The 246,285-nt window shown below is 43.5% G+C and overlaps 6 protein-coding genes and 1 long non-coding RNA gene across 12 annotated transcripts; 3 read left to right on the forward strand and 4 right to left on the reverse strand.

The window, feature by feature from the left end:
- Nucleotides 1-111,038: 111,038 nt before the first annotated feature.
- On the forward strand, nt 111,039-157,848 carry CLINT1 (clathrin interactor 1). The gene is made up of 12 exons (XM_066560162.1): nt 111,039-111,179; nt 136,471-136,575; nt 137,255-137,351; nt 138,790-138,898; nt 139,740-139,904; nt 142,418-142,592; nt 147,472-147,715; nt 148,208-148,289; nt 151,624-151,701; nt 154,300-154,595; nt 155,229-155,433; nt 156,160-157,848. Exons 1-12 carry the CDS (start codon nt 111,139-111,141, stop codon nt 156,498-156,500), a joined length of 1,938 nt encoding a protein of 645 aa, XP_066416259.1. The 5' UTR covers nt 111,039-111,138; the 3' UTR covers nt 156,501-157,848.
- A 17,432-nt stretch (nt 157,849-175,280) lies between these two features.
- Nucleotides 175,281-182,913, reverse strand: LSM11 (LSM11, U7 small nuclear RNA associated). Its single transcript, XM_066560330.1, has 4 exons — nt 182,502-182,913; nt 178,475-178,614; nt 177,643-177,726; nt 175,281-176,152 (listed from the first exon to the last, which is right to left on the reverse strand). The coding sequence occupies exons 1-4, from the start codon at nt 182,911-182,913 to the stop codon at nt 175,781-175,783; spliced, it is 1,008 nt and encodes a 335-aa protein (XP_066416427.1). The 3' UTR covers nt 175,281-175,780.
- A 2,455-nt stretch (nt 182,914-185,368) lies between these two features.
- Nucleotides 185,369-190,008, reverse strand: THG1L (tRNA-histidine guanylyltransferase 1 like). 5 transcript variants are annotated; one of them, XM_066560347.1, is made up of 6 exons: nt 189,833-190,008; nt 188,854-189,030; nt 188,212-188,381; nt 187,429-187,517; nt 186,715-186,822; nt 185,369-186,141 (listed from the first exon to the last, which is right to left on the reverse strand). In XM_066560347.1, the coding sequence occupies exons 1-6, from the start codon at nt 190,006-190,008 to the stop codon at nt 185,980-185,982; spliced, it is 882 nt and encodes a 293-aa protein (XP_066416444.1). In that variant the 3' UTR covers nt 185,369-185,979. The 5 variants fall into 5 exon arrangements, with proteins under 5 accessions (XP_066416444.1, XP_066416445.1, XP_066416446.1 ...); XM_066560348.1 differs by lacking the exon at nt 188,854-189,030 and having other exon boundaries at nt 189,833-190,004; XM_066560349.1 differs by lacking the exon at nt 188,854-189,030 and having other exon boundaries at nt 188,212-188,377; nt 189,833-189,927.
- A 392-nt stretch (nt 190,009-190,400) lies between these two features.
- Nucleotides 190,401-197,728, forward strand: SOX30 (SRY-box transcription factor 30). The gene is made up of 5 exons (XM_066560177.1): nt 190,401-191,007; nt 192,154-192,393; nt 193,638-193,811; nt 194,939-195,416; nt 197,292-197,728. Exons 1-5 carry the CDS (start codon nt 190,401-190,403, stop codon nt 197,659-197,661), a joined length of 1,869 nt encoding a protein of 622 aa, XP_066416274.1. The 3' UTR covers nt 197,662-197,728.
- Nucleotides 197,729-201,235: 3,507 nt separating this feature from the next.
- LOC136563097 (uncharacterized) lies at nt 201,236-202,709 on the reverse strand. Its single transcript, XR_010784600.1, has 2 exons — nt 202,581-202,709; nt 201,236-201,480 (listed from the first exon to the last, which is right to left on the reverse strand). It is a non-coding gene; the product is annotated as an uncharacterized lncRNA (long non-coding RNA).
- On the forward strand, nt 202,002-234,679 carry ADAM19 (ADAM metallopeptidase domain 19). Its single transcript, XM_066560269.1, has 23 exons — nt 202,002-202,063; nt 202,455-202,534; nt 205,651-205,721; nt 214,911-214,989; nt 216,023-216,099; nt 217,821-218,013; nt 218,452-218,517; nt 219,813-219,884; nt 220,680-220,846; nt 221,726-221,810; nt 222,057-222,196; nt 223,307-223,484; nt 224,320-224,409; nt 225,630-225,825; nt 226,142-226,250; nt 226,888-227,080; nt 227,627-227,707; nt 228,205-228,313; nt 228,415-228,547; nt 228,761-228,827; nt 229,893-230,099; nt 231,455-231,601; nt 232,344-234,679. Exons 1-23 carry the CDS (start codon nt 202,003-202,005, stop codon nt 232,416-232,418), a joined length of 2,676 nt encoding a protein of 891 aa, XP_066416366.1. The 5' UTR covers nt 202,002; the 3' UTR covers nt 232,419-234,679.
- Nucleotides 234,680-235,528: 849 nt separating this feature from the next.
- Nucleotides 235,529-243,124, reverse strand: NIPAL4 (NIPA like domain containing 4). 2 transcript variants are annotated; one of them, XM_066560210.1, is made up of 7 exons: nt 243,088-243,124; nt 241,175-241,423; nt 239,243-239,299; nt 238,227-238,317; nt 236,908-237,068; nt 236,226-236,809; nt 235,529-235,800 (listed from the first exon to the last, which is right to left on the reverse strand). In XM_066560210.1, the coding sequence occupies exons 1-7, from the start codon at nt 243,122-243,124 to the stop codon at nt 235,789-235,791; spliced, it is 1,191 nt and encodes a 396-aa protein (XP_066416307.1). In that variant the 3' UTR covers nt 235,529-235,788. The 2 variants fall into 2 exon arrangements, with proteins under 2 accessions (XP_066416307.1, XP_066416306.1); XM_066560209.1 differs by lacking the exon at nt 235,529-235,800 and having other exon boundaries at nt 236,205-236,809.
- Between the last annotated feature and the right edge of the window lie 3,161 nt (nt 243,125-246,285).

Raw genomic sequence — 246,285 nt, forward strand, 5'->3', positions numbered from 1 at the left:
AATTACCCCACAATACCATTTCTTGCCTCGGAAGGGAGATCTAAAGGAACAATTTCCAATGGAAGTAGATGTATTTGACAATTTTTGGTGTCACAAAATTCACTGGTAGTGTAAGTTTATTTAAGACTATTTAACTATAAATCATTTGCATGTTTGTTTTAATAACTATGTATTGTCATGTCAGCTGAGAGGCACAGATTAGTATAGAGTGTGCAATATCATACAGAGCAGAAATATTTTAGCACAGCCATTCTATCAGGCTGTAGCATTTACCAGCCCCTGAGTAGATGCTCAATCTCCTACTCACACATAATTTTTGTGAATTTGCAGAGGCTTCATTGTTTCAGGGTGGGTGCAGGAAACACTGGGTGACTAGGTGTAAAACTGTGGTAGCAGCAAAGTAGGGGTTTTTATTTTCAGGTGTTTCTGTTTATTTCCTTTCTTTCTTTTTTTTATGTGACATTATAGAAAGAAAACAGTAGTTTACAGGCAATGGGAATGGCTACTTGCACCTGCTGATGCACACTTGAAATAACAGTTCTGCCTGAAATATCTGTACTCTTAAATTTTTATTATGTTTCAAGATCAAAGTAAAAATTTAGAAAACTTTGCAAATTGCTTTATAGTCTTCAGTTTTTAACAAGAGCTAGTCACATTTCTTAAAATCACAAAATTCCAATCTTTCATTTATGAGAAAACTTTTACTTCTAAGGCTCTTTTTTTTAGACTTACCAATTCCTCTCTGTGCTTCCTGTGCTCTGTACTTCTGTGTATTTATTATAAAATGGAGTTTCTTTGTAAAATGCTTTGAAGAGGAAGAATTAAATATGTTATATGGGAAACTACTATCATTAACATTGATTTACTAGACCATTTTGAGAATACTGTGGTTGAATTTACATATTTAACTGCAATCTCAGCCTTATTCACAAAGTTCTTCAATGTGAATAACTTTGAACTGAGAGTTAATGACTTGAGTAAGTTCTGTACCAAGAAGACACCCAGGTGAGAGTTACAGATATAAAAGAGTTTTAAATTATGGGGTATTTTGGGCTTCCTTTGAAAAAAGATATAACAGCACAGAGAATAAATTAGCAATTTCTATTTGAAATCAATCGAACCATTTGCATGACACCAGTGCAAGGTTCAGTCAAGCTGTTTCTATAGCTGAGAGCTTGTTTTAGTATCAGTGAAATAGTCAGGGGATTCCAGGAGTAAAAAGTGCTAATAGATAAAAAGTGCTACCCCTCAGCACAACTGCTACAAATCAGGTGGTGGTGGCTGAACCCAAGAGTACAGAACTGGAGCAATGTATCATCCTGAGTTCATCCACAAGCATGGACACCCCAAAAATCACTGCAAGCCTATTGCAAATTGTCTGATTGTATCACTCAGGTTTGCACTATGTCAGCTGAGTGAGGAGTCAGCCAGTCAGGAAACAGAAATGACACCATGCCAATTATTAAACTAACAAAACATAGATTTGCCACAAATTATCCATGAGCTATTCAAAAAGGTAAGCCCCTTCCTCATACAATTTCACAGAATGACAGAATGTCCTGAGCTGGAAGGAACCCATAGAACATCCAGGAGGGCTCCTTAATCATTGTTATAATATCCATTATCCCCCAGTGTGCTACCTTCTGCTGTGCTGGTTTTAATCTATTTCATATCTGGGTGCTTGGAGGATGAAAACTATTCGTCCCTACTAATACATCATGCCAAGGGCTGGAAGTTTTGATTAATTTAAGAATGTCCAACCAGCCAACATGGGCAGTTCTGGGGGTCTAGGCTGTTTTCCAGACTTTCTGACAAGTGAGCTCTTCCCTGTCCCATGATTGCCTCTTCCAGTGGTGGAGGGATCCTCATACCTCTTACCTCCCATCTCATCACCTTCTGAAGAAGCAGCCCCCTGCAATTTCCAAAGCTCTCTAGAGAGTTAATCTCTCAGCCATGCTTAAAAATAAACTTTTCAGTCTGCAGTCCCATGGGAAATACGTCATTAGGGAAGGCGGGGAGTGAAAGGAATTAAATCATTGACACTATTAGCTCAAGTGGCCACTGCAGCTGGTCCAGTAAATGCCAAGGCAGGCAAAGCTCAGTCATTTTCCCTCACACACATTGTGTATAGTGGAACGAGAGTGTCTGCAGATTTATTAGCTTGTATATAACACTAAATTGATGAAAACATCCTCTAGGCAACTTCATCTGCTTTCCACTTGCCATGTTCCCATGACAGTGACAACTTGTTGTGTTACAGCTGACCTGTCAGCCTCTGCTACTCCCTGTTCATTGGGGGCTGTCACTGGATGTGTATGAAGGGGAGGTGAGCAGAATACAGCAGGCAGTTACACACACATCCCTCCCAACCTATGCGCTGAAAAACTGGCAAAGCTGACATTGGAGAGGTTATTGCTGGACCTTCACACAGATTCATCTGATATGTAAGTCTGTTCTGACAATGAACGGTATTGCTGCAAATATTTTCACTTAGCCATAAATAATCAAATTCCTCAAGAAATAGCAGCTCTGGGTGTTTTCTGCTTTTGCAAATAAGTGGTGAAAGGGGAATTCATTAGATCCTCTTTTCCAGCTAAAACGGTGACCAGTACAAATCAGGTATCAGGCAAGGAGTGCTCCATTGTTACTGCAGATGTGTCAATCCCTGGAAACAAAAGAATCCGCACCCGTCTAGGAACAAGCTCCCGGTTAGTTAGCAATTCAGAATGACTTCCAAAAGCAATCCCTTAGTCTCCAATGATATCTGTCTGACAACTACTTAATCTTGGCAAGAGCTGTGTTAAACCAGCCTGTCATCATTGCTACCTCTCAGGTGTAGCTTGAAAAGGGAGAGAGAAAGAGAGAGATCTATGAGTTTCAATCACTTAGAAGAAATTATAACTTTTTTGAAGCCTGTATGCAGATAGCATTTCCCATATTGAATGGAAGATGACAGTTCCCATATAGACAGAATGGTACAATGCAAAATGCCAGCTTCCAGGTGATTCTATCCCATCTCCGAGGCTGTCGGGAGCTTTCAAATTAATGTTGAAATAATTGTCACTTGTGAATACCTGCCAGTGTAACCAAGTCGGGTATTTAAAAAAAAATCCCAATTGATCAGCCTCACAAAATGTTCTGAATACTTAAGGAAAAAGTTTCACTGAGGTGTGACGCTGTTCCATATTCATTTTAGCAGAAGGATTTTTTTTTTAAGAACAGAAGCAATAATGAAAGTATTTGTTTCTTCATTGAAGCAGTGTTAATACCATCACTGACTCTTTGATTGTTTAAAATTTTATAACAAAAGAAGCAAATAAAAATTAGCTAATGCTTGAACCTCTTGCTACTAGTCATTTGCAATAAATCTTGATGCTCTTCTCTCTCTCTGTCTCATTGCTATAAAAATTTCCACTTCACTGAAGTTCTCTTTTATCTCTGCACATCCTTACAGGGGTTTTATTGGGGTTAACAGTTTTTCTAGGTCCTATTTCTGCAAATTCTAAAGTGTTCTTGGTGTCAAACCTAATGAAGAGCAGTGATAGATCCACTGTGTCACTCCAGTCCCATCCTTAGCATTTCATAATAAATGACAGGATGGGAAAACTACATTCTCTATTCGTGGAACACATGCAGCAACAGCATTGCACATTTCCCCTATATTGACTTGCCAATGTACCTACAGGAAAGAAGAAAGGAAATCAGTGTCTGTGCAGCCTGAGAGCACTCGCAGCTCCCAGTGAAACCACTGCTCAGTACTTGGCAGGTTTGAAATTTTGACATTCCTTCTCAACCTCTTGCAGGTAGCAGGTTTCAGTATTCACCAAGCACACCTGAATACCCAGTACATTGCAACTGATTGTATCCTACTCTTTCAGAGACATCTCTTACCTTTTTGCTCTTTGTCTTCACCATTTTTCAGAGGGCTAAATGAACCTGCTGCATTTGAAATCTGCAGCCAGTGCTGAGTTCAGCAGAGACCATCCAGAGAGGCTGTTCATGTAGGCAGGACACTGGACCAGTGCTCTGGGACCTGTGCTGGCCCTCACCTGATGCCAGGAACAGCCTGAGATCCCAACACACAACTGCCAACCCTTCGGACACCTGGTCCTTGATTCCTGGAGCAATCACCTCACTGATAAAGCAGCGCATTTCATCAAGGGCAACCAACTTTTCTTTCTTCTGGAAAGTGAGCCTTCAGCTGGGGGAGTTTCAGTGAGCCATGACTCAAATCACTGGGTACCACCATGCAGAGCCCCTGTGCTAAATCACAACACAGGCTGAGACTGTCCATCCATAGAAATTATCTTGGAGCCTCACAGTTCTCTACTAAAGTTTCTTCTATCTCTCTTTACTTCCTACAAGCCAGACACCTAAATTCCATTTTCTAAACTGATAAAATGAATTCTCTGTTAAGAACCTCTGTGCTTCAACTTATGAGGTCTTCTGAAATTAATTTTCAGCCACTTAATATTTACAGTAATTTAACTATCTCTTCTCCATCTTATTAGATCTTGTTAACAAGTACCTAAAGTTATTCTTTTTCCTTAAACAGCTCTTAGAACTTGGGCAACATTAGGATTTCTGCATTATGAAGCAAACTGTATCCATTCTACACTTGTACCTGAATAAATTAAATCATTGCGATTCTTGTGTATATGTGAATATGGAGAGAGACAACAACATCAGCCAACAGAGATTTATGTAGGAAATTTGTGTGAAGTCTGTCTGTGTGCACAGCCCTATGCATTTACACAATTAATACATATTGTATTTATTGGCTATATGTGCCTGCATGTTTCTCTTCCTGTGCAGCTAAAAACCCTGACAGTGATGTTCAGAGACAAAAACAGAGAAACATTCCAAATTTCAATTTCAGCCCGTATATCTCCAAATTTTGGAGTCACCTTTGCCAAGGGATGAATGCATGCCTAAAAACTTTTCCCTTGGAAGCTCTACCCCACAAACTCCCTAACACTGTAATGACAAAGGCAGGAGCTCTTTTCCCAGGCCTTTGCTGAATTATTCCAGCAGATTAAAATATATATGTATATATTTATGCCGACAAGAAGGAGGGAAAGTGCAACTTCTAGTCAATGCCTAAATTTCCTGCCTCCAAAGCCCAGCTGGAGAGCAGGAGTTATAACAGAAAACAGCAGCACAATTAGCTGGAGTTCTGTAGCTGTCTGCAGCAGACTGCTTGCTCCTGTCTCTCTATAGGTGGTCTCCCAGTTCATCAGTTCATAAATAAGTAATTTGAAATGTGTTCCTGGGGGAAATTTTCCTCCTTCTCTCCTGAACAGACTGTACTCATCAGTTTTCCTGTTCTCCAGGTACCTGGCGTTCTCATTTATAATGGCCAGAGGAACTATGCTGTTCTAATTCTTGCTTCATTACATTTCCTAATGCTTGTTTTCAGCAGCTTCACAACTCCACATTTCTTTATATATTGATAAAAAAAACTCTTTGCATATATTATTTATTGGCACTTTCATGTTAGCTTTGCTGCTGATTTAAATGGAATATTTTTACATACAAAGTAAGACTGTGAAGTTGGTTTCAGGTCTGAGGTTTAGATATTTTGATTTAAATTATGTGAGGGGAGGAAAAAAAATTCAGCAAGAGAGATCATTGTCACTGGCTATTTCCCTCCCCTCCTCATCACAGAATCTCCAGACAGATAGACAGCACATACCAATGCTTCCACAGAAGGGAACATTTTGTACTTTAGAGAAAAACATAAACACCAAATCAAAAGCTTAAGGACCCAGTTTACAAAGGTCTTAGGTAGTCAAGGATGCAGGAGGATATACAAAAAACTTGGCAAGTAAGTGCTTAATCCTAATGAACAGCAAAGGGTATCAGGCACCCAATTTACTTAACTCATTTGAAAATACCTGTAAGTGCTGATTGGTGTCGATGCCCTCGATGAGGAGCAGGGTCCATTGCATGTAAGAAAAAACATGACTTATCCACTGGTGGGAAGGATAATGATGTTAATATAAGTGCTAATGTAATACAAAGCAGCCTGAACCCAGGAAAGGGAGTAGGAAACAGCCAGGTTAAACATTTTGGAAGTTTTGTGGGATAAACTGATTATGTGATAACAACAAGCCTCATCACCTCTGCGAGTGGATGTCACACCCCTGTGACCCCACAGCCCCACCTGGGAGCGTCCAGCAGGAGCCAGCCATGGCACTGCCAGTGCAAAATGGGGTGCAGGGGTGCCAGCACTGGCACAGGAGCCAAAATGTTTCCTGGAGATGCAGCACTGGGGGTCCTGAGCTCCAAGTCACTTTCGGAGTGCTGAAGACCAAGACTTCAAGGCTTGGTTGCCGACGACAGGCAGAGATTTGAGCCACTGCACAAACTGCCCTGCTCTTTAACAGCCACCAACAAGTGCCTCAACAAAACTCAGTGTGTGCATCTGACTTTAGCTTTTCATTCCTCTGTAGAACAAAAGGGAAGTGTTGCAACCTCTAAAGCCTCGGTGAGATGGAATTGCTGCTCCCCAGGAAGTCCAGATTAGGTGCTGACAAACCCTGGAGTGGAATTAGGGATGCAAAGCAAGAGTGTGTCTCTATATTGCCTGGAATTACTGTGATTTTATATTGCTCTTTTTGGACTTAATCAAAGACACCCATTGACTGCATGGATGATCGATCAGGTTTTGCTTTTTGCCATATTACTCTAATCAATGGCTCTAATATATTACACAGAACAGTTCACCGAATGACAGATTTAGAAGCATCTATCTTTTCCCTTAAGAAATTACACTGAAAACACCTAATGAAGAAGCACTTATTATTGCTTCTAGCTAGGCCCAAATGTTGCTCTTAATTAAATCAGTGAAAATTCAGAATTGGGCCGTTGAGTTCAATAATTGGCTTGAGAATGCCAGTTATAATTTTGATTTTCATGTATTTAAGAAGCAGATGAAAACTTACATGGAAAATATTTATTTTATATAAGTGAACACTTACCATTTTCTTTTAATTCTTTGATATATCAGTTGAAATTAATTCTATTACTGGACTGTTGGTTGGTTACTGAACAGTTTGTTTTTAAAGAAGTATGAAAAATATTTTAACTTTTAAAAATAGAAGGGCTGCTATGTAAACTAACTGAGCAGACCTAAATAGCAAGTCCATTTTTTTTTTTATGAAAGACATCAACATCTAGTTAGGCAAGCTGAATTCTAGTCCTTTCTCTACTCTAGTAGATAAAAATTATATCACAGTCAATGTAGAGCCAAGCTCAAATCATCAGGCACTGCAAATCAGGTCCTCAGATCTGATCAGCTTTGCTTGAAAAAATAGAATTCAAAATATTTAGAATCCTTTTGTGCTTTTATTTAAGGCTGCTCTAAGATTGACCAGAGTTCTTCCACCTGCCAGGATATTTTTTCTCCTTTGCCACTAAAGCAGGTACATGATGCCTGGAGCCAGAATTTTAAAAACAGGGTAGTATTTGATATCCATGTTACTTTGATATCCACAGTCATGGATTATACAAAATTACAAAACATTAATAATAAAAAAAAAAAATAAAAAACAAAGACAAGAATTGATGGCAATTGGCATTTTCCAAGAGTCATTAAAATTATTCAGTGAGAGGTGAAGGGGGAATACCTTGTAAACCTTCTGAAAAAAAAAAAAAAAACCTGTCATAATTAAAATCATCTTATTTTCTTCTGGGATTTTCTTTGGTGGGAAGGGAATTCTGTCACCCAAATGGTGCTGAATTTCTGTTAGCCTTAATTATCTGCTGGTTGCCTGCATAGCTCAGCAGTCCTAGCTGGGACTAGGTATTTCAAAAAAGCTCCCTACCTATGTCAGCTCTTGCAATGAAGTTCATGCCATTGGATCCCACCTAAACTTTGAAAAAATATTATTCTTTATAGGTACAGGAAAAAAAGAAATTTGTTGTTTCTTCTGAAGGCTGAACGAGCAAAAAAACAAAAAAAAACAAACTGAGAGAAAAGGCTGGAAAGAAATGTTTTTAGCAAACTACTTGTAAAATGAAATCAAAACATCTTTCAGAGGCTTTCCTTGAAAGGGAAGTGGCTGGAGGAGGGGGGAGCAGGAGGCAGCCAGGCCCCAGCAAAGCTCAGATTCTTTATTCTGTGACAGGCAGGGCTCTGCTGCACCTCTCACTTGGGCTACTCCTCTTCAAGTTCCAGTAGCCCCCAAATGACAGCAGCTCAACATGGGCACTCAGGGTGCTGGCAGGGACAGAGGCAGAGCAAAGCTGGCAGCTGACAAATCTTGTGGATGGGTGGAGCAGAGAGAGGGGCATTGGCTGCACCCTCGCACATCTCCATCCTCATGCTGCAGCTCCATGTGCCCCTCACTCCCTCTCACCATAATATTCCAGGCAGGGAAGACACCAAACAGGCTCCTTGGCTCCAGGAGTGCCTTATCTGAAGTCCTCCTCAAAAGAGATGAGCCTATTTGCATTTTCCCACTGAAGCATGGAGGGATGTTTCTCGTTACATTATTCTGTGTGCTCAGGTTTGCCCCAGGCCTGCTCGTAGGCTGCAAGAGCTCTGAAAACACCTGTATCCTTCCCACTTAACTGCACGCTTCACACAGATCTTTTTGGAGGCTTTCAAAAGACATAGACTAATATTTTGCCATGCTCACATGGATTTTTTTCCTATGAGATTGCTGAAAACAGAAATAAACCACTTGATTCCTACTTCCTCCCCTTCCTTGGATTGCTCTTTTATCTGTAAAAGCTTTCCTCTAGGTTAGGCTTTGGATGAGCATCTTCCTCCACAGGAAAAAAAAACCCAAAACAACCAAACCTTTGGAAATGCACCGTAATTCAAGGACCTGTCACATACCTGAATGAAAGATTCAAGGGTACTTTTCTATTGGAAAAGACGTGGCACATTCCTTGTTAGAAAATTCAAAATCCATTAAGCCATCTCTCCTATGGATTTATTCTCTCTGTTGAAAACATCCTGAAAATTTATTACAGCACAGAAAGCTACTACTTCAAAAATGGTTCAAGGCAGCTTCCCTTTGTGTGGGGCTGTTCCCTGCTACAAAGGTTGGAGAGATTGCTGGGACTTGATCCAAATTTTACTGAAGTCAAGGCAAGGATCCTTACACGAGTCCATGTGCAACCGTCCTGGGCCGGGTGGAGGAGAAGCTTTTCTGTCTACAAGAAATTGCACAAAAAATTCTGCCTGGATGAGAATAAACCTGGCAGAAACACTTCAGAGGACCTGAGTTTAAAGATCAGTGGCTGCAATAATAAGTGGTGCCTATGGAAAAAGCTGTGTGCTGTCCCCACACTGCAGGAAGTTGATGGATGCACTGCCTCTCCCTGTGTCTGGGAGGCTCCCAGCCTTCCCTGTGACTCAGTTTCCCCATTGTGGAAAACTGTGAGGCCAAGCCTCCACCAAAGGCACAGTGTGAGGGCTCCTGGAGCACATCAGTGCCGCACACTGTGGTGAATATTATTATTTGCTCTTGGACTTAATTACACAGTATGTGTACACGATTGTGCATATGCACATGTGGTTACCTTGGTGACAGCTTTATCCTGATATGAAGTGGCCATAAGAAAACACCATAGGGGATTGGCAGGAATAAGGGCAAGAGACAAATTATTCCCATCAGGATCAGCTACCGAGAACCCGATGCCAAGTTACATAACAGGGAGCAAAAAGTCAATGTTCCATCCCCACGTTTTCTTGGTAGAACACAAATGTCCCTAAGTCTTCCCTCTCCCATCATCTTTTAGTGTCTTTTCATTAAGGATAGAGTGAGGATTTTTCTAATGCACTCAGTAATTTCCCACTCTCTCTCCTAAAGGATGATTTCATGTGTAACTGGCAGGAGATGAAATTTTAGCAGATTGAATCTCTCTCTCTCTCTCCTCTGCGCGCGCATACACGCACATTCTTTCAGTCCCCAGATAGAAACTGTAATTCCCCTATATAAAAATGGGGGAAAAACATTTTTTTTTCCTCCTTTTCAAATGTATAACATAGTTGTGAAGGCTAATTATAAAATAATGTTTATACCTTGGAGACCAAGACAGGAGGTTACGAAAATGCTTTAAAAGTCCCAGTGCTGCAATAGAAGAATTTCATTAACTGAAACAAAGCAGAGCTGGTGAAAGTTTGAAAAACAAAGTATGCAAAACATTAAAAAAACAAAGCCAAATCTATTTACTGGTCTGGTACATATCAAACTTTCAAGGTTCACAGTGATTCCTTCACATTCCTGAGTGAAAAATGCAATTAAGAGGTTCACTTTTGTTCCTAAAATCTTGGCTTTGAAATGGCTTTTTCCCTTCAAGCCTGGAGGACATGCAGTGCTGACTGGTGCCCAAAGAGGTTTAAGTGCTGCTATCCCACACATAACCCTGCAGGATGAGATCTGTGTAACCCAAGCTGTACAGAGAGTGCCTGCACCAGGAGATGATCTGCTAGCACCAGTTTGGGATACAGATGTGCTGGGAGCCAATTCTCTCGCTGCACAGGACAAGTTGGCACTGCATGATTGTCCAAAGGACCTGTGAAGAGGAGGTGAACCCTGACAGATGTGGTCTTTACTTCAGAGTAAAATGGGCTCACAGCAGTGTCCCACCAAGGAGAAAGTCACGTTTTATAATTGCTATATTGCTCACTGCAGTGAGCTCTGCCTGCCCAGGCCTGCAATTTCACAGCTGCAATTTGCTGCCTGCATCCTCCAAAAGTAGCAAATAAGAGCAGAACCAGCAGCATCTGGCCTGACCCTCATCCTTCTGCATCCAGGCCCCGAGCACAGTTAGGCTCTTACTTCTGGGACCCTGAGCTCTTCCTTTCCCTCCTCTACAGCACATTCCCAAGGTCCAGTGCATCCCTTGGAAGGAGCATTCCTAGTAAGGGACTGCTGGGTTTTGGGGTATCTGCCCCTGCTGTTCATTGTGACAAGGTCTGTCCCATGCAGGTAAAATTTGAGCTTTCTTACCTCAAGCTGAGGACAGCCCATGGCTGGGATCACTGAACTCCAAGATGCACAGTTTTTGTCAAGGAAAAGTTGTGCTTAATGCCTTACACTGTCACGATCTTCCTACTTGCCCATGAACCTCTCAGTTCCCATCTGTAAAATGGGGAAAATAACACTTCCCTAACTCCCAGGGGAGCTATGAAGGTGGAAAGCACTGGCATTTGGAAGGGTTGCAGCTGGAGTCTCCCAGATAGCTACAGGATGGGCTATAACTGCAGTGATAGATGTGTGTATACACACACACAGTTCTAAAAGTGCTCAAGAGCATAAATCTGGTTTGAAATCTTGCCCTCGCCTCTGAGGTCTCTGACTACTGATTCCACCTAAGAATAAGTGTTAGTAAAAGATGTCAGATCCCGAGCCAAGGCAGTCTAAAAGTATTTAACTTCTTGCATATCAGAGAATTCATTTTATTTTGGCTCACTAAGGACAGCCTTTTTGACAAATATATCAAACTCCTTCCTCCTGCTAATCACAAGGGGCAGGGCGACCCATTAAAGGAGTAAGATGTTCATGCATGTGACAAGCATGGTCGTTTAATGAAACACAACTAACAAAGCTTCACAATCTCTGCCATAAAAGTGGCTCTGAATTTTTAACTGAGACTTCAAGGAGACAAAAATCACGTTCTTAATGCTAAATATAGCCCCACAAATGCTGAAAGTTTTGCACAAAGAAAGCAGGCTGCACATTTTCAAAGGCACGTTATTTTTTTTGTACCTTTTTTTCCCTGATGAGTGAAATAGGATTTCACAGAGCTTGCTGAATGTTTGTTTGAGGTATTCTTCTTTAATGAGGAAATTCAAAATTTTCCAGGGAAACATTTTTCCTGAATTTCAATTGATCCAACTCACAAAACTGAAGAAAACTGCTTTGCAAAAACTGAAACCAAAATTTAAAGAAAACTGAAGCTTACACAAAGTTCCTAAACCTTATGCTTTTAGCACCTAAGGAAAGACTCTATGGGTAATAAAATATAAAGCAAATTGAAAAAAAAAAGCATGTTGTTGGGGGCAGAACCTTCCCATTCTTATTAAAAGAACTCTTAAATTCTTCAAGATTTTTATACTTTTGTGTGGTATTGTTTGAGTAACAATTTGAGTCTGTTTGTATTTTATTGAGGCCACTTGACCTTTCCCAGGCCTATAGAGTTTTGCTCTCTGTTTCTGAAGAGAGAATACAGACCCCAGGCAGTATCACACTCACAATCAAGCACTTTGATTTAAATAAAAAGAAAAAAATGCTTTAAATTTGAACATCTCGTGGTGGGATCTGTGTCACACAAACAAGGAGAATTCTGTCCTGGAGCAAACTTGCTTCCTGAGCAAACTTGTTTTTCCTCCTCTTTAAGTAGCCTGGGAGGTTTATGCTGAACTGACAGCAGTTTTACATCCAGGCAGCTTCATTAAAACCTTTGGATCTATTTCTAATTATTTCCTTTGAATTTCTCGAGAGGACAGTCAGCCCCTCACTTGGGTTTTTTTAAATGTCTTTGTTTATTTGCTTTGTATATTTTCCTCTCTGCCGGAAAATGGAATAGAAAAGAAACAAGAGAATTGTCCATTTGAGAATGTGGCTCTGGAGTTACAGTTCCTCCGAGGGCTTGCATTGGAGTCCCATAAAACTCAAGGTGGGTTCACAGGCTACTGGAAAATTTACTTACAGGCATGAATAGCACAAACAGAATACACCAAATCTGAGTCTTTTGCCCTCTTTTCATATTAAAAGAACAATTGAAGGAGAAATTAAAATGACAGTGAAGGGAATAAAAATTAGGATGATATATAAAATTATGTCAGAAAAATCTCTTTCTCCTCTAGTTTGACACCATTCTTTCAGACCAGACCAAGAGATCAATTCTTACTGATTCAAGGGAAGACAACAGTTCCTCTTGTGAGGAAAAAGGGAGATTTTCCTTGGACGTGTTTATGGTTTCTCCTGCAACGAGCTGAGCACAGTTTCTATCACCCTGAGATGGGTTAGTGCTCTGTCACTAACCTGCAGTCCCCTTGCTAATTAAAGCCTCTCATTTCTGATCCACCCCCTGAGCTGCTCCCAGGCTGGCAGAAGAATAAGAGACAATTTGATTTCATTATGGAGGAAGCACATTTGGAGGGTTGGGCTTTGTTTGCTTGGAAAAGAGGCACCAGAGGAAGGGAGGATGGGTGATTGACAGCTGTCAGCCACAGGTTTGGCTCACATTTGCACTTCCCTCCTGCTCCCCATGTCTAAGTGCACCCACAGAGCCAGGACTGGGAATCTGTGAAGGTTTCACTGCCTCAAAAAATCTTCTTGGGTTGTGTGTCACATCAAATCCAGATTACAACACAACCGGGGCTTGAAGACTGCCCCGTGGTTGATTATTTGCTGATATTTTCTATTTAGTTTAAAACAACATACTGATTGTATCAGCCATAAAGCTTTATGGAGGTTAGTTTATTCCCCCCTTCAAATGGACTGTTCTCCTCTCTGTCATAAAGTTAATTTTATAGTCTTTGTTCATTTTCCTAATCTGCAAATTACATCCTCCTGTACTCTGATTACTTACTATTGGAAAAACAGACCTTCTATATTTCCCCTCTGCTTCCAGTTTGAATATTCTTTGTATTATCTTGATGACCTTAATCTCTTTTTCCCCCCCACTGGCCTTTCAAGGAAGCAGAAAATGCACCAGCAACACTAAGTGTGTTGGCCAGAAAAAACACTCTCAGCTCCTGCTCCGAGTCCATCTGACTCCCATCTCCTTTTTCTTCCTTTTTTTCTTTTCTCTTTTTTTTTCCTCCCCTCCTCCTCCAACAGCAAATAGTGTGGGAAGAAATGGAACTCTGGCAGGGAGGATTTGGCATCCTTGTAGAAATCCTTCATTTCCTATTGGAAAAGAAGGCAGTTTAATATATTGGGAACAAGGTATAAATATGCCAGAAACTGACTATTGAACATGTTGCAACAAACAGGTCATTTTCTGTTTAAAGACACATTCATTTTGCAAGCAGTGTGTTGAGGCACATGCTCATGTTTTACTTTGAATGGCCAAACCCCTGCACTGGGAACAAGAGGAGTCTGATGGAAATTCCTGCCTGGGCACCACTGAAGTCCTGCTTCAACTGCAAAAATAAGGCACAGGCAGGTTTCCAAGTGCTCCATGGATGAGCATCCCTAGATGTAACTGTGAAATGTACTGGCAAGTCTGGAGAAGGAAGCCCTGAGGGAGACAAAACAAAAGTGTCATCCCGTCCCAAACCCAAGTTCTTTATCACTGTGGGATATTGTCTACCTGTGGTTTTAAACTTTTTCTCATTGCTCATCTCTAAAAATATGGCTGCACGTGAACTGACTGTAAACTTGATTTTCTTGATTTGCTTTTGCAAATATCTCTGAAAGTTTCTATGAATGCCATGGGATTCAATGGATTGTGGTTTAAACATCACAGTACAGCATCCATCCTCTGCATCAGATGTGGCCACTATTTATTTATAGGCTACAAAGCAGGGAAATCAAACCACACACATTATTGTCAAAATGCTGGACCCTGGTCACCTGGTCACCGTCCTCCTTCTGGGTGGAGCATCCCTGAGCATCTCCTGTGAAGTTCCAAATATTCCAATAAACATTGTCAATTGATGGAGACACCCCCAGTCTCTCTGTTGGGACTACTGGAGCCTTAAGTGAGATTTCTAACCCCAGTTCCTAGCCAGGGGAAGTTCCCTGGGAGAGGCCAGCCCAGGACATGGGGCACAGCAGTTCCCAACAGCCTGTTGAGAAGTTCCTGAAAGCAGGCTCTTCCTCCTGGAGGATGCAAGAGCTAAAAACTGTGCACTCCTCAGGTGAGAATTCATCTGCTTCCCTGCTCTCTGTGTTCCCTCACTCAGCTCCTGCTGCCACTTTGCCAGTCTCCCTCCAGCTGCATTTCCCACTCTGCCTACATCCACCTCTGCTCTTCCCTCTGTGTTCCTTCCCTTGCCCAGCCTCCCTGGCCCTGCCTCTGCTCCCAGCTCAGCCTCACCTCCCTTCAGCTCATTCATCTCACTCTTTCCTGCCCTAATCCCCTCTGTTCTCTCCCTTTACCTCTCCATCCCATTTCCATCCTTTTCTTCCCCTGGCTCCAGTTTTCTTTTCTTTTTTTTTCCCCAACTTTCTTTTAATTTTAAAACCTTCTCAGAGGTCCTGTCTGTTTCTCTCCCTCTTTACCTTCCACTTCCCCTGTCTCTCCAGCCTCCTCACCTCTTTGCCAGTGTAATGCTGAGGGAGTTGCTCACAATCCCACTTTTCCAAGCAGTTTTCTACTGCTCATGTGGCCCTCACTTGCAAACAGCAGCTCCAGCCGGAAAAAATAAGACTCCAATTAATTCTAACAGCCAACTTTTTGCTTAAAAACCTTACATTATTTCACATTAAAGACCAGCAGCCACTTTCTGCCTGCAAAGTACCCAGTGCCAGGACCACATTTATAGGAGGACCTGTGGAAGGAAGGGGTTTGCGATTTTTTTTTTTTTACCACTAGTAAACACAGAGATACGGGGATTGTTTCATTTCAAATGCATGTGCAAATTCTCCAGGGCGCAGCTCGGGGGCCGGAGCAGGAATGGGGCTTTATTTGTAAGCTGTTAGTCTTGGCAACTCCGCAAAATGTTTTCCCCCAAATGTATTTTACACTCATAATTACTGCATGGTGGGTTTATATCAAATCCCTATAACTTCAGATGTGTGACACAATCTATTAAAACCTATACATAATTCAGCGGCACGTTTGGGGGCGGGGGTGGCTGCGGGAGCGGGGCCGGGGCCGCTCCGGCGGGGCCGTTCCTGGGCTGCCAGCGCCATCTATAGCCGGGCTCGGCCGCCCCCGAGCCCCCGCTGCCACCGCGCTGCTTTCGGTCCGCCCTGCCCCGCTCACCGGGGCTCTCCGGGAGGCTGAGGCTGCCCTGAGCATCACCCGGCTCACCCCCGCATCCCTTATCCCCGCATCTCGCATCCCCACATCCCGCATCCCTCATCCCGCATCCCTCATCCCGCATCCTCCCATCCCACATCCCTCATTCCGCATCCCTGCATCCCAGCCCGTGTCACATCCTGTGTCCCAGCTCGGCTCCAGCACCCGCAGCCCTGACTGAGATGTTTCCTTCAGGACAGATGTCTCTCATGTTTGTTTTCTTTTTCTTGTTGTTGCTGCCTCCCCAAGTGGCCTTAGGTGAGCAGGAGCCACCAGACCAATCCGAGCTGGGGCCATCTGGTTCAGGAGCTTGTTGTGACCAGTGCCCAGCATAAGATGGAGAAAAGGGAGGCTAAGAAATGCCAGAGTGAGCATTTATTAGAAGGGGGAAAAAACTTCTTGATTTTGTGCAATATTTTCCTTGGTTTCCATTGTCCAGCAAACAAGTTGTGCCCTCCACAAGAACAAGGTGATAGGATGACTTGACAGTAATTTCAAACAAGAGCTGAGCTGACCGTGGGGAGGATGGAGAGGTGCTGGGTTCTTTGCTGAATAGGTGGGTGTTGGATTGGGCCCAGTATTAATTCAACTGAGTATTTTGCAATCCAGACAAATGTTGAAGAGAATATGGTGGGAGGGAAGGAGAATTTCACCACAAGAAAGCTCAGGCCTCCTCAGGGTGAAGAACCTGCTACACTTGGAAAAGAGCTACCAGAGCTCTGAAGGCATTCAAAATACTGAATTGCTGTTTTGCAAAGACTTTCCTCAAAAATTAGAACTATGCTTAAAAGAAAAAAACAAGCATGAAACAATGGTACAGGTGTTGCCACTCCTTTCACACTTGGGCTCTTTTTCTCTGCCACTCCTGCCAAGAGGGAAGGTGCTACCTCAGTGATGGTACCTCAGAGATGGTACCTAAGCATTGCAGGGAGAAGGATGTGGAAGTAGCTCTGACAGATCACAGAACTGGAATATTCTGAGTTGGAAGGAACCCACAGGGATCATTGAGTCCAGCTCTTAGGTAAATGGCCATACAGGGATCAAACCCACAACCTGGAGCAGAGAAGTTAGCAGGCCTGACCTCCCTGGCTGCAGGGAGCTTTATCAGGGGGGCTGTTTCCAAGCCAAGTATTAGCCCCAAAGACAGTCAACTCTAACATACTTCCTTGCATCATTCCTCACCTTAAATGAAGGAGTTTGGGTAAAGTTGAGGAGGCCAGCCCCCTTTTCCAAGGGTGTTAGGACAATACTGTGGTGGAAGGGATGGGCTACCCACCTTGTGACAGAGTATCTTTACCTGACTCCACTCTAAACCAGGTTACCCAACCAGTTCATTTCACAGTCTGAAGGGCCAAACACAACATTTCATCACTGCTTGTCACACAAGAGAGACATCCCATCTTTTACACCTCACTGAAGACAGCTGAAGCTCACGCTAAGCCTTGTGTGCACACTCAACAGCACTGGATGAAAAGACCTTTCCAAAATCCATCTTGACCCCTGTAAACTCAAAATTTTGTAGCAAACTGAAAACTCACATTTGCTTCTTCCCTGTTCTCTCCTTGAAGAACCCCAGGTCAAAGCCCCCCGCTGCAAGAGGGGCTCTGAAGGTGTCACCATCAGCTTTGGAAATAAAACACACTCAGTGTTTCTTTCCTAACTGAGATGCCAGCCGACCTCTTGTCTCATGTAACATAAAACTTTCACACTTCAACTTCTCTGGGTTTCTTAAAGTAACACTTGGAAACACAAACCAGTCAACACTTCAGGGAGCCAGGGCGCTTGGCTGAGGCTCTGCCCTGCTGCTAAGCCAGAGCTGCACAGCAGGAGCCAGAGGACCAGACAACAGAGACTTGGGAAAAATGCAGGTAAGAGCTCCTTGCTAGGCAATAGAATCCACTGGCCATTTCTGCTTCCCCCAGACTCCTTTCAGGTCGTCATAGTCAGGATTTTCACCTCCTCTACACCTCCTATTCCTGTCCAACATTTTGCCTGTCCCTTTCCTCAGCTGCCTTCTGAAGATAAACCTAAAATGCCTCAGTGACAACACTGGCAGAGCTGCATCTGACATTTGCTGAGCAGAGAGAATATAACTGGAGAAGATCTTGGAAAGTGAGTGTCCTCACATGCAGTACGTGCTCACAGGAGAAATGAGACTGAGCTCCAGCTTATCTGGGCTCTGGCCAAAGCACCATTGCCACAGAACTGAACCATGACAGGTTCCTTTGCAGTGTGGAAATTGCCAACCACATTTAATTCTGGAGGAAACAGGACTGAAAACATTGATTGCTCTGCATTTCTGTTTCCTGGCATTTTCCAATACATTTCACAGGCTGTGTTCCTGGTGTTTAAAAGTGTGATAAAGCCATATGCTCAGTGGGAAGAGATTCCTTTGCCCTTCCTACAGCGAGGGATTGCTCTTGAGGGGCAGCTGGGGCCGCTCTGTCTCTCCAGGCTGGGGTGGGGTTTGTGGATCACAGGGCAGGGAGTGGTGGCCAGCTCAGGGAGCTGCCATCAGCACACACTCACAGTGTGCACAGCAGGGACTGAATATTGATTCCTAGTGAGTATTGCATCACCAAGCTCCTTTTTGCTTTTCCCATTGTCCCACAAAGCCTGAACTGCAGCTTAAATCCAGAATGCCCCTTATTGGCATTTTTTGCTGCAGTGAAAGTGCAGTTTTGTTCTGAAAAGGAGCTCTAGGAATAGTATTATTGGGTTCCACATTTACTGTATCTCAGTGACTTCCCAGAAAATTGCCTTAGCCTGCACATAAAGCAGTCTCTCTTTAGTTGCAAATTAAACCTGAGATCTAAAAGGGACTTTGGATTCTGTTGCCATCAGGAATAAAGACTCTACAACTGCAGCTTTGCTAATTGTTCTCTCAATTACTGCAAATTAATTTGCTCATATTTATTTATTGCTGTGCTATCAAAATTGAACTCAGAGCTATGCAACACCCCAATAACCACAGCTTTGCTGTGGAATTTGCAGCTTTCCTTTGGTTTGCTCAAACACAGGTCTGTCTGCTGATCCTGCAAGGGAGGCAAGGGAGGTCAGGGTCTAATCCAGCATCCACCAGACTGGCACGAATGAGTGTTGGATCTGACCTCTGGCAGGTTTTGAAGGAAGTGTTAGATTTAACAAAGTTGGGAGGTTTTTTTCTTTGTTTGTTTTGTTTTGTTTTCTTGGGTTTTTTGTCCCTGAGATCCCATTATTTTAAACGGGGAAAAATCAAATTTACAAGCAACGTCCCTTAGCGAAAAGATCTTCTTTCTTTTTACTGTAATTAGGCAAGCCCTGCCAGGTGAACTCAGGTGAGCAGTATATAAACCCAGTTAATATAATAACAACACATGTGATTGTGTGTAATGTGGCAGGCAATTGTACGCTAAACAGGAGCATTACTGGTCACTGCACATGATAACTCACTGTGACACCTCTTATTTCCCACTGTACAGAAAGAAAGAAAACAGAATAATATCCTTCCCTGCAGCTCCCCGTATTTTACAAAAAGCTTGTCATTAAAGAAGTGTAATTTTCTATTCCAATCTCGACAGAAGGTTCTTTTGCATAAAATATTCTCCTGCTCTCTGCCCTTTATTCCCTAGGGCTTGGCTCCCAAAAGACATTAGTCCCCTTTAGAACAACCTCCAGAGGAACGAAGCGCTCCAATTCACCTAAAATTCAGGGATATCAAGTCTGACAGCTCCACATGCTGAACTCCTGGTCGAAAATGCCCTCTGCTTTTCAGATTCCCAACAGCTGAACTCTTCATTGAGCAATTCGAGTTGTTTGCATATTAGAAAACAATCAGTATTTGCCAGGTAAAATATCAATATAGATTTCTTTCCACTAAAACCTATGTATTTGTGTATAAATGAATCTGTTACAAAATGTATCAAGCCTGACAAATAAACATTTTATTATGTATAGCTGTAATACTGAAGTTATTCATCATCTTGCAGTGAAGAACTGTTTTATAGGAAATATCTAGTCTTTTATGTTTTTATAGAGTGGTTGAAATATTTTGCACAAAATGCTCTTATTAAAAAAAAATCACCTTTTCTCCCTGAAACAAAATTTGCCATTAAAAATTGTTAACCTAATTAACATAATCCATTTTCCTTGGCATTCCCCGTGCCTGTTTCTGCTGATACTGTTGTTAAAGATTTGATCAGAATGATGTTTCAAATTATTTTAAAATTTGTTTTCAAAATCCCATCTTTTCCTTCAGGGAAGTCCTATTAAAAAAAATGAAAGAGAAACTTGAAAAAGGATTCTGGAAAAGGTCTGGAGATTTTTTGGAACATGTTGCAGAAAGATATTTTTTAAAGAGTTGAAGTGTAAAATAAGTATATATTCAGTACTAGAGAGGAGACAATGTACAACTCTTTAAGGTGTTTTCTTAAAATGGTTTGTTTAGTTTTGAGCAGCTTTCTGCATTTCTGTTTCTGGGGAAAGCAAAATTTGTTAGAACTTTTTGGATCCATCATTTAATACTCTATCACCTTTTACAACACCAAAGCTCGGCTGGATTACCACTGCTGAGAAAACACAAACACATTTCTACAATAGATGTGTTTATTTTAGTGCACATTATAGGTGTGCACACAGCAGAGCGTTCCCTGGGAAATGTGTTCCTATAACACATAACTATATAATCTACTCTCTGTAAAGTAATGCTTACTCACAGATAATTGTGTATAGGAGGGATAGAGGTGAAATCCTTCATCTCTGTGCAATTTTGTGAGTGAGGGCTTTGCAAATGGAAGTTCAATAGAGCCACCCTGGCTGGAGCACAGTGCTCACCGGAGCTGCACAATTCTTATCTCGCTGGTGGCTCTCGCAAGGGAAGATATGAAAGTCTCATTCTTTCATAAGAGAGCTGCATGGAATTGAGGATTGTATGGTTCTGGGGAGACTCACTGTATAATATCAGAAATTGCTAGACATTTGAAGACTGAAATGTCTTTCTCCTTTGAGTATTGCATCCTAAGTGCCAGCCAGAAATGATTTATACATGCTCCTCCTTATTATGGACTACACATAATAAGGGCATGATAGAAATCGTATCTGCATAGGTTCAGGCAGTTCCAAGAGATCTGCTGCCAGTTTTGTTCGACAAGACACTCAATCAAGTGAAAAGGTTCAAAATATTTCAGGAGGAACCTCCTGCATTTTTAAGACCCAATGTTTGTATCCACGTAACAGAAATCCTAAATGAGAGCAACATTAGCCTATATTCACTTCAAGTTGCATTTTGCAAAGAGGAAAATATTTTGAGTCTGGCTGCCAGCATCTTAAAATAAATATCTTATTCATTTCATAATTTCAATAAGATCTAACACATTCCTGTTTCTTTTTTCCTTCTTTTGAATAATGTTAAACAGGATAATAATGTGCTGGAAAAAAATCTCAGAACCCTTTTTATATATTATTTTATTAATTGGGCTGAGGCAGTTCCATTATACTCCTTATTGCCTCTACAGTTCTCTTCAAATCCTACTTGATCTTTGAAATGCAGGTCATTTTCCAAAGAAGCAGATGCATAAAGAAAAACAGAGCATTTGTGAGGATTTTATGCAGACAGAAATTATAGTGATGGGAATTGACATTCCTCAGAGTGCATCAGATTTTCCACAGAATGTTCCACTACTCCCATCGAAGCCCAGTTCATCCAAACTTGAGCAATCCCATTGCAGTGAGTAAAACTACTCAAAGGAGTAAAGATTCACAGGACTTGCCTCTGACAGGCAAGGAAGGAGGGTAGATCTTGACTTTAAAAACCCAAAAGCAGCTCAGCCTGAGGGATTGACTTGGCTGTCGCTCATAGAGTTAAACCTCCCCACCACCTCCCACATCTTGAAAATCTATGGACATGCAAGTCATTAGGCTGCTCCTAGAAAAGCTCTTTTTCTGAGACAATATCATGCAGCAAAAACTGAGTCATGTGTAGGCCAAGAGGCTGTGCCAGAGCAAAGCACCGAGGAGTAAAACATTCACTCTTCCAGCACTTACTGCACTGACAGCTTGATAAAGTGGTTCAAGGCATAATGTTCAAACAGAGGGAGAAAAAAAATTAAAAATGTAATAATAAAGTTAAATGTAACTGTTTTAAAGTATAATTCTTTGGAGAGCACAGTTTTATGTTGGGCCGGCATTTGAAGCTGCACTAGTCATTATTAACGGGAAGCACAGATAGAGGAGATTTAAATCACTAAAGTAATAAAATCTGAACGAGGGCTAGCACCTTGAAAGGCTCTTGGAGAGAAGATTGCATACAAATGCAATTAAAACGATGCTTATAAAATACTAAGATGTTAATTGGGTTTAGTCCCAGAAGCCCCAGCAGTACAGTATGTCAGAAGTTAGCTGGTTTGAAGTTTAAAAAGAGTGGTTTAATTTGTACACCTTGTCCTAATTACGAAGCTTTCTGCAGCCTGTGTATCGGCATGGTTTATTGTAGCTTAGAGCTTTGTAAAACAAACACACACCAGTTAATTGGGTTATTGCAATGGAAAATTGGGCTGCAGGACTGAAACCTTCCTTGCTAGTGTTTTTTTACAGCTTGTAATGAATGCTCCAGCAATGTCAGGATAGACTGATTTGTAAGGTGTGCAGTTTACAACTTGGTTATACCGCTGGTCCGAAAAATAGGTGATACAGTGAAAACAAAGACTAGCACGATATAATGTTGCTGAGCTGGTGGGTTGAAGCCCCAGCTGGCTTATTTATACCTTGCAATCCCCCCAAATACTCCAGAAGGTCTGAACTCTGCATTCCCACATTCGAGAAAGGACCATAATAAGGCAGGGAGAGAATACCATGGTTGTTCGGGGAGCCCATGGAGGCTGTGAGCACCTGCTGGGGGTCCTGTGAGGTCGTGTGTTTTTCCTCATAATCAGTAAATAAATACCTAGAATAAGAACAGAGTAATGCAAAGAAAGAGGCAGAATTGCTGTTCAAGATTTGCTCGAGACCACTCATCTTGGAATTCATTTGTGCCATTCAGCTGACACACATTTCTTTGTATGAAGGACACTGTGCAAATGAAAATCCAGCCTCTCCCCTCCTGTCTTGCTTCAGTCCAAACTTCACAGAGCTGGGGATCTCAGAGCACCAAGTCCTTATCCCTCAAATTCATACTAAGAACATAACAAGTTGAATTTCTGAGGTCATTGGACTCACCCTAACAGGGAACATTTAGCAGGAGAAAACCTCCAAACCAAACCCAGCCATCAGCTCAGAGCTGATCACAGAGTGACCCCAACATTTACAGCCGGCTTCAGCTCTGCCATTCAAGGCCAAATCCTAGGAAAAGCCTGAAAAAGCTCCTGCTGCACCAGGAGCTGCTCTTTGTTAGACACTTTGGGACAGATTTCTGCTGAAAGCAGTGAGGTATTCAGGGCCATCTGGGTCTAGACCTGCTCCTCTGCAGGTTGGATCTGTGTCTGTTTGGAGAAATGCAGGAGCACACACTGAGGGAAAGCTGCTGATGCACTGGAAAAGTGGGAGCTCTAATTTCCTGCATTTTTCTCAAAAGTGTGACTGCAACAGAGCCATGGCCAAAGTCTCTGGCAGAAAGGACCTGGAGATACTGTATATACAGGAACAACTCAGGCCACAACAGAACTAATGTAATGCGTGACCAGTCCTGCAGCCACCAGCCCTCAGGACAGGGCAGGAATGTCCCTTCATGATCTCATTTATATGTAATATTTATATCATTATGGGTACATCTGACTGGTTAGGCACTAAAAGACCACTTTAATAAATCTTCAGGTAGCAAACAAGTTGCTGAGAGGGAGGAATAGTCATGCTATTAGAAATGCTAGCTTTTTGTAGCCCAGCTGACATAAGTGGCATCAATACATCACATACATTCTGCAGTCCTGACACACATCAGATAGCTTAGAGATGAGTAATAGGATGTACCTATAAAGAGTCCTTAATACATACAGGAAAGTGAGATAGGGTTTGTGTCATTACCACTGGTGATGTTTGGTGACAAATAGGTGCTTGGAAAATCCATGTGATCACTGGGAATTCCAGGATTCCAGGCAGCCCCTTCCCACCTGTCCCAGTGAGCAGCCTGTCCACACAGCTTTCACTTGCCTGTAAAGGTTGCAAAGTCCTGCATTTCCCCGTCTGGAATAGCTGCCACCCCAACTGCTGCATTTACATGCTGCTTAAGATACATCAGGGCATAATCTCACCTCGTTGAGGAGGGGATTTACATGTACAGCATTTATAGGCAATACACATATAACTCACAGCCCAACACAGAGTGAAAATATAATTATCATAACCATTGCCACATTGCAGGAGGCTTGGGCATTCTGAGGCATAAGTCTAATTAGCTCTAAGCTGCAGAAGATTTGAGCGTGGTGGTTTCTTTTTGACTTACTGCTCAGTGCTTGGTCTGAATATTCAAATCTATTGTTTCTTTTTAAAATAGCTCCTTCATGGCTCACTGTGTCGTGTCAAAACTCCCTTATCTTGGTGACTTTTTGTAGAGGTCCCTGCAGGCGCATTAAGATACATTTTTAGCCTGTTCTGTTGATCTCTCTGTTCTAGCTTCATTGTTTATAAATGACAAAGACCACTGCTGCAATGGTAACATTTTTATTTTTATTCACCAGGATTTGCAAGCAGCGAAGTTACGTAACACTAAAAGGAGACTTACATGCACTATTTCCAGATAAATGCATTTTCTGTGTGCTGAATTCACTTCAAAAGTTTATGATATTTGCAAAAATGGCAGCTCAAGTCCTTTTCACACAGGTCTGCCAGCTTTCATTGTGTGCAGTGTTGCCCAGAGTTGGGAAGAGGCACTCTTGGCTTCCTGTGCAGATGAAGAGAGAGATGCCAGGACACAATTAAGATTATAGGTGGATTGAATGATGTGTAGGAAAGCCTATTTCTATTTATTGAGGTGAGGCATTTTTCCCACCTTGTCCTAGGGACCTAGCTGATGTACCTAGAATGCCCCTTACTAAGTATTGATTTTAGGATGTTAGATCCATAACAATAATGGGGTAAAAGCCCAAGTCTGTAGGAACACCTATTACAGAACAATTTATTTTACAGGATCTCTGAGAACCAAGTGCCTGTAAACTTGGATTTTATAGGAGGCCAAGACTCAAAGTCCTTTTTTAGTTCCGCTCTCTCTACAGAATGAAGGGTTTGCTTGAATAAGAAATAATGAGCAAGATGTTCAAGGTTTAGGCTTTCCTCTACTAAGAGGCACCACAGGATTCCCAGCAGCTGCTGACATCCACTAGCACAGCTCAAGTGGGCTGCACATTATGCCAAGTGCTCCCAATGCCACTTGAACCCTGAAGTGCATCTCCAACAACAAATAATCTGCTGTCTCAAGTGCCTGCAAACAAGCTTAACTCCTGGGCTTGATGGGGGGGATCTTTTTGCTGCTCCTAAGGTTGTATTTTCACATTACAGCCAAGTCAGTTGACTGGAAAGCTCCTGCCAAAAGGGAGATCCCACCACAGTCTCCATCTCCAGCCATGTGCCTCTGTGTGTCCCTTCCCTGGATGTATTCATCACAGGGTCACTTGATAGTTCAGGCATCAGGCTGACTTGTAAAATAAATGTATGTTTTCTGCTGGAGCAATCACTTGAATTGATTCATTCCATAAGGACACCAGCTCCTAAAAGTTTCATCTCTTGGACATTCAGTCATTCCATTAAAAACCGGGAACTTGTGACAAAAATAATTTTAATTTTTTACAAATCTGTTTTGGCCAAAGAGTCGATAGTTGGAAGGAATGTGTTGAGGGAGGACTGAATGGAAAATTCTCAGCAAGCAGCTTCAGTGTGCTGATGACATCTTGTAAACACATTGACAATTTGGAAACTGGAACCATCCATCAAGCCACTGGGCTGCCTTTCTGCTGAGGTTGCCTTCCAAAAGAGGGCACTGCTGACCCCCTCCAGTCCTGCTCCTCTCTCACTCTGAGAATCCCCCTCAGGCCCAGCATGCAAGAGCGATGCTCCTATGGCCAGGATGAATCTCTGGATTCAAAAGTAAACTAGGGCCTCTCCTTTTCCTTCCTGGGAGTGTTGGCCAACTTCATTGCACGGTGTGAACTCCCAGAAAATTCCCCCTGCTGTGGCACCACTGCCATTTCCATCTCAGTCTGGCTCCTCCAGAGGTGCTGCTAGTCCACTTTGTTCCCCTTGCTGTTCTGGGAACAGGAGGTAAGTGTCACGCTCCAACTTGCTGAGGGCTTTGGGAAAGTCATCGTGCTGAAGGAACTGTAGAAGTCTCCTTGGGAATAGCAGCTCATATTTAACCTCCCCTAGATCATGTCAATGTGAGTCTGGAGAGAACAGGTCTTTCATTTTTCTTCCTCGGTAAGCTACCATATGCACCTCATCCCCCACTTAAGCTAAGAGATTGATGGCTAAATTGCTTAACCCTGGTGTTTTTAATTAATTAGATCTACTTCATAGAAGGTTTAATACAGTAGTTTAATTTAGACTTTGCTCAGTGCATGATATAAGATCCAGATTTATTACTATTTTTTATCAATTTTTATTTTTATGTGATTCCATCATATAAAAAGGCTACTGTATGTTATAGACTTTAAAAAGTGATTCCCCGTAGGTATTGTAAAGTACAGGGTGTATTATATGATAGTAGTGTGTTTATAGCTGAATTTTGGTGCATTGTTCAGGAATTCCTTCAAAGATGACTTATAGAAAAGATATTTTATTCGATAAAACAGTAAGAGAATGTACCTGTTCTTTCTAAATATCTTCTTACAGTGCTTTTAGATAATACTAAAGTGTATGGGATAACCATAGCTTTGAGAAACTCAGCACTAAAACAAAAAATACTTTGAATTTTTAGAGAAAAAAAGCACAATAGTTTGTTGGTAGCTTTTTCGTAAAAGACCTGCAGAGCTGTAATCTGGTGAAATTCACCATTACTCTTGGTTAATGAGCAATTTGTTAGTTAACAGATGTTGTTATTAACATGAGAGGTACCTGGCTTATAACAGCAATACTTAATCACAGTGTGGGGTGGCAGAATCATTCATAAGAGCCAGTGCAGTGGCATTGTGGCAACTGTAAGTGTTGCCATGTGGGAACACAAGGTGAAGGGGTCACATATCTATCCTGGTGCACGTGTTTGTGCTTCATTTTGGGGGATTCTATTGCACTTGGCAAAATTGAAGCAAAGTCACTTTAGAAGAAATGCAAGAGAAGACTGCATGGAGATCATTTTAGTCAGAGAGTTTGTTATATTCTTTTATCAGTCATATTCTGTTGTGTAAATCTGGCCCCATGGAAATGTCTAGAAGATCCTAAGGTACTGAGATGACCCAGGAATGGAGGTCACACATGGACCTTACCTATCCAACAGACAAATTGACAAGTCCCTGTTTCTATAATGAGATACTGCCAGAGACTTTCAAAAAACTGGGGGATGTTTCCCTTTTACTCAGCACTCAGTTTCCAGAGCCTGTGCTTTTGGATGATTGGTTTTTGTGGAGAAATCACACAGCTTTGGCCCAGGTTTATTTCCCAGTATTCCAGCTATTAGGAAAGTACTCAAAATCTTTGTCTTCTCTCTTGAATTTTGTTCCAAGGAGACCAGGCAGTTCAATTTTTTTTCAGGAGAAATAACACCAGAATATTGCTCTTATTTTCCCAGAGTGATGAAGAAATACAAGGGCACTTATGACTCTTATGAGGGAAACAGAGCAGAATGAACACACTGAGGGACTCTCACAATGCCTCTCCTGCCCAGCTGCCAACTCGAAGCAGGATCAGGCCATGCTATGAGGAAATCCTACTAAATTAAACCAGCAAAACAAACCTTCTAAACATTAACCTGACTTTCTAGATTAAGAGTTATGTCTGGAAAGTCTCAAGGTTTTTATGCTAAGTTTAAATCCTTCAAAGTTCACAGCCACTCCAAAACACAAACAGTGACCACACTTCATAAGAAAATAATGTCTTGACACCTGCAAACCCATTTAGAAAATTCTACCTAGGAAGACCCTAAAAAAGGAAACTGGGATACTTCATGTCACCAGATTTAAAATCATGAGAGTAGCAAGCAGGCAGGAAGGATTCAGCTACACTTCATGCCTTTTGCTTCCAGTTCACCAAACAGTTCCTCCTTCCTGTAAGTATCTGTCTGACCTGAGCACATCTTCAGCCAGACAACCTTCATTCCTGAGTCAATCCTCTCATTCTTGCACAGGCTGCTCTAAAAATGGCGGCAGCTTAAAGCAGGTTATTGATAAGGTGAAGACATCAGAGCCCCTGGTATCATCAGCACCCAGCAGCACTTCAGCAGCTGCTGCACAACAGATGAGGAGGACTTGGAGAGATTCCCCAGAGGAAAATCATGCAGCTGCCCAATGGTCAGTCCTTCCAGAAAAGAGAGTGCATTCCAAGGATGAAAAAGACCTCCAGATCTTCAAGTTGGCAACCCAAGAGTATCCCTCTGTAAAGTAGGAAGAGTGGGGAAAGAAGTGCAGGTTTTATTTCTGACTCTTTCCTAGGCAGCATCAACTCAAAGGAAGAACCCTCAGTATTTATCATGCAAATGTATTCAGGCAGGGTAGTTGACAATAAAGGCACAATATGTGGTTTGACAAAAAGCTCTATTAGAAGAAGGAAAAAATGCAGGTTAAAAGGTAAGCTTGTGGCTTAGATCCAAATCAGCATATTGACTCAGCTTTACAGATCCCCAGCCCAAAATGAATTCCACACAATAACTAAGCAGTTGCCTTCCAAAGGTGCTAAGCCTATTTGCGCTGTGTTTGTTTTGGAATGGCCAATAAAACAGCTTTAGATGATGTCAAACAGTGCTTAGGCCCATACAGAGGGAGACAGCTGCTCAGATAAATACTCAAGCCCCAAACCATGTTCTGTTTTATAAGTCGTCAAAAGCTCTGAAAATCTGCTTGATACGTAGCTGGGAGCTAATGCGACTTCCTCACACCTGCCAAAGCACTCTGGGCAGGTCAGGAGCAGGCAGTAAACTCCCCCACTGGTCTGAGCTTGTGCTATTATTCCTTCTTAGGAATATTACAGAGCCTTCTATCTTTCTGAATAGCAAACTCCATATGATACAGCAGTGCCCAAGGTCAGGTGCTGCCACATAAAAGTTGCAGAGAGTCACAAGCATTTACCACCAGAGCTGCCCAAAAGCACTTCCCACCAATTTACTTGAGACAAATGCTATTGCCAGACCAACCCCTCACACAGTTCCTTCTCTCTGTGTACACCCTTTTCTCCATTGCTCCCTTTGACCTGTAAATAAATCCCCTCAAACTTGAACTGTGCCTTGAGCCTTGGGTTTTCAGGAAAATGTAAACTGCATTTTAGGTATAATATATGAAAAGCACTGTGTAAGTTCTGAAGAGAGAAACATCCAAGTGGTTCTGGGATGAGAGAAGGCTCCAGTCCTTATCCATGTTACACTGATGTCAGATAGGATTAATTCCATAAAATCCAAGGAGGTAATCAGAGTAAGGAGCTGAAGGTGCTCTGTGGTCCAACATTCAGTCTCAGTGACCATATACAACCCTAAGTGGTTAAGAAAATGCTCCATGTGCCAAGCAAAACACAGGGGGTGCTTTAGAGCCTAAGAGCACTTACATTTCAAATCCTGAGCCTGGGTGTAGAACCAGTCGCTGGCAGAAATAGGAACTCAGAGGGACAAGTCCTGTTGTCCTGTTTATCTTTGCTGTGAATCAGGAAAAGAGAGGGAGGGCAAGGAGCACATTGATGAATTGGTGTTGTGTTTCTGTCAGACAGGGCTGAGCCAGACTAATGCACCACTAGAGCAACATTCTCCTGGGCACAGAAGAAGGAAAAGCTGCCAAGAGATGTTTCAGAAAAAATATCTGTGGGTGGGCTTCCTGCAAATGCTTGATTCCAACACACCAACCTGAGTCCTTCCTTGGAAGACAAAGCTACAATTCTGGGTATCACATACACAATTTTGATCCCATAGTGCCCTGTGTTGCTGGCTAGGAGAGGTGGTTGGTTAATGGAACTCTGTACAGATTCGTGTCCCTGCCTTCGCTTCAGGGGACTTGAACAAATGATTCAAAAAAAAGCCCTGAAGCAGCAAAGTGGAAAAAATCAAAGGAAAAGACCAGTACATCCTTTGTCCATGTGGTCTCTGTTCTATGACTTATCCAAAGTGTGGATCAGAACTTCTAGGATTCCTCAGAGTTACTGAAAACCAACACAGTTCCCTCCTTCTGAAATGTTGATGAGGAGTTGAAACTTTCAGAGAAGGTGAAAATTAAGGCAGATTGTTTGATGGCAATAATGGTTTCTTCAATGCAACATGATCATTTGCTTTTTAGAAAGAGGAGAGAAGGGATAGCATGGCCAACACCAATCAAACCATTCACAATGGCCATAAGAGATGGAGCTGAGGCCTTCAAGTACTACAAAGAAGCCAAGTAGGGTAAGGAGAAAGATGACAAGAACTTGGATACAAGTGCAAAATTATTTCCTTTCCATTCAACATAATAATAGACCTACAGCTGACCTTGAAACTTCCAAAAGGTGCCCTTGTATTGAGGCCTGGAAACAGTGGAAACAGCAGAGGCCTTCTGATCTCTAGGAACTTCACTCACTCACTGAACATTTGAGCTGTCATTTCCAATAAACTTGGCTACAGATGAACCAGAACTTTTTTTTTTTTTAAAAAGGAAAACTATTCATAGTTTGAAAAAAGAATTGTGGGGATTTTTTCCCTTTGTCGTTCCATTTGACGTCCAAAAAGGCTACAATATCCTTGTGGAGTAGAAAGAGAAAGAGATGGAAGGGGAAAAGCAGTAAGAATAATGTTACAATGAAACCACAAGCAACAGAAGAGGAAATGTTAAAGACCCCAAACCCAAAGAGAAAAATCAAGCTAAGAGCATGTCTTTAAAGCAAGTGAGACCCAAATGTGCTTAGGGAAATTAGGCGATTCCCTATACGAGCCACTTTCTCATTTTAAAATGGGCTGATAATGATTAGCAACCAGCATATTAAATGAATGTCGCTTTCTACTATCAAAAGTTTTAACTTGCCTGCACCAGACTTGACTCCTAAACCCAAGCAGTTCAGGAAGGTGACCTGAGATGACAGCAGAGGATGACACGCTATTGACTCCAGTGAAGAAGTAGGAGGAACGATTGTTCCTATCAATTATTGAACAGAAAGAAAAGAAGGACCTGGTGAATAACTAATACATGGAAGGTTCCACCTCTGTGCTCCTCACAGACTTTGATAGCCTGGATTTATAAGAAGAGGAAGTTTTACTCCAGGAAAAACAACCAGAAGTGATAAATGATCAAATGGTTTCTCTTTAATTAAATAGTAATAAAAAACTTCTTTGCTGACAATTTGATGTAAAGCAATGCAATCTTTGGGGTACTAGGCAAATGCTCCCCACATTATTCAGATAGCAGAGCACAGGGTTAGACAGCAATTATACTAAAGACTAAATCCCTGAGTCACTTAAAACCTCCACAAAATGCTTGGTGGCACTGTTAATGTAGCCAGTTAAGAAAATCTTGGCTGATGAATGGGAAGAGAAACAGAACAGCAATAAATTCCTATGTCTACTCTGTAGTCAATAGATTTGGCTTGTACTTTATTCAAGCTGGGTGCTTTTCACCTCGTGCAGAGAAGCAAAGCAAAATTTAGGTTACATTTAAGTTTGTGTGAGCCAAAGCTTTCCAAAGCTTCCTGAACATTCCTTAGTTGTTCCCATGAGTTCTGTACATGGATTTTCAGTTTCAAGCAGAGAAGGATTGCAATTTTTAACTTGTTTCAATCATGCTCCCACTTCCTGTCATTCTGTGCCTACTCTGCATCTTGTATATTGACCTTTCTGATGTAGCAGATATTTACAAGCAGAACTAGCATGCTGAGGCCCTTTAGGTCCCAGAAATAGAAAGAACCTTGTAAGAGGTAGATGCATGCATGAAATGAGATAGCAAATTCTACATCTGATAAAGCTTCCTTGGCTTAGCTGTCTGAAAATCATTACCTGCATCTATTTCTGTAACATGTATTGATCAAAAAAGTGCATATTTCTTACGGGCTCTCAAATCCCAAAGTTTTAGCCAGATATGATCTGAACTGACATGTCTACCAAAATGGTGATATGCTACAAGAAAGGCAAAGAAAAAACCCACCTTTAACTGATCCCTATTAGAATAGAATAAGCAGCAAATAGCACCAAATCCATTTTCTTTAACTCCTAATCCACTTCAAAGAATAGAAGTACAATGACCTCTGCCTAATGACCTCTGTAAGAAAGAAGTGAAAAAAAGACTACTAGGCTTCATTATGATGAGAGTAATTCATAACAAATCCACTGATTCCTGTGGCATTACCTCAGCCTTACACCACTGCATCCAGAACTCCCTCACCATCTGTGGAGCTGCTGCAGGTTTCCTTTGCAGTCTTAGATCCAGATCCCACCATAAATCTCAAGTTTCAGGTGGCTGGAAAGGAGGAAGTTTAGCTTTTCAAGTCTATCATGAGCTGGCAGGAGTAGCTTTTGTAGAAGGCTGTTGATATTTGCATCCATCTCAGATCCACAGAAAACAGTGGCTCCAGCATGGGAAGGTCCAGACCTGTGGATAATTTGTTTGATGGGAGAACTTCTAGCAAAGAATTTTGATCCAGGATTAGAAAGAGAAGAAGTAAAGTCAGGGGACTTGGGATCAGAGGTTTTGCTCTGGCACATCCTCAGTTGTGAATAACCAATGAAGAGTCAGCTTCGATGTTACAAGATTTAATGAAAGAGTTACCATCAAGCTGCAAGGTGCTGAGCACTTCCAGCTCCTTTTACACAGGTTGGGAAGAGGGCAGCTTGCAGGATCAGGCCCTGTGGGTGCCAGAAACACCAAGGGCCCCTTGCAGCTCCTGCACAAGGAGGGAAGATGCTCAGTCACACCAGAAACCAGAGCACAGACACATTAAGGCACTGGCACAGGGATGCCTCACTGAACAGTTGGGGTTTAATAGGCTGGATATTGTCCCAGCATTTGGTATTCATAGATAATAATAGAGATTAGGTTTACTTAATGTATTTGCTATTTAGGCAGATGATTCATGTTAAGCCATCGGCATTCAGTGGCAAACATCATTAGTTGAAATTGTGTGAGAGAAAGGCCCAGGAAGAGGAGCTGCAATCTGGCCTCTATCATAAACAGCTGTGTTTCTAAATCACCAGTTTCGGGTTGTTTCCTGTAGTTGTTGGTATATACTGTACACTGAAAATTAGGCCTCAAAAACACTTATTAAAAATTTATAAAGCTTATGACAGGCTCTTTCAGAAACATAACCCTTAACTAATTCATGTTCACTTACCCTGCAGTTTTCTATTTATAATACTTTACAATTTCTGTGTATTTGTACTATAAATTATTCAGTAACATCAAGGTTTTTATTTTGATGAGAGAATTTTTGATGAATTTGACAGAGTAATTACTTCAAATCCTGTTCTGGATGGCTATGAAAATATTTAATTTTATTTACTCCAATAAATAATTAAAATGTGAGAGTAGCAAGCATACTTGCAGAGCCTTATAGCCTGTGACTTCTGTTTGCTTCTCCCTAATTAAAATAGCAATGTTTATGTGTGCACTGATTTAAAATAATAATAAATTACCAACTGGGAAGGGACATCTAAAGGAGAAGGAAAAAGGCTCTTGTAGCAACAAGCACACTCAAACACAGGAAAAATCTTCTGAAGAAATAGGAAGTTATTGATTCCCCAAGACTGTTAGAGAGGGGCAGTAGCATCTCAAGGTACACATTACAATAATGAAGATTATTCCTTTTGTGGATTCAAAGTCTAAGAAGGGGCAGTCTTTTAGATGCTCCCAGCTGATTCAGCAATATTAAGCTATGCTTAGCTTGAACACAGGAACAATTCCACTTACTTCAAGAACATTCATGCTCAGATTTAAATTAAAGTATCGAAGCTCTGTTCTGGCAGCGGCCTAAATCTTCTGCTAAATAAAAGATTAAAATTATAGTGTCTTTTAACTGTCTCTGAAATAATCCAAAACAAATACTCTTTGGTCCATTGAGGGCAGCTCGGGTCACAATGGTCACTGGTGTGGGCTGCAGTCCTCTATCTCCTCCAAGGAATTTTCATGAGTCAAATCTATTTCTCAGTCTCACATGCAATTTTACAGCTTTCATGTCACAGGGTTCAAAGACAGAAAAACAGAATGTGTAAAAAATTGAGAGAGAAAGAAAGAAAGAAAAGCCTGAACCCTTAGAACCTCTTAACTATTTTACAGGTCACAGACAGACACATATTAAAAATTTCTAATTACATCAAGCATGGAGGTGTATAGCCATTGTCATATAATAACTGGTTAATTACCTCACCAGTTGGCTTCTCTTTAAATTCAAACTTGCTTATTATTGCCAGGTACAATGGTGATTTGGTTACCCCACAGGCTGGTCACTGATGAAACCCAACATTCCTCGACAAACTACTTGTATTTCACAGTGTTGGAGTGAAGTGGAGATGGGACACTGAACAAACAGCTGCAAGGAAAACTTGTTAAAGTTTGTTTTTTTCTAAACTATTTGCATGGGTGAAAGAGGTAAATCCCAGCTGATACTATCTGGCAGTGGAGCATGGAGATTTTTGGTGCTTTAGTCATAGGTAAGAAATGAGTAAGAAATGCGTAAGAGTTGTCAAGCTGTGGCAGAGTCAGAGCCAGTTGTGGGCACTTTGCCAGAACAATGCAAACTGGACAGGTGAGATCTCAATCAGTCCCCCCTGGTGCTCACAGCTCCCCAAAACACCAACAGCTTTGAAACAAATGGGTGGCAACATCAGCAGAGAGGATGTAATCTGAATATTCTCAGGGCTGGCGATCTGAATGGCAAAGCCTTTGGCACCTACCACTACATCCAGTTACTCTGTAACTTTAGCAGGGTCCCCCTATGTATCTGAGACACAAATTCCTTCATCCTCAAGAACATTCCCATGACACAAATAATTTGCAGGCTAAGCACCCCAGGAAGAGATTTTAATCCCAAACACGGGACATGGCACACTGCAAAGGACTCTGGATGCGGTGCTACACCATGGGAACTCACTCACAGCTCCTGTAAAGTTTGGTCACTTTCTCCCTCACTGCAAACACACGCACACACAGACACACATGGACAAAAAACCACCCTGTGATTTCATGGGGAGCTCAGATGTGACTGGAAGTCACAGCAGGTAATAAATCCTTGCTGCTGGAATCAGGTTGGATTGCACGCTGGTGGGTTAATCCAACAGCACACCCTAATAACCTGACTTTCAGCTTGCTGCACAAGCAATTTCTGTGCAATGTGCCATATTTCTGTGGCAGTGCCTCAAGCTGCAAGGAGTAACACGTTCTGTCACAGGCTCTTGTAAACACTCGGGCTGCTCGGCGTGTACCACGCAAGATTCATCTGAGCAGAGACCTAAAATCTTACACCTGACTGTTCTGCTCACTATCAAGCCTAAATAAAGCCTCAATGGCAGAAGCAGGCAGGGAACACAAACCAGTTGTGACTGGTGCTCAGAGCTGAATGCTGAGGAGCAGAAGACAGGGTGGGGTCTCTGGGCTTTTTGTAGACAGTGGAAGCAGCAGCGTTAAGGGATGGTAAAGCCCAGGGAGGTGCTGAACACAAACCAGGCAATGGGAGAGGAGGAATTGGAGCTCGTCCTTCCTGGGACTGAACTCCTGGAGATGGGTTGAGGCACAATGTGATTTTCAGCTGAAGGAGGTCTGGTAGCTAAAAGCAGCACAGGAGGCCTATTCCACTTCTATTCCTGGCCCTCCTATTGATTCGTTTGTAACCTCAGGAGAGTCTTGTCTGGGCCAAAGTGTTCTCAGATTGGAAGCCAAAAGTTAATTTAAGATAATGCAGCTGTCAAATAAGCATTTGGATTTTCAGACATGATAATATCAAAGAATGGCAGAAGAATGCAATAGAATGCACCTCTTTGGTAACATTTTACTTGCACTCCTACAAAGGTATGAATTTATGGAACAGCAGCCTCTGTGACATGTAAAACAACATTTGGCATCTGTTTTTCCCTTCATCTTTCCCCCTTCATTTTTTTTTTATTTTAAATGTGTGCAGCAAACACAAAGATTTTATTTTTCCTTTTTAATGGAGCGATTGTTATTGACTACCTGGTGCCTGTGTTCACAGGGTAGGAAAATAACCCAATAAAACCTACTGGACCTAAAAATAAAGAACCCAAAACAACAACAGGAGCTCTCTGTATCAGGTGCACCTGGAGGAAAGGAACTGCAGTTTGTGCAGTCTATTGCACATAAGGAAATACAATGCTCTGGTGGCTCTGTCCATATCCCACCAAACAAGGGACCTGGGACACTCTGCCTGCTTGTCCCACCACTGCTCTGGGCCACCCCACACAAGGGAATGGTTGAATTTACTCAAAGATTTTCAAGTTCCTTGCCTCCCATTAGTTCTCAGAGGGTTTGACTCCCCTTTTATTCCAAAGGGCCTTTAAGTCTAAGTCACTGACCACGTGAAAAACAAGTTCCAGCACCAAAGCCATTTGAAAAGTCTGGACCAAGCTGCAGGAAGACCAGTGGACTAACCAAGGTTTGAAAATTTGCTTAGAAAGCTTGAAACATTTATGAAGCTTGAAAATCACAAAGTTTTAGAAATGCTCCTTAGTATCAAGCCCTGTCCATTATATTAAAAATCCTGTACCAATAAAACCTTAGCTGCACAGGCCCAGGACCTAATTTACATCTGAAATTGCTTTTCACTGCATTTAAGCCTCTTGTCTCCTTTGCCAGTGTATTATTACTATTGCAAATCATTAAATGCTGACTGGAAGGGAAGCAAGCATGAAGGGTATAACTTCTATTTCAACTCTAGTCCCTTGTTGTTCCTCCTTTGAGAATGAGGGCATTAACTACACCTGGACATAAATAGTGCTGGAGGTTTACCACTAAAAAAGACTAAAGAAAATTTTAAATTATGTAAAAAACAGGAAAAAAATAATCCTTCCTCCAGAAACTTCTTGGGTGGGAAATGACATAAGTCACACCACAAGGACAGGAGGAGAGAGCACATTTTATTGGAAAATAAAGATGTGAGTACATCTACGATGATGAATATAAAATGCCTCTTTTGGATTTAATTAGGAGTCACCTTTTCAGGGCACTGCTTTGTACCTGAGTTTTCACACAGCAAAGCATATGGCCAAAGAGCAGGAAGTGGGGATTAAGGTACATTTTAACAGGCAGCATGTTCAGCCAGATGGCCTATTCCCTGCCCCTCAAGATCTGCATGCTTTTTCCCCCTCCAGAGTTCTTTTGATTGAATTCTGCCCTGAATAAAAAAAATTAAAAGCCCATATTTTATGCTATTTGAATGCATATTTCTCAGTCCAGGTCACACACTTCCCCATGCACAGGCTTTTTAAACAGAAATCATGATGTAAATGTGGGCAAGGATCCTTCTGGCTTGGAGGACAGCAGGACCTCAAGACTTAAGAGTCTTTTCCAGGAGCACCCTGTGGCTTTCCCTTCTTCTCTAAGCAGCAGCAATAGCACCATGATGTCATTATATCCATGGTGACAGCACCAAGGGAGGGCAACAAGGGGCTGAAGCTGGTGAAGTGCAGCTCGAGTCTCTGACTGCCCCAGACATGGAGTTTCAGAAACTTTGAATTATGGTACAAATCCAGAGGCACTTTTCTACTTCACTCTGCTGCTGAAGCTGCATGTCTGTTCCTCATTACTGGCACCCAACAATGCAGAGCTGTCCCAAAAGACTCTGCCCACTCAACAAGCTGGTCAGAACCAGGAAATCCCATGGCCAAGCCATCACTGATGGCACCACTGAGTGATCAGAAAAACATAAAGATGAGATAAAAGGACCATTGCTTGTTGAAAGAGGAGAAGTATATGGCAAGCAAACAGTCTGGATGCTCTCAAGAAAGTGCAGCCAGAGAAGAAATCTAGCTCACATGGCTGCTATGTCAAGGCACTTAAAACTGTCCACCATTCCTTTTTAAAGCCAAGAAATAAACATGGGGAAAAAAATCCTCCAGAACTGAGATTACTAAGGTGAAACTAATTGTCAGCAGAAAAGATTACAGAGAAAATTAGGGAAGAGTAAAAAAAACCAAGCCCACATTAGGTGGTGAGGTTGGAAGAGTCCTCTTTTCAGGGGTCTGGCTGACAAATGCACCACCATGGCAAGGATCAGGCGCTGGTGCTGCTGCACAGCTTTCAGCAGCCGGGTGAACTGGTCCAGTTTCACTGAAGCATTAAGCAGGCAGGTACCTGCAAGGGCTGGAAGCACCAACCTTCCTGTCACACTGCACTGGGGCTGCTCTGGAGCCTTTGGACTGGTGGAGAGAGGCAGATGGAGCAACTCAAACCTCTCTAGTGCCCACCAGCAGCAGCCCAAGGCAGAGAATGCAACAGAGAAATGCCCACATCCAGTACTGTACACATCCCAGCTATTGTTGTATATACCTATGCCTCTGTAAACACACACACACTTATGTACATCATAAAATACGAAGCAAGTGAGCAACATTTCTCATTTCAAGAGAAATATGCTATTTTTATGGCATAAAGAAAACAGTAATGATGATTACACTTTCTCAGTGGAAGCCTTCATGAATACAATGTAAATTATATGACACAAATGCACAGATAAGGCTTCAAAATTCTGACAAATAGCTACTGGAGAAATTTGGATAAGACATCAAGGAGGGAGTAGTGGGGAACTTCCTGTGGCTGGAGCTGGACAGTGTGTAATGTGCAAAATTCATTATCTTAAACTTTTGGCTATGATGTGTAATTGTTAACCTCTGCCGTTAGTTCAAGGCTCCTTTCAGTAAAATATATGGGTTGCCATCAAAGCTGATTTGGATTAGGAGGCAAGCATGTGCCCTCACTTTTAGGTTATATTAATACACCAAAATCAATAACATGCCATGGCTTTCAGAAGTAGTAATAAAACACCCTAAAATATTCCCAGAATACTTCTATAAATTATTTGTTCAATGTATTTATGTTAAAAAGGTTGTCAGTTACAGTGCTCTGAAAGACTCTAAAATTACAAGTCATCGTATTTGTACTTGATAAACCCCCTGCTGTTTTGGGTCAAAGAGGGCTCCAGAATGGTGGGGGGAAAAATCATTATTTTGCCTAATAAATAAATTACTTGCCTATATTTCATGTATCACTAAAGCCTGCCAGTATCGAGAGCTTAAATAATAAATAGCAAATAGCTCCATTCATTTATTAATAATAATGCATCTTTTCTTCCTCTTACCATATTTGAGGGCAATGGATTGAACAGTAGTCAGGTGGAAGGACAAATAGTCAGGCCACTGGGAACATTTAAAATTTTCCAGTTTAAGGTGAACTTGTCAGCACTGACAGCCCTTTTCCCTTCATGCTGGGCTGTGTGCTGTCAGTGGCAGGAGCTTTTGGGCTTCAAAACCGTAAAACCCCTTGGAAAGCTAATTAGTTAGTGGAGTTTGCACGTGTGAGTGTTTCTCAAATGAAACCCCGTTTTCAATTAGTCATCACAATACCTGTCCAGCAGAGCATGGAGGGACCTCACTGCCCTTGGCAGGTTTAATGTTTGTGACACCTCTGGTGGGGCAGCCCTATCCTGGGCTGTGCAAGTGGCAAACAAAGGCATTGGGCAAGGAAGGTGCAACAAGCAGGAGGCTGATCCAGATGCACATCTCTCTTACTTTCAACAAACCAAAGAGATATGTTTTTTTGTGGCTGGTCTCAGTATAAACTCCTCATGCTCTTTCTGACATAATCCACATCTATGTCAAGGTGACTTTGTAAAAGTCATTCCTTTTCATGGCTCTTTGATTTAAGTAAAAAGAAACACACGCAGTTTGCTAGAGAGGTGTGGGTTTCTCAAGCTCTGAAACCACCAAATGCCCCTCTCCCAGAAGCAGGGTATTGCAGCTGACTGCCAGTGCAAGGAGTGGCAAGAGTGTGTCCATGAGTCTTAGAGATTAAAGCTCCTGACATCACCAGCCTGTAGGGATGAGTGGATGAGCACAGATTTCAACATCATGCCTCAATCCAACATCCTCCATGGAGAGTTAAGAGAACTTAAGCAAAGGCGCACAGATGATTACACCCACCACTGTTCCTCCAAAAGAAAAAGAGAGCTGGAAACTCTGTGTTTATGGCATCATCCGGCTGGTGATGGAAAATGAACTCCTTTCTTGGTCTAAACACCCAGTGGGATGGACAGGATGTAAGCAGCCTCATAATAACCACAAAGTGGCCCTTGTCACTTAACTGGAGGGCTGTATTTTTTTAAGGATCATGAAGAAAGCTCTTTGAATTCTCGGTATCCTTTGACCAACACACACACATTTCTGACAGGATAAAAAGCCAGGAAAAGAGAAAATTGTCTCACCTGCTACCACATGCATCAGACATGCATCAGACCATGCTGAAATCTGGGAGCTCACAGCTTTGGATAGGAGGGGCTACCAGCATTTCAGTTGTCACTTTTAAGAAAATAAAGTATGGTGGCATTCAGTCAGGAATGTATCCTACTACCCTCCAAAGGAATTTAATCATACAACCAACTTCACTTCCAACTGCCTACAGAGTGCAGGTTGGTGTTTAAAGCAGAGCATTTCTTACAGCCTTACCTATTGTGAAGTGCAGTTATGTTTTTCTACAAGATTTACCTGCAGGGCAAAAGACTTCTAAAAATTCAGATGTGAAATTCAGCATGACTGCTGACCCAGTCTATAGGATCCTTGATAGCCAGATGAGTTGAGTCACATCCTACCTCCTGCTCCTTTAAGCCTGAAGTGCCACTGGCTCTTTTCAGACCTGAGTAAATTGCTTCTCTTCTTTTGCCTACTCCTTAAGCTACCCTAGGCACCAAGCAAGGAAAGTAAACACATGGCAAAGGCACAATAGGCAGAACGGACTTGATCTTTGTTTAAAGCACAGGGTCAGCTCCTCGCTGTGAGCAGATTTTCCTCTTTGGAAACAGGTTCATGTTTATGTTTTAAGTTCCAGCAACATGCTCTGGATTTTCAACATGTGCAGCACATCTGCTCCAGCCCAGATTTATGAACAAATCTGCATATAATTGTGCTGGGCTAGGGTGTTGTTGTTGTTGTATTCCTCCACCCCCCACTTTTACCCACCCTTTAAATAAAATGGTTTTGTCCAGGGCTGTATAAACCCCCTGATTCCAAGTCATATAATTTTATGGACAGGGAAAAAAAAAAGTTCTTTTGTATTGCACCTGAGCTCATTAAAGCCCCCAAATTCCATAATTTTACACTACCATGTGCTGCATATCGTATTTAGTACCTAACAGAGTAATTGCTTACAGTCCTCAGAGTGAGTGCACATAAGGTGGAGAAATGATGGAACAGGTGGGAGAGCCACCCTGAGCTTGGCAATTGCAGGTTTACATCCCTGCCCCACTGACATGAAGCTCTGTGGGTGAATGGTTCAAAAGCCTGGAATTAGGGTCCTTTGTTAGCTCTGTGCGGGGTGCCAAGGCCCAGACATCGGCCCCCAGTGAATGCTGTGGCAAAGCAAAAAATCTGTGGGATACAGACTGGGGAGAGGGAGAAGCCAAGGATAAGGGGGTCAAGGTGAAAAGTCCAGGGTTCCACAGGAACCAGCAGCTTAAACAACTTAACCAGACATCCCAGGTAAAAATAAGCCTGGGAAAACTCAAGAGAAAGTGAGCTGCCCAAGAATCTTCTATGGTAACATTCAAGGTTCCCTAATTTGTTCTTAAAAATCAACCAAAATCTTTTGTGCATCTTTGCAAAGGAAATTGTGTCAAAGCAGCTGTTTATAAATAAAAAAGGGTTTGCACATTACTGGTCTGTGAGCAAAGACTGTGAAACTGTTTTTGCCACCATGTCTTGGCTACATGAAGATCATCTGGGGTGTGAAGAGGAGAGGAAGGTGCAGGTAGATTTATTGTGTGGTGACACACACTCTGTCCTGGTGACTGTACCCTTTGGAAACCAAATTCCCCTCACTTGGCATTGAGGGCTTGCTCAAGGGATCCAGTCACAAAGGTCACTGTGTTCAGTGTTCCAAGGGCACATCCCAGTGATGTTTGTCTCAGTCCATGGACTACCCACCCTGATGTCTCAGGACAGATTTAGGCCTCCAGCATGTAAGAGAGAGAGGTTTTTAAAAAAACTGTACATGCATGGGGTTGCTCAAGTGCAGGTAGAAAAAGTGTAGCAGAGCAACTCATTTTAGCCATGGCTCCCAAGTCCCAAGTCCCACCCTAATCACAGCTGGTATCAGAGCTGCTGATAAGCTCTGAGTGATTTCCTTGGGCCTGGAACTGCAAGTGTGCTCTGCTTGAGATTCTCCAATGTCTTATCTGCAGCCTCTTGGATAGTTAAGATTAGGTAGCCAGAAAAAGACAGAGAAAAAGACACTGTGTTGGCAAAAAAATGTGAGCAGGGGCTGATTGAAGCACGCATGTGCAAATGTACCCCTACACAGACAGTGAATGCTCACTGGTTGTGTTTAGTAGCCTGATTTCCTAAGGAAGTAAAAAAACAAAACAAAACAAAACAAAAATCTCTTGAAATCATTGAAACCAAAAGTAGGTTTTGCAATGGTCAGAGAAGACTAATATTTTGGTAACTTGTAACTGTGCTTAGCCCTAAATGGTGGGAAAGGTGGAAGGCTCTAACCTTGACATTAGGAAACTTCTGACATTTAGAGTTTCAGAAGTCTCTCAGCTAGGAACAACTTGTTTCCTTTTTTGTTTTTTTGGTTTTTTTTACTGTAGTCCCTCCTCATTTAAAACATATAATGAATGTGAACAGTCATCAGTCTGTAAATACTGGGTTTAAGTTCACTAGAGCTTTGTTGAGATATCCCTCCTAGGTAACAAGTCTGTGGCTCATTAGTCCCTCATTAGCAAGATAGAAATAAAGACGCAAAAGGAAAAAAAAAAACCTTTCTCCAAAGATATTGTTGCAGTCTAATTGCCTGCAAGGAATTCTTAATAATGTTTACTAATGCCTTTTCAGCATTGCCAATTTTATAATGTTCCAGATGTGACGTTGCTGTTCCCTGCTGTGATATTGCTGGGTCTGCTAAGGCACTCCTAAGTTTGCAAAGATTTTAGCCCCATCTTATGTCACTGCCTTGGAACAACATCCATTGGGGCTTTCCAGCATCATATTTGTACTTTTGAAAAAAACAATCAGAAAACTCCTGTCTGATCCACTGTTTATCCAGAACTAAGTAAATTCAATCCCAACCCACACTGGCTGGAGCCAGCAGCCCTGGGCATCACAGCACTATCAGATACTCACAGTTCAGCCACATTTGCTTTTATTTTCCATTGTTTTTCTTTTAATATATTGGTTTAGACTTTCTGACATTAATTGGTTCCTTATTTGTAGAGAAATATCTTTAGTTTGGATATGATTTTATATTGTAAGCAGCATTTGGAATATAAAACAAGCAGATGTTTGCAAGGATCTGAAAGAAAAGCTCACAGCATCCCTGTGTTATGCTTTACAGCCAAGCAAAGGAACAAAGCAGGCAGCAAATATGCAATTTTGAAACAAATGAGCTTTTAACCTAAATTTATCTGAAGTTCCTTGGTGTTCTGGGAACAGGCAGGCTCTCCACCTGGGTCAGATTTGTATGCCATTGGGAATATGTAAATAAGTATATTTTTGGATTAATTTATTAAGGAAAAAAAGCTTGTGAGATCATCATGTTTGTCATTCTTCCCATATAATAACTTGTGTACCTGCTGAACAACTTCAGCTAAACTGAAAATAGGGTGGAATCCTCCATGATTTCAAATTCCTGGAAAGAATTTGGTAGAGAAAGGAGACATATTAATGCTCCTAGGATGTGTGTGTGAGCAATCTGTCACTATTCAAGGAGGAATCATAGAGTCATTAAGGTTGGAAAAGAACTCAAAGATCATCAAGTTTAACCTGTGATCCTTCCTCACCTTGACACCAGCCCGGAGCACTGAGTGCCATATCCAGTCATTTATTGAAGGCTTCAAGGGATGGTGACTCCACCACCTCCCTGGGAAGCCCCTTCCAATGCTTAACAATCCTTTGAGTGAAAAAAAATTCTTCCTGATGTCCAATCTGAACCTCCCATGCTGCAGTTTGAGGCCATTGCCTCTTATCCTGTCACTAACTGGCTGGGAGAAGAGGCCAGTCCCCACCTCCTTTTCTCCAGGCTAAACATCCCCAGCTCCCTCAGCTGCTCCTCATAGGAATTATTCCCTTCACCAGCTTCATTGCTGTTATCCACATTAATATATCTGCCCTTCTCTGGACACAAGAAGGAAGCTTCACATTGGAAAATAGCAAGAACACCCCAACCACAGGGAAAGACTCTCTAGGACAGAGAATCCCTTCGTGACAAAAAATCCATAAAGTAACATCTTTTCTTGTTGATATTCACCAGGGCCCAAGTTGGATTTCTAATTTTTTTTTAATTCTGTTTTCCCACATGGCCTGGGTTGTTTATCTTTGCTGTTCCCAGGCTCTGAAATGTTCTTCAGTGTCATGTTGGACATAATCTCCATGGCCACCATTGCACCTCTTCAGAGTTGGCTGCACCTGCTGGCACTCTCCAGCCTGTCTCTGTCAAAATGATCCAGATGAGTTACACCTTTCCTACAGTTTGGAGAAGGAGTAGCCAGGATCATTTCACCAGAACTGGGTTAGGGAGGAAATCCACAGGTATTCCAGAAGATTTAAGAGATATGGCTTCAGGGCAGTGAGTAGCACCTATGTAGCAGCCTCAACTCTACCTGAAATGGTAATTATGGCCATATCCTAATGCACAATCTCAGGATCAAAGTAAAGTCTAATTGGGAACAGTGAGGTAGGAGAGAGTCTCATTGTACTTTACAGTTCTATGACGTCAAACCCTAGAAAATCAGCGAGAACAATGTCCACCTGTTCATTAAAAAAACATGCAAAAAAAATATACAGAGGTATGATCTGGTTCACTAGTTAAGCGATGCAAAACTCATTTCTTTGTCCTAAATTAATCACCCTGCTCCTAAAATGCTGGCTCTGTCAATTAATGCTACGTTCCTTATGCTTGTCAGACCATGGTAATACTATCCACAAGGGCACCCTATACTCTCCTCTCTTCCCACATCCACACAAGGGAGACATGCAGCAGTCTGGTCACCTTGGCTGGTGATATTAAAAAGCTCCTGTTTCCAGCTCTGAAGGTCCCCAGTTCATTTTCCCAGTATGTCAGCCAAGACAGTGGTCCTCACATTTGCACTCTTTAATAGGTTCCAAGCTGACATCACATTCCCCTTTATCTACTCTTTTTCCAATATATATATATATATATATATATATATATATATATGTATGTATGTATATCCTTAGCCTTAATCACTCTTCAGGCAAGGTTTCTTCAAGCAGACCCAAATCAAGTGATCAGCAGAGCCACTGGGAATCTTTCTGCAGACTCCAGCCGACTCAGGATCATAAAGTCCTGAACCCACGAACATCTGCAAGATCTGGAGGCATTCCAATATGGATTCAGATTGGACATCAGCCACTCAGGCCCATCTTAATTCATAAATCAACATACCCAACTGACTTTCTCTTCTCTGGATCCCCTCCAGTTTGTTAATACTGTTCTGTTAACGAGGTGCTTAGAACTAAGCACAATATCCCCAGTGCAGCCACATGAGAGCTGTTACATTCCTACTTCATAATGTTATGTCTCCACATCTCCCAGCCAGAATTGCACTGACTTCACCAGCTACCATGTTTTGTTGCAGCCTTGAAACCCTGGTCCTGTCACTCTCATTCACTGAAAGCTGTACTTAGCTCCACAGGTAATCGTAGCACAGTCAGCAGGACTCCTCACCCAGGACTGGCAATGCAAGCAGGGAAAGCAGAAACTGATCCCAGGGAAAGAATTCCTATCTAGATTTTTTGAACTGATAAACTGAGACAGCAGAATAACTGTAACAATGCCATCCTGCTGCTTTCCTGAGCAATAATCTATTTTCCTCATTGGGATAAATGATTTGGCCCTCAGTCTCCTGCTTTAGCCATTTGGGAACTGGATTATTGCTTCATAAACTGTGCAATGCACTCCTATTACTGTTTAATTGCATTGGGCAGAGAAAGGGGGAAAAAGATTTTGCAATTTCTAATGGAAATCTCCCAGAAGCACTCTCTTTCTGTGTTACTTTCCTCAATAGTTAAGACAGTGAACTGCATTCCAATCCAAAATTTTCCTCTGAACAAAGAACATAATTTCTCTTTATAGATTTCTGCCAGCACAGCCCCTCTTTGCACACACTGCTTCTCTCCTGGACCTGGATGCTCAGTGTTCCTTACCACCTCCTGTAGTGAGATTACCCTGTCTCCTAGGCAGACATTTGCTGTAAAATCTCAGCTATATATTTTGGTGTGAGTTTACATCTCGATTTCCTATCACTAGCAGCACAAGCTGTGCTTGAAACTCTTCATTCCTTCCATCCTTTTTTTTGTTGTTGTTGTTGTTGCCTGCAAGCTCTTCAGAGCAGTCACTGCCTCCTGTTCCACAGGGAACCTCCATCCAGCCCTTCAGTGGCTGCAGTTCTGGAATTGAGACATACCCTGTCTCCCAAAGCAAGAGCTGTAGCTGCCGGTGGGGGAGGAAAAGGGCTTGGTCTGCAATTTTTTCATTCTTAAACAGTGCAGCATTCACTCCTGTCTCTAGCATGTTTTCTAACACTAATCTTCTCCTCTGACACAGCACTGAGAAGTCAAGATGAGTTCAAAGCTCTGTTCAGTTGTTTGAGAAAAGGCTGAGTCCCTGATTTCTAATTATCTAATGCCGACACTTGTTTCCCTTTAGGAAAATTGGGCAGATATCTTTTAATAATATTTTTTTCTAATTCCAGGAGGTGGTTGAAGTGTTTTCATCAGAATGATTCTCAGGAAAAATACCTTTTCAATAAACATGAAAATTTTTGCTAGCCAAAGCATTTAACCTGGTTAGTGCTTTTACAGATTTTATGAAAACCCAACAAAGGAAATGAACAAGGACTTTCTTGGTGAAATGTTTTCCCTTACAATATTCAATGTTTGCTTTCCAAAATGTGGCTTTGTAATAAGTCTGAAAACCTGTACCAAAAGATACATTTTAAGATTCCGAACACAGTAATTTTCGTAGGAAATACAAAACAAATAAAAACAAAGTTAAGAAACTTTCCAAAGCAGAAACAAAAAGGAATTTGGGAGAGTGAAAAGTAAAGCTATTTTTTATCCCTGCAGGAAGAAAACTGGGAACTTCCTGGGCTTACTGTGTCCTGGACAAGCCTGAGAAGCTGCAAGCCAACTTCTCCCTTAAGCATTGCCATGTGTTCTCCCACACTGCTCCACCCACTTGTGCCAAAAACCTGTCCAATTACCTATCCTCTGGCAAACCATGTCTTATCATTTCCTCAAGCTTGCAGACTGTTCCCATTGCTGTCTGTCAATCCAGCAGCCAGCTGACCTTTCTGTCAAACACTGCAAAAAGTTTTCCCCAAACCACGTCTGCCCAATTTGTCCAGTTGCTGGAAACATCATTGCTGTGGGGTTCATCCATGGCCCATGAGCTCTCTGGGGCCAGACCTGCCTTCTACAGCACCTGGTCAGGGAGCTCCTGTCCCCACAGGGCTGCAGCTCTTACCTGGGATTCTTAGGTGCTCTTCTAATATCAATTTAAAAACAACCAACAAAGAGGGTAAATCTGTGACAATGCACAGCTTGTGCAAAGGAATTGGAGACAACTCACATTCTGATTTTCAAAGTTGGTAGTTCCTTTCTACAGAATATCAAGCTCTTATCACAAAGGAAGGGGGAATGTTTGGCACTGGAGTTAATTGTTGGTTAGTTGGTGTTGATTTTAACATGCAGCTGTGCATGTCCTAGTAAAAGAGGCAGTTACAGTGAGATATTGAAGGAAAATTACCTACTTGAACTTAAATAAATAGAGAGGTAAAGAGGATCTACTGCACTGACATGAAGATTAGCATGAGAAAAAAATCCTCCAGCACACGGCATCTTTAATCATAGATAAAGCTGGACTCAGCCTTGGAGGCCTTTCCAACCTCAATGATTCTGTGCTAACGTGGGGAAGCAGATGCCTCTAAAGGAGCCATGGGGTGGAAGGCTGAATTGCTGACTGTCCAGCCCCTGTGGCAGCAGGGCTCTCTGAGAGCTCCCCGGGACACCAAAGCTCGCTGGCAGGATGTCCGGCCAGCAAGGAAACCCGCTGGTATTTTTAACAGGAGGTTACAGGGGTGACAGGCTGGGACAGCAGCAGGTCAGATGAAAGGCTTGGCAGGCCAAGCTATCAGACATGGTTTCCTCCAGTGAAATTCCAGCTGGAGATCTCCTATCAGGCTCTCCTCTCTCTGTTTCTGGGACGCACAGCTCCTGCCTTCCCCCACAACTTTGTGGTTTCCAAGGAGACCACACGCTGCTCACCCGGAGCCCGGCACCGATGGCCAGGTGACTTCACAGGGTCAGGGAGCCCATAAAACACCGCAGCCAGAGCGACAGCGCTGAGCCTGACTCACTGCCATATTCTGGAATCCTACAGGGCATATGAACCTCATGATGGGTTGTTCTCTTCTCTTTTTCATTAGGGCTGTTACAATGAGACCTAGACATGGTGTCACTGCCTGAAGACAGCCCAGAGGGGGAAAAAGCTCCTGTGGAATCGCAGGCTTCAAAGAACCGATTCCAATATTCGTCTTACTCAGTCTTCTGAAGGAAGATAAATATGAGAAGTCAATTTCATAATCGTAACAGTATAAAAATACACTAAAAATTCAACATTTATAACACCAAGCAAGTTCACATCAAGATCAAAGATTAAAAACTGGCTACGTTCCTACAAGTATGAAATGTATCAATTAGGTAGCGCGGCTCGGTGTCAGGAGATGTGAATCTGGTGCCTCTCTTAGTTGCTGATTTCCTGAAGAACTTGGGAAAACTCATACAGGACATAAATTTCATAGGGATTTTTGTAAGGCAATATTTATCTCCACCTGAAAATTAGGCTCTGGAAGTAGTTTTTTCAAGCTCCAGTCCATAAAAAGATATCAACATGTAAATTTTATTTAGGAGCCAAATAGAAATTAGAGTTCTGGATGCCTTTGTGTGTGTAGACCTCACTATTTCTGTGGCCTTAATTCTCTATGTCTTAAGTAAGAACACTGGAGTTTATCTGACTGGAGTGGAGTCAAAACAAGAAATTTAAAGTAATTATGAAGCACCCATAATAGTGTGGAAAATAGATAATAGTTTCTGTTGCAGCAGTGTTGGAAGAAGCTCTGGTTCAGGACCATAGGAGAAGGAAGCAGAAATAACACATATGCATATGACAGGATAATTCACAGGTGCCAGTTGAACCCAACAGATAAAGAGTGCTGTACAGTTGGCAGCATTCAGTTTTCCCATGACATTGTATCAGCCATGGCTGTCATAAGGAAAGGAGCAAAGGATGCTATTTACCCTAAGTAAGATCTGGTTAGTAATTAAATATTTCAACATTTCTTCCTGAAAAGTTTATTAAAAAAGACTTTATGCACCCAAAACACAAAAAATGTACATTTGTGTTCATTCATGATAGATACGCTGCTTTCCAGCCATTCAGGTTTTGTCTACACCAATATTTGTAGGGAACTTTGAGGTCATCTTACACCAGCCTTGTGCACTTTCATCATAACCCTCATCTTTGGAATAGCTCACAGCCTTAGCCAAAATCATTCTCATGATGTTTCTTGTCTACAAATCGGGGCTGGTTTGGATATAGGCCTATCAGCTACTTCTAGGCATGTCTTGATGGGATTTCTGCTATCACCCAGCACACTTGGACATGTCCCAGAACAAGAGATGAAATGAAAGCAGCATGAGGCAGAAGTTTAATAGAATTCCCATGAATCTGCCTGAAAAGAGTAACCAGTAAGTTCAGGGTAATTTTGCAGTGGGTCCCAATAGTTAATGTAGGACTGAAGCTGTGCTGATTGGCTAAATAAGCAAGTATCGCAATTTTGGAATAAGTGATTGCAAGAGGCAGGTCTCAAGTGCTTCAGAGACATTTGCTCCCAGAACTTGCCCAAACACCAACCCCAAATGAATGCTTCCCAGAGAAGTTCAGTCCTGACTGACTTATAGTCTACAACATTTTAATAATTTGATTGCTGGACAGTTGCAACAACTCACAGTGGACAAGCAGCTGAGCAAAGCATGTCTACAATAATCACATCAATATCCCTTCACTGTCCTAGCAGAGGAGACAGTTACAATAAGATATTGAAGGAACACTATCTACTTGAACTTAAATAAATAGAGAGTTGAAGAGAAAATAAGGTGAAGAGAATCTGCTTCATTGACATAAAGATTAGACTTGGAAAAAGAAAACTCCAATGTATTAATTTATTCCTTCCTTCTGAAAGGATCCACTTAAAAAACCTATATCCTACACTAAAAGTAATGAAGGGGAAAATCCACTTCACTCTTCTGCCATTAAGGAAACAGTTAATGGGTTCAGCAAAAGGTGGCAGCCTGAGACCTGTGGAGCTCTGTTTACTTTGTTAGTGACTGACAGTATCCCTCTCAATTTGTTGTACGAATTGTTTTTTTGAAGATAAAATACTTCTCTTTCCACTCTTCCAAATGTTGCTCCAGGAGTAGAGATTACCCAAAAAATGTGCTGGATGCATTAGAAATTGCAGCCCCAGGAAAACAGCCCTTGATAGAGCAGATTTTCTCTCTGCCTGTTAAGTTTCCCACGCTTCCCAGCCAGACTCTGCTGGCCAGGGCTCAGAGCCTGACTCTTGCTGTGAAAGTACGGGAAGCTGTTTCATCCTTGCAGCTGAGTGACCCTGGGTGTCCGAGCTGCAAGGGCTGCATTGGAAATCAGAAGACAGAGTGTGGCTCAGAACAGCCTTCCCTGACAGGCACTGTAAGGTCTCCAATCTCCTGGCACCGGGGCCACTTGACAGCCTGTAACACATCCCTGTGTGGGGAGAGGAGAGGCCTCACAGTCCAGGTGGGGAATGAACACAAGGCTCCAGTGGAGTAGGCAGAAAAGGAAGCCCTGTGGTTTTCAATCTCGGGCTGTATCCAGCTCATTCTTTTGTAAATCAAGTTGCTCCTCCTCCTCCATCCACGAAAAATGACAAGGCAACTCAAAGCCTTTGTCCGTAGGAGTCTTTCCACTATGGCAAGCAGAGGTAGCACACAATGTGCTGGGTTATCTGCTTATTCAGCTCACACTGGCTCTGGAATCTCTTATAACCTGGTGGAAAAAAATTACTTTTTGGGCACAGGGAGATGCTTGGGTGCCAACCAGCCAGGAGTGCAGGGGATATGATCCCTGCTCTTCTTTCTCCCTCTCTTTTTAAGCCAGCAACTCATCTTTCATTTCAGATCTTCACTCCTCTATTTGCAAGACACAATTCTCCCCATTCAGTGGAGCCTTGTGTATCACCTAGCTAATATCTTGCAAATTATTCTAGGCATTCCTACTGTTATCTGTATAAGGCAGAACTGTCTGAGCTCTTATCATGAATCAGGATCCCATTGTGTTCAGAAAAAATAAGACCCTATAAACAGCAGCACAGTGGAACAAACACTGGCACATCTGCAGATGCAGCAGTGGATACCATTTGAACCTCACTTTTTTCTTAAGTCTCCCACACCACATTCAAAATATTCTGCAAAATCCCACTTCCTGTCCTGACCCTGTGGCAAGAAGGAACACGGAAACCAGGGAGAGCAGGAAATTCCACTCAAATTCCAGCTGCAATCATTTCTGTGAACAGGAGGGACAAAATGCAGCAGAGATTGTGGCAGATAAATGCCATGTGCTCAAAGAGGCAACCAGCAAAGAATAAGGTCTGGGATAGGGAGCAGGTCACACATGGCAGCAGAAGTAGACAGCCCTGATCCTTGCCTTATAGATTGTGCATCAATATTAATTAAGAATTGACTTTACATAAATAAGACTAATATTGCTAGAGGTGTCTGGTTGAATTTCTTATTCCCAATGACAGCTGGATAGAACTTCACCTCAGCTTTTAGGAGGTGGGAGGAGAGACTGGAAATCATTCAAAGGCTTTTTAAATCATTACCGTTGCTCTTACTGTTATAGTTACCGGAATGAAGTTGAGTGCAACCCACGTACCCTTCTTGAACAAAGAAAAGGAAGTATCACAGTTCTGCTTAATGTCTTTGCTGGGCCTCTCTTGGCCCATGAATCTGTCCTGGAATACTTAGGCTTCTTCAAAAGCAGGAAAAGTAAGACCAGGAGTTTGAAATCAGTGCCAGCAGAAGATGTGTATCTCCTGATGTTATGAGAACTCTAAATTAACTTGGTGGCTTGCTCTCTGATATTTTAAACCTGGACTTACAAATATTTAGCTTCTGTTGGTGAGAATGAGTGTGCAAGACTGAAAAAGAACTGCATAACTCTTGAAGTGGTGTCTGCATAGGGGTTTGCTGTGTTTGAAATGGGTCCCTTACTTAAATCAACACATAGAAACAGTGCAAACTCAACACACAGGCAGGGCTGAAAGGGAGAAACCACCCTGACTGCACTGGAGATAATTAAAAAGTCTCTTCCCAGCTATTCCAAGGCTTTGCAAACTGGAGGTGATGGAATCACCACCACCCCACAGTCTATTTGTCTGCTGGAAGACAACCTCTTCCATCTGGCAAGAGATGTTGCCAGATCTTCCTCTGCCCTTTCCATTTGCCATCTTCCCAGAGGACTTGCCCAAACAATACAAAAAAAGGCATCAACATCACTGTGACAAGTTGTCTTCTGCTACTATGCCAATAAAAATTACCTTCCTTACACCACATTTCCCTGAACCTGACATCTGTCCTAAATCTCAAGTCATACATCCCACTCTTCCATTAACATGCGTCATCCTACAGACGTCCTTCTGCTACTCTTAGAGTCATGTCAGAAAGAATCATTGACTTATTGTCAGCAGATTCAGCCTACCATGTTAATGGTGTCTGCAGAGCCCTCTTCCCTAATCAGCTTGTTCTTACAGCCCCAAAAACGCTGGAAAAACCTTCTGAGCTGTAGGATGTCAGAAGCAAGGAAAGAATTGCCTGAACTGTACGGCTACTCTGCCTGGAGCATAAAGGGTAATTTGCTACATTTTGGAGTTCTCTACCTTGAAGCAGAGCCAATAAAGAGCTTTTTTCTCAGGAATTCTCACAGCTTCAAGCTGCCTAAATAAAAGATCTGATGCTAGGGATACTTTTGAGAATTTCAGGAAACATAAATGACTTTCTCTACAGAGATTATGGGCATTATATATAGGAATCCTAGTTCCAGATGTTTAAGAGTAAAATACCAGGACTTCAGAGTGGACAGTTGCATAAGAATAGAAAAGACAATGAATGTCTTATGCCTTCAACTATAAGCTATTTACAACCCTTCTGTTTTTAAAGCAGAGACCAAATGGGGAAGAGGCTTCCTTTAAGGGGCAGGGGCCATGGCAAGTCCTGGTAGTTGTTTTCATTATTCCATCAACTTGGTGTCTTGAAAGATTTATTAACTCATTCTCTTTCTTGGTCTTTTATTTCTATTTTTAAGTCTCTGATGTTGCCTCTATTCTCATGCACTTCACAATGCCCTTTCTGCAAAGTCAGTGGAGATCAGTCTCAGCCTTCATCTTTTCCACAAATGGGAAACTAAATATTTGCAGAGCTGGGGGTGTCTGTGGTTGTGCTAAGATCCAGGAAGTCAAGCAATTAAGCCAAATGTTTGCCTAGTGTAAATCAGCACTGAGACTTTACCTAATTTCTGATGGGAATAAGGAAATCCTTACAAGATCAGACTGCAGGTTAATATTGCCATTTTCAGCAGGAAGCTAATTCTGTGAGGGAGGTGCAAAAACCCTTTCAAAGTCTGATTTTCCTTAGAATCACAGAATAACTTAGGTTGCAAAAGGTCTTTAAGATCATTGAGTCCAACCACTAATCCAGTACTGCCAAACCCACCACTAAACCATGTCCCAGAGTGTCCCATCTATGTGTCTTTTAAATATCCCCAGGGACGGTGATTTCACCACATTACTGGACAGCTTTGTCCAGTGTATGACAACCCTTTTAGTGAAGAAATTTCTCCTAATGTCCAATCTAAACCTTCCCTGGTGCAACTTGAGGCCATTTCCTCCTGGCCAGCATGCCCACAGCTCCTATCAGTCTGAAGAATCTAAACACCATGAGGCTACCATGCTTTCTACCCCAACATCGGTGATTTCTGTATGGAGGGTCACCTGGGGGTAATGGAGTGCAGTCACACTGGTGCAGAGGGCTGTAGGGACCCCTCTGCCCTGACTTGGCATGCACAGCATGAAAAGCAGCTGCCTGATGTCTCAGGGAATCTCGCAGATCTGGTAGACTCCAGAAAAGCTGAATGTGGATTGCAGGAAGGAGATCAGCCCTGTGACTGCTGGGAAGGACACCTAGCAAACCTCTGCTCCCCACAGCTCATTTTTGATCCCTCACAACCCCATCCCAAACACAAAAGCACAGGGTTGGGGCAATCAGTGCAGCTAATTGCACAGACACAGAGAGCTCAGTGCTCCAGGACATTCCCACATGTCCCCCACCAGCAGCCAGCTGGGGACTTTGGTGTCAGCACGGTTGAGATGAACCAGTTCATTCCAAACCCCCTTGGCAGTGGCCAGCAGGCTGCCATGAAACAGCCCCATCTCTGAGACAGACAACTACCTCAGCTATAATTAAAGATAATTATTCAAAGGCACCCTGTTCATGTAGCAGTGCTCAGAAGCTCCCTGCATGAGCATGTAGGCAGCAGGGCTGTTTTTCTTCATAAAAACTTATGAGGAACACTGCGCAGATTAACAGCTTTAATGACAAAAATTACCGCTTACAACACTGACTTCAAATCAAAGAACAATATCTGCAGACAGATATTTTCATGGTTTTCATAACAATTCATTATAGGTGGCACCAAGGGATTATATTTTTATTTCCCTTGTGTCATTTCTCTCAGACTCAGGTTCATTTCTCTTAATGAGGCAGCAGAAGATAAAGGGCAGTGAAGGCTCTTCCAATGCCTCTGCAGAATGTGAGGAGTTTAGGGGCAAAGTGATAACTGATCCTCTAAAGGAAGAGGGAGGGCTTGGAGGGGGGGAGAGGGAGAATGATGGGGTGGGATGCTCTCTGCCATAATGAACTAAAATTAAGACATAAATTCTCCTACCTTTGTTCCGACCAGATCTAACAAAAGGGATTCGACTATTTAATGAAGACTGGATCAGTAGCAAAATTATTAGCTAATTAATTGTAGAGGGAAGGGAAAGAAAGAGGAAAGGAAAAAAGTCTTTGACTGAAAGGACAGGACTGAAAGTTCTTCATGTAGGCTCTCAGAATAGGAAGGAAGACCTTGAATTCTGGAAGCCTTTACTCAGGCAGCATGGCCGCTCTTCACACAGAGTTTGAGATGGCAAGGCAAAGGTCGAAGCAAGACAGAGGAAGAATTAAGCAGACCTCAAAATGGGGCCCAGGATTCCCCTGGTAGTACCAGGCTTGTTAGGACTGAGTAGAGGTTCCCAGTGAAACTTGATGGAAACTCTCCTGTGAATTACTTTTCTGTTGGAAAATAATGTGGAGACAGCACAAAAGTGTTCCTGGGAGTGTGGACTCCTGGCACAGGCTCAGGAGACCAGGCAGCTGTTTTGTTTCTAAAACAAAAAAAGCATCAACCCAAATGCTTCAAAGTCTTCTGAGAACTAAACAAACAGAGAACTGGCATTTCCAATCCATGGAAAGCCTTCTCATTCCTGAGTTTTGTTCCAGCATTTGTTTCAACAATTTTGGTTTCCTGTGAGTGGGGCAATCTGAGTTTCAGCAAGTTCTGCCCATCAGTTAGGGCCACAGGGCTCCCAGCATTTGTGGCTCAAAGGGGAAAAAAAACTAAAAAGAGAATTCAGGGTTTCCTCTATTTTCAGGATTTTCAGGACTCCTTTGGCAGCAAAGATCCTATTTGAACTCACTCCTTTGTATGCAAAGGGGAGCAAAACAGAAATTGGGGCTATCAGCAAAACTCCAGTAAAGGGAATTGCTTTCTTTGATTCAGGTTAATCCTAATTCAGATCCTTCTCCAGTCTGCTCTAAGCAGTGCTTTCCTGAAAACCAGAATTTTAAGTGCTGCTAGTGTTGGGCAAGAGCCTGGGAGCCTGAATGGGTAAATAATCTGACAAGGCATAGAGACAGGAGACAAAGGGGCTAGACAGGGAAAGGAGAAACCAAGGATAAATGAGATACAGTCAGTGGTATTTGTGTGTGTTTGGCTGTGGGGAAGAAAATCTTGAGAAAGAGGAAAGATGTATTTTTATCATTAGCCCTTTCCCTCTACTTATCCTTGGCTCCCAACTTTTCACCCTCTAAATGCAAAGGCAATATCCATCCTTTGGAGATAGGTAGGCTGGACTGAAGTAATGAAGTAATTATTTTAGGAGTATTTAGCCCACACTTTTTCTGCCTCCTTCAGATTATGAGGAATCCTTCCTGCCTTGGCAGAGGCCTGAGTCACACAAAAAGGTGTTTCACACCCGCTTTCCTGCTCTGCACCAGCATTAGAGAGCACAGGCTCAGGAATGGAAAAACACAGGACTAAGGACTTCCAAGGTCCCCTCCTGCCCTGTCTCCAATGAGCGCCAAGAATCTACAAAGCTGACCTTCCAAAAAATTTTTCAGAATTAATATATATATGTATTATCTCTGTATATCTCAAGTGGGTAATTATTTGCCTTCTGCTTCCCATATTTTTCAGACTTTTCACTTGAAATCAACAGGGCTTGAATCATGTCTCTGGTTTAATGAAGGCTGAGCTTCTTGTGGACTCACATGACAGCAGGAGGTGCTGCTCACTGAAAAGCCCAGGATGGTGGGAGACTTTGATAATATCACGAGAGTTGGTAACACGGGCAGAGGACTTTGAATAAAGCTGTCTGACCTCCTTGGCCCAAGTGCTTTTACAGCCAAGCAAAACAATTTCTCTGGACTCTAATGAATAGACTTCTGTCATTGTTCATCATAATAATGCCCCGATCCTGGCAAGATTACCTAGATGCTACCATAATCCTGCTAATAAGTGATGATTATAAAACACATACTTGAGGAAAAGGAAAGGTAGAATTTGGATCTTTTGCCCCAGTCTCTTCCCAAAGGAAAGCAGGATAATAAATGACTTCTGACTGTGATATATGACAAAGAGCCCTTACCACATCAGAGTCTGCTACAGCAAAATCCAGCCAGCTCACTCAGTTTTGTCCATAAAAATACTGCTCTATTCAGTGTGAGAGGCCTGATAAATGGGGGGGACCATACTGAAGACACTTAGTGAGATTTTTTTTCTTTCTGGGAGAAACAGCTGGAGACAAAAAAAAAAAAAAAAAGAGAGAGATTATTGTGTTTTTGTGAAACAAGCAACAAACAAGCATTTTTCCAAGCAGCAAAACTTCCTCATAGTACTATGGAAATATATTATTCTCTTATTATGTGTGAGTTCCTATCCATTTTCAGCTAGTGACTTCTGTTTTCTGGCAGAGGCCAGCACCAAATATTTTACCCACTGGCAAAATTGTTGCATAAGAGAGCGAAGTGTAACTAGAAAAATAACTAAAAAAACAAATGAAGTGGGCTAATTATGACAATTTTCTTCTTAGAACAGAGCATGTGCAATGCTCCTGCTGTCCCATTTCAACTAAGCTGGTGTCTCTTGACTGTGGAAGGTACCAGAGGCTCTTTATCTCAGGGCAGAGTTCCTGTTGAAAATGTGAACATGGGAGGTTTTGCTTCAGAATTTGGTCCATCACAGCTGATGGGGGATGCACACAGCAGAGTTTTCCATGCTTGCTCTACTTCTTGTTTAAGTCTAACTACTGCTTCCAATGCTAACATAAAGGGACTACTTCACTCAGAAGCAGTGACAGGCAGGTAAAATTCTTGCTGTATTCTGTAGCCTTAAAAGCAGAATGAGATCTTGATATATGCAATAAATAAAGGAGAGTAAAGATCATCCAAGTGGAAGACCTCCACAGGTACAGCATAAAGAGATCTGGGCAAATGCTATCCTGGAAAACATTTAGATACTCACACAAGAAATGTGGTTTTGTTATTCATTCCTGCTAACAACACGTGTCACCCCATTTGCACACCAGAAGTAGCTGGTGTGCAAGCCTGCATGAATTTAGAAAGCTCAATATATAGTTTGAAAAATCATCTTGCTTTCACAATAAAGTTATCAGCAGCTCAGCTACCACCCAATCTAAAAAAGCCTTCATCTGAAGAGGATAGCCTTTCTCTTCCCACTGGATTAGGTTTCAGTGGGAGCTAGGCCAGGAAATTGCTTTTATTTATATTCTCCACCCCTGGCAAAGTCAATAGGTTCATTAATCCACTGATGGGCCAGCACCACGATGGAAACTAGAGATGCAGAGGGGAAGAGTGCCAGAGGAATTGCTGCTTTTCTTCTCTCCCAAGCCTTCACCTTGTCCCCACCCCAACTTCACCTTCAGATCCCTCCTGCCAGGGTGCAAAGCTTTTGACACCATCTCCTCCTTTCCACCTGGATGTCCATCCTTCTTGGAGATAGAAGGAAAAATATAGCCCCAAATTTCATGGACACATCACATTTGCTAGGATGAATTGGAAAAGGTTGAAACTAGCACATTGCCTCTGGGATCAGGACCAAATAAACCTTCATTTTCTTAAATATGCAACAAAATTGTAACACAGCCTGTAGAAAATTAATCATGGCACTGACTGGTAAATCCAGGGAGCACTGTCTCCCTTTTAGAGCACAGCTTAAATTCTTGCTGAACCCCTGTTGGAGGGGCTGTTACCCTCAGCCTTCTTTTCAACACATCTTTTTATGTTCAAAGTATTTTTAACCGTGGGCTTTGACACTGTGATTGGCTGTGCTGTGACTTTTATTTTCCAGATAATCTGTCTTGCAGTGGAAGGACCATTAACCAGTCAAACAATGTTCTATACCAATAACATTATCACTTAAAGGGAGCACGGCAAGAATTTCTGCTAACTAGTGGGCAGTAAATTTACTCTTCTAATAGGTTCATCTTTTATTAGGTATTTATTTCAGGAGGTTAAACCATAATTAGATTGCATTAGGAAGCTGAAAAAGAAAGGAATGGAGATTCCAGCCTGAGAATTTGTTTTATTTGCTCCTCGGATGTCCAAAGAAATTCTCAGCGCAATCTGTATTCCTCCAGATAGGGGGTTGCACAACTAAACAGCTCCAATATTTCTGCCAGGAGTTTGCATTTGTCTTTCCTGTACAAAAGTTATTGCTAGGCTGTAATCCTTCCCTGAAATACAGTGTGTGGAGCCAAGGCTGAACCCAATTTACTGTGGCAGATGAATATAGCCAAGGTGGTGGTCTGAATGTTTGGCCTAAAGGCACAATCCAATTTTCAACTGTTTCAAAGCTATTATGTCAAAGGCTGTTTGCATAAACATAACAATGGGAGCGAGCCCCGGCAGCGGCGGCAGCAGAGGGGACGCTGCCCTCTCGTGTCTCCTGCTTGCATGTGCCTGGAGCTTGCTGCGCGCTCCTGATGAGAAAAGCCGGGATTTTGGGAGAAGAGCGGGTGTGTGAGCACTGCTCCACACACAGCCCCATCCTTGGAGGCCCTGCAGAGCTACCCAGACAACTCGGAGGGCTGGGCGATCACAGCTGGATGGAGTTGAACAAGGGCTGGGTTCTGCACCTGGGTGCACGGACAGAGTGGGGGGTGAGGCTGGAGAGCAGCGCTGTGGGAAGGACCTGGGGATCCTGGTCCATGGGAAGTGGAATTTGAGTCAGCAGTGCCCTGGCAGCCAGGAGGGACATCCCCGTCCTGGGGGCAGCATCGCCAGCCGGGCCAGGGGGGATTGTCCCGCTGTGCTCACCTGGAGTGCTGGGGCAGCTCTGAGCACTGCAATGTAAGAGTGATACCGAGCTGTCAGAGAGCACCCAAAGGAGGCTGTAGAGATGTTGAAGGGCCTGGAGAAGAAGCTGTGTTGGAGTGGCTGAGAGCACTTGGTCTGTTCAGTCTGGAGGAGACTGAGGGAGGGCCTCAGCAGGGGCTGCAGGTTCCTTAGGACGGGCAGTGGAGGGACAGCTCGGATCCCTGCTCTGTGTGACAGTGGCAGCACCCAGGGAAGGGCTGGAGCTGTGCCAGGGAGGTTTAGGTTGGGTATCAGGGAAAGGTTCTTCCCCAGAGGGTGCTGGGCACTGCCCAGGCTCCCCAGGGAATGGGCACAGCCCCGAGGCTGCCAGAGCTCCAGGGGCATTGGGACAATGCTGTCACACACAGGGTGGGATTGTTGGGGTGTCTGCAGGGACAGGAGCTGGATTGGATGATTGTTGTGTGTCCCTTCTAAGTCAGGATATTCTGTGATCCTGTGTTTCATCTCTGTGTCCGTGCTTGCAGGTGGTGGCTGTGTGCCTGTGCACAAGTGGGTGCTGTCTGTCTGTGTGGAAGTGCTCACAGTCACACACACTCACTTCAGCTGCAGGCATACACACAAACACACACAGACAAGTTTTTCACATGCACACGTGTCTACACTGCCAAGATTCTGGTTTAAAAAAAAAAAAAAGTAGATTCTGCCAATGGTGGAAATGGAGAATGTTAATGACTTTTTAAACTTTTCTCAAGCTTGAGAAACAGATGTGATTATTCAATTCATCACAAAAAAAAATGTCTTGCAGCAGCATGCATGTGATGAGCTGACTGATGATGTGGGAACCTATGAGAAAGCTGTTTCCCTTATTAGAACTGGAGAGTTTTCAAGTCAATGTTCTATTTCTCTTTCCCGTTACATACACACATAGATGCTTTCTTAAATAATAGAAGTATAGGCTAAACCTTTAAATCCATTTCATTTGAGTGATGAAAAACAAAATAGCAGACCCAAAGATTCTGTAACCTGGACTGGAACCTTGCCCAGATCTGCCATGCTCAGACATGTTTGGACTTAGGCCAAACATACAGACTGGACCCAGTCCTTATGCTCATCTCTAAATTTGAAAGATGGGAAGAGGATACCCTTATCAGTTTTTTGGAGGGTAGCTGGAGCAGGAAAGTCATTAAATGACAGAAGCTGCCAAAAATAAACATCCGCTGCTTTAAAAAATCCTCCTTATATAGAATCATAAATGCACAGGGCTTATTAAGACATCTGGAAAATTATTTTTTCTGATGGAGAGAATTCTCAAGGCCTCAAGCACAGAACAATAGAGGATTTCACAGAGAAACAGATTTGCAGAGTCAATGTTGCACATTTGTGGGAGTCTGAGTTCACTGGGGTCTAGCAGTTACAATGGGGCTGAAGCCAAAACCAAGGGACACAACCCCACAGCCACCCAAGGTCAGAGTCTTTCTCATCCAATATCTGATTTTCAGTCAAAGCTGGCATTGGACAACACTGATTAATATGATAATGTGAAGCTGGATGTGTGTGACAGATACTGAATAGCCGGGATCTAAAATTAAAATTCTTTCTAAACTCAGATGTCTAGAATCTCAGACCAAGAAACATAACATTTTCCATTGTTCCAAATTTCCATCTTTGCACTGACTCCTGTTAGAAGCATACATTAGCTACAGCTGTGACTGAACATTTCTATCACCTTTCTACAATGTGGCCTAAAATGGTACCTTAATTTTGGCAAATTAATAAAATGTATTTCATAGAAGCAAACTCTTTGCCATTAAAATATCATCAATATATCAAAAATATCATTCATCTGAATGAAAAAAATTGCAATTCATCATTATGATATCTATTTTAAACAACCCAACGACTACACAAATTTTAAAAAAATAAGCAAACAAAACACCTCACAACACCAAAGTATTTATCCATTAAAAATAGTAGATAATGCAGAAGGTGAAGGGCCTGCCAGGGTTAGAGTGGGTGTTCAAACTCAGGACGTAATCAGCTAACAGACAGCAGTCCTTACTCTTGGAAGCCAGTTGCCTCAAAAAGATGAAGCAGATCAAAGCAAAGCAACAAAAAGACAAGCAAGCATTAAGTTAGAAATGTGAAAATCGTTCTTCTTCTCTCTAAGTTACCAGCACATGGTAAATTTCATCTTATATTTCCTTCCAAAACCAAGGTAGGATTTGTAAACCCTGGCTTATCCTTTAGAGGCACCCAGGCTCCCTGGGATCAACAGAACACCACTACAGTACAGCAAGGTGTCCCCAGGGTTTTCCTTGCCTGTGAAATGGAACAGTGACAACTGAGATAATTACCTTTTTCATAGGATATCATGATGATTAATTAGTTATGGAAGGAGCAGAGCATACAGGAATTAAGGAGCAGATATTTTTATGTGATTGAAAAAATATTTTTATATCTCTGTAAACACTGCCTGATATCCAGAAAGGAGAACAGAGACTTTTTGAGCTATGCCCTGAATAGTCTCCTCAAAGAGAGCATCTGCCTGCAAGATCTACTCTCAGCCTGCCCCCACGATCCTCCCAAAGCCTTCCACACACATGGAAACCCATCAACAGCAGCTGCTGTGATTCATGTACATGAAACTAAGCATGAACTCGGGCTTTTGGGAGGTCAGGGTGATAAGAATCACGGGACAGGCACTGAAAAGGCAAACGTGACACTGCTTTTGCCCAACTCAGTAGCAAAATCAAGTCTCCCAGCTCCCAGCTTGATGCTTCACCCACAAAAGCATCTGCCTTCCAGGGAAGGGCTGGAGGAGCAGACAGAACTGGGATGCACCAAAGCAGCAGTGGGAATGGCTGAGAGAGACAGCTGAGAAAGGGTTTAATGAAGACCAGCTTTGTTAGATATTTTTCTGCATCTTGTTGTTTTAATGTATTCCTGTTTACATTGTTTCTGTTGCTGCTCCGTCCTTGGCTTTCCTGGGACCACTGTTAGATCCTCTTGCAGAGATCAGGATGTTTGGAATTGCAGTTGTGCTGCCATGACTCAGATGTTAGAAACCACTTAGGCATAAACAAAGCCTACAACCTTTGGAGTCACTCCCCCAAAAAAGGGCTGTGACAGCCCCAGAAAGACACCCAAAGGCAGCTGTCAGCTCCACCACAATGCTCTGGATGCACCAGCTCCAAACGGGGCACATCCTCAGAGGCATTCTCAGAAGAGTTTTTTTGAAGACAGAAGTTTCAGTGCTTTGCTGAGTAAGAAGGGCTCATGCTTTTCATTGAATTGCAGATTGATTAAATGCAAAGAAACAAGAAATAACTCACTGCAGGAGGGAAAGTACACAGCTGTATGTTGTAAGGCTGGCCTGTTGTTTTAGAGACTCATCAGCGAGACGCTACAGACAGGCTCCTGCTCTCAGATGTGTTCCTTGGGTGGCAGTTCAGCTCTGAGGGACAACTCCAGCAAAAGCAGAACTGGAAGGATGTGGGTAAAGCCACAGAGTTAGGACTGGTTCTGTGTCATCAATAGTTCTGCTAAAATTTGCTTCACGCTCTCTGTCCAGTCAATTCACTCTACATTTTTAACACTCTCCTGGCTATAAGGACCCAATTCCTAGTTTTCTGAAGCACAACTATGTACAAACTGGAGGAAGCAAGAATATCCTTGAGCTCCTTTATCAGTATGGGCTCTGCTCCACTCATACTCCCACACCCTGATTTTCAAGAGCATGAGTCAAACAGGAGTTAAGACAAAAAGAAACAGTCCTGTCCTAGACAGGAGTCAAGAAGAAGCCCCCCAAAACCAGCTGGCAGCACCAGAAGGTCATTTAACAGTGAGCAGAAACTCTGGAATGGAGAAAAGGTGAAATTAGTAGAAACTCAAGGATCCTGTAATCCCATTACATAAACCACTGTAAAATGAGGATAACATGTGCCAAAGATGTGCAGACACCTATGCAAAGGGGTGCAGCAGCCTGTGTCAAGCCAGCAAGCCCTCACTATGTCTCATGGCATGGCAAAGCTTCCCTAACATTCATGAAATGAAATCCTCCTCAGAGGAAGGATGATATTGGACAGCAAAGCAGCATTGTTCATCAGTGTTAGAATTAAGGCTGCGTGCTGACAGCAAAGTAGATGGAACGAAAAATGTCAAAGGCTCGAAAAAACTGCAAACTGCAAGATGCATAAAGGGAGCAGCTGCTTTCCCCCTTCCCCCTCCTTCCCATCACGCTCAGATGTAATAACTTTCCCTAGTTCCGTGGCTCTCACAGAGCTAATGCTGTGCTCAGTTGCTGGAGTCTTTACAGATGCAATGCATTAGCAAAGCCTGCCAGTCGGCATCCTGTTTTTCCAATCACTCTTCTGAAACTCCTCCACTTTTCTCAGAGGTTTTATCAGAAAGATGTTCCTCTGAAACATTTCAGCGAGGGGATCTGACAGCTCTTCAAACACCAGCTGAAATTCATTTGTTTTCCACTGCTTCCTGTTTTTACAAGTTCATTAGTGTTTCACCAAGATAGACTCAAGATTAGGGACTTTCACCAGCCATGCTGGATCCCTGACATATAAAGTCATGGGAGACTGTCTGAACCTCCATGTTGCATACACAAACACAGAAATGCATGGCCTGTATGCAGAGGTGAATATAGGCACACAGCAAAGACTGAATGTGAGCTCTGGGCATTTAGAAATCCCCTGGACCACCCGAGATATCGAGGAGTGCGTGCGGCCGTGACAGGCGAGCACATCCACACACACCCCTAGGAAAAGCAAAGGCTCCATTGTGGGCAGCCTGACACTGAGCCTTTCTCTTTTAGTGGAATTTCTGAGGCCAACAAAGTAAATAAGCGCCTGAAGTATCTCAGCTGTGGTCCATAGGTCAGGGCTGCTCTCAGGACAAGCAGGAGGCAGAGCTCGTACAGATGCATTCCTGAGGACTCACAGGGGCTGAGTGTTGCAGCTCCATGAAGAAGGCACTGTGTGTGCTCAAGCATCCAGGCTTTAGCATTATCTGTCTGGCACATTAATATGCTAATTGTAGGAGAAGAAATGTGGAACTAATTCCATGTATCATTCATGTAAAAGCATATAGGTAGCAGTTAGATAGGGTTGTATCAAAACAGACATAATCACATTATTTTTGATGTATTCTAGAACAGGAGTACAGAGTATGTTCTCCTATTTAAATAGGTTAACAGGCTGTTTAGTTACAACAGCAGCAAGAAAATTGAAATCTATTTCTAATTTACACACAGAAGCTGCTTTCTCATGTATCCCTGAAATGCAGCTGGACAGCTTCTTATAAATTGCAGTTGTGAAGAAAAGACTAAGGAGCGAGAGAGACAGTTTTCAGATTAGTAAATCTGTTTATTCCAAAGTCATAAAACACCATTTTGTTGCTAATAATGATGATTTAACAGTTGGCTCTTAAACTGTCTGCCTTCTGTTTGGTTTTTATTACTACTTTCTCAAAATCTCCCATAATTGATCAATTCAGAAATTATGAGAAAATCAAAAAAAAGGTGAAGGAAAGCATGTCTGCTTTGGTCTAATGATTTTAAACAAGCCTGATGTGTCAGCCAACAGAAAATGCTGTTGATATAATCATGAAAGGTACTGGGTACCTTACTGTACTCCTACATTAAATCTGTATGATCCAGGAGCTGGAGTTTTCTGCTTGGCTGCTAAGAAAATGTCAAATAACATCATATTTTTTAAGTGGGTTCTGAGGCTGGGGGTGATTTACAGCCAAATGTTTATGATAGAATCAAAAAGCCTTTTTTGTTTGTTTGCTTTTGTTGCAGGTCAACTTCTATGATTTCAGAGCTTCATCACGTGAGTAAGACCAGCCTCACTTTAAAAATGGTTCCCTGGATGACCAAAATATCAAATTTCTTTAAAATTGTCCTGAGCCCTTAACAGCACAGAACTATTATTAACTTCTTGCCAGAGACTATAAAAGAGAATATTATTGCTTGGTTACACACTGTATTTGTTGTTTTGTCTTCTGTTTATAAGGGAAGTAAAGCAACTGCTGCATATCTTTCCACTTTGGAACTCTTTACCATTTCATGCTATTATGAAAATTATTATTTACTTTTAATGACTAATGAATACTCTATTATTATGTAGCTCAAGATTACTACAGCATTTGGTATCTCTTTGTGTTCTCTCTAAGGTCTTTTGACCTGCCAAACAGAGCTTAAAACATAATCAGGTGTTTTCATGCTATTTTCATTACTGCTCTCCCCCTGGCTGAACCAGCACTGCTGCAAGAGTATTTTATTTGATGTGTTTCACCTTCACCTTTCAAGGTTTTGCTGAGACCACCACAAAAGGACACTGGAGGAAAAAGTATTAAGTGAACCAGCAGAGGTTTCCTAGGCTATGGGGAGAAGGCTTACAGTCAGCTCAAGCAATGGGGAAAGGTGCAGATCATCACCAAGCTTTATCATAAAAATAAGAACCACCACCACCATGTCAGTGGGAAAGTTTTTTCATCTGGCATCACTGAACATTTTACCCTGAAGCCCAGCCATATAGCAAAGAAGCAAAGAGGTCTTTGGCACTCCACAGGCCCTACAAGAATATTGGTGTTTTTGTTGGTCATCTGTGCTGTAAAAACCCTGCAAGTGTCTGCAAAGGAAATGGCAAACCTGACCCTCCTACCTGTTGCCTTTGTTCAGCTCCAGCCAAAATACTTTATTATTCATGGCCTACATAATACAAGTAGCATGTTAGAATCTCTACAGGCAGGTGGAGAAGAAAGTAATACCAGAGGAAGCCAAGTTCACTGTTTACCTCTTCCTGGCTTTTTAGGAAGGTCTTTACAGAAACAGTGGGTTCCCCATTAACACAAAGGATAGCATGTGCTGCCTTTTGCAGATTCTACCAGCATGGGTACTAAGAGAAAAAAATAGCCTTCAGTGCTGAAGGGGGAGATCAAAAAGTGTTCTCAAGTCAGGTTGTTGAGACAAAACCCTACCTGGCAGTTTCATCAGTTCATTAGCTGTTGTAAATGAGCAATGTACCATATTTACTCGGATATAATCTTTTTCAGTCTTCCAGGCTCTTAAGAAATAAGTGTCACCTTGGGGCTGGTATCCTTGAATCTGAATAAAACCAACAGAAACATGGGGGAAGGGGAGGGAGAAGGGTAGAACTAGAGATGATAGCAAAGTTAGCATGTTTGGAAATGATTTCTACTGTTTCCCTTTGAAAATCCCCAGATATTTAATGTGGAGTCTTATGAGTGTATAAATTACCTTTTGGAAGGAATGGGTTTTAATGATGTGCTTGACAGAGGGGAAGCACAGGGGCACAGGAGAAGCCACCTGGGACCAGATCACAGTGTGACTTCAAAGAAAAAACCAAGAGCTGAGAGTAGGAAAATTCATCAGGCAACTTGGCCGAGGCAGTGGAAGGCAGTGGAAAGAGACGAGAGAATGGAGACAAGCTCCAGTAGATCTTCCTTCCTCATTGTTTTTCTGCTGCTACTGACCCCTCCATCTCCTTTGCCTCCAAGCAGCCAAGGCAAGGTGAGACCGTCTGGCGTCTGCAGCCCAATTTCCAGCCCCCCCTCTCAACACCATCTGGGAATCCACACTCCTAATGGAGTTTCCAGATGTTCACGTCATTCTGGTGTTTGTGTCATTCCGGATCTGCTCCTTCAGTTCTGATGTCCTGTGTCTCAGCCCTGGCATTGGACATGCATCAAAACTTCACACTCTACAGCAGAAAGCACCAGAATCTCAGCTAGAGGAAAGCCTGATGCAAGCAGGGATGACTGAGCCTTCATTACTGGTGTTCACAGCAGCAGAACTATCTTGCAGACAGTCACAGATGTGCTGAAGCATCTTAGGGGTCTAACACCCCATTTCCATACAGCCTTTATTCAATGCTGGTCAACTTTCAGTGCATACATCTCAGTTATCACTACAGGGATGTGCATCGCCAGGAGTTTCAGAACAAGTAGAGATAAATCAATAAGTAAAACCCCAGAAGGAATAAGTTTACCACTTTGATGGAGAAAATTCCATCTAATGAGTCATTTGCACCTACAACTTCCATGCTGTAATAGCAAAGTTATTCCACAACATGACCTTCTAGGGATCCTTCCCAGCTTTGCACCTGCACTGCTTAAGCCAGAGCTTCATCAAGACAGACCAACCCCTGACATGGCTATAATCAACATTTACTGAGTTTAAAACCAGAATGATTACAGATTTGTTTATTCAGACCTATGAATATTTCCTTCAAGGGTCATTCAGGTGGATGTTCCCATCCAGACAGTTTCAGGCTTGGTTTGTTCCTCATCCTTCATGCTTTCAAGGTATTGCTTTGACAACAGGTTTGCAGTAGATGCTGCCCACAAGGCAGGATTTTTAGAAGCCTGGGAACAGTGCAATATCTAACTATCTACTAAAAGAGAATTATGTATCAACATTTTTCTGGTCTTCTGAAAGAGGAAAAATTGCAGTATGGTTCTCTGCAGCTGCTCTGAAAAGTCTCAATGTTGCTCTAGTAAAGACTTGACCATATAGCAAAGGAGCAATAAATAAATGAGGATTAAAATCTAAAACACAGTAGCCATTTCACAAACTCCTAAACCACAGGTGCCATTTCTGTAGTTTAAATTAATCCCCTTGGAAAGTGGATCAAGCCAAACTGCACAAAGGCACTTTAGTACAGAGGAACATCCGCTGTGGGATTTAACACAGAACAGTTACAGGGCCTAAAACACAGCCCCAAACTTATTCTGTACTAACTTCCTGCTCAGATAAGCCCCTAGAGTTGAACCTTTTGCTCTTGATTTCCCTTGTGAAGCTGTGCAAAACCCAGGGTGGTGGGAGCGTGTGCCTTGGAGAACAGGGGTCAGAACTAGAGAATCTATTCCATTGTTTTCTCACTTATATAAAAAAAAGGAAAAAAAAAGAAAAAGGTTCCCTTAAATTCCCAGGCAAGGAGGAAAGTAACTTGGCAAACAGACTTCTTGTGAGTTGATTTACTGGAAAGATTTATATTTTGCTCACCACAAATATACAGAGCAGACGTATAGCACACTGCGTACATGCCTGTGCTCCTTGTAGCAGAAGGTTTTGGCAGTCCTTTCTAGTGTGAGCTTTAGAAAAACTCATGCTGCTGAGGGCAACCTGGCCATTGTAAAAGCCAAACCCAGCTTTTAACTAGATATATTAGAGATTTAGGCAGTTGTGATTTTAGGCCAGAAGGTACTACTGATCACCCAATCTAATCTCCTGAGCAACACAGGCCATAGGGCTTCTCTAAATTAAATTCCACACTGAGTCCAATAGCTGCAGATGAATTCAACTATCTTTCAGAAATCCATCCAATTGCAATAGAAAAGTTTCCAGTAATGGAGAACATACCACGTCACAGACCACATACCATCTGTCCAGGATTTCTTGGACAGCCTCACTGCATGTGTGGTGTTTGCACCCTGTACACCAATCCAGACACTTCCAGAAAGCTCCAAGCCTGCTGATCTCATGCAGAAGTTACTGCAGCCCGTGGCCCCTCAGAAGTCAACCTGCCTTTGGATAAGAGCTTCTACCTACCTAGAATCCCTAGACAAATGCAGCCAACCCCCAGATCAAAAAGAATTAAGGGAAATTCCCTCTCTGTGCTTTGTAGAAGAACAGGTAGAACACAGGTACAAAGTACCCATATCACAACCCCTAGTGCTTCTAAAAGGAAATTATCCTACCTGTTAAAAGCATCTTAGAGATACCTTGAGGAAAGGCAAGTAAAATCAGAAGAAGGAGAAACAAAACCCTTGCCACTGTAAAAGAGTTCTGACAAAGCCCCTGATGCCTTTTCTTCATTTCTTTTTTAAGCTGCTTCTTTCACAAAGAGTCTCACCTGCATAAGGCAGATAAGGCCCTACAGCTGCCCTATCCCTCTTCTCGGCTGTGAGCAGACTTTCTCCCCAGAGGAACACTGTTAACCTTTTCTCTACTGACCTACTGAGCTAATTTATTCTTTGGGGTCTGGGGCACATAGAAAGTGTCATAAAGACTTGCAAGAAGTCAGTTGAAAGCAGAAATAAAATCACCGCTTCTTGAGACTATGGCAATATTGCTGGTTGCAATTGCTGATGGCAATAAATTTTGCAAATTAAGGTGCATTTGTCTGTATTGTGGGTTACTGAAAGAAGGGAATTTCAACTGCATAATGATTTAATTTGTTCTGCACTTCGTCATGCCAAATTTTAGTGCCTCTCCTGAGACTTCATGTTCTGTCTCGAAAGCAAAGACCTAATTATTGTTGAGCTTTACCTGATTCAAAAGTTTGACAGCCCAACAATCACCAAGCTTTTCAAAATGCCCGGTGATCATGAGGACTTTAATTCTGAGGGCTCAAACTATTCAGTGAGTATTCAAGCAGAGTCCAGCACCCACTTTCTGAAATGTAGGAATTTTTCAAGTATTTCCAGCTGGTCAAGGAAGTCACTTCAGGGGTCTCTCCCTGAGTGTCTGTCCTTAAGATATTTTTGTTAAAGGAGGGGTGGTTCCAATGCTGCTGGTGTTGGCACAAAGCTGCTCTCTGTGGGAATGGTTCTGAACTCTCAGTGAGGGCAGAGTGACAGCAGTCAGCTTTTTGAAGAGGGGCCACACAGCCCCTTTTTCCCCTTCATAGCCTGCCTGGACTCACCCCAGAGAGCCCTTCTGGTTTGTTAATTCTGGATTTTTAGAGTTCTCTTAATGGTTACCAGGATGCAAGTGTTTTAGCTGGTGAAAAGATGTAGTATAGCTAATCTAACTAATACAAATATAAATACAGAGCATTATCATACACAATGACTATGCTTTGAGCTAATCCACTCAGAAAAGTCTTCTAAAAACATTGCTAAGTAAAAGTTATATTATATACTTTAGATTAAAGCAATATTGGGATATGGACAGGAGAGCAAGTATTTTTTCTTTCTCTCCTTTTATCATGTGTTTAGAAATAGAATTTTACAGGCCAACCAGCCAGCTGGTGCAACATCCATTATTTACTCCTGTTGGACTGGGAATCTCAACAAGACCCAGCACCAGCCACCTGACAGTGGAGTGGAGGCAAGAAAGATGCTCCCCAATGTCCCCAGCAGACTGTTCCTGCTGTCTCAGACAGATGAAGAGCACTGCATGTTGCTCTTGTTTGGAAAGCAAGAAAAAAGAAAGTCTATTTATTTATTTATCCAGCAGCATCTTAGAAGATTCAATCCCTGCTAGGTGGGCCTGATTTTCTATTGCTGCCCTGTAAGACACAGTTTCTTACACCCATGCTCCACTATTTTTGTAGCAATTAAAATATTGTTATTTTATATAATAGTATCATAGAATCATTTAGGTTGGAAAAGAACATCAAGTCCAGCGGTAAAAAAATGAAGCAACATAACATTCAACATCAAATTCCTCCACAGTTATACAAGCTTTTCCAGTTTTAGCTAAGAATCCATCTCCACCCCTCCTCAAATATTTGCCATGTGCATCTAAACTTTTAGGACTCAGGGATTTTTGCCATTAATTTTTCTGAGCTCAGTTCTATATACAAGTCCCATTGTAACTGCACAAACTGCACAGCCTTCGGGTATAACACAAATGAAGCAAAATAAAAGTAGAGGATTGTATAAAAAAGAAGTTGCATGTGCACTGAACACTGTTGCTGCTTTTCTGGGTCAGTTTTCTTTTTTTAAAGAGAGAGACTTCTGGGCAGGGAGATGCTGAGTCCAGCTGGTGCCATAGCACAGGATTAAACTCTCATTTACACATTCCTGATAGAGGGAGACAGAGGTGTGCAAGGGTGTGCAGGAGTGTGTCCAGGTGTGCCTGAGTGTGCCCGGGTATGCCCGGGAGTGCCGGAGTCTGCAAGGGTGTGCCTGGATGTGCAAGGGTGTGCAGGAGTGTGCCCGGGTGTGCCCGAGTGTGCCAGGGTGTGCAAGGGTGTACCCAGGTGTGCAGGAGTGTACAAAGGTGTGCCCGGGTGTGCCTGAGTGTAACCGGGTGTGCAAGGATGTGCAAGAGTGTGCCCGGGTGTGCCAGGGTGTGCCTGAGTGTGCCCGAGTGTGCCTGGGTGTGCAAGAGTGTGCCCAGGTGTGCAAGAGTGTGCCCGGGTGTGCAGGAGTGTGCAAAGGTGTGCCTGAGTGTGCCCGGGTGTGCAAGGGTGTGCAGGAGTGTGCCCGGGTGTGCAAGGATGTGCCCGGGTGTGCAAGGATGTGCCCGGGTGTACAAGAGTGTGCAAGAGTGTGCCCGGGCGTGCAAGGGTGTGCCCGAGTGTGCAAGGGTGTGCCCGGGTGTGCAAGAGTGTGCCCGGGTGTGCAGGAGTGTGCCCAGGTGTGCAAGGGTGTGCAGGAGTGTGCAAAGGTGTGCCCGGGTGTGCAAGGGTGTGCCCGGGTGTGCCCGGGTGTGCAAGGGTGTGCCCGGGTGTGCAAGGGTGTGCAAGAGTGTGCCCGGGTGTGCAAGGGTGTGCCCGGGTGTGCAGGAGTGTGCCCGGGTGTGCAAGGGTGTGCCCGGGTGTGCCTGAGTGTGCCCAGGTGTGCAAGGATGTGCCCGGGTGTGCAGGAGTGTGCAAGGGTGTGCCTGAGTGTGCCCGGGTGTGCAAGGGTGTGCGGGAGTGTGTCCGGGTGTGCAAGGGTGTGCCTGGGTGTGCAGGAGTGTGCAGGAGTGTGCCCGGGTGTGCAGGAGTGTGCAAAGGTGTGTCCGGGTGTGCCCGGGTGTGCCTGAGTGTGCCTGAGTGTGCCCAGGTGTGCAAGGGTGTGCCCGGGTGTGCAGGAGTGTGCAAAGGTGTGCCCGGGTGTGCAAGGGTGTGCGGGAGTGTGCCCGGGTGTGCAGGAGTGTGCAAGTGTGTACCCTGGTGTGCAGGAGTGTACAAAGGTGTGCCCGGGTGTGCCTGAGTGTGCCCGGGTGTGCAAGGATGTGCAAGGGTGTGCCTGAGTGTGCCCGGGTGTGCAAGGGTGTGCCCGAGTGTGCAAGGGTGTGCCCGGGTGTGCAAGAGTGTGCCCGGGTGTGCAAGGATGTGCCCGGGTGTACAAGGGTGTGCAAGAGTGTGCCCGGGTGTGCCGGAGTGTGCCCGGGTGTGCCGGAGTGTGCCCAGGTGTGCAAGGGTGTGCCCGAGTGTGCCAGGGTGTGCAAGTGTGTACCCGGGTGTGCAGGAGTGTGCCCAGGTGTGCCCGGGTGTGCCTGAGTGGGCTCCCGGGTGTGCAAGAGTGTGCCCGGGTGTGCAGGAGTGTGCCCAGGTGTGCAAGGGTGTACCCGGGTGTGCAGGAGTGTGCAAGGGTGTGCAGGGGTGTGCCCGGGTGTGCCCGGGTGTACAAGGGTGTGCCCGGGTGTACAAGGGTGTGCAAGAGTGTGTCCGGGTGTGCAAGGGTGTGCGGGAGTGTGTCCGGGTGTGCAATGGTGTGCCTGGGTGTGCAGGAGTGTGCCCGGGTGTGCAGGAGTGTGCAAAGGTGTGTCCGGGTGTGCCCGGGTGTGCATGAGTTCGCAGGAGTGTGCCCTCCATGCCCATGGAAGTCATGGCCTTCTGTTTTGCCCTTCCCATGGGTGGGCCTGGCCCTGCAGCTGGGCAGGACTGCCAGGGCAGGAACTGCCTCCTGCAGGACAATTGCTGGGAGCTGCCAGAGGGCATCGCTGGCACCGGGAATTGAAGGACCCAAACACGCTGCCCAAAGTTCTTCCTCTGACTCCTTGTTCCAAGCCCACCCCATTCAGACAAAGTCCAAACTATTGCTGGTTAAAACCACACTTAGGTGTTTTCATTTCTGAAATGCATTTTCTGAGGTTTTATTTAGCTGCAGAATTAGCCTGAGAAGAGAGGGAAATTCAGCTTCTAGTCAAAACCCTTTCATTCACTCACCTACATAGGTCCTAAGGGATCCTCAAAAGTTAACAACCAAAAGTTAACAACCAAAATTTCACTCTCCATATACTAAATTCATACGTAGTTTTTTGCACTTCTGAAAAAATGGTTGGGTTCACAATTCCAAAAATATCTAAAACATGCTGCTTTGGGAAGATGACTGTAAGAAGCAGAAAGCACAAACCACAGGCATATCCTTCCAATGTAGAGCATGTTAACAAACATATACATCCAATCAGTAAAGATTCTCCTTTTTTTTTTTTTTTAATCCTAGATATTTTGCCTCCCAGCCCCCACCTCACACAGGTTTTCTTGCAGGATGTGTCACTTGTGACCAGCTTTGGGTATTTAAAACATTTATAGGGGGAGAAAGACAGATTGATGCCTTTAGTGCAGCCTGCACTCATCGGGTCTAAAGACAGGTCAGGGAGATGACAGGAATACTAAGCTTAAGGTGACGGGCTTGGCGCCACGCTACATTTAAGCCGAGACTGAGAGTCCAGAATTTCTGGACATCATAAAGAATCTATTATCATTGTGGTCACTTTCAGCAACGCTGGTTTCATTACCATCTGTCTTCATCCACCGATGCTTAGGGAATAAATATTAAATATGGAACTTTTCCTGGACTCAAGTCACAGAAGGCAGAAGGCAAAGCCATTCTCTGGTAATACGGTCTTGGACCACCTTCGAGTAGGTGGAGGAAGATAAAGAAATCAGATAAGATCATTAGCTCTGTCGAGTTGAAAATAAGGGTTCCGTTTTCAGTTGAGCAATAATTCTCTTTTCAAGGTGGGCAATATTTAAGCAATCATCCCTAGAAAATTGGTCATTACCACTGGCTAATAACCGATTTGTTAGTTAATAGCCCAAGGTGAAACCAAGGGCACTAAATGCTCTGGCAAACCACCACTGACTGCAGTATTAACAGATTTCAAGGGCATCATTGCTATTATAAACCATGTCCATTGATTTATAACAACACTAATATGTTTTATAAAAGAGCAGTGCAGTGTTCTGTAAAAATTAATCATTTCTTGCCAACCCACAGCTGACTGTCCACTGCTCACAGTCCTGCTGTGAACTGGATGCCATCACATTTTGTTCTCTTTAGGCTGAGGAGCACAAGAAATGGACTAGAGGAAGATGGGGAGAGGAAGGATTCTCTTCCAGAGCTGGGCATGTATATCCATGTGGTCCTGGTAAGGAGACATGTGATCTGCCCAGTCTCCTCATCCACAACTGAGTTTTTTTCCTTGGTTTTCCTGGTATCACACTCACATCCATTTCTTCCACACTACCCAAGAGCCATTCGTAGGTGGCATCTCCTTCCAAAAGCTTTCACAGTCATCCCTCAAAAACCAAAACAGACAAGAGGCTCAGATATATATTCATACCACATATTACTGTGTTCTGCTGAACTGTGAGTCCAGTACACACAAGCTCCAGAGAGCATCACATGTGGTATAATTTGACCCCACCTGACCTTAGGGAAAGGCACTGACACTAAACAGGGCTCCTTGGCTTCTGGAGCAAGCCAGAAGTGCACACAGGGATAGTACAGGAGCTCAGTTGATGAGTTATATCTGAAATGAGGTGATCCCAGCTCTGGCACATCTCTGAACCCAAAGATCTGGGACTGAAGATGGCAGCTATCACAGAGCTAATCAGATCAGAGCAGAACCCAAGCATGCCCACACACCACACAGGGCTGAAAGGACTTGTGTAGCAGTTCCTCCAGCAGCATCTCTCCCATGTCACCTCACAGAGCTGTGGGTGTCATACACGTGCATGGGCTGCTTATTATTTACTATTCTTTACCAGCAGCTGAAAGGGATCTACAGACCTGTGCAAACGTCCTGCCTGTGTGCACTTGACTCTAGTGAGAAAGGTGAGGAACTCCAAGAAAAACACTTTGTAGGAGTTTTGCCTCTTAGCATTACCACCTGGCATGCTGGGAATTCCAAGTGCTGTTGCAGGCCTGGTTGAGTCTTGACAGGACTCACTCAGAAAGAAGAGTGGCTACAAGAAAAAAAAAAACAACTTTCTGTTAATCATCCCTGTTGGCAAAAAGCAAGATTTTCCTAATTGCTGTAGTACTTGAACTGAAGCTGGTCAGCTCACATAAGAAAACTTCGGGCAGGACTTTTCCTCATTTAGAAGGATACTGAGAGTTCATTCATCCCTTCTGTTTGTAAATCTGTTCTTTTTGCCAACAGTGCCCCTCAAGCCTGAAGGAACCTCCATGCTTTCAAGGGCAGGACATGGCAGCTCATGCAAGCTTTCCCCAGCTGTAGCATGAAAGCCTCAAAGAGAAAAACTTGCAGGTGCTGGAGCTCAGCTTCCAGATGGCCAAGAAAACTCCCATGATCTCCAGTGATGTCGCGCTCTTTAAGCAGCTGAAGTTCTTGAAGCTTTCCTGGAGCTGCAGCTGGGATGCCCAGCTCCTCAGTGCACTTAGATACTCCTAATACTTCAGTGGGAAGTGGGCACCTAAATTCCATTAAGTTCTGGAACAAAGTCTTCAAGCAGGGAAGGACTTTACAATATCTGCCTGTTATTTCCCAAAGGAAATTGAATCTGAACCCAGCTTGGCCAAAAGAGACAGAGAGATGAGTTAGATCTACTATATGTACATACCTGCCTGTATATAGATTAATCATAATAAGGATCTGGTGTGGACATTTCAACCCAGTAATTTTAATGGAAATGAGGCTCTAAATCTGTATTATCACACCAAGAAAAATTGAGCTATTTTCACATCTCAGTTGCCTAATGGACTAGACACACATTTTCCTTTGTCTTGGGGAATGAGCTGCAAGTGACAGGCTCTCCCTTGGTTGTTAATGATGTTTTTTTCTGTTGCCTGGCCCATGTCAGCCTGCTTGGTACAGCTGCTGTGAGAAGCAATACTCCCTGCCCCAAAGCACTTGGTGCACACGTGGGCAATGTGCAAGCACAAATGCACACCTTGGTGAGCAACCCCTTCTACTTCTGGAATGAAAATTCCTGCTGACCTGAAATTCCACTTAAATGCATCTGTGAACATTTACCTCATGCAATAGCTAAGGACCCCATGACTTTTTTCAGAGGTGAGTTTTTCCATACAAAAAACCCACTCTGTTGATCTCATAGTAAAGATTGAGCAGAAACCAAGTCAGAGTTTTGGGATCTGCCCCAGTGTCAGCAGGCACTGGAAATGTGTTTCCATGTATTACACAGGCTCACTCTAAGATACGTTCTGAAGCTGGCCCTGCCCAACAGACCCAATAAAGATTGTCAACTGCAATAAAACTTCTTTGACAAGTTAGGAAGAACAATTGGAAACATAAATTCCTGCTGTGGATCCAGCACCTCAGCAAACATATACTGCTTCTTTTTTTTTTCTTTCCCACAGAAAAAGAAGAGGGAAAGAAAGAAAAATGACAAAGAATTAGCTGTACGTTTGTGGTTTATTGGTTTTCCTAGAATTTATTGCGATGCCAGAAATTAATTTATGAATAATAGCAAGCATGGGATCACAACGAACTTCATGCAAAGGAAAAAAAACACCTAAAGAATGTTCCAGTTGGCAGGAAAAAGCCCCTGCGTCAATTTGAATGCCAAAAAAGGAGGGTAAATCTCGCATACCAGCTTTGGAAATCATTAGGGGTTTGTAAATTATGAGACAATGTTGCATTGTCTTCCCAAACATTTTTTCCCATTTACTTCTCTGTGTGCCTAAGCTCACAGTGTCCTGGAATTTTATTGCTTTATGGCCACCGATATGCAGAGATTTGGGAAAATGTCACTGGTTTTTTTTTCCCCAACAGTTGTTCTTTCTTTTTCTTTGAATGGAGATCACTATGTGTTACTCATTCCCGTGTCTCTTTGACAAGGCTCATTACTTATGTTTATCATAAAAAGATGCTCCATATTACTGTCATATGGTTTCAGGATTTCTTATTAAAATGTTGCAGAGTCCGGAAATGGCACAAAACAAAGACCAGTTTTACTTGGCATTTTTGGGATAGTCTTTTACAGCCAAGCTCCTCCCTTGTTGCTTCAATACAAGCATCTCTAAGGTCTAAAATAGAAGAATTAATTTTGCATAGGGGAATGAAAAATGGGACAATTCTTATCTAGGAAAAACAGGTAAAAAATCAGAAGACACATACAGGAGGTTACATTAGTTTGTAGCACGCTTCACATTAGCATTGGCTAATACACAGAATTGGCCAGGGCTTAGAGCTGGTTAAATCCCACAAGTGCCAGCAGGAGCATTTCTTCATCAAGAAGAGGGATTTTAGGACTGGTAGCTCAGCAGAGAGAGGAGCAGCTGGAAGGTGCTCTTTTAACCAGTTCAGAGAACACAGAGGTAAATCAGTGACACCTGGGGCAGCAGGACTGGAAGTCATGTGCATGAAAGGACTTTGCAGCTATATGGAAAATCTTCCATCCCACTGCCAGAAGAATGCCATGCACTGTGGGATCCTAAAGGAAGAGGGAATACAGCCTCCTTTATTTTTCCTTCAACCTAGAAAATTCCTCCCAGACAAAAACTCTCCCATTGATGTGTAGTTACAGAAGGACTGGAAGCTGTGAGTGTGTTGCACAACAATGTACTCGAGAAAAATTTGGGGAAGATACAAGAATTTTCCAAGTGCTGATGTCTGAGTTCTGGGGATGGCTGGCTGGCTGGCTGGCCAGAAGACTCCACAGTCAGCTGCTGCATGGCCAAGTATCCACTCCAATTTCACCTGCTCAGGACTTGTGATACTGGCACAGACACTGAAGTGACTATTTTGTACAGCAGGTTGTCTATCCATTAAATTATTATAATATTTTCCTTACCTGACTCTTAGCCAGTGTTTATTTTCACTATCACCAATCAAAGATATAATCCAGTTATTAAAATAGAGCTTTCTTAAGAATTCCCAGATATGGCTACATGCCAGTAAATGCATTACTACTATTATTATTTTTAAAATAATTGTGGTCCTAATTTCTAGGAAAAACTGAAGTAGTAACATCTTGACCATGTAGATGCCAGTATAATAAACACTTGCAGTTCTTGGAGAAAATTTAAACTGTTCTAAACATTAAAATGTGAAATGGAAAATCAATATTTTTGAAGTGTGTTTCATTCTGAATTCTGAAGAAAACTAAAAACTTCAAACTTTCTGTTGAGACAGTCCTCATTTATGCCGCATAACCATGTTTTCTGTCAGAAAGGTCAAAATGTGTTCACACTGTACTTCCTTTTAATTTAATTCATATATTATAAGAAGTCATATTGAAATTGAAATGAAACATTTTGACCCCTTTGGAATTAAAGGTCCTTTCTTATCAAATGAAGCATTTCAGTCTTATGTAAGTGAATTTTGAAATATCTTCCCATATAAATATTGATGAAGCTGTTACACTTGTGAAAATATTTGAGTTTTGTTAAATGGATATTTTCCAATGGACTAATTCTAGTGCACTTGCCACACAGAAATATTTTTCAGAGTAAGACAGACCTAAAAGAGAAGTTCTTCTTTTATGAAATCAAAAAGTACCCAGTGCCTCTGATGACTGTTAATTTGAGAGATGTTTGATTATATTCAACAAAACAACAAGATTTGTACTAGCCAGCAAAACAGAATACTAGTCAGGTTTTGCAGAAGTCTGACAGCAACCTCCAAATTACAGCACAAAAAAACCACCTTGTCAAGCTCCCACACTGCAAAACCTCTTCAGCAAAAGATCTTAGATGGCTTTGCAAAATCTTCTGCATATGGCCGAATTCTGGCTTGGCACACACAAGGCCAGGTAAAAAGCAGCTAGATTTTGAGCTCCACAAGGGCTGTGCCAGAGAGATTCCAGCTCATGAATCAGAATTAGGTTTCAGAGGCTCGTAGCCGGTGAATCCTGCAGCAGCTCTGCGGATGGCTGCTCGGGAAGCTGGGAGTGCTAATGAACAGAGAGCACAGTTAACACTTCCTGCATTGGAAGTAAATGACAGAGGTGGTTTATCTTATTGTTTCCAATGGGTGCATTTGACAGGAGTTCAGCTGGAGCAGAGAAGGAAAAGAAAAAAAAAAAAAAGAAAAATGTTAAGTCTGGACCAAAATAATAATGACTGAGAATGACAGCACTTTCCTTTCAAGTAGCTCCAAAGAAACTGTCATCTTAAACAGGGATACATCTTATCAGGAATGGAATGACAGCTATATAGGTGGCTGTAGTTATAAATGCTGGCTATAGAGTCACTGGAGTATAAAAAACACATTGAGAGGATGTTTTCATTACACATTTGCTTTTGTCTTCCTTTGTCAGGTTAGCGCTGCATTTGCTCTGTTGTGTAGTAGCAGTGACTTTTATTGATTTGTGTTTTTTATACTGTAAATGCTCCTGGTCAGGGGCTGTCATCATTGCTTGGCATGACTACTTTCTGTACCGTACTTAGCATGAAATATATCAATAAAATGGGGGAGCCCCCCGGAGGATTCAGCTGTGGAGTGCTGAGCATGTCCCTGACACATCTCACCTCAGAATCCACAAAATAAGGACTCACAAAGGAATTCAAAAAGAACATTTTGCTCTGTGTTCCTTTCTGGATGTATCTGCTCCTCTGTGCATATGGACAGGCACTGGCATTTGGGAAAAAAGGAGTCATGATTATATCAGCTTTTCTTTAACCTTCAACTCTAAGAATTATAAGTTTTTAAAGATAGAGATAGAGATAGATAAAGATGCAGAAATAGGTTTCTAAAATCCCAGGACCCTGGAGATTAATTTTTAAGAAAGAAGATCCATTAACACAAGAGGACTACTAACATAATGGAAGCCAGCAATGATCTGTTCGGGGCTTCCCTTATGAATCCTCCTTAGAGAAACTTTTCATCTTTACTATTTCCTCATGACCCAGTTCAGGATTTTCACTGTGATCCTCTGGGGGCCTTTATGCCACTGCTACTTGTCTAATTCGGGTCCTGAGTCAGCAAGATACTTTACATCTCTGCCTGGTAGCCCCACTGGCTGTACTGGGATTACTCCTGTCTTTAAAAGTAATATCTTGCTAAATTGAAATAACATGCCCTACTTAAAATCCCATAAACCAGAAAGTGCTGGGTCCAAACCCCAAAACCATCAGGTGTCTTTAAGCAACTGCAACTATCTAAGATCACTCATGTGATCAGCCAGAACTTGGGAATCTTGTGTCACCAGCTGAATGCGAGAAATGTATATATTTTAGTCTATCACTTTTCACTTTCAGGTCCTTGGGGTACAGAGGATGACAATATTTCTCTGCCAAACAGAAGAAAAGGTCTCAACTGCTTTTAATTTAAGAGATTTCAATCCAGTTATTTGTTAGAGTGATTGAAGGGTAATGGAGCAATCCTGTTTTACCCAGATGAATTTCCCATGACAAATGATATTGGCTCATCATCTGTGGTCCTGATTGAATTCCAGCATTTTCCTTGCTCCAAAGCATGGAGAGGGCTGTAAAGAGCTCTTGTTTTCCTTGGGACATTTGTTTCCAATTTTGCAAACACTGAGAATGTGGTTATTTTTGTAGCGCTGTTATGAAAGCCTGGCATTTTCTTCTTCATGTTGGAGTTAATTATAAATCATCAGAGTTGCACTGCCCACAACAAAGTTCTCAGACCCAGAAACCGAATCACTGCTGATCACTGCTCTCCCACCCCTGCTCTCTCTCTCACTGTCAGTTGCTCTTTGAGGAAGGGAGGGGGCGTTATTTTAAGATGTTTTTATTGGCTTTGGAATATAAAGTGTCAGTTCCAAGGTCTTTTTTTCCCAGAGCAAGATAAACTCCTCTGGGCCATATATCACGGGGCTTTCGCATAACTTGACAGGACCTCACATTTAAATGCCTTTGCAATACCATATCTGATGACTTATGGGAGGACTGTAGTTTTTCAGGGGATGTATCATCAAAAGCCCCTTTCAGTAGCATTGGGCTTAGTCCCAGGTTTGCTTCTTTAACACTTTCAATAGCCACTTTTCTTCCTTTAAAAAAAAAAAAAAAAAAAAGCAAGGAAAAGAAGCACATGAGAGCCCACAAGCACACTCATACACACATGTGCACAAGTTAAATCATCACAGCCTGACTGTGCACGGTCCTAGGCTGGGGCTCTGTGTTTGTTTGGGGGCTTGTTATTGCTGGGGTGATGTTGTTGTTGTTTTAAATTAACAGCTTAGCTCTTTTGCGAGTTTTGCTGTTGATTTAGGTTCAAGCATGTTCTTTAAAGCAGATTAAGCCTGAAAATTCAGGTCAGAGGATCACATCAAGTTCTGTTAAAGGAAATTTGTTAAAGCTCCCCTCCCACTAACCTACTTAGTGTCAGGTCTGATTTGAAAGTAGGGCACTTATAAGTGTAAAGAGTTTAATCAGGTTTCCTTTTTTTTTTCATTAGAAAAGATGAAAATCCAGCCTCTCTTTAAAATAAACTGCTCTATTTTAATTTGAGTCATAGTAAAGGCATTTGTGTTCATTCTTAAGGATGAATGCATTTGCAGGAGCTGTTTCCTGCAGACTTGTGAAAGGGGATTGTCTCTGGAAACAAAATAATCATATTTAACTTAATTGTGCCCTTGTTCAGCAAAGCACTTAAACACAAGTATAAATCTAATCTTACTCAAGACAAGACTTATACAAGCACTTCAACCTGAAGTGCTTAATTTGCAGTGGAGTCAATGGAGCATTCCAAAATCATGACTCAGGTCCTACAACCATTAGACTGGCATGACACCAGGGGAAAAAAGCATCCCTGGATGTTATTTTTTTTTTGCCTGTCACCATGCTGGCTAGAAATTTTTTTTAATATAAAGCTTCTTCCTTCAATCTTAGTGGCACTCTTGACTTCAAGATTTTTTTCCTGAATTAGAGCCATGAAACATGCCAGTGCATTGCAGCATAACGTCCCCTCAAAGGAAGTCTTTCTGAGGCCTGAGAAATCCATGTGTCACCAGAAGATGAATGCAGTGGTATAAAGAGATGTTGGCAGAAGACATCACTGGAGGTGGGGTCAGAGACCAGAACCATTACATGGAGGTTACCATGTAGCACAATCCCCAGTGGTGATTGTGAAAAAAAACCCACAGCTTCTGGTTTTTTAGACTGTAGAGTAGCTGGGGATAATTTACAAATCCTTCCACTGCCTCCTTTAAAATAAAAGGGAATCAATGTTGAATGCAAATACCAGAACAAAATGCACATCTATAAATGGTGCATTAAGTCCCCTTTCATTTAAATAAACAGCTTTGTGTTTGTGGAGAGGAAAGACAAAAGACATATCTATTCTGCAGTTTCAGGTGTACTGGTACTAAAATATGCCTTCTGGTAAATGAGCCTGTCAGCTTGCATGCATTGTATATTAAGGAAATAATACATTCAGTGTTAAATTACTTCCTGGCATAATGTGTGGAATCCTATTTCTGGCCATACAGCTGCATGCTCGTTTACACCAGTGGGCATATTGGCCTTAATTCTACTATTCAGCAGGCTCAGTTATTCCTATTTTAAAATCTCCAACTCATGACAATAAACCTGTGGTTGTAGTAGTTATGTCTTTTCCTCACTTTTCCACGAGCCTAAGACATTTAATATTCCAGGCGACTCCAATAAACTGTTTGCATCTGGGGTAAATCAGCCTGATTCCAGGGAAGACAAAAAGGCAGTGGCAAATCCCTCTAGCTGAGAATCTGGCCTACAGTGCCTGCAACTTCTCTAGAGAGGCTAATGGGGAAAATGCCTGTCATTTTGCGGCTTCTTTCTCTCCACAAACACATTTAAGACAAGTTTGGTCAATTATCCCCATGTCTCCTATATCCATTTAGTGTAATTCCTATTAAGTGCAGTTCCACCTACAGCACTAATGGGAGAAATACTGATCAACCACAGGTCCCTCTCTGCTATATTTAGCGAAGGCAAACGCTTGTGATTCCAGTGCACTGGCAGGGGAATGAGATCGTTAGAGGCTGCAGCATTTCCATCTGACTTCCCAGGAGGATAGATCAGCATGGGTGAAATCCAGAAACCTGCTTCAGCAGACATACAAATAATAACTGGCCTAAGTGACTGTGGGCTCTGCAGTCACAGCATGCTGGAAGCCAGGCAGCTGAGCTGAACTAGCACTAAACTAGGCACCAAGAAAGCTCAGTTCAACTTCTACCACCATCCTGTTGTGTGACCCTAAGCAAGCTATTGCATCACTTTGTGGTTTCTACCTTAATTCTCACCATCTTTGTTTTCTCTTTTCAGCGAGAACCAGCCCCAGCCTGGACTCTGTTTTCAGTGAGTCACACCTTGCTCTTAGTGCTCATTTTAGCTTCCCCCTCAGCTTTGCCTGTCAGGCAGTGGTTGCCAGGTTGCCTGTCAGCTGCCACCGTACACAGCACCCCAGCAGAGAGGGAAATGGGTGTTGTCTGCCCTCAGGACACGTTACTGCCCTGTCTGCAGGCTCTGCATGTGCACCCAGGGAAATGTAGACACTGGTGCCTGATATTCCTTGTGGTTCTCTGGGCTGAGACACTTGGAGATCACCTCCCTGATGCCATTTGGAGAGCTGTGGTGGCAAACTGAGGGAGAGTTTTTGATTAAGAATCAACACATAATTGAGTTTACTCCTCCTTGGAATGAACTCTGGCATAATCAAAAGCACAGCTTGTGATTTGACCTTACATGTTTGAGCACAAGTGTCAGACAAGAATCTGCCTGGAGGCTCTGTGGCAGAAAGAAGTATGATCTGGCTGCACCCTACACACCCCCCACAGTCAGAAGCAAACCAGCCACCCCAGTACTCCTGATATGATTAGGTCTGCTAGGTTGTAGCTTCTGCCATAAGTGAAAATAAATTAGAATACTGACTCAAACAACAGTCATTTAAATGTGTGCTTGCAGCTTGGGATATTTAAAAAGCTTTGTAGAGGTCAGCACTCAGGCACATGTGCACATCCGCCTCCAAAAATGGCTTTTTATTGGGCAGGAAGAGGATGTAACAGATAAGCATGCAAAATCAAGCCAGTGAGCAGGAGGGAAAGAGATAAGGAATCAGACCTCTTGAGGGAATGCAATGAACCTTGTTTTCAAAGTTTGTCCCTGTATCTTTAGGACTGGGCAGACTGTTCACACACAGACATCAGAATCCTGCACTGATTCTGCTGCAGAGCCCAGAGCACAGAATGGAAACGTGGCAACACAAAATACCAACCTGGGCACATCTGCTTCCTTCCCACTGTGAACACAAGTAGTATGATTCCCAGGAATCATGGACATGCACAGCCACCCAACCTTAGGTATCTATTCTCCTTCATTCTTCACATGTTTAAAATTGGCTAATTGGCTCCAAAACTGTTGGAGAGAGGGAGGATAGACAAGCAGAGCATCCATACAGGTCCTATTTCTTAAAGAAATTAGTCTCAGATAAGGGCTGGAAAGGGTCTCAAAAGATCACCTAGACTGGATGCCCCAAGGCAGGAGCAGCTCTGCCTCCATGACTCTTGACAGATGTTTGTCTGCCTTGTTTCAGGCATCAAACACTGGCTTGGGAGCATGCCCAGGAGATGAGGAAACTAACAATCTTTAAACTACCTGGCAAGCTTCTCCATGAGCTTGACACAGCATTTCTCAACACCTGGAAACTTGAGAACATCTGCTTTCCACACAGGCAGAGCAGGGCTCAGTTACATCAAATCCTAGCATCCATATTTTCACCTTATGCGGCTGAGTACCCTGCCATCAGCTCAGGAGCAGGAGCAGGAGTGACTCCACACCCCCTGCAAACACCCCGCAGCTCCGGCCAATGTGGCTGTTCTTTCTTACACCGATTGCCAGTGAACCCCAAAACATTCTAGCAGAGCAGTTCATTGCAGGGTAATGTCCCCTCTCCCCCACACTGCTGGAGTGGCTTTGCTCAAATGCATCTATTGGTGCCATTTTATCCACATACTCTGACCCCAAATCAGTGCAACACACCACAATTCCTGTAATGGCCATCAAAGATTGTCTTAAGATGCTGCACCTTTCTGTTGCCAGAACAGTAGGAGATGGGAGTTACAGCCAGAGGAAAGGCGGTTTGGCTGGGCTGTCCCTGGGCTGATGCTGGGGTTTCAGCACACCCAAGACAGACCACACATGAGGCAGCTCTGAGCTGTCAGATGGAAGTGGCATCAGGATTACAGTAATGTGAGAATAAGCTTGAAATCCTCCTTTTCCAGATTACTGCTTGTCTTTTATATTTTCTATTCTTTTGAACCCTGAAATACAGCTCAGTTCATTTCAGTGCTTGACAATTAAAAAGAGAGGAGTTCAGCCAGGACAGAGAAGTGACTTCTCTTTTTTCCATGGGCTGCTGTGAGACTGCAGGTCCAAATCCAGTCACATGCTGGGTTAGTTAGGAATCCATTTCAATCCCAAAGTCCTCATTATACACATGGGTCACTCTGTTGTCAAAAAGTGACCTGCATAACATGAGTAACTCAGAATATGTCAGAAGTATTTCTGACTTTATTAAACAATCTCTGTGCTCGGAAAAGAGGTTTTCACTCATCAATCACCATTTTATTCACGCACGATAACAGCCTCATTAAATCATATGAGAGTTGCAGGAGATTTTATATGCTAATTTAATACCAATGTAACCAATTACACAAACTTCACATAATATCTTTAAATAATCAAGTGGGCACTCAATTAGCATGCAGTGACCATTTATTAAAATCTCAATTAATTCCTTGTTTAAGACTTGTGCAGTGATCAAACTGTGCAAATTCTAAATAAACCCACCAGGAGAAGCCCTGGCCCTGAGACAGAGGCACTGCCCAGCACATTAACAGCAGAGATGTCTCTGTTCTGTAGGAGCTCTCTGACACTGCCTCTGCCCTGAATTTGATGAAGAATCAAGTAGCAGATGGAAAGAGTACAAAAGCTTTGGCTCTGATTCTACTTCACCTGTCTCAGATCAGACTTTTAAGGGCCAGACATGCAACCAAAAGCAGTTTAATCAGTTTAACCAGCACAGCCCAGCAAGCAACTCTGTTGGCATTAGAGATGAAGTAAGGTGTGCCCCACAAGCAGAGTCAGCTGATGGGCAGTAACTTTCCCCAGGCTTAGTCAGTCATTTGGCCAGGCACCCTGAAGCCCACCTCTGAGGAGTACTCCAACCTTGGGGTGGAAAGTCCTGGGGCCATTTAAGGCATTTCTGCCCCTTTCTCTATGCCCCTGTTTGAAGAATGCCAAAAGGTTTGGCCTTTGTAAAGATCTGACTTGCATGTGGGAAGGCATGAACCTTAGACCCAGCCCCTTGCAGGGCGGTCTGGCCATGGGAAACTCAAATTGTCTGTGCTGGTGATCAAGCACCACAAAAGCAGAGTCTCTAAATCTTATAAATAAAGATTCCTGTTGTACTTCAGCAGCAGCTGGCCATCTTTGTCATCACTGTCACTGTATTGCTTCCAGCTCCTACACAAAGTGCATCACAAACATTCCACAACTTTCCAAGAGCAAAAAACATTTGGCCTCTTGGCTGCAGTGAGGTTTTTATGCATTTCCTCATGAAAGACAATTATGTGCATCACTTCCAGCTGAGCAGTTGAAAAATTTGGTTTATATAGACAAAATGTTTCCATGCACTGAGAGCTCCTTTCTCACCTGTGAAAACAGAGCAAGGGTCGTGTGTGCAAACAGTGGTACTTACAAGTGGCACAGCTGTGTTCTGAGAAGCCAGGTGGAAAATTTAGCCCATAGCAATTTTGCATCTTTCACAGGGTTTATTATGAGCTCTCTGATAGTTTTACCCTACGATCTCTTGGGATTGTGTCACAGTTGGTTTTCATTTAATGGTGTCAATCAAGAAGTAACTGTGAAACTGATGTTTGTCACTGCTGCAGTGAAAAGACCTTCCACCTGACAGCAAAAAGAAGTTCAGATTTGGAGGAAAAGGCAAAAATTACTACCCAAAGGGCGTTCTCCTTGCTCATGCAGCGACCTCCTCCTTTCTCCAGCAACAAATCCTTTGGCAGTGTTACGTGCAATAAAAGAAACGATCATACAGACGAGTGGTTGCTCCATCGAGCCCCGCAGGAAAGCGAACCCTGCTCTTTCCCGCTCGGCTTGAGGTGCTTTAGAGGAATTGTTCCACTAGATGTCAGGGCCGAGCACGGAGCCACACCAGGGCTCGGCTCCCAGTTCCGCCGGTTCCTCACCCCGCTGGATCTTTGCCCCGCACGGCTCAGGCAGCGCTGCGGGACTCGAGGTTCGCTCGGACGGTCAATTGTTCTGTCTGCTGCTGCAGAAAGGAGCAGGGAACAGGAGGGGGTCTTCTGCCTTCCTTAATCCACAGAGGAGATTTGCGTGCGTGAATGGCTTAGGGAGGAGAGCAGAGTTAAAAGTGACTCTGGAATGTGCTGATGTGTTATTCCATGGTGTGCAACCTGTGGACGTTTCCAAGAGTCGCTGGGAGGTTACTGGGGGTGCAGCTCTGCAGCAGCTTAAAGCAGATCTAATAAAGGAGGGAAGAAATGCTCCTGGGAAAAGCATACTTGGAATGGTGGAGTGTAAGGAGGGTCCATCCTACTTATTCTGCCACACAGAGCAGTCTGTGACCTCTCACACAGGGGAAGATGCATGGTGTGTATCAGCTCTCCAGATCTGGATGGACAGAACTCTCATCTGTGGTGCATAAAAGTGCCTCTGACAGGGATTCCAGGGTGCATCAACTTCACTGCTCTCTCCTGACCCTGAGCTGCCACTCACACCCTCAACCTCCTACCACGACCACCAAGGTGTGAGGCTGAGAACATACAAGGCTGCGAGGCTCTGCTGCACAGGGAGAACATCATGGGGGGTTCAGTCATGGGAGTCCAGAGCTCTGGGCATGAGATTTTGGGAGATCTGCATTGGAGAGTGGTGGCTCAGAGACTCACAGAGTCCCTGATGTTGGGACTCTGATGTTGGATCTCTTCACAGAGGTGCTGGGAGACAGTCTCTGAGAGAGGCTGGCTGCATGGCAGACACTGAGCACTGAAACTCCAAGGTGCAGGACAGGACATTTAGGATTCACAGAACTTTTAGTAGAGCTCCCTGCATCCATGACATGGTGCCTTTAACATCTTGTTACCCTTATACAACTTGCCCTGGCTAGAATGGGAGTCTCTGGACTCCCATCTGGAGTGAGCCAAGAGCCCACACAAGGGTGTGAAGTTTATTTCTCCTGCTAACTGGAGTTAAAAAGGGCCCCCAGTATCATCAGAGATCCCTGCACACAATGTCTGGGTCGTGCCTGGGGGTAGGTGTGTCTGCTTAAATACATGAGCTTCCCTTAAAAGAAAGGCAGAGCCACCCTGACTGGTTCGGCTCGTTTTTCTCTGGATTTCTGACAAATGCTTTGTATTCAAAAGGTCAGGCTCGCAATGGCACCTCACGCCCCCGAGCACAGAGTCATTCCTCACTGCTTCACTCTGCTCACGGCTGGCTGCTCAAGCTTGCTCCATCTCCCTGCATCTGACATCCAAACTCCTCTCAATGCAGGGGAGATGCAGCCAAGTCCTGCCATCAGCTGTCAGCTCAAGTAGAGGGGAACAGCACAGTGACATCAAAAATGTGTTGATGGGTATTAGCCCATCACCCAAGTCCTGCCTGTAACTCCCATGCAAACAAGCAAGTTTTTCTCTTCCAGCAAGAGCCTTAATTCTTTTGCTGCAGCAGTAATCTCACGGTCCTGGGTTTGGAGGGCAAATAGGGAGGCTGTATTGTTTTTCTCTACGAATCCTGTAGTAAATAGCTGCAGGTCTTGCAAAAGATACTTGTCATCTTTTGCATATTCTTGTAAGACAAGAAGCAAGCAGAGATAGTGTTCAGAAGGTGGGTATAGTCCTAAAAAGGGACAACTCCCTCCCCTTCAGCAGTCTCCTCTCATGGGGTGAATTTCATGTCAGGAAGCACCCACCATGATTTAACTCTTTTCACTTTCAAGGAGAAATCATTTCCCTCAGAGACCAGTTTTGATGACTCTTCCATTAGTAGGTGTGAAAGTGCCTCTAGCAACCCTCTTCTCTGTGTACTGGCAACCCTGGGGAGTCTGTGAGGACTCTCAGCAGAAGGAAATGCATTGTCAGCTGCCAGAGCAGGGAGCAGACCTGTCCCAGACAAGAAAGAGAGGTGTTTAAACAACAAAAAACCAAATACGAGTTTGTTTGCAAATATACTGGAAAACCAAAACAGGAATGTCCTAGCCCAAGTGACTTCATCAGATGTGCTTCTCTTGCTGACAGTCTAACAGCTTCTTTGTCAAGGCCTATCATAATAGATATTGAACTCCTGTGCACATTTCATTTTGTTCTTGGCACAGGAAAAGGCACTCTTTGGACTCCCTCCTGCATGACCCAGTGCAGGTCGTGAAGGTGGCAGAAAAATTAACATTACAAAAAGAAAAAAGTCATTAACTCATGAACTCTGATCCAACGTGAGCGTGGAGGGAATGCACAGCCAAGAAGCTGTTCCAGTCCCAGCACAGACTAGCTTAGGCTGTTGTGAAACCATGCTGCAAGTGATCCTTACTTTTCCAAAAGACCTGTTTTCAAACAGAGACAGGAGGGCAAGACCAGCGGTCTGGGCATTGTGCTGATTTAGGTCAGCTCAGGGTAACTGTGGAACTGCTCTCCAGATGCAGCTGCTCTTCTGTGGTATTGAGAATCTCATAAAGGCCAGAGTTGGGTGGCTGAAGAGGTATCCAAACACACACACCAGCTGTTCTGGGAGCTGGGAAGTGCCCTGTGTCCAAGCAGAGCTTTAAGCACATGGAAGGCTTTCTTTATAAAACCAAGTTATTACAGCCCAAGAAATGAAGGAGGTTAACCCAGCCTTCAACAAAGAGGAACAAAGCTGCTCACCCTTTCTCCAGAGGATTAAAGCTGATTGCTTAACAGGAATCCAACTTAGGCAGTTTATTTTTCAAAACAGTTGGCATCTAGTTTTATTACACAACAGAGTTTGAGACAGACTTGTTGAAAGAGGGAACCTTGCACCAAGCTGTTCAAATGAAACCTTCAGCATCTTTCAGCATTGGCAATATTTAACACAAAACATCTCATGCCCTTTAAAAATATTTTTAAGCATTTTTTGGTAAAACAAAAAGTATCTCTTCCTGTCTCCACAACAATACTTATTCTCTGGGTGTTGGGGAACCAAAATAAGAATAATGTCCTCATAAGCATTCTGGTAAAAAAATTGAAGAATATTTGCAGAGGTGTAAAAGAAACAAAAAAGAATCTTCTACAACTCCTTGAAGTGAAAGTTTTCAAATGCTAGATTTTTTCACAAGAATACTTTTGTGTGGTGATATAATAGGCAGATAACCTTTCAGAATTCAGGATCAGGTTATACTCTCACCTGTACCAGCATAAATAAGGAATAATAGCTATGTATAAAAAACACCTGGCTATCATCTTTTCTTTAAATATACATATTTTCTCTAACACTAAAACAAAACAGTGTATCACTGTTGTTGCAAATAAATCTTATTTGATATTGTAATGAAGATGTGATTTTTTTCCTCCCGATTATTATTTTACATTTCTCTGAAGGATTTTAATCAGTCTGAGATCTTATTTATACTTTCTAATAACTTATGCTAAAATTTAATCCATCTGAGTGCCAAAGACTAGTGTAAGGACAATATTATTACAGTCTATATGAAATTAATCTGGAATTATGAGATCCTTCAGATAAGTTACCATATGGCATTTTAGAATAACCCTAATTTCTCTCTTATTTTTATAAACTTAATTTTTTATCATCTCCATTGAGTTAAAAGGGCTATCAAAATGTTGGGTTGCGAAATTACTCAAACTTATCACAGAAAACCTCTAGAAACTGAGAGTTTACTAAACCTTTAACCTTGTCTTATCACAGAAATTCTACCACTGCCAACATCTGGAGCCACTTCAACTCTCATTATTGATATACCTATGCAATGAGAGATGCCAAAGGCACTCCAAATAACCCACTCTTTGAATTGCTATTTCTACCACTCATGCCAGGCGCTGTCATAAATGTGTGACCAGACCATGCCATTGCTTTGACTGGCTTGGCCTGGATGTGTTGGTTATAGGTTGTGGGCATCCAATGGGCTGAGCATAGATGGATAGAATCCATTCTTTTTGTAAAAAGTAGCATCGTAAGCCTCCTCTGAGCTCCTTAAGAGTAGGTTCAGCAGGTTTTACTAAAGCCTACCTCTGAAGCTTTTACAAATGCAAATGTCATAGAGGCTTGAAAATTATAATTATTGACATTCTTCATCACTAGAAGTAATTAAACAACAAGCTCAGCAGGCCTCCCTATAAAGCTTTAATGGTTTATTATATTTGCAGGCTGCCAATCTATCCCTTTCCCTCCATACTTCAGTCACTTTTATGTTTGTAGTCCCCATATAACACTTGTTTTCTTTTTACAGTGTCTCTCCTTTAACAAGCTGGAGAGTCAGCAGGAACAAGCTGTAAATGAGACACGACATCACAGTGTGGCCATCCTAGGAGCATATATTCAATAAATATGCAAATCAATTCGTGTACATCTCTCCTCAGGTGGGAAAAGGTATTGGAATATGGTCAAGATTCACTTTAAATTATCCTCTCTGCTGAAAACAATAACATTCTAAGGAGCCAAAGAAAAGGGGAAGAAAATAACTAAAATTAAGGGGCTTTTTCTTAAAAAGGAGAATTTCTTATGCACAAGAACCTCACCTTCAAAATTCAACTGATGGGCTGATTCAGTGTGAATTACATCCATGAGGAGCATATCTCACATCTCCCTGTTAGAAAACTCCTTGTAAAGCCAGAGCAGCCACAATGACCTCAGCACTGCTCAGTGGGGCTGAAATGAGTCCCTCACCCAGTGGAACTGCAGGGGAGCAAATACAGAGAACTTCTGCTGATGTCCATTATTCCATTAATGGATCACATTTTGGTATCTTCTTGTTGGTTACAGCTATAAATGAAAGGCAGATTTGTGCCCCAAAATTTAATGGATGCCTCAGATGAACTCAGTAGAACACAAGTGATATTTGGAAGCAGACTACTCACTAATGCTGCTACAGAGTCATGGGGCCAATCCTGCTTTCAGCTACACCACTGTAAATCCAGAGAAAGCTTCACTAGGATAAATGAATTAGTTCACATTTTATTAGGATAAATGAGACAATTTCTGACAAATCATTCACCAAGCTGCCACTCAGATGATTTATTCTCCTTAGTATTTAAATAAACACATAATAAATGTGCACCATCAGTGCACATGGGAACTGAGTACCATGTGGCAGCCTTGGTTTCCTCCTTGCCATATAGAGAGACAGGGAAGCCACTGGTGGGAACCAGGCTGCAAGGAGACATGCCAGATCATTGTGCCTCTGCTCCTAATCTGCTGTATAATTTTAGAAGCAGTTTTTCCCTGCCCCATGCCCCCATCTCCCTTTCTATCATGCCAAGGCAGACTGACAATTATTTGGCATAATAACATTATGATCTCGGTTTTGACTCTGACCCACCAAACTTTAACTAAGAAGAACCTAAGAAATCAGGTCCCATTTTAAAAGAGAGAGTGTTTTTTTTCCCTGAAAATCTCTCAGCTGTGACACACAGTTTGGAGCACATAATTTTCAGCAATTAACACCACAGATACACCAAGTCTCCAAGCCAGCATAAACCAGCACTGCTGCTGAAGGAAATGGCCCTTCCTTCCCACACCCGCAGCCCACATTCCTCCTCACTTCCTCTGCTGCTCCCTACCTTGTGCCAGCACAAGTGTTCTTGTGGCCCTGCAATGAACCACATCAGGGAACTCATCCAGGTCAAAACTAACCTGGGGAAGAGAAAATTGTTTAGTTTTTAGCTGGCAGGGTTCCCTGGCCTGGTTCACTTCACAATCATGTGTGTGATGGTGCCAGCATGGGGAAAGGAGCAGTGCTGGGCCAGGAAGGAGAAGGCAGAGGAATGGGAATAGTGGACTGCTCTCTGAAAGAAGTTGCTGCAGAGCTGGCTTATGCCAGCTTAAAGTGTTTGTAGAAACACAGCACATATTCAAAATCTCTCTCTTCATGGAATATTTGTCTTCAGAGGATTAATGCTTCCCAGGATATTCTAGCCTTGGACATCTGTAGAGCATTGCTTCTCCCTCTCTCCCCCCAGACCAATATACTGGCATGGAATTAAAGCCTTGAGAAACTTGAAAGCGACAGGCCTGGGGATTTTGTGACAAATGCAAAAATGCTCATATTTGTCAAGCCATTAGCAAAGGGGCACAGCTGTTGTAAGAGCCTTGCCCCCGTGCCAAGTACTCTGGAGCCTGCTGAAGGCTGAGAGCCTGAATCCAACTCACTCTGGCAACTCCCATCAAGATCCCTTCTGTGGATCTGTGGCAGGTGCCCAGACAAGCACAGTGCACTCCAGGATGTCCAGAGGAAGGTTACAGCACATTACCTGAGCCATAGGCATTCCCTAAAATGCAGCTCTTGGCTACAGCACTTCCAAGGACAGTTAGGCTCCAGTGCTGCAGCTGCTTTTGCCCACCACAGAGCCAAAGTCCTGCCAGGCATGAGGCAGCTCCTGCAGGTCGGAGCAGGAGCTCTGTGCTGTGTGAGAGAGCCCATGGTGCTGGAAAGCCTAACACAGGAACAGTGGAGCAGCTTTGAACAGCAATAGCCCTACCATGCCCAGCCTCAGTGGTGGTCCTGGAACTGGAGGCAGGAGCTGCAATTTCAAATCTGGAAGAAGATAAAATGAAGCCCCAGCCGCAGGGCTGGGAATGAGGGAAGAAGGGAGGAAGGAGCAATGTTGAAGGTGTGGAGTAAGAAAAGAGGAGGCAGGAGTTAGTAAACCCCAGGGTGAAGAGCAGATGACAGCAGGTATTTCTGTAGCAGCACTGTTTCAGGGTACCATTTAGATTGGTAAACTAACCCCATTGACCCTAAAAATGGGAAAAGCACAAAATAAACATCTCAGTCCCAGGTCTGATGGTCTAGGTTGAGTCTGCTACAGACAAGGGCATTAGTCAGACTTCCTGGGATTTCATGGAGATGATTGGTGCTCCACTCACAGCACAGAGCTCCAGACAGACACTGTTAATAGCTAAGCCCAAAGCATTTCATTTTGACTAATCGTCCAAAGTTCAGTGCTGATCCCAAAGTCCTTGGTCAGCAAAGCTGGCTAGAAATGTCATGAGGTTTGGGCTCCACCAGATTCCCAGAAATCTTTGGGCTGGAAATGCCATGAGGATTAGGCAAAAGTGAAATCTTTCTCTTAGATTATCTAGATACTATTTGTCCCTGCTCAGCAGAGCAAATATGTTTGCTTTCCATATTTGCCCATCAGTTTAAAGTTTTTTGTTACTGCTGCCAATTTTGGGGTACTTTAAAGCCTGACAAATCCTTCCTCTCTTCTGTACCATGTTATATTTGTTGGGAGAACTGATTAATCCCTTTCAACCCTCATTCTTTAAAAGCAACCTTCACTGTGTGTTTAGGAGGAATGACTCCAAGGCTACAACAACCCAGATAGAGCAACAGTTCAAAATAGAGCTGCCTACTAAAAATAATCAGTTCTCATTCTGGCTGATTTCCATGTCACCCTCTGACCTTTGGTCAGACTCTGCCACTTTTCTCAAAAAATACAATTTTTTTTCTATCGCTCAGGTTTGTGCTTCCATTGTACTCTGCTGGGTGGAATGAGCACTAAACATTTTGTGTGCACAGACTGAGAGACACTTCCACCAGTTCTGTTCTGTGACACAGCCAGAGGAGTGAGGAAGGTTTGTTATGACTTAAGCCAGGGAGAGATTTCCTCTTCTCTCTGTAGTTGTGTCACTGTGAGTCCAGCTATGTGTCAATGACCTGCCTGCCAGGCTACAGCATCTTTCCCTCTTTAAACATGCTGATAGACCAGACTCATGTGGGTGTGCTGTAGTTTGCTTCCTGCAGAATCATTTGGATTAGTCCGTCCATCCATCCATCCATCCATCCATCCATCCATCCATCCATCCATCCATCCATCCATCCATCCATCCATCCATCCACCCATCCGGTACTGCCTGAATTCAGGATCACCCATGGGGTATTTCACTGGCAGAAGGGCTGGGGCAGTAACCCCTGTCAAGGCAGATGATGATGATCTCCTGGGAACAGCAACATCTTCTACCAGCACAGCAGCATTTGTTCACAGCTGTGTAAATTTTGACCAGCTAAATCCAGCTCGTCAAAAATAGACTTCCAGATGAATCCCAGGCCCCTTGAGCTTGACTTGAGTGAAGTCCCCTCTATGTTACACAGCCCTTCAGCTGCTGGGAAGAGCTCCAGCAGTTAAAAACTACTGAACATCAGGCCTTGTAAAGCTTCTCAGTGCTCCCTACTCCAAACAGAACTAAATTTTCTCTCAGATCAATCTGAGTAAAAAGCATTAAAATCATTGCAGTGCTTTAAGACAGCAAACATGATCAAGAAATAGTGAGTAAAATTGATAATTACAGAAGGCCACACAGAGATCAAAGACAAAGCAGAACTCTCGGTGCTATCAAACTCCCCCTCAACCTCTCCAGCAGTGGATTTAAGACCTGTGGACAAGGTAAGCAAGTTTATAAAATAATTATTGTGTCAATGGAACTCCAGATTTGTCCCCAAATATAATAACAAATGTTTCAGTTGTTGGTTCAAACTGCAGAGCCAAGAAGAGAGATGCTTCATGGACATCCTACTCTCTTCACATGCATGCCCACATTCCCACAAAGACACAGATCCTTCCCTGGGACTGGGTCAGCAAATATGCACTTTTTCAAGGATATTTTCCAAAAAAAAAGATGAAGAAAAATTCAGAACTAAGAAAACACAGGGAAATAAAACTGTACACACAGGTTTCCCCAGCTGTTAGCTAATTTTCTCTCACCGATTAAAGGAGGAAGTAGATTTTAAAATAATAAAATAATTTAGGAAATATCCCAAGGATAGCATTTAAGAGATATATTCAGAGGGAGGTTTATAAACCTCTTGTGAGGCAGGAGAAAGGATTCTCTAGCTTGCCAGTCAAGACAGGCAAAAGTCAGGTAGAGTGAAAATCATTGCTGTGATCATTATCAGGAGGGGAAGAGATGAGGTGGAACTAGAACCTGTATCTCCTCTGTGATGTGCCTACACCTCAGTCTTGATGGAGCCACAGGATGATGTCTGTTCTTGTCAAGGGATGCTGAATCAGACTAACACTGAAAACAGAACATGCAGAGACTGGAATGAACATGAACCAAGTAAAATTCATCTGGAGCACATACAGGGACAGCTGAAATTTCAGAGCCTTTTGTTGGAAAATGTCTACTGGAGGCGCAGGGGGCATTTAGTGAGAACTGGCTTTTTCATGACAATATTCACCCATTATTATGCCAAGGATGATTTCCTTTTATACAGAAAATGAAAAAGGATCTAAGAAAAATGTTAATGAAAGAAAAAACTGTAATTGAAATATTTTCCACTGGAAATAAGGAACTGAGCCATTTGCCTGCTGGCTGTCAGTGTGCTCCCTCATCCCACTGGAACCAACTCTCCACATCCCACCTGATGCCTCTTCCCTTTTGTGCAGCTTGGCCTCCCAGAGCTGCAGAGCAGCTCAACCCCCTGCCTGAGATCACAGGCAGAACAACCCAGTCTTTCCAGTCTGTCCCAGCTCCCCAGGTATTTTGGCACAAGTTCACTAACAGAGGCCTTTTCACTTGCAGAGGGTGAGAACTGGAAAAACTTGAGATATTTGAGGTCAGAACCAAACATGTCAGCAAAGCTGAGCTGAAAGGAGTCTTGCACAATGTCTGTGTAGTCTGTGCCAGGAAGCAGTTAGTCCTAATGTGCCTCCAGTTCATTAGCATCAAATCGACTTACCAGAAAAAAAAAAAAAATAGAAAAAGGAAAAAAAAAATTAAGCTGACTGTCCTCATTCCGGATCAATTGGCTTCTCAACACTGAAGTCCCCTCTCCTCCCTGTAATGGTGTATCCCCCTTGCACCTCAATGCCAGTGCCTTGGGCAGAGGGTGTCTCTTTCACATGGGGATTACACTGTCTAAGTGCCCTGAGCCATGGAATCCCAGTGTTCTGCTGGGCTGCACAGCTCCTTGAACATTCATCCCAGCGCTCTCTCAAGTGCAGCTGGTGTGTTTCTCAAGAGCCAGTCTGGGCTGATCCCATTCTCTGGAAAAGGACACACATTGTTGCTCAGCAATGGGTGTGCTGGGAAGGAATTCTAGCTGTGGCAAGATTTCAGCAGGCTGTTGCTGTCTGCAGTAAAACTGAATTCAGCTAGCTACAGCCAAGGCTTGTGCAGGTTCCTGGTGCCAGTTCACTCCCAGATGCCAGTGCTGACTGTACCTGAGCACTGACCCATTTTCACAAGACATTCTTCCCTCGTCCTGAGCTCTGTCAGTGGGCATTACAGAAACATTCAGTGTGTGACTCTTTCTGTCTGATTCAAAAAACCAAACTGAACCGCAAGTGAGACCATCCTGAGCAAATTGACTGCTCAGCTGTGTGCATGTGCAGATGTTCCAGAACAGTAAGAACTCTTGCTAGGAGAAAATCAAGAAATCAAGAATCAAGACATTCTGCTAAGAATCACAGAATCCTTAAGGTTGGAAAAGACCTCCAAGATCATTGAGTCCAACCAGTGACCAATCCCCATCTTGTCAACCAGACCAGGGCCCCGAATCCAGGCATTCCTTCAACACTTCAAGGGATGGTGGCTCCACTACTTTTCTGGACAGTCTGTTTCAATGCTTGACAACCTCCCCATGAAGAAATTCTGAACCTCCCTTGGCACAGCTTGCAGTGATTTCCCCTTTTCCTGTCACTAGATTTCTAGAAGAAGAGGCCAACCCCTACCCAGGTACACCCTTGACACATCAATGCAGCCTGTGCAGATCTCTCTGCAGAGCTTTCCTGCCCTCCAGCACATCAACACTCCTCCCCAGTTCGCTGTCATCTGACTTCCAGCAAGGTCTCAACCAGCAATACATGTAATATTTTTAAAAGAGTTTTGATTGTTAAAGTTTGCAGTATCAAATTATTCTTATTGAACACAAACATTATTTCCAAATTCACCAAGATCAAAGGGCTTGTATCACCTCTTTGGTCACTGTATCACCTCGTTTAGTTCATACACATTTATTGAAGCCCTGTAAATAATTAGTAACTTTTTTCAGCGTCAGACAGTGTAGAAATCCCAACATTTTCCTATCCCAAGAGTCATTCTGACTCTTTTGTATGCTGGCTGATTTGCACAACACAACTCTAAGCATGTGAAGTTAAGTGGATAAACAATTACAAGACGTTCAAGTTGGGTTCAGTGAAAAGTACACCATGTAGAAATCCAGGGAAATCAAGTTTTTCACAGATTTTGTAAAGCTGTATGGATAGGGGAGTTCTGGTTATTGTTTGAGTTCAAGTCTGACAAGAAAAGGGGAAAGGAATAGAGTGTTGTTTGGTTAAACTCTGCACTGCAGCCTGTGTCTGGGTTGTCTGAGCAAAAGAGAGTAACCAAAGAGTCCTTGTACTGCCCAAAGCTGTAAATTCTCTCCAGCACCAGATGGGACCACATGGAGTGGTGAGAAGATCCCAATGCCATTCCTTGCAGGAAAAATGAAACCCTTTCAACTGGCTAGTCACAGCCTCTGGGCACTTCTGGTTTTATTTTCTTTATTACTTTGCTGTGAGTGAGCAGAATTTTCCTTCACCAGTCACTTGCATTTTTTACATGACACACATTAAAGCCAAGCTGACCAATACATGACCCCTTGGGAGCTCTCTAGGCTTGTTGCAGATGCAGTGGTGATATGAAGATGGTTTCACCAGCTCAGTTATTCCTTCCTGACGTTTCATATCCACAGCACACATCTACACTTGGATTCGAGCAGTTTTTCACTGAACCTTTATACCAAGATCATAGTTTAAGGAAATGAAACCAAGTATAATAATGATTCTATTCATTAGGGCTAAGGCTTGTAATGGTACTTAGCCATGAAAAGATGCAGCCAGTGGGATTTTCAAATTGCCTAAGTAGATTACACATCTAATTCCCATTGACAGCCAATGGGAATTAGGTCCCAAACTCCCTTAGGCACTTTTATAAATCCTATTAGGTGTCTGTCTGCATCTCTGTATGTTTAAATACCTTTGTAAACCTGAGCAAGGTTGTGTTCCCATGCTCCTCATGTTGTTTTCCAGGGTTTTAGAATAGAACAAAGTCAGATCTCCTAACTTATTTTGTAGAAGTCAAGATTTGGAGTATGAACTGCAAATCAGGTGATTTTTTGCTACCTTTGGAACCTGTGACGTTAGAGGACTCCTGCTGAGATGTGTTCAGAGGTTGCTCACTAGTGTTGAGTCATTGCTGCTAGAGCAACCCTTTTATCATCAGCTCCCAATCCCTTCAGCACTGCCAGAACAGGTCAGGGAGCCCAGAGCAGAGCCAGAAAGTTCAAGCCCTGTAGAGCTGAACCTAAACGACCAAAAATGCTTCCTCTCTTTATTTTATGGTGCCATAAACACAGATACAGATTACAATGACTTGAATGCACATTCACTTGAATTTTGCTGTGCCACAGCAGGGTTGTGTGCTCCTGGCTGAGGGGCACGTGGAATATGTGCAGAGTGCTAAAGCAGACTAAGCTGATTCCCTGGAGGCACAATGGTGCAATTTTTAAAAGACCACAGCCATGGTTTTCCTAAGTTTTTGTGAATGCATCCTTTAGTGAAATGGCTCTGTCACAATGTGGAACCAGGCAGACCAAAATGAAAGCAAGCATTCCCCCCCTCTGAACGGCTCCAGTGTGATCACAACAATACCAGTTGAACTCTACTCTAAGCTAGAGCAGTGCTGGTGACTATTTAGAAAATAATTAACTGAACTTTACATGACATTCAGATGTTTCTTGGCTCAAATACCAGTCTATTCCTCTGCTGAATTCTAGGGATTCTGCAAACAATAAGAAATATTTGCCAAATGGTAGAGTTGCATACCATGCTCATGTTGTGCTGAGTCACTGTATCAGCGAAGACAAATGCTGAAGAGAATGTTAGATAGAGAAAACACTGCTGGATAGACTTTGAGTGTGATGAAAATTTGTCATAAGTATGATAAGTATGAAGCAAACATGGGGTGTTTTTATGAAAATGTGTTACTGGTTTGAAGGCAGTTTTTTTTCAATTCCCCAAGGAGATTCTTCGACAAATGTGGATTTTTTGCTTGTTGAGATAAAACTGCTAATGTCATTGCTAGAAAAGTTAAACAGTCTTTGGCTGAAACAAGAGTTAAATCCAGTACCATGTTCATATCCACTCACAGTATATGAATAAAATTGTGCTAAACAGTTTTCTCTGAGGCTGGGATGATGCAAGACTTGATGGCTGATGCTCCTTCAACATTGGTGCTTGACATAATAATGCCTGATAACTCTGGCGAGTGGGCTCAAACTTATGTCAGGGTGACAGTGTAAACAGATGTGCTACATTTTTCCCTGAAAATCTGAATAAGGAGAAGCTTGTTGCTTGGCAGCCCAGAGAATGTTCCAAGACCAAACTGCCAGAGAAAGACAGACAGATAATGAAACGGTTGAAACAATGGGAGTAAAAAATAAATGAAGACAAAAAATTGTGTAGCTTTGTCACCAGGACATTTTTCCTCTTATTGATGGGTGGAAGGGCAGATGTCTGTGTTCATGTCACATTTATGTGGGCACACAGTGTTGGTACTGGAATTTCACGTATCTGAGGGAAATTGCATTCTGAATTGTCATGAAAAACTGGATATTCAATTTATTCTAGAGAACAATATCTAAAAATCAGCATGACAGATCTATGAGAACAGACAGACACAGCAGTGAACTAGATGGCTGGTAAAAGAGGCAAAGGTTTCAAATCTGGCCATGGCAACTAAGTAAATTTATGAAACACTTGCACATAATATAAACGTTCTTAAAAGCGTCTGTTGTCAGCCACTGTTGCCTGTTTTCCCCCAAACAACAGTTGCAGTGTTTCAGTTTCACAAAGATGTTTTTGTTATGAAACAATTTGTGTGCAGGTGCATCCTAAAACAAATGGCTTCGAGGCCACTAGTGGGGCTGGCTTTCATTTGTGAATTAGAAAATAAAAATTACCCAAAATAGACTTCTTGCTAAGAGGGATTTACTCGTGATAATAACTGTGGACTGCTGAAATCAAGAAGATGGCAGATAAAAAGTACACAGATAGTGCAAAGTATAATGTAATCTCAAAAGAAGAGAGATGGTACCTATTAAATATTGGTATGGAAAGATGAACTCTGAGCAGCAGATGCACACAAGACACTTCCTCACTCAAAATGGAAGACTGTCTTAATGACTGCAGCTTGCAAGCTCCTTACTTAATGGAGCCTTGACTGGGTTAAACCATTTAACACAATCCTTCAGGCAATAAATAGCTTTTACTCACAGGATTGTAAAAATATCTCCAAACCAAAAGCATCCTTCATGAGCACTAAATACAAGCTGCAATTTAAAAAGCTTTGATGTCAGACAACTCAGAAGGGTTAGAGGAATGATTTTGAGTGGCTCGTGCAGGATGTGTTTGTGCTGCAGAAGAGCTCCCAGCAGCTCAGCACTCCTCACCAGCCAGCGGAGGAGCCAAGCAGGTTTGCAGGGAAGCACACGTCACTTAGAGCAGGGACTCAGTGGCAAAGAGCTAAATAGTTTTTGAAAGATCTGATTACTGAACGGTTCCCTTTTATTGGCCATGTGCTTTCTCCATGGATGGATTCATTGGATGTGCAACAATAATTGAGTTTCATCCCAGGGGTGAAGTCCATTTGGCGACTTAAGTGCAGTCACTTGTCAGGATGGATTTTTCCACAAATGTACATTTTTCAAGTTTGCATGTCTTTTGTCAATACCTCGGCTCTCCAAGGGACAGCATGTCAACTTCCTACACTCCTACATTTGACTGCTACTGAAAATCCGTCTGCTGTGGTTCTCTGAAGTCTGTTTGATGGGGAAGGCTTTTTGACAACTCCTGCCTCTCTAGAGCTCTTACCTCTTTGTTTCTGTGGTAGGTTGGTTGGGTTTTTTTTTCCTTTTCCCAATAACAGAACCTTTTATTCAGTTCAGCAGCATTTATGGTCTCTTTTTTCCTGTTCCTCTCTTCCAAAACAGCAAGGAGTCCCCAAGCTAATGAACTCTAATGAACAAGCACCTCAAAGCTTAAGGGCTGCCAACATCTCCTCTCTCAACTCAGCCCTCAGCCTCCATCCAAAGGTAAACATTTAGTTCATGACACAGTGGGAGACAGTAAATAAAGGTCACACCAATGGGAACCAGAAGAATTGAAAATATTGGAAATCAAGAAAGAAGCACAAAATTAACCCAGCCACTGCATTCTGGTCTTGTGCAACATGTTTGTTTAACTGGCTGGTACTGCATGCAAGGCACAATTTTAGATCTGTCTAGCAATTATTCCAGGAGGAGGAGACAGGCAGCTGGAAATGAGCATCACTTTGTTCCCAAAGTGATCCTCAACATCAGAGAAAGAATAGATGGTGGCTCTCTCTTGCTTTGACGAGATCTAAGAATTGAAGGTCCAGACACAGTCAATTCAATACTGAATGAAGCTGAATGAATTGCCAAGAACCTCACAGAAGAGCTTTGGAACTGGAGGTGATTCATATGTTCAATTCACTGTCTTTCACCTGATGGTGGCCAAATAATCCTAAGAAAGAAGCTGTAGTAAATAATTATGGGTAAGGTTACTCAGTGCTGCAAAAAATGTCCACTTGAATGCCAGTGGAACAGATCTGGTTCTTTAAGACAAGAACTACATGCTATTTATTTATGACATTCTTCCATCTGACATTCCTCCCAACTTAACAATAAACCCTATCAATTTCACCTTTGAAACTGAGTTTGCTCTTTCAACTTTCCTTTTATTTCATTAAAACCTCAGTAGCTTTGATGCTGGTGATGGTATTTGCACTTTGCTTTTGTAAAATACTAATAGCCAACAACAGCTTTTAAAGACTTATTTTTGTAAAAAAGTCTGAACCAAAACAATCACATTCCATGCAAGCAATGGAAATAGGGAAGAAGGAATGAGGGAAACATGGAAGTCAAAATTGCTAAAACACCATTTCTTCCCCCTAACAGAAGTTACTCAGGTGGGAACTCTTCATGACAGGACTTTCATTTGCACTGTTTTCCTGTTGATGCATATAAATTATTGTGTGAACTAATACAGAGAAAAGAAACTCATTAAACAGCACTTTCTTGATTATTATTTGAAGGTAGAAAAATCAGCAGCAGTTTTTTCCATTCTTTTCTTTGAAACACGACCTAATGAAAAACTGTGGTGGGTGGAAAAAAAACAAAAAAAGCAGCACTTTAAGGCATTGTCTCCCCCTTTGAGATAGAAAGCCAGTTCCTCTGACTAAAACTGGCTGGATAATTCCAGCCTGGAGAGTCCCAGTCTGCCAGTCTGTGAAAATGTCTCCATCTACTGTGTTTTAATCCAAGTCCAGCTAAATATTCTGAAAAGAGGATTTTGAAGACCGTCCTGTGTAGTGTTACCGTGCCAGTTTTAATTTCCAGCCAAAATGAAAATGAGACTAATTTTTGTCTGCTCAAGCACTGCTTTCAGTTCTCCCTGGGTTTTTTGTTAGCTTGCATCCATGAAAATACGCACCATGACCTTTAAGAGAAAAAGCTGCAGTGATTTCTTTGACCATGTTTCTCTGCCTCACCAAAGAGCAGCTGCCCTTGACCACAGCTGGAAGATGACTTTGAATTGCCATTTCTTTTGGCTGTTTTGAGGTTATTGGATGCACCAAGAAGGAAGACTACAATTCTGTTCTCTTGTGTTCACAGCTGACAGGAAGCCATAGTAGGGCTTTATCTGATGGGTTATGTAAGACATTTATGGCACCAGTTAATCAGTTTGGCAAAGTGAAATGAGGTCTTCAGAGAGCAGTAAAGAAGACCTGTCTTCCTTTTTGTGTCTTGTGGTTGGATTCTCCTGTGTGTAAGACAACACCCTGAGGAACATGGGTAAGAATGCTCTCCAAGGGGATCCTCAGTATCCAACTGAACTCCTACTACAACCTTTCCACTCCTACTACATCCTCACAGAGCTTTACTGAGGTATCTCTCTCCACACAGCTGTGCATTTTCACAAAACACAACTTCAAATCCTTTAGCCAGCCACCCCTGTATCTCATCTGATTGAAATTGGCCCAACAGTAATTGCAAGGGGGCTGAAAGACACAAATACAGAGACAGGGAGATCTCATAGGATTTGTATCCTTAGGAAATCAGGCAAACAAGACCTTTCTGGCTCGGGGATCTGGCACAAAGCTGAGTGACTTGGACTACAATCAAACTGACAATGTAATAAATGGGAACACTTACAGGCTGCAACCATCCCCAAGAATTCTGACCTCACTAGTCTGGCATGTGCTTCTGGTTCAGCCCTGTTCTGCTACCAGTTTTCTAACTCTGGCCACTGTCACAGGCATTTTGGAACTTGAAACCCAGCCTGCTAACCAAGAGAAATCTGTCAGCAGCTGACTGTTACAAAAAGCAGACAGTGACCTGTCCTTTTCTCCTCCTCCTGTACAGTTTCAGTGCCAGAGAGGTGAATTGTTGTCAGTAGAGAAAAGAACTTACTGGAACAGCTGCACAACAGCAATCAGCAACAATCCAGGCTCTAGAGTCTTAGAATGTACCAAAGCTAGAACAAAAGACTGAGGAACCTGGACATGAATTTCTGGGAGAAGAATAAAGATCATGTGTGGCTTGTATGAGAGAATTCTACTGAGGATCAGTTCTCAAATACAAGCTCCTAAACTTTCCATGGAAAGTACCATATCCACTTAAAGGAGGTGTCTAAGGGTGTGACAGAGACAGCTGTGGTGACATCAGGACATAATTCACACGGGGTTTCCCCGTATTTTAAACTTCTAACAGTGGTAACATTTTAAAGCCTGTATCTCCAAAGCCTCCCCAAGAACAATGTCAGATCAGATCACATCATCAGCCTGAAGGAAAGCTCAGAACATCGAATATTATCCATTAACTGGCAATCCCCAAACTCCACATTTCCATCCTAATTTGGAGACATGCATACACAGCCAGTTGCTAATGTGGGAGAAAATGAGAAACCAAAAAAACCCAAAGTAGCTCTGTAAAAATTGGAACTAATGAAGATTGCTTCCCTGGGGACATTTGTCTCACAGTTGATTGGTTTGATAATTAAATGGTAATATTTTGGCAGTGGGAATTCACCCCTTTCCAGACATCAGGGAATCCACAACAAAAAAGCAATGTTGTGAATGCCCCAGGCACAGGAAAAGCCAGAATTTACTGCTTACTGGACAATGGAGAACCCTGAGAACTCTGACCTTAAATGCTTTTCATTATTGGCTGAGCACATCTTTTCAGGAGCAGTAACAATCAAGTCTCTCCTGTTCAGTCATTTATTTTGAGACAACTTGTAAGAATTCTGCATAAATTTGTAACCCTGAGAGCAAACCACCTCTGCCTCATCTAAGTGAACTGGTTCAAGCATTTCAAAAGACTGAGGAGAGAGTGAAAACCCACACTATAGAATCAACCTTCATTTCTTCAGGCTAGAAAAAAAAGCAGCACTGGGTAGGATGCAGCCTGATGTTAACATTCAGCACAGCCTCCCTGCAGGGACTTCTGCCCATGCTCTGCTGGCAGAAGAAGCTGTCTGAAGGGCAGGGTTGTCCTCCCAGCTCCTGAGATAAATCATCACCTCTGCCTGGCACTCCCAGTCTTCCACAAGCACAACACAGGCAGTTGTAGTCTTGGTTCTAAAGCTTAAAATAGAATCATCTTCACTTCTTAAAAAACTTTGAAGTTTGCTACCTACATTCCTTCACAGTGAGACAGGTCCAGGCCATGCAAAGGCTGTTTGTAAATGGGTGGATCTTCTCAGCAGGGCAGTGTGAGGAGGGATAACATTGGAACATCACTCACAGTAATTTTTTTCACTTTCCCCACACTTTCCACCATTCCCTGCCAATATTCCCTGTTACTGCCTGCCCCTCAAGAATTTCTCCTGAAATGAGTGTGGTGTGGGCTCAAGTAGTGGAAGCTTCACAAGCAGTTCTGCACCCAAGGAAGGGACTGGAGGATTTTACCAGAGGCAAAATCATTCTGTGGTAGAGCAGGAATGCAGGTTCTGAAACAGCCCACATAGGGACTCTCTGGTTGGAATATGATGTTTGTGTGGCTGGGATGTGTTACAGAAAGACACATTTGGACTCAGAGAAGCTGCAATTTTTCAGAAAAGCCTGGATGGTAACCAGCCTACAAACGGGAAACATTTTCCCAGTGTTGCTTCTGCCCTACTGACTAATTCTTAGAACAAACAAACTTTATGGAATTCAGATTTCAGCTGTGTAAGTGGGTAAAAAGTAGAGTTTTATGAAATCATGGAAAGAAATACTGCTTTAAATGAAAAGTTTCTCAGTCTGTGCCATAGCCTCCCTACACTGCCACAATGTGATTTTCCTTGACATTCCTCTTTCCCCTGCTTGAATTTTAATTGTAAATTAATCACTGACTTGGATATGTCTCTACTGTGCATTAATATGGTTGATATTAACAACAATATTGCTCTCCAGGCATTTGGAATGTGCAAGACTTTTTGTGCACCAAATGGCCCATATTAACTTCTGGAATAGCCAGGTGCAAACTCTATTGCAGTGCTCAAATTAGTTCAATTTCTCTAACTGCTTCTCCTGTAATTGATGGCTCAAATTATAATAAAGTACAGTTCCTCTACATGATATATGTTATAAGTACTACCTGTTATGCTGAATATTGCATTGCTTTGAAACTGCATTACCCTCTCCCTTCACCGATCAGATCTTTTTTTTTTTTTAAGGAATTACTTATGAACCAGAAAGTGTCTTCACATCATTCAGAAATTATACATATGCTCATGCACTTTATCAGCAGCTGACAGAATGGGGATGGCAAAATTACTGTCACTCATGTTGCATTCAATGTCACATAAAGACCTGCTTTTTACTATACCTTAAAATTGACAATAAATGCCAGTCATCTCTCCTTGCCCCATTACTGCATCCAGACATAGCAAGCAATGCTCAGAAGAAACTCACCTTCATCTTTTAAATACCTGCTTCAGCCTTTCTTTCTTCTGCATCTTGTTATTCTCCAACGCCTGCACCTAAAATACTCTTTACCATTCTCTTTTTTTTCTGAAGTGTGAGATTACAGTGGGCTGTAAATTTCTTTTTTTCATGTGTAAACAACAATTTGTATAAAACAAACAAATCAGCCAAATCCTGATGGTTTTTGACCCTGAACTGTTTCAATTCAAATGTTATCCCTGATAGGAAAACAGTGAGGAGTGGGTGCATTTGATTTTGGGCATAGGTGCACTTTGAGGTGTGGCTGAGTCTGGACCCTGGAATCTGCCCCTGGCAGCCCCCCATGAGCTGGCAGCTCTGCCCCAGCACTCAGAACTCTGCAGCTGCTCAAGGAAACCAGCTCTAACAAGAACATCAATTTCATTGCACCACAGCAGAATCTGGGGAATTTGCAGTTCATTGGAACTGCATTTAGAAATCTGATCTTGATCCAATATGGACTGAAGCCACACTTAAAAATAACAACATTTCCAGCCAATCAGGAAAGGTGTGATTCTGCAAGCTCCAATTATTGTACTCCCTGTTATTTCTTTGTTAAACAGAGGTTATAAATATCATCTGCTCCTGAAGACAAATGTCAGTGTACTTACAGAAAAAACCAAAAGGCTGATATTAAACAGCAAGAGTCCTTACCCAGCTTGCTTTGCCAGGTGTTACAGGATGAAATTTAGCAACTCCCTCCTCCCAGTGCTCAATGGCCACGTGCCTCTCATTTGTGGGGCAGCAAAAGTGGTGCTGAGTTCAGTTACACACCAGCCACAGCCACCACAGGTATTGTGCTGCAGGTTAAAATATCACCTCAGGGTTCAGTAGCATTCAAAGATGAAAATACTGTTAAGAACTCTTATGAAGAGAAAAAAAAAAAAAGCCATAAACTGTTATCATCTTATTGCAAAGCTCCCATACATTCTCAGTGATTTCTCATGGGCAGCTCCTCACAGCACTGACTCCTTCTTCACAACTCAGTCAACAAACTCCAACTCTCCCCTAAATCACCTAACCCACTCTTTTGTAGCACTCATCCTTACTGGACACAGCTGTGACCTATTAAGAGCAGGCCTGTTCCTAATCTTGGTGATTAGTTCGGCTGCACCTCCTCAGGTGTGAGACTACCTTCTGCACTATCTTTATTTTCTTACATTCTATCCCCTCACAATAAAACATCTCTAGGCTGTTCATAGCCTTCTGCAGAAATTAAGTACATTGCAAGTCTTAGGCAGTAATAGACAGCGCAGTAAGAAATCAACAGATTTCTAAATTTGCAACTGACAAGGAAAAGAGTGGTAGGGAATTGTTATGTAGTAATTGTCACACTACTTGAACTGGCAATGCCATGAAGCAGACAATTTAAAATACACAAAAGGAACCATTTTGTCATGTGACAGTTAGAACACTGAATTCATTGCCACGAGGTGTAGTGTAGGTTCATCTAAAAAGGCTCAAAAAGCAATCAGTTAAGTCCATAAAATAAAAGTCCATCTGGTGCTCCTAAAGGGAAAGTTTTAGCATGAATACTTCAGAACTGAGTCCCTAAGCTACAGGAAAATGAACATTTGAAAGATGTACCTGAGGACTGATCCATCCACATCCTTCACCTTAATGAACCTCTAATACTGCTGTTAGGAAGAGGATGCTGGATTTGATGATCTGTCCAGGAAGTTCTTATTATTCAAATAGATTTCATGGACATGTTCAGGAGATGGAAGCCATGAAAGTGTCTGTGTGAAAAGATACAGTGGGATGTCAGAAAATGGGCAAGAGTTGAGCTGTTTAGCTTTCCTGACAAGTTTTGAGAAACACTAACTTTTAAAAGAAGTGACTTATTAGAGCAGCAAGTGCCACTGCAACTGGTCTTTCTTGTGCTTTGTTTTGCCAGCTCTGACATAATAACTAAAATGAAAATATTTTGCATTTGTATTTTGATAAAAGTTTGCAGATGTATATTGTCTTTTGGCAAAATATATGATACAAACACACAAACAAAAAACATACATCAAGAATGAAACTGGGCCATTTAAAACCCATATTAAACACAATTTGTAAGAAAATAAATGTATGTAATGAAACTGACAATCCTGATTGCAAACTCACTTTGATGACTTCACTGTTTTCATTGTAACTGATTCCTGCTCAGTGCCTGCATGGACAATATTTGAAGATGGTCTTGCCTGTTGGCAACTGTGTTAAAACAGCCAATATTCTCCCGAGGCAGTTTTTAGGTGGGTGACTGTTCCCTGGGTTTTGTCAATCAGCTTGGTCTTTCTCCAGAAGTGCAGACAAGGTTCTTGCCTATGCAGTGCCTCGGTGGGGCAGCCCTCATGCTGCACCCTCCCCTCTGCTTTTCCAGAAGTTTCTTTCCAAACTCTGGCTCTGGGGGATCCGGAAATTCCAGCAGCAATTTGCTCCAGGCCGCACACCACGATCAGCAGACGGACAGCCATAAGGGCAGAATGCTGCTCTGAAACGAGTTCCTCGGGCTGAAAGCCGAGTATAAAACCACATTCTGGTCCAAAATGGGTTTTACACCAATGTTTTGACTTTTAACCAACTATTTCACAGCCTATTTCTATCCTGTACCTCGCCGGGCTGCGGATGGCCGTGAGGGAACTTTGAGACCGGCTTTAAGCCGGGCTGTCTGTGCCCCCCAGATGGGCACAACCGCTCGGTGTCCCCGCCATGTGAGAGCGACGATTCAGCCCTCAGGGCACGGCCGGTGAAGCCTCATGCCAGTCCGGGCAGTTTCGTCCCAGCCCCATCAGTTTTATCCCCGTCAGTTTCATCCGGGCCCGGCCCCCCTCACGCCCCTCACGCCCGCTCCCGGCAGGCACCGCGCGGACAGCCCCGAACTACCACTCCCGGCAGCCCTCGCGGCGCCCAGCAGGCTCCGCACCCGGCCCCTCCTTCCCCGAGACTTCAATTCCCAGCACCCCGCAGGCCTGCCCGACCCTTCATTTCCGGGAGCGGCGCCGCGTCCCCTGCTTGGCGGAGGCGGCGGCGGCCGGAGCGCGGTGAGCGGGGCCTCCTGGGGCCGGCGGCGGAGGGAGCGAGACCGGGCGGGTCTCCGGGAGGTCGGCTCCATGTTGAACATGTGGAAAGTGCGGGAGCTGGTGGACAAGGCGTGAGTACGGCGGGGCGCGCGCGGGGGGCCGGGGGCGGCTCGGCCGTGGCCCCTCAGCCGGGCCCGCGTTCCCCCCGCCCCCCCCAACATGGCCGCGGCCCCTCCCCTGCTGAGGTGGCGGCCTCACACCCCCTCTGTGCCCGGCTGACCCCGGCCCCGTTGTCTCTCCCTGCTCCCCTCCCTGTTCCCCGCTGACTGCCCGGGGTCGCCCCTGAGCGTCCTCCCGGCGTGGCCTTGTGGTCCCTCTGGGGCTGCAGGCAGCCAGGGGTTGCTGTACAGGTAGTCTGTGGCCTTTCCATTATGGCTGGCTACTTTCCCGCCCCTTTTCGGGCGCATCTTGGCCCTTCCAGTAGCTGGAGATCAGCGCTTCAGCTTCGTGTGCCCACTCCTGTGCCAGGGTCCCCGTCTGTGTGTGCCCGGTTCGGTGTGCGAGCCCTTGGAGTCTGGCTCTGCTGGATTGGCTCCCAGCGTGGCCCTTAGGCCCCTGAGGGGGAACAGAGAAGTCTCTCAAAGCAGGAGAGGGGGAAAGAATCACCTGCAGGTTTTGAGAGAGCTCCCAAGTCGCCACATGCTCTTTAAAGTGTTTCTCTCCTTCCTAAAGACAGATTGGCCTGCCATTGCCATTGACTCACAGCCCCGAGCTGTTCAGAGTGGTATTGGGCTGAGATGCCCGTTCACACCCCTTACACATTTAAATAGCTCAGATATTTACAAGTTTGTTTCGTTGAATAGAGCCTCCTCCCGCTGAATACTTGTCTATGGACTTGCTTAGCGTGATCATTGTGTTGCAGATGGAGAGTGTGATGTTATTACTGCGTGTGTCAGCCCCTCCTTCATTTTTGGCATGAGAAAAATTTGGTGTGGTGGAGAACTTAGCAAAGATTGTTTTGCCTCCTCAAACAAAAAGCCCATAGGGGAAAGCCTGGAGCACTTCTCCATCACTCTTTTCAGTGGTGCCAGTGATGGGACAAGGGGCAGTGGGCACAAACTGAAACACAGAAGTTCTGTGTGAATATGAGGAAAAGCTTCTTTACTTTCAGGATGACAGAGCACTGGAACAGCCTGTCCAGAGAGGTTGTGGAGTCTCCTTCTCTGGAGATCTTCCAAACCTGGCTGGATGTGATCCTGTGCAACCTGCTCTAGGTGTACCTGCTTTAGCAGGGGGTGGGACTGGATGGTCTCCAGAGCTCCCTTCCAAGCCCAGTAACTCTGTGGGTTGAAGATGTCCCTGCTCATGGCAGGGGGTTGTCTTAGATGCTCCCTAAAGTTACTTTCCAATCCAAACCGTTCTGTGTTCTATGAACTGTGGAATGCTAGGAGGAATAACTGTCTGAAAGTCTGTAGATTGGTACATACCAGATGATATTAATGACAAACAGTTGTACCTGCCTTTACAAGTCAAAAGTCTTTCAAAACGGAGCCTCTGTTTTAAACTTTTTAAAAAATTTTTGTTTCTCCAAACAGCTTTTAAGAGGGCCTGTGTGATGTATAGGCTTAAAGATAAAGGCAAACTGAAGAGAAGTGTCAGCTTATTCATGATAATCAACTGTTTTGTTCAAGGTGCTTTGTACTAGACTGGGACTTTTCTAGGCCAAGATTTGGATGACATTCAAAAACCACTGTGATTAAGTCTTGTCCTGAGGAAGTTATTTACTTTTTACAGCTTCTTGTATACAAAGTCAGCCCTGGGTAAAGTAGTTTTAATAATGTGACAGATGAGGTATTTAGGAGTACAACCCTGACTTGAGTTCCAGGACCTTGCAGGGAAATAAAGTTTTTCCTAAGTTTTACTTGTGTACTTTTTTTGTCTGTAGGACTAATTATCACTATAGCATTATAATATTGTCGCTGGTTTTAAAATGTTTACTTCTAAGGATATAAGTAAGTCCAACACTACATCAAAATCTGAATTACAAAAGACATTCTATTTTCAGAACAGGTGCAACATTTCCAATAATAAAAAACATTTTTTGAATAAACCTCAGTTTTCTGGAAATAACATTATCCAAATAAAGCAGATTGTTTATTAAAAAAAAAGGGGGAGGAGGACCAGGGGGAAGGTGGAGCCTGCAGAGTAAATAGTATTTAGAGACATCAGGATCAATAGTCCCATTGTGTGTGGTGCAGATTTGTCATAATGTCTTCTGTCTTAAGGCTATGACTTAGAAAATTCTCTGCAGAGGAAGCTAAATGATATAATCTGCCTCATAAATAACAGCTGATGCTGTGGCAGCAGCATACTGAACTTCAGCAAGAAACTGCCCTTCTTCCCTTAAAAAGGGAATGAGATTATATGGGGATTTTGAAAATGTTCAAATAGCTTGAAATTTTCCTTGATAGCTTTGATAGTGGTTTTGAGTTCTGCCTCTTGGTTCCATATTCAGCTGATACTTATCTTAGAGTTTCAGTTTACTCATCTGAGGTTTATTTTTTTATCCTTATTTGTGCTTCAGTGACTGAGAGCTCAGTTAGGTCAGCTATTTCAACATGAAGGACTTTTCTTACACAATTCTCAGGTACTTTGGTAAGTGATGATAAACAGCTGTGGGTTACTTTAAATGCTAAAACCCAGGTTAAAATGGTAACCTGTTAACATTCATCAGTCTTAGAACCAAAAAATAGGTTAGCAACTGCAAAATACATCTGAGAAATTCAAATTTATATTTAGTATTTTTGAAGTATTTGGTCTCTATTTATTCTTTGATGTGGTTGGAATTGGGCAGTGAAGTTCATCAGGTAAATTCTGCTTTGTAATTCTCTTCACAATCACCTCTTATTTTTATGGTAGCATTTTCTAGTAGCTCCAAAGTATGGATCTGCATCCTGTTGTGCATGAGACACTTATTTAGATATTGAGTGGTAGTCCTATTGTATTTGAAGTTTAGGAGGAAGACTCTGTGGTAGAGTATTGGATTTACTGTTCTAGGATGTGGTGGAATCCTTTTGTTCTGTGTCTTGTTCTGCCCTTTGTTAACTTCACTGCTTTTCAATGCCAATGCAGCTCCCTACTTTAAATATTTAAGTACCTTGATTAGGTTTGAACAGTAATACCTTTTTCTGGCTGGGCATTGTAAATAAGGTTGCAGTTTAAATCAATTATAATAAAACCTGTATGTACCTAGTAAAATCTGCTTGTCATGAGGTTTATTCTTGCAATTTCAAAATAACTGTCAAAATTCTTCCACCCTGCAATTTCTTAATGGGTACTGCAGTGTATTCAAGAGTTCTTAAAGTGTGTGAAATTATATTGAATTTCTGGTTAGTTTATAGTTTAGAAGGTGCAGGTCTCTGTACTCTTATTTCTTCTGGAGTAAATTCTATTTCCTATTATTATGTGAATAAATTAACTTAAGAAGGCAGCTTTTCACTTTTGTGGTCACTTGTATGGCTTCTTTTTCCCCAGTAATTCAAAACTGAATTTGTAAAGTAAACGAAACAGTTGGAAAATAAATGCAGCCCTCTGTGCTCAGCTCGTTGGCTCCAGGACAGTGAACACTGTTTAAATGGCAGAGGTTTCTGATGGCTCAGGGCCAGGGTGGTGCTTGGTGCAAGGTTGGTGAGTCAGGTGGCAGTTCTGAGTCACTCCTGAGGCAATGGCAGAGATTTCTTGTTCGATTCTCTTTTGTCACAGGCTCAGCTGAGGGCTGCAGTGTGGCTGTGTTCCTCGGCATTGCAGGCAGGAGGTGGCCAGTGGCTGTGACAGAGCACAGAGACACATGTCACACGCTGGAGCTGCCGGTGGGAGTGTGAGCTGCAGGAACATTTGGCCGGTGGGAAGGAGTCTGGTCTCCCTCCCTCCCCTGCTCTGCAGCCTCAGGGGATCTGCAGCTTTGTCTCTGGATGCTCTGGTGAGAGCAGTCCCAGGTATTGTGGCACCCGTGGCAGAGTTCAGGTTACCCCGTGCCTGCTCTGAAACAATCCTGCACTTGTGATGAAATTTGAGGCCAAGTGTTGCATTTACTGCTTGTGAGCTGCAGGAGACTAAGGATCTGCAGCCTGCCTGGTACTGTGTAGAAGCAGCTTACACCAGGAAAGTCATATTTTTATTGGTATAGGTGTATCAGTACTTTGATAATCCAATCACCAAGGGCCTTAACCAAGTTTGTCCTCACTGTATGATAACAGAACTGGCAAAAGATGTTGTGGTCATTGAGAGTGAGTTCAAGAGTCCTGACTGTGGACTGTGGAAATACAGAGTGTTATGCAACTTGGTAACTTCACTTTTAAGTCTTACTGGACAAGTACAGGTTGTGCTTTGTGTTCCCTGTGAGATTTCTAGGAGAGGGCTACAAAGAAAACCCCATGGCTTAAAACAAAAAAAAAAAAAAACCAAACCAACAAAAAAACCAAACCCAAGGAATATTAAGAATTCCTGCTAAAGCACATTTTAACTTGTCAGGAACTTGGAGATATCAGCTTGGCCTAGTGGCCAAGTTCAAAAGCCAGGCCTTCATCTCTTTTTAGTTCTGTTGAATTTCCTCTCCTTGAAGCAGAAACTGCTGATTCTGATTTTACTGAAAGGTTCCCTTATGTTGTTAACCTGCATGAGGGGTTCAGCTCAAAGCAGAACACAGTCTTTGTATGTATATAGGTAGCAAGGCCAGCTGGACTGCTCATGGCAATAACTTCTCTCTTAATATGTCATGTTAACATTTTTGCTGCCTGGTTTCTGTCACAGACATGTAGGACATGCAGCAGGCAGGCTGGAAAACCTTTGAACCCATTGAGATCAGATTGCTGCCTATGCAGCAGTGTGGTGAGACCTTACAGCCACTTTCTTTAAAATTCCATTGCCATTCTTAGCTTTTGGGGTTTTCTGCGTGCATGACCTTAATGTGAGAGAGCTCCTTTTAAGCACCTTTCCACACATCAAAGGATAAGAAACAGTCTCATAAAAGAGGGATGAAGGTGACAGATCTGAATGTAGTTAGGACAGTATTATCCAGATGTTCTTTAATTCAGGTGAGGTATTGTCACTTACGTAAAAGTTAAAGGAGAGGGGCTGTGAATTTCTTGCTAGTAATAGGGATATGACAATTGCCATACTCCTGTTTTGTTCTGTGCTCCTTCCAGCTCAGTTTTGTCCACCTGAGCCCTGCTTTGCTATTAGAGCTCTTAGCCACACCTTTCTGGTGGCCCAGCAGGAATGTTTGCACTCCCTTGTGTTGCAGAGTGGGAGGTGAAGTGTTGCAGAGCTGTTTCCATGTGCTTCACAAACTTGATGAATTGCCCAGAATATAATAGTTTAATTTCTTTTTAAATGGAGAGCAAATAGTCTTGTTTAGAATTGATTGTAATAAGGAAGCATTGTAACACTTCAAAGTGTATTTTAGATGTAGCCACTTGGGTCCTCTGTTATTTATTCTGATGCTACATCTATGCAAAGAGAAAGGATTTTTAGTGTTTGGGGAAAAGGAAGGATTAAAGGAGCTGTTGTCATGAGCTCCAATAGAACTAGGCAGGGGAGAAGTTCTGGTTGATAAACAGCATGTTTTCTTTAGTGCTTCTAATTGTACAATCTGTAAAGAGGAGGGTAAATTATTGGTAGAATAGCATGAATTACTGTTTCTATTGTTGTTGCAATTTCTTGCTGTTGTAACCTAAAGCACATAATGAGACCCTGCACTTCACTCCCAGGTCACAGATGAGGGAAGCTAGTAAGATAATTCTGTCAAGTAAACCACTTCTCATTGTGCTGGTAACAGTTAAAAATCTGCATTTGTTGGCTTCCAGTCTCCTGTTGCTGTCTGCTACCTCATGCTATGTCTGCAGGATACTAATCTGATAAATGCACCTCAGTCATTTACCCTACAATTACAGACCTTACATTGACTTTTGATTGCTCTCTGCTTTTGGAATGCTCATGTTTGGCCAGAAATAGGCAGGATCCCATGTAGCCTTAGCTGGGGGCTTTCAATCCTCCAGCCTAACTGCTTTCTCTTTTTAATGTGCCTGTAATTGTTCTTATTTACAGGTGATTTTCTTGTGGTTCATGGATTTGTCCACCCAGACTACTGAGCTCTTTAATGAAATGCTGTTTGCTCATTCAGTAATAGCAGGTATTATTGTAAACGGTCCATCATAAAATAATATATCCAGCAGAAGGGTAAATGACTGTCTTAACATTTGTCCATTGCTATCTGAATCTCTTGTAAACTCCTTTGCTTCAGTCCCAGGATCATTTAGTTTTCTCTATATTTAAGATTTATTTTGGTTTGCATAAGCAAGATCTTCAGGGCAGTGAACACTTCCACAGTTTTATGTAAGGGACAGTTGGTTAACCCTCACTGCATGAGTTATTCTCCTATTGCTGCTAAAGAGGTGCCCTGCTGATAACTGCTTTAAGAACAGCATTTTGTATTACTATTACAAGCCAGATGATGATGATGATGATGATGATGATCTTCAGCCCTGGAAGGGTTTGTCCTCTGCCTGGTTACCAGAGAGCTGAGAGAAAGTCTTGGCAATACAGAGGAGGACTGGATTTGAACGTGGCATTTGGCTCTGCAGTCAGGCATGGCTGTGTCTGCCAAGTACTTGTAACAGCAAGTTACCTCTTCAGGCTTTCCTCCTTCCCTTAAAAAACTTGCAGAAAGTTGCTGGTATTAATTAGGAAGAAAAAGGGTTCTAGTCTTTGGGCCATGTAATTGAGTATGGGAGATAAGCATCTCTGAAAGTATTATGCTCTGTTATCTCACATACATAGGTACAGTGTTCTCTTGTTTGAATATCCAGCTGGTGGAGTAATCCGTCAAACAGGCACATATGACAAGCTGATGGATTTATTAAGAGTTGGCATAAGGTGGTTGTGGCCAAGCACAGTTTCATCAGCACACTCCAAGTGGTGCTTTTGTTACTGCTCTTTCAAATGTGTTATTGCCATTTTACACCCTGTGGTAACTGACAATAGTCTGTATTATGTTGTGTAAGGTTAGCTCAGGTGTTGGCTTTATGTATTTTCAAGGAATCTAAGTGATGTATGCGTGACAACTTGTGTGTTCTTGAAATGTCTCTAAAGCAGAGTTTTGTGTGCCCTTGCCAAGCAGGTCTGGGCTCCTGCATGGAACTGGTGAAGGATAAGAGCCTTACCTACATCACTGTGTGCAGTTCTGGTCAAAAGGATCAAGGTGCTTAACTCAGTTCTATGCTAATTCTCTTGGTTGTGTTGCCAGTTAGTGTATTACAGAATATTAGCTGATTTGCATAATTATTTCATATACAAGGTATAATTACTTCCAAAGCATTGGACACACTACTGCTTTCTCTCCTCAAGCTTTGCTATTTCAGTGTGCAACTGTAAGTGCTGCAGTTGTCCTAAAATACAATTTTGCTGATCTGATTCTTTTATATTTGTCTCCATTCAGTTCAAGTGTTAAATGAATTTCTGTATTTATATGAAAATGATGTTTATTTCTAAAAACAAAGATGAGCCATTGGAGAATGAGTGAAGCATTGCTTCACAGGATGAAGAACACAAAAATGTAATGATTGAATGTTGTGTGCTTCATTCTGGTACTTTTGGAATATCTTTCATTGATTTATTCTGAAGTGTGAGTACAGCTTGTCCAAAGTCATAATGCAAGAATTCCAATTTGAGCTCATATCCAACATACAGAGTGTGACTGGCCTGTTGACCTGTTGCTTCAAGTATGTTTCAAATACTTTTCTGGCATGTGCTTTATGAGGAACTTCAGCTTCCAAATTACCACTGTGTGCTCTGAACTTAAACTGAGATGGTATTTAGAGAAGAAGGGCAGGAAATTGAAACTTCTTGAGAAGAACTCTTCCCTTTAATAGTTTTTTTTACTGATACAAAGCTGTACAATGGCATAACATTTTGTTAAAAGTTGGCTGTTTCACAGACTTTGTTTAAATGCTTATTTCAATTTTTTTATTTATAAGACAGAACTGGTGAAGGGCAAGAGAATGAAAAGCAGAATTAGTAGCACATGGACCAAGTGAATAGTCAGATTTGCAGTTGGTCTTTTTCCAGCTCCTTGTAGTGATCTGGATTTTATTGACACCAGTCAAAAATGGACCCAGTTAGACACAAGGATTGACAGCTGCTGTCATGTTTTGGTTTGGAGCAGGAGCTTATTTACCTGTTCCATTTGGAATGAAGAGCTGTTACACAGCTAAAACTTGAATGATGCTTGGTGGCCTCTTTAGAAAGAGCAGTTGTGTAGAAGAGCAGAACTCTCCAGAACAAAATGGTCCTCCTATTCTGCCTCTCTGCTAAACAAGATCTGATTCTAACTGGGGTGAATTCATTTTTTTTTTAAGGTATTCCTAGGCAAGGTCATGAGAAATTGTTATAAGTTGGTACCTTACTTCTTTTCAGAAAGCTCTGTAGGCTGTGGTGCTCTGAGTACTCTTATTTTTTCAGTACCAGTTAGAAAGGGTGTACATTACTTATTCTTGCATTGTGTGCTGTGTAATGATGGTGTTTGGGTTCCTGTGTGAGGAATTGGAAAGAAGAACAGACCCAACTGGAAGCTCTGTCTCTCCCAAAAGGACTTTTTAGATTATCTGGATTTGAGTTAGAGTAGTTCCCTAAATTTATTTGCCATACAATTGTGTTGCACATTTGAGGAAGCAGTGTTGAGATGGGAAAGGCGAGAAGGACCCTTAAAGTTCTCGAGTAAGTGGAGGACATTGGACCCAGAGTTAAATCTCCCCTTGCAGTTGCCCTGAAATCTCAAACCCAGTCAGCACTTTCACCAATAAGAAAACATAGCCCAAGCCACGAAATCAGAGTTTGTAGTTTCACACTCGGTGTAAGCGTAGGCTGATGGTGAAAGAGGTTTCACAGCCTCCTGTCTGCCACAGCCTGCACACTTCTCTCCCTTTGCTGGCACTTGCAGACTTTCTGCTTGATGAGAGAATCTCTGACTAACCAGTTGTTTTTGCCAGTTTCGTTCTCCACTGGATTAGTTCCCTGGTATAGTTAACTCCATCGTCACACAAATATTTGTACTGGCATAAAGGAAGGAATGGTGTTTGGGCAAGAATAAGTGGCTGGGGGCAAAGTACAAGTTGAGAGCAATGCACCCTTAGCAGGTGATTTCACAAGCAGGTTGAAGAGCTCTAAGATTATTTTTCTACTAATACAGAACTTATTGTTATACCTGGCCATTCCCTGTCTTTGCCTTTCTTGTGCTAGTGGTGAGTGGTTCAGTATTTGCTTGTGCTCTCTTGCTGATAACAGCTAAAAGAGCCCCCATAATGGTTTTAGGGTTCATAACTGATTTGGGCACCTGTTTTGCAAACAGCTGCTCATGGCACCATAAACACTTGTGGTGATGGGGAAAGGACAGGAAGGTCAACTGTGGGAGCCTTTTTCCTTGATAAGACATTTCTACATATTTTTGTTATTTAAAACTGTACTGTTGGTGGTTTGTTAGCTGTAAGTTTGAATTTATTTAAGGTTGTTCTCCTATCATATATCACAACTTGAAGGTTCCAAGCCAACCTTTCTGTTGTATCACTGTTTTGATGGGGAGGGTAAGCATCAATATTCTACTTCCACTCTTGGATCACAAACTTCTGAGAAAGGATATAAACTGAAATACAGTTTTGTGACTTGTGTGGGGCTACTTTGAATCATTCTGGCTCAAACAGATCTTCATATGAGAAGCTTTCAATTCAATTTCTGCAGATTATTGCAATAGGAATACTGGTGATATATATTTGGGTTATATCAGAGTGGAGAAGTGGGTATTCTGTGTAGACTGTTACTTCAAATAGATTAAATCTTTCTAGAGGTGTTTGGTTTGCCACTAAGAATGAAACTACCATGACACCAATGTTATCAGGGTCTGTTTATGGGTTATAAGGAAACCACCTCAAAGTTCTTGAACTTTTTCCTCTCCTCATCCAAAGGGTGTGTCCTATCCTGACCAGTTCAATATTTACTGCATGCTTAATAGATATTAACTGGTTCATTTGGGATACAATTAAAAATATTAGTGTATATTCAACTTATTTAATGAGACTAGCCTGCTTTTTTTTAATCTGTTGTAATAATAATGAGATCTATTGGGAGTTAGGGAGGGTTTTTTTTTTCTCTCCTCCATTCTGAGTCAGAACAACAAATGTGTTTCTTGGTGGTTACTCTCCCCATCCTGTCAAGCTGTTGAGAGTCATCCTAATGTAGGTTGCAGACTGTGCTCAGTGTTTCCTCTCAAGACATTACTTTATACTTAGTAAACAGATAGCTCCCTGTGTGATTTTTGGAGGTGTGTTTTGTTTTGCATTCTCCAAGACTACTCAGTTGAAAGGGTCTCTAAGACTATTTGGGGTGTGAAGAGAAGAAGGCTTTTGATAACCTTAGATAATTTTATTGGACTTGCAGTAGGTGAATGCATCTTCTGAAAAATAAATTAGTCTTGGTAACTTACATTTACTAATAGAGCTGATATCTTAAAGATTGCTGTCACTTTTAATTATTCCTTGTTTTGACAATTACTGAATTATTTAAACTATTTCTCTATATGATTATGTGAAGTGTGGGGGGGAACTCTCTGTTCTGAGGTATTTATTGTCTATATGAGTTAACTTCTATCACAGTGTTCTAGCTCTCCTTGCTACCAAATAGTTGATTGCATTTCTTGAGACAGCTTGAAAACATAGTGCTAATAAACTCCTAATTGGCAAGTGCAGTCTCAGCCTTCAGCCTGCCAGTGTTGTTTTTTTGTTAATTACACAGTAACTGTAACTCCTGTAGCTGCAGACATTAGCTCAGAAAAATCCAGTGATCTTACCATTAATGGGTAAATAAATAAATAGTGCCCATGTTGAGCCATTGTGAAATTTGTTTGTTGCAAATACACAGTGCCATTTGAAATTACCATCTCTGTGTGGTCAGGAACCAGAAACTGGGTCTCTGAGGCAAATGGAGCAGCTCCTGTTACCTTTTTAGGACATGAGTTACTTGATCTCCTGGAGGAACCAGTTGAACAAAGGGACACCTGTGAAAGGAGAGGAAACATCATTATCCTCCACAAATTAACATGGCTTGGAAATGTGAATGTTAATTTGTCTGTAATTGACCGGATTCATTTCACAAAAGAAGACTTGCTTTCAGTCAAAGTGCATGTTTGTGAACTTGTGGGGTTTTGTTTGCCCAGCTTTTTTAGTTAATGTGAGACACCAACCTAAACATTTTAATGAAATAACATTAATATGACGTTGCTTTTGTAATACTTATTCTGAATGCTGTGTTCTTACTGCTCGTGCCCATTTTTAGATACTCAGCCCTGAATAGCTCTGGAAGGACACTGTCATTAACTATTAACTAAAATTTCTTTGTCCAGCTGTGTAATACAGCAACAGAAGGACTGCAAGGTTGTAACCTACCCTCATGGAAAATAGAATCACTAAAGACAAGTGGTATTAAGCAAGTTTAGTCTATTTAGGATTATGGTGACTACTTTTTATTTTTGGGTAAACTTGTAGCAGAGAAGAAATGTAGTAATTCAAGTTTATTAACAGATGAAGGATCTGAAGTAGGAAAGTATTTGGGGTTTTTTGTTTGGTTGTTTGTTTTTTTTATTTTAACTTACTGTTGGAAAACTAAACAGTTGTGCTAATTCTAGGAGCTGGCAGTTCAGGACTCTGAGGGCAGAGCAAGTTCAGAAGAGGACTGTATTTTGCCTCTACCTGTAAAATCTTGGATGCTCCCAGCTTATTCAGCAGAATTATCACTGCATACTTGCCTTTAGTCTTTCCACAATATAATGGGCATCTTTTGAAATTGTCAGATTATGATGCTGAGATTTCCCCTTGCACAGCCCTGCTTATGCTAAAGGTGTCCAAAGTATTTGCTGTGAGACTGCAAAGTCTTAATTGCAATTTAATTATAAAATGTTGAATTTCTTGTTCTTGTTAGCAAGGTGGGATGCAGGGGAAGGTTTGGTGTTGTGAATAGCTTCCTTCTTGGGAAGAGGGAGGGGATCGTTTTGGAGACACTGAAACAGATGTTTGAAGGACCTTGATTGTGTGTTCTTCTCTGTCTGTGTGCAGTGGAGTCAAGGAATAAGTTTCTGGCATCCAGACATATTCCATGTAATCTTACATAAAGACAGCATCTTCCTTATGTTGGCTGACATGTAATGGTCTTCTGGATTGGATTTCAGTATTGGGTATGAAAGGAAATTCTGCAGGTGCATTAGAGCTATTGAGTGTAACAGCTATTGTAGCTCTTCATGGAATAATGGAATAATTCTTGCTTTCAGCTTCAAATAGCAAACAAGCAGACTGAAAGGAAACAATTTTGAGAAGAGAAGCTGATCAGCTTCTCTGTAGTGACATTGGTATTCATTTTCTGGTTTTATTTTGATTATTTTCCAGAAATAAAAGGTCTGAAATCTGATGTTGAGGTGGCACATTTTGGGTCTTTTTACAAACAATAGCAACTGTAGTATTGATTCCTGTAAGCTTAGAAGTAAGCATAGTAAATGATAATGCACTTCACTTTATAATAGCCAGGATAAAGGCAGCGATCTCACTCCTCCTGAATACCTCCTGCTTAGCAATTCCACTGCAGGACATTTGCATAAATGAAGGAAACAACTGCTTATGAACCTGTGGTTTGATTATTTGGTATGAACTGTTGTTTCCTCTTCCTTTCTCCTGCTCAGAAGTGCAGTTCAGTTCCTGCCTCAGCCTTAGGACATTTTCCAGGGCACAAGGCCATATTAAAAGTGCAGTTGAAGGCTTTCTGGTTTAGTTGCTTCACCTGCTACTTGGACCATGCTTGTGTTGATGAGACACATGTCCCAGGCTTTCCTGGGTAATGTGTTGCAATACTTCGCTACCACACAGGTGCAATGGGGAGCTGTACAGAGTCATGGCTGTGTAGTTAAAGGCAGGAGGAAGCTGCAAGCCCTTCACAACAGCCTGGGTGTTGGGGATAGAGAGCAGCTTGTGTTGTAGAAGGTTTGGTATGTTCAGTGTGTGTGATTTATGTGCAGTTGGGTGGCTGTTGTGTGACGCTGGCTGCCTGCAGCCTGAAAGGCCAGGGAGAGGAGCTGGTGGGAGTTGGAGCTCTGGAGGTAACAAGGGTAGCACTCCCTGAGTGGGACTCCAGACTGACCTGTTCATGTTACTGTACTGTGCCCCTGAATCTGATCAAAGAGCTTGTATCAGGTGCTTACTGTTGGCTTAGAGGAGTTACCTGTACTCAGGTTTATGTCTCAGAAATGATCACAGAAAGAAACAGATACTGCAAAGTACAGGGGTGCCTGGGATGTCACAGTGCCAAAGTGTGATATGACAGCAGAGAATTATCAGTTTTTGTGTTAAAAGCTTCAGTGCCTGCATTGTTTAAACTTTTTTCAGCCCTCCCTGGTGGAACAGCAAGCATGTGTTTAGAGCAATGCTTAATTTGTAATGAATCTGGAATTAGGGCCATGTTTTAATGGTACTCAGCTTGCAATGAATGGATAGCTGAAACTACAAGGATCATTAAGCATGGCCTATTAATGTTGGGGTGTTGGTTTTTGGCAATATTAAACTCCATATAACTGCCTGTTCATTCTTCTGTCCTCACCAAAGACTCTGTCAACTGACAAATAATTGAAGCAGTTCTTTGAGTAGGGAAAGTTTGGATTATTTAGAATTCATTGTGATTAGTGTCACTGAATGGATCTGTGCTGTTCACAGGTGCACTGACTCCTGTACAATGTTCCTGCTTTTCCAAGTAAAATCTCTTACCTGTAACTATTCAGCTAATATACTTCAAGCATGTATGGCATCAGGAGGCTTTCTTGGCCACTTGGTGCATTACTGTGTGCTTAGAACTTGTACAAGCTCTTCATGGTATCAGAAAACTGGTATGAAGTTGTTGGTGATCCCATTTTAAATGAGTAGTGAGTGAATGGTTACAAAGAGCATAGAACTGCAGGAGGTGTAGAGGGAGAGTGGGGCTTATCAAAGCACTGGTAATTTTGGGGTCATCTTAAAGCACTAATGCCACATCTGAAATTCTGAAAATTTGAGGTACTTCCTCAAGAAGTCACTGCAGAACACTTGGGAAGGTGTGGAGTGTCATACCTACATAATACTGTGTATTATTTTTACTGTGAAGTTGGTGGTTTGGTTTCTTTCTTTCTCCTCCCTATCTTTTGCCTCCATTCAAGGTCACTCTCAAAATTTTTTGTGGTCAGGATAGGAAGTCTGAGGTACGCAAGTGAGCTGGAGTTGTACAGCCTCAAAGCTCACTGGTGCCTCATGCTGAGCATAGCTACAACTTCCTTGTCTTCTGAAAACTTCTACCCCTTTTGTTTGTTGTTTTGGAAGAAGGAGAGGACCTTATCCTTCTTGTAAATATTTTTCTCTCAGCATCAAAATGTTGTGCCCTAACCCTGAAAACTCAATGCCTGCGTTGTTTAAACTTTTTTCAGACTGGGAGCACTTGTGAGTCTCTTTTTCTGTTGAAGATTTCTTAAAATATTTGAGCTGTGGGCTTGAATGTGGTCTCTCAATTCTGTGTGCCTACAAGGAAGGAAGTAGCACTTGATACTAATTTTGGGGAGCCACACCTTAAGAACTTGCTTTATATCTGAAACCAGCATTTTATCTTCAGGGAAAGTTACACTCAAAATTACATGAATGCTACAAAGCCCTAAGAAACACAGTTGGTTGGAGAGTGTACACTATGTGTAGAAGCTTCTCAGTCTCTCTTCCCCCAAAATAATATATTTAAATTCTAGTTTTATGTTGTAATGGTCTACCAGGGCTTATTGGGATTGACATTTTTGTGCTGGTATTTTATTCATATAAAAAGCCTTCTACAGAAGCTGTTTTTCTATTAGATTTCACTTACACTCTGTCCTATTTGATTAAACCTTTGTTTCCAGTAGGAGTCATGTTACCTGACTGGATCACAAATAGGGAAAAATTAAAGGTAAATCGTGTGGTGGAAAATTTATGATGGCATTTCCTGACTCTTGAAGTGCAGTCTGAATTCTATAAGGAGAGGTACTTAAGTCTAAAAAAAAAAAGTTTAAATTGTTGCAGCTTGTTTGTTACAGAAGAAAAAACCTGAAGTGTAAGGAGCAGAGTGGCAAAATAAGTGTGAGGATTGAGCAATAGCAAATTGAGTCACAGCATGCATCTGGAAGTCTCTTTAGTTCTGCAGTTACAAAAGGTTACACAAATTTCATATGTCCTCCTCTTTTTGGACTACACAGCTGCTGTTGTGTGACCATAGCATGTTGAACTTCAGAAGAGATTAAATCCACAGGAATAGGAGCTGCAAAGCAGTGACTCTAATCTGATGTGCCAGATGGAAGCTCACAAGAGGCAAGGAGGCTGAAAACCTGCACAGGGCAGTAGCAGCATCGTTTTTGTGTCTGGATGAAAACCAGAGTTACTGTTCAGTGTGTCGCTGTCCCACCAAAGTGTCAAGTGTGGCCTCAATGGCAGCTTTCTTTCCACTTGTTTGTGAAATTGCTTTTCATGCTTAAGTTTATTCGGATTTGTCACAAGAATGCTTTGTGTGTAACTGTCCTCCAGTTTCAACTAAAAATGTGACCTAAAAACTAATACTGTAAACCAGTGGAAATGCTATTATGGTGCTCTTACTATGTAAATTAAAAGGAAATATTTTGATTCATTCTACTTGTTGGAGCGTAGCATTTATTTTTGTAAGTTACCTTTTAAAGAATGATTTTGAATTAAATATAATAAAATGACAACACTATTAAGCCTTCAAAAATGGAGCTGCAGAAATATGCATTTGAAGGGAAGATAGTTTATAATAGCTGAAGTTTAGGGCATGGTAACTGAAGAATGTTAGGGTGGACGTTTGGAATGAAAATTTCCCATTAAAAAATGGGGAAGTAAAGAAATGGGTCTGAACTTTAAATGAAAGTACACTTTGTATAGTAGTACAAACCCATAATCAGTATTATCAACATGGCAAATTCTTGATGAGTTTGAGAAGTTATTTACTACCACATAATAAGATACATAAAGCAGCCATGTATCTGTTGGTGAACCACAAGGGATTGTTTTATGTAAGAGTATGAAAGTATTAACACTGACATACTGCAGGGAATCTGCAGTAGGAGAGGTGAAATCAGTCTTAAATCAAGTGGGGGAGGAAGTGTTTGTTCCTTGCACAATTACACTTTAAAACTGCCATGTTCCCATGCTTCATGTTCCCAACATCTGCAAAAAATAATTCAGCTGTAGCAAGAGATTACAAAACCTTTCAGGGTATAGCATTCTGCAGTTGGGAACTTCTGAGAGGGGGAAACATTGAAAGCAAAGACTTCAGTAAGGTGCAGTGTTGGTTTCTGTAAGTGAGAGGTCTGAGTTCTCTAACAGGCTGCAATTTAATTTTTAAAGTTCTTTTTGACAGTGTGTGTGGTGGATTTGGGGCTACTTTGTTTACTTGGTAGTCTTTTGTGATGAGAAGTTGTAAGGCACAGGAAATAGCTTTATAGTTCCTTCCTCCCACAAGTTGAAATTCATTCGTGGCCATCAGGATGTTTTTCTTGGCTTATCTCTTTCTGTGCAGTTTGCCTTGCACATCTGCCACATAAATTATGAAACTGAACTTGAAAAGCTGAAAATGTATTTCAGATCCTACTGTATATAATGAAGATTGTATCATTGGCCAGAAGGAGTATGACTGCTCCTTGCATAGAAGGTCTGGAATAATACCTGGCATTCATGGACTAAACTGGCTGGAGTCATATTTGTAATGGTTCTGAGGAGTGGCTGAAAAATAAAGAACTTCAAACGGTCAACAGCACTAATGCTGTGCTGTTACCTCTCTGTAACCTGAGGTATTTCACCAGACATTTTGGCAGATGGGTCCCCATCTGTTTCTTTGTTGAATGTGGACTGCTGGCTTCCTATTTGGTATCCATATGTTTTATCTGTAAGGCTCTAAATCTAAGCTGCATGTTTTATAACAAAAGTGACATTACTGACAGGAGCAAAATGAAAATGCATTAAGTTTGTTACATGTTTTTAAGTTAGTTTGTCCTCACCCAGCAAGAGGAGAGAGGCTGGCTGAGATGGAATACATGAGTTCACTGAAGGGAGGAGCAGCCCCATCTTTATTTGGAATGCCTTCTCTGAATAATTGTGAATAGCATGAGGTGCATAGATTCCTGAATATCCATTGTATTGTTTGGGATAACAGGTGGATAAATGATGTCCTCTGTCTGTGAACCAGTCTGCACACTGAGCTCTCTAAGATAACAAGTGACAGTGTCATAGGATAGTGAAATCTTACCCTAAAACACATTTTTAAATCTGATCCCGAAATGCGTTTTTCTGTTTTACTTTGTATTAAGTCCTTTCAGTTTGTTGGAACACAGGTTTGGACCAGTGATCATCTGGAATCCCTCAGAGCCTGAAGGAAGGGATGCTCACAGAAACAAGTGGAGTTGATAGATGCTGCCCCTGGTCATGGGGTGCTGTTTGCTCCGTGTCCTGGCCTCTGGTGGTTTGGGAGGCAGTGCTGTGTGGGTTAGGATCAGTTCTTTTTTAGCTCACCAATTCAAATGCTCTCTTGATAGTATTTCATGCCCAGATGGATAAGTATTAAATGATTTTTTTAATTGGCAAAAGTGTTTCTGGAAACTAATTAACAGTTTAATAGATGCCAAGATTCCTACACCTGGGAGTGGGGGAGATGTATCCTCTACTCAGGCAAGTTGTGTAGCTTTTTTATTTACTGTGTGTTCTCAGTAGTTGAAACTAACTTGTGCACGCAATTTAAAAAAAGATCATTTAACATTAAAGCAACTGCTTTGCGTTCTCAGAAAGCTTTCCCTCTATTTCTACCCCTCCTTCACAGAAACCTTTTGATCTAGATACTAAAAATAGTTTAGATGCATGACTCACAGGAGTTAAATGGTGAGATGAGGTTGTGTTCACTCCTCTCTGAGGGCTTCATCTTAATTGCATGTGTGTCTGTGGGTGGGGGTCTTCTAGATAACTGTATTGTGAAAATATTGCCAGGGCCTGCCTTGTCTCTTCTCCAGATGGTGAATGTTCACTTGGCTCATTATATACTGCATTCAATCACTTCACATTTTTAAAAAACAAATACAGCTATAATCTCAAATGTCTAGAAGCAGCTCTGTTATGTTAGTGTCATTTTGCCTTAAGTTATCAGCCCCTCTAATGGTTTTTGGGAAATCTGAGCACAGATTGCTGCTGTTGCATTTGGATAATACTCCTAAAACATGGGAGTCATGTGAGCAGTCACTCGTGGTCCCTTTCTTGTCTCGGTGGGTGACTGTGGCTCCTCAGTGAGAGGGAGCTATTGGGAAAATCAGCTGCTGGGAGACAAAGGTAGTTCTCAAACTGCAGGGGCAGGGAGCTGGCTCAGCCTCCAGGTGTGAGTTACTGCTGCCTTTGTTCAGAGCTTTACCTGCAGTTGTCACCTGGGTGCCTTTCCATAGAAGTGGTGGGATGTTTAGGTGGAGATAGGAAAGGTGAATAAATGAACCATGTGCATGTGTTCTTCTCTATTCACTTCAAGCAAACTTCCTGGTGCTGTAACTTAATGTTTTCTCAACTATTTATGCCTTTTATGAACCTTTCTGGTTGAATAATGCAGTCCCCACTCAGTTTTAGATCCAAAAAGCACCAGCACAGAGCTGTGGAATAGTTTCCTTACTGGGGTTTGTCCATGTGGAATGTTACTGTGATGGTCTCCTTTGCCGTGTCACCACTGAGGTGATGAGATTTGATTCAGAGTCAGTAACATCTGCTCTGTCATGACCAAATTTAAAGTGTGCTTTGCCTTTATTCACTGTGAAAGTCACAGGAAACACAGGGAAGACTTTCTAAAAATAAGGAAACTACTAACAAAATTACTAAAAGAATGAGATTAAACTATTAGTATGGAGACTCGCTATTGAAGGGATAATGTGAAACATGTTATTCAAAAGATAAAATCATGTTGTGTCTGTTTTGGCACATTAAATAACAAAAGGTTAAAATATTTGCTTCTTGTAAGACTTTGGCACCACACCTTATAGTGCTGTACAGTAACAGAGCTTCTCTTGTCCTCTGTTTATCCACACCCTGCCTGCTCTAATAAAAAAAAAAGTTCTTTAGTGTTGCTGTTTGCTTTAATAGCATTAATGTTCATACTGGATGTATGGTACATACACATGAGTAAAGCTTGAATTTTTATTCTTCTGTGCTTAGTCCTTAAGCAGATATTTGCAGAATGGTGTCTCATTGGAAACTGTTAACGGTGGTAAAATGTACAAAGTTTCTCATCTCAGCTTTTAGTATTTTACTGTTCCCAGTTGTAAAATTAAAAAAAAGGAAAACAGAAGGTGCATAATCCAGAGGTGTCCTTGGAGTAATAGTTAAAGGCAGAATATTATGCACAAAGGAGTCCCATGTATACATGATATTGTAATTGGTTTGAAATATACATTGAAAAAAATGCAAGTGTGTAGCCAGGTTTCTTGTTATACATGATATTGTAATTGGTTTGAAATATACATTGAAAAAAATGTAAGTGCGTGGCCAGGTTTCTTGTTCCTGCAGCCGAGTCCCTCAGCACAGTGGGCAGCTTCCCAGAGGCTTGAGAAGTGTTTCTAATTAGGCTCACCCTGTCCAATCCAATACCTTTATCATCACTATAAAGAAACTGTTGTCATGTCCCCTCTCTGTGGCTTCTGCTTATTTTAGTTGTCATAAGATTAGACCTGGCATGTCACAAATCTTTAGTGGATGTGATGCCCAGAGTTGTGCCTGTGCCCTGGGTGACACCACCCATATCAATGGCAGCTCTAATCCTGCCCGTGCCTTTATGGACTGCTCTGACTCTCACCCCAGGGCATATTCAAGGCTTTTCTTACATTTGTTCAGAAACATTGGCAAAGATCTGTTAGACTTTCTGATTCCTTGATATGTTTTCAAGTTCCATTCTGAATGGATGGATAGATATTTATTATTCTTTCATTACCTTTAGTCTATAAATACCTCCTTTTCTCATGGTGCCTGTTTTTCCAAGTGCAGGTTAGCTGTGCATGTGCTGTTCAAAGGTTTCTGCATGTTTAAGAAACTGCTGGTATTTGAGCATTCATACAAAGTGCTGAGTTTATTTGATATTTGAAGATCTGAAAATTTCATGTATAACACTATTTCTTTCCTAATGAATGATTTTCTTAGGAATAGTTCTTCCAAAGAACATTGCTCCCAAAATCTGGCCATGAACTGCAAACTTCCTTCATGAATTGTGATTTCATGCACTTGAATGTATTGTCAGGGTGGTGAGGGAACAGAACACCACTGACCATGGAAAAAATGTGGAAGATAGAGGAGATGCTGGGAGGGAGCATGAAGTGGAAATATCTGTGTGATGTTCTTCAGGGAAGACCATGGGCAGTGGAGTATTTACTCCTTTTAGTGCTTTATGCTGAATCCTGAGTTCTCACCAAAATGTTCAGTCACATAAACAGCAATAGTTGCATCTTGTCCTTTAGCAGGTTTGCTGGCAGTGTATTTAAATCATTGCTATGAAATGTTGTTTGAGGGTTAATTTTAGAGTAGACAATAGCTGAGAAAATACTCTTCTCTTTATGTTGCTGACTGTGTACAGAGCTTTGTATCTCCACATCCATGTTTCCAGAGAGTTTCTAATTCAAGGTGTATGGTGGAGAGAGAATTAGGGTGGGATTCTTTTTCAGTTTGGAACCAGCAATGATTGATGTGGATAATTAGTTCAGGCACAACAAAACTAATTGTAGTGTTACCAATTGGAAGCTATTACTGGAAGCAGTACAGTTATAGTTGTGTATAAGTGATTGTAATCTCCTAACAGATAATTGACTTCAGTTAGAGCATATGAATCTGTAGAGAATCTTGTAGTCCTGAGCAATGAAAAATCTTCACTCTGAAACAAACATTTCAATTCAGGATGTAGTGTTTATTTAATTTTTTATTAGCATCTTGGGTGGAAGTACAATGATTTTACTTTGCCAGCACAGAAGTAATTTTAAAAAGAATTTCTTAGTCTGGAATAGAAAAAAAACACTCTTTTTCAGTAATTATTTTGTGGCTATTTTATAGGGGGAAAAAGAAAAACTAATGGTGATGAAGCACTAATGTGTTGCTGAGAGCAGAATATACCTCATGCCCATCAATATTGTCCTGAGCATTACAGCTTGATTTGTGTGTAAAATCAGAAGCCTGAGCAGAGTAGGCAGATATATCTGTTGGAGTCTGTTGAAATGAAACACAAATAGAAGTTTTCTGCAGATACATTTATCACTTAGCAGTGGGCATTCCACGTTGTGGGTTACATTCAGCATCCTCTGATAAGGAGGAGGAAGACAGGGCTGCTCTTAGTCTGCCTGCTTTGTGTGTCATCTGTGCAGGGTTCCTGCAGTCTGTAAGGTTTTATTTTCATGCAGGCCATCCACAAGCTGCCTTTCATTTCCCTGTTTCAAAGAAAAGTGCTGAGGACAATCTCAGACCCGTAAGATTTTTATCCTCTTCATGCCTGGAAGTTCAAATGCTCTCAGACTATTGCAACTGTAAATGTTGAAGTGGCAGATACTGATGGACGTTTTGTACCTTCACAGATCCTCTGATCTGAGTTTTAGATGAGGAGCTACAGAACTTCTTGTCCCCTCTTGCTGCCTATTATCCCTAATACCAGCTAAACATCATTCTTACCTCAGATTACACAATTGAGATATGTTCAATATTGCTCTCCCTTTCACATCACTCTCCTCTCCCCCTCTTGCTTATTTTTTGGTTTTTTTAGAAAAAACTGTACAGTAATCCACCTGGACCCACATGATATCTTTACCTCAAATGTATGAATCTCAAAATGTGATTTAGAACAAAATTTGAAGCTATCTACACTTGATTGAATTATATGAAAAATGCAGACAAAATTGTGGACAAAGTAGGATTTCAGGGTACATGGTACAACAATTAATTTTCAATATATGTCATATGATAGTTAATAAAATGCATGTAAAATATTTAAGGGGAAATGGATTTTTTTCTGCTGCAGTTGGAGATGGTCAGGTATTTACAGCTATTACCCACTGACTTTATTAGCAATGTCCATTTATTCTCTTAAGAGGAATTTAGTCTCAGACTTGAGCTACCTGTTCAGTGTTGCTGTAAATTCCTTTAAATGTTCTTGCAAACATTTAAAGTTGCAAGAAAATTAAAAGCATTTTGCTCACTGTCACAGTGTTGCTTGTTCCATAGAGATGTGATAGTGCCCTTTCTTGGCTTTTGGAAACAATTTTATATTTTAAAAAATAAAGCTATACTGAAATCACTTGGGAGTGATACAACAAAGAGTAAAAAGAATCTGTTGTCATCAATCTATTTTAATAGATCTGAATGTAAGACACAGAAGAATGTAACAGTTTGTGATGTCCATGTCAACCCGTTTATTGCTGTACCCTTATTTTGGATGTAACTTTCAAAATACACTTTCCTGCTTAGTATCTTTGTCCGTGTCAGAAGTTTCTGTAAATATTCTTGTCACGAGATTGCAGTGGTGCAGGGTCTCAGTGAAGGATTTGGGGTGAATCAGATGCAGTCTGACAGATAAGGGGGTTCTCAGCCCTGCCTGAGAAGTTCCTTTCTGTCAGCCCCGGCCGTTTCAGGGCCGTTTGTTTGCAGAGCAGCCTCCCCATGCGATCCAGCACGATTCTCTGGAAGCTGCCCAGGATAAACTAATCAGAGAGCCCCCCCTGGTGTCGGAAAGTGTCCTCGGATATTAAATTTATATCAATCACAGGAAGTCTTGGCAATCAAGCTAGTCACTTTTTCCCTTCACATCTGGACATAAATTATTTTTTTGCTGCAAAGGTCACAGGAATCATGGGTAGGGCAGGGAATGAGGGCCATAGAAAACATGGGAAAGGAAGAATAAAACTGTATTTCCACCTTTTTAGAAATGGTTATTTTAAGTGACCTGGAATGATGCCAAACTATACAACAGTGAGGGTTTTTTTTTCTCCTTGAAGTTTACATTTGTTCCTGAATTAAATGTGGCTCTGAGATGCTTTGCTTTGGAATGGTTCATTCCATTAGATCTCAGCTTGGCATTTAGAAAAGAGCTTTCTCCTGGTTGCTGAGAACAATAACTTTTCTGCAGAGGGGTTTAGAAGTCGAGCATGTTTCTGTACTTAGAGAGGCTTAACTGCACCTTTTTTCTCTTGGCATTACTTAATTTCCCTTGTTTTCCTTCCATTTCCCCCTTCCAGCCCTGCTGCCGCTTTAGCCACGTGCCCTGAGCTCTTGCATAGCCAATGCTGCCGTTTGTTTTTGTACACTAAGTTTGCATCTCTTCAAGCATTTTCTATTCTTAAATTTTTTGCTCTAAGAAATTAAGGAAATGCTTCATTTTATGCTTCCCCCTCCCAAGTCTCCATCAAGTCTCTCAAACAAATGCAGAAGGAGGGGTTATAAAAACAAGCAGAACCTTTCCATTCAGTTCCCTGCCTTCCCTTGCTTTGGACAAGGGACCCAGTGTGCTGGAAGCTGCAAATCCTGGAGCTTTGGAGTTGTGTTTTTTCCATATATGTGGGAAATAAAGATGGGCTTGGTTTACATTTGTATGTACAGTAAAGAAAATACCAGAAACAGAAGCTTGAGGTGTATTCAGCATAAATGAATTTGTAAAACCTTAATTGCTGTTGTTCCAAACTGCTGCTGTGTTCTTACATGCTTGTTGTAATATAGATAGGTTCTGGGAGCTTGCTGATTATTTATTCAGTCATGTAGCTTATGCTCTCTTTAGACACAAAGTTGAATAAAATCATACATCAGGATCTGACAGCAGGAATTCTCATGCTGAGAATCCAAGATTAAGTCCAGAAATTTTATTCTGTTTTAACAATTACCTTCTGTGTCCCCTTTCAGACTTGAGGGGATTTCATTCTTGTTTCTGCTGTTTATATCTCCCAGTTCCAAGATCTTTGCTATCCTTATGCCAAATAAAATTGAGCAGGAGTTGCTTGAATGCTGCACTGTGCAAACTCCTACATGGATAGAAGAATAACTGTTGGGATGACTATTGAGCATCCTGATTTTTTTTTTTTTCCTCTCCTTTTAGGTCATTCAGGTTCAGAAGAAGTTCTTAAGCAGCAAATGCTTTCTCCACACTGCATTATAATTCATTAGATCTTTCCTACAGTTTACTTAATTTGTCATTGTGGGTTGGTTCATGTTGAAACTCACAGGGGTTTTTGTTAGCTTCTGAATCAGTTATGATGTACTTTTAAGTAAACTTTTAAACTTGTGACATGCTAGGTGTAAATGTGTTGTTTCAGTGCAGTCCAGGTATGAAGGGAGAGCAGAGACCAGCAGCTCTCCTGTCACTGCTGATCTCATTGCTGGGGTGAGTCCTGGTGCTCCAGAAGCTGAGAGCAGTTTTCAAACATTCTCACTATGGATATGGATGAGGTTTTAGGGCTGCTCACTCACCTTAAAAGATGAGGGACATGATTGTGTTACCAAACACATCTGAATGCTTTTAGGGGCACAAAGGAGGTTGCTGGGCTCAGATGTTACCTGTTTTAAGGATTAATTAAGGAGAAATCACATATTTACTATTTTAATATTAACATCACAGAAAAAAATCTTTTCCAAGTAAGGTTTTTCTGTGACCTCTTGAAGAGGCAGCCTGAGCTCCTTGCAGTATTTGCATTGCTGTAATTGTAACTGAGTGCTCTGCAGCTTCTTTGGCTGTTTTCCCTTAATTAATTAAATTCAAGCTAGGAAACAGACTTTCCAGTGAGTCTCATCTCCCTTACTTTAGTCTTCCATGTGATTTTTTTTATTTGTTACTTTTTCACTAACACCTGTTTGGTGCTGATGTTCTTGATTTTTCTCTTGTAACATCATTCCAAAAAAATTGCCTCTGATTGAGTTATAAAGCCTCTTGCAAATAACTCTGTACCATTACAAACCTGTAAGCAAACCATACCTAACTGCAGAAGCCATCAGCTTTGACTCTTGTGGTTTGGTTTGCATTTTAATTTGACCCAAAGCCATTTTTACTGGACTGAATCCAGCTGTAATGTAATCCCCAGTTTCTCATCTGTATTCTTGAAGACTAATAGAATAGTAAAACCTTCTTAAAGATAACTTAAATGTGGTGTATAGTGTCCTCAGGGTAACTTGTGCACTAAAGCTGTTTTCTTTCCCACTCTGTAGAGGTATCTCATTAAGTGAGATCTGCACTAGTGTCATTATTAAGTTTTCATGTGTTTCTCAGTTTTGATGCTAATCTTCATGTGTGTGAATTTTTTTTCCTTTGCAGCACCAATGTGGTTATGAATTATTCAGAAATAGAGTCTAAGGTTCGAGAAGCAACCAATGATGATCCATGGGGACCTTCAGGGCAACTCATGGGAGAGATTGCCAAGTAAGTGATAATTTGACTCAGTGATGAAGAAAAGAAAGGTACATTTTATATAAGAATGTGAAATTTGATGCTAAATCAACTCTGTGGTATTCAGACTGATAATGCCCAAAAGTTGCTGTAAATAAAGTCTTAAGTTTTTTAATGCATAATCATAGAATGTATTGAAAACTGTCAAACAAAAAATCAAGCCCAGGTATTTTTTAAATTCTTTTCTTAAATTGATTTTTTCATTTATGTGTCCTCAGAATTCTTTCAATATAACTGATTTTTTTTTGGAGTATTTCTTTTCAAAGCACTTTCTTGTAACTTCTACAAAAACAGCAAAACATGTTGAATTCTTCCTTGAGCTTTTTTTTTCCTGTTAAAATCAGTTTGGAAGTTGTGTGTTTGATCAGTTGCAGTGGTTATTAGGGTATTCATATTCAACATTATTTTCATTACAAATTAGTGAAGGGATGAGTACCTCAGATATTTAGAATTACTCTTTTCTTTTGTAGTCCTGGGATGTAAATGACTAATCTAGGAGTTAAAACAGGGACAGCTTTTTCCCTTTAATGTCACCCGATGTGGCTGGGCTTAGATCACTCCTGCCATCTACTGCCAGCCCCGAGTGTGAACAGGCTCCTGTGGCCAGCCCGGGCAAACGACATTTCTGTGCTGCTTTTGTTCCATTCCTTAGGGCTACGTTCATGTACGAGCAGTTTCCAGAGCTCATGAACATGCTGTGGACTCGGATGCTGAAAGACAACAAAAAGAACTGGAGGAGAGTTTATAAGGTGTGTAAGGATCAGGGCTTGGTGCTCATGCAGTGTCCTGGTGGAGTTCTTGCTTAGATAATCCTACAGCACTTTCTCCTCTAGCAACATAGAATTTCTTCCCTGAATGTTTTATAATTCTGTTGGTGAAGTCAAAGGTGTTTTTCAAATGATGTATATTAAAAAACCCACAGAATTTCTGGGTTTAGAAGCACGTTAACATGTTACTTAATGAACACAACAGAGCAATTCCATTTTGCTGCTATTCAGGTATTAAACTAGTGCTCACAATTTCAGTTTACCCAAAGGAATTGCTGTGAGCTCCATGAGAAGATGTTAAGTTACTGTGCTATCAGGAAAACATTTTTTGACAGAATTCAGGAATACCTGAAATAAAATGCAAACTAATCTTAATTTTCTGTCAATTTGTAATGCTTTAAAAGTTGTAGTTTACCTTTGAGTGGGCCAAATTTTCTTGCATATCTTACATGACAGTTTTATGTCCTAATTGTGTTTGGGAAAAGACCAGAGTCATTTGCATTTTTCTTGTCTTTCATGCAGAAACTTTTTGCTTGAGATTGTGTTGTGCTGCACTTAAAGTGGTGTTCAATGTTCACTGAATTATGCAAATATAACCTCCTTTTTTAGAATTGATGTATTAGACTAGGTTATATTTTGTTTTTCTTGATGCCAGGATTGTAGCAAGACACAATTAATTCTAAAGCATGGTTTGTGTTTTTCACAGGTGCTTGATGTTTTGTAGTCATAGTAATTGTTTTCCCTGAAGTACAATAGAAATTAATATTTAATGCTATCACACATAACTACTTAATATTATAAAGACTTCTTGAAATTGCTTATCAGGTTTAGATTGGGTGAAATAAAATTATAGTTTTAGCTGATAAAGGCACTACTTGAGAGAAAGAGCCTTACTTCTTTCTACATATAAATCCTCAACATAGAGAACTGAAATGTGAAAGTATTATTTAAACTTCATTTGTTTTGTCACTTCTCTGAAGTAGTCCTGAAATGCAGTTTTGTATATCCATTGAATCCTGCAGAAGGCTTCTTAAATTCCTGTAGGAGTTACCTTTCAGTGAAAGCCACTGGAAAATTGTGAACAAAAGATGCAAGAGAAAATGCCTCATTTCACAGGTTAACTTTTTCTCCTTAATTGCTACTGCTTTATCTTAAGACAAGCAGTGGCTGATAAAGGTAACTACTTGTGATTTTGTAGTAACAAGCTGAAGTTTTAAAAATACAGTTTTGATAGTCTAAGAGCAAAAGACTCATGTAAGGAAAAAAATTTTTCCATGGGACTCGTATAATAAGCATGTATTTAAAAAGGGAAGGTTAGTATTTACTAATTTGGGGAGGGGGGTAGGTTTGGGGTTTTTACAAAAAAAAGAAAGGTAGAGTTTTTGTTCATGCAATCATAAGGTGCTTTGTATTTTTATAGTCTTTGCTGCTCCTAGCTTACCTCATAAGGAATGGATCAGAGCGCGTTGTTACAAGTGCCAGAGAACACATTTATGATTTGCGATCCCTGGAAAATTACCACTTTGTAGGTGAGCAATAGAAAAATCTTATAAGCAAATTAAAACAGTAGTTGGAGTTGTCAGTCACCTGAACCAGCTTAGAAGCTTCCCCAGTCTAATTAAAATGTGACTGTTGCCAGTTGTGTGAAGAGTGCAGAATCCAAGACGTGGGGCCCTAGAGTATTAATTAGTGAAGACAAGAACTTGCAGAAAAGACTGGCTAATAACAACAGAACCAACACAACATGAGTGTTGGGGTTTATATTAAAATATGCACTAGAGACTGGTCCCCTGTGGTGTCCGTAAAGGAATAGCTTTAATCATATGGGAAGAAAAGGTTAGAGCTCCAAAACACACACATCTGTTTGAAGCTGGGGTTTTTTCCTCCCACCAAATAATATTTACAGTGCAAAGGCAGCAAGGCCAGTGTGTGTTTTGAATGTGAAAAAGGCTGGAAAGGAGCACATTTAGCTTATAGTACTTCCCAACTGAAAGCAATTTTTCACAAAATCAGTTCTGCCATGAGACTGAGTTCTTGCAATGAAACTTGCAAAAACTGTGCTAAAAAGGGTGATGTTTTGAGGGGTTAAAATTGTTCAAGTGGAGAATACAAGTTCTGTCTCAGTCTTTGTTAATCTCTTCTGTGTTTAAGTGCAAACTCATTTATCTAAATTTTATGTTAATTAGTCCCTTTTAAAGAGATGCAGTGGACCTCATGCAGTAGTCCCGAAATCTTTGACTCATAAACCGTTGTGTTTACAATTCAAATTTTTTTATCAATTTGGTGTTCAGTATTGCTGCCTCTTACTTACTGTTTTCCTTTTTCCCTCCCATCTACCATCCATCATCTCTGTCCTGCATTACCTGACAGATGAGAATGGCAAGGACCAGGGGATAAACATCCGCCAGAAGGTGAAAGAAATGGTTGAGTTTGCTCAAGACGATGATCGGCTCCGGGAGGAGAGGAAGAAAGCAAAGAAGAACAAAGACAAATACATTGGGGTGTCCTCGGACAGTGTCGGAGGGTTCAGATACAGTGAGTACTGGGCTGCCTTGGCAAGGATTGCAATCCACTTTTGCTTTCCCAAATAGCACTGTTTGGAGCCTTGAAATGCAGCTGTGGATTTTGTGTGAGTTTCCTGGGGTCTGTCAGAGCTGACTTTACAGGCACCAAGTACGTTACTCCTTGCTCCCAGTCCCTCTCGTAGTGTGTAGCAGGGGTCTGAGCTTTTGTTGGGGCTTCCATCTGATGTATCCCAGCATGCCATCCATGATCCAGCTGCCAGTCTGTGTTTTCTTTGGCCTGAGTAAATCCTTGGCTGCTTTTACTAAGGGATGAGTACCAAAGTCCCAACGGCACAAGGCTCTGGTTTGGTGATTTCTTTGAGAGAAGGGTTTGCTGTAAGAGCTCAGTAGTAGCTGTGCAGGGCTTAAACTTCACCTGTTTGCCTGATGCTTTCTGGCTTTTTTACTTTTCTTATCTGTGAGCCTTCCACTTAGATTTGATCCCTCCTGTTTTTGACAGGTTGCTTCTCCATTCTCCCTTTTCCTTATATGCAAAGTAGTTAAAAAATTTCCAAGGCAGAATAATTCTTGTTTTATTATATTCCTTTAGCCTTTGCTACTTGCTTGGAATTGTGGTGATTCTCTTTTTAGGAAATACGTATGAGTCACTGTATTTGTACTTTTTGTACATGTCCCTTTGTTCTTTCACTGAGCTTATCTTTTGACTTCTCTGTGCAGAGTCGTGATCCATCCTTTTAGGCTGGGTAGGATCATTTCTCCATGTGATCTTTAGGTATCATTCAGGTTTTTAAATTTAAGGGACTAGTTTCTGTCTTGTATTTAATTTTTGTGGTAAAGGGTTTTGAATTATTCCTTCATTTGTTAAGTAAAAGTTTTTAAAAAGTCTTTCTAGCAGCACTAAGCAAACCCTTTCCCAGGTGAGATTTCTAATCAAAAAGATTCAAGTTATTTAAACAAAAATGCTTTTATTAAGATTTTTTTGTTAGTTTATTTTGTCCTGAAAATACTGAGCTTCTAGTTGGTGTCTATTTTAATTTAAAAACTTGTATTGCACAGGAAAACCCCTCTAAAGGAATCTGCATTAAAATGCTTGAGAGCCTGACATAAACTGAAATAAGGGCATTTTATTCTCCTGCAAAATTTACAGCAGTACATTTCTGAGCAGTGTCTTCTTTTCCAATGATAAAGATCTCACTGAGTATCTCATGGATTTGTAGCAGGTTCTCAAATGGAAAAGTTTTATGGATCTAAACAAATGTCATTGGAGACTTGCACCTATGTCTTTACTAAGAAAATACACCCTATATGATATGAGGTTATCAGATAGGTATAATTCAAATTTTGCACCTTGTAGTGCTGGAATCATTTTCTTTTTATTAAAATTGCTTTAATTGAATATACCTTGAACATCACATGAGCTGCAATGTCATTTGTATGTAACTTGAAGGAGGGATTATTTCACTGTCCTTCCTTTCTGCCGCTCAATTTTACTCAGCCTAAGTAAACAAAAAAAATCACTATTGTTTCACATTTTTAAAAGATGCACAAGAAATGGTTTGTTTCATGTGTATGATAGCCCAGAATATAAATGTTTGCCTACAAATGTTGTGTAGAAACTGAGCTGGTTTGGTTTCCTTTATGCACCTATATTTTGTGCAGAAGATCTGATACAAGATCACAATACAAGTTGAAGTGTGCAGTGCTTCTGATAGTCAAGTCTTTGTTAAAATGTTGGTTTTTTAATTTGAATTAAACTCAAGTTGGCTGTGTGTGTACAAACAAGACTCTTCAGTGGTTTAGAATTCCTTGATGGGATTGTACAACAAATGTGCTAATTTCAAGTAAAACTGGCAGCTGTTTGTAATCTAAAATACCAGTATGGAGGTCTGGAATACTAAATTAGAAAAAAAAGTTTTTGATTTCTTGATAATAGTGTTCAGGAAAGATGTTCAGGGTATCCAGCGGCCCCTGAAAAGGTGAGTTTACTGCCTTTTCTTTTTTCATCTCTCTTAAAAAATTTTAAAACTTTTTTTAATTGCTGAGGTGGAAAATGAAAAGTTTTACACCCATTCTTTCAGTATTTTGTTACTGTGTTTTTGTGTATTAATGTCAGTGTATAAAACCCCCAGTGATCACTCAGCTCAGCCAGGAGTGGAATATCCTGCATTAAGGGGCTGTTCCAGAGGTGCCATGGGCCCTTCCTGCTCAGCTGCTCCTGCAGCCAGGGCTGCTCCTGCCTCTGCTGCTTCTCCAGCAGAGCCCAACAGCCTCCTGATGTGCTGGGCATTGAGCTTGTGTCATTGCCATAAGCACAAGTCTTTGAGCCTCCATTCCTGCCACTTCATGATGGGCATTCCATGCTGTGCCTTGCTGTAATAGAGTTGATTCAGCTGGGGGAGCTTTTTTTGCTCTGTGAACTTGTGCAGCTCAGGTGTGTGGGGCAGGAGTGGCTTGAGAGGGATTCCAGAAAAGCCACAGGCTTTTTATTGGTACCTTTAATAGTTCTTATCTTTGTCTTACCAGGTGAAAGATATGATCCTGAGCCCAAGTCCAAATGGGATGAAGAATGGGATAAAAAGTCAACTTTTCCTTTCAGTGACAAGTTAGGGGAGCTCAGTGACAAGATCGGCAGCACCATCGATGACACCATCAGCAAGTTCCGAAGGAAAGATAGAGAGGACTCTCCAGAGAGGTGCAGGTACTGGAGCTGTTGTACCCTGAATTTATCTGTGAGATTGCTCTTAGGAAGCAGTTTGACATTGCTGGATATAAGCTACATCCTCTGCCATTCTTTTTGTCTGTAGGGGGAAGCAGATGTGGGTTCAGTACCTGCTTCCTGGGCTTCTGCAGCTCCCCTGGCCTTGGGGAGCAGTGTGGCTCTGGCAGTAGTTAACTGCTCTTGGCTGCCTTCCATTACTGCCCCAGCTGCTGGCAAAGCAGGGAATTTGGCTGAAATATCCTGAGTTTTTCCTTGTCTCAGCAATTCAGTGCTCATGTGCCAGTGTACTGAAGGCTGCCACTTAATGCTGCACACACTCTGAATGCTGGAGTGCCAAGGAAGAAAATTGAAATTGCTTTGACACAGTGCTGCTTCCCTGAGCTGATCTCAGGAAGAACAGCCTGCAGGTGATTTCTTAAAAAAAAAAAAAAAAAAGTCAATTTCAGTTGAGGCTTTTCAGGAAAATACTTGTATTTTACATCTGGTCATTAAATTTCTCCAGTAAGGGAGAAAGTCTACCCTGCTTTGGCTACAGAAAGAACTTAACATCTGTCACACTTCAACAGGTGCATTGAATTTAATTATCTGGAGATCAAGTTTGTACTTAATAGAATTTGAAATTGCTGTAGAGAAAGTGCTCAAGTATATTGAAATAATTCCCCTTTGGGAAACAACTGAAAAATCAAATTTGCACTGAGATTTGGTTAATATTTTTTACAAGAATATCTTTAGATAGTCACACATGTATATGAACATAAAAATCCACATGCACACATCTGTGTGATGCAAAACTAAAGCAATTTTGCATGGAGACAAAAAATAATAATAATGGCAGCATTTCTGGGGGAAAGCCCTTGTGGTCCTCTTGCTGGGGCATTAATAAATCATAAAACTGGTATTCTTTGCACACATCAGGGTTCCCTCTTAGAACCTAATATCAATGGACTACAAAGAGAAGGGATCAGAAGAAAAGTAAACAATTTCACATGTACCAATGGTACATTTCTGTGTGCATTTCTGTACTTACCTTTCAAAAGCAACTTGTCCCATGATGTCTGCAGACCTCACCAGCCATGTTTCATGTAGGGGATGTACAGTAAACATTTTTTTTTTTAGTCTTACTTCCTTTGTTTTATTTCTGAATAAAAACTGTCTCTTACTTGTGCTGGATAAAGTCTTGTATTTTTCAGTGGTTTAGACAGTCCTTTCTGAAGTCTAATCTTTAGCAAAAGCAGTGTATTTTGATAACTTCTCCATTGTACATCTCTGCCCCAAGTAACACTGCTCTTTTTCTCTGACTACTATTACATTTTGCGTTTTTGCTTTCCTCTTGTAACCCTTGTCTCTTCTGTTTGAGTTTTCTCCTATTTTTTTGGTCTATGTCAGGTTTTGTTTGTCTCAAAATTTATAAAAGTGATAAACTTGAGACTTGGATTAAAAGGAGGAATTTTTGGGACATCCATGAGCAAAGGCAGTTTGGTGCTTGCAGGTTATTCTGCTGTAAGAAGGAATTCAGGCTGCAGCATTTCAGCTCCTCTAACCTTGCTTCAAATCCCAGCCTGGAATTTCTTTTTCTCTTCTCCTGGCATGGGGATCAAATACCATGGAAAGGATTTTATCCAAGGCTTTGAGTGAAGAGGTTTGTTTCTACAGAAGCCATCAGAAGAAGATTGAACAGATGGTTATAGAATGTCTGTATTTATCCTTAAGAATACTGTAAATACATGGCTTAGTGCATGCTCTATTAGCAAATACTATATTTAAATATTAAAACTGAAGGTGGCATAAAATTTTAATTATCATATATAAGTTAGGCTCAAAATAACATTCTTTTTAAATGCCTCGTGAAATCTCTGCATTTGTGTTTTCACACTTCAGCAATTTTTTGTAGAAAAAAGTGCCAAAAATGTACTGACTAATTTGTAGCCTGCTGCCATACAATAACAATTAAGTTGCCATTTCACTTGGAAAAGTGACTAAATGGTGATACTCACTCAGCTGGCAAACGTGCTGTTATGTTCTATTGTTGCAGTCTTAATAACTTTATAAACCATTATTGCTTGAGTACTGTAAAGCCAATAAAAGCCTTGAAGCACAAAGAATAAATGTGTCTTACACATCTTACCTGTGGCCAAGAAAACTTGGAAGCCATGGTCTTTACACACCAGAAGAACTTGGCCAAACTTGTGGATTTCTGACTTTACTTGCAAATCCAGTGGTTTGCATAGAAGGAAGAAAATGCTTGAAGGAAATAACTTTACCAGAGAGCTAAATGATACAAAATAATGAGTGTACAGTAGATTTCAGTGCAACTGCTTTACATAGTGAGATTTGGAGAAGCCAAGTCTGCTGCCTTTTTTTTTGTTTTTTAAATTTAGATGAAAAATTCTAACGGTGTTATAGAGGAAATGAATTCCTTTTTCCAGTAATATATCCCTGTGCAAGTAGTGAAAACCTCAGGCAATACCCCATGGGGTGGGAAAGCCTCTGGTTTTCTTGCTTAATGCTTGTTAGTTCTTAGGTGGATAAACCAGCTGCTGTGCTGAGTCCAGCACTGCACACTGAAAACTTGTTTCTGAATTACCTGCAGACACACAGAGGTGCTTCTGAAACACTGCATTTTTTTTCCTAAGAATTCTTAAAACACTGTTAATCCTTGTTTCTCCAGTACTCAGGAAGGTTGATGTAGGTAACAGAATAGAAAGGAAGCAAAAATTCCAGTACTCTTCTGAAAGGAGGCAATGGCCATGTTTAAGGGCAACTTGTATCTAAAGGATAACTTTTATATTGGGGTGTAATTTGGATATACCTAAAGTCTCAGTAAACTGGTTTTGTTTTCTTAAAGGTTGTTAAGAAAAAACCCTTACTACAAAAACCTAAGGCAAAGGAAAAGAATATGTGTCCATACTTTGATTTCTCAATGTTGTAATTCTATACTTTCTTTGCAGAAGTTTTTTCATTATTTGGTACATTGCTATAATTTTATTTTTAAGTTCTCTGTGCAATTCTCAGATGAAGCACTGGGATTTTACTGAGCACAGTAAACATACTTAGAGCAAACATTAATCTGTAATTTTTTTTTTGTTAATGTGACCATTAAAGAAAAATAAAAAGTAGATCTCCTGAGAGACTTTGGAAGAAGTACAGGTTGTCATAGAAAATTGAATCTTGTAATATTTATTCTCCTTTCTGGCATATATGTTTAATTTCTTTCCTCAGAGCCTTTAGTCATTTATTTTGCTGTATATCACCAAAGACTGACTTTCTTCATTCTTGCATTAGTGAGATTGATCTGTAGCAGTTCTGTGTCAATCAGACTTTGTTTGTCACTTGTTTCCTTAGCCCACAGAACAGTGTTGAACTCTGTAGTCTGGACAAGAAATGTATTGCAGGTATTAAATACAGCCCATGGAGAGACTGAGCCTTAGTTGTGTTGTCTGGTCTTGGATGTTTCCAGCAGCATCCTCCACCCTCCTCCAGGGCTCTTGGGATGGATGCCCTGTGTGCACCATGATCATGTGCAGATCCCTTTGCTCTGGGGGCTCCTGTTAAAATGATGTCACAAATGGAGGTGGCTGGGGTCCCCTCTGTGCACACAGGTGGGCAGCAGGGCTGGGCCCACACTGCAGGGTTGAAGTGCTTTGGAAAATCAAGTTAAATGATGTTTGAGCTCCCTTATCTGTGAAAGGCTGGCTCAAACCAATGCCAGGAGCTGCTGGGTGGTCAGCAGCTGTAAAATTTATCTTTTTAACAGTAAAAGAATTGCAAAAGGGAGAGAGCATTTGTTTTGAGTGATGTTACTGAACTGAGCCATCCCCAGTGGTGAGCAGGTAACATGCACAGAGGAAATGGTACATGCAGCATGTTCCCAAAAAGCCACCATTGTTAGCAGAGAACAAAGGCTCCCCCCCAGAGTATATTGCAGTTACTGTCACATTCCCTCTGACAAAGGGACAGCCTTTCTTAAATTTTTCAGTTTTAGTATTCTAATGCATTATTAAAATATAAAACCCTTCCACTTTCAACTCTGTTGCTAAGGGAATTACAATTTCAAAATACATTCCAATGTATTTAAGCTTTCTCTACAGCAATTCTCACTGTTATGTACAAATCCTGATGGTAACAGGCAACATGACTGGTGGTGGAGGCCAATTGCTTTCTTTGTGAAAGACTTAAAATACAAAAGTAGAAAATATAACAAATTATTCAAACAGTGTGCAACAACATCTAGAAAGTTTTTGCCTAAAAGGGTGATATTTTTATTCTTTTACATTTTGAGAACAACCGTGCTGCTCTGGTAATGGTAACATTGCATTGCATAATTCTGTAAGCAGTCTGTTCCCACAAACATCTCTAAGAATATGAAAGCCTGTTTCCCTGGAAAAGGAAATGAGCTGAAATACAAATGGAGTTGTGCAAACCCAAAAGACAGTACAGAATATGGTTCACTGCTTTCTGTCTCCTGGTGTAAGTACTGAGCACACCTGCCAACTTAACTTTCTGTTGCTGAAGTGTTACATAATGTGTAGGAGAGTTCCTGTCAAAAGGTGATTCCATGTACTGGGTTTAAACACTGATTTCCTATTATCCTCTGTCGTGGACTTGCAGTTCATGCTTAACAAAATGACCTGCTTTTCTCCCCTGCTTCTGTGCAACAGGTGCAATGCTGTGTGGTGTGATGTGTTATGTAAGGGTGGAACAGTTCCTCTCTCAAATGTAGGAAAAAGCAGCATTTTTATCATGAACTGTTCCTACAAGAAACTGCAGTAACCAAAATTCTTGTAGCTTAAGCCAAATGTCTTCTCAAGGAGCTGAGAAGTCCATCACAAATGCTGTGCTATCACTTTTGTTTTTCTAGTGACAGTGATGAGGAAAAATCTAGAAGAGGCAAATCTCCCAAAGCTGAATTTAAAGATGAAGAGGAGACTGTGACAACAAAACACATTCATATTGCACAAGCTACAGAAATTACCACCATCAGACAGAAACGCTCAGCAAATCCTTCAAAAACCATTGACTTGGGAGCAGCAGCTCATTACACAGGAGACAAAGCAAGTCCAGAGCAGAACTCTGCTGCTCATCCTGCACAGCCTACGACAAAGGTGAGACAGCAGGACAGCGCATCATTTGGGAAGCTGTTTTCTTCTAGCCTCTAAGACAATTTCTGATTTAGGGTAGGTTTTGTGATGCAGCCTTCAAGGGAGCTGTTTTATCAGAAATGTTTAGTTTATCACTGTGGAACAGTATAACTGTAATTAATTGTGATTGCTTTAAAGTGTAGAATTTTTTAAATATAGTCATTAGCATGTTTTGCTCTCTTCAGGACAGCAAAGAGAATTTTGGCATGATGTGTTAAAGATTCTATGAAGCTGCACATTTACTGAAAACTTACCAAATTCTTCAGTTATAAAAAAACTATGAGCTTTAGTTTTTCAGTATTTGATTTCACATTTTAGCCACATGGTTGTTGGCTTTAAAGCCAAATCTTCAAAGCAAAAGCAAACAAAATCCTTTGAAACCCCAGAAAACTTCTTAGTGTCATTTGATGGATTAATAGCATCATGAGTTGAGATCTGGTGTCATTTCTTTTCCAGGCTGCTGTCCCCTCTGGCAGCAAGTCCTCTAACGACCTGGTGGACCTGTTGTTTGATGGAGCCAGCCAGCCAGCTTCCACAGGTAGGTTTGGGGTCTGTTCCAGTTCTGAGGAGAAATTTGTTTGTTGCTGGAATAAAATTAAAGTGGATAAATAGAGAAATGAATACTTGAAAAAATGTAAAACTGCCTAGAAAGAACCCTTTGTAGCAAGGTACTGTGTGTGCTATTGCATGGGACTAATAAATGTTAAGAACACAAAGATTAACTGCTAGATCAGTCTGTCAGAAACTGTGTATGTAATGCAGTTATTTATAATTAACTCTAAAAGCAAGTGCAATCCATTCATATTCAAGCATTTCTCATAGCACAGTTCAAAGGCTGGGCAGGTGGAGATGGATAATCTTCATGGAAGCTTTCATCTGAGGTATATGGCAAACTTGTTTCTTTGTCTTATTTTCTCTTGGCACTTGGTTGATCCAAACCCTAGAACCAAAAAGAAATGGCTATCTAAAAATGAAATTACTCATTTAAAACACATCCTTCACTCTCTAAATGTGTAACAAACCTGTTAGTCTTCAATGGACTTACCCTTCTGCTCCCAAAATGCAGATGCTTTTTAGGAGTGTGTTAAATTTCAGTGCTTTCCTATGGGATTGGTAAGAGTACAAAGAATTTTTTTACAGCAGAGTTACCACAGTTCCATGAAAGTTAAGATCCTGGATCAGAACCACTATCCCGAGTCAATACTGATTTTTTTTCTACCTAATTCTTATGGCTGAAAGGTTTGGAACCTTTTTGTTTTATATACAGTGTGTATGTTTTTATTTTTATAAAAATAAGATCTCGTTGAGAATAGATGTTTCTGCTTCAAAATGAACCTGCCCATATTTCAAACAGAACTATGGCAGCTTCTGTATTACAGTGTATTTAAACTTTCATCAGTTTGGCTCATTGTTGTAGTCAGCCTTTTTTCTTGTTTTTTTATTACTCTTTTTTCTCCTTTTTCCAAAGCAGCATTTAGAAATGGTGCTGAGAAGAGGCACATTACCAGCTGTCCTGCTAAATAACCTCTGCTGACCTGAGCAGGCAGATGGAAAGGGTTCATTTGTAGTGACAGATCTCGTATGGGAATCTTTGAGGCTTGCTCATGTTGAGAGGATTAGCACTGTCCTTCACATGCAGGTCACTTGTTCTGACCACTGCTCCTTGCAGCACAGCCTGTGGGAACATTCCCAGTGTCAGGCAAGGCAGAGGGAAAGGGTCAAATGCAGCCTTTGATGTGTCCTGTGAAGGAACTGGCAGGGAAGTGATGTCAATTCAGGGAACTTGGGGTTTGCTTATCTGTGTATTTTCAGGTGCAGAGATGTGAAAGGGTTGATTGGGCTCAGTGTTTCTCTTTATTGGAGCAACACAGTTTGTATGTGAGGGGGTGCTTGTTTGCCATAAAAGAGATGTAAAATCCCTGGTTAGACCTGCTGGGAGGATTTTTTTGGTGTTACTGAGCTGAGGTTCTTTAACCTTTCTTTAGAGAATTGCTACATCCAGCTTAATCTCTGTCACCTCTCTCTGAAACTCAGTTTCACTTGCAAACAGGCAAGAGATGGGGAAGAAAAGTTAAATTTGACCGAAGATGTTAAGGGGTTATTTTGGGTTTGAACTCAGTTCTGTTTTTAAAATTAAATTAATCCCTAGGCACTGTCAGGCAGCCCAAGGATAATGGGTGTAGCAGGGAGCATTGATTTTTATTTTTTCCTTCAAGCAAGTGGTCAGGAGTGTGTCATCTGTGTTTCTCATTCAGCATATAAACTCTCAAACCATTAACCTGTTCTGAACTCTGCAGGCACATATGTGGGGAAAAAAACACTTGAAAGTGTTCATTGCAGGAGACAGGATAAATAGGATCAGATCAGGTTTTTAGTTTGATATTTCACTGTTCCCTTTTCATTCTTGGGTGTTAGAATAAAACGTGTATAAACACACAGGAGATGTTTATTAGGTCACTTCAGAATTTGTGCTAAGGAATTTGAAGAAATTTCTTAACTTTGTGTGAAGTTGTTTCCCTCTTGAAAAGGTGTTGAAAGAGTTTCTGTAGTGCTGTATCTGAAAATTCAGAGAGCATCCTTGCATTCTCTGCTCATGTTTTATATCCTGCACTACAGGCTCAGCAAGAAGACATTTCCCCTTGGAAGAACTGTCGCCTTCCTGGCAATGTCTACAGTAAAATAACATTAAAAAGAAATACAAGTACACATGTATTAGGAAGTGAATGGTTCCTTTTATTACTGCTGGCCATTTATTAAAAAGGAGATGGTTCTGGTTTAATTAACCCAGTTGAGAGCAGCAGATGGGGCAGAATGTCTTGCAGCGATAAGACAATTCCGAAATGGCACCAGATGTTGGAAGCTGTCCCTGGTGGTGTTTGAGTGCAGCACAGATGTTCCAGTCCCACCTGGCTGCCTCCTAAGCACTGCAGGCTAAGCAGCTGTGATGTAACCTATATAATGTACGCAGAACACTAAAAGCAAAATAATTGAACTGCTGCAGCTTCTTCTGAGGGTGAGACTGCTTGGAGGTGAAATCTTTAAGGACAAACAAATAAGGTCGACTTCTTGGCTTCCTCTGGTCAGTGGAATACCTGCTTGAAAACAGTACCAACCATAACTAGTGATTTTTATAACTTTTCTGAGTTTATTTTAAGAATCAGCTTTTCAATATGGTTCTTAAGTCTTCTGCTTTTATACCTTGGCCGAATCTTTTTAGTGAAAATTTGTTACTATGCTATATTCAGAAGTCAATAATTTATATGCTGTATACAAATGTCTGGTTGGAAAACTTAATGTTCTTGCTGTAGAAAGGAAGCAAACTTATAAAAAAATGAACACACGTGGAAGCTCTGTCCCTGAAATCCTAATTCAAGATCATTGCAGAATCATTCATGCTTTAAGTAACACAAAAACTAAATATAAGGTGACACGTAATTTTTCATAAGGAAGCATAATAAATTAACTTTTATACAATAGAAATGGTTGGCCTTTTTATATTATGCTTCCAGATTTTTAATTTTACAAAGTGCCAAGCTGGTAGCATCACTCCCCAGTTAAAAACTTGTTAATCTTTTTAATATCTCTGAATTTATTTTTAGAGGTGACAAAAACTTGAATGTTTTAGTTCTTCCCATGGAAAACAAAACTGCAAGCTCTGCAAGGCAGTTGGAAATAATCCAGTTTATTGTTGCTCAGACTTGTATAAACACAGTGTGGGGATGAATAGGAAAACAGAGCTGACTTGGGGAGCAGAATCAATAAATGCATCATGTCAAGTGCAGAACAGCTTTTCTTCATAAATCCCACATGCAATTGTTGCAATGGATCTTTGCACAGTCCTGTAACAGCTTTTGGCTTCTCTCTGTTCCTAGGTGGATCAAGTGACCCATTTGGAGGATTTGCTGATTTTAGTTCACCTGCTGCTTCAGCGAGTTTCCCATCATCACAAGGTAGGATTGATGTAGGGATTGCAGTGCTGCTGAAGGGTGGAAGGAGGGCAAGAGATGCCATGTGGCATTATTGAAAGTCCCTTCCCTTTCCAGGGTAAAGTGTGTGTGTAGCTGGACCACAAGTGCTCTGGGAGGAAGGAAGATGCAGCCTGGCTCAGTGCATGTGCAGACATTTTACCTGCAGGCAGACAAGCTTATCAGGAGACATGGCCACCATCTGAAAAGGTTTCCCTTAAAATTGGACTGGAAATCAATAAAATATGCTTGGAAACCTCCTAAAGTGATCCATTTTCCTTTGGTGGAATCTTTGTGGGATCTACAGGGTCGCAGAAAACCCTGGAGTGGGGAGAGCTGGCTGTCCTTTGTGAAGTTAATTTGAGCAGTAGTGATGTTTGTGATGAGGGGTTCTCAGCCAGGGTGGAGGATCAGGGACAAAATGAGAAAAGAACAGCAAATCTACCTGGAGGGAGCTTTTAGTCAGCATGTTTCCAACTCCTCCTTTATTTTGCTGTGTTGGGAAGGCTCTGCTGGTCCTGGGTTAGTTAATAGACCTTCAGTGTACTTGGTAGGAAAGAACTGCTCTGGTTTTTTACGAGCTTTCACAGTAAAACCCAAGATGTTTTGCAAACACAAAGCTGCCCACTATGCAAATAACTCCTGTGTTAATACAGTCTAAATTGATATAATCCTTTATCTGCATTAACATGATTAATCTATTCCAATCACCATTATGCAAGGGACAAGGAGTCCTGTGAAATTATTAATCATTCCTGAACAGTGTAAGCCCCTCTAGAAATCTTTGCCTTCTTGATTAATCATCTTTGAAGTCATACTGAAGGGGCAAAACCTCCTCCCTTTTACCCCCTCTTCCATTATTGGTGCTCAATGCACAGGTCTGAACACAGAAGGAGCACACTCAGCATTTACTTATCTATCAGGAATATTTAAAGTAGGTTTTAATTTTTAATATGTAATACTAATTGAAACATTCTAATATAGTGCCTCTTTGTGAGGAAGATCAAAGCAAATGTTCTAGTAAGGCCCTGAGCTAATGAATATTAGCCCACTTCATGCACTGAAGTTGTTGGCAATACTTGGATTTTGTGAACAAATTTACTCTTCTGCTTTTCTTTAAATTGTAATGTGTTGGTAAAGAAACATGACTAAAGGTTGAAGGTGTATGTTGATAAATATTTACAGGAAGTGTTAAAGACTGCTGCAGTTACCCATGAGTGGGTGGAATACATTACAGAAGCAGCCATTGCACAGGGCAGGAAATAGAAACTGGCACTGGATTCATCTGCCCCAGCTCTATGTGTTTGAGTCTTTGTTCAGTCAGCTAAAGAAATCCAAGAGATTATTTAAATGTTCACCAGCACTCAAAGCTCATTTCCTATGGCAGTGCTGTTGCTTGTGATGTAGCTGAAGTACCAAAAGTGATTTGGGAGAATCAAAAAGCTGATCTGGCCAGTGGCCCAAGCTCAGAGTGTGATTCACTGTGTAGCCTGTGAGCTGTTTAAATGGTGTTGCTTTATATTCAGCATCTTCTCCAAATGCTGTTTTAAGCTTTTCTGCCCCCGTCAGTGCTGTGAATCAACAGTTTCCTTGTTAATGGGGAAACACGTGTTTTGAGGGAGGAACATCTCCTCCTGTTTGACTCCAAGGTTTGACACGCTCTCAGTTCACTGGTTTGTGTCACAACATCTGTGATGATGCTGAGGTGCCTTTGCAGGTGTCTACAAACAGCTTGTGCTGTTGGCTCTGCCTTCACAGAGAAATACAGAGAGAGAGCTCAGAGTTCTGTGTTCTGATTTAAACACTTGTCTCCAAAAACTCGAACTATTGAAATGGAACAGTGTTTAAGTGATGAACTACAAGATTGCAGCAAAGCTGCTGCTGAGAGAAATGATTGATCCAAGATTGAATTTCTGCTTCAAATCAAGGCATTTAGTTCAGGAATCAAATTTTAAAAACCTAATGTGTTTTATATGAGTGCTCCATGGATGGGAAAAGCTTATTCCTTATCACCTCAAATAAGCTTTTCCTGGCAACCTGCTCTCAAAGTTCTGAGTTTTATTCCCCTCAGTGTAGTTTTATACAAAAAGATACAGTTATATACAACCAAATTTGGATGTAGTTGTCTTTATTATGATGGAATTTGCTTTATCCAGTAGCTTGTTCCTTACAACTGCTCTCTCTGCAAATACCATAATGCCAAGATAAAAGGTTGATCAATATTATCCAAGTTCTCATGTCTAGTCTCTAGTCTACCCCAAGTTATCTTCCAGTTGTACTTCAACTGAAACAAACCTGTCCCTGCTTGCCTGGCATCCACAGGTGACATCTTACCTAACATCTTCTACTTTCTGTGTACGAGTGTCTCATGTTTCCTTTCATACCTTGTTAAAATTGTTGGAATATTCATGAGAGGGAGTGATGTCCAGATGGAGGTTCTACCTGCAGATGTTAATCTGGACGGACACAGATCAGCTCTCATTTGTTTCAGTTCATGGAATATGGCATTTGCTCAGTGCTTTTCTCTAAGTCTTGTCTTTCTTCTCTGTCTTCCTTCCTCCCACACTGTTGCCTTTTCTTCAGGTACAGCAACAAGTGGAAATGGAGACTTTGGTGACTGGAGTGCCTTCAACCAAGCTTCTCCTTGTGCCAGTGCTTCATCTGGAGAGTTCTTCAGCAGCACAGCACAGCAGCCAGCTCTAGAGCTCTTCAGTGGCTCACAGCCAGCTCCGGGCCAGCCTTCAGCTGCTTCCAATTCTATGGATCTGTTTGATTTGATGGGACCCTCTCAGACAACCATGACTTCCTCACAAAGCATGAATTTCTCCATGATGAGTTCCAATTCCATGGGTGTCAGTTTACCCATGTCCAGGTCACAGGTATGCTGCTATTGCTACAGTTTGCTAATGGCCTTCTCCTTAATCACAGCTTTAAAAGTGAATGCATTCCTCCCCTGGACTGCATTAGGCCTGGTCACTCAGATGGGATCAGCATTTTGTCAAAAATGTTTCAATTGCATCCTAAACAGAAAAGTCTCTTCTTGAAGATGGGCTTCATTCCTCTAGGAAGTGTAGCTGCTTTTTTGGAGCAGTTGAGTTTGGTAGTGTAAGGCCATTCTCCACAGAATGTTACAGGTTTCCAGCCTCAAGTAGGTGGAGGTGAGGACTGGTCTGTTCTCCAAAATACAGAAGTGCCTGCTGCAGTGGGGAGTGGTTTGGAAACTGTAAGGGATCAGCTTGGTATTAGGAGGAAAGAATCAGCATCTTTGAGTTCAAAACTTGGCTGCTGCTGGTCACTGTCACTCCACATTGATGTGGGACTTAACCTCTGCTTACAAATACTCTTCTAATCTAACTGTGGATCAGCACCTGGCAGCCCTGCTTTGGAAGAGATAAAGTTCATGGCTTCGTGGGTTTTATTATCTTCTGTGGAAAACTAAATACTTGTTTTTCAGTCCTATTTCCTACCAATAGATTGTTTCAAGTGAATCCCAACAAACTTTTCTTTTTTAGCCTCTGCAAAGCGTGAACCCGATGATGCCGAAGCCTAACTCACTTTATAATGCAAGGACAGAGATGGTCCAGAAAAATGCAAGCAAAACTCTACCCTCAACTTGGTCAGATCCCAGTGTAAATATCAGTTTGGACAATTTAGTACCTGGGATGCAGCCTTCCAAACCCCAACAGCCATCGCTTAATACCATGATGCAGCAACAGAGTAAGTGATCATCGCACTGTTGTGCACACTGAGCCCTGTCTGTGTTCCATAGGCTGTCCCTGAGATCCAAGTCTTCTGTCCATTGCTGTTTACCTTCCTTTAGTCACACTTGTTTCATAAACCACAGTGACATTGTGACACAAGTGTTCTTTAAATGGAGATTGGTGTGTCAGGAGGCTGTGTCTGTGCAGGTTCTGCTGTAGAGCTTGCACCATGGCTTTATCTTGACTTTGGGCTTCCTAATCTTGAGAACGTCTCTAGAACATTTATCGGTATACAATGACTTCCGTACCTTCTGTAGAAGCTTTCTGAGTCTTCATGCAGAAAATAGGGAAACAAGTGCAACAGAATCATAAAATCATTAAGGTTAGAGAAGAATCATAAAATCATTAAGGTTAGAAAAGGCCTCAGGGTTTGCTGAGTCCAACCTGGTGACCCATCCCCGCCTTGTCACCCAGCCCAGAGCCCTGAGTGCCACGTCCAGTGGCCTTCCTGGGACACCTCCAGGGATGGGGACTCCAGACATCCCTGGGCAGCCGCTTCCCGTGCCTGACCACCATTCATTGAAGAAATTCCTCCTGGTGTCCAAATCAGGAAATAGCTGCAGGCCTGGCCATCGTATCCATGTTCACAGAAGTGACCACATGAGTTCCTTAAATCACAAGAGCTCCTTTGCTATGAGCAGGTTCCACTCAGTGATTTTTGTGCTCTTTCTCTTTGCTGCAGATATGCAACAACCGATGAATGTGATAACGCAGAACTTTGCAGCTGTGAACCTCAGCCCCCAGCCCAGCATGATGCCTGTGAGGGCGCAGAGCAGTGCCCTGCTGGGAGGGCCCGTGGGGCTGGCAGTGCCTGGGGTGATGTCAGGCACCATGGGCATGGCCTCCATGGCCCCTGCGCCCTTGATGAACCAGGGAATGATGGGCATGAACATGGGAGTGCCAGCCACAGGAATGGGCACAATAGGAATGGGGGTACCCAACATGGGTATGGCCTCTCTGACTCCTGGGACTGTACAACCCAAGCAAGATGCCTTTGCAAATTTTGCCAATTTTAGCAAATAAAGATTGTAAAATAAATAAATAAAATGAGATTAAAATAAAATAAATGGGCAGACCGAATGAAGGATTTTTAGCTGCACAAATATAGCTGGGGAAGGGATGGGAAACACTGATCAATTTTTTTTTTCTTTATCAGTTAAAGTGTCTACATAAAGAACCAAAAGCTATTTTCTAAGTGTTGAAATAACTAGTGTTCAAATTCTGGAGAGGTCAGAGATTCTTCTAAGGAATGTGTTGGATGATTTTGCAAAATAATTTGTATTAAGACCATCAAAAAACCTTTCCTACGTAGAAGAACCAATTTTAACTTTGAGACTTGATGGAAGACTGGATTGGGGACTGGGTAAAAATGTTTGAATCTAATTTTATACTTTTCTTTTTCTTGAAGAGCTTTGATTTTCTTTTCCCCCTCTCCCTGATCACTTTGTCATAATTGGATCATTCCTTTTACTACCACTGAGTCCACAATTGTGAAGTCACTCAAGTACTATGATCAGTTTTTTATAAGAATATATATTTTTGTCCAAAAATGGCTTACATATGTGACTATGGCTAGTTCAAAGGGACCTGGAATGTATATATACTTTTGCTAATGTTCCAGCCACACTGCTGTATTACCCAAATTTTTATTGTAAAAATTCTCTCTCAGCAATTTGGTGAACAACAGATTTTTGGGGTCTTAACCTGCTTCTAATGTTACAACCGATATCCCATGCAAGTCTGGGAGAAGCTTTATCCAAGACAGCTGGAAGGTTTCCTTTCAGAAAACTCCAGAAAATGCACTCTTGGAGTTCTTTTCCAGAGGTACTTGGCATCCTTTGTAGCACCAATGTCCCTAAGGAGCCACTGGTTTAGGGCATCAGCAGCAGGTGAATCACACTTCAGTGATGTAAATTTAGAACCTAACTTAATCCAATGGCATTGGATCCTGACTTTTATACAACACTTGGTGATTCTTTTGTGTAAATATGGCATTAGCAGCTGTGGAATCCAATAGAGGAGTAAAAAAAATATATATATTAATAAAGGAGACCTGTAGCAGTCAAAGATTTTACTGATTTACTGAAAGCAAAAGAGTGAATTAAGGTTTTGGGGGGTTTTGTTTTTCCTTCTGTAATTCTGCATTTAAGTTCACATGAATCAAGATTTTAGAATATGGAACACAAAGACATTGTTATATTCACAAGCTGGGAATATTGTTAAGAATAAGCACTATACTATAGGTATGAAATTTATTGCCTCCCTTTTCTTATGTTGGATTTCTTTTTTATTATTAAATTGATAAAACTTTGTTTCCATTGTATTCATAATGTTCTGTTATACATAACATTAAAATGTTCATTAAAATCAATGTTGGACTGCTTTTCCTTTCATTCCATTTGACGTTTATGAGAGCATTTGGGAAAAAAAAATAATTATAATTTGGGCAAAGTAATTTTTATAAATAATTTAAAATTGTTTAATGACTTCTTATCTGAAGCCTTTCCTATCTGGCTCTACCGTTAGGAATTAAAAATGAAGCAGGCAAGATATCCTGACCCGCTCCAGCCTTGCTAATGCTCCATCTACAACATTTCTAATTAGGCAGAAATTCATGTACTTCAGCTAAGTGGTAATGAAAAGTGATTCATTTGCTGAATAAGAGATGAGAGTGCGTGTAATTAGCTGACTGCGGTTTTTAATCTTTCAACAATTCAATGTGTTTAAATTAGTTTCAAAGAATAGGAGCTTTCAAGTGTTGTTACATCAAAGTAATCAAGGCAGCCTTCAACGGCTGAGTAGGAGAGATGGCTCTGGTTCCTGTTCTGAAACCTTTACACTTATTTGGAATAATCATCTTCAAACCCTCTCGTTGGAACAGATGGGAAGGCTCAGACTGGTTCAATGTATGCAGAATTGTGGTGGGAGGGAAGCTCCTTCCAGGGCTGGGAGATGGGACTGGGGAAAGCTAAACCTGGAGTCAGTGTTGTTATCCTGTCATGCTGGAGGGTGCAGTGCCTCTCAATCCTCCTTGGAAGGTTTTGGCATGAATAGGATGAGTCCGTTCCTCATGTTGTCCTTCTGAGGTGGGTTTGGCCAGTGAAATAGCTCTGAATTGAAGGACCCGTGTTCCTGTTCAGGTTGTTCACAACTCTTCAGATGAACCCTTGGTTTTGCTTCTAATTGACGTTGGTGGTAACAAAGCAGATTTGTCAGGGGTTGGAGTAACTCCAGCAGAAAATGTGGTGCCTTTGGGTGGGTCTTTGTGGCTGTGCCAATTCCACCTCAGTCAAGGTGCCCTGGCTCAGGGAACAGCCATAGGGGTGACCTGATCTCTGTTCATCCCATGGGTCAATATCCTCCCTATGAAGCAGGGAGTGTGTGGAGTGTGAGAAGCAGCTTTGTCAGCCAGCCAGGTCCTCTGCAGGTGGGTGAGAACAAAGTCCTTCAAAACAAACATCAGAAAAGAAACCCTGGGAAGGTTCCTTGAGAACGTGGGCCAGGTGCATCCCTGTGCATCTTTTCTGCATGGATGAGAGCCTGCAAGTTCTCTCCCCAGCTCAAGCACATGGATCACAGGTAGCAGTGCTTGGTAGAATGTAGTTTACATATTTATTTAAAGACTGAATATAAAACGGGTATTTGCTTAAAACAATATTGAACTTGTATAAGATAAATACCATAAAATGTTTCCATCTCTGATATTTCAGGTATGAACCAAATATCTTTAAGCTAGAAATTACCTTTCCTGGTGAAAATACAAATGAGCTCTGTGTGATAGGGACAGAATTACCAGTTATCAACTGCTGCATTATAGAATTCAAAATCATGCTGCTGTGTTAGTACAACTGCTTTCTTCATTTTTGAAGCCAGGTCCAGCTGTACCTGTGATCTCTCCTGTGATCAGAAGAGTTTGGCTGGCTGGGTGTTGTATATCTGAATACAGAAACATAGAATTCAATATATAGAATTACATGATTCTGTAAATTAACTGTGTGTGTTTGGTCCTGAGAGTTAAACTTTTACCACCTCTGGATTCTGTAGCTTCTAAACTTTAAAAGAGTTCAATTAAAATGAGTGCAATCCTTAGTAAAGTTTGTCTCTACTTCAGAAGGGGAGAAAAGGGCAGCAGAATCCAACTCTGTGTTTGGTTTTTTTATAGAATCATTAAAAAAATGCATCTTGATGTGTAAAAAGGAGTTATAAATTCCAGCACAGGTGCAAGTTCAATGATAACTAGAGCATCCACCATGTTCTACAAAAGAAATTATATTCAAAACACCTAAACAAGGGTATTTATAGCAGCATCTGTTTCAGCTCTATCTGTCAGCTAAGAACAGTCTGACACAGCTTAGGGGAGGTGGGGGAGGGATTTATCAATGAAGTGTTTACATAATGCAGGCAGGCATTGTATACTCAAGGTGATACCAGCTATAACAGGATAACAAATATCTAAAGACACTTTTATTCTCAGAGGCCTTTGCTCCAGGAGTCACTCTACAAAATTGCCTCCATGTTCCTCTGTGCTCGCCTGTAAACGCACTCACAGCAGATGACATTTTATACTGCCATCGCTGCCTTCTGGTTAAGGCTTTTAATGCTGAGGGCACTTTTGGTTTTAATTTTTTTCCTTCCTCACAAGTTTTATTCCAAGGTGTCACTGACAAAAATTTAGAATTTTTTCAGGTTTTCAGTTGTTTCAGAGTTTCAACCTCTTCTTTCTCTCCTGGTGATGGAAGTGCAGCTCCTTCTTGGGATGGAGTGGGGCTGTTCCTGTGTGCAGTTAGCCAGAAACCACAACTCCCAGGAACCTTTTTTGCCCAGATCCCATGGACTTGGAACTGACTTCAATGTTTTAAACATTTCCATGGGCAAAGGGCTTCCTGAGGGTGGTGGTGATAGCCCTGCTCCTGGGAGCTGCTTTTAGAGCTTGGAGCAAAGAAGTTGCAAAGACATCTCGTGAGCTGGGTTAATGTTGTGAGCCTCAGAAGGATGGTCCCTGGAATTTGTAGGTCAATCTCTACAGCTTGTTCAATGATCTGGTCACAGTTTTATCTAGCTGGGATGCCATGAAATTTTTCTTCTCCATGTAAAATGACCTTTTTAAAAGTGCGATGTGTCTAATTTTAATTTCTTATGTGCTTCTGCATCTACTATTCACCTAAGGAATGATAAGAGGTAAGAGAAAATCTGCAGAATGGGGAAAATGAATAAAGATGCCTTTGCAAAACTCAGTGTATCCCTGGATTCTGCAGCTGAGGGTTCTTTACATGGAGTAATCCAGTCTCTATTTCTACATAAATCCTGCATTTGTAAAACACAGCAAAGGCTCAGCTCATGTGTGTTTTTAAAAATGTCTTTACTCCTCACAAATTTCCAGATTTTTTTTTAAATCGTGCCATAAGGTACTGGCTCAGTAATTAACTGGTTCTTTAATCGAGCTACAATTACTTTGTTTCATGAGAAGGGAAAAAAAAGAATGTATACCAAGACAGAGCTACTTTCGACATCTGGGAACCTCCTAACAGCTGGCTATCTAATGAATATGCATCTGCTTAAGAGGCTGTAGGCCATTAATAAACCAATAGATATAAAACAGAAACAATCTTTGTCAGCTTCAAATGAGATTGGATGCAATGTGCTGTGAAGTGTCACTGTCACATTGAATCGAGCCGGGGAGGTGAACGGCGGCTCTGCGCCGGAGAAGGCGGAAAAGCGGCTCCAGCACCGGGCAGGGACAGGGACAGGGCCGGGCCCGCCGAGCTCAGCGGGGGCTGCTGCAGCCTTTTCCCTCATTTCTCCTGGTACCAGCTGGGTTTGAGGCACCGGTGGCCTTTTGTTTGCAGTTGTGTCTGTTTGGGTCTGACACAGGAGGATGCGGGGTTTCCCACACAAATGATTGGAGCGACGCAGGAATCGCTCACGTGAATAAACGACTTGGGAGAAGTTACAGGAATGTGATAAAAATGCACCTATTTGACTGAGACCTGGGGCTTTGTAAAGAGGCTCAGAACAGCCCCTGAGCCGTGTTGTACAACAGGATTGTTGTAGGGTGAAATAAATCCCCTCAAAACAATGACAGTGACCTCATGTGACTGTACAGGTATCTCTGACCCCTCAAGAGTTGTACCTGTGCTTGTTCCAAGGTGGGAAGCTCATATGTTGTCCCAAGCTGTCCCAGCATTTGGTACCTTACAGTTGTTCTGCACCTTTGTTTCCTGTGGCAGCTCCCATAAAATGTGAATTGGATTTATTTTAGGGTCCTCTATCCTTTCTGCACAGCCTATGTTAGTGCAGTGGGTCCTTCCTTTCCTGGGATGGTTCCCCCAGGCAGTGGCCGCTCACAGCAGTTGAGGAATGTACCTAGGTGGTATTTTCCTAAGAGAAAATCCATTATTTCAGCTCAACCCCACTACTGGAACAGGGCACTGTCAGCTGCAGCAGAGCTGGGCTGCACGCACCCTGGGATAGGGGCAGCATTTCTTTTTGGTTTTGGGGACCTGGAGTAACATTGTGGTACCTCCCCTGGACTCTGCTTTAGAGCCAGACTTACACCATGTACGTTTCAGTTCCCTGGAAACTCTATAAATTGAGATTTGGAATCGTTTTCTGTGCAGCTCAGTTATAAAGAGCAGTCTTCAGTTTAGCAGAAATTCTAACACAAAGTTTTTTGCTCACAGATTTACAGGTTTTTGTTACAAGAAAATGGAAGCAAGAGAAGTTAAAATGGGAAGATGAGTGCTCTGTAATTACTGCAGATCTTACTAGCAGCTTCTCAAGAGAGAAAATTTGCACTTTGTATCATCACATCAATATAATTTAAACCAAAATCTGTTAATAAGATTGACTTAATTCCTAGAACAGTGTTTGTCTTACCCTTAGTTTTAAGACAGTAGATTACTAGAAGTCCCTTTCAGAGCTGCAACCGCCCTGGTGACAAGTTTAACTTCTGAGACTTGAAGTTTTACTTCAAGGCTTGGTGTAAAGCAGGTTGGTCAGGGGGAGCCGCCCACTGCCCTCCCCGAGCTCTCCCTTTCAGCCCAGCGCGCTCAGATTACCACGGGTTTATCTTTTTTGAGGCAGACAAAAGAGCACGAGGCAAAGGAGGGCTGTCCTTTTAAGTGCTTTCACTTTCAAGGTCATTTGTGGAGCTTTTATCAATCAGAAAGCTAAATCCATACAAAAAGCATCTATAATGAAGCAAGCATATCTCAAACCTTATCCCTGCAGCTGAATACGAATTATCCAGGAAGGTGCTTCAGTGGCCACGTTCACCAAGTTCAGCATCTCTGTGAACATTTATAAAGTAAGCAGAGAAGCCACTACCATTGTGATTTGGCATCTATCAATTTCTTGTCTTTTTTCCCGTAATTGATTTATTAATTACAGCATCTTAATGATCTATTTAAAATAAATAAACCATTTACACCATTTCAAAGGTATTTTGTGATGTTCAGCTGATTTTAAAATAGCACCAGCCTTATGTGCTTTTTCAGCAAGTGACCTAATTAGTTAATAAAGTAATTGAATATTAAAAAGGATGTTGCAAGTGATTAAAATTTAAGAGCCTTCAGAACATTATTAAAGCTATAAATCATACATCACTGTTTTAATTTGCATAGCTACAGAATTACTAATGGTCCCACATGCATAAGCTACTTGGCAATTAGTCTTTTAACAAACTGTTGGTGATACTATAAGGTTACCAAAATCTTTCCCCATTTTTGATTTGGAAACAAAATCCAGGATTGGAGAGCACTAAGGGTTAAATTCGTAAAAGCCAGGAAAATTGGTTCTTTCAGTTTTCTCTCTACCTGCCTCTGTTTACCTCTTGTCCCTCCACCTTCTAGACAGGACAGAACATCCTCCCAGGTCCCCCCGAGGTGTGTAAAGGAGTTGAGGAAGTGTCTGCTCCCACCCTGGGCTTCCTGAGCTGGCCTCCAAGTGGTTTTCCAGCCCAGTCTGATGTGCATAAATTCCCCTACCTGGGCCATTTTCCATCTTTCGCTCATAAACACGCAACAGTCACAGAGCCCCGTTCCTGGGAAAGAAAGGGGAGACACTGGGCAAACAAAGGGGGTTGCTGCCTGCCAGCAGTCATACCTGAGCTGTGTCCCACGGGCATTGCCTTTGGGATGTGGGAGAACCACACCAGGTGCTCGTCACCTTCCATTCTCTGTGCTGGGGCTTGCAGCTCATGGGAATCCTCGAATATCTGCAAACAAAAAAAGAGTTGGAAAAGTGAAGGGAGCTTCCTGCTCTGCCCCGCGGGGCAGCCCTGGCGATGAGGGTCAGCTGCCCACGGCCCCTGGCCGGGGCCTCGGGCTGGCTGCAGGCAGGAGGAGAGACAGGATGACAGTTTTCAACTTAATTAGACACAAAGGGTCCTGGCCGGATGAGCTGCCCGCTCTCCCCTCTCCCCAGCACTCAGCATCTCCGCAGCGGCGGCTCCCGGCCTCGGCAATGACGGCCGGCAGAGCACGGTCCAGCGCGCAGGCAGAGCGCGGCTCTGTCTCTGCCCTCAGCGCTCGCAGCCTGACAAGGGGCAAACGGTGCTGGGCAAAGGGAATGACCCGGTGTGTGATGGAGCACAGCCCGGCCCCGGCGGGAGCTGCGGAGAGGGCAACGGCCGGAGCTCCAGCGGCGCCAGCTCCGCAGCCTCTCCCCCGGCGCAGTCCCGGGGATTGGATCGCACTCCTGTCCTTGTCACCTCCTACCCGGGCTCCCCGGAACGGTTTCTCTGCTCCTGTTCCAGGGCCAGACCCACAGCAAATGCGGGTGCCTGAGCAGTTGCTGATTTCCCCAGGGTCTTCATAGAATCACAGGATCATGGAATGTTTTGGGTTGGAAGGGACCTTAAATATCATCTAATTCCAACCCTCTTGCCAACCAACCAACTTTCTTCAGAGTCCCATCCAGCCTGGCCTTGAACCCTTCCAGGGATGGGGCAGCCACAACTTCTCTGGGCAACCTGTGCCAAGGCTTCAACACCCTCACAGCCAAGAATTTCTCTCTAATATCTAACCTCAATTTACTCTTTCAGCATGGAGCCATTCCCCCCTTGTCCTGTCACTACACGCCCTTGTCCTCTCTCTCTTTGGGAGCAGGGATTTCAGCATCCCAGCCCATCACAGGGACTGGTGCCTGCGTGGCTCTTGCTCCCTGCTCCTGCCCTCACACCCTGCCCAGCTGGGTCGCTGCAGGTGGCTGCCTGAGTAAGTTGTACCTTCATCTTGTGAGCCTCAAGTCTTTTTTTTTTTTTTTTTTTTTTTTTTTTAATAAATGGAGCAAAAAACCACTTTACAGAACAGCATTCACATGTGAAACAAAGACACTGTTTCACCCAGTCAGCAGAAGCCTTGGCGTAGTTTTGGCTATTAAAGTGCTGCACTACCAGAAGAATTTCCTTTCTGGGCAGCAAAAGCTTTTCAGAAGTTGCCTTTGAGGCCTTTATTGAGGTCAGGGGCTGCAGCCTTTTGTAATCTCTCCATGTCAGCCTACAGCAGTTTTGGGAACCCCTTACACTGGATATTGTGACCACCAGCAGGTCTCTGCTCATTAGTTTACTCTTGCTAATAGATGTGAGGCCAGGGTGGAGGATGCTCTCGGCAGTGATGCACCCTGCTGCACTAATGCTTGCCATGACTGCAATAGAGGGAGACAGAACCACCCTCTTTTAAGGGTCTTTTTAATTAAAACACCAAGCTGAGCAATGGGTGACTTCAGAGCATTTTGACCCAACAAGGAATGACAAGCACGTGGCTGCTTTTAAAATAAACTAATTAATAGCCACTATCTTATCAGTATAAAACTGTCAGCCATGAGGAGGGTGGGCAAACACAGATGCAAAGCATTTGTAAATGAGGCTACTCACACACACAAATGTTACTGCAGCACCAGCAACACACCAAGGAACACACTTTGAAATATCCAGCTCCAGAGGCAAACAGGAGGGGTCTGGGGCTGATTCCAGTTCACACCTCTGGGCTGATTTTAGGGAAAGTTACATCAATGATCTGTTTCAGTGCACCTTAACTCCAGCACCAGTATCACTTCAATGTTGTAACATCACCTGCCAGCCCTCATGACATAGGAAGGGAACCAGAGCCCACCCCAGGTGCCACATCTACCTTTGGACCAGCATACTCTGCCCAGTTGAGATACAGACTTTTTAAACACCTGGTTTTCAAAACACTACAAAAACAGGCAATTTCAGAAGCAAACACAGCTGGTGCCCCTCACCCAAAGACACAGTCAGTAACTGTCCCACGTACACTAACGGCTCCTTATTCCATATGGGATCCCTTCCCTGTGAGACACTCTTCCAAAAGAAGACAACTAAAAGCCATTTCCCTGCTCTCACATTTGTGCTCTGGATGCAAGGAGGTCCTGCCAAGAGTATCCCCCACCCTTTTGTTTAGCTTCCCATTGCTCTCATTTCCAAGCCTCCAAGGCAACTCTAAGTAAGTTTTTCTCCTGATGTTTTTTTTTACCAGCTTTGGTATGTTGCCTAACAGTTGCTTACTTTTCCCCAAAAGAATCAGCAAGGAGCCTTTGTTCCCAGCAGAGGAGTGCAAGATCAGGAACGTTCTGCTTTCTGGTCCAGCTTGTCCCAGCTCACAGAACAGACCCTGGCTGACTCCAGCCCTGCAGCCCCAGCATCACTTTGAGCTCTTTCCTCTGAGCGTGGTGAGTATCCTGTTTGCCATCCTTCCTGCTGCTCTCTGCCATTAGCATGATAGCATCAGGTTTTCCACTTAAGCTCCCACATCCTTTTCCTGATCAACACGTTGTACAATTGTTCCATTGACCACGCTCTGATGGAAAAAACGTACTGAGCTTGGGCCTTGTCCCCCGGAGGGCAGGACAGCGAGGGGCTGGCTTCCTTCTTCCAGCCTGCTCTGGTGCATTTACACATTACTCTACCACAGCACCCACATTCTCAAACAACAGTATTTTATAGGATTTACTTCACTGCATCATTGTGTAGAAATGATTTGTGATTTCTGCCTGTAAATATGTGACAAGGTAAGGATACCCACAGAGTGCTGCTTTACGGTCTGGGCAGCAGTGCCAGCAGTCATTGTTTCCCGATGTGCTCCAGCAGACCCAGCACCAGCTCCTGCACTCCTCCCACAGCCAGGGTTCCCTCCAGCCACGGCCTCACCCCTGCTGGACAGCTGCACGACTCTGCTCCTATACACAAAGCACCCACCCAGGAGTTCCCTGGCAGAGCTGTGCTGTCACTCCTGCCTGGCCTGGCCATGGTTTTGGTTTCCTCCACCAAGTGCTGCCTCCCTGAAGGTCTTCAGGTTTGTATCTGCGCATTCCCTGTGATGTTTTGCCTGTCATGGAGTTCCCTTTGACCAGAAGTTAACTTGCAGAGATGCACCTAAGCCAATGCACAGGGACTAAGTTTTGACCAATGCATGCCATCAGCCCGTGTTGTCAGCCCTGAGCTGGAGGTGAGGGCTGCCCAGGGAGGTGCCGCTGTCCCTGGAGCTGTTCAAGGAATGATGGATGTGGCACTCCATGCTCTGGTCTAGCTGACAAGGTTATAGGTAGGGCTGATCAGTTATAGGTAGGGCTCGATTATCCTGGAGGTCTTTTCCAACCTCAGTGATTCTGTGACTGTGTGAGGACTCTGTCCCAGTGACTCAGGGCTGTTTTTAGCGGGGAACTTCGGCCTGTTGTGAAGGGAGAGATGATGCTGTGCAAACTGCTCACAAGGCAGGGACTCAGCAGCCGGGGCTTGACCTGGGCCGTGTGAAGCATGGCCCAGGTCAGACACAGACAGACACACTCAGGCACACACGGACACAGACAGACACACTCAGGCACACACGGACACACACAAACGCTCAGGCACACACGGGCACACTCAGGCACAGACGGACACGCTCAGGCACACACGGACACACACAAACACACTCAGGCACACACAGACACACACAAACACACTCAGGCACACTCGGACACACACGGACACACTCAGGCACACACGGACACACACGGACACACTCAGGCACACACAAACACACTCAGGCACACACGGACACACTCAGGCACACATGGACACACACAAACACACTCAGGCACACACGGACACACATGGACACACTCAGGCACACTCAGGCACACACAGACACAGGCACACAGGCGGACACAGGCACACACACAGACACAGACAGACACACTCAGGCACACACGGACACAGAGAGACACACACAGACACACTCAGGCACACACGGACACACACAAACACACTCAGGCACACACGGACACACACAGACACACTCAGGCACGCTCAGGCACACACGGACACACACAAATGCTCAGGCACACACAGACACGCTCAGGCACACACGGAGACACACAAACACACTCAGGCACACACGGACACAGGCACACACGGACACACACAAACACACTCAGGCACACACGGACACACTCAGGCACACACGGACACACACAAACACACTCAGGCACACTCGGTTCCCCCAGCAGCGGCTCCCCGGGCGGTGTTTGCGGCCCCGCTGCCCCGAGCTCTCCCCTCAGTCCCCTCACGGGCGCCGCGGGGTTTCCCTGCCCGCTGCTGCCCCCTGGCGGGGCGCGGGCCCGGCGGCGCCGCGGCGCTTCCAGGCCGGGAGCGGGAGCGGGACCGGGAGAGTGACCGGGAAGGGCCCGGCCCGTCCCCGCAGCCCCCACACCGCACGGCTGGGGGTACCTCCGGTGAGCCCGAATCTCCCGTTTTTCCTGGCGGGAGCATCAGCGGATTCCTGCTCGGTAGAGCACACCTGGCGCTTTCCGTGGCTGCGCTGCCCAGACCTAGGGAGAGGCTCTGGCTGAGATTCCCAGTGGAATAAAGAGAAGCCTGAAGGGCTGTAGCACACAGGGGAGTGTTTGGACAACCTTTCTGGAGCATTTTGTGCCCATGGAAGGGAGAAATCCAGAGCCCTGAAAATCTCCCCTATCATTTCCCAGAGAAGGGGCCCCTCCACAGTGGGAGCATCCCTCCAGCCTCCGCCTCCTGCCTGGGATGGGGTTCCTGGGAACAGGTCCCTGCACAGCAAGGGAGCACCTGTTGATCCCACATTTTCCAGGCTGCAATGGGAATTAATCCTTCTAGCCAAGGGCATGGACACCTTCCACATCCCACGTTGGTGAAGCCCCATCCAACCTGGCCTTGGACACTCCCAGGGATGGGGCAGCCACAGCTTCTCTGGGCAACCTGTGACAGGACCTTACCACCCTCAGAAGAAAGAATATCTCCCTAAAAAGACATTTCTGATCCAAATGTATTAGCATCACTTACCATGGGATTAGAAAGGTTCCTGGAAGTCACTGGCTATGCACACTCTGAAGCAGATGCTTGGATGCTGGCTCTGGACCTCTCCAGTTCCTGGAAAACCATCTCTGGCTGGCATTGTTGAAGATCACACACTAAGGTGACCTTTGAGTGATCGGGCCACTGGTGGTTACATTTATCAACCTGAAGTTCACTTCCCTTCTGCATCTCTAAAAAAACAAGTATCATGGTATTGTTACTCTGTAGATTCATAGCCTTTTGAACACACAAATGACAGGTTTGGCCCCAGTTATGTGACTAGAGAGCAGCGCTGTATTCACATCTGGGGGTCTCCACCTCCAGCATCTGTCCTAACCAGGGCAGTCCCAGCTCCTTCACTGACACAATACACATCACTGTATTGGTAGAGCACAAAAAATTCATGCTTTGAGACAAACTGTTACATGGATATATTTATTGCATCACAGTCTTAGCAATTTTAGATATAAACATTTATATCTGGAAAGCAGAATATTGCAAATTCAGTGTTATCCAATATGTTCATAGCAGCATCAGCTTCCTAAGAAACAAAATGTTTAGGAAGACAGAGAAGGAATTACAAACAGGTTACACCCTCATTTATCACCATCTGACCCAAACATGGAACTGCAGCTGTGAAACAGATATTGAAGTCACCAAATGTGACCTTGAAGACATCAGTGATTTCAAGACTGAAGAGTGTTTTTGTACCTGATTCCTCACATGGTTTTCGTGTGCCAAGGTGAGGTTAACTAACAGTCACGAGCCTGGAGAGGGCAGAGGGTTGATGTATCTGCATTACCTGACAGAGGGAGTTTTGATAACAACACTTGGCACTGGTACAGCATTTACCACTTCCCCAGCTCCTCGAAAGACAGGCAAGGAGAGCTCTTGGATGTGCTACAGCTGTGGAGCATCAGGGAGAGGGATGGAAGCCACTTGCCAAGGCCATTCGGTGAGCAAGAGGCAGTGAAGAGAGTGGAATTTGTCAGCCCCTGATTTCAATTCCACATCAGTCTGGTGGCTCATGCTGCTCCTCTGTGGCTCCCTAAGGAAGTTTTACAGGTGACTCATTGGTTAACAAGTCCCAAACTGTGCAACTACAGTGGGTGTGTGCACCATTGGAAAGAGCTCAACCCATCTGTTCCCCTTGTAAAGCCCATTTTAGTTTTAGAGAAACCAAACATTTCTCTCATCTCGTCCTCTCAGAATAATAAGACACCTTGGCACAGCTGCACTTTGCTCTGAAGCAGTGGAAACCAGAAGCAATCACTATAGGAGCAGCTTTCATTTCTTTCCTGAGGGAGACCACTGATCTTTTGAGAGGAAAAAAGGATGGATATGTTTTCACACAAACTGATCAAACTACTTTTCATTCTAAACGAATACAAGACTGACTGAAAGTCTCAGGTGTACTAATTTTTTTTTCAACAAAGTCATCCAGGTGTACACCAGAAAGCTTCAGTTATCCAGGAACATCAGGAGGCATTTTCCTTCCCTGACAGGCCTTCACTTCCACCAGCTAAGAGCAAGAGCACTTACAGTGACATCTGAAAGGACTTGTAAACATCATGAGACAAGCATGTCTGCTATTTCCCCATTAAAATAGTCCTTTCTCCTGCACCCCAGGAAGCCAAGGAAAACCAAGCCTTCTCCATCCCCATCTCAAAAGGGCAAATTTGCTTAGTTTTTTCTTCCCCCACTGGGTTTCCTCTGCAAAATGTTAAGAGCAGGATCAAACATGTCAGTCATTAGGGCTGGAGCCTGGCAGCGATTCCAGGAGCAGTTCAGGTGCTGTGAAAGGCTCACAGCACAAGGGATGCTGCACTCAAAGCTGGCTTGGCATCCTCCCCTTCATCTACAGAGCTCAACTGCCCAGTGCTGGCAGGATTGTGCCCAAGGCACAGGTTAGAAAGCCCCTTCCCATGCCAAGGAGTTACCACCACCTGAGTAATTCCTCTCCCCTCCTTTGTCTTTGCCCAATATCCCACTACTCTCTGTCAGTGTGAAGCCATTCCCCCCTGTCCTGGCACTCCAGGCCCTTGTCAATAGTCTCTCTCCATTTTTCTTGTAAGCTCCCTTCAGGTACTCAAAGGCTGCAATTAGGTCACCCCAAAGCTTCTCTTCTCCAGGCTGAGCAATCCCAACTCTCTCAGCTTTTCCTGGTTTGCAATACTAATTACAATCACAATGTCACAAATTCTGTAAAAACTTACTTTTCCACTATTATTTCTAGTCAGCAGCAGCCTTTCCTAATGTTCTAACAGACTGTCTTAGGATTGCCATTAGCACAAACTTGAATTTTTAAGCCAATGTCAAGAAGCAAAAGCATGAACTGAAGTAGTTCTGGGCTGCAGATGCTGCAGACCTCAGCATTCATATTTTACACTTGGCAGTGCAGGCAGGAGAGAAAAAATCCTCATATTAATTGGCAGTATTAGCAGTTGGGCTCTGAGGCAGACACTGGCACATACCTGAGCAGCTTCTCAGGCAAGAGCTGTCCTGGCTGAGGGAATCACTGCATCACCTCTGAAAAGCTGCAGGACTCTGCCTTCCAGTTTTATCCAGAGGCAGAGCTTGCAGTGTAAGTTGGTGCTTATAACTCTGATCTGTTTAATCAAATACAGGAAGTTTACCTGGAAATAAACATCTTCATAAACTCAGTGTTTTCAGTCGGCTGTCCCTGCTCCATTTTCCTTCAAGATTCTGGATCAAATCATTTACACCCGTCTCACTTAGGTCAGTGCCAGTAAGAAACAGAAAGGCTGAGTGTGGGCAGAATGTCAAATTCAATAAAAATTACACACCTTTTTATTCTGCCTCTTTTTATCCTGCACACCTCTTCACCCAGTGATTCACAGGTGCAAGTGGGTGACTGCAACAACAAACTAGGAAAACCTAGCACTTTGTGAAGGAAAATAAGTAAAAAAGCTATTTTTTTAAAGTGTTAAAAAATCAGTTTACTCCAAAAAGTAATATTATCCAAGATAAATAATTCTTCTGACCAAATAATTCGAAAAATCTAAAGAGAACAGTCTGAAAATGAAGAACAGCCAAAGGCTCTTTGAATTCAAAACTGGATGGGGTAACATTCCTTAGGGAAGGGTAAAAACCAGCGGGCACTCAGGCCTGTTCCTGCTGAGACACTGCCCTGCTGAGGGAATGCTGCAGAAGAAACAATGAATCCAAACACCGAAGGAGAAGAAGCAGATGGAAAACAGCACTCACTGATTAATGCAGTAATCACCTGCAGAGGACATGCTAAGTACTTTGCTCAGGTCAGAAAAAACCCTTCCAGGCAATTAACAAGCTGGACCAGTGAGTTGAGAATAGGAACTAAACCCACACTTTTTTATAAGCTTTTTTCCCCCTTTGGCCTTACCTTTCCACAACCACAGCCTAAGGAGTGTTTGATAAAAATGAAGCACCTGTGCAAAAAGATTTCCTAAGAAATAATCCCAGAAATAAGAAATTATTTTAAAACTTCTTCAAATTATCCCAACGCTTCTTTGAAGTTATTGCAGAAAACTGCTCCCTGCAGTAACTGGGTGCCTCACCCCAAACACACTTTAAGAACCACTGCTGAGCACCAGGCTGAGCAAAGTCCCAAAAATACAGGACAGGTGGCACCTGTGGATCCTTTCTAGGGAGGTTTTCATATCTGCCCAAAGCTTTTTCACCCTCACGTTGCTCTGTTTCCTACTCTTCATTCCTTAGCACGAAGACTTTGGTGTGTTCATGCCCACAGCATCACTGCAGCAAGAGAGGAAGGGCTGGGAGCAAAAAACTTTTTGAACAAAAAATTTTATGTTGAGTTTGGAAAAGGAAAACCATAGAAAGAAACAACCAGAAGCAACTTTAAAAAACACTGAAACCCAAGCTCATTTGGTTCCAAAGGTTGTTTTCTTTTTCTTTTTTTAAACAGATTTAGGAGAATACTTCAGTGAGGTAGAAGAACCCATTTCAGAACATGACATTCAATTTTATTTAAAGAGCAATGTTATCTGAAGTATTGAACAAGCAAGTGACAACACACCTACAGGATCACTTGCTTCATCACAATCACGATGCTTGAAAGAGACAAAATCCATAAGAAAGCATTTTAATAATGCATTTTAAAAATACACAATGCCAGAAAAAGTGGGAAAAGGAAGACATTTTGGAAGATCTGAAGTTGTAGAAGAGGAAGCAACAGTATTTAGGAAGCAGTTTGGAAATAATGAGAAAGGTGGACAGGAAAGTAGGATACAAATGAAGAACCAACAAATAATTCATTAAATCTAAATTGGAAGGGAGCAGTTTAACCACCTTCACAGATAAGAGGAGGAATGTTTTAACAATGAGGAATGAGGTAGTGCAAAAAAAGTAGATAAACTTTAATCCTTAACCAGGTTTGCTCACCAAGGTGATGATTGTGGAAGAACAGGTCAGGGATGATATAAAAATCAAGGCACAAACTTAAGTCTAAGCACCAGCACTTTTCATAAAATGTAAACAAAGAAACTTGTAGATGTGAAGCAACAAACATCTGTAAGGTTTCAGGGAAAAACCCATTATGAAAGGAAACATTGAGACTTCCAGCAGCAACTGAGAACTTGGGGAAGTGTCAATCAACAGGAAAGGCAGCACAGCCACAAAAACATTCATGGTAGTTGTATCTTAGTTAATGCACAAGGCATAAACTAGACAGACAAACAGATGTAAAAATATGAGGTGAAGAAAAGCAAGAATTCAATGAGCTGTCACTGTATGTCAGCTTGAGGGTGATCTGACACCCTTTGGTCAAATATGAAAGAAAGAGGAGAGGTCAGAACCAGTGGCCTTTGGTACTAATAGAAAAGGCAGAGAGGAGCCATCCCAAGCAGCTGAAATAAGAACAAAGCTGCCAGAAAACAGAGAGGAAAATCCCCACAGCCATAAGGAAGAAAATATTCACTTGCAATAAAAGCTGCTGGGAAGTCAGGAGCAGAGATAAGCACCTTGTTTCTAGCTTCACATGTTTCTAGTAATTTGTGAGGGTTCTGGTTAGTACATAGAAAGCCAACCAGGAAAGGGTGCAGAAAGCCAGGACAACAAGAATAGTCTTTGTAAACCAGAGTTTACAATGTCCTGAGGAGACAAAGTACTGACAGGAGAAAGAGGAAAAAAAAAAAAAAGAAGAAAAAAAGGGGAAAACTACAGAGCACATGAACACAAACATGAACAGTAAAGAAGGAAGGGGAAACAAGAACCTCCATGAGAAGAATCTTTTCAGTGCCTAGTCTCAGTTCACAGAGGGATGGGATTACAGCAGTAAAGCAATGTTTCAGAAGAAGCTGCAGAGAGTATTTAAATTTTTTTCTTTTCTTTTTCTCCCTTGATGAAATTATTTTGCCTTGACAGTACTTTTTATTCTGTCCCAGGCTGAACTTGGCTTTGAGCTCAGTGGCTGAGCTCATCAAGCCCCATGTCATATGAAATGTTGACATAAGTTTCAAGCTCCCCCAGAGGCAAACAGCTGCTTTGTGTGTCCAGAATGCCTGCTAGATGATTTCTGTGATTCACCCAAACACCAGACATATCCCTAACGACCAAGCAAGCAGAATGCTGCATCTGCAGCAACAGAAATCCATGTCACCCACAGTACAGCCACTCAGTTTGAGAACTCAGGGCATCTATATGCAATGTCAGTCCTGCTACAAAGCAATTTCCCAACTTCAGCTTAAACACACAGAGCTGCTGCAAAGCACAAGGCAGTTGGGATGAATACAGAATAGCAGCATGAAATCTCTTTTGACAACAAAAGGAACAGGCTACATAATGGAACAGCTTCATTTACCCTCAAACTTCTGCAGGTAGGTTTTTTGGAAAGCAGTTTATACCTGAAGAACCCTGGTCTGAGCTGCAATAATTCAACAGCCTTGCTAAAATGAAACACTGATGAGTTGAGTTTTTTTGACTTCTATAATTCAGAACCTTTTCAGGCACATCTCCAAAGCTCAACTGGAATTAGATGATGCATCCCTCACATGGACAGGAAAGACCCATGAAGATTCCTGCTCCATGAGAGCTGCTGGAGACACAGCAGCTCTGGTTTCAATACAGGGAGCCTGAAAGGTGTTTAAATACAGGACAGGTGTGCTCAGCACAAACACACCTGAGAAAAACCCAATCTTTGCCAGCTTCACTCTTACACTAAGTACCAAGTGGGCGAAATATAAAAGGATAATTTTCCATCCTCACCCACAATAAACTCCAAACAGGGAGGTCTCTGAGTCAGCTACATCATCTGCTTGCTGGTGACACAGGGCCAAAGCACAGCATTACAAAGAGAGCCTAAGCTTTGATACTGGAAACAATTTACAGTCCTGCCATCACCCACATTAAAAGAATACTTTACAATTAAGAGGTTTTCTATCACACAGAGCATTACAGAGCTAACTATGGCAAAGAGGCCAGTAGCCATCAGCAGGATGTGACTCCACTGTTTTATAAACTATTTCAAAATGACTGTCAGAATTATATCTGGAAAAGAGGACATCCATGTAACAGCAGCAGATAAACTGTTGGTTTCATTAGCAATTTCCCCTTGATGTTACTAAGAATGTGCAAAAGAGCATTTCTGATTTATTGCAGGTCCAGATCTTATCCTTAAATGTGTGCCACAAGTAGTTCCTGTAACAGTACACCAAAATTCTCTTACAACCCTCTCCCTTTATCTTCTTTTTAAGAAACAGTGGGATCTGTGCTTAACTCCCTCATATCACAGAAACAACTGTGTTGCTGACCTTCTCCTAAGACCCCCAACAATGATCTAAGGAGGCTGCTTTGGCATCAAGCCCAGGATGCTCAAGTTACAATTCATTCCCCTGCCTTGAGGTGGCAATGGGAAACCAGCCACGGTACCATTCTACTCAATGACAACTCTAAATAGCAATGGGAGCTGCAGCAGCAAGTCATGCTATCAAATAAATACTCTGCCAAAGGCTCAGCCAAGTCAATGTGCTAAATGGACAAGCAAGACATTCTCTCCTCGAATAAAGATCTGGTTTATGTGGCGGGTGAACACCTGCTGGTAATCCACCTTGGGCCGCCTCCTCCGGCGGGACCGGCTCCTCGCTTGGGCCCCCTCGGGGTGGGCAGTCCTGCTGCCCACATCAGCTTCACTTCTGTCACCTGGAGTCTTCTTCTCTCCAGCTCTGCTCAAGTGTTTCTGCCTCTCACGCTCCTCTTCTGCTCTCCCTCGTCCAGATCCAGCCTTCAAACTCAGCACCTGAGAGTCATTTGTCAAGGCCAGCTCCTTTGAGACAGTCTTTGAGTCAGCTCCCTTCTTCCCCGAGGATTCCTGCAGCTTGAGTCTGTCAAACAGCTGCAAAAGGACAGTTGTGTCTATGACCACACTCATAAAACAAGACAGGCCACTTGTTCCACACTTCTACATTGTATTTTCATGTACAATCCCAAAGCAGCTCATAAGACACAGTGACAAATCTCCACCAGCAATAAAGGCCGTGTTTGCTTACCAAAGTCAAACAGTGACAGAAGATGAATGAGCCTCTTGCATAGTCATGACTGTCTTAATGTGAGCACCAAGGAATTTAATTTCAGGAGCAACACTGCTGTGTGGTAGCCTTTAACTTTGGTCAGGAGAAACAGAGATACCAAGTTGCTCCGACAGCTCACTTTTCTTTTAATATTGTCAGACAGTTTTAGAGAGATTTTCATCCTTGTATCATGAATCCCTAAACAAGGGGTCTCTATTAGCAGAATCTGTACACTGAAAAATGGAGGGATCTTTTGTGTTCCCCCAAACAAACTAAAAGATGATGTGTGGGTATTCAGGGAGGTGAGCAGATCACAAACAACAGAAAAATAATAAAAGCTACAGCAGCAGACCCAAAGCACTGTATGAACTCATTAATCTAAGAACACACGGTGCTGAAACTGGAAAAGAAATTGCTTTTGCTCTGGCAGCAGACAAGCTTTTATGAAATAATGAAAAATGAGATTTTTGGTTAGCCTCTCTCTTCCCAGCAACAGGGTGGAAAGCCAATGGCTGTGAGAGTGAGCTAAAGGAACAATGACAACTTGATTATTTTTAACTAATCTTTAAAAGAAGGAAGGGTGGGATCTACCAGAAAACAGATTTAAATGGCAGGAATTTGAAAGCAAACTCCTCACAATGAAACATTTTAAATGTTTTTGTGATGCTTCTCTGATGTTCAAAAGGCCTGGAGCTGTTGCCATTCAATGGGCACTGCCCTGTCACATTTCTTTTCCCTTCATTGTTCAGAAGTTCATCTATCATCTCTTCAGTTGTCATCGTGGTAAACAACTCTATTTGCAGCTGGATCCTAGAGAGTGGAGAGCTTTGGAGATCTTGGGCTCCACAGTACCCAGACTGGAAGCTCAAGTGACCAAAGAGCTGTGTTGTTTCTGTGGCTGCAGGCACAGACTGTGCCATGAGGAATTCAGTAGCAGAGGGATGCTCTGCCACATTCCCTGGCAAGACAAACATGGACCTGATCAGTCCATGGTGCAAAAAACACACAACAAATCCCACATCAAAACCCACAGAGTGAGCTTCTAGAAGTTCAGCATGCTACATTAAGCAGTGGCAACAATTCTGATCTGATTCTAAAGTGGAGCTTTAGGAACACTGGACTACTAAAGTATTTTCAGATAGATCAGAAAACATTTTGGGGATTTTTTTGCTCAGTTCATGTTATTTTAGAGTCATCTGTAATAAAAGGAGGTAAAATATTTCAAATGTAAACATGGGTTCCAAATCAACGCTCCCCTTTTATTACTTTAAAAAAGGAGATCCTAATAAGAAAGAAAGCAGCAGATGTCACCTACTCGGGTCAGTGAGAGCTGAGGTTCTGCATAGAAGGCTTTGCCCATTACTGGTTTCCTGTAAGTCTCATCCACATCTGTCAGGGCCTAAAAAAGATAAAAGAAACAGAAAGATTGAAATTAAAATAAAACATGAAGCAGCTTTGGACCAGCTTTGTGTCAAAGCATTATGAAATTATGTTCTGAGAGAATATCCATCCCAGGAACATGCTGTGCTTTGGAGCTGGTTTGTTAATCATCTAAATTGTACTGAAGTATAAAAGCAGCAGCAAAGTTCATTCTGCATTATTTGCAAAATCTCTGTGATTCTTGCCTGCAAAATCCTTCCCTCCTCCCCACTTCCAAACTTTTCACACCTCCAGACTCACGAATATTTAATAGCTGCTTTTCCATCTACTGTCTTTAAGATCTTCACAAGGTAGAAAACAGGGAAAAGCTTTTGTCACTGGCAGCTCAGTGATGTCAGTGAGAGAAAACACAGAAGCACCCACCACTATAAAAAGACTGGGTTTTGCAGAGAAAGAAAACTCTGGAAGCTTCCAATATTCCTCATATTCCACCTTCCTGTGTTCTTATACAAAACTCTGAAGATGTTGGGAACCCTTCAAAGCTTCTCTCTCACTAAAACCTCTCTAAGATGGTTGGGCACCTCCCAGATGTACCAATCCAACACCAAGTACCACTTGTGCCTGAAACCCAGCACTTGGTAGCAGAGCAAATTTTGTGAACCACAAAACCACATTAACCTTCCCCATATGTCATTTGCTCAAACCTGATGCAAATTTCAATTTTTCAATATAACAAGTTATAAATCAAGGGCTGGAACAATAATTACCATATTCCAGAATTTGTCAAATGCAACCAAAAAGCCTGTGCAGACTCCACGAAGGCCCTTGAAAGTGCGGATGTGGACGTTAATTCTGACACCATCCCGGACACAGCGATGGAGCTCCCCCAGTGGGCTGCCTTCATGGACTAGAACAGAAAGAGAACATCACCAAAATACACAGAACCACAGAACACAATTGTAGAACAGCCTGGAATGATTGATTGGAATGATTGATTAAAAATCATCTTCTTTCAACTCCCTCCCACAGGCAGAAACAGCTTCCACTAGACCAAGGTTGCTCAGAGCCACACCCAGCCTGGCCTTGAACTGTGGCTGCTTCCAGGGTTGGGGCAGCCACAGCTTCTCTGGACAATCTGTGCCAGGGCCTCACCACTCCCACAGCCAGGAATTTCTCTCTAATATCTAATCTAAACCTACTTTTTTTTTCAGTTTGAAGCTACTCCCACTTTTCCTGTCACTATGTATTTTTGTAAAAATTCTCTCTTCAGTATCTATCTAAAAACCATGTAGAAATCCACTCTATGTACAAGTATGACAGAGCTTGGCACAACACTTGTATTCTCAACAATAGCAATGAAGAAGCCCCAAGCACTGTAGCACACTGTGGTTGCCATTACCAGACCACCAAAACTCTTCTTACAATGGGGAGAGCCAAGACCAGAAAATATGAAGGTTTTGCTTTACATAGCCCACAGCCAAATCAGCCTTGGCTGAAAATCTTTTTGCTACATTTCAAAAACATGCCAAGTAATCCAAACTGTAAATAAAAGTGGTTGAGAGGGAATAGAAAGCTCACAGGGGCAGAGTTAGTTCCACAGAAAAGACAAATGCCTGGTTAAGGCTACCTCAGATTAGTTATGAGTTGTGAATAAAGAACTGTAGCAGATTTGTTCCTTTTCTTTACAAGGGGATCTCTGAAACAATGAATGACCAAAATCCTTCAACTTACTAAACTGGACCAGTTTAAACTGATGAAAATGCATTGTTTCAGTTAAGATTTCAGCAGCCAGATGAACATCCATCAAAGTCCTACAAGCCTCTGGCAAGGAAATAAAATCGCTCTAAGGAGCAGCCAGCAATTAAACCATGCTAAAGCCCAGGACAATAATGCTTTAACCAGAGCAAAAGTGAAGGAATTCAGTAAAACATACAGCTTGCCTGGCTCACACAAGCCTTGTCTTCACACCAGAAATCTTTGCAAGTGTAATTTATCTAGAGGGGTAGATATTATTTACAACTTCCACCCATGCCTTGGTACCCACTTGCTGTACAATTCCTACTAGGAGTCAGAAAAAGACTTGGTCTAAAATCTCACATGGTTCTCCACATTAATAAAACATGGGAGCCAGAGATGACCTCTCACCTTGTGCTTTATGGACTGTACATTCAAGGTTTGATTTGCACACCAGAAATTGCTTCCTGTGAGTGTAAAGTGACTGTGTAAAACAGCTGATCTGCAGGACTGGGCTGCAGGCTAATTCATGGCCACAGCAGGGAAATCTAAATCACTTTCCTCTGAATTAACCTAATCACATTTATTTTTTGAGATCCATTGTCTTCTTGCCAGCCCTCTCCAGCTGGATAACTGCAGGAAATTGGTTTCACACAGAGCATAAGCGGTCTCAGCACCTCCCAGCCTTGCTTAGGGGGTCTTTCCCTGAGCCTCTGTGTCTCCTTCAGCTGAGCTGATAACAAACATGTTCTGGATTGACAGATCCATCACAGGAACCACAGATGACCCCATCACAATATCAAATTAATGCTTCCAATCAGAAAACAGTATTTTTTCTAACCAACCCTGAGAACTTACATAATAATTTAAAATCCAGACTTAATTTTAGATTTTAAGTACCAATATTCCATTTTAAGTAGGAACTCTATCTACATCTAACCCTTATTTTCAACTATGCCTCTGTCTCTCATCACCCAGGAAAACACTACAGAGCTCCACCAAATCTACACTCTACCCACTTTTCCTTCTGTGTAAGGTTCTGGCTCCTCCATGGCAAACTTCCAGCTTCATCTGAGCAAAAGGGCAGAACACATCATCCAGAAACCCTTCAACAACCTGATATTCTCAGAAAAAATAAAACCAGCAAAGCAAGGCATTTATTTTTGGAACACACCTCCTCTGCAAGCAGCAAGGGCTATAATGAGCAGGCTCTGCACACAACTAAATCTGCCAATGCTTTCTCTGTTGTTAGGGGCCAGCATGAACAATGTTTCAACAGGCAGGGAAAAAAGTTACCAAGTTGGTTCTCAAAATCCAACCCTTACCTGGATAAAATAAGCACATGCTTAATAGCAGGACTCTGAAAAATTACTCCAAAACTACTATAAGCAGAGGGCAAGCACCCCAAAAAGGTGAAAATAAAGATCTAAAGTCTGGTTAAGTTCAAGTCTTTGTCCTCAAGGCAGACTCTATTAAGAGGCAAGATTAGAAAAACCTCAAGAGAAAAGCTGAAAAAACTCAAAACACGTCAAACACCTTTCCACCTGCCCTGCACATGAATTCTCTGCCCCTTGGTGCATGCAAAGTGATGATAAATAACTCCTCCTGAAGTGATCCACACAGTCCAAGTTCCAAACACCTGTGGTGCAGACATCCCCCAGTTACAGGGAAAGCACACAACTTTGGCTATAAATCACTCACAAAACACCCCAGGCTGCTGAACAGCACTTTCTGTATCAGTTGTGCCAGTCTTCTTTGAAGGCCAGACATGGATGTGTGGATATTAAGTATGTGTTATTAATTGTTCTTAATTTTTACAGTGGTTTTTTTTTTCTCAATTTTCATCACCAGTGCAAATACTGAGATATTTTTAATTAAGATCTGAAATCAACATTTAAGGTCAGTTTTCTGGAAATCCTGGGCCAACAGAACCTCTGCATTTGTGCAGAACACTAAGTGTAATACTTAAGATCATGCAGCATCTATAGCATTGTGATTTAGTGTCTCAGCAAGTAAAAGGTTTTGCCTTGGGCATTCAAAATCAAACATTTTGGGCTTTGCCTTTTTAGAAAAAAGGTAAAAATTAAGGTGATGGTGCAAAGATAATCTGATTCCAAAATGAACCCCAGTATTTTTAATTAAGTGCCTAAAGTTACATCTCACCTGACAGCAATGCCACTTGATTCTTGGTGTGGGGGCACAAGTAGCACCTCTTCATGTTTAGGGGATGTTTACCCTGACTGCACACAGAACATTTTTACAAGAAATATGTATCATCATCACAGCTGATGAATTTAAATTTACATCACAGCTGTCTCTCACCTCAATCCACTGCTCTGCCATCCTGTTATCAGAAATGCCAGTATTTCTGCCTGCAGGATGTTTGGTTAGCAACCAAGCAACAGCAGTGTGTTACAGACTTTCCCTGTGGTTATGGTTTAACTACACCCTGGACTAGTCCAAACATGGCTTAAAATAGTACTTTTGAGAATATAGCAGTGTCTCATCCTTTTTCTCCTTAAAACCAAGAGGATGTAAGTAATTCACCAATTAACAGAGCAGAACATCACCACAACAAAGTCAGTGTCATCTCTGCGTGAGCAGCTCTGTGAAATGCTGTCCCTCATTCCTGCACACCATTTCAGAGAATCACGGAATGGTCTCAGTTGGGAAAAACCTAAAAGCCCATCTTGTTCAAATCCCCCCACCACCTGCAGGGACACCTTCCACTATCCCAGGGTGCTCCAAGCCCCATCCAAACCGGCCTTGGACACTTCCAGGGATGGGGCAGCCACAGCTTCTCTGAGCAACCTGCGCCAGCGCCTCTGCAGCGCCTCTGCACCCCAGTGTCATTTCCCATCAAAATAGATCATTCACCCCCCACACCCCACTGTCACCCAACCGCTTCCGCCAGCCATCGCTCCCTCCTCACCCCCAAACTCCACCGCAACTCCGCGCCGGCCCAGCCCAGCCCAGCATGGGCCCTCACACCCTTCGCCTCCCCTCAGCCCCGGCTCCCTGCGCCCGCCCAGCCCGGGGCCGCGCTGCCCGCGCCCTTACGGGGCATCCTGGTGAGGACATTGCGCGGTGCCCGCCGCCGCCGCCTCGCCGTTCCGCCTTCAGCCGCCTCCTGCTCGGGGTCCGCGTTCACCATGAGGCTGCGGAGGCGCTGGATGCGCTCGGGGTCGGGAGCGGGCGGGCCCCGGCGGGACGCGCGGGCGGCGGGGGCACCGCGGCTGGCGGAGGCACCGCGGCGGCCGTGCGGGCGGCGCAGGCCGCGCTGGAAGCTCTCGTACTCGGCGAGGTTGTTGAAGCAGGGCGCGGCGGGGAAGGGCAGCGGCGTGCGCGGCGAGTAGAGCGCCAACAGCGGGTCGAAGCGGCTGGAGCTCACATCCAGGCGGCCAGGGCTGGGCGAGCGGCGGCGGGAGCCCCGCGGCTCCGCGCTCGCCGCGCCCGCCTCGTCCTCCTCCATGCCGGGCTGCGGCCGGCCGCACCGCCCAGGGCCGCCGCCAGGGGGCGCTGCCGCTCAACGCCCCGGGCCTGAGGGCGGAGCGGCCGCCGTGGGCGGGAGGGAGCCGGAGGGAGCCGTGAGGGAGCGCCGGGAGCAGGGACACCTCCCTGCTGCACCCGGCACCGGAGAGCGTCCAGCAAAGGCCGCAATGATGGTGAAGGGTCTGGAGCATCTCTCTTTTATAAGAGACACTGCAGGAGCTGGGCCTGCTTAGCCGAAAAGACTCAAAGAAGGGTATCAAAAGGATGGTGCCGAACTCTTAACGGTGACTTGCCGAGGAGCAGTGCACACAAACAAAACCACAAGAAATTTCACCTCAAAATGAGGAAGAACTTCTTCATGTTGAGGGTGGCAGAGCACTGGAACAGCTGCCTGGGCGTGGAGTGTCCCTCTCTGGAGGCATCCCAGACCCACCTGAACACGTTCCTGGATAACCTGCTCCAGGTGTCCCACTCTGGCAGGCTGCTTCGGCTGGATGATCTCCAGAAGTCCCTTCCAACCCTGACAAATCTGTGATTATTTGCAGTTATCTCCCACTGGTGCAACCCTCCCCCTGCAGCCCACTCTGGGGACCATCCCTGGATGGGGCACCAAACTCCCCCGGCCCAGGCCATGAAATCCACCTGGGCAACTGGCAGTTGCAATGTAATTTGCACTTTAATGCACAAAAGGATACACAGGGCAGAGTAATTTCACTGAGGAACAGCAAGGAAAGGCTTTTTATAGGTTTTACTATAATGATTCACCATCTCCATTAATGTTTCATAATGGGTTCCCGTACCTTTAATGCTTCTTGTTACGGCAATACATCAGCCACAGGTTGTTCACCTGTTTCAGAGAAACACCTCTTTCTTCACTGGGTCACAGTACAGGACTCCTGCAGCTACAGAAATACCCATGTGTTGTGTGTGCCACCAACACCAGGCTGCTGCTGGAGCCATTTATCTTAATATAAATTAAAGGGCATGGTTGTACAGATAATCCTGATCTTGGTTCCAAAGTCTGCATCCATATGTGAACAGCTATGTTGACTTGTTACATATTATTATTGTAAGAATGAGTTAATTAAAAAACACCATGACCTAATACAGACCTGTTTTTTATATACACACACAATGTACATACATAAAGGTACTGCAGGACGTATCAGGCAGCCATAATATATAAAATAAAAAACGTATATTATACTTTCCAAACATAAATCATGGCTGCCAAATTATTTTTTAATCTTTCATTTGTTACTAGGCTGAGTAAATCCAGCTGTTACCAGTTCTGGAACAGCTGCTTTGTATTTAATGTCCAAAGTCAGGCACCAAGCAGTAACATGGAATTTCAAAGTCAGGTAAATTGCATTTATGTTAGAAGATAAAAAAATCAACAAAGTTCTTAGGAACAAATAACTGGTGCAATTATTCATTCTGAGTCATTAGCTGACCATCAAGCCACACCCTCTTCCTAGGAATCATGTAGCCCATTCTACAAACTGAAAACAAAATACATTCTGTCATTGCAAGTACTTAATCAGTACAGAGAAGTAGGGGGGAAGTCCTGTGCTATTATAAACTCACAGACTCATTGCCTAATCTCAGGAAGAACTCACAAAATTGAAGTTTACTGGCACCTGGTCAGGGTTCTTTTTGAAAAAAAAAAAAAAAAACACGAAAACCACATTGCCTTAAATGTGTAAGTTCTTCTGCAGGAAGAGGAAACAGAGTAGGCTGATAAGAGAATTCACAGGAATCTAACTCAGTTCTGTGACCAGTACACACTTGATTCTTTCTTTCTATTTTTTATGGCCAGTCCCAACTGCTGCCCATGTCTGTGCTGCCCAGTTATTGTTCAGCATGTTTTTACAACCAGCTTGGTTAGAAGCAGTAATAGCCATATAAACACCTATCATTAAAACTGTATTTCTACACTAAAATAGGTTATTTCCCTCAAATTCCAGTTACACTGGGACAAACCTCTGTCCATTAGCAGAAATATTTCTGCTCTGAGAGGTCAATTTTGACAAAGGGTCTTAAGTGACAGTTAAACCAGAACAGAACTGTGCATGGAGCAGACAACACACACTCCTCCCTTCCCTCTAACAAACATGGATTGGCAGCACTGCTGTCTGTGTCATTCCCAGGGAAATCAGAAAGCAGCAGCAGAAATTGTTGTTGGCTCCTTCTTTGCAGGCACCTGGAATATTTTGCTATGTTGTGCTGTAATTTTTTTTAAATATGCTGTGTTGTGCATAATAGGAGACAGGTGAATTCCAGGCCATGGAATATGAGGGAAGACATCTATCCATGTCCTAGCAGAATTCCAACCTGTGCAATATCTTTATTATTAACTTCAGTGCTTGGAACTGTCACCAGTTACTAGTTCAAATCCCAGGAATGAGAAAGGCCACATAATAAAACACAGCAGGGAAGGTACTATTATTTCTATTTTTTAAAAGTATAAAAGTCCTGTACATTTGACAAATACTTTTAAAATCAAGCACAGAAAACTCTTGGGCTACTCCATTGCATTTCAGTAAGAATCAGACATCAGGCAGGTGAACTGTCACTCATCTGACTCAACATACCAGCCTTGAAATTTAATACTAAATCCCAAATGAAGTATTCTGGTCCATCTCAGCTGAAAACAAAAACTAATAATTTTCTGTTCAAATATTCGGGCTTTTTTATAGTTCAGCACTACAGTAAAATACCTCATTGGTTAAATGCTATAGAAATACAGGAAATTTCTACATACTTTTTTTACAAATACACATGTACAAGGCAGGAACAGTCCTTAATTCATGATGAGTTCTTAACATTCAAAATATAGTATGATTTTAGCATTCCATATGGGCATATCCTTGTATGTCAGACAGCACCAGTATCTTCTTCTTTTTAGGCAGCACCAGTGCTGAACCCATTGTAGTTGCTGAAAAGGGTTCCAGGTCAAACTCTGCCAGCCACCATTCGTACTCCTCACTTGCCAACAACCCAAGCAGAGCAGAATGTAAACTACCAGTTATGCTCATCAGAGACATCAACTATCCTCAGCCAGAATCTCAGGATATTCCTCCCAGAACTGGTCCCCAATGATGTCACAGTGCAGGGGGACAACTTTAGTCTTAGTCCGGGTCACTTCCACTTCTTTTTCTTCTTCTTCCTTTGGCAGTTTTATTTTCTTAGTGGTAACTTCATTAATCTGAAAATACAGTTGACACATTAGCAGATATAAAAGGCTCCAGAGTGGATTCAAAAATTCTAATAAAAAAGAATTTAATAAAAAAACACAGGACAGGAATTTCTCCCACTAAATCAATGATGCAATCATAGAATAATGAATATTTCCAAGTTACCTTAAAACAGAAAAGCACTAAACCAACTATGAGCTGAGCCACTTTATTGAACAGAAATTTGTAAATCCTTTGCCATGGATATACTTAGGACCTAATCCTGGGAAGGGCCTGGCCCCAGTGATACAACATTGTCATCTGCTGATACATGTTTCATCTCAGTGGTCATAATTTGTATCGAAGCCAGACTGCAGAGACTGGTTTTTATATTATGCTCATAGAAACAGCTTTTAAAAACATCTCCAAAACAATGAGTCATCTTACACACAATTACATGGCAAATATAGTTAATTTTAAGACATATTTATTCCTAGACATACACTGGAGATACATGTGGTGCTCTTACAGTGCAGTCTGTCTGCCACAGTGTAACTATTTAAAATATCAGCCCAAAGCAAGTGGCAATAGGGTTTTTTTTTTACCTTCTGCCATATTAGGACAGTTCCTTTTCTATACATCAAAGGTTCATTGTTGTAGTTGATGTTGAATTCAGAAAATAAGATTTCATTCTTATCTCCAGCCAAAGTTCCCTGAGAGGAAAGGAAAAGAAAAATACTCTTGAAGAAAACAAACAAATTGTTTTTCTAGGATAGAGGAGGGGTCAATACTAGAAGCAAGACAGACATTTGTAAAGGTTTTTCACCTTTAAGTCACAAGGTTAAATCGCTTCTCTCAACAGAAGAATTAACTCCAACTGCCAAATGAGTATTAAAACTGAGAGGGTTCTTATTACATTTTCAAGACAAATGAAAGACAGTCAACAGATTCCAGAAGAAAACAGGAATAATCTGCTAAAGTCTGTACAAGGAGACAAAAACACGACAGAAGGGACTGGCAATGAACAGAACCTGAATTCTGCCACTATTCCTCTTGGTTTTGGATGCTGAACATTTTATGACATTTCTAAGTCTTCTGAAATTGTTAACTAAGAACGTAAACCCTGCTAATAATTGACCAAAATTACATTATTTGCTAGTGGTATTAATACCTGCACAACTGAAGAAGTTGTTGATTACACCCACAAAATTATTACAGTAAGAACAGACAAGCCAGGTCTGCTGGGCAGGCAAGACACTTTGCAAATCTTATGATTTAATTTTTAGCTGTAAAAACCCACGACTTCTGCAGACTCTTACCCGGAGCCTCTCCTGTGCTTGCACTGGTGTCAAACCACCTCGCTGCACAAGCATCCAGAACACTGTATTATAAAGGTTATTAATATGGCCTAGAGAAAACAGAGAAATTAGTGTGAGGATGGTTATTTACCAAATCTGAGTGACAACTTAGGAAAAAACAGCTTTACCTCCAGAGCTGTATCCAAGAAACAGCCAAGAGTAATGGGGAATTAATAGAATCAGTTTCTAAAGAAGATACAATGTTTACAATACATTTTAAGGTACTGCATATCATGACTAGAAGACAAATTTCATAAGTGAAAAGGGCACAGCAGAGGCTGAAGGTGTTTATGTATGATATAAATTATTTTCATTTGACATTAGGGACTAGGTATTGACAAAGATCTAGAGACAAATCCAGTGGTCTGTTCTAACATGGAATATTCAGCACTTTTGATTACAACCTGCTGTGAATTTGAATATTCATATCTCTTCATTAAAGAATACCTTGGCTAAGCCAACTCTGAACGTCAAAATTAATTTATTAATTCTATTAGCAGTTCTAATATTTCTTGTGCTGAATTCACTCTCAGGATGCAATAAATTTAGTTGCAGCCTGAGGTCTCCAAATTTCAGCCAGTACCTATACAAACCCCAGGACAAGTGTAATATTATTGAAAACTACCACCTTACCTGCTGTTCTTTCACTGACAACTGTATATACAAACACACTGGCAGAAAAGACATTTCTGGTCAGAGAAATTAACTCAACTGCACAAATCTCTCTTTTCTAGGGACACTCACAATCTGCTTGCCTCCAGCTGAGGTAGTCCTTCAGATTCTGGTTGCTGGGATACAACACAATCCGTCCATCAAATCCTGGTGGGTACAGAAGCTGCTGGTCCTTAAAGTAATCCTTCCAATAGAACACGTAACTTGAGGAAAACTGGGAGACCACATGAGTCATGAACTTACTTGCAAACACAGAACAAGAGAAAAAAAAAGAAATATATGAGCATCATTATATATCTGTGCTTATCTGAGGTATCAGTAGTGATAACTCTAGTGGAAAGCAGCATTTTTTAAATAATGGCCAAACAGATGAGGAATGGCACAGAGACTTTTGAACAACAGAGGCAATGAGAATTGTAGCTTTCTTAAATTGTAACTTTCTTTAATTGTAATTTTCTTAAAAGGATGGCTATTTATAATGTATTGATTGTTTATATAATAAGTTGTTTATACAACTTTTTTACAAGCTCTGTATTATTGAACATATTTTCCTGATAGATCACATGTAAAGTATCCACATTAAAAACTTGAACTGACTGCAGTGTAAGCACCAGCCCTCCTCCTAACCTCTGTGTGTAGGTATAGGCAAATCTGAAGAAGAATTGTAAAGAGATATTAAAAACAAGTTCACTTCAGTATCAAAGCAGCTGTTACCTTGCTCTTCTTTTAAACCACCTGCTCTTCTTTTTGAAAACAAAACTATATTCATCACTCTGTCCATAAGCAATAGCAATATCCTCCAGTTCTTGCATCACTGTCTGGGCACATTTGGTCATCAGGTGCAGAGCACGGTCATCATTTGGCTTTTTGAATTCATGCTGCTCAGAAAATCTTCAAAGCAAAAATGGCTGCATAAGAGTCTCTTTAAAAGGTACTAAAAATGCTAACACATTCATTTTCCTCACGTTTGCTTTATATGAATATTGATTTCCAGTATCCTCTCAATACTGACAAAAGAATTCTCTCCAGGTCTGAAAAGCAGGAACATAAATCCTCGTTATCCACTCTGGATAAGCCATTCTCTTTCCCACCAGTATCTGACCCTAACCAGTCTTTTAAAACAGCTGGTTTATGTATTTTAACTGGAAATTGATAACAAATACGACCTTCTGTAAACTCCCTTTCTCACAGGGTGTCTTTAATATTCAGTCCAATAAGGGCAACATTATCAATAAACTTGTTAAAACTCAAGAGCTTTACCAAAACCAGAGATAATATCCCAGCAAAAACCTGCGTTATCTACCAGCCGCGGGAACTGTGCCCCATTTAAGCCGAGGGAAGGCAAATGCCACACAGACACTGACTCCAAACATCAGTACACATCCCATCCCCGGATAGCAGCTGCTGTCCCTCCCCATCACACTCGAGGCACTGGAACCATTTCCCTACTCTGCCCATTCCCTACCACCGGCTCTGAAGTAACCCGTGAAAACAAAATCCCGGGGGAATTCTGTGCCCTGGAGAGGCCGAGTGGGGGACACGAGCATCTCTAACCCCGCACCTGCAGGGCTCATACAGGCCGGACAGGAACAGCCCAGCACAAGCGGGCACCACGCAGGACCCCGCTCTCTGCGCAGCGCTCTCAGCCCGCACCCGCGGGGTCCCCGCAGCGCCCGCCCGGCCCTGCCCGCACCTGTGGAAGTTGCGGCCGTCCAGCCGCACCACGATCCAGCAGTTGGGCAGGACCGTGTCGTCCGCCTCGAAGTCCCGCACGTACTCGAACTTGCTCTTGGCCATGGCGAGGCCGCTCGGGGAGCCCGGAGCGCAGCCGGCAGCGATGGCCGCGGCCGCCCGGCAGCAGCGCAGCATGCCTGGCGCGGAAGCGGAAGGAGCGGCGCCCAGCCCAGCCCTTGTGGGCGGCCCGGAGCGGCGCTCGGCGGTGCCGGCGGAGGGCGGGCGGAGCCGGCGGGCGGAGCGCGGGGCGGCTCCGGCAACGGCGCCCGTGGCGGCTGCGGGGCGCGGAGCCGGGGGCCCGTGCGCCCCGCTCCGAGCGCGCCGAGCAACGAGCACGGGATGGGCGGTCGGGGCGGCCCCACCGGTGGGCGCGGGACGGGGGGACAGCGCGACCGAGCCGGCGGGGCTGGGGCTCGGTGCGCGCCCCGCGGTTGGTGCGGGATGCGGGTTCGGTGCGCGCCGGCGGCGCGGGGCCGCGGGGAGCGTTGGCGCAACGGTGGCGGCGGCCGAGGAGCGGCGGCGGAGCGATGGAGCGCAGGGTCAGGCACTGCCGCTTCCGCGCCCGGGCGAGCCCCGCCTCGCCCCCCAGGCACAGGGAGGTCATGGGGCCCCTCGGAGGGCTGCGCGCCCAGGTGCAGGAGCACCCGAGCCGGCCCGGGCACAGCGAAGGAGCGGCGAAGAAGAGCAGGTGCATCCCGGCTCCGGCGGCGGTTGAGGAAGAGCCCCGGAGTGCTGTCAGGAGAGAAAGGGACCAGGAAAGGGGCAGCGGTGACCGCCAGAACGAGGAGAAGGTCCTGGAGCAAACGGGGAATAAGTCCTGGAGAAGATCTGCCGTCCAAACGGAGCGACCCAACGTGACCTTCGAGGCCCGCCCAGTGAAGGCGGAGAAGAGCGATGCCCGGGCTGGATCCCTGTGCGAGCTTGGGAACCCTGCTCAAGATCAGAATACCCCGGTCTTGTTTCAGTCCTTACCTCCCAGGTCCCACGTACAGCTCCAAGGCCCTCTTTCCTCGCAGCTGGTGCATGTGACTCCAGTGCCGGTAAAACAAGTGCCAGTCCAATTGCAGCCTCTACTGCAGCGGCCAAAGATTGAAACAAAAAACGTTCCCCTCACAGTCCTGCCCTCGGATTCAGGTATTATGGTCAGAGATCTTGCAGGGTACTGCTTATCAGGCAGGAGAACATAAGGGGAAAGGTCATGTTAGAAAACCATTCCTTTGCAAAGGCTGGGTTTAGCACAACTCTTGCACAGTGTAAGACACAAAAGCACAGGAGCAGAGTTCTGACATGGTTTGTTACAATCAAGGCAATTTTGTCACATTCCTCCCTTTCTGCATGAAACCCCTTAGGACAGTGTTCAGAATTACACTAAGTTGTGATTCCAGTTTTAAGGTCAGGAATCTGCTTGATTTTTAAAGCTATATAGTAGTCCTGTATCTCTCTGAAAAACTCTGTTAAATGAAGAGCCTTTTGAAGCATCTGTATTAGAAGCTTTTTTTTTTAATATCTAGACATTCAAAATTAATTACTTAAGTAAGGTCTTAAAGACTTTTCCCCTTTATTGGTGATGTGAAAGAGTTAATTTTTAAACATTTTCCAGGAGGAAATTGCTTGCTCAGGGATCAGTTTTAAGGGGCCTGTGGATTCATCATGTTGCCAGCTCAATTTAAATGCTGCCCGTGTTTACAAAGAGCCAAAGCCAGGTATCATGTAACAATCATTTGGGAACACATGTTCCTCCAACAAAACGAGTGTCCAAATCCAAAAAAAGAAAAAAATATTTATATCTCAAAACAAACAACTCAACAAAACCCAAGCAGAAACCCAAAACAGCAACAGCCACAGTTGAGAAGGCAGGGACTGCACAGGTGTGGGACTAAGCAGCCTCCCCATCCTTAGTCCTAGTCCCTCCATCCTTAGGGCTTTGGTTACATAGTTCTGGTGGTGATAATAAATTTGTGGTGGTATGGTCTGTGCTATACATAGTTTATAAATTCATAAGAAAACAAGCCAACTAAAATCCAAACTAGTGTGTTAGCAGGCCCTGTTTCTTTCTTTTTTTTTTTTTTTTTTTTTTAATTATATGTAACAAAAGCCAGGTAACTGATTCCTTGTGCAGTGACTCAGCAAAGGGCAGTGGAGGATTTTGTAGGAACTGCTCTCCAAACGTGCACTGAGTTTCATCTGTTCCAAAGCTCTGGTGATGCTGTGGGTGTGATACTGAGTGTGACCTGCTGTATCCCCTGGAAGGTTTTGATCTTTCCCTCTCTTATTGCTCAGGGATGCCAGACACTCCCTTCAGCAAGACCAAAAGTGGCCGTGTGAAGCGTCCCATGAACGCATTCATGGTGTGGGCCCGGATCCACAGGGCTGCTGTGGCCAAAGCCAACCCAGGGGCCAACAACGCAGAGATCAGCGTCCAGCTCGGCCTGGAGTGGAGCAAACTCACTGAGGAGCAGAAGCAGCCCTATTATGAGGAAGCTAACAAAATAAAACTGAGGCACAGGGAGGAATTTCCTGGTAAGCATCTTAGTTATTTACCCGAATGCTTTAGAAGTGCAGGGCTTTCTGGAAAATCGATCTCTTGTATTGTGGCAATCAACAGAGATAGAAAAAAAATACAGATATTTCAAGTACATAATCCTTCTGTGTGCTTGAAACGATGAATTTTTTAAAGCATCCAAAATGCTGGTGCTTAGAACACTGCAGCTACAGCAGCTTTTTTGAATGCTTTAATAGTCTAATGGCCAGAGAATGAGTTTGTGTGGCCTGCTGCATCAGTTTCCTTGCTCCAGAAACAGCTGCCCAGGTGGCCTGTAGTGACACATGTGTCCATTTCTTAAAAGCAGGAAAGGGAAATGTCTCAGGAAGCACAAACAGCATTGTATTCTGTGGGATTCTTCAAAATGGTGACTTGAGGTTCTTACATAATTGTGTGGAAAATGTTTCACAGCCTTTAGTCAAGTGTTAAAATTTGTACCCTTAACCATTTCATTTATCCAGAAGATAACAATGTAAAACACTTCTAAAAAGCTGTTGAGATACCAGGTGTTGTGATCCTTTCTCTCTCTGTTGTCATAATGCTGCTTGTTCATGATGCTGCCTAATCTGTCATAAAGAAAAGAGCATCACTCTCCCTCTCTCCTTGCATCTTAAAAAAAAAAAAAGGTGTTTCTTTAAAGTTGCATTAAGAGTTAACCTGTGTAAGAAACCAAACAGCTCAGTGTAAATTCATGATATATTCTTATGTCTGTTAGTGTTTGGTAATGTTGTCAGGCAAAGGCAAACCTGCTTTTCCACAATCTATCCAGGGTTCCCAGTAGATCATATTTTCTGTTATTTCTGTTCTCAGATTTACGTGAGACTTAAGGGGTAAAGAAACCATGAGGAAAGACCACATTTTGAGTAGCCATGTTTTTCCTCCACACTGAATGCCCACAGTGCAGTGACTGTCATGTTCTCCTTAATGTGATTTCCTCAGCTGGGCCACATCTCTCCCCAGTATTTGGTAGTTTTTTGTCTCACGAGCTGCTACTACTTGGTAACTTCTAAACAATACACAAATATTTCTATTTCATTTCCATCTCTAGTAAAATTCCCCATTTCCAGCTCACCAAAACAAGTGGAGCATTGCCATTGCCTAAAGGAGCAGCTTTTGGACTTGTCTTATCAGATCCTTCAGAATTGCAGATAAGATAACTTTAGATAAATAATGAAACTATCCAAAATATTGGATGTCTGCATCTTTTCTTCATCTCTGACAGGTTGGGTTTATCAGCCAAACAGAAAGAAGTGTTCTCCACCACCTGGCTCTGCTGCATTTTCGGGCACTTCCCAGAGTACCATCACTACAAATCCAGCTGGCACCCTTCCCTTCTCATCACCTACTTACTCTTTTGTCAACTCCAGTGTTAAGAACAGTATTGGACGTCCAGTCTGTGAGTTTTCAGTAGTGAATTATTTTAAGAATTCAGAAATTACCTGTTCCAGTAGTGACAGGGAAAGGGGGAATAGCTTCAAACTGAAAGAGAGTAGGTTTAGATTAGATGTTGGGAAGAAACTTTGCTGTGAGTGTGGTGAGGCCCTGGCACAGGTTGTCCAGAGGAGGTGTGATTATTTACCAACACTTCTTTTCTGCTTAAGATGTTAAGCTACAGCTGCTTCTTTCCTTCATTTGGTCTCCACCTCACAGATACCCTGGAAGGATCCTTCTTTTTTACAAAAAGTCCACACTGGCAGTGAAATAGTGTGAGAGCCCCCAGACCAGTATAAGAGCTGATCTGCATATTCCTTAGAGAAAGAGTTTTGGCTCTGTCAGTGCATGGATATGGATTTCAACAGCAAATAGCTCAGATCCAGGCAATGGCATTTTCCTCTTTAAGCATTCTGCAAAGGGCTGCTTTCTTTTCAATGAGACAAGAAAATGAAATGCCTGATTATGATGTGTGGTAATACTTGGAGATATTAAAACAAAAGAATACTCAGCTTTGTTCTGATGAAGTTCTGAGTTAGTGATGTTTGAAATTTCTTATGCAATGTGTTTTGAAATCTTTTCCTATGAAGGCAGCCCTGTTGATGAAGTGTGACTTGAGAGTGTACATTGAAGTTTGTGCTCTGCAAAACATTTCAAAGTAAAATTGTCTAGTGTGTACATTCATTGATGAAATAAGGAAACATATTGGAGATTAGAGTGGTTTAGGCTCCTGAGCACACAGATTTGTTATAAATTTGGCTCATTTCATGTCAGTAGACTTGTGAGGTCTTCTGACATGAAGGCACACTCCAACCCATTGTGGGGCCTTACTAGGACAAGACAGAGCCTGACCAGAGCAGTGGACCCACATCAGCCACTTCCTTCCTCCTGTGGGTTTCTGTGCAATGCAGCTTTAGTGTGTGGGCTCCAAACCCATCTCTCAGAATGGTGTCACATTAGATGTATGACGTGAGTTACTGGGAAATTTCAGGGGGAATTATTCTGACAGTACCCAGAAATGCTGTGGTTTGCTGTGATGCTGTTTATCAGAACTCTGTTCATGTCTGACAAGTAACTGTTTTGTGTTTGAAGGTGAGTCTCCCGCCATCCGTCTGCCGGCTTCTTCCATCCCGCACGCTGTGCCCATGACCCTTTTCCAGACCACGGCTGCAAGCACCACATCAGTGGCTGTTGCAGTTCCAACCCTGCCCCTGCGCCCTGTAGTTTCATCACAGCACTTTGCTGAGCCTGCTCAGACAGAAGCTTTTGTATCACCTGGGCTCAATTTCTCCCTGAGGAGACCTGCACCCGTTTTCGCTGAGAGCTTCAGCAACAGAAACCCGAGTAACATCAGCAGCACTAGTGGCAGGTTTTCTGTCTCTAACAGTGAGATGCCAGGGATTTCTGTTTTTCCTAGAGGCATAGCTCTTCCCCAGGCTACCCCTTTTATTCCCTCACCTGCCTATGTGTCTGCTCCCATTGGACAACCAGCCAGTTTGTTTGGAGGAACTCCTCAGTTTCCATTTTGCCACCCTTCCTTTATACCTGGACCTCGATGTTTCCCCTCAAGGTAATGAAACCGTTTCAATACCAGTAAGAAAAAAATGCTGAAAGGCAGAGAATGTTTTGACTTGCAGACAGCAGGTGGAGCATTGAGAGGGAAAGGAGCTCTTACCTTCCTGTAGCTGCTGTGGGCTGGAACCCCCTGGCCTCAGCCTGCTTGTAATACGTGCCCAGTTACTGAAAGCTCCACAGAATTATTGCAATTGTAATTGGCACTCCCAAGGCCATGGAAAACAGAAGTATCTTCTTTCCACTTTATGGGTCTAAGTGCAGTTGATTTCAGCAGAAGAGCATTAGGTAGAGATAATGTAAATATAGTTTGAAAGCGGCCAGATAGAATTGAAGTGGGTCTGTCCTGGAGGTGTCTCCTGGGTACACTATGATTGCCATAACTGTTCATATTTCTGAAACCCGGCCTGGTGGGAAGTGTCTGCAGAATTCCTGTGTAAGTAGTAATTCCTAGTTCTTCCTTTTCAGTCAGAGGTCCCCTAATCAAAGAATTTCCAGGCTAACACGTGGTGTCCTGTGGGTGTTTGTGGGCTGAGCATGCACAGAAAGCACCAGTGCCCTGGTGCAGGTGGCAGCTCAAACACCAGGCATCTGATGCTTATTCTCTACAGGGCATCATTTTGCTTTAATGACTGTGCAGTAGCAAACCTTACAAATTATTACAATTATCAGACTTAAATTTTGTCTGTTTATGCACTGTTATTCTCACTAGCAGCAGCAACCAGTATGTTCCTGTGGCAATGAGACCACCTGCTCTTTAATTAGGGCTAATGATGACCCATCAAACTCAACAACTTCATGAGCTGACAAGTGCAATACAAGACATTTCTATTTTTGAGGTCCTTTAAGGAAACACAGAACACATATTCCCAAAATTGCTAAAAATGATTTTTGCTCAGCCCTTGGTGTCTGAAATGAGATGGTTTTGTGAGGCCTCTGAGAGAGAAGAGTTCTTGTAGCATAAAAGACTGTTCTGGTTTCACACATTAATGGACTTCTGAAGTCCATTAATGCCAGCTTTGCTAATGCCAGAGTCTTTCTAATACAGTGATTTATGAGTTCTCTGTCCTATAAACTCATTTCTTGCATACGAGAGTCATGATTTCTGAACTGAAAGTGCAGATGTATGCACTAAAAATTTAAATATTAGATTGGAATGATGATTAGTCCCCTTGAAACCTCAAGAGATATTGTATCAATGTCTTTACAATGCCTGCACTGTGGAGCTCTATTACTTCTTTACATATTTTTGTTTTCTTCACAATATAGCAAATTTCTCTAGAACACTGTTAATTACAATCCCTGTGTCTTTCTGCATCAGAATAAAAATTCAGGCATCTGCCACTGGAGGAATACAGTTCCATTTGACATCATAACTTCCTGCAATTTACCATGTGGTTACTTTTTAAAAATTTATTACTGTGCATTCTTTAAATATTAACATTGACAACCACATATTGGGCACAAGGACTCCCTGTCCTGTTTGATAACAGTGTAATATTTGTAATTTGAAAATTACAAATAAGAGTGCTTTACCCCAGGTCCGTCACAAATTTTGGCATACAGAAATTACACAAAATGACTTTTGATGCTTTTTAAAATTAATCTGAGTGTGTTGGTTAACTCACTGCATGCTGGTTTATCTATGGTATTATTTGATTGATAAGTACAGTGGGATTTATGTTTATTCTCAGAGCAACCTGGTGTGTGCTGAACTACTGAACTACTCTTGTTATGGCCCTAGTGCTGAAATTAGGCATGTTTTTAAATTTGTGTGTTTTAAAAAATGGGATAAGCTGAGTAGCACAGAACACCAGTGCCGTTGTGCAGCCCTGCATTTCTGGAAGCCAACCCTGAATCTCTTCCCTTGCAGCACATTCCCACTCAGAGCTCCGTTTGGCTACGGGAATTTCTCCAGCTCAGTGCCTCAGTGCTTTGGCTTTTATGAGGAGAGGAACCAGAGGCAGGAGGTGATATTTTCCACTCTGGATGAAGACTATCGCTTCAGGGCATACTCAGAGGAGAGGCTCTGTGAGAACCAGCGTGTCTGTGGGAGCCCTGAGGTCGTGTCCTGTCAGAGCACCTGCAGCGAGGAGCAAGTTCTGAGCCCCCTGCCACAGCTGGACGTGGAAGTGGTAGAGGAGGTTTTGCCATCCCCCCCATCTACTCCCTCCAGCACTTACATTGTCAATGTAACTGACAGTGATGAGGAAGAGGAAGTAAAGTTTTTTCAAGTATTGTAATTTTTAAAACTTATTATAATCCAGAGAGATATTATAGAATGGGAAATAAATGTTTTCCTCAACACCACCTTTTCAGTCAGTGTGTTCAATGGGAAAACCAGGTGGCTTTAGTATGCACAGGTCATTTTGAAGAGCCTGATGGGCTGTTTGTATAAGAGGAAAGTCTTATAAATAGCAGAAAATGCCAGTTCATTTCTAAATTCTCACTGAAAGCTGATCTGCCGTGCAGGAATGCATGTGGCCAAATGCACAAATTCCTCCTCAAATATGTTTCAGGGTATAAAACAGCTGTTTGTGAGATTATTCTCTAGATTTAACTTCCCTCTTCTCCCATCTTTCTTTTTATACCCTGTGGAGTAGGATATCAGACATATTTCAATGCACCAGAATCTAGAATGGTACATAACTGTTGTGATTTATTCTACCAAGCCCAGAAAAAGGGAAGACTGGTTTAACATATCCTGGACATGCTAATGGGAAGCTACAAGTGAGAGTGATCCCTTCTTCCCTCCCAGCTAGAGCTGGTGTCCTGCTGTGGTGGTTTGGGATTGTGTCTGCAGCTCTGTGTCACTGCAGCCAGCCCTCAGCTGAGCTCTCTTGAAGGCTCTCCTGTCTTGTCTATAACAGAAGTGAAAGTTACACAAACAACCCACTCAAACCTGGCTTCCTCTGCATCATCCCTCAGCATGTCTGGCAGCTCTGCAGCTGGGAAAATGTGATAGAAGAGGTTTTTAGTTCCCATTTCTAGATGATTTTCAGCTCACCCACAAACTTTCCCATAGTGTAGATTCCTGAAGTGCCAAGTATCTGTGCTGCTACTTCTCCTCCTGAAATGTGGGAAGTGGTCAGTGTGGGCAGGGCCAGTGCCTTGGAGGCTGTGTGCCCTCCTGCAAGCTTTCATGGCAGTGCAGAGGGTAATTGGGACATAAGAGGGACGTGTTCTACTCTCTGATAATTATTTTCCTCCTTATTGTTTACCTTAATCTAAACAAAAAATCACCTTGTGTTCTTGAAAAACAGATGATGACTTTCTGTACAAAGTTTGTTTTCCTCCTGCCACTGTTAAAGTCTAAAGACACTCAGTGCTTCCCAGTGCATCACTCTTATCCATTTACAGAGACAACTGTCTTCTCCAAAGTTACTGGACAGTTTTATGGAGTGGATGTTATTAAAAACCCTTGTGCTGTTATGCCTGTTTCCCTTTTCTTTTTAGAATTAACTATTTCAGTATAATTACTGATGTGTTGGAGAAGGTTGCAGGCAGCACAGAGAGGATTATAATTATTTCACATGTGGAAATAGAGTTAAAAGATGTGTCTGCAAATATAATCATCTTCAAGTTCACTTGCTTGTAAGAATGAAGCAAAAGTCATAGCAGAAAGTGGTAGCAGTGACCCACCCTTTAAAAGAAGCACAGGGAGTGCTTTGATACCCTTCTGCTATCAGCACATCAGGACAAGCCCTTGTCTAGCTCCTGATCATCTTACAGCACTTCTCCCTCTTTGGCAGGACAGCTGCTCCAGGACCCTTCCAAATATTCCTGCTGTCCTACATGGGTGGTGGAAAAGCAGAGCTGAACAGAATATTCTGGGTCAGCTGAAGCTGCTCTCAACTGTCAAGACACTGGATAAAGGAGTTAATTCTTGAATCTCCAGTTTCCTTCACAGATTCACAGCCTCCTTCCTTTGATCATTTCAAATGATCTGAAGCAGAAGAATGTTCTTTAAAATGGGAGATTTCACATTCCACTTGAGTCAGCCAAAGCTGTAACATTTCTCTCATCAGTGAGAGTGTCTGTAATGCAGAGGTTAGGCAGGACAGTCCTTTCCCTTCTCCCTGCTCCTGCTAAGACTTTGATTCTGGGTAAAGTTTCCTTCAGTGTCAGCAGGAATCTTCTCAGAGCACTTTGTTCCACAGCCTTTCCTAAGAGAGACTTCATGTGAAACACTTCTGAGCTGTGGTGCACCTCAGTGATTCTCTGCTCAAGTCTGGTTCTTGAACAGACATTTCCCTCTCCCTGGGTCCATTTCTTTCTAGGTGCCTAATTCCTGTTTTACTATGAACATAAAGGGAGAATCTTCATCTTTTGCACTCCAGCTAACAACAATAGCATTAAATCATCTTGAAAATTGTCAAGCAAGTGCAGAACCCCCTCTGCAAAAGCTCTGTCATCAGCTTTGCCCTGGGGAGGCTGAAACACCTCACCCTTGCTCCGGGTGCTGCATGGAGGCTGCTGCTCCATGCCTTGGCCACGGGGATGTAACAGATGAGGGAACGAAGCAGATTTGAAATTCCCAGCTGATACTCTTTATCAGACAGTTTGGATCCTGGAGGAAATGAGTCTGAGCCTGTGTAATTCTTAGATAACCAGAAGTCTGACCTTGTTCTGTGAAACCCAGCAAATGTCCAACTGACTTTGGGGAAGAGCTTTTGAAGAGGTGGGCACAGGCAGGATCTGACTCACCCTGTGCCAGAAACAGTATTACAGCACCTGAGCACTGTTAATATGGCTAAAATACTCCGAATTTTTCCATGCAGCAATGTCTCAGTAATGTAAATAATATATTTTATATATATATATATATATTAACCTATATATAACCACTGCACAGCCTGTGGTTATATTTTTATACAGGAAGTTTCTGGTGGTTTTCAAGTGACATATCCATTCTCATATTACCAAGATCCAAAGGTCCAAATATCACTATATAACAAATGCAAATATTACACATATTTTATTCTTGTGATACTTGAATGCTGGAAACGATCACAAGCAGATAGTTGTTGGCCTAAATATTTTAATAATCTTAACATAAGGCTCATTTTATTCAATTCTGTGCTTTTTTGAGCTGAGCTTCTTTTAGAGAAATATATGGAGCAGTCCCTGTGAAGGTTTGTTGTACTGAGAAGATTTGTGACAATCTTTTAGTACAAGCATACATGTTCCTCATCAAAGTGGGTTTTTTTTTCCTTTGGGTAGGCAGAAATTTTATTCAGGGATGAAAGCAGGGTAGCTAAATTTGTGTCTAAATTTGGCTTACATTTTTACTTATTTATAATATAGACATGCACAACAGTGCCATTGTTTTCTTCTATATTACAGGCAGCTATAAATAAGTAGGGGAATCCACAGGGAAAAAAACATCAAGATTTCCCCTCAGGATATTCCATATGATTAGAAAAGAGCTGAAATTTTGCCCCTGTATTTTTTGCTCTTTGAAACAAGATGATTTAGTTGGGCCATGAAAATTCTTGACCTCTCTATGGGTCAGCCAAAATGTCACTTACAGCCTCTCACCCTCATTATTCCCTCTAGGTGTCCCTACAGTGCCTGACTTTCCTCTGCCAGGGTGATACCAGGAATAAATTGACCTTCACAAGATCAGAGACTCAGTTTGTGAAGTGCTGGAGGACAAAGGGACATCTGTGAGATATAAACCAAAATTGTATCTGCAAAAAGGAACACTCACCTTTCCTTTGGGCAGCCCTGCCAGGAGCCTGCAAAAACCTTCAGTATAAAAGATATTAGAGTTTTCAATAGCATAAATAATGCTCTAGATAAGAGACAAAATCATTACTGTTATCTGGCAAACCTTTATTTTGAAGGCTAATTCAGCAGTCGTGCAGCCCCCAGGTGCTCAGCAAAGTGATGATGTGTGGACTTCAAGCCTTGGCTCAGCCCTGAAGGGTGCAGGAGAAGACAGGGATGCTCCTTCGGGAGCCTCATGGCTGTGGCTGGATGGCCCTGAGGGGCAGCACCGGGAATTCGAGCTGTGGATGTTCCCAAGTCCTTCCTCAAGCCTGGCCCTCCCATCGGTCCTAAGGGGAGAGAGGCAGAGAACATCCTTTTGTGTGCCTTTTATACAGGCACATAAAATCTATCCTGTGTCCCTTCAGCTGTCCAGGAGTAATGTATTTCCCAGAAATGGAGAAATTTAGGATGTCTCTGGAACCACGGGATCAGCCATGATAAGATTGCACATAAATACAGCCAACAAATAAATAAACAGCTCTTGAGCTCCTTCCTTCCCCCAGCTCTCCCCTTTTTCCTAGCTTTGGAGGCACAATGGATTTCCGTGCTGGCCAAGGCGCAGGAGGGGAGGTTTTGCAGAGGGAGCCCCAGGGAGGTGCTCAGGTTTCCCCCTGCCCCGGAGCGGGGACAGAGCCCCGCGGGGCAGAGCCGCAGGACCCCCGGGAGTATCCCGGGATGTGCGGAGGGAGAGCAGGAGAGGAGGGGGCTGCGGGGCGGACCCGAGCCCTGATGCGGTGGGAGGGGACAGGCGGCGCCGGGCGGGTTTATAGGGCGGCGGCGGCGGCCGAGAGCGGTCCCTGCCCGGAGCCATGCGGGGCCGGGGGCTGCTCTGCGGCATCGCCCTCTCGCTGCTGCTGCGGCCGCCGCCCCGTGAGTGCGGGGTGCCGATCTGAATGCGGGGTGCCCGATCTGAATGCGGGATGCCCGATCTGAATGCGGGGTGCCCGATCTGAACGCGGGATGCCCGATCTGAATGCGGGGTGCCCGATCTAAATGCGGGGTGCCCGATCTGAATGCGGGATGCTCGGTCCGAGTGAGAGATGCCCGGCCCGGAGCTGTGCGGCAGCGCTCCGGCTGCGGAGCGCACGGGAAGGGATGGGAGGATGGATGGGTGCGTGGGTGGATGGATGGGTTGCGGGATCCTCCTGCTTTTCCTACAACCATCGCAGAGCTCCCTCTCCTCTCCCGCCCCGGTTTGGCGCTGCCCGGCCCCGCGGTGCGGAGGGGCCGGGATGCTGAGCCGCTCCTGTTGTCTCCGCAGCCGCGGCCGCTGAGGTGCGGCCCCAGGCCGAGGTGGTGGTGCCGCGCTGGGCAGCCCCGGGTGGCCCCGGCAGCCCCAAGGTAGGTCGAGCCCGGCGCTTGGTCCCTGTTTTGTTTGCAGACCTACCCTTGTGGGGACAGGGGGGTGGCGCGGGTAGCACAGCACCTGGCGATGCGCGGTGTGGGTTTGATGAGCTGTGGGGATGAGCGAGCAGCTGCCATAGCTCCTGCAGATCGCAGGGAAGGCTGTGGGAGCTGGCTGGTGCGTCTGGGAGCTGCATTCCCCCTGCTCTCTGCCGTGCCTTAAAGCCTCGGTCTGTGTCTGTGAAAGGGGAACGGGGCCACACCATCAGTGGCATTTAGGGAACATTAGGGAATTCTTCTTCTTCTGGATAGAAGAATCTGCTGTAGGAGAACATAAACCCAGAAAGCCATCTGTGTCCTGGACTGTACCAAAAGAAGTGTGAGCAGCAGGTCAAGGGAGAGGGTTCTGAGCCTGTACTCTGGTCAGGTGAGACCCCAGCTGCAGCGCTGTGCCTGGGATCCCCAGAGAGGAATGATATCAACCTGTTGGAGCCAGGCCAGGGCTGGGCAGTGAAGATGCTCCAAGGGCTGTATCACCTCTCCTATGAGGACAGACTGAGAGAGTTGGGGTTGTTCATCCTGGAGAACTCTCTGGAAGGACCTTGTAGCATCTTTCAGTACCTAAAAGAGCTACAAGAGGGGTGGTGAGGGACTTTTTACAAGGGTGTAGAGTGACAGAACAAGGGAGAATGGCTTTAAGCTGAAAAAGGGCAGGTTTAGATTAAATATTTGGCTGAAATTTTTGACTGTGAGCTGATGAGGCACTGGGACAGTTGCCCAGAGAAGCTGTGGATGCACCATCCCTGGATGTGTGCAAGGCCAGGCTGGATGGGGCTTGGAGCCATCTTTCCTAGTGGAAGGTGGCCCAGCCCAATGGCACAGGGATGGAATAAGATGATCTTTAAGATCCCTTCCAGCCCAAACCATTCTCTGGTTCTGTGAATCCCAGCTGGGAGGGTGCTTCACTAGGCAAGAAAAGCCAACCAGCAGCTCAGGTGGGTTTGGCTGTGTCTCAGACACTGTGTGTTAATACACATCTCACCCCTGCTGCTGTTCCATGGGTGGATGAAGGGATGTCTCAACAGCCTCCAGACTCTGACAATCACTGAGGACCAGATAACATCAAACACAAAACACAGTTCCCCTTCCCAGGCTTGGTGTTGTTGCAATCAAGAAGTAATTGCAGTTGTGAGATTGAGAGAAAGAGGAAAGTCCACAGGGTGTTTTTTACATTGTGAACCAAAAAAAAAGGGAAGCTCAGCATTATGGAGACATGCCATTTTTTCTTGAATATAGTGGTGTTTTTTGGGAATTTATTAATGGGTCTTTTCCATAGTATGAGACTTTCTAAAACTTAGCGTAATTGTGTCCTATTACACACAAAAAAACCTACAATGGCTCTCTCTTAGAGTGATCTTAGGTTGTTTTTTTTTTTTTTTTTTTTAAGGCCCTTGAGATACTGCCTGCAGGTTTTGGTTCTGTTATTGATAGTGATGCAAATACATCTGGAGAGCATTTCCCCTCATATACATTTGCTGTGTCTCAGGGGTCACACTTGGTTTGTTTCAGGCAAGTTCCCATTGGCTCTGAATTGAGTGTTAGCAAAGCTTATATACAGCTGGGATATTTCACTTACACAGCAATTGATGGACTGAAGCAGTGGGATTACTGAAGGAGGAGGGAGGGTGATATTAGCAATAATGATGTTAGCACAACCTTTGTGAAGAGATTTTATGGTGATGGAGACCCTCAGCTATGGGCAAGGCAGCCTTACAGTGCTTTCATGTTAGTGAGTGAAGCACAGACCTATCCTCAGATGAATTGTGCACCTGTGATTTAGTAAAAGAAGCTCTGCCTGTTGCAATTATCCCTTTTTATATATCCTAAATGTATTAACTTGCTTTGCATTATCTGTGTGGGCCTGATGCCATGTCCTGGAAACTGAAGGAAGGATGAGCAAAACCCAGAGTATGAGCAGGGAGCTGATGAAAAGAGATATTTGTATTTGCTGAAATGGCAAGTGAGCATAACTCCAGGCTGAGAGAACAGCCCATTCAGTCAACCCTGCTTTCTTTCACTTTCAATATTCTTGAAAGTCTTCAAAGTCTCCTCCAACACTGCTTTAGAAAATACTCTGGGTTAATTTCACCAATCCTTATGATTTCTCTTTTCTTCCAGCTGAATAAAGTGCACTGTTATATTAATATGAGCAATTTTTCTTCTGGGGAATTTGTTCATCCATTTTCTCTGTGAGAAAGCATTCAGACTTGGAAACCCCAAGTAGACTTTATGCAGTGGTTTTGCTTTGAGGGAGGTAAAACTGCAGACCCCAGAGCCTCTTCTAGTTGCTCCTCTAAAAATCTCATTCTATGCTTTTTAAGTCTCTGGAATTATTCTTCTTTTGGGTTAGTGTATGCATTTGCCATTGTACTAAGAAATTGGGGTGCATTCTGTTCAAACCAGCAGGCCCTGGGGAGGCCTGAAATTCTGTCTGTGCAATGGTTGGAGTCTGGAGGTATCCAAGGGTCCCTGTTCCCTGCCTTTCACTGGCACTTTCTGTGGGTAAAGGAACGAAGTGAGAACCTCTGGAAGAGGCCTGATTCCTCTCATCCTGAAATAGGCTCCTAAAAATGTCTTTCTGCTGGGACTACAAAGGAAGCTTTGGTTAATTAGCTGAGATGTTTGACTCTTCAATCTCTGGGGCAGGCTGGGATGTCCTGTGAGGTTGTGCTGAGCACAATCTACAGCAGAGGGAGGTGCAGGGAGCTCTTCCCATCCAACTGCACCTCCAAGCACTCCAACACCAGGACCTGCTGCCTTGCCTGAGCACTTGATTTCTCCTGAGACACCAGGTGGTGTCTCTAGCTCAGGTACAGCATCCCAGCAGATGCCTGCACTGCTCCCTGCCTCTGCACCTCTGTCCTGTGGGATGCAGCAGCGTGCCTGGAGCTGGGAGCCACCTTGGTGCATCCCTTCCCTTCCCCATCACTCCAGGTCTGAAGTAGGAGGAAGGCAAGGGGTGGTTTAAGGTCAGCTGCCATCCCAGTTTGTATTTGTGGATGTGTTCATAAGGATGATGTATGAGTAACAGGCACCCTCTCCCCTGCACGCAGCACCCGCTCCGAGCTGAAGTTACAGTGGAGGCAGAGGGCCAGGAGCTCATCTTGGAACTGGAGAAAAATAGGTAAGTGTGCCTGTGTCCTGCATTGTGGTCCCACTTAAATAATGAATAAGGATTACAGTGAGGTCAACAGGAAAACCTCCTCTGACTTCAGCAGGGTTTGATAAAGACAGGATGTGGAAGTCCTTCACTGGATTTCAAGGTTATTCCAAGTCCCCTCAGATGTTAATCACCCAAAGAGCACATTATAGCAGAGCTTTGTCAGCAAAAAAACAGATGGTGACCTGGCCCTCAGTGTGTAAACTTCTTTTTGCATCATAATTCTTCCTACTTAAACTGGAAAATGTTGTTGATATGAAGCTCCCTATTTACCAAATGGCTCAGTGCTTTAGAGTCAGTGTGACTCTAATGAGGATTTCATTTGCTGTGATCCAAAGAGGTCCTTCTCTGCTTCCTAGGAGAAATGATCTGACAGTTTCAATTCCATTAGTGCCCTTCATGCTAAAGCAGACTGAAAAATTGGTTTTGCATTAACTGAAATGTAGCCTCCTCTCAGGCATGTGAGAGCAATGCTGTGTGCTACCATAGGGTGTGATGCATATTGAATTCTGCTGAGGCTGCAGGAGATTAAGGTGGGGAGGATTCTGGTCTGGAGGCCACCCCAGAGCCCCTCTGCCCTGTGAGTACATTAGTTTCCAGCAGTGGAATAGCAGCTGGGAATTTAGCTGCAAGAAAATTTATTTTGTCTTTGCTCAGCAGTCCTTGCACTGTTGGTGTTTTATTTGTTTTTAAATGGGTTTGAAGATTTATCTATAGAAATACAGCCAAATGTTTGTCTGCTAGAATCAGTAGGAATAATAACCTCAGAATAATGACCCTGCTTATATTTTAAATGCATTTTATGGACATCCCAACCACAGAGATTGAGGGCTCAGCTTTCCTCCTTAAAGAGTGAAGTGTCAGAAGATCTTACTAGTTCTGATGGCAGTGCCTAAACCTAAATGATAGTCAGGGTGTTTTGGAGGAAAATCACGGGGTTTTTGTCACTTTCTGCAGTAAAGCCTGAAATGTGATGGCTGATGGAAAATGAGTACAAGGTGTTTTCTGTAAAAAGTCACAAAACCTACTGAGAGTTCCAGTGCTGCAAAAACCGGATGCTTCTCACAGGCAGTCATGCACCTGTGTAGAACTAAACAGAAACAGCTACAAATTCTGTATTTTTCAGCTGGGAAAACAAGAGCAGGCACCATGAGCACTGCTAAGCCAGTTCTGTCTGGAGGAATAGCTGCTGCTGCTGACAGTGGCACCGGGCCAGGTCTGAACTGAGCCTGGAAGCAGCACAACCTCTGATGCTGCTGGGGGTCTCCTTCCAGGACTGCCAGGCCTTGCTGATTCTGCAGTTGCTATGCAAAGGTGAATATTTCTGGCACAGAAAGCTGGCCAGAGAAAGGATCCTTGCTGAGTTGATCTGTTTGAGCTCCAAGCTCAGTGATGTAAGCTCCAGGTGCTCGGGGGAGCGGTGCCGTGCTATTTCCAGCACAGAAAAACCCTTTGCTGGTGTTAGTAAACAGAGTTATAATAATAGAAGGTTCCTATTGTGTTTATTTCCTGAAGTGCATTTTCATTCATTAAGATGTATATACACAGGCTTGGAAGTGTGTGCACACACTTCCACTGCAGGATGGATCTCCTTTACAAGTGCTGATGAAATAGCACTTGGTTGAAAACCAACTGGTTTGGAGCTTTTGATTTTTATTTTCAGTGGAAAATGCAGGTGATTCATAGACAGCAGTGCTTCATGTGGGAGGCTTGCTTGGCCTCAAGTCCTTGCTCAGGAAAGGTGATGGTACAATCACAAAATGCAATTAGTGGAAAGGCTCCACTTCTCAGAGACTTGTGAAAGTGCTGAAGTAGTTTAGAGACTTAAATTGAAAGAGGAATGATGAAGCCCTGTGTATTTATCAGCATCCATAGAACACTTTTAAATGGAGACAAACCTCTTCTCCTTGTAGAAGAGTGTGGCAAGGCAGAGCCCAGGTTGCTCCACAGCTCCCAGGAGCTCATCACTGCTCGTGCTTGTCTCACAGGGGAAGCTGAGGTTCTGGGTGAGGTTTGGGGTGCTGAGCAGCTGCAGCATCCAGGACTTCTTCTGGGAAGAGTTTGTTGCCTAAGTTTATTGCCCCAGGAGAGAAAGTGAAATCCCCCAAGTGGGAAGTGTCCCTTCAAAGCTGTACAAAACCTGTAAGCTCCGGTTGCAAATTCACATGGGCATAAGAGAACTGCAACTTCAAGGGAGGTACTTGAGGCTTTTTAAACTAAAATAAGCCTTAGAGAAATGGGCCATTTAATTGCTCCAGTTTAGAGGAGCATTTGGAAACCAGCTTTGCTGCTGAGCTTGGTGCTGTGCTCCCCCTCTGTCCCTGGGCTCATTCAGGTGATGTTCTTGGCAGCCTTATTGCACATTCCCCACTCTCCTTCTGGAGAGACAATTGATAAAATTGCTTTGAAAAGTGAGGGAAGTGTCATAATTTGCACTTTGGTAGGGATGCTAGCTTTGGAAGAAACATTCTAGTTTCAATATGTAGAAGAAATGTTCACACCATCCAATTTCATATTCCATATGAAAAGGACATCATGTTCATCCACAGAGGTGAAACACAGAAATTATTGCATATCTTGCTTCAGAGCTGTGCCCAACCCAGTTTTGTAATAAACTCATCACACATCTGCATTTGGGCTTCATATATCTGTGAACACAATTATTGCATTAGCAGTTAACATAATATTGCATTATTTCCTGTCCAGGAATTTGATAAGAAATCAGAAGCACACTGGAGTTTCAAGCAGAGTTCACGACACACTAACATTTCAGGATAATGACAAAATATATCACTCAAATGACTCTGGCTTGTTTTAAATGACTCAAATCCACGTCCTGCAGCTGTGGGATTGGAAAGCTCAAAGCTGCACAAACAACAAATATATGGAGAGTTGCCTATAAAGCAGCTTTAAATTTGGCTGGGGCTTAGGAGCGGAAGAATCTGAGTTGCAAACTTTGGATGAAAAGTGACTTTTTTTAAAAGGCATTTGCATTTGTTAATAAAAAGCAGCTTTGAGCCAAGCAGGGACAGGCTGAGAGCCTTTCAATGTGTGTGGCAGCACTGCCTGGGGTGGGGCTTTTCTTAGTCAAGAGGAGAGCTCCCATTTGCACAGCAGAAACCTGCATGGAATTTGGCTTCTCACCTTAGTGAAGGAAAGGCAGCAAAAAGACTCTTCTCTCTCTTCTCTCTCTTCTCTCTCTTCTCTCTCTTCTCTCTCTTCTCTCTCTTCTCTCTCTTCTCTCTCTTCTCTCTCTTCTCTCTCTTCTCTCTCTTCTCTCTCTTCTCTCATGGGAAGAACAGACTTGGGAAAGGCTCTCTCAGCTGCCAGGGGTATTGGAAGCTTCTCCAGGGGTGTTTCTGCCTGTGGATGAATTCCTGGGAGAGCCTGGGGCTGTTTGTTTCAGCTCCTTATTCTGGCCACTGCACTGGGTGGCAAAGCCCCAGTGGAAATGTGCAGGAACTGCCTGAGGACACAGCAAAGGAGGTCCAGAGCTCACCTGGTCTGACCTCAGAGCCAACAGAAAGTTGTTTTTAGGCCACTCTGATAGGGAGCAGCATCATTTCCAAGCTCTGCTGGCCCCACCTGGGTAGGTGACAAGTGCTCCCACCCAGCCTGGTGCTCTCAGAGGTGCAGTAAAAGATCTGTGTGCCGCTTGTATTCCAGTGTTTCCTGCTTTTGCACATTTCCAGAGCCTCTCTACCAACTGAGCGAGGAAGTTGCTGCCCATTTCTGAGCAGGAAGGATATATGAGATTATTCCACTGATGGGCTACACATCATCAGGGTCTAATGGGCTTCCTTCATGGGCAGGGGTTAAGGGTTATGCAAAGGGGAAATTGAGTTTATCCTGCTCTACTGTCTCTTGGAATCATCAGAAAAACAGGGGTGGGATCTGGAAAGCCACAGCTGCTTTTCAGCTTCCTGATTCCCTCAGGATATTCAGTGATTCCTCTGTGTGGGGCAGAAAGGAAGAGACCTGGAAATTAAACCTTTTAAATCTTTTGTGCACTGACTCATTATCAGCCAGTTTTCCATTTATTTCATTTCCTTTTTCCTTTATGATTCCTATTGGTAAGTCAAGGGTCTATGTGATAAATCTTTCTTGGGTTTGTAACAATTTACACAGTGAATGTCACAGATGATGTGGGTGGGAGAAGGGGATGGAGAGTCTTTAGTCTGTGATGCTTTCCCAGGCCTTAAAAATGGCTTGTTTAGTTCCACCTCAATAGTTGGAAAGCCACTCTTTCCTTCCAAACTGCTGTGTTTACACAATAAACATGTTCTTAGCAAAAGCTCTAGAGGAAGGGAGCTTAAGAGCTCCAGGATTCATCTGGATGGAACTCACCAAGAAAAAAAATAATTGGATTTAATTGGTTTTATGAAGTGCCAGGTTTTGACTGCAATATTCCAGAGGCTTGAAATCTCCCATTTCCCACTAGTGGTGGATATGGAAAGCAGGCCTGCCTGCTTGTGTTGTCATGAGTCATGTGTTGGTGGTGTTCAAGATGGGGCCACTGCAGGTTTTAATAATAAATTCTGGCTTTAGGGAACATTTAAGTGACTGAGAGGCAAGAGTTCACATTCCCCTTCTTACCCTACTTGGATCCTGTTGAGAGGCAATGGAGTGGGACCACAAATTGTAGATGGAAATCTCATGTCTAAAGTTTCTTGGGAAAATCAATTCCCTCCACCCCCAGATGCTGTCAGCCTGGCTGGGCAGATTTATTGTGATTTGAGGAAAGGGACAGGGAAAGAGATGTAAGAGGCTGCAGGCTCCACTTTTCTTGGTCCCATGACTGAAAAATCAATGTCAATGTTTCTCATGAGAGCCTCATGGACCATTTGGCTTTTGTTTTTTGGGAGGAAATAAAAACCATGTCCATCTCCTAGATACTTCTGGGTGTTTCTAAGCTGGCAGCTGTCCATGCAGACTGGCCCCTCTGTAAAATGAACCCAAACAAGCCTGCTGATGGGACCAAATTATTAAAAGTCCTTCTTGCTCTAATTAGTAAGAAAAGCAGAGTGCTGCTGGGGTACTCTGGGAGCCTGTGGGTGATCTCTGGTGCAACTGAGTATGTTCATGGCAGCCCTGAGCTACTCTTAGGCTTCTGCTGACAAGTGATGTTTTATAGGCAAAACTTCTGTGATTTATCAGGAAAATAGGGGTGAGGTTCTTTAGAGCAGCTGGGAAATGTGCACTCCCTCAAGAGGACATGGCCATGCAAGCAGGGCCCCAGCTTTCCTCCTGCTGTTTTTGGGAGTGTTTGGGGGCAGCCCCTCTCCCTCCAGCTGCGTCTCTGCTCTTCAGCAGCAGCCAGAAGAGCTGAAAGCCACGTCCTCTCCCTGTCCCCAAGTGCCACGGGGACAGCAGCCTGCCAAGAGAGCTGAGAACCATCTCAGTTCATGAGTGAAGTATGTGACCCCCAGCCCCAGCAGAGCCAGGCTGCCCTGTGCTGCCAGCTCTGCACGCAGGGACGGCGCAGGGTGGAGGAGGCTTTGTGTCAAACAATGATATCATTGACAGGCTGGAGCAGGACCAGCACATGGCTCCAGGACAGCCATCAGCAGGAACTGCTCAGGCCATCTGTACATGATGGCACTGAGCCACTCTCCCTTCTTTTGGCTTCCTCACTTGCATTCAACCTGGCTCCCAGGGCTTCCCAGGGAGCAATCCCTGCCAAGAGCAGGATATTCCACCCTGAGCTTGGAGGCTGAGCTGGATGCTGGGGATTGACTGATCCTGCTGAAAGCTGGTCCCTGTTGGAAAGGTGTGAGGCTCCTCTAGAACATCCCAAGCTCTGGTGTGCAGCTTCCCCTGGCCCCAAAGCAGCTGCAGCTGCTATCAGCTTTAGCAAAGGAGAGTGCTCCCATCCCAAATCAGCTTTTTCTCTGACTTCATCAATTCTTCATGCTGGTAACTCCTCTAATGAGAGACTCAGCGCTGCCTTTTAGGAAGATGATGTGTGCTAGTGATCTGCCAGCTGCCTGACTGGATCTCAGAAGCCTTTAAGTGATGTTATTTTGCATCCAGACTCTTGCAGCTTCAGTGTGAGTTGCTGGAGAAGTGGTCACTACAGTTACATGTAATGTAACTGAGAAGAAAGAACCAAATTGTGCTGTATTTCCCAGAGCTTTCCTTCTCCGGCAAGGAGGTGAACTCTGTTTTTCTGGAAACTTCCATCAGTGCTTTGCAGGGCTGAGCTCCCCTGGAATTCGCTGCTCAGCCTGGCAGGGATGTTGTCTTTCTCTTGGCAGAGAAGGTTTTGGGGTGTGGGTGTTTCTCTTGATGTTTATCAAGGAAAAGAGAGCCAGGACTGGCTGATAACTCTAGTACACTCTTGGTGACAGGAAGGTTTGTTTGCTGTTTATTTACAGTTTGGTGGAAAACTTGGTGCTTGCTAAAGAAGCGAGTTGGGCTGGGAATGAAATTTTACACACTCAAAATAAGCCACCAAGGGTGTTGCAAGATGTTCTGTTGTTTTTTCCTCTTTCCTCACTGCCCTCCCCACCACACCTTGTGCAATCGATCCCCTGTGATAGCCCTTTCTGGCAGTGCTGCAAGAGCTCCAGGGTGTCCCTGCAATAAGGCTGGGAACTGTCTTCAAAACAGGACTGTTTCAAGCTCAGAATAAGAAACTGGACTTTTCTTAGGGGCCCTGCGGTGTGGAGTAGGAGACAAGTGGTGCAGAGAGGCTTGGAAGTTGCAGCATGGAGATGACACAGGCTTTCAGCTGAGCAGCTGCCCAAGTGTCTCTAAAAATTCAGGAGAAGCTCTGTTAACCCTCTCTAGGAGGGGCTGGAGCCTGAGTGTGCAGGGATGTGCACACCCCTTGTGCTGAGTGGCCTCACCCTGTGCCCTCCCTGGGCAGTCACGGCTCTGAGGAGCCTCCCGGGGATGCTGAAGGGGAGATCAAGTGGCTATTCATGGCTAATGCTTTCCAAGAATAGAGGAGCAGGAGGAAAACACAAGAGTGTTTGTTTGGGGATGAAGCAAGCAGGCTGTGCAAAGCCTCGGCTACTGGAAATCCACAGGCTGGTGTCTGGGCAGATCACACTGCTTCACTGTCTGCCCCTGACACACACCAGATACCTGCCAGAGCATTGCTCAAGGCAATTTCCTGCCAGTTAATGCAATCTGTTGATTAAATATTTGTTTCTTGCACCCTTGCTGAGCAAGCTGCTGCAGTCAGGGAGATGAGGGGAGTTATGTTCTGTGGGATGTTGCTTATCTTGGGTTTGAATGCAGCAATCTTGCCTTCTGATCACTGACAGTATATGGTGATAAGAATTAACACATCAGAAAGACACAAAATGAGCTTTTCTGGGCTGTGCTGAGCTTTCAAATTTCAGATAAAAGCTGCTGTTTTCCTGACTTCAGATGCTATCAGATACAGCAGTGGCACAGTTTCTGTTGTTAAGCTGTGGGTACTTGTTCAGCTGTCTGAGCCTTTGGATGCCAGGAGGGTGGAGCACTTTCAAACACTGATAAAAGGTTTTGTTTCCTGTTGTTCTGGTGTAATTTAATTAGATATCACAGGCACCCAGTCCCTTTTTTAAACAGAGATGTTTTCAAGGTTGGTAAGATCTGACTGACAGGTACCAAAAACCAAGGTAGAAAAATCTTTGTATTGGCTTGTGATGGAGCTTTCTGCATCCAGCTTAAAGAAACCAGCCAAAGAAAAGAAGAAAACTTTTTTTCCTACTTTGTAGCACTTAAGTTCTAAAATCTGGTGCATGACATGCTTTAATCAGGGATGCAAAGGGATTGAGCTGCAGCTGCATCTGAGAACACATTGCCCAGGGTGCATGTGGCATCCTCATGGGTGGCAAATGTGGCACTTTGGTGGCCTGACAGCACCGTGGGGCTGCTGCAGGATTGTTCCATCAATAGGGCATGTCTGTGATCCTTCTCCAAATTTTTGCAAGACAAACTATTGTTTTTAAAAACTGCTTTAAAACCTACATTCTATGGCTGCTGAGATGGACACAGGATATGACCTTCTTGGTTTGGCCCAGACTTTGACTAGCTGTACTTTTTACATCACTGTTTAGCAAATGCAGATGTTTAAAAAGAAGGAGAAGGCTGTTTCCTCTGGAACAAAATCAAAATGCTTTCTTTCTAAAGGAGCACAGGAGCTCCTTTTATAGACTTTTGGTCTGATCCTGGGTTGAAGACAGGGAGAATATTGTGTACATGGGGATGACATGAACAAATTCAAATTGGGGAATCAGCATTTTCCCATAACAAAGATGTGAACCAGCTTCTGGGCAGCAGTTGAAATGCAGATGCAGATTAATTTATGATTGTACTCAGATTTGGGCAGTGGAGACAGTCTGGGTTTGAGCTGAGGACTCACACCAGCACCCAGATGTGGCCTGTGTTGTGTTTGCTATGCAGGACTTGGTGCTTTGAATTTAATACCAGTATAATTTGAGGCATAATTTGCCAATAGAAAGAAAACTCTGCACAGACTCTTGTACCCATTAAGGGTCAGTGATTAGGCTGGGATTCTGGGTCTTTAAAAGTCCTCATGTAAAAACTGAATTGTTTGCTTGCAGCTGTTGGAATTGGATCTTGGTGCCTAATTGAACTCAGGGACAGGCTCTCTGTTATTGTTTTAATTCAATAAATGGCTTGAAAGAGCACTTAGATGGCTTGTGGGGCCCTCCCAGGAGCGGATGTGCTCTGTGAGAGGTGCTCAGCTCCTGCCAGGGCAGTGGAGGATGGAAGTGGCCAGGTCAGCTGTGCTCCCACCTTCTGACCCTCTGCCATCACAGCATGCTCTGCACAGGTCCCACAGCCCGTGGTGATGGTCCTGCCATGGATCCCTGGCTCCAGGGCCACCAGGAGCTGCTCCCTGGGCAAGCCCTGGCAGGAGGGAGAGCAGAGAGCAGAGCACAGCTGGTGTCCTGTGGATCCCTGTCTCTCACCTGCCCTCTCAGGGTGTTGCAGCTGGTTTCACACCATGGGTAGAAGACAGTGACTGCCCCAAACCCACAGCAGCAGGAATATTTACACTGGCTTCAGAAAGAGCTGGATCTAGGTGATTTTCCAGCACCCCTAAGAAGCAGAAATCCAGGTCACAAAAAAGCTCTTACCATCTTGATTTTTAAATTTGCCTTTCTTTCACCCCCTCCAATGTGTCTGCAGAAACCTCTTTGCACCAGGCTACACTGAGACCCACTACAGCCACGCTGGCCAAGCCCAGAGCACCCCCCTGAGCCACACGGTGAGTGCAGAGATCCTTCCCTCCCGTGCCTGCAGGGGACACCGGGCTGGGCTTGGAGAAGCAGGTGAACCTCTTCCTCCCGAGCCTTTTTTTTTTTTTTTAAAGCACATATCCCCACAGCTTAGAGCTAAAGGGGAGGGCAGTCCAGCTTTCTGATCTGGGAGGTTCCAGTGGGAAAGCTGCTCTATCCCCCAAAAATGGTAAAAACATCTTTCTGTTTTGCCTGAGCTCTGTTATGAGAGCCAAGGTCAGCAGCCAGCATTGCTCCCCTCTCTCTGGGTGCTGGGGAATTGTTTATTCCTCACACTGCTCACCCTCTTGCTTTTAGTTTTGCCGCCAAGGACCTTCCCAGCCTTTGGGGAAAACAGCCCCTGTAAGCCAGCTCCCGTTCAATAAAACCCCCATAAATTACTGATCTCACCAGGCTTGGCTGCCTCTGCTGCAGCAGCACAAAGATGTGCATTGGTCACAAAGCAAAAATAAGAGATAAAATCCCCATGAGATCATCTTTCCTACTGCTGCCCCGGGCTGAGGGGAAGGGATACAATGAATATATTGGCGTTTCTGCCCCAAAGCCCCCTTGTCCCTGCCAGAGGCTGCCTTTGTCCCACCAGCTGCCCCTGTGCCCACGGTGTCACCCTCTGTGGGGCTGCAGCCGCGTCCCTTGGGGCACGGCCCGGGGCCGGCTGCCATCCATGCATGGGCAGCTCCTGCTCCAGCAGAAAGCTTTGGGTCTGCAGCCATCCCAGTCCTCCCCTGGGGGATTCTGAGCTCTCCATTTTTGCTGGCAACAAGGAGCTGTTTGACGCTGTTCGATGCCCTGGCACAGGCGGCGCTTGGCAGCCCAAAGGCCAAATTTCGCAGCGGAGTCACGGAGATTTAGCGCTGATAATGAGCTGCCAAAGGCAGCGGAAAGGGAACGCAGCGACCGGGGAGGGTCGGCAGCGCTCGCACGGGACTCGGCGACGCCTCAATTTGTCCCATGGGCCGTGTCCATCCCACCAGCCCCAACCCTGCCTCCTCTGCCTTGCAGGAGCACTGCTTCTACCACGGCACCGTGCGCGGCTGGGAGCGCTCCAGCGTCACCCTCAGCACCTGCCGAGGGCTGCGGTGAGTGCCTGGGGTGCTGGAATCCGGGAATGGCCTTGGAAATACCCCCGGGAATGCCCTTGGAAATACCCCTGGGAATACCTTAAGGAATGCCCTTGGAAATGCCACCAGGAATGGCCCTGGGAATGGCCCTGGGAATGCCTCTGGAATGCCCCCTGGAATGCCTCATGCCTCTGGAATGCCCCCTGGAATGCCTCTGCACAGGTGTTGCCACCGAGCTCTTCTCCCAGCAGCCTGATTCTCTCTAAATGGATGGAGAGCTCTCAATGGCCACCCAGCCTGTCTATAAAAAGGGGCACGCCAGGGAAAATGCAGAATTTGGGGTGTCATTAGTAGCTATGGCCCCCTAAGGAGCTCCAGGACCTTTCCCCCTGTTGCTGCCAGTGTGGACGGGTGCAGTGACTGAGTTTAACTTGAGTTCAAGTTAAACTTGAGCAGCAGCAGAAGAATCTTGTTGGTGGCTCAGGGCTGCATCTGTCACAGGCAGGGACAGGACTCACCATGTCCCAGCCCAGTGCTTTACACTTGGGCAGAAACCTTCTCCACTCTCTCACAGCTGGCAATTTTGTGTGTGTTTTGGGGCAAAGTCTTCAAGTCTGAGCTCCCTCCTGGGCTGTGAGCTTTCTGCTTTCTCCCCAGGTGGTGCCAGGGCTGTGTGTGTGAAACCTTTATTTTGGGAGTGATGGAGCCTTTGGCTGGAAAAGGGAGTCTGTATCCTCAGCCAGGAGTAAATGAAGCAGTTTGTTGTGACCAAGGAGCTGCATTCATTTACACCAGCTCAGAGTTTGTTTCCAAAACATCACACGGGCTTTATTGACATTAGTGGTCATTGCTCTGGAGCCCTGCTGGAAGCTGTGCTGGTGGGACTGGCTCCAGCCAGGAAACAGCCCCTGCCAAAGCAAACCTGAGACATCTCAGTGAGTGTAGCACAGGCCAAAGGGCCTGGTGAGATAACCAGGACAGTGCAGCCACCTGTAGCTTGCAATAAGCACCCCAAAAGCAAAAGCAGTCACAGGTGTGCCGTGCTTCTGCCAGCCTGTGTTTTCCTAGGCTCTGCTTTCCAGAGGGACAGGGACATTCAGAGTGCCTGTACAGAGGCTTCCTGCACCCCTGAGCTCTCAGTGTCTGCTGGCAGCTCTTTGATATCTTTTTCTCACTGCTGGGGAGGCACAGGAGCTGAGCACTTGTGGCTGTTCTCACTCTGAGCCTGCATGGTGTGGGTGGTGCCCATCAGGCCACGCATTTTCTAGAGGGCATCACACACACATTTCCAGCTCTCCTGGCTGTAAGATGCTCATTGAGAAATCTAGAACCATCTGGGTATGTGCATGACCCAGGGAGAACTCTGCTTTTCCTGTTGACAAACAAAGTCTTCACATTTTTCAGGTCTGGTCTGTTAAAGGCAAATTTCTTCTGTTGGCAGAAAAGCTTCCACTGCCCCTAAAGAAAAAGCTGTAAGTTAAACTTCTCAGGTTGCAGCACATGCTCCAATAGCCTCTCAATGTGTGAGGCCCACTGAATGGATTTTAATATATGGAAGGTCAGAGATTTCCCCCTCTGAACTCAAAATATTCCCACCCTTTTAATTAATGAACTGCCTGGCCTGGTAAGGATAAGTGTCTTGCCAGAGTCAGATGGGAGCTCAGCAGCAGCAGAAGGATTTGTCCCCAGTTGCTGTCATAGTAATCAACTTTCCCTTTTATTGCTTCCCCTTTCAACAGAGGACTCATCATACTGAGCAGCAATTCCAGCTATATCTTGGAGCCAGCTCCTGACAGCCCAAACCAGCACTTGATTTACAGGGTGGACAACCTGAGGTTGCAGGGAGGAGCTTGTGGCTACCAGGGCACTGTGGATGCAGCTGAAGATTGGCTCAGGAACTTCACAAGTGGGATGAAATCACCAGGCCAGAGGGTGAGCAGGGCTCAGTCTGAGTCCATGCACGATGCTCCAAATATCCCACCTGTTCCCAGCCCTGCTGTCCCCTAGGAGCATAGCTGAGAAAGTGAAATGGAGAGCATTTAAGAGGGTTTTTAGCAAGCTGGTTGTGAAATGGTGGCTCCAGCAGGGAAGTCAATGAGTGCTGGGGACTGTGGTGGGCTGTAGCTGTTCCTACATCCCATGGAGGAACAAAAGCTGGGCTGAGGACAGGCTTGTGGGCACCTGCTGTAGCTACACTGACCTTGGTGCCCTAAATCAATCACAATCACATCAATCACCCTGTGCATGGGGTGGGGTGAACAGTCAGTGAGAAACAAACTGGGAAAAATGACCTCTACATATATTTTGTGAAGAGATTCTTGGGGAATATTGGGGGACTAATGCAATAACCCAGTGTTGCTGCTGCTGCAGGTGAAACGGGACACTCTGCAGGCTACAAAGTATGTGGAGCTCCTGCTGGTGGCTGATTATGCAGAGGTAAGAAATGGGATTTATTATATCCAAGGAGCACTGGGCACAGAGCATCCCACCTGCAGCATCCCCTGGGGCAGGGAGGGATGCTGAGGCTCAGCAAGTTTTCTCTTGCAATCCCAGTGGTTCTCAGTGGACAGGGAGAGCTGTGTCTTGGTCACTTTTGTCCTGGTAGCCACCACTGGCCCAGGGAGAGATCCAGATTTGGATGTGGGCTGAGGTCAGTTCTGGTCTCCCAGGGTGGCAGTGGTCAGTCCTAGTTATGGCTGGGAGAGTCTGCCTTCAGAACAGGGAAATTTGGGGGGTTTCCAGGAGTGATGTGCTTCTAACTGCAGTACACTTAATCTCTAGAGAAGATAACCATGATGATGCTCTGCTCTGAGCTGCTAGCAGATACATAAATAGACATTTTTAAGGCTCCAGATCACAGAATAGGTCTGGGAGAAGTAGAGTGGAGTCAGCAATCCCTCCCCCATCCCCAGCCTGGACAGGCCAGACACACTGACAGTGCAAACCACACAGTGTTTTACTGATTGTTTAATCTCCAGCACAGACGGGAGCCAGGCTGGTCCCATCCATAATTTACAACTTGAAACTCCAGTAGGGAAAACCACACAGTGCTCTGGGCTATAATTTATTCTGAACAAAGCTAAAGAGGCAGAACCTATTTTGGTTTCTCTGTTAGGCAGCAGGACACCAGGGAAACTGAGAAAACACATAATACCCAGGAACTGCCATATGTTGTTCACCATTCGATCAGAGAAACTGGGACAGAGGCTCACAGTGTTGTTCTTAAATGCCCTTTCCTTGCTGAGTCCCTCACTAAAAGGAAAGTTGGGTTTTGTCCTCTGTTAAACAAAAATCTGAACATTTTGCCACTTTAACTCTTTGAGCCAGTTTGCTAAAATTACCTCATTCATTGCCAAGTGGTTTAAACAGGCAAATTGGTTGGATGAGTGAGATGTGATGAGAGGTCCAGCAGCCTTGACCTCAGACATGAAGTCCTGTTATCACATATTTCACCTGGCACATTTGCCAGTTCTTTGTCAGCCCCCAGCTCTGGGGACACTGATAAGTTTGGGTTGCTTCACTGTGCCACCACTTGAGTAGCATCACTGCCATCGTGTGCCAGGGATAAATTCTGAATATACTTGTACAGGTGGGCTTAAAATCAGATGTGCAGTGCAGGGAGACTTCACTTCATAGTTACCTTCTCATTTCCAGAATAATGTGGCTCATTTTAACACATTTCATCTCTTTGTAGTTGCCTTTGTGCTGCCTGACATGTTCATTTTGTTCAGTTTCAGAAACATCACTTCAGCATCGAAGCAACAAGGCAGAAATTAGTGGAGGCTGCTAATTATGTAGATAAGGTGAGACTGTGTGTGTGTGAAAGGAGGAAAGCAAGGCCCAGATCATAAAATATGAGAATTAATTGGCCAGGGGAAGGCTGGCTTTTTGGGAGAGAGAATAATGTTTTGGCAGTTCTCCCCAGTGACTTGGGGAGAGTGTCTGCCAAACAATTGTGTTGTTGCAAATCCCAAACAGGGTGGGAGGATCTCCATTCCTTGAGCCAGCATGAGCACCTTGTGTTTTACTGCATTTCTGTAAAAACTGTTACCTAAGTAATGCTTTTTGAAAAGGGGCTGAGGTATTCACTTGAAATGGTAGAAAACCTGGGAAGTAGAACTGGAAGGGGCTTTCAGAAGTCATCCCTGCAGTGCTGTTGAAGTAAAACTTCTTTATTTTTCAGATCTACTTCCTTTCTGCTCCCCTTAAACCCCTTCCACCACTCCCTTCACCCCATTACTCATGAATACTTCTCCTGTTTGTACTTGACATGGCAGAAGTGCAAACAGGAGAAGGAATTTTGACATATTGGAATATAAAACATGATGTCAGTCTTCAGTGTTTGTTTCTTCAGATTATGTCTTTGCCAGTCATTCAAACATGAAAGCTCAATGTCTCTGTTTCACTTTGAGTTTAGGTGGTTGCACATTTCTGTCTGCAGAGCTCAGCACTAAGCTGAAATGCATTTGCAGAGGGAGCATCTTCTCTGGACATGTGAATCTCTAGTTGCAATTAGCAGTATATATTTGAGATTTAAACCACAGTAAAATACCTTTGTGGTCCTCATTTTATCATCTCTTTTCTTTTCTGTATCTTAGTTTTACAGGGCCTTGAATATCCGGATTGCCTTGGTGGGGCTGGAGATCTGGAATTATGGGGATAAATGTGATATAACAGAGAATCCCTACTCCACCCTCAAGTCCTTTCTGGCCTGGAGCAGCAAAGAGAGGCTGCACAGAAAACATGATAATGCCCAACTAATCACGTGAGTGCTTCTGACAAGTGGGTTGGGTGGGTGGGAAATCAGTTTTTGTACCATGATATCCTTCCAGGATTCAAAGTGGCTTTGTGGAAAGCATGAATTGCTAACCCACCCCACTGACACACAGAGCCCTGGTGCTGGGAGCCAGCTGATGGTGGCCTGTGACTGATGGGCCACTGATCCCTCAGGGCCAGCAGCCTGGCCAGCAATGCAGATGGCATTGGAAGAAAAATTTGCAGCAGCTCTCAGATGCTCTTATCTCTTCCATGGAAATTCATCCACCAGGATGAGTCAGAGGACCTGTAGGGTTGAAATGCAGAGAGAAAATGCCTTTTTTCATTGTTTTCTTTGGTTGGATTTTTTTCCCTTTAACATTACTGTATTTCCTCTCCATCTGGTCATGTCCTGAGCATAATTTCCAGGGCCACAAAGATTTCAGGGTGGTGCAGAATTCCAGCTCAGAGGCTGGAGCAGACCATTGCTGCACCTCAGAGGTGTTACCTACCACCCCCTCCAATCCCCAAATCCCAGGCTGGCAAATATCAGGCTTATGGTAAATTAATTACCCACAAACAGTACTCAGCTAAGGATCCAGAGCTGGTCTTTTCTGTGCTTGTTGCCAAGCTCAGCAGGAGCACTTTTTGGAACCAAACCATTATAAAAAATAGGATTGTCTGGCTGGCCCACAAAGCAGAGTAGCAGTCCAAGATAAACAGACCTAAAGGCTTTGTAGCTCTGCTATGATGTCCTGCTCTGGAAGACACTATAAAGGCAATGTGTCCCCTGACCCTGTGTAGGGAGCTGTGTGCTGCAGGGTGCATTTCTCTGCCTGCCTCCTCGAGTGCCTCAGTGCCATTTCATGCTCTTTCTGGTTGATTTTAGGGGTGTGCCCTTCAAAGGTACCACAGTGGGCTTGGCTCCCGTGATGGCCATGTGCTCTGACTTCCAGTCAGGAGGAGTAAACATGGTAAGTAATTGCCAATCCCCAATATAAAGCTTCTTGCCAGCAGTGAATACACAGGAGAGATGCCTCCTAAAGGCCAGGGAGAAAATCTTTCCTGTCAAGTTCTCCCCTCACCTGCTTATAGGGAGGAATACCTCCAGTATTTATTTTCTACATGTACAAATGAGAAATTCCCTTCACCCCATCGACCCAGAGGTGCACAGGACAGGCACAGGTAAAATGCTGATGTGCCTCTTTGACCTTGCACAGGACCACTCTGATAATGCCATTGGAGTTGCTGCTACCATTGCCCATGAGATGGGACACAATTTTGGCATGAATCATGATTCTGCTGGCTGCTGTACCACCCCTGCAGCAGATGGGGGCTGCATCATGGCTTCTGCAACTGGGTGAGTTCATCCCCACGGGCTCAGGGAGGAATGGGAAGGGCTTTGTTACAAGAGCCTTGGTGGAGTAAGAGCCAGAGATGTAGAGTGACAGTGGGTTTGTTGCTGCCTGCTGGAGTCAGTGTTTATAGATAAAAATTTGCTGGACATACCCTGGGGCATGGGGCAGTAGCATTTTGCTGATTCCCAAGGAACTGATTCCTGCCTGAGACTGGCCTTAGGTGATGGCAGCATTTGAAGGTGGAGCTCTGAACTGTTGGGTAAAAGGTAAATTTTCCTGTTCCCTTTTCTTAAGAATACTCCTTGGTTTCTGAGAGCCTGTGTTTAACAGGAAAGAAGTCAGTGAGAGAAAGGGGAAGCAAGAGTGGGTCTGGAAGCCCATAGGATTTCAGAATTTGATTTTGGTTGAGGAAACATAAAAATTTCTACAATTCAGTCACGAAACATACCAGATGAACTCATACACTTAAAGCCACATTCACCATTTACTCAAGCCTTCCTCTGTTTGAACAGATTTTTTTTTTCATAGGCATCATCTTTTGTGTGTATCATTTCCTCCAAAACCATTTGTGTGAGAAGTGAAAGCACAGTGGCATGCAAGCAGAGCACACAACATCCACACAGATGCACAGCCACACATGGAGTGCACAGGCATTGTAGCAACAGAAATTAATAATTTTTGTCACAAACAATATTCACATTCTTCAAAATGAGGTGGTAGATAGGAAAAATTAAATATTATTTTTAGCAGTTAGGCTCATAGGGAGTTATTCACAGGCTGAGTGCTGAATTCTCAGGCTTGTTCAAGCAGTTGGGAATAAAGCACAGCTCCAGTATTGAGGAGGAGAGGACAGCCATGCTTGTGAGCAATCACAGTCAAATATAACTCAACATATTTTGGTTCTACAAAGTTATTTTGTAAGGCAATCATATTATTAAACAATCTTGTAGTGCAGGCACAGGAAATCACCACCTGCTTTAGCACAACTCCAGGAATTTCAGGGGGACACCTGTGTCCTTTGGCACTTGTCAGGATTTGCATGTGCTCCTTTTTGCTTCTCTAAACCATTGCCCAGACCTGGCTTCATGTTTTTCTACCCTGTCTCTGTTCAGGCACCCATTCCCCAAGGTGTTCAACCAGTGCAACAGGCAAGAGCTGGAGAAGTATCTGCAGTCTGGTGGAGGGATGTGTCTCTCCAACATGCCAGACACCAAGAGAATGTATGGTGGAGGGAAATGTGGGAATGGCTACTTGGAAGAGGGAGAGGAGTGTGACTGTGGAGAGGTGGAGGTAAGATCCAGATCCAACCATCTGGGGTTTAGTGGGACACATTTTTTTTTAATTATGTATTTTGAAAATACAGTTTTGTGATCTGTAATCAGCTTTTTTTTTTTCTGCAGGAGACATAAGTATCTTCCCTGTATATAAATGTAAATCAAGGTTCTAAAATATTACATCTGACTTCACAGTGTGTGGTACAATCTCCCCAGAACTCAGGGATGGTGTGGTCCAGGGCTGAACAGAGGTGATTAAAACTTCATTTGAAAAGGAGATGAAAAAGTGATCTTAGGTCACATAATCACAGATTAATTTAGATTGGAAAAGATTTCCAAGATCATCAAGTCCAACCTGTGACCCATCACCACCTTGTCAAAGGAACCACAGGACTGAGTGTCACATCCAGTCATTTCTTGAACACCCCCAGGGACAGTGACTCCACCACCTCCCTGGGCAGCCCCTCCCAATGCTTAACAACCCTTGCAGTGAAAAAAATTCTTCCAGATGTTGCAGCTTCATATAGAAATTCACTTTACCTATGGCTCCACTCCTGTTAAGGATGGGGCTTCTCTCAGCACTGCATCTCACTTCTGCAAATCCATCCTTTGCCTCAAAAGAGAACAGGGAGCTGGAAGCAGCAGCCCAGACTCTCCAGATGTGATGAGCACAAGCAGTTGTATCCCATCAGAGGGGCCTTGTGCAGTGCTGGCACTCAGCTCGTGCTGGGTACCCTGAGATACCCTGGAAGGGAGGGTTTTACTTTGTGTGTCACCCACTGTGAGTGAGAACACATCAGTGCCTGCTCAGATCTGCCCTGTGAACTCTGCTGCACTTCTCTGCCTTCCAGGACTGCAGGAACCCTTGCTGTGACCCCAGGACCTGCTCTCTGAAGCCTGGTGCTGAATGTGCCCATGGCAGCTGCTGCCATCAGTGCAAGGTGGGGGCCCTGGGTTTTCCTGAGAGGAAAGGGAATAACAGGGGTTACTCTGGAAACTGGAGGGGGAAGGGGAGAAAACACGGCCAAATATGGAGTTTAACTCCTCACCTGGTTTGGTTTGTCTTCAGGTGCAACAGCCATGAGTGTAATCAAACTAGTGGGGTTCTTTCTTCTGGCTGATTAAATTGACTCCCCTGGTGTCTTAAGATGAGCTGTGAGTGCTGCTGGAGTGAAGTCACACTGCCTCTCTTGAACACAGGGATAAATCAGAGCTGATATTTCTCTCCATTGGCTCTAGAAGAAATCTAGACAGAGCTCTTGGAGCCAACCCTTCCTCCAGGGATTGGGCTGGATGCTTTGTTTGCTCTGAACCCTCTTTTCTGGGGTGCAGCTGAATCCCTTTAGCTCTGGTGTTTGCTGAAAAACTGCTGGCAAAGAGCAGTTTTGTCTTAGAATGACTTTCCTTAGAATGACTTTCCTCATTTCTTAGAATGATCTTTCCTTAGAATGACTGGTTAAAATGTGTTTGTTGTTTTGGAGCCAAAGATCTCAAATTTGACAACAAATTAACTCAAAAACGAACATGGGGAAAACATTTCTCTTAAGCTCATCTTTATGTTTGCACACTGACTGCATGCTCTTACTGCCCTATCCTGAGCAAAATGAGGAAAACAATTTCCAGAAATCCACCTGGACTCACTTGGAACAAGCTCCCAGATGTGACTGTGAATGCCCTTTGTTCTCCACGTGTGTGGTGGACAAGAGCAGAATGAACTGAGTAAACTCATAAGCAAGGGAGACAATAAGTTATGCATCAGGAAAATGTCTCCAGCAGAAATGACAGAAACAAACTTTCCAAACCAGGGAGGGTTTTGAGAACAGATTCCACAAACATCTGTCAGAAATGGTTCAGGTAAATTGGATCCTACCCTAGGGGAGAGTGAGATGGATCAGTGTCCCCATGAGGTCTGGCAGCCTTACATTCCATGCATGATCTCATTGCTACCTGGGGAAGGGATGCAGTCATTAATTGTCACTAATTGTATTCTACACAGTTCCCCCAGCTAATGAAGTCCCAGAGGCACGAGTCACTGCTGACCTCAAAAACCCTCAGACAAGGAGGACACAGTGACACACACAGGGTTCTGCCTTATCTACAGACATGAAACCACAGAGGAGCCAAGCAATAATTCTGGGTTTTCCCCACTGTCTCTTTTTAGCTGATGTCCCCAGGAACTCCCTGCAGGAAGAGGTCAGGACTCTGTGACCTCCCAGAATTTTGCACTGGCGAGTCCCCGTTCTGCCCCCCCAACTCCTACCAGATGGATGGGGCTGCCTGTGATGGAGGAAAGGCTTACTGCTACAGTGGCATGTGCCTCACCTACAGGGACCAGTGTGTGCAGCTCTGGGGACCTGGTAAGGACACTGCCTGCACCACATTGCCAAGTACTTCCAAGGTGTCTGGGACCTGCAAGTCACAACCTGCTGGCCTTTGAACCAGCAAATGCTCTGCTCCTGCTGCTCCTCACCCTGCTGTTCCTCACCCTGAGCAAGGCAGGAGCACCTTCCATACCTGCTGTCAGCAGCAGAGCCTGAGCAGCCTTTTCTCCTGCCTTACTCACGTGGAGGAGGCAGCAAAAAGTTTCCCCTGCTCCAACCATTCCAGAAAAAGGACAAGTGAGTGGTTGGCATGGGGTGGGATGAAGCAGCCACTTGAGTCTCTCCCATGCAGGAGCACAGCCAGCACCTGATGCCTGCTTTGAGAAGGTCAATGCTGCTGGAGACATCTACGGGAACTGTGGGAAGAACATCTACGGGAATTACAGGAAATGTGACATGAGGTACAAAGCAGAGGGGCAGCCCAGGGTTGCTCAGTGGAGAAGATGTTTTTATATGTTACAAAATTATGGGCCAGGAGGTAAAACTGATCCATGCATTGGTTCACTCCCTCCCTCTGCCTTCTGGGAAACCAGCTGCATCTTTGTGGGACTTGGAGCCTTTACAGCTGAAGCTCTCAGCTCGCCATTTTCAAACATCTAGTTGGTATTCTTCCAAAGCAACAGAAGAGGGGGATTTTTTAAATCCATAAGATAAATTGTAGCTTTATAAGTGAGTCAAAACTTTTTAGTCTTAATTCTGATTTTGTTGAGCCATCCATGGGGACATCCCCCACCCATGGGGACTGTGGGGTGGTACCATCAGTATCCATCAGATAACTTTTGGGGAGGTGCATGATAACATCATTGATATTTCTCTCCATTGGCTCTAAAAGAAATCTAGACAGAGCTCTTGGAGCAAACACTTCCTCCAGGGATTAGGCTGGATGCTGTCTTTGCCCTGAACCCTCTTTTCTGGGGTGCAGCTGAATCCCTCGTTTAACAGTGACTCAGCACTGCTGCTTTAATTTACATTTGGACTCATGTCCGCAAACATTCAGCAAGCCAGGAATAATCACTTTATCCTTTCCTTTGACATCAGAGATGCTAAATGTGGGAAGATCCAGTGCCAGAGCTCAGCTTTCAAACCCCTGCAACCCAATGCAGTGGCCATAGACACCACTGTGAACAGGCAGCGCTGCCGGGGCACCCACGTGTACAGATCCGACAGCGAGGAGAAGGAGATGCTGGACCCTGGCCTGGTGTTGACAGGAACAAAGTGTGGGAGCCATCATGTAGGTACAGTTCTGCCTGGAGTGGCTTGGGGGAGGCTCAGAGTATCACTTTTCCACCCAGAATGTGCTTTGTGGTTGTCAAGCTATTAATCTTTTATGTCTAATGATCTTCTAGGAGGTTTCTGTATTTGTTGGAAAAGTAATTCCTTAGAGGTTTTGGAGAAGGACACACACCAAAGGCTTTATATCTCTGCCAGATGAAGTTCAGGGCCAGTGCTAAATCTAGGATTTGCTAAATGGTTGAAGTTGTCTTGCTTAAGGATGAGACACAGTTGGAACCAAAGACCTGTGAGAGCCCCTTCAGGGACTTGCCACATGGGCATGGCCAAGCTGTGGCCAGCTGAGCTCCCACTTCTCTCTGATTCCCAAGGACTGGGATTTGGGGTAGTGATTAACAGTTTGCTTGGGAACCAGCTTAATTCATTTCCTGTTACTCTGCCCAGGGAGTTAATTAGTTGTATTTCCAAGTCACAAGATAGCACAAGGCAGTGATGTGGCAGCTAACCCAGAGAGCTTACACTGAGTTTTTGGATGCTTTCTGTGCAGGTTTGCTTTGAGGGCCGCTGCCAGAACATGTCCATCATCTTTGATTCTGAGAGCTGTAGCAAGAAGTGCCATGGACATGGAGTAAGTGTCTTCTTTTTCATCTCCATTCCAGGCTGATACAGGATGGGTTTCCATTCTTCTGTGGTTGCTTGTTCAGCTCAGTTCTGATACCTTCCTTAGGTTTGCTCTGGACTTTGACTTTTTAGCTATCAATTTGAATATTTCTTTCCTGTTTGATGCATTTTCTGGTTCATGAAAGTCCCTTTGACATAGGATTTAAGGAGGGATATGAATTGCAATAAATGAAAAAAAAAGGAGTAATCTTAAAGAAAAATATCCTGGGCCCAGTTCAGATTGAATAAAAAGTATTAGACATACTAAAGAAAAAACATAGAAAAAAGTAACATTTAGGGCAGTTTATCCCAAATTGCTTCCACTCCCTGAAGAGAAGAGTTTCCAGGCACTCAGCTCCCACTGGAGTGTCTCCTGTAGTGTTTAGTTCAGCAAGGGCTGAGTTTGTTTTCACTTGCAGGTTTCTTAGTAGCTTCCACTTGAATCTCTCAATCTTCCCACTCCAGGTGTGCAACAACAACAAGAACTGCCACTGTGACCAGGGCTGGGCTCCCCCCTTCTGCAACAAGGAGGGGACAGGAGGCAGCTTGGACAGTGGTCCCCCTCTGCCTGAAGGTGAGAGGGACCAGCTCTGCTATGGGGCCACTTCAGAAGGACTTGAGCTGGTTGGGAGCAGAGAGTTTTCCATTTAACAAACTCCATTTTCTTGTCCTCAGGTTCTTCAGCAGTTGTGATAGCTCTGGCAATCCTGGCTCCCATTCTCGTCCTCACAGGAATCTTTTTGTTCTATTACCTGAAATGCTGGAGTAAATTTACCATCTGTTCTCTAAAGAAGACACCTCAGTTCAGGTAAGGTGCCTTGTCTCCTTGTCCCCCCTCCTGCCAGGACAGAAGAGACATTGCAAATGCTGTGAGGAATGTCACTAAATTGATTTGTTGGTGTAGTCACTATTGGCTTCTCATTTTTTCACTCCAGTGAAGATAAAATAGTAAATACAGGAAAATAAAGGAGAAAACATATCAAGACATTAACACCCTTCTTTTTGTTTCTCTCATTGTCAGTGACACCTCTGGAACTGGGCATGCAAACCCTGCCTTCAAGCTGAGAACCCCCCAGCAGCAGAGGAAGGTAGGGGCAGGGTCCTTCCACCTGCAGGGCAGAGATGCAGCTGCCCCAAGGTGTGGGATGGGATTTCCCTGGAATTAGGGAATGGTTTTATCAAAGGATGGGAAAAGGAGGCAGACATCACCCATGGCTGAAAGTCAGTGGTAGCTGAGTGTAGCACCTGCTCCTGGAGATTTCCTCAAAGGCAGGAGCTGGGATTTGACCAGGCTCCTGTGGCTGCTTGTCTCTCCTGCTGAATCCTTTGTTGTCACATCCCCCATCTCAAAACTGGAGAAATGGCAAACCCTGGGTTTATTTGCAGGTGTCACACTGATGCCTAGATTACTCTGTTCTCATGATTTCCATTTCTGCGTCATGATCCCAAGTTGTCCCAGTCCATCTAACCAACACCTACCAGACACACACACACATACTGGTGTTGCACACACACATACTGGGGTTACACACACACATACTGGTGTTACACACACACACACACTGGTGTTACACACACACATACTGGTGTTGCACACACACATACTGGTGTTACACACACACATACTGGGGTTACACACACACACACACTGGTGTTACACACACACATACTGGGGTTACACACACACATACTGGTGTTACACACACACATACTGGGGTTACACACACACACACACACTGGTGTTACACACACACATACTGGGGTTACACACACGCACATACTGGTGTTACACACACACATACTGGTGTTACACACACACACACTGGTGTTACACACACACATACTGGTTTTACACACATACGCACGCACACGCACACACACACACACGCACATACTGGTTTTACACACACACACATACTGGTTTTACACACACACATATTGGTGTTGCACACACACACACATATTGGTGTTGCACACACACACACATACTGGTTTTACACACACACACACACACACACATATACGGGTGTTGCAGGCAATATTTTCCACTCTGTGGCTCAGAGACCTCATGTATATTCTCAGAAGTGTCGCAGCGAGTACAAAGGGTGGTATGAAGTGGAAATACATGAGGATTTGTGGTTTTTTCTGCACAGGTGATTGGCTTCCCTGAAATCCCACCCAAGCCTCCTTCTCAGCAAGCTCCAGGGCTCCAGATGAGCAGGCAGCAGCCACCCCCCTTCCCTGGCAGCCAGAGCTGCAGCAGGGGGCAGCCTGTGGGGCCGGAGCTTCCCAAGGACATTCCCCACAGGACACCCCCGAGCAGGCCAGCACCCCCTGCTCCCAAACCTCCAACCTCTCAGGTATGGACTCGTGCTGCTGTCCTGTAGGTGCTGTTTGATGGCAGGTTTGTTCTGGTGAGGCCTCTCACCCTGGGGGAACTGTTAGTCTTGACCCAACCTGACCCCATCTTATGTGAGCTTCCTGTCCACGAGGTCATTTTGAAGGCTAAAAGGAAATATTTATTCTTTTGCTGGCAGCTCTGTTCTAAACTTACTATGGACCCCACATTCTTATTGGAAAGATGGTAAATCACTAAGACTGACATCAACCCATTTTGCAAAATAATATTATTATATTGGGGCCCTCAAAGAAGCAAAGGGCCAGCTACAGCAGGTAGGGGGAGACTGGTTCCCATGCAGTCTCTCTCTGAAGGACATAGAGGAAAACAAACCCTGTGGAGCAAAATCTTAGGGAATGGGGTTTGTTTCTAGTCCATTGTTCCCGTGAACAGCCAGCACTTCAGCAGGAAAGAAAACTAAAACAAAAGCAGGAAGCTGAGTGCTGTCAGTAAGGAATAGGTATCCTTCCCAGCTGCTTGTTGACAAGTTCCCCATGATCTCCTTTGTGTTCCCTTCTCAACACATCCAGTCTCTTTATCTCAGTCACCCTTATGAGATGGAACACTTTTCATAGGATTTCCACAACAAACCTGGCTGTTTCTGGGTTAGTGGAGAGCCACGAGTTGGGCAAGACAAAGGGAAAATAATTAATGTCACTTTTTGCTTCTTGCATTGGCCTTCCTGGATGTTTGCAGCGTCTGCCAGATTTGCTCTCTTGCTATTCCTATAGGAGCTCTTCAGACCTGGCAGTCAGTGGAATTTAGTCTGCCTTGTCCTTCCTGGAGTCACAGGGCAAGATCCTTGGAGAGCAATAGATCCCCAAGCCATCAAGCATTGCCTTTATGCATAGTCTGAGGAGACTGCAGAGGTTTTGGGTGCCCTCCAAGTCATGAGTGCAGCTGTGTTTGTTAAATCAACACCTGTAAGGCAGCAGCTTAGCACAGAGCCTGAGCAACAACAGGCAATTGGCTCTTGTGGGGGTAACTTCTCCCCCTGGGACATGCTTTCCACTGAAATTCATTAGATGAATGGAAAATATAATGCTCTGAGCATCCTATTAGGGACAGCTGTGTGCACAAACAAATAATAACTGCTTGTGGGTCCATGTGTGTTTGTATGGGCACAAGAACATGCACATATATAGTGTTTACAGGCATTGTATAGGCAAACAAACACTGAGTGTATGTGTGTGGAACTTGCTTCCAGCCATGAAGTGCATCAGTTAAAGTGACTAATTAAAAAGGCTCTGGAACACAGGTTACCTATTACTTCCAAAACTTAAGGTTTAAATTCAAAACTATTTTTTTCTTCTGTAGGATATTTCAAGGCCCCGGCCACCCCAGAGAGCTCTGCCAGCGAATCCCATCCCATCCAGGTCCAGAGGCTGGCAGGGGAGCAGCCCTGCTGTCCCACTGCCCCCTGGGCACAGCAGAGCCCCTGGGCACCTCCAGCCTGTGGCAGAGGTAGGCACTGGGAAGGGTGGTGGGAAGCACCGCCTGGAATTCACCCCTGGGGAATAAAAACACTCCAAAGGGAATATCAGCCTGCAGAACACCTTAGTGCACAGCACAGGGGGGTGGATGCAGAGAGGCTGTGGCTTGGTCACCTTTATTGCAGGGGTCTCTGGTTTTACCTGTTTCATATTAAGAATTTAAAAAGTTGAGCAAAACAGTGAATTTAGTCCTCCACAGCCCTGAACACTTCCTCAGGCAAGGCATTTGTGTGAGTGGGGCAGAGCAATGGGGTCAAGGGCTGTGGGACCCAGAAGTGTTAGTGAAGAGCAGCAAAACATGAAGATTCACACAAGACTTGAAGATTCCAGTAAAAAACAAAAATTCTTTCCAGCCTCTCTAGCTGTGGCTAAGGAGATGCATTCTCTGCAGGGAGTGTTGCACAAAAATATCCTGAATACAGGACTTAATAAGGGACTTCTAGGCACTGAGTTCAGTGCTCTGCAAACACAAAACATCTCCACACAGCACAGTTATGTGTCTCCAGCCTGCAATATACTGGAAGCCAGCTGTGGGAAATGGAGAAAACTGCAGGAACCTCCTTGTGGGAGAGTTCCCATGTGATGCACTGGGCTGTGGATGCAGACAGGCTGTGCAGACAGACTAACATCAGCTCCAGGAGAGGGCAAGGATGGTGCTTGTTCTCCCATCAGTGCTCACTCCTCTTCTTTCCCCCTTTTTCCATCTCACCCAGGGTGTTGGTGCCTGGAGAGCTGGAGCAGTGAACAGCTTGCACGTGGGACAGCCAGGCTCCCGTGGGCATTCCTGAGGCAGCCTGTTCCTGGCCTTCATCACCAAAAACACTCTCACACCTTCACTGCCAAGGACAGTGCCTCAGTTCCCCTCCTCCTGCCCCAGCCCTGCTCCCTCTGTGACTCACCAGGCATGGCAGGGGTGCCCCAGGTACACGCCAGGCTCAGCTGGGCCCTCTCTGCCTTTTCCACGTAGAGATGACTCGTTTGTACGGTATTTAAATATTGTTGTGCAATATCCACTGCAGGGATGGGGGTGATGGGGGTTTCCACGTGTTTTTAATCAGTTATTTAAGTATTACCAGGGAGAACAAGCTGTGAGTGCAGGTGCTGGCCTTGATGGGCTTTCATGTGAGCCCTGTTGGCTTCCTCAGCCCCCCCAGGCAGCTGCGGCAGCATATTGGTGCTATACAGAACCCACTGCCTCTGGGGAGAGCAGCTGGTGATAACATTCTTCAGTTTATTCTCTGTTTACAGGGGGTGGCAAGTGGGGCCCCAACAGGGAGCCAACCATGGAACTATAATTTGTGGGGCCACTGTGGATTTTGGTCAGCTTTAGCAGAGGGGATTATTTTTTATTTTGTTATTTTCCCCATGTAACCCTCTTCAGCAGGAACATTGCAACCATTCGCTTGTCTTGCCTTGGTGCTGTAAATCCCAAAAGCAGCCCCAGCACGGCCCACGAGCTCCAATCCAGGTCATTAGGACACACTGAAGGTACGACAGGGCAGCTCTGGCCCAGATGCAGAGCAGAAGGCCAGCAGGAAGCTCAGCAGAAGGCAGTGCTGAGGCCCCTCTGCAGCGCGCGGTACCGGCAGCAGGAGATGTGTGTAACTCAGCATGGGCTGTCTGCTCCCCAGACCACTGATAAACCTACCTGGAAAATGCCCAGGCGGTGAGACAGCTGAACTATTAACACAACACATGGTGCTTTTGTAGGGCAGCTCTCTTACTCCAGGCTTTTTCTCCAGGCCATGGATGGAGAGAGCTGTCTGTGTGCACTTTAAGCAGCTGATGGTTCTGACCCTGAGGACCCTCCCTTATGAATTTAGTTTTTTCTTCTCATAATAGTTTGGCTTTTGTATGTGTTTTTGGAATTTTTTTTCCTCAGGATTTTAAAATAAGACCTTCTGTTATGCCAGATTTTTTTTTTCCTTGAAATTATTTCCTAGGAGAACACAGGGAAATCTGGAGCTGCAGTTACAACAGTCCTCTTGTGTCTGATTTATATGGACAAATCCTCAAAGAGCATGACTGCTGCTCCACATGTGAGAAACTGTATTATTGGCATAAAGAAAACGAGTCTTGTTTGCTGGTTCTCTTTCCCTAAGATCTACTCATTAAAGAAATCCCAGATAAACCCCAAGAACTCATTAAATTTGTAGTTATATGTAGTAGTGTATCTGTAGGATGACTTAAGTCACATTAGTTTTCACAACTTTACTACCTCTTTCTCCACAAGGAAACAGTTCACATGGTGTGTCTTGAAATTCTCACAGATTATTCCTTATCTTACCAATTTTAGACTTTTTCTTACCTTCTATGTGCCTGGAAAACAAACCAATCTAAAAAACTTCCTTCTGAAATAAGGCAGGGCAAGTAAAAGACAATAGCTCTCTAATCTTTGTCTTTTTCAATAGCTGGGGTATATTACATTTAAAAATGTGTATTCAAACAACCCCCAAACTTGTTTCTTGGTATGTAATGGCAGGTTTGGCTGCTCACAGTGCAGCAGGACTGTACAAACACTGTAATTGTTGATTCAACCACAAGAACTTGATCTCATAGCTGAGCCCTCACTGAGGGCAGCAGCACTTCTGCTCCAACCCCTGATCTTCAGCAAATGGCCACTAAAAATCACTAAAATTATTTTCACTGAATTTCATGTGAGCATGGGTTCAAGGTTTCAAAAAATGCCCCTGGACACACAATGCTCAGAGAACAACTGGACGTGCCCAAACTCTAATAGAAAACTTTATTGCTGGAATATCACAAAAATCTCCAAAAGGTAGTTTTAGGTAAGTCCTTTTAAATTTTCATGTGTGCAAGTTAAGTGATTGAGACCAGGGGAACTGCAGGAGGAGTTAAAGATGGTAAAACCTGATTTTTTGAAAGATAATATTACTTGGGAGAACTTATAACAAATGCATCTCACTTTCTCCTATGTCCACATGTTAATGGTTTACAACAATGCTCTCTATGCATCTATGCAAATACTTGAAGAATGCAATTCATTGTGCCTTTTGCCTAGTTTTAATAAAATTTGTTTGTTGTCATTAACAAATACTCTTTCACTGTCTATTATTTCATTACCTCAGTTCAAATCTTCATTTTCTACATGGCATTTCTCCAGGGATGGCGGGATTGCTTTAATGAAATGCATTTCTGGAGTGAAGAAAGATGAGTCCCATTTACAGCCATTTTCTAAAAGAAAATGCACCAAGCATCACACTGATTAGGATGCCAAAACCAAAGCTGGAGTGAGTGACTTGGGTTATTTTCTGCCACCAAAGGAGGTCGCTGCAGTTTTACTCTGCTCCAGATGCTCTTTCTGTTGTTCTCAGCTGTCCCTCAGCCTCTTTATCCTTTAGGGCTACACTTGTAAGATGAAGTAATGAAAAAATTTCAGATCCACCTGCAACTTTTTTTTTTATTTCGAAAAAACCCTTTATTTCCCTTTCCACATTCCAAAAAGATAGCACTGAAATGTTATTAAAATAGGAGATTGCATTGTCCTCTCTCCCAAAGCCCCACAATATATTTACTCAATGATGCTCACACCCAGGTATAATCAGGTGAGCATCTCAGAGGACAGCAGGACACCTTATGGGGCTCAAAGAATTTGGGGGGTTTTCCAAGCTCAAGATATTTCCTGAGAAAAAAAAATACTTTATATTTACAGCCACTTGGTCTTTCAGACTGAAAAAATTGTCACAAGAAGTCTTGGAGTCAGTGGTAGAGTTTCTCTTGACATGGGGTTTACTCTGCCAGAGCTCCCCAGCCTGAGCAGGGATTGCCCTTCTTCAGCTGGGGTCTGGGTCAGTCCCAGCAACTTCACCAAGGCCTGGGCACCAGAGCTGAACCCCAAAAAACTCAAACAAAACTCCCATAAAAATAATTAACACTGCTTCAGGGAAACTCCTGCACCTCGCAAAAAACCAAAAGCTGAAAAAGATCTCTCTGTGAAAACACTTCATGGCTTGAGTCCTGCCCTGAGCCTGAGTGAGCAGCTTTTGCAAAATTCACCATGTTTTGCCCATATTCACCAATATTCTTGTCCCCTTATTTGCAGAGCAAGTGATTAAACATGGATGAGCAGAGTCTGAGTAGCACCGATCAGTCCTTGCCTCTCACCTCCTCTCCAGACGCTGGTGTCTATTTTAGAGTTCATGCAAGTGTCTAGAAAGGAAACAAAGAAAAGACAAAAAGCACTAATCAATGATCCATCAAGGCCTGGAAACAAAGACATCAATGGCCACCCGGGGGAAGGAGTGAAGGGTAAACATCAGCCCTGCCAAGAATAAGAGAGGGAAGGGGCCTCAGAGAGGAGCTTTGTTACAGCACTATCATATTTCTAGAGGATTTTGTTTCCAGTGGCTGCATATATTAGGGCCCAGAGAGGATTAAACACGCTCCTTGCTGCCACATCATGACAGAGATCCTGTCCAAAAGCCTGGAGAAAGATTTGACTTTGGAAAAGACACTGTGTGGTTTATTTTCTGCTTTTCCTTTTTGAAATTTTTCCCTGGCACCTGCAATATTGACATCACCCACCCAGCCTCCAGTCCCCTGCATGTAACCCCCTAAGTGTAGAGCATGAATACTTTGGGTTTGTCCTCTGGAGCAATGCTGGAGTTGTCCACCTCTATCAGGATGTTCTTGTCATCTCTGGTGACCGGTGCTGGCTGTTCGTTCTGAAGGACTTGGGGTAAATTCCCAAAACTGACATCCATGTCTTTGAAAGCATGGAGTAAAAACACCCCCAAAATGATGGTGAGGAAGCCGCAGACTGTCCCAATGATGTCAACCACAGTCATGGTGACCCACTCCTTAAAGAGGATGATGGAAGTGGTGATGACGATGGTGGTGAACAGCACATAGTAGATGGGGAACACCAAAGAGGTGTTGAAAATGTCCAGAGACTTGTTGAGGTAGTTGATCTGCGTGGTGATGGATGCCACCAGAGTGATGACCAGGATCCAGGTCAGTGGGTTCTGCAGCACAGGCTGGCCAGCAAAGAAGCCCTTGATGGCAATTCCCAAGCCCTTGACGGAGGACACGGAGAAGGCACCGATAACGGAGCAGATGGCGAGGTAGATGAGGATGTTGCTCTGGCCATAACGGGGGGCGAGGCAGAAGATCAGGAGGAAGCAGAGAGCCAGGAGGATTGCAGCATAAGCCAGGAAACCTGCAGGAGGGAGAGAAGAACTCAAAACTCCAGCAGTGGGCATGGGGAGAGCTTTGCAGTGCCTGGCCCCAAGAGGGAAAGCACGGCTGGCTGCGTACCCGACTCCTTCAGCTTGGAAGTCATTTCCTCCAGAGTGGTGACCTCCTCGTCCTCTGGGGCATGTATGACCATCACAGTGCTGCCCACCAGGCTCAGCAGGCAGCCCAGCTTTCCCAGCAGGTTGAGCCGTTCTCCAAGCAAATATGAGGACAGAATGGCACTGCATGGGACAGAAACACATCAGCCGGACAGAAAAACATCATCCAGACAGAAAAACATCAGCCGGTGCTCTGCACTCCTTTAAAGAAGGAGCAGCAACTCTAGGAAAGTTAAGAATGCTTCCATGTGATACAAGGACACAATTTTGGTGTAAATTAGTTGGATTCCAGTGGGTTAATACACAATCACAGCTGAACCTGCAGGAGTGCAGGTGTGACCTGTAGATCACAGCTCTTGTGTCAGCAAGGTGCAAAAATGCTGAATGTTTTAGCACGTCCTCAGAAATATTTTTTCAGGGTTGGCAGAATTATTCAGGAGCTGCTGAGCATTATGAAGCTTTTAGTGCTCAAGAAGATTACTTCAAGGGCCAGTGTAACAGAGAAAAAACCTGAACCTAACAACAAACAAGCTATGTTAATTTTAACTAAATCATCAGAACTATTAGAAAGAGAAACAGAAACTCCAAAAGTTTTGGGGCTACAGATTTATCTACAAAAATATCTAGTTGTTGCCCAAAAAATCTGGGGCAAGACACCAGAGCAGTCCTAACTCTCAGTTTGCTTATGCATTTCACAATACAGTCTTTCCATAAACCCTTAAGTAGCTTAATGTATTTTGGTAGGAATCTCCTATTTAAAAGTAAAGAAATTAAATAGGATTTCAGCCCTTTTGGGAACAGCCAGAAATATAAAACCCTGCAACATGAGAGGACTCTAAGAAATTATAAAATAAAAGGCAGGTGAAAGGCAGTTTGAAAACAAGCCTGATCCCTTTGACCCTTTTAAATTTTTAGTACTCTTGATTGCAAAAACAAAACAAAACAAAACAAACAAACATTAAAACCCCGCCAGTCCTGAGTGGTTAAAGAGCTGGAATAAGGAATGAAGTAATGCAGATATTTGCAATAATTTAACCTGCAGTGTATGTGGTTGCTCTACACATCCAGCATTTCCAGAAGGGCAAGCTGCTTAATTCAATGGCTCCTAAGTGATCCCTCAAAAAGGACAACTGTTAAAATGTTTTTTAGAAAATACTAAGACTTTTTTTACTTTGGGCAGAATAAATCATATTAGTATCCCTTCAAGTCTGTTTTTACAAGTCAAACAGGCAAACAAGAAAAAAAAAAAGGCAAATTTCAATTTACAGACACAAAAATCACCTTATGAGCACGCTCAGAGCCCCCAGAGGTGTGACAATAGTTGCAGGAGCAAAGGCATAGGCAGCAAAGTTGGCAGCTTCCCCTCCACCCACTAAACAAACACAAGAAAAATAAATACCAGTGAGTTACAGAGCACTTTCTGCATTTTCCCTTGGGGGCTTGCAAACCAGCAAGATGCCACTTGGGTTTTATGCTGGGGGTTTCATCCTGCTGCTAAACAGGGGCAGACAGTGGGTGAAAATCTATTTCAAATTAAAAGAGGACCCCTGGAGAAGGGAACCCCTCCATGGGAAGGGCTGGGGGTGCCAGGGCTTGGCCAGGTCGGGGCTCAGGAGCCCCCAGCCCAGCCAGGCTGTGTGGGGGTAACGAGGCAGGGGTGGCTAAGGACAGCTCCACACCCTGTCCTTGGGGCTGTGGTGCCCCTCTGGCTGGGCTGTCCCTGTCCCTGAGCAGTGAGGGCAGAGCCAGGTGGGGACACCTTGAGCTGCAGCTGCCAGGGTGAGAGGCAGAAAAGAGGGCTCTGAAACGGCCTCTTCTAAAATCTGCTTCTCTCTGTGCAGCTTCGAGTCCCATTTTAGGAGATACAAGCAGGAAATAAAGATTTTAAGGGAAAACAAGTTTTTTCAAGGAAGGAGGTGCTACTAACAACACTCCTTTGTTATCTCCCTGCGCTGCAGCAGGAAACTCCAGTGCCCTGCTCCCCCAGGCACTCAGGGGAGGCTGTTTGCCCTGTGCCTGGTACACAGGCAGACCTGCCAGCTGCCCTATTAAAACTTGGCTTTTCTTGCTTTTGATCAGGTAAAACTGAGCTAGCAGGTCCTGCCAGTCCTGCAGGAGGATGGAGAGGGAGATCCTGCAGGGATCACTGCCTCTCCTCTCCCTGAGGAACCTCTGCTGAGGATGGGGGAACTCGGCAGAAAACAGGCTTTAAGCACCACGCTCAGTTTGTTCCACACCTCATTCACAGGGACAGACCCTGGAAAAGCTGCAAACCCAGGGAAACAGCTCCTACTTACTGGTTAACAAGCCAGCCCACCAGAGCCAGTCTTTTAGGTAGCCATGGCCTCCATCTCCTGGGGAAGAAAAGCACATGCAGGAGTTAACAGCCACATTCTTCAGAGCAAGAGATGAGAATGTCCCTTTGGAGAGGGATAAATTGCAAGGGGAAGAGTGTAACAGGGAAGAATAGACTGGAGCTAATTGGAGCTAATCCAATTCTGGTCCTAAGCCACAGGCTGTTGGACACAAGGAGTTTGAGCCTGCTGACATGGTGACCCCTGATTTTGCTGGGTCAGGGAGAGCCAATGTTTTTGATAAATCTGACCCAACTGAAGCTGTCAGTACAGCAGTGTTTAACCTGCCTTGGAGAAAAGTGATGTGCTCACATGGCAGGGGTGACACCCTGGGACTGAGAGATTACAGGGCAAGATGGGACAAGGGGCAGTGAAGAGTTGAACAGGACGATTTCAGGACACAGGGAAAAATCTTTTGCTAGAGTTCAGCCTCTTCTGGTTCCTCAACCACTCCATAGATGCTGAAGTTCAAATGTTATGCTCTGGTATTCCTCAGAAATTGCTGGTTTATTTGTTTTAGGGTCTTTTTGCTTGGTCGGGGTTTTTCCCAAGAACTCTTTCTGTCAGCTGCAATTTTCTGTCATTAATCTCTAATTCCTTTCAGAATGTTAGACATTCTAAAAAACAGGGAGGAGTTTGCTCTTGTTTTACTCGCTTGGCTCTGCTGTGGGAAGAGCTCATGGAGGGAAGGAGGAGAGAGACATCTACAGTTGAAGCAGACTGATATTTCATTGTGCAAGTATAATGTCAAAAAGCAAACCCATCTGTGTTCAGCCCAGTGACAGAGGATGGAGATGGACCTGAGACTGCCTGGTGGCTCAGCTGCTGTTGGCAGCTTTGCTGGCTGTCTCTGGACAGTCACTTCATCATTCCATGCCTCTGTGTCCCCATATGGGCACAAAGTACAATGGGGACGGTGATATTTATTTAATCTGAAAGATTATTTAAGAACTGTTTCCTAGGCCAGAACTGGGAAGCAGCAGTATTTTAATTACCATTGCTCTGTTTTGCAGTTATGCAAGTAGGTCAGCTGCCAGGTAGGACTTACCCTGCTGCTGGAGCATGTTTGCAATGCTGATGGGATGTGTCCAATTCCACAGTGCAATTCTGCTCTAGGCAGTGCTGCTCCACCACTGCCCATCCATAGATATGTGTGTGTACACATAAACACACGCCTCGCCCTGAGAGCCTGGTGCTAGAGGAAAGTTATCTGCAGGTTGTTGTGCAACAGAGCTCCAAAGGATCCCTTCTGCAACCACAGAGCTCCCACAGAGCCTGTCTGTCCTGCATTCACACTCTCTTGCAATCCAAGCACCTGGAGCTCCTCAGCTCCGTGACCTGGTGCCAAAGCTGCCTGGTGCTTCACTGAGAGCAAGAGGGGGGTCAGGGCTGTGCTGCTCTGGGCTGGGGCATGGCTGTGAGCTGCAGCTGTGTGCAAAGGGACCCTTTTCAAAGAGCTTTGAGCACTCTGCTTGCTCCTGGCCTGAGCGATGGGCGCGCACTGCTCTGCTGTGGGGACACCTCTGATCTCACAGGACCCTCCCTTGCTAGTGTGGTGCCAGGCAGGAGAACACTGCTTTTAGCTGAGCTCCTCCAGTGCAGGGCTCTGTAAATTAGTTCCTTTCCAATACAGAGACTGTAAATTAACTCCTTTCAACGCCAGGCCTGTAAAGTAGCTCCTCAGCTCCCACATAGCACTGCTGTCTGGCTCTCACACACAAAGATGCATCCACTAAAGCTCCTATTTACATTGCTGATGGAAGACTGACTGTACCCAGAGATGTCCCCTTGCCTCAGGAGCGCTGAAATTTGGACTGTGTGTGTATTCCTAGGAACAAGTGGTCCTTCCCCCTCCTGCCCCCATGAAAGCCTTACCTGCCCTGGTGCCTCCCTTCTCCACCAGCCTTAGCAGTCCCTTTTTCTTGAGGATGACGCTGCTCCCGATGAGGAAGCTGGAGAAGACAGCCAAGCCCAGGCCAATGTAGAATCCATAGTTGTTTTCCAGCCGAGTTATCCAGGAGATGTCTGAAGTCCCATTGTCCAGGACAGAGTCAGCTGGGACAGCACTGCTGATCACTTGACACACGACCCGGTGGGAAAGGCACGAAAGGGTGATCAGAGACCCTTGGAGATAGAACAGCAAATCACTGACAAATTAATGACTATCAACAGTGTCCCTCTTCCCCTAGGCTCATCCAGGTGTCCCCCTGCACAGCCACCCATGCTGTCACCCTAACAACACCCAAAGCTCAGGACACCTCTTTACTCAAACGTGGAAATAAAACAGCAGGGTGTTGTCTGACAGATTTATGGCCTGCAGTTCAAGCATCTCTTTGACAGTGAATGAGTCTACAAGGACCTCTAAAAATAATTTGAATTTCCAAATATATAAGCAGAGTCTCTCCACCATAATTCCAATGTTATGGAGTTAAACTAGGCCTTATCAACACTTAACCTTGCTGATCCAAAGGCTTTGGTGCTTTCCAGCCAACTAATCCTCACACCTACCAGCTCATCTGCTGTTGTAACTTTGGGTTTAATGTGGAGTGATGCCAACACTGTAACTGGGCATCTGTTCCTACTCTGTGTGCTGAGCTGTGTCATAAGACAACATCAGATTCATCTTGGACAATTCATTTCCTCTACTGTTCAATGGTTTTATTCTACCTATTTGCAGGTTCCCTGAGAGCTCCTAAAGCAAACCCAGTCGTGCCAGTGTGGAGGGACTGAGAGCAGGCAGTGTTCTGCTGTTAACACCAAAAGCACTGCAGCCCTGTGGCTCTGGCCAAGGTGTGTTGGTGTGTGGGGGTGGGAAATTGCTGAGTTTCTTCCTCCTCTGACACTCCTACCACACCCAGCACATCTTTCTATCGCAATCTTTACTCCAAGTGTAGTAAAGATGGTGTGACTGTGACCATGAGGAACAGAGCAGCCAGGTGGAGTACAAAAGTCTCTTTGTATTAAAAGACTTTTTTTTTTTTTCCCCTGAACTCACATAGGAATTATAAAGCAAGTGTTTGTGTCTCTGCAGGCAGGAGTGTGGAATGGCTAAACTGCTCCCAGTAGTGTCAGGAGCCTGGGCATGGGCCCCACATTTTTCCTGAACCAGGAGCCTGGCTTAGATCTTAAGTATCTGCAATCCCTGGCCCCAGCACACACAGCTGAGGTTTTGGATCTGAACTGGCTATAAACGTTTTTCTAAAGGAAAAAATAGCAGTGACTTCCTAGATGAGTTTCCAAGGGTTCCCTAATAATACTTTTTTTTCCTATTAGGAAAAACATTTTTGATCTTGGAAATATTTCCTGGGGAATAAGGGGGGAACTTGCCTCCTCGACTGGGTGAAAATCTCCACAAGGTACAAGCATAAGGCAGCGGGATGAGGTGATTACCGACTGGATTAAGCAATCCTTAAGGGAAAAAAAACCCCCAACTCCTGCCTTCTCCGTGCACTCTCGAGCTGGCAGAGCGTGCTGCCGGCTGCTCGAGTTTCCCCATTCCTATACAGACCTCAAAAAAAAAAAAAAAAACCCAAAACAAAAAAAAAAAAAAAAAAGAAAGAGAAGAAAGAAGAAAGAACCGCCCAAAGCAGAGCAGTGACAGAGGGACAGAGGATAGCCCCAAAGCCAGGGAATGAGGTCAGGGGTGCGGCAGGCTCGGAGCCGGAGCGGCCGCGCTGTCCCGAACCCGGACCCAGCCCCGGACCCAGCCCGGTCCTGTCCCGGCCCGGTCCCGGCGCTCCGAGCGGGGCCGAGCCGGGCCAGTCCCGCTGCCCCGGGGCTGCACCCACCGTTGCTGCAGCTGCTGTTCGTCTCCAGCGGCTCCATTGCCTTCGCTCTCCGGCCGCTCAGCGCATCCCGGGCCGAGGGCAGGGCCGGGCACACCTGAGCCCGCCCCGCTCCTCCCCCGGCGCGGCCCGGCCCGGCCCGGCCCCTCGCTGGGCTGGCAGCGCTCGCAGTGCCCTGGGGGAGCCTTGCACGGTCCCCTGGGCCAGCCCCGCATCCCCAGCCCTTGTCCCCATCCTCCCAGTTCCTCCAGTCCTTGTCCCCATCCTCCCAGCCCTTGTCCCCATCCTCCCAGCCCTTGTCCCCGTCCCCGCCTGCCCGGTCGGTGCGGTGGCATCTCCGGGGGGCTCTGTCCTTTGGCACAGAGCCGGGACGCGGCTGCTGCCGCTGGATTTCTCCTTTGGAAGGTGTTTTCCTCGTTGCAGGGACTGGAGAAGGCTCTGGGGCAGCAGGAGGTGGCTCGGAGGTGTGTGAGCCCAGGTGTGCTCAGGGGGTGTGCAAAGCCGGGGGGGCTGAACACAGGCGTGGTGGAAATAGAAATTAAAGGTAAACGAGAGAAATGTGGATGGCAATGCCAGGTTAATGGTGGGACTCGAGCTTTGAGGTATTTTTCAGCCTTTTGGGCTGAACAATATATGAAGGATACAGAGTTGTTAGGGAACATCCAAAGGAGGGCCACGGAGATTGTGAAGGGTCTGGAGGAGAAGCCATGTGAAGAGCTACTGAGGTCACTTGGTTTGCTCAGACTGGAGAAGAGGAATCTCCATCAACTCCCCCTCCCAGGCAGCCAAAGCCTCCCTTGCTGATTCTGGTGTGTGAATGTTTCAGAGTGTGTGGAACACCAGTTTTGCCTTCATCCCCATCCTCCTCTGCCGACCTCCCTTCCTGCATTTGTGCTCAGTGGCTGTGTGTACACAGAAACCTATTGCTGATAGAAAAGTCCTTTCGTTGCCCGGTTCTGTTGTAGGTCAACAGAGGTAAATAAAACCAATAGTGAAACAAGAGCTTTGCTTCAGCAAGCCCACATTTATAGGTAGAAAGGGTCCCTGTCATAAGGCAATATAAAGATACAAGATTTGCAGGAATTGAACATGTCTGAAAATTTGCTTTTTTTCCCCCCTCCATGAAATAAATCGCCTGTTACTACAGGAATTGCCCTAAGACCATCAGGCTGCAGCATTGCTAATACCTCATGACGCCTTCATTCAGTGCCTGATCCTATCTCTGAACAACTGTTTTCTCCAGCAAAGAGAAATGTAATGCTCAAGTGCTTTGTGAGTCATTTGATTTTAATCAAGTCTGTTCATCCATCACAGTCCTGTGGGTCACTGGCTGGGAGAGACTGTGCCAGCCAAATCCCACGTCCTCCCCTTTATGACAGGGCACTTGATAATCAATCCAAATCATATGGCAGCAGGTTTTGAAGTAGGAAATGAAACTTGTGCTAATTTATCAGTGTTCCTGGAGCAACTTCTGCTGCTGTTATTTATTATGCAACCAAAAGGGACAAGACCCTGGGCAGGATAATGATGGTGGGATTTGGCCTCTCTTGTGTAAATTTACTGGCTGATGCTGGTTAGGAGCTATTCATGCAACGGGTGAATACAGGGCTGGGTAGAAAACCAGTGTGATGGTGAAGTGGGACAAGTATTTGCTGTGTTTGCTGGCTGGGGGAGTTCATGTCCCCTGTCCCCTCACAGGCTGCTCTTGCTCTGCCTGTTCACTCTGGTGCTTGGGGCTGTCCCCTTTGCTGGACCTTTTCCAACACCCTGAGATCTTGCTTGTAGCCAGGGAGGCCTAATTGTGGTGTGGTTATTGGCAGTTAAACTGTGTCCAAAATAATTTCCAAGCTTTTTCAATGAGTGTTGTTGACATCTGTGCTCACTGTGCACAAAGGGGTGTGAAGGAGGCAGCAAATTTTTATGGAAGGGATCTGGGGTTGAAATAATCCTTTTGGTCATGGTGCAGCTTCATGCATTACTGCCACAGCATGGTGCAGGCAAAAAAAAAAGGCACTTTGGGCCACATCTTTACCTTGTCCTGTCAGCTTGATTTCCTAAAGTAAAAGGGCTGATGTGACCACATACATGTATGTTTATGTATTCCTTTTCATCCCCAAAGATAAATTTGAGCCTGTGGGCCACTTCTGCCAGATTTGACATGGGGTGAGACCTCCACGAGAAGCCATTCTAAGTTCTGGGAAGAGAGACATGATGAGCAAAATGTCCCCAAAAGGAGGGGACACTGCAGTGTGAGCTGGCTCTATCAGACACTGGGGAGGGAGCATGCCTGGGTGCCATCACTGAGGGGGAGAAGCTGCAGTCAGATTTTGAAATCAGCCATGGATCCAAGTGTGTCACGTATTTCCTTCTTCCTGGCACAGGGACTGCGGGGGGTGCAGGCTATGAAATCACCAAGTCACAGGAGTTGTATTTGAAGGATTTAGCAGGGCTGTGTACAGCAATATGGGAGTAAAGAGCCAGGTAGGGTTGGCATGGAGCCTTCTGTGCTTAGTCAAGGGCAAGTTGAGACTGATAACAATAAAGCAGGGATGCAGCCAATGCCTCTTTTATTGCTTCATATCCTAATTTTAATGGGAAGGCTGTAATTAAGGGAATTTAGCTCCAAGCTATGACCTCACGGGTTGATACTCACATCAGATGCTGCCTTAAAAATAACTCATCAGAAATCAGGGAGTCTTCCATAGCAGCTCATCTTTTAGCAATGCAGTTCCTCCTGAAATACTGGTTTCCAGGGCAAAACCTTGACTGGAATCCGAGGGGCAGAACAAGGCAGCTTTGCATGCAAATAACCTCTCCTGCAACATCAAAAGGCTGCTCTTTCCTCTGCTCTTGTGTGCTCATCTCTTCTGTTCCGGAAAAAGTGATGGAAAACTACTGAGTGCCAACTGTCCTCTGTTAAAAATAATGGTGGAAGTATCCTGCTAACAGGTGATGGAAACTTTCGCCCTTGGATGTCTGCTAGGCATGGTTTCTGTGGAAAGTTTCTGAACAGCTTTGTAATATTCTGCTCTGGCTTTGTATCATTTTAGAGATCCAAGCAGCTGTTTGCTGCTTCAAAGAGAGGGTGAACCCTTTTTCTGGCAATGATTTGATAAGGTAGGGGTTAAGGGAATTGCCTGGTGTTGGATGATTGCAGCACTACATGAAAGGATGCCCAAAGTTTGAAAGATTGACCTTTGA

This window comes from Molothrus aeneus, chromosome 15, assembly GCF_037042795.1.
Source record: "Molothrus aeneus isolate 106 chromosome 15, BPBGC_Maene_1.0, whole genome shotgun sequence".
NCBI lineage: Eukaryota > Metazoa > Chordata > Aves > Passeriformes > Icteridae > Molothrus > Molothrus aeneus.

Bases quoted from the DNA above. Each gene is read 5' to 3' on its own strand.
- SOX30 (XM_066560177.1), top strand. From the start codon at position 190,401: ATGGAGCGCAGGGTCAGGCACTGCCGCTTCCGCGCCCGGGCGAGCCCC. The intron at 191,008-192,153 runs GTATTATGGTCA...CTTATTGCTCAG, and splicing joins AGTCCTGCCCTCGGATTCAG to GGATGCCAGACACTCCCTTC. The intron at 192,394-193,637 runs GTAAGCATCTTA...CATCTCTGACAG, and splicing joins GCACAGGGAGGAATTTCCTG to GTTGGGTTTATCAGCCAAAC.
- LSM11 (XM_066560330.1), bottom strand. From the start codon at position 182,913: ATGGAGGAGGACGAGGCGGGCGCGGCGAGCGCGGAGCCGCGGGGCTCC. The intron at 177,727-178,474 runs GTAATTATTGTT...TATCTTTTTTAG, and splicing joins TTGACAAATTCTGGAATATG to GCCCTGACAGATGTGGATGA. The intron at 176,153-177,642 runs GTAGGTGACATC...GTCCTTTTGCAG, and splicing joins CTCAGCTCTCACTGACCCGA to CTGTTTGACAGACTCAAGCT.
- CLINT1 (XM_066560162.1), top strand. From the start codon at position 111,139: ATGTTGAACATGTGGAAAGTGCGGGAGCTGGTGGACAAGGC. The intron at 137,352-138,789 runs GTGTGTAAGGAT...GTATTTTTATAG, and splicing joins ACTGGAGGAGAGTTTATAAG to TCTTTGCTGCTCCTAGCTTA. The intron at 138,899-139,739 runs GTGAGCAATAGA...ATTACCTGACAG, and splicing joins GGAAAATTACCACTTTGTAG to ATGAGAATGGCAAGGACCAG.
- NIPAL4 (XM_066560209.1), bottom strand. From the start codon at position 243,124: ATGGAGCCGCTGGAGACGAACAGCAGCTGCAGCAACG. The intron at 241,424-243,087 runs GTGGGTGCAGCC...TCTATCTCCAAG, and splicing joins GAACAGCAGCTGCAGCAACG to GGTCTCTGATCACCCTTTCG. The intron at 238,318-239,242 runs GTAAGTAGGAGC...GTGTTTGTTTAG, and splicing joins GTGGGCTGGCTTGTTAACCA to TGGGTGGAGGGGAAGCTGCC.
- ADAM19 (XM_066560269.1), top strand. From the start codon at position 202,003: ATGCGGGGCCGGGGGCTGCTCTGCGGCATCGCCCTCTCGCTGCTGCTG. The intron at 202,064-202,454 runs GTGAGTGCGGGG...TTGTCTCCGCAG, and splicing joins GCTGCTGCGGCCGCCGCCCC to CCGCGGCCGCTGAGGTGCGG. The intron at 218,518-219,812 runs GTAAGAAATGGG...CATTTTGTTCAG, and splicing joins TGGTGGCTGATTATGCAGAG to TTTCAGAAACATCACTTCAG.
- THG1L (XM_066560347.1), bottom strand. From the start codon at position 190,008: ATGCTGCGCTGCTGCCGGGCGGCCGCGGCCATCGCTGCCGGCTGCGCT. The intron at 189,031-189,832 runs GTGCGGGCAGGG...TTTGCTTTGAAG, and splicing joins GACGGCCGCAACTTCCACAG to ATTTTCTGAGCAGCATGAAT. The intron at 187,518-188,211 runs GTGAGTGTCCCT...TGTTTTCTCTAG, and splicing joins CAGCTGGAGGCAAGCAGATT to GCCATATTAATAACCTTTAT.